The sequence below is a fragment of the Halichoeres trimaculatus genome, unplaced genomic scaffold, assembly GCF_033239565.1.
Source record: "Halichoeres trimaculatus isolate MK-OKI-2021-1 unplaced genomic scaffold, fHalTri1.1 fHalTri1_scaffold_17, whole genome shotgun sequence".
Lineage (NCBI taxonomy): Eukaryota > Metazoa > Chordata > Actinopteri > Labriformes > Labridae > Halichoeres > Halichoeres trimaculatus.
Window position 1 is genome coordinate 20,473,116 of NW_027437195.1, and position 288,358 is coordinate 20,761,473.

General features: G+C 41.3%; 9 protein-coding genes and 1 long non-coding RNA gene across 17 annotated transcripts in view; 6 read left to right on the forward strand and 4 right to left on the reverse strand.

Annotated features, from left to right (window-relative positions):
- Nucleotides 1-2,920: 2,920 nt before the first annotated feature.
- Nucleotides 2,921-49,403, reverse strand: fermt2 (FERM domain containing kindlin 2). Of its 4 annotated transcripts, XM_074692570.1 has the most exons (17): nt 49,100-49,403; nt 47,386-47,543; nt 29,477-29,710; nt 22,320-22,448; nt 18,776-18,808; nt 16,570-16,795; nt 16,367-16,469; nt 15,719-15,826; nt 11,610-11,744; nt 11,240-11,289; nt 10,646-10,770; nt 10,417-10,523; nt 10,110-10,328; nt 7,086-7,106; nt 5,810-5,934; nt 5,541-5,682; nt 2,921-5,451 (listed from the first exon to the last, which is right to left on the reverse strand). In XM_074692570.1, the coding sequence occupies exons 2-17, from the start codon at nt 47,540-47,542 to the stop codon at nt 5,278-5,280; spliced, it is 2,088 nt and encodes a 695-aa protein (XP_074548671.1). In that variant the 5' UTR covers nt 47,543; nt 49,100-49,403; the 3' UTR covers nt 2,921-5,277. The 4 variants fall into 4 exon arrangements, with proteins under 4 accessions (XP_074548671.1, XP_074548672.1, XP_074548673.1 ...); XM_074692571.1 differs by lacking the exon at nt 7,086-7,106; XM_074692572.1 differs by lacking the exon at nt 18,776-18,808 and having other exon boundaries at nt 2,922-5,451; nt 49,100-49,399.
- A 3,425-nt stretch (nt 49,404-52,828) lies between these two features.
- On the reverse strand, nt 52,829-74,306 carry ddhd1a (DDHD domain containing 1a). Its single transcript, XM_074692568.1, has 13 exons — nt 73,012-74,306; nt 71,950-72,126; nt 63,565-63,693; nt 61,945-62,092; nt 59,813-59,922; nt 58,922-59,028; nt 58,571-58,833; nt 57,444-57,519; nt 57,210-57,359; nt 56,902-56,966; nt 56,644-56,816; nt 56,029-56,226; nt 52,829-55,936 (listed from the first exon to the last, which is right to left on the reverse strand). The coding sequence occupies exons 1-13, from the start codon at nt 73,805-73,807 to the stop codon at nt 55,749-55,751; spliced, it is 2,580 nt and encodes an 859-aa protein (XP_074548669.1). The 5' UTR covers nt 73,808-74,306; the 3' UTR covers nt 52,829-55,748.
- Nucleotides 74,307-76,052: 1,746 nt separating this feature from the next.
- LOC141806927 (uncharacterized) lies at nt 76,053-202,264 on the reverse strand. 2 transcript variants are annotated; one of them, XR_012599799.1, is made up of 4 exons: nt 202,060-202,264; nt 157,682-157,778; nt 125,075-125,307; nt 76,053-76,421 (listed from the first exon to the last, which is right to left on the reverse strand). It is a non-coding gene; the product is annotated as an uncharacterized LOC141806927 (long non-coding RNA). The 2 variants fall into 2 exon arrangements; XR_012599800.1 differs by lacking the exons at nt 76,053-76,421; nt 125,075-125,307 and adding an exon at nt 131,054-131,256.
- bmp4 (bone morphogenetic protein 4) lies at nt 135,317-143,742 on the forward strand. 2 transcript variants are annotated; one of them, XM_074692813.1, is made up of 4 exons: nt 135,317-135,444; nt 139,044-139,166; nt 139,742-140,106; nt 142,768-143,742. In XM_074692813.1, the coding sequence occupies exons 1-4, from the start codon at nt 135,317-135,319 to the stop codon at nt 143,619-143,621; spliced, it is 1,470 nt and encodes a 489-aa protein (XP_074548914.1). In that variant the 3' UTR covers nt 143,622-143,742. The 2 variants fall into 2 exon arrangements, with proteins under 2 accessions (XP_074548914.1, XP_074548912.1); XM_074692811.1 differs by lacking the exon at nt 135,317-135,444 and adding an exon at nt 135,466-135,604.
- A 6,716-nt stretch (nt 202,265-208,980) lies between the features above and the next one.
- Nucleotides 208,981-219,853, forward strand: lbh (LBH regulator of WNT signaling pathway). The gene is made up of 3 exons (XM_074692842.1): nt 208,981-209,295; nt 214,734-214,836; nt 218,536-219,853. Exons 1-3 carry the CDS (start codon nt 209,267-209,269, stop codon nt 218,761-218,763), a joined length of 360 nt encoding a protein of 119 aa, XP_074548943.1. The 5' UTR covers nt 208,981-209,266; the 3' UTR covers nt 218,764-219,853.
- Nucleotides 219,854-229,357: 9,504 nt separating this feature from the next.
- On the forward strand, nt 229,358-244,010 carry lclat1 (lysocardiolipin acyltransferase 1). Its single transcript, XM_074691241.1, has 6 exons — nt 229,358-229,702; nt 235,263-235,430; nt 235,835-236,033; nt 238,197-238,343; nt 239,964-240,080; nt 241,660-244,010. The coding sequence occupies exons 2-6, from the start codon at nt 235,263-235,265 to the stop codon at nt 242,184-242,186; spliced, it is 1,158 nt and encodes a 385-aa protein (XP_074547342.1). The 5' UTR covers nt 229,358-229,702; the 3' UTR covers nt 242,187-244,010.
- A 3,398-nt stretch (nt 244,011-247,408) lies between these two features.
- LOC141806015 (protein yippee-like 5) lies at nt 247,409-249,927 on the reverse strand. Of its 2 annotated transcripts, none has more exons than XM_074691236.1 (3): nt 249,739-249,927; nt 248,972-249,137; nt 247,409-248,873 (listed from the first exon to the last, which is right to left on the reverse strand). In XM_074691236.1, exons 2-3 carry the CDS (start codon nt 249,110-249,112, stop codon nt 248,649-248,651), a joined length of 366 nt encoding a protein of 121 aa, XP_074547337.1. In that variant the 5' UTR covers nt 249,113-249,137; nt 249,739-249,927; the 3' UTR covers nt 247,409-248,648. The 2 variants fall into 2 exon arrangements, with proteins under 2 accessions (XP_074547337.1, XP_074547336.1); XM_074691235.1 differs by having other exon boundaries at nt 248,972-249,140; nt 249,739-249,924.
- Nucleotides 249,928-252,276: 2,349 nt separating this feature from the next.
- Nucleotides 252,277-267,579, forward strand: plb1 (phospholipase B1). The gene is made up of 43 exons (XM_074692164.1): nt 252,277-252,352; nt 252,736-252,785; nt 252,881-252,944; nt 253,120-253,183; nt 253,307-253,338; nt 253,910-253,970; nt 254,055-254,103; nt 255,125-255,190; nt 255,279-255,344; nt 255,430-255,485; nt 255,919-255,991; nt 256,077-256,205; nt 256,288-256,326; nt 256,699-256,767; nt 256,898-256,972; nt 257,062-257,122; nt 257,223-257,281; nt 257,393-257,466; nt 257,574-257,617; nt 258,920-259,028; nt 259,135-259,186; nt 259,293-259,373; nt 259,580-259,645; nt 259,736-259,836; nt 259,929-260,010; nt 260,980-261,084; nt 261,183-261,278; nt 261,387-261,458; nt 261,541-261,618; nt 261,856-261,916; nt 261,998-262,056; nt 262,199-262,266; nt 262,725-262,768; nt 262,883-262,982; nt 263,059-263,110; nt 263,217-263,297; nt 264,092-264,157; nt 264,471-264,565; nt 264,761-264,842; nt 266,321-266,425; nt 266,514-266,609; nt 266,726-266,800; nt 266,893-267,579. The coding sequence occupies exons 1-43, from the start codon at nt 252,292-252,294 to the stop codon at nt 267,166-267,168; spliced, it is 3,294 nt and encodes a 1,097-aa protein (XP_074548265.1). The 5' UTR covers nt 252,277-252,291; the 3' UTR covers nt 267,169-267,579.
- Nucleotides 267,580-268,527: 948 nt separating this feature from the next.
- LOC141806428 (serine/threonine-protein phosphatase PP1-beta catalytic subunit) lies at nt 268,528-286,781 on the forward strand. The gene is made up of 8 exons (XM_074691957.1): nt 268,528-268,634; nt 275,231-275,362; nt 281,706-281,936; nt 282,066-282,170; nt 282,284-282,355; nt 284,384-284,535; nt 284,761-284,895; nt 284,984-286,781. Exons 1-8 carry the CDS (start codon nt 268,583-268,585, stop codon nt 285,086-285,088), a joined length of 984 nt encoding a protein of 327 aa, XP_074548058.1. The 5' UTR covers nt 268,528-268,582; the 3' UTR covers nt 285,089-286,781.
- Nucleotides 286,782-288,259: 1,478 nt separating this feature from the next.
- manea (mannosidase, endo-alpha) overlaps nt 288,260-288,358 on the forward strand; it is a 6,219-nt gene continuing 6,120 nt past the window's right edge. For both annotated transcript variants that reach the window (XM_074692821.1, XM_074692822.1), the window contains exon 1: nt 288,260-288,358. This exon is cut by the window's right edge and continues 121 nt beyond it. The gene's annotated coding sequence lies outside the window, so the exon portion shown is untranslated.

Sequence of the window (288,358 nt, forward strand, 5' to 3'; positions counted from 1 at the left end):
CAGGGACTATTTTTATCCCCACCCACAAAAGATTCTTCCTCTTTACAGTCTATGACAGGCTTGAGAATAAGAGAATATAAGAATCATCTGTTCCAGACAAGGTCAGGACACTGCTCATGAAGAAAAGAGAGCGTTTGTTCAGGGACATTTCTGAAACCATCTAATCAGCCCGTGTGCTGTCCCAGCTGACATTATCTACAGCTCTCTATTCAGTCCAGGCAAGAGGACTGAGGGAGGTCAGATACACTTTCCTAGATAGAGAGTGATCCCCATGACATGACATTAACAATGACTCTGTAAGAATGTGAACTTCAGGTATGAGGAAAATAGAGCAGTTGTTCCTCCAGAAGCTGAACCATGTTTCAACCAGGAAGTTACTGTGTTGAATGACAACAGGTGTAACTTTGCTCCTTGTATTGTCACAATTATTCAACACTTTTACATCCTGCAATGCAATTGTTTCTGATGAATTTCATCCATGAGTAGTATATACATATTTTTTTTGTGTGTCATCAAGGCTTGTCCTCTCAAGGGTTCTGAGGAATTCCATGTCTGTAGGTGGAGTCATGATTGAGACCTCTATACTCTCCTCATAGCTATCAGTATTAGCCAGATGTCATACAGGAGCTGTGAGGAGTTTGAAAGTGATCTTGAAAAAGTCACCCTTGATCGTAAACCACACTTTAAAAAAACAATATCAGCGCCAATATTTTTTTTTTTTGAAATACTACTTCATAGCTTCTTCGTAGCCTCCTGGGCCCAACAACGATGGATTGGTTCATGTCTCTATGACAACACCACGGCAGCTGACAAAGTTTTGGTGGTGGACACTGGGGCCTAACTGTCAGACAGAAAGAGGACAGAAGAGCAGAGGAAAGAAATGGGAAAGTGATACAGCTCAAGCTAGGGGCTAACACAGGGGCTAAACGGCGAGGGACACACTGTAGCACCAGGCTGCAGTTGGCTACTGACATACAGTACAATCTCACAACGTTGGCTTGTTGCCATGTTTTAAACAACAGCGCTTCATAACTGTACTGATAAATACCTTACCCCACCTGGTAAAAAGTTGTCTTGAACAAAGAAAATTAGGTCCAAAACAAGCACCTGCCTGGCTAAAAGTCACACCTTTATGACAGTGTGCATGAGACTCCAGGCCAGAAGGTGGCGAGACGGTCCATTTAAAACAGATCCTCCTCATAGCATCTTTAAGTAATGGGTTCAAAGTGGTCACCAGAATCCACAGACAATTGTCCTGAATAGGTCCACTTCCACCTCTTAAATCACCGTCGACAGACAGCCTTTGATTTTCCTGTGCTTCAGAAGCCCTTTTTTGGAAATGACTGCTTTTTAAACTGCCAATGTAAGTGTTGGACTGAGACCCGGCTTCCACAAGAACAGGATGTTCTTACAGAGTTCACTTCATTGTTTCCACTGCTAAGCTGGACACCTAGTCTGATCTCACAATTGACTGGAGGGTGGGTTCAATCTCACAGGCTGTTAAAATGTAGTATCAGCTATCAATGAAACAGCTCTTTGGGGATGATGCAAGACTCTAAAGCTGGATTTGTAGACGTCGTATACACAAAACCACAGGATATTTATTTGGAATTATAAAGGTATCTTCAGAGTTAATGATTCCACTGAGTTTTAAACCCTACCTCACAGGTAGGAAAGATTCATTCATTTACCTTCATTTAGGTTTTTACTTCAATGAATTGATTCATGTTTGAAACTCAGAATCAGTTGTTAAAGCACTGCTACTTAAGAAAACAATCAACTTGGCTCTTGGTTTTCAAACTGGAAGCCAGATTAAGGTATCAGATGTTTAGAAAAGACTGTGGAATGCAGGCAGTGCTGCACCACCCTCTTGTGGAGAAACCTTATCAGTGCATCAGCAGTACTTATGAAGAAAATGTGGAAATGAATAAGAACTGATGAACATGAGTTAAAAAAATTTTATGCTTTATATTTTGCTATCATTATAGGTACGTTTCTTTTAAACAGAAGTGTATTACATTCACATGAGATAAAAATAAATCTCGTCTGTTTTTCTGTTGTTATTTTTTTTATTTTTATTTTTTTCAAATAACCAAGATTATAATGAAATATAAAAAATAATTGCGAGAACAATGAGAAATGATTTTCTGGGTTAAGGAAGAAAATGAAGCTTTGGTTTGGGAATTAACAATACAATTATATTGGAGTTAAATTATGTTATTTTATTTTTCTATGTGTTTTTCTGAATTAATAAAAAAAAATCTCAGAATTTGTTTTTTTTTTATTTAATAAAATTAAAATAAATTAGAAAAAAAATCTCAAGTAACGAAACTCGAGTTAATTATCTCAGAATTAAATAAAATAATTTTTTTTTTTTTTTTTATAAAACTTCTTTTTGTTTTGTTTTTATGGTAAGTCTATGATCATTATGCCATCCCTCAAAGATCAGAACAAGCATTATGTCTTACAAGCTACTGAGTCCTAAGGTCCAAAAGTTAAAGAACTAACAATTACATCTGGAGTATGTTCACAACTACAGAATTGTCTCATCATGTCTTAAACCAAAGCTAAACAACACTGGATTCAACTGAACAAGCAGTGCATGATTACTTCATTGTGTAGTTTAGAGTTTCTGTTGGAATTATACAGCAGCAGTGTGATGTAAATTTAGAAAAACATTGTTCAAAAGAAATGAATCGGGGTATGCATCTTTAGATAATCTATTTGGTTGAGTTGAATCTCCCTTTAAAGGAGGTTAGCGTCTGTGTTTTATTGGGTTTGTTGATGAGTAACCTTTAAAAAGATTATTTGTCACAGGCATTGTGAGTTTGAGAAAATAGAAAAACAGAAATACTTTTCTTTTAAATAAAAATTTCTTTATTTTTAAAATAAATGCATTTTTTACAGTCAGAAAACAGAGCAGCAGGACATGCACTGCTGCTCCTGACACTGAAGGCAAACGAAAACATCAGAGAAAATAAAACACAGACTAGGCTTGTTTTTCTTCTCTCAGTTCACTTCTGTGGTTCGTCTCAAACTCCAGGGTCTATAAATTGCCCCCCCCCCTTTCCAAGACAATATCAAATGGCACAATCTAGTTGTGATAAAACCAGTCAAATAAGTGAAGTGTTTCTGCCAGGCAAGGAGCAAATCAAATTTGCTCTTGAGTAGCCCGCTGCTGTCAGTCTAATGATTGAATTAAAAGCACAAAGCAGTGGCACAAATGGACAATTGTAATGTTTAAGCAGTACAGAAAGAAGAAAATCAATAAAATGAAGTAGAAACACCAGAAAGACAAGCACATTGAAAAAAAAAAAACATGTCTGTACTTAAAAAAAAATAGATGTTCTCCACAAATATCTTAATCTATATCAAACCTGGAGTTTGAGACTAGTGTTATCTTCATATATATTCATATATATCTTCATCTGAAAACTCAGTAAGACCACAACATAAGCAAGCACAACTTTGAATACTACACATGTTGACAGATGGCTTCCCCCCTTTTAATCTGAAAGGAACAACTTCCAACCCACCACGTAAAGCAGAGACAAAAACTGTACAATTCTATAAAACGTTTGTGTTTTTACATTAGTTACAAAAAATAATACTTCATTTACTGATCCTTCATACTGAGGACAGGAAAAAACAAAACATTGCATATTCATTCTTCAAACTTGGTGACCTTTTTTGCTGGTGTGTAATGATAAAAGTGATAATAATTATAATACTATATGGTGTGAGAGACAGAGTGGGGAACATGGGTAAAAAAGGGAGTAACAGTCCCTCCTGTAGTTTTGGTGAACATGCAATGAGATGTCAGGGGGGTTTAAATCTGTGGATGGAGTTTCACACATGCGGTTCACATTAGCAGCTGTTAACAGACACTCTAGCAATTCTGAATGCCTACTTCCAATTACCTTCACTGCAAAAACGGAAATCCAACCAAGTGTTAAAATCTCTTTTTTTAACTAGAAGTGTTTTATTAGATGTAATATGAGCTAAATTCATCCTAAAAATCCAGAAAACATCTTATTTCAAGACATTCAAGATAAAAATGGAGCATGAATTGCTTGTTAAGAATTAAAAATGTACTTGATTAGTTTCTTGTGTTAAGACATTAAACTTGATTTCAAAAAACTTAACTCTTTGCAATACCTTTGGGTGTCATTTTATATCTTCAACTTTTTTTGTGACTCATTTAGGGTTTGTTGAGACATTTTTTTGCAAAAAATATAACATATACACTTGCTTGGATTTCCATTTTTGTAATGTCTTCTTCGGTTTTAAGAAGGAAAAATATATGTTTGTTCCACACATCAGCTGATTTTTAAACCCCTAATAAAGATCTTTAAAAATATTTTGTTTTTCCAGATAAGCATTTTTGCTGTGAGGACATTAACAGCCGGATACGCTTTTCAAACCCACGGGACTGTCACCCAGTGTGCTGAACTATAGTGTGTTTCATGAAGTGTTAACTACTAGCAGTCTGTTAAAAAGAAAACAAAACTCAGGCTCTCGTGTCCCACCTGTTAGCTAATACATTTAAATACAGAGAGCTCCGAAACAAAGACATCGGAGGCTGAAGAAAAAGAAACAAAACATCAGCTTATTCAAGGAGAGGACTATATAGTGAAGAAGTGCTTACATGTGACTTCAAAGAGATTTAACCCTTCATGGAGCGGATAGAATGGACACGTAGAGCTGTAATCACCAATGTTTACAAACAGCCTTTTAATTAAACTCTTTGATGAAACGTTCAAGGATAAATAATAAGATAAAAGTCAGTTTGATGTCAGCTCCTTTAGTGAAGTTCAAGAAGAAACAAAAAAAGGATGAAGATAGTAAAAAAAAAAACAATCTTTGGGATTAAACGAGGCATGATTGGTTTTTAAAGGTTGTTACATTGATGGCTGTCAGTCCACGATGAGGGAGGCACGTGGGAAAACAGAACCCCCCCTCCCCATGTTCAGGCTTTTTGTAACACTTCTGTTCAACCACAGGAGTTAAGTTCCAAACTTCACCTGGACTGCTGTTGCCTCAATTTTAGTGTTGTAACAAATGATTTGTCAGCATCAATGAAAAAAGAGAAACACTATGATAATTAAAACTGTGTCAGCCATGGCAATAGTAGTGCTGTTCTGGGCTCACAGCTCCAAACAATAAAAACACTGAGATAGAAGAATAACATAAACCCCATAAACCCCGCCCACCCAGCCGCTCTAACCGGGCCTTGACTGATCAGCGTTAAAACCCCGTTTGTTGCTTTAGAGCAGCTCAGACCCAGCCGCTAGTCAGCTTATAGAACATCTCCTCATCTAGAGATTCGTTCTGGTCCTTGGCGCGTGTGGACAGGAAGATGTAACCTCCGATGAACTCGTGAACCACCTTACAGTCCACCTCGGCACAGACGAAAGACAGACTGGGCTCGTCTGCAAATTCCACCGTCACCTGAGGACACAGAGCAAAGTACAACAGGCAGTTAAAAAACAAAACAAAATAAAATTTTCAAAAATTTGCGTGTTCAGAGCGCCCCTCACCATCTTAATCTCCCAGTTGACATTCCACTGTTTCATGTTGCTGAAGCGCCAGGTCTTGATGGCGTCTCCAGTGCCAGCGTCCATCCGGATCAAACGGTTGTAAGTGATGCCAATCAGCTCTTCCCGCTTAACACCCTGAAACCTGCACAGGAAGCAATGCATCCACCATGATGTGAGAAATTCATCACTGCCAGCAAAGAAAACTGGAGCAAAATTTAGCACAACAAAGCATTTTTTAAGTGTTTGGTGATAACAGAGTTTGAACCTACTTAGCGAGGAAATGAGTGATCCCAAACTCTGGCAGGGACTGCCATGCCTGGATGAAACGCATCTTTGCTTCGATGAGACTCATCTGGGCCACGTTCTGGTGGGCTTCAAGGATTCGGGCTGAAATCTGACATATAAACAATCACACATTGAACACGTGACTAATTTTGGTATGTCTCCACTAACTCAGTCGCAACAAACACAAAAATAATACATCCCATGACCGCACTAAAAGCATGGTTTACCTTCTTGTTTCTGTCGGTTTATTATGTCTATATTTTGTTGTTCTGCCCTTAAACAGAATTAAAACTCATTCTTCACAAACATCTCTTGGGTATGAAACCCTGTTGTTCTTGTTTGACAGTGGTTAACACTTTTTTTTTTCAATAAGTTAATTACCCTACTGTTAAATACTTGATTCTGATTGGTTAAAACTCAATAACAAATGCTAGTTTCTGATAGCATACTTAATCTGCAAAACTGTGGCAAATATTTATATCTCTTGCTAGTCTTAAGAGTTAGGATGTAATGAGAGTTGACAGATAAGATGGCAGCATGAGGAGCAACTGGGCCTAACCACCTCTGATGGATACAAGTGGAGCAAGATCCTGTCCTGCAATCCAGGCATCAGCTGGTGAGTCTGCATAATAACCGGCTCATTATACGGTAAACCTTACACATAGAATTTGTGTTCGACGTGCAAAAAAACATCTGCATGGTCCCTTACAGCAGTGGTTTGATTGGGTTTCAACGTAGAACCATGCAAACAATAGCATCAGTGGCAGCAGGTCAATTTAGGAAAAAAACACAATAATATGTGGACAGAGGTAGACTCATTTACGACCCATCAGCTAAATCAAGTATCAGATTTTTCTTTGGTTGTTTTTGTCTGTTTTTGGATTGGCCCATTAGCTATTTTGGGAGTTGCAGCCTTAAAACCTTTCTGCACTACAGCACATCTCAATGACTGACTTTCTTTAACAATAATGTTAGGAATAAAACCCAGACATACATTTTCTTTAATGTTCTATCACATAACCATGTGTTTGCAGGTCTTAAGAACATTTAGATCAGTCACATGAAAAAAAAAAAAAACTACCAAGAGGGATTCTTTCTATTCTACTGCACTATTTACAGCTATGACACATTTACTGTTGCACTACTTATGGTTAGAAGAGGCAACCCTTTACATAAAAAAATGTATTTAGAGTTAAGACAGCCATGCACATACAAGAATCTAAGGTTTAAAAGGCACCCAGTGATCAGAGCTGGACTTACCAAGTCCCTGATATAGCCTGGCTGAAGGTGGGAGGAGGGAGTGGGAGAAGGACACAGAGGAGTGAAGGTGGTGCATTCAAGAAGAGAGAACAGAAAAAAAGATTGGACAAAGAGAAAAAGCAGGTGAGACTGATGTTGAGGGAGGAAAGATTCAAAACAACAGAAGCAGGATTTTAAGAGGGGTCATGCAGATTTTCAGCCACAAGAGAAAGACAGAGGTCAGGAGCACTCAGATACCATTTCACTGAAAAGAAAGGAGAAAACTTGTGTGTTTGAGCTGGATAATCTGGGTTCTTAAAGGGCTTTCACAAAAAAGTATTAAAGTCTTACATCATTTCTGTTATGCTGCTTTCATCCACAAGAGGGCAGAATGTACCAAGAAAAAACACTAACAGCACCAACTCAAAGCGCCCTGTCAACCAACCTCCAGAGGGTTATTTCTATGCCTTTTAATGGTTGTCTGGAATGTTCATGTATAGATATGCTCCCAGTTATCTGGGAATTCTAACGAATGTGTGTTTGTGTGTGTGTATTTTTATGTGTTTGTGTGTCTGCTGCGGGGAAGTCTCTTCGGACCAGTTTGCAACAGGAAGTCCAGTTTAAGGGAGATGGGGAGGGGTCGCAGCTGGGCTTTTCCCAGACAGTTTTTCCCGCGAAGCATTTCTAGGCATGGCTCATTTCCTCACGCCCCACGCCCACTCTGTGAGTACTCATGTGTAAATGCACGCGCGCGCACACACACACACACACACACACACACACACACACACACACACACACACACACACACACACACACACACACACACACACACACACACACACACACTGTACATAGGCTGCTACTCTTTCATGTTGCGCCTGGGGACGACCTCTATGGGACTGGAGCCAGGCCAAAAACCATGGTCCTGATAGGGGTACATTAAACTTTAACTGCTCCAGGCTTATTTTTCTCTCAGACATGATTCTAGAGTTTTCCATCTGCATTTTAAAGAAAATCTGTCTATACATTTAGCATTTGACTACCTGACAACTTCTGCAGCTTCTGAGAGGTTCTGATCAAGGATGCCCTGCCCTGATACTGGTTTAGGTTATCGGTTAGATCAGGTATCCGTGACAAAATCTATAAGACAGATCTTTTCAACTCAGCTCTATGCTCTTCTGTGTTCATCAACACAAGTAGGTTGGTGCATTTTTGCTCAGCAGAGCTAAAATTGAAAAAGTACGATCACTTTAGCGATTCAGCTGATTGGTCGGTTATTTGGAGATCTGTCCCCGGATTACTCAATCGAAAGTAGAGATAGACCGATGTGGATTTTTTGGGGGCCTGATACCGATACTGATTATTGGTGGGCAAGGAGGCCGATAACCGATATTTGAAGCTGATATTCATTTGCAGTCAAAGTGAAAATATTGGCGTAAAATTTTGAACAATACAAACTCCAACACTGAACTGCATTCAAATGCCTTCAAGCATATGTTTATTAAACAGCTCCCAGGCCCAGCAGCATGTTTTATAAAGTTAAATGAAAACTTAGAAAAATAAATTGCTAAAGTTTTCTACATTAAATAAAGTTTTCCAAAATTTCAATGTAGCTGCAATAAAACTGGACAGAATTGAGTTTGTGCTGCCTCTTGCAGGCATGTAATGCAGTTGAATTAATTTTCTGTTTGGTTTTACATGACTGATTTTAAATCACCATGTAGGGCTTCCATAGTGTAGACAGGGAGAAATTCTGTGCAGAGAAGCATCGGAGTCATAACAACACAGTTTTGAATGGGTTTCATATCGGCCAACAGATTAAAAAAAAAGGTTGATGCCAATGTGCCCCAAAATGCCATATATCGGCCCCGATAATCGGTCTATCCCTAATCAAAAGGCCATGAAATGAGCGCTGTACAGAGACAAACCTGTCTGAACTACTTCGTGGAAATTGGGCTTTTGGTTGTGAGTATGAGTTTTCTTGAGAAGTATATATTCTGGAAACCTTCAAACTCTGTTTTAGCTTCCAAGATAAAAAGCATTTTTATGGCAAAGTACAGTCAGAGAAATCCTCACAATAATGGAACGACACACGTGTGGAATAAGACTTCCCAAATTTATCACTCAGGGATTTCCTGAGTATTTTTACTGGTAGAATCTGTGACATCAATGGAAATGTGAACTGAAACTAAAAGTCCAATTTGAGATGTGCTATTTGTAGAAGAGTGACATCAAAAGATAATCAACACACTTATGGGCCAAGTATGAGGTTGATTAGCAGGAACTGGCTACCTCTTTTTCTCTGTATATTTCAGGCCTAAGCTCGGATCATCACTGAGTCATCACTTACTGTACGATACCAACACCCTCCTCACATCCTGTCCACCCCTGAGCACTGAGCAGCATTTCATTTTCCTTACAACTTAAACAAAAACAGATTGAGTGAGTAAGCGATAGAGGGGCAGCCCACCACCAAATCACCCATCCCCAACTAACACAGACATGGCAGCCGTGTACTCAGCTGTTCCACTACACACACACAAACACACACGCTCCTGTTGCTTATTCGCAAATCTGCTGAGTACACAGTTTGCCAACACTTGTGAGAAAGTAATTTCATTTAAACTGTTTAAAGCTTGCACTGTAATCCTCCAGAATGTAGGATTTTACAGATTTTTCTTCCCACAACTGGAGCACTTAAAATTCCACAGGGTGAGATCTCTCCCTCTTTTGTCTGCGAGCACAAAAGCTGAGGGTATCCGTTACAGTATGTCATGAGTGACTCTACTGTACACATGTGGAGGGGTTTGGAGTCTGCTGTCCTGGTTTTCCCCCGGACACAGAGAGGGGGTGGGGAGAAGGAACATAGGGAAGAGGAGGGGAGAGAAGGAAGAAGGGGGAGTAGAAGGAGGCAACATTCCAGTGAAAGAGAAGCTCGATGCCAGGAGGCGCCCATCTGGGGAGCATCAAACGCTGGTCCATCTGAGTCCACATCAGACTCATCAAACCAGTAAACAGCCAGAGAGCGTCTCTTAGACCAACCTGTTTGTTCTTGTACTTCTTCAGATAGCGCGGGGACACCAGGCACTCCGGGTTGATATCAGTTGTGATTGGCTCGATTATCTGAGGGTCAGGGTTCATGTGTTGCATCTTGAGGAAGGACAAGATGTTCTGGACCTCCAGGTTGTAAGAGCTGTCGGCCATCGTCTTCCCTTTGGAGGCCAAGCGACAAGCGGCCATCCAGTGGGCGTACTGTTTCTCCTGGAGGGACAAGTCGAAAACCGAAAGTCAAAACACCCACTCAAAGAAACAAAGACATCCTAAAGGTTATTTTTTAAAATCTGTTTACCGTGTCACACCGAAGCCAGATCTCATTCATGCCGTCAGCCACAGGGATTAGCAGCTTGATGTTGAATTTCTGACCCGAGATGTTCACATCTGGAGTTACCTCACAACCTACACACAGAAGAGGCCAAAGGTCACACCCGTTCTTTGACACAACACCTCCTTTGCAGTCAGAATATGAAACACAGCATCATTGTTTGTGCATGAAATGACATCTTTTCATGTGTTGGCACCTCTAAGATTCATTTGGTGAGCTGGCGTCCCGTGGGATTCCTCTTTACTCTTGTAACAGGAAATTGTGATATCCTTGAACGTGCACCAGTACTGCTTATAGCCCTTCAGTGTCAGCTTCTTAGGTCTGGAAAACAAATAAGAGAGAAGGAAAAGGAGAAGGAGATGTCAGACTCTGATGGAAAAAACAAAACCTTTTTCTTTATTAGTGGTCAAAAGGGAGAGTGGGGGAGGAAGAGCACAGAAGAGCTTCTTCGGTGCTAAGTCAGCAAGGTGAAGAGGAAAGTGGCCCGCACTGGAGGTGGACATTAATGGAAAATCATTAAAGTAAAAGGCCTCTTTATACCTCTCTATGTCTGTTTTTTACACACTTTATGAGAAAACCACACGAGGGGGCCACCTGCTTGTCAGCGAAGGCAGAAAGCCAAAAGTGAAAAAAAAATTCAAAATGAGCTTCATCCAACTGTAATCACCAAAAAATCCCACTGAGTAGTTAGACGACAGATGTTCTGAGACAAATTATACCAAGCCTCTTTTACTGATGCACAAAAGTTAACCCCTAATTCTCTAATGGGCTTAAAACCTTGTGTCCTTACTTGAAGACTTTGACGTAGTCTGCTAACTCTGGAATTGATGTGATGTCACCCTGAGAGAGAAAGAGAAAAAAACTCATTGTTAGTTCAAACCTGGAAGATTTGAATAGAAAATCCAAACAGGGCAATGACCTCGGTCTCAACTTTGTACATTGTGTCAGTATCATTGCTCAGCAGAGTGTGCTAAAAGCAACACTTCTTATGTAAGCCAATCTCCTCTGATAAGCTGTATAAACTTAACGAGTTCAAGAGGTGGGGATGCTGTGCTGGAAACATGGACAACACAGCCGTTTAATATAAAGATGGATATGTCTAATACCGTTTCTGTAAAAAGAAAACCTCATATATGTAAAGTGTTGTTTTTTCCTCATACCAGTGTGTTGGACGTCTTCCCTCCCTCCAAAGTGATCTCTAGGTCCGACAGGGCCGCATCTACCTCATCCACCTCCTTCTCGCTGTTATTCATGTGGTTGTCAGATGACATGATTGACAGCTTGTTGATGTGATACTGAGGAAAGAAAAGATGGTCCCAGTCAGTCCATTATTTTTAAGGTATCATAAATTCAATCAGTATTGAGTTAGATCAGCTTTCATCAGATATGAACATCTCTTTTTTTCTCTTAAAGAAAGAATTTGAAGCTCATGGTCAGTTTGGGCCTTTAAAGGGGTAAAACTTTTAAGTTTGATAACTAACAAAGATATGATAAATATAGATAATTCAAAACTGTTTTTGAAGCGAGATGTGCACATGTTCATTTTTGCTTCAAATTCTGTGTTTTGGCTTTGTGTATACAGGATTTCTGGTGCTTCTGCAAACACCCTATTGTAGATTCTTAAAAAACTTCAGTTTTTAGCACTTCAGCATAAACTTCATGCAATTGGTCCAGAGGTCAATTTTTTTTAATAATAAAATGTAAATTCTTTTTAATTTAACATGTTAATTCTTCAATATATAACCTTGTAATGCTGTGTTCATATCCAGCATGAAAAATCTCCAACTCTTCCACTCCCTCACAGTCACAAGGATGCCTCAAAGGTACCCAAACATGGTACCTTTTGATTTTACGTGAATCAGTACCCGGTACTTTTGACAGAATTTGGTCAATACCTATAAAAGTACATCATGTGATGCCCATCCCTAAACACAAGACCTACAAACATCAAAGTAAGGTCAGACACACAAATCCACATTTTATGAAATATGGGCAGTGAGAGTTCTGTTGTGTTGTGTTTCACATAATCTAAACACAGTTTAAATGCAGCATATTTAATGTTATATTTCTGGGCTTTTTATGGCTTTATCAAAAGAAGACAGGATAGTGGATTGAACAGGGAGTTATAGTTCAATAGTTGATTGTTTCAGGAATAGACACACATGGCCTTACTGCAAAGTTAGTGCCTCAAATGCACAAGATTTTAAGTGTCACCTCAAGTTTACAGTTTAAACCTGAGAATTATCACTTTTAGGTTGTTTCCTATGCAACAGATTTGTTGATGCAGACTGTCTTATAGCACAAAAAGGAGGAGTATATGTGTTGTAATGGTTTTATCAACAGTCTCTCTGTTTTCTTGCTGTTTGCTACCTCTACATCAACGCTCCATCTTTGCCCCATAAAGGTAAATTTGTCTGTGATAATTGGCACATGATTATTTGAAAGATGTGTAAGTTTTTATATGAGCAGGTGCAGCCAGAGTGCACCAAGACATTTATCTTCGCAGGAGACAGAGATAAAGAAACGACTTCCAGGAAAAGAAAAGGACGACGCAGTTGGTGATGATGATGATTCACTGAGAATAATAAGCGGTGCGGTTTGAACAGCGTGTTCCTGGTACACTTTGAACTGTAAACGGCAGTGAAAATATGTTTTACTAGGAACATATGTGAGACAGAGCCAATGAGAGAGCATGTGGAAACAACGATTAACCAGGATGGAGCTATTACTGAAAACCCTGCTGTGTTTCCCTTAGAGTGTGAGGCACAGGCACTAAATACAACTTGTTGACAAATGGTATTTATAATGTCAACCAATCACCAACCCCCCACCAATATATGAATGAACAGCTGTCGAGAGAGTGGGAAATACAGAGGCAAAGGCAGAGGGAGAGATATGCCAGGCTTTAGCCAGCTAAGGTTACAGAATGTGGGACAAAGGGCTCGCAATGACACTCCACTCCTCCTCTTCTTCAACTCTGTCAGTCTGTTTTAAAAACTGCAACAACTGAGCCAGGGAGGGGTTGTTTCCTGTTTGTGTGTAGCATAGCAGAGAGCGTTGTGTGTTTATCTGCTGAGGTACAATGTACAGCCTGTGTTCTATGTTAAATACTTTAAATGGGTCACTGCTTATCGCTCCTCCTTATCAGATTTCTGTGCATCCAGGTGTTATCATGCTAAAACCATCCTCTGACATTCTGGATGTGTACAATCATTGCTCTCTATTTAGATTAGTGCATCCACTCTCCCTAGTAAAACCCTGAGCTCATACTACCCGTCTGAAACGTAGTAGTAGCTTCCAAAGTGCTAACAGACAGGTAGTGACAGTGAAGCCGCCAGTCTAAACACCCAGCTCAGATTAGCATCTCTGTCGGGAGGAGTAACAAGAAACCAGTTAAGTGTAATCACAACCGGTCTGATGAAACAGACCTCACACCTCAGGGTGTAAGAGAGCTTCAGGGGAATGCGAGCAGGTCTAAGAGGATGATGATGACAGTGTCTTTTTGGGGTGGGTGGTCCGAGAAGAGGTACTGGGCCCTATGGCCCAAGACGCACTATAATTACCCCTGGGGTGAGGACAGGGTGGCGTCCACAGGTCTTGGCACCCACAGTTTATGAGGGTCAGAAATAGAAGGGGCACCACCCCCAGACTACAGGGGGCGACCTGAGGGGACTAAAGGGGTTTACATCTGTACATCACCTCCACAACTCCACGTTTCACATCCTCATGGTCTGCTATTAAACTTGTATTTATCTTTTCATAAAAATTACTGCTTCAATGAAAGCACTTTATTGGTGTTGATGGCTGTGGCCTGGCTTGGTAGTGTTCTTTTCCAGAATGAAGACTCCATTTCCCATGAGCACTATCACCCACTGTCATAAAGACCTGACTCTTGTTAAGGTATGCATTTCTATTTTTTGGCATTGGCAGAGAAGATTTGACCTTTTTTTTCACAAAGAGGAACAATCTATTTGTTTGTAGTTATGTAGCACTATTGTTTGAACATGACAAACAAACTTTGTAAACTCAATTCATGCCGTAGTTTAATGACTATATTTAATGCTACTCACAGCCTGGTGCTGTAAGACGCATCAGTAATTAGTAAAGTTAAAGAATCTTGGTTATGTCCTACCAGTGCTCATCTACCAACTCCAACCTCACCAAGCAGAGCTAACGTAACTTCACGCTTCATTTTATTGATAGACTCTCAAGTTGGAACAGACCACTGCAGAATAACTGCTGACTGTGGGTTGGAATGAACATTAGCACAAACAGCATAACCCGTGTTTTAGCCTTGAGCCCATTCTCTATCACTCTTCTGTTTAGCTTTCTTCTGCTTTCTTTTTTCCAGACCAGCTCCAGTGTTGGCTATAAAACATATCTAGATATTTTCTTTTACCTAGGGAAAAAGGACAAAACTCTCCTCTAACTGCTAAACTTTGCTGGCTGCCAAGCAGTCAAAGGGACTTTCAGTCTTTGTGCCAAATGGATACTAAAGTATCGCATTCTGAAGTGAAGACTTTTGGCGCTAATATATTTTTTTTTAATTGCTGATCATGAACTGGCAATTTCAACATCACTTATAAAGTCTTTTCACGCTGTTGATGATTTAGGTCCAAGGAATACAATCATGAGAACTGTGTTTAAAGGTTTTTTTTTTCATATAAACCAGTATTCCTACATAATCCATGTCAACAAGATAAGATAAACGTCAGAGGACAGTCATGAATCCTTTTCTTCTTGTGACTTATTTTCACTATTTCCAAGCAACCAAAGTGCATTTCAATCAATACTTTCAATTTGGGTGTAATTAATATTCATAAAAGGCTTTTAGTTCAAAAATCTGAGGAATCCCTTTTATCAATGATGAGTCATCAATAAAGAGAACCTATGAGTACTGAAGCATATTAAGAAGCCCAGGGGGAATATAAGTGATAATGCCCCCATTAACTTATGCTGCATCAGAGTACATCAGCCAGGTTTTAGTATGCACGCTGCTGCAGGACCGGAGGCCATATGGCTGAGCTCTGGGCTGAGAGCCAATCCAATTCATTAGCCTGTGGTCGAAAAGGCAACGTGCCCAACGTCCAATGAAAAGGAGACTACAGGTCTCCCAACTGTAACCCGGTAAAGCAATGCTGAAGCAGGGAAATTGAGAGCACACACACACACACACACACACACACACACACACACACACACACACACACACACACACACACACACACACACACACACACACACACACACTCACACTCACACTCTTTACCTGCAGGGCAGCAAACATCATCATTTCCTCTTCTGTGCACTCAATTTCCTCCAGCAGGATGGCCCACTTGGACTGTTCATAGAGCTGGTTCACGCGGATCGCATCATACTGTGGAGAGGATTGTCACAGAGGTTAACATGCAGACAGACTCTCACGCTTTGGCACTACAAAAGACACACTAAGATATGGATCAAACTCTAGATGTATTTTATCAATAACATGTCATGACTGTAGAATACTGACTTCAAAATACATTTCTTAGAGGATTACTGCACAATTGAAAACACAGATACACAAACAATCACCAGAACTAGGGCTGCCACTTTTTTTTATACATGCATCACTTTGTCTGACAAAATCTGACACCAGTAGTCTGAGAGTACTGACAGTTAGATAAGAGTTTTGGGTGTGTTAAGATGTAGCGAGTGTTATTGTTGGACTTTGATCTCTTGAGATGCTGTTAAAAGCTGAAAGTAAATAAAACCAAACCGACCAAAATCCTGCTAACTCATCAGTCTGTTGATTTAGGACTCTTGGTAAGGATCACTACTATGCAACACTGAGGCTGACTGAATTAGCAGTTGCTTTCTGTAAATGAATGTTTCTGGGTTTTTCTAAGTTAAGATTAAAGTGTACTGCAGGATGTACCTTAGGGTTGAGGTCAAAGAAACTGTGGTACTTAAACCTCAGCAGCAGAACCTCATTCTCCTTCACATCCTGCTCCATCAGAGACCTGGAGGAGTCCAACCACCTTCAGATGGAGAAAATAGTATTAAATTAAACAATCTAGACATTAACTAAACTAGGAATTTCTGCCCTCCAGTTTTTACTTTAAGCAAAGCTCCTCTCACCCCTGGTTGATTTTGGCTTTGTCCAGTAGAGACTGCGGCTTGTAGAGTTTGACCAGGATGTCAGGTGAGGAGATTGGCTGACTGACAGCGAGGATGCTGGGATTTCCCTCAGAGAGGGGGCTGTCTCCGAACCAGGCAGAGGTGGGCGAGAGCGGGCTGCCGTCTCTGGAGTCATAGGTTGGGGTCATGGTTTTGCTGTAGAGGCCTGGGCTGGAGTAGATGCTCCCTGGAAACACATCAACACCAGTCAGTGAAACGTCACAGAGATTTTAAAAACTGCCACGGTTTAAGTGCACATTTACAAACACTCCACGTCAACCAAACAGCACCAGAACACTTTTTAAAAGCACACACACACACACACTTGCAGCCGAGCCGGGCCAGCTAGTGGTCAACAATGTTAAACCATGTGACTACCAGCCCACGCTTTGCAGATGAGTGACTTCCACTTTGGTCTCCTGATCTTGGTGGGGTTGATGTGGATCAGCATGCAGATGTTTCAGAACATGATCAAGGAGTCACCCGTTCACTCACGGTCAAAGAAACTGGAGGAATGCACTACACACAGCAAACTACTGCACAAGTCGTCACACGGAGGAGAGAGGGAGGGCCATGATAACAGGGGATGATGTTTAGAGAAAAAGGAAAAATGTGAGGTTTGAAAATGAAAACAAAACTTTTTTTTTAATAAAAGTGTCCAAATATTTTGATTAAAAACATGTCAGAGTATTTTTCTTTGCTTTTTTTAATTAGACTAAATTTCAGCTACAAAAATAAACAGGGAACAAACTGAATCTACTTGACTTCCTGTTGGCAGGCCGTGTGGGAGTATCTTCGGCCCCTCACCCCCACCCCGTTCCCCCTCTCCCTCTGCAGGACGCAGGTCAAGAAGCAACACTAGCTGAACTGCTAAATCCCTTCTGAAACCAGGAAGTAGGCTTGGTTTGTGTTTGCGAGTGTGCACGTGTGTGTTTGTGTTTGCAAGCTGAGGTCATGAGAACAGGGTGCAGGCAGTGGCCATCCATCCCTTCTTGTGGGGGAGGGAGCTTGTTGGTGGTTCTTTCAAGGTTTTTCCCCAAATGCGGGAGTTCAGCGGGTCAGGGAGAGTACTCCCGTCTCCCATAGGGTCTCCTGAGGAATCCCAAATATCCAGAGAGACCGTGTAGAAGGTGGAAGTTGTCAGCCCATAAAAAACACAGTTAGGCCTCCTCCATCCTGTTTACTGACTCTCAAATCGAGGCAAAAGGCTCAAGAATGTTAGCATGACTTGACTCCCTAACGCTCCCACATACTGGAGCTGGACCACCGTGGGCTGTTCACACTTGGAAGGCTTTTCACTAAATCCCAGCGACACTAGAGGGGCTGATCTTTGTTGGTCTGTATGTTTAATATGGAGGAAACCATAGACTGTAAAAAAAATGGACATCATCTTGCTCGGCTTGAAGTGAGGTCGCCACAGAAAGTGCTTCCCCTGGTGGCTGGCTGCAGTATAGGTCAAAAAATCCAGCTCTCCAGTCATTCCAGATGGGCTGTGGTCAAACTTTTAGAAATTAATACACCTCGTAGAAATGTCTCTCACGTCTAATTGTTGTGGTGATCTAAAGATTCTATTTGGCTGCCTTGTATCCAAGTCCTCTTTTTTCTGAAAAGTTTTGTTGTGTATTTTTTTCGGGGATGTAAAATATGTCGGAAGGTAGAGACAAGAAGTGATTAGACTCGCGAAAGATTAAAAAATATACATATTTTTGTCACCTGGCTCCACTCAGATTCTCCCAGAATCCCTCACAGTCTCTACTGCGCAGACTCTAGCTGCACAACTGCTACCAATGGCTGCGCCTGTGACGGGGGTATCTGGGCTTCAAAACCGTACAATGATAAATGGCGGAGCCACGCCGTCAACTCTATATACAGTCTATGGAGCAAACGCATATTACACATCTGATTCCTCAACTTCAGCACAGTGAGTGAGCTTGGTGTAGCTGTAAGAAAATGTAAGCTCATTTGTAATGAGAGGCAAGGCTTTCATCATATGACCCCCAGACTTCCTCTTGAGGAGCAGTCAGGTGACCCGCCTGCTTGTCCCAAGGTTACAAATGTCATGTGACCTCGACACTCCAGCTGTGGTTGGAGTAGGAAGGAAGGGGGGGAAGCAAGGGTGAGGAAGCAGTGCTGAAAGGTACAGGACAGAGGAAGAAGGAAAGCTTACCTTTGACAGGTCCGATGTATATTATCTCAGAGGCTAGGATGAAAAGAGAATGAGTGAGAAAGACAGGAAAGACAGGAAAAAGATGGAGGGAAGAAATAAAATGAGGACAAACAAAGTCAAGTGGACAGGTTTAAGGTACTGAAAAACTGCAAAGACAGGAGGAAACAAAGAGGAAGAAAAGTCAAGAAACACAAGAATTGGTATTTTGGTGGCATTTCCAACGGCACTGCCAACATCTAGCCTCAGTTTGAATGACTCAGTTTTCCCTCTTCTAAGAGGGGGATCACCCAGAGTGACTCGATGGCTTCAACCGTTTCCATCCACCCTTTTATTGCAATACAACACGGCAGGACTGATTAAAAACGCAGACAAGGCGTTGGTCAACGTGACCCAGCCCTGCATGTAGACACTAGAGCACAAATAGAAAGTAGCGGCTGCCTGAGGGATGTCATTCTCCACACTGACCGGATGGATAATTAGACACAGGGACCAACAAGATGGTTGGTATAGACCAGGATCAAGGCCGAGATCGTGGCTCTTAGTCTGAGTCATGAAAGCAGATGAGGGTTAGTAACATGGTTTTTTAAAAGAAAAATGACCCATCAGGTTGGGTGCTTGACATGAGTGTGCAGACAGACGTGGTACACAGAGTTTCCTAAGTGGTGCATTTAAAGGGAGAGGTTGAGGTTTTGGACGGACTCATCGTCTGTAAAGAGGGAGTATTATGCTTTTCCAAATTTAAACATGGGCATGCAAAGTGATAATGCAAGATGTTCAAACTAAAAAAGCCTGAAAAACAGCACAATACCCTCTCTTTAAGTTGACACAATTTGTCATGTAATACCTTCAGCCTTAGTGTTCACTGCTTGTCGTTTCCTTCTGAGGTCAGTCTGAACTGAAGGGAGAACTACACGTTTTCTGTGCTGAACGGTTTTTAATGTCCAAGTGTTTCATTCACAAAAACACAATAAATATTCTGAGACAAGGCAAAAAAACACTATGATGATTACTTCAGATCTATCAAGAAAATGTATTGACAATCAGATTTGAGAAGTTGAAGTCTGGGGATTTCTTGCTTTGGGAACAACTCAATACTCAACGATGAACAAATCTGGAGATCAGCGGTTACCTGTTACTCAGACTGCCTTAGCCCCTATTACTCAGAATCTTTAAATATGTTTGGGCTTTTATGGGGGGAAAATTTGTGTTGCCTGTCTCTTGGTCATTGGTTGAAAGAATTAACAAGGAGTCTGACTCTTGAATAACTCAGAATCAGAATATGAAATACTTTGTTAATCCCCGAGGTGGCGCGCATGTGTGTGTGTACTGTAATGAGCCAAAGAAGGCGCTGAGTCTGAGGTTGTGTGTGTGCTGTATGTCTTCATGTGTGTGTGTGTGTGTGAGTAAATCCGTAGACTCCATCTCTAAGAACTGTTGCGAGTTTGTTAGAAACCTGAAAGATTTTTTTTAATTTTGTAAACTGATGCATCATAGGCAATGGCAGGAAAGAACACTGAAAATCATTTCATTATCTGCAGAATACAATCTTTGTTTTCTCAGGACAATGAGATAAATAATGCTGGTATCTTGAGAAAACAAGATGACTAGAAAAATAAATTGAGATCTTCAGGAAAACTTAAATCAACTTATAATCTTAAGTTAAATCAGAAAGTGAAATGTATTACATCACGAGCTCTAAGGGCTTTATTTATTTTGAGAGAAATAGGTAACAAACCAAAAATTGTGCCAGTTAATTTTTTTATTTTTGCTTTATTTTACTGTATTCAATATGTACATGTATGTATTTTGTCTGAAATTATGTGAATACCTGTCGATTTATAGATTACTTTAATCTATTTTTAATTTATTTTAAGTGTATCACACACACACTCACATACTGTTAAGTGTCAAATTTAATAAACCCACGTGGACCAAAAAAGGAAACATGAACAACCAGGAAAGCACTCAGAGACCGCAGACCTTCACCATGCATATCGTGATTGTCACCAACACTTTAGTCCGACTTTAATGTTATACTCCCTTTCAGCAGACTGTCTGCTACAATTTGGTGTTAGTTGCAGGCTTGTAGAGTGTTGAAAATAATGATGACCCAGTACATATTTCATATTCTGGGTCTTAGTATCCAGAATATTGGCAGGGTCTGGATCGTACTTTTACATCTGTCAGAAATTAAGGTGACCTTGTCTTGTAATGTTTGGTAAAGCAATCCAACCATTTATCGTGGAGTTATATACACATATGGTGAAAACGGCCCTATCTCACAATGATAAAGAATTCTGGATCCAGACGGTGATCCAGATCACCTCTGAAATGTTTTAACTTCTTCCTTATATCATTTTGAACATTACCTGAAAATTTCATTAAGCTCTGTTTGTTATTTGTTGAGTTATATTGCTCACAGACAAACTCTCCCAAAAAATAACCTCCTTGGATGAGGTAATAATTTTCTGATAGTCTGTTGATGTAAACGCTGCAGGTCTAAATGTGTCACTCAACTTCCTTCAATGGGTGAAGTCAGAATTGTGAGCCGCCCTTCTAAGAACGACAGGCAACGCTTTACAACTTGGCCATGAAATACACTCTGACTGTAGCATGTGATCTAATAGGGAGGACACAGGAAGTAAGAGTGTGTGTGTGTGTGTGTGTGTGTGTGGGTGTGTGTTTGCACTCCGGCACAGAGAGAGAGTGGTGACAGTAAACAGATTCTGCACATTCCTATTTAAACTCTGTCTCTACACCACCTCACAGGGCGGCTGAGCCGAACACACCCTTCAGATGAAATGATGCAATTTGGGTGTGATCGTATGATATGTACAACATAAATATGTGTATGATGTAGCACAAATAGATGCAGGATCTGCTTCTAGTTTTACACAGGGGGCTGAGGAGCTAGAGGACAGAGCAGAGGCAGGAGCAGGAGCAGGAGCGACTCCACGCATACAAAGAGCCGTATTCACCCTGTCTCTCTCTGTTAGCACTCTTACTCCATGCTAACTCTTGTGACAGCACCGCAGCCTGTTGTGTTCTGCTCCTCCCTGCTCACATGGCTGTAACTCTCCCATCACTGACAGCAGGAGGGTGGTGCAGGAGGAGGGTCCGTATAACTGCAGTTGTGTAGCCTGGTTTGGGTTTAAAATGGCAGCATGACCAACTATGTGAGGAATCTCAACCATTCTTCGCCCTCTCCCTGCCAAGGAATTGGGAGCCGAGGCTGTAGATCTAATGTGAGCTTCAGATCCACATTCATATTTGGTCACTCGAGCCAGGGTGCAGAAACCTGGACTTTTTGGAGTAGTTTTGAGCAGAATGGGAGATGTGAAACCTGTTATTCAACCTGGTGTTTAAGAGACACCAGATGTTTACGGTTCACAATGAGGAACAAAAATAGAGCCAAGACCTCCAGAATTACTGCAGAGACTCTAGACTCTGATGCAATCTAAGTCTCTTTAAACTTAGTTAAACATTTGCAGAACGGTATTTCTCTCCTCTCTGCTTAGAGCCACACTTCTCTCAGTCAGCTCACCTGATCCAGGGGTTAACAGGGGACCCTCCAGCTCCAAGTCGTCCTCCTCCGCCTCCTCCAACTTTTTCTTTTTCTTCTTAGGATCGCGGGGCTTGCGCAGTAGAGACAGTTCCTCTGGGTGGCGGATATCTGAAAAAAGAGAAAGAAAGAAAGTCCATTTGTTGCCATAGACACACAACTTTGCTTCACAGAAAGTAGTTTGTGTTGTTTCAACCACAAGCCTCAAATAAAATGATGGCAGAATAAGCTGTTTGGCATTGGCAGAGAAGGTTTGGCAAAATTTTCATAGACACAGCCTACTACTCTACTCTTTACTCACACAGGCTCTTTAGCACATCCCAAAAATGCTTGTTCCTTGAAAATGTGGCATCATTAAAAAAGGAAATGAACTTTCTTTCTAATAGTATGATGTTTATTGCCAAGAGGTATTGTTGCAACAAAGAAATAACTCATTAAACAGAAATCTCCTTATCTTTTGTGCTAAGTTGAAGACAAAAAGATGCTGAGGACAAAAAAGGAAAGAAAGGGCCCAGGGGATGGGTAAGAATTGTAGACAGCTGTGTGCACAAGGGGTGGAAAATTGCAAATCCCTTTTCCCAGGGCCCCGACAAATCTTGCTTTAACTGTAATCCCTGACTGAGACAGGGCAGACACAACCTCCGTCTCCCTTTTACTCACCTCTCTCTGACATTTTCAAACATAAAAAAAGAGAAAAAACAGTCCAAACAAAATGCTTGACCCCTTTAAGACAGATAAGACACCATACTGAGCATAATGTCTAAAGCAGATCAACCTCCCCCCTTTTTTTTCCTCCCTCCTTCTTCCCACAGGCTTTGGAGGCCATGATCCATCACTCATCAGCAGCAGCAGCAAAGATTTTTCAGGATGAGCTCAGGATAGCTCTGATGTCGCAGCGAGAAGACCAGAGTGTGCATGAGTGTTTGTAATCTGAGTCTTTTGTCGCATGTCTCCTTTTAAAAAATTCACAATAAATCAGAAATGAGATGTTAGTTTTCTCACAACCGCTGATTTCAATCTGTCTTCATGTAAAGATGAAAGATTTGGAAGGTGTTGCAGACTGATTGAAGAGGTTCCTGAGGGTGCTGAGGAGAGCCCGAGCAGAACGGGGGAGAGAGAAAGAGAGGACGTCTTGGCCTGGTGAGAAAGCTTGTTTGGTTTGTGTAACTAAAGCAAAAGCATTCCAGGAGTTTTAAGAACTACCAGATGGGAGCTCACCCTCCTCCTCCTCCTCCTCCTTCTTCGTTCTTGCTCCGCTGCAAGCGATGGAGCACAATCCCTGTGCCCTTATACAGCCATGTGAGTTGCCGGCGTGCTGCCGAGCTTTCGCCCCACTGAGCTGTGTGAGGAGGCCAACACATACACCGTTACGTGTGCTGAGCTGTGCGTACGTGGATGGGTCTGTGTGTACTGGTGAGGCACTGCAGAGGCATGTGCTTCACTGTGGGGTCATTTGTGGTGTTTATTCTCATATTCTTATGATCTCATTGCCACCAACACCTAGAAACCACAAAACTGGCCACCTCATACATGTCCAAAAATTAGCTTTAACTAACAGTCTACTTTCCCATAACCATTAGCTTGCTGCTTAGTTCTTTACCCCCCACGTCACCCCCCATCCTCCCTACCTATGAGTCCTCTCTCATGAAATGTGAAGTAAGTGAACCAAATCTTTGGTTTGTAATCCACCTATGTCTTATAATACTCCGTGTAATGGTCCGTTTGGAATCAGCTCAACTTGTGATGTCACAAATTGAGTCAGTATAACAATACCCTCCCCATCACTTTCCAAGATACACCCTTTTAAAAAGCCATTTTGTTACCTGCCATAGTCTGCATGCAACACCCGCCCCTAAAGTATAACTTTTAAAGTAGTTAAATACATGATATCACATGTTTACATATTTTTTAACCTGTATGCAGACGATCTCGAACTGTACCACCATGATAAGCTGATGTATGAAGCCAGTGATGAAATGACATAAAAATAATAACTAATCATTCAGTTACATCTAGTTGCATTCTCAGTTGATGAACTTCGTTCACAGTATCCTCTGTATCTACGTCAGACTCCAGTCCAAACGTGAAAAGCTGAACTGAGTCGTCTGCTGCAGGAGCTCATTTGAATTCAAAGAGAAAATGGACTGACTGGACAGAAACATAGTAAGGATGTCTTATTTAGACAGGGGGGTTCCCAAGTTTTTTTAGCTCTCGACCCCCAAAATAGGTGTGTGTGACTCCTGCTGTGTGAGAACAGGAATAAGCCAAACCAGAAACCAACAAAAAGGAACAACAAAAGCAGCCAAAGATGCTTAATTTAGCCGATCTGCGCAAAATTAGAAGACTTTTGTGCACCTATTGCTTTGCTTCCTAAATTAATCGCCATGGAAACTGTTATCCTGACGAAGTCACCTCAGGGGCCTTGTGGCAATGGAGAGATGTTGGAAATAGAACAAACATTTTCTGTTTGAATGTTCTTATAAAAATTCAACTCTTTTTTTGTTGACATTTTTACAATACATTTTTACAATGAGCAACTGTCTTTAAGATTTTGAAAGCCATCTTGCAACGCCTTCACAGTGTTTCAACAGGGTCCCAACCCCAACTCTGTGATCCACCAAGGGACTGTTAAATGGCTGATAAAGGGGTATTTTAAACTAACTAGTGTCAAATTGGTGTTCTGTCAGCTGGTATAAAAGTTTCAGAATGAAAAGCTGAAACTAGTATTGACATGTCACAATATGTAACTCAATCAGGTAAAAGACTTTTGGGACTGGTTTAGGAATCATGACTGGAAGACAGAAAAAGATCATTTAGAAGCTTTTGCAGGAGTACAGTTTCTCACTTTTTCCCTTAAAAACCACAGCGGTGGACACTGACAGGGAGGGGCAAATACTGACAGACCTGTATATTTCTACACTATCATGAAGGGTGTGGAAGTGTGGCGGATTTGATGGAGATCCAATGTCTGCTGAACTATAAATACAAAGATAAAAACATCCAAATCCGGTTGAAGGAAAAAAATGAAGCTAGCTGTACAGTCGATTTCTGCTGACATAGTCATTTGAGTGTTGAACTGTATGTTTATAGTGAGAATTCAGGGATCCTGATCTGGTGGGAAAGCCTACGCTTACTACATACTTGTGGCTGCTGTCAGGAGAAAGAAGAGAAGGAGGAAGAGGAGGAGGAGGAAGAAGCATGAGTGATGGTTCGACTTGCTAACAAAAGCTTGGTTGACTTCCATTAGCAGAAATGACACCTTAGACAATACAACTCCAATCTTCCGTCCTGCAGACTTGTGGCAGTAGCTGGGCCTGGAGCCAGATGGACAGAGAAGGGGTTGACTGAGAGCCAGCCGGGCCCGCAAGATCGACTCTTGGAAGACATGATTCACTGCAGTGAGTAAGGCCAGCCACAGAAGAATCACAAACACCGTCAGAGTCTAATTTTACAGCGCTAAAGTTTACCGTTCAGACAGTTTAGGACCCTAAATGGAGAAAAAAATTGAGGACGAGTGATTTCACATTCTCTTTTTCCTCACATACTTCTCGGTATTGGGCTGCTTGACTGGGTGATCAATACTCAGAAGCAATAAATCAAGGTTTTCTTCCAGGAAAGACTCAATAAAAGCAGTGGGAAAATATCACTCACGTGTGGTCTAACTCGTATTGGAAACTCTGAATAAGAACATATAATGTGAGGCTGTTAGTCATCAGGATGGTTATTATAAAAGGTGTTAAAGGCAAATCAAAGGGATGATATTGTACTTGACTGTAAGTCTCCAAGGTTAGGCCACACTGCACTCCACTTGTGCTATGACAACAGGACCAGCACACTCAGGACAGTTGAGAAGACTGAGCGGATTGGTGGGTGGTAAATCTGCTGGACCAAAACGATGAAGCAACAGTCCCACACGACTCTAAAAAGGTTTTAAGGACAATGCACTTGAGCTAACAAACAGTGATACCGACAAGCATCCGTTTCTCTACTCCTTGATCTGACTCATTCCAAACAATCAAAACAGTGCTGACAAACGCAACAAGTTACTCCAAATGTTGCTGCCTCTTGTGTTTTCCAGAGTTTGTTTTCTGTGTGTCAGCTTCCAAACTGACAAACCCCGCAGCGCTTAAGTGGAGCAGCCTGACTCTTGTTACTGTGAAGCGGAGCTCTGCTGAGAGAAGCAGTCTCATTTTTGTACCACCTCAGGCTTCCAGGTCCACAGTCATGTGTTAGTCAGTTGTGAGGAGTACATTTTGTGCGTTGGCTCACAGTGAAACGGGCTCCTGTCAGAGGGAGGAGGAGGTGTGTGTGTGGGTGTGTGTGTGTGTTTAATGTGTTGGAAGTAAACCCAGATTGTCTAGACAGGACAAACTCGTGTTTGACTGTGACTCTTGACTGAGCAAATTAACCTTTAAAGAAGCAAAGGAAGCCAGTTGAATTTAAGAGATGGTGTCACTGGCGTATTTTTTGGTTGCTAGTTCAAGTGATTTTGCCTCAAATGGTTTTGATCATCTCTGTCATCTGTCTAGAAACAGCTGGATGCATTATGTTTACAATTTCATGAGAATAAAAACTTTTTTTGTCTGTTCAAGATTCTGTTTTCTAGGGTTTTTAAACTTTTAATCAGACTTCATCTCGATTCTGTAGTCCTGTTAAAAAAAAAAACATGATGAAGACCTTTTACATCATTGTAACGATGATTGACAGCTGCCATTCTTGCGTAGTACTTTCCGGAATAGTATGATACAACAGGAAGGAGAGCCAGGAAGAGATTAGGCTTTCAAAAGAAAGAATTAAGACTTTTTTTTTCTTACCTGGCTTCACACAGATTCTCTACGGCACAAACTTTGGCCATACAGTGGTAAAAGGCGAAGTTATGCTATTGATTCTTTCTATGGTCTTTCCTTATGTGTCCTAGCCAATAAAAGCTAACATCCAAAAATAACTTTTCGCTTGTCTTACAAATCTGTATTATGATGTGATTTCTGCAAACTTAAAACTAGCTTTGCAAGTAAACCACAAGAAAACAGCTCAGACGAATCCGTGTGTTGACTGCTGAACCGAGACCTATTGGTACGAGAAATAGAAGAACAGGGGCTACTCCAGGGTCTGTAAGATATTACATCGTTTACATTGTGGATGTTTAGCAAAGAAAATGAAATCTTGGCTGGAATTTGTTTTCATATCCTTTCCCAGAGGTGCTTCTCGTTACAAGACCCTAATACACAGTTATTACCAATGGGATCCAAGAGTGGATCAGAAAAATCAACAGTTTAAAATGCTCCACAAGTAACAGAACAGTGAATGTGTTCTTAAGACCTCACAAATCCTCAAACTTCAGTTCAGAGTATTCTCAAAATTGTTGACCGGGTTCAGAAATGTTATCAGCGACTAAATATGGAAAATCCCTTTGGTTTACTATAAAGCACGCAGCATAGTACAGGAAGCAAGAGCTGCCAAATGGAAACAGAGGTCAAAACAGGAGGAATGTCCATGTATTACAGTACATCGACTCCCATTAACAGCAGATGGACTGCGTCTCTGTAGGGACACAGCTGTCATGAACATGGGAGAAATACGGCATTGATAATTCATTTTATACTTTTAACTATGAGTGATCTTCTACGCTTTTGTGTAGTACGAGAGAGTTTTAAATTGTGCTATAGATCCTGGAAAGCAGCTTGAAAGAAGGGAGGAGACAGGAAGTTACTGTAAGTTTATATTAGAAATAAACACTGATCAAGGCTTAGTATCCATTTAAACATAGTGATAAGTGAGGGGAGTAGGGTTAAAAACAGCTGGATAATTCACTGGAGGACTGTTTTTGGGAACTTGTTTGGAACAGGAAATAGCTTCTGTGAAACCGATTGACCGGAGGCCCCAGAGCAAAAATACTCCCAAATTAGTAAGTGAGAGAAAAAAAAAGAACTGGAGCCAGAACTGAGTTGCTTCTTGCAGGAAACAAAAATCTTCACTGGCTTCCACCATCAATCTTCAAGTATCTCTGTCCCTCCCTTCCTTATTTCAAGAGCTGAGGACAGCTGAACGGCTACTTGTCTGTGCTTGGCCAGGCTACAAAATTGTTTCAAATCAAACCGTCTGTAAGTCAGATAAGTCACAAATTAAACTTGAACTTTTTGACTCTCTTTTGGTACAGTTTCTTTTTGTAGCATCTAGTAGCAATGACAGTAGAGCAGGTCCCACTGAGGGGCCTGTTAGAGCTGCTGTGCTACATCTCACCACATCCTTGCAAAGGCAATGTCAGCCAAAAGCAATTTGTCCTGAATTTGTGCGAAGAGAAAACAGATTTATTACCGAGGCAGTGGACACATTCCTAACAAGGCTGAGAAAGAGACAAGCTACTCCTTGTGTCCTACGCTAGCCTTTGACAACAGCATCATGAAACATTTCATTTTCTAAAAAAGCTCTGTTAAGTGTTTCCTTCTGAAGCTTATCTCAAAAAAAGGACGTCTGCTACCCAGGATCCTGCATCCCTACCACAGCTAATTGAAAAAAGCACAACAGGTGTGCTGAGACTGTCTGACTTATATTTGTCAAGGCTGCAGCAAAAACTGCTGGAGACAGTGAGTAAGAGGCAGGGGGCAAAGGTTAAGGTCTGAGGCGAGGAAAAGTGGGCGTTAGCAGGTCAGGGATCACAGGGGTCTGGTCTGTGACCTCTGTGAGAGGACAGGGTGGTGCCAGTGATGGAAGATATTGATAGAGTGTCTACGTCGCACCATGGGGGACTGCTGCATTTGGGTTATTGGACAAGATCTGAGTGGATTAAGCAAGCAAAGTATTTTACAGGCCTCAGTGTGTGCTTGTGCAATAAACCAGATTGGTAATCTCTGTTTACTAAACATTCCTGTGAGACTGTTGGAGCCCAGGTTTTAAGGGTACAGCTCCTAACGGTGGCCGACCAGTCTGGAGACGTAACATCAGACGACAGAGCTCAGAGTGTGTTTATTAAACACACCAAACTACCAGGAATCAAAACAAAGCGTGAGGAAGGACGCGATTAACTTAGTCTGATTCATCACAGTGAAATTTTTCTAACCTAATTGTGAGTTTTCTTAGTGACTTTTTCCCACATTCAGAGATGACAGTCATGAAAACACTTTTAAAACAAATTCACTTACTGAAAGTTTTGCAGATGTCGGACACGGCCTTGAAGACACGATCCGAAAAGTTGACTTTGACCTTCATGTGCTTCATGTTGGGCAGCTGGAGGCGCAGGAGCTTGTGCTGCGGCGTGAAAAGCAGCCGGGCGTCTGCCTGGATGCCGTACTTGTCCAATGTCCAGTGGGTTTTCAGCAGCCATGTCTTCTTCTTTTCCCACCACAAAGCGTGGTCTGACCAGTCCTTCTTTACATCTACAAACAGGGGAAAAGAGAGGAGCAGATGAGTCTTAGGTACAATGCAAGCAGTGTTCATTTGGTTCATGAAAATTATGTTGTTAAATGTTAATCACTTTTTTTGCGTGATGGAGATAGGATGACAAGCTGCAATAATTCACTGATTATGATCTGAGGAAGCTTTGTTTTGAGATATAAAATGTTCCCTGGTGGGCCACGTGACATTAGATATCTACAATATTTTTCTGTTAAAATAACTTTAACACAAAAAGATTTGTTTTTGAAATATGAAGAAATCTGTTTTTTTTTTGTTTTTTTTTCTTTTGTTGTAACAATGAAACTAAATCTTATACTGTTTGAAAGTCTGTTAACTTCCCTTTCAACACATTTGTGGGATTAGCAGAAGAGCTGAGTATGGGTGTTGTGCTCATGAACAATTTGCCAGATCTTCTCTGCCAATGCCCCACAGCTTAATCTGTGAATGACTCTTGTTTTCAGTTGTTTGGAGAACTGGATGATTGAAGTCTGAAAAAAAAGACAAATGCACCTGGAGGTACTAGAAGCTCAAAACAAAAGTCACCAACAACAGTAGAATAGATTGTTTTGGCACTGGTATAGAAGATCTGGCAAATTTTTTGATGGGTTCAACCCAGTTCCTTGGGTCATTTTCAGATTTTTTTTGTCTAAAGACTAAAACTAAGTCTAAGTCTAAAGCAGTAACATGTACACATTGTTCAATATGTGTCAGTCACACAGTACTGACCTGAACCTGTCAAACATCCCCCCAGGGCAAAGGGTCACATTTGGGGTGAGAGTGGGGCAAAGAAAAGGTTTGCACAGGGGCGGTACAGTCAAAGTGAGAGGGAGGAGACAGCTGAGTGTGTGAAAGACGTGACTGTTTGTGTGACACTCCAAGGATATCAGGTTCATATCTCCCTCTTTGTTCACCAGTCACACTGTGATCCCTTTAAAGCGCACACAAGCCACCCAAAACCCCACCTGGCTCCCAGGCTTTTGCTCTGCAGGGACTGAGCACAATGGGGACAAACCTGAGGTCTCATGGTTGTTTGTGCCCGACTTCAAGGGGAAGGTGAAAACCGCGGGGATTTCAGGGAACTCAAAGCAGCTGTTTGTGGATCAACTTGATCTGGTTTCTAGAGTAGTAACACGAGGATAGTGCTGAAGCTGCTAATCACCACAAAGTGTAATGCAAACAATACAGAGGCAGCACACTGCATGCACAGAGAGTGGTGTCTTATCAGTTTACCACCTTTACAAGACACATTCATAAGATTTTCAAGTGTTTCTGGCAGGTCAACAAGGTAAAAATATCTTTTACTTCATGTTCAAGCGATCATGGGTAATGGTCATCCCAAACTTTGCTGATGGAGTTCACAGTGTTTAGTCTATTGTACTTTCAGATGTCCCCCATAAGTAGTGATGTCATTACTCCGGCATTAGTCCAGGAAGGCACTTCCCAATGTGGTGTCTCATTTCCTCCACCCACACACCCCATCATTGCTTCTCCAGCCTATCCTCTGTCTCACTGCGGGTCTCTCTCCCCCGTCTCTCCTCTCATAGTCAGAGTCCAGACACAGCAGAAAGTCTGCTAAGTCATCCTGGAGTCCAAAGCAAATCAATATGAGCTGGTTCATCGAAAGACTGAAGAGTCAGCTTGATTGAGAGGACAGGACTGATCAATATTATACTGGATATGAATTTACGCTTTTGATGCAATAGAAGAAAAGTTACAACAGTAAAGGTGTTGTGCTTCAGCGACTTGTAACTCAAAATAATCTTTTCTGTAATATCAGCCATCATTCAGGTTTAAGACAAACTGCAACTCATGCTTTGGCATATCTATAATATTGTTAAGTTGGGAGAGCACCATGTCACATGTTTTTCTTGCCGTTGCTAGGCACCACCCTGCTGGTTGTGGCTGCCTGTTGCAGCAACTCTCTTTTCTTTGTCGTAACTTTTTTGTCTTTTTTTCGTCATCTTTGTATTTGGAGTAGATTATCACTCTGTATGGCTCATTTGTTGGTCATGGACACCCAACTGGTTTTGTCTTCAGTGATATTTTTACTATTTTTGCACCTGTGTTTGTCTGGAGATCCTTCATGTAACCATGGCTGCATTGTTTACATTTGAACTCAGCTGTTAGCAGTCTGCAGCATGTCAATGCTAACTGGTGCAAGGCCTGATGTCTTCCCACAAGGTGAGGAGAATGAGGTGAGGATGACGTGCTGGTTCTCAGGTAGAAGCTAAGAAGTGACGACATGGACCTGTCCTTTCATCCATCGTTATTGGGAACATAAGATCTATCTCCAATAAGATGGACGAGCTAGCTGTGCTAACCCAGCAACAGAGGGAATACCAGAGGGCAGAGTAGCATCATGCCATTCACAGACATGGCTAACAGAGCTAACACCAAACACCAACGTCACATTGGAAGAGCTTCACCTGCTGTGAGCAGACAGGATCCAGGAGACAGAGACTGAACAGACTGCTGAAGAAGCTCAGTCCTGGACCCTGTGGAGGTGGAGGCTGGCTGAACTGGAGGATGATGGACAAGCTGTCAGCATCTATTTTCTTATGGACCTTTTTGCACTTTCTATATATTTTCTTACTTTTGTTTTCTTGATTGCTGCTGTGACTCCTGAATTTCCCCTCGGGGATAAATAAAGTATTTTCTATTCTATTCTATTTGACAAGAGATCTGGGATGAAATGGGAGAAAAATGAGTGGCAAAGATAAACACAATTCAAGTCTGGTCAAAAAAAAAGACTTTAAGTAGCTAATTTCTATTGACACAGGAGCTCGGTTGAGTTTTGCGTTTCAAAAATGGCACCCGACAAAGATAGCCCATAATAATAACATACGACAATCACCAGAACTACAGAGTCCATTTTGCTAAATGTTGCTTATAACACTGCCATTGAGAAATGCAGATACTTTGTTTTACAATCCTGGAACAAATCATGCAAATGTAAATTCAGATAAACATATTACATCAGGGAGGCCAAAGCTACTAATGGAAAAACTGGCACCATAATGAAATTACTCTCCTTCGTGGCAGCTGAACAGCAGTTGGAGTGTGCATAACTTCACTTTACTGTGTTTTGATATTTTTAATGAAAGATACACACAGACACTGTGCACACACTGCTCACTGTGATTATGGCATCACTGATCTTGATGGTTTTCCTGCATGGACCTCATCCATCCGTCAAGCAGCTTGGTGCCATGGTAACTGAAACCTTAAGTGGCCTTCTGCTTCCATGTGCTGCTATTGTTTCACCTGACCTTAACTTTACACAGGGGCACCAACGTGCATTGTTGACCCTCTCCTGCTGATCTCAATCTGAGAGCTGAATGAATGGGATTAGCGGGTGAGTGGGTGAAACAACAGGTCGAGGCTGCTCAGAAGAAGCAGGAAACAAGAGTGCTGTGATGTGAGTAGAGGAAACTGGAATGAGGAAGAGATTTACTGGAAGAGTTTAGAAGAGAAGGCCACCAGCATCTCAATGTGAAGGCCCGGGACTGTGTGAATCAATTTGGGGGAGGTGGGGGTTGTTTGTCAAGCTGTTGGGTTTTATACTGTTTACTCCAGGGGAAACACTTAGTGCTGGAGTGAAAACATTCCAGGCTTTCTTTCTGAGACCCTCTGAGAGTTTCTCAAGCAGCATGGGGTCTGCCTGTCAACGCTCCACTCTGATGCCTCAGCTGTGCCCATCACAACTTCATTGCTACTTTCAGAGAAACTGCTCCCTGAAGAGTATGGCTGCTATTAACGGCAGAAATAATGAGAGGGATCAAACTGAAAAATAAACTTTTGTGAATTTTCTTAGCTCTGCACACAGTTTTTCCCTCTTAAGACCTTGTCATTTCATGTGCCTGGGAGAAATTAAGAGAAGCTAGCATTAAGGTTTGGCACTCAGGTTTTCACCTCAGACCACAATCTGAAGAAACGTCCTCGTACTCAGCATGCATGACCACCGTGCAGTCTGAGTGGTTGCTCAACATGCTACAACCTCCACCATTTTTTCATGTAGACCTTAATGGACCGAGGTTTTCCTTATGCTTGCTTTTGTTGTTACGCAGTGGTTCGATGTGTTGTGATTGGACGAGGGCAGCTCGGGTAGGCGTCCATTGGATTCTTTTAGCAACAGGGTGGTAACTCAATCCACGAAGAGGGAGGGAGAGAGGGCCAATGGCATCTCCAAGCTAAAAATACAGCCTGCCAAACCTGACGTAATGCAGCAGCCAGAGAAGCGAGGGCCTAAGTAATTGGGTGCATTAAATGTGGACCCACAACCCTGCAGTAGAGTGATATGTGTGGGGGTGTGTGTGCAGACAAAGAGGGCTTGAAAGACAAGGGGAGGGGAAGCAGAATGGGAAAACCATGTTTTATGACCTCTGCAGGACGTGAAAGATGATACAGAGATGGGGTGTGTGTTTGTGTGTGTGTGCTAGTTTGTGGATTTGCAGAAGGCTGGGTGTTCTTATCTATCCATTACCTACATTAGCTTGGTGTGTTGTTTGTGTGTGCGCTTTAACAAGCCCAATCAATCCATAAATTCTGTCAAACCAAATTATTTTCATTCACCACCATTTCTATGAGAGCTCTCCACAAAGACCACTTCCCCCGCTCCGTGCACCAGATCAGAATTAAGAAAAATACTGCTTTTATGGATTCATTCAAAATTAATATTGTGCTTCAAATGCTGCACCAGAGGCACACGAGTAACCAATTTTCAGAGCTTTCACTGGGATAATAAGGGAAACTGATGTGCCACTCCTTCTCTTTCCTCCCATCACTCTTTGCTCCATCCCTCCCCGCCTAGTCAGAGTGTCTTTGGTGTTTACATTAGGAGGCAGCTATGTTTATGGAGGCCTGTCTGTGAAGGGGGGAAGGGACAGGACGAGAGGAGAGGATGAGGAAGGAGTGAAGGAGAGATGAGCAGAGGACAAGGGAGGCAATGAGAGCAGGAGTGAGGACTACTACTTGTTGCTAACACACACATGCAACTTGCAAGTAACTCTTACACTTAACTGTTAGAACAAATATTTACCATTTGATTTGTTTGCATCTTTACTTTGGCAGTTTAGTGGAGGACACTTCAAATGCAACATGGAAACTGTGTTGTGGAATTCAGTAAAATTCTGCTTTACATTAGTAATAGACTTTCTGATTACTGTATTATCTGGACTATAAGTCAAAACGTGTATAATAAAGAGGAAAGATACAGAAGTCGCACTGGACTATAAGTCACATTTAGAATGATCAGGTATATTTATAGTATTTGTAGAGAGAACTACTTATATAAAACTTTGATAAGTAAGTATTTGTGATATTAGGAGGTTTAAATGTTTTTCCTACAACACCTCCTATCTGTGACTATACTTAAGTTTCAGTTTCTCCTCTCTATGTGCAGTCCTCTCACTCATTTCGTTCACTTTAAACAAAGTTACAGCAGTTTTGACACTAGTTTGTGAATAAAATCCTGAAAAGGTGTCTACAACTGAGAGTGAAGATGCAAGATTTTTATTTCTCCAAAACATTTTGTCAGGTCGAACACAGCTGTCAGGCTGTCCAAGCCGGGGAAGACTGAGCTGCAGAGCCTCCATCAGCAGGCAGTGCTTACGAGACCAATGAGATATTTCCTCATCAATATTTCCCCTCTATGACTTCAGTGATCTTTTTCCATAAAAGTATCCCAATAACAGAGCACCTCACCTATTTGATATATAAGATGCACCTGACAATAAGTCACAAGATCAGCCAGACTAGGAATAACTGTGTAACTAATAGTGCGGAAAATACGGTAATTGAAATTTTTGAATAAATACTTAATGAGTAGTAAAGGCTTTGCATTACAGAATAAATGTGTAAGGCTGTAACTTTCTCTTGTTTTTCGTTGGTAGTTCCCTGTTGATCCTTTTCTGATCTAACTGGTTTATGACTTGGCTTGTAGCATCTTGCAGATGTGGGAAAATGTGCTTTACTGTCCTAAAATACATATAAATTCCAAGAACAGAAGATATTTAAGAATTGCCGAAATAAATACCTTTGTTTTGGTATCAGCTGAGACATATACAGACATAGATACTAATACCTTCCTATTGATATTCACCAATAACAATACTGATAATGACACTGGTGCCTTGCAATTGATATGTGCCAATACCAGTACAGACACAGATGAGGATACTGACAATGATACCTTGGTTTTAGTATCAGCTAATACAGACACCAAAACATGGTATTGATATTGGTCAATACATAGACAGATACCTTGGTATTGGTAAAGGCCAATCCTGATACAGACACAGATACCTTGGTTTTGGTATTGGCAAATGCAGACACAAATAATGATGCGGATAAGTCCAATGGATCAATCCTTTGCCCCCAATATCAGATCTGTCTTAGACCAACGTCCAGTAACTGGATCTGATCTGATCAGTGCATCCCTATTATTTTCATTATACAACAGCTTCAGCAGCAGCAAACCCCCATGCAGTAAAATGGTTTTAACATTCAAGCCCTAAAAATGATCGCAAAAAAATCCATCTTGAGCTCAGGATGTCACATCAAGCTTTTAGGCTTGAAGAAAGAAGGTCTTGCTGTTCGATGTGCACACTGTGTCTCATTTGATTTACCAAGCGAAGCAACAGTCAGCTGATGCTTGAAGCAGAAACCTTGGCTCATCTGTAGCCTCATTGATGGAGGTGATTTTAAAGTTGATGCATTCACAAGTCAAGGCTTTGTTGCTGTATTTGTAGAGATAGATCTCTGGTAAATGTGTGTCATGAGCTCTCAGGGCCAGGATGTTTGCTGTTAGCCAAGGCCACGCAGGGCTTTGTCATTTTGAGGCATCAGCTGATAAAAACATTACAGCTGGGTGAGGCTGGTCATGCCGTTTCCTTGGTGACTCGTGACAGACGCCGCAGGGGCAGCGGTGCGAGGCGGCAACTTGTTTTCATTCACAACAAAGAAAGCTGCAGGTCTGTTAGTAGTATGCTCTGACACACACATATTGCTTTCCCCTTTTACTACAAGAGCACCAATGTCTTTCTCAATACACCCTCGTCTATAGCAGGCTGAAGGTCGATAATGACAAGCAAAGATACAGGAAACAACTGTCGTGTGCTGTCCTTAAATTAGATCAACTGTAAATGGCCTTTGGGCACTCCCTTGCGTGTGTAGTCAGGCTCGATGGCATTAAAATCAGATACCTAACGTGTACAACAAGTCTGATAGACAGGTGATGACAGTATCTGCATGGTAGACATGAGATAGGGCGTCAGAAAGGATAACAGTGGGAGATTGATGTGATACAGAAAATGCAACACAACATGAGGCTGACTCTGAAAACAATGTACGCAGCAGTGAGGAGCCGTCAAAGCGACAGAGGAGGCAGCAAGACGGCAGATAAACTTGTTTCTAGACTTCTGGAACATGATAAACAGATTATCCTCAGTGAAGAAGCCATGCTAGCAATGCATCTGGTCCACAATTGAGGATGTGCAATACCAGAAAGACGTCACTGTGCTCTATCCTGCAACCTGTAAAGATCCGATAGTTGATGTTTGATCAATTTCAGTGGTGCCCCTAAAATATGTGTGTCAGTTGATATATGTATAAATATTTCATCATATTTACATCAGTCTATTGAAACAGTGATTGAAAACACAATCAGTAGTGAATACATTGATAAATAAATTATCCAACTTTAAAGAAGGGGTATTCATCCCTGTTGTACTATCAGTAGCTTTGTATGATTTACAGATCAAAAAAGTTTCATTTTAGGTACTGTCTCTTTAAGGCTCCCTTGCTCTAAGAATTCTCTTCTCTCTGATTGGCCAACTTCCTGGAGGCCTGCCAAGAGGTAGACCTCTGTGTTTGAGGCCCTTTTACCGTGTAGATCACATGTAGATCTCCTAAAACAGTTAGGAGATCTAGATGTGATGACCTCATCCTTACAGCAAGTCTGGTAAAGATCTCGTTGAGATCTTGCACTAATTTCAGAATGAACCGTTTTGAGCAGTTTACATAAATACATCTAGCATTGTTACTCAATAGCTATGTTCATAATCTGGGAAGGCTTTATAACCCCTCTTTAAGGCAAAAAACATTCTGATTGCTCGAAATCTGACTTAAGCAACCAAATCTATGCTAACATAATGGTTTCCTTTCAAACTAAACCATGTAACTCAAATAAATGGTGTTTTACCTGTGGTATGCTAATGGTAGCTTTTCACTTAAGTATCTACTTGGTTAATAGATATGTTGTTGTGACTTGAAAAAATGCTGGATGTCCTTTCAGATTTTTACCATTTCCTTTTGGTTGCTGGTAAAACGTGAAGCACAAATATTTCCCAGGTTACAATCACCAAACCTGGAGCAGGGCAGTACAACATCATGACAGCATTTCAGCTGCCAATCACTAAAGGAACTCAGCTGCCACATGAGTATGGGGAATTTATGAGATCTCAAGAGTTTTCCATTAACAACCTTGGTGGAGTGGGATGAGCTGAGCTTATTTTGGTCAGTTATTATCGTCCTCCTGTCGGTAATCAATTGCACAGGTTGTTCATCACTGGCATTAAATATGCAGTACACCTCTTTCGTCTGGACACTCAAGCAGTCGAAGCAACCAGACCAATCATTTAGACAAAGGGGCTTCGAGTGTTGCCTTTCAGGCTTTTAAAGTCTCAGGAATACGAAACAAAGGTTCATCAAGGTTGTGACCTGTGTCAGTGATACACAGCTCACTTAAAAGGGAGATCCATTAAGGTCATGACTGGCCTGAAAGGAGTCAGGGGACTCAGGCGGATATCGATCTGGAACTGCTTGAGTACAAGTTCCAGACTAAGATGCTGTTTGCTCATCTATATATGGCCTTTCAGATCAAACAGTTTCAAAGCTTAGCTAGATGTTTTACCAAAATGTAAGTCCGCAGTGGTGTGTAAAAGGGAAAAGCCAGGCTTAGTAAAAGACAAAAGGAACATTACGTCACCCTGGAGTGAGTTTGAAATCTTAACAGGAAATAAAGGAGCATCCTGGCAGCCTGTTGCAGCGAGGAGATAGAGCAACAGCACTGGCTTGGATGCATTAGGAGAGGCCAGGAGGACTTTTAGAGGAAACCTCCTTAGAGACGGATAGTTTGTATTCATTTATGTCATTTTCAAAACAAAGCAAAACATCGGGGGTACTCCCGCTCCTCCCTGACACAGCTTGATACGATTAAGTGCTCAGGACTCGGAGGAATAATGACATTACAAAAGAGACTCCAGGACTAAGATCAATGGTGCAGATAGACTATATTCATTTGTGACTCTATCCATGCATGCTTCCTGCAAGATCTGGATCCGTGCTTCCTAAACTTTGTTTTTCAAAGAAACCCTGAAGAGAATTTAACTAATTGGATACAAGTGTAACCATTAAATTAGTTAGCATGTTAATCATCTAAAAACTTCACAGATTCCTGAGCTGATTAAAACTATTTTCTTGGTTAAAACTACCTTCCTAAAGCTTCTTCCCTGGCCTGTGGAACCCAACACCTCTCCTTCCTCTGTGCTCTCTGAAAGGGAGAGTCCAGACACAGACTGAGAGGCGTGGACAACTTTAAATGAATGAAATGTGGGCTGGGAACCTTAATGAAAAAACCTCCATATCAGCTTTCTCCATTGACCTACAGGTGTGTGGAGTTACAACAACAGAGTGCTGCTCTAACATTTCCTGCCACTGGATCCGCTGCGTTGCCTGCAACTACAGGAAGGCCAGAGGGACAAAAAGCAACAAGCTTCAAATTCCCAGAGGAGACATTTAAGTCTGTGTCGCTGCATTTTTAAGATGCCAAACAAGGGTAATTAAATCATCCTTAATAAGCACAGCAGCTCTCCCGTGGTAATAGGGAGGAAGGCTTTTAAATTATGGCAACTTGATTATGTTGTGCTTGGATTCTTATATCAAGACAACATCAGACATCTGACATTTGGGGTATTGAGAAGCCTAACTTCTCTGTCATGAACTTAAAAAGTTGGTCACTTTGTTCTTGGTCAGTTTTATTTTTCAATCCTAACAAAATAATTTTCTGATTCACTCAGCTGTTTTTCTTTTCTTGACAGCGTCTCGTCAGCATACTGTATCATGGTATTACAGCATTTGTCAAGGACTGATCACAAAGGGAAGATTTGTCCTACTTATGCGTTAGCACATGTGACACTTTGACAAATTTGTTATTTAAACCATCATCCAAACAGAAGGGAAGAAGAAAGACACTGAATGTGCTACCAAAATTAACTGCTACCGCTACAAACGTACATATGCAAGCCTACAGGTGCATCTCAATGAATTTGAATAATGTTGAAAAGTGAACTAATTGCAGTAGTTAAATTTAAAAAGAGAAACTCGAACTATATAGGTGTCATAAAAGCTTAAAGGATATGCAGATTTCATTTTCAAGCAGGACTTGGTGCCTGCCGACACTGCCAAAATGACGAAAAGTTGGTTCAATCACTGTGACATTACAGCAAACTCACCAGAACATAGAGAATCTATGGAGTATTATTGCACTGGGCCTGAGAAGAGTGTTTCAGTTTTTGCTGACAATTGGGCAGTTCCTGTGTTTCTAATTTGTAAACTGCGAGCAATATTCTGCTCTTCATCTTTAAATCAACTTGCATATTGTAAACTATTTTTCTCTATTAACTTACTGTTTGTATGCTGTCTCTTTATCATGTATACCTTTTTGTGACGTGTACTGCTGCCCTCTTGGCCAGGTCACTCTTGTAAAAGAGATCATTGATCTTAATGGATTATTTAGTTTGGTAAATAAAGGTTAAATGAAATAAAACTGCAAGTAATAAAGACGAGCTGAAGGCTGATATCAAAGCAAAGTGGGCTTACATTAGGGGTGGGTGAAAAAAAATCAAAAACAGATCAATCAGGATTTGTTTTTTTTTTTCAAGAGAGGGTGAAATGTTTCTCTTTGACTCATGTGATGTGCATTTTATGGGAAAATATGGCTCCTAATTTAGTCTGTAGATATTATCATCGTCATTTAACTTTTTCTCATGGTCTGGTGTTGAAAAAGCAAACTAAAACTCGCAAAAATTGTATTTATCAAAGAACTGCAATTTAAATTTAATTGGCAACCCAAAAATCATAACAGAATCGAATCGCGAGAACAGCATTGATTCCCTCAAACTCACAGTGCATTGATTCAGTAAGTCATGCAAAAGGAGCTCCGACCAAATATTGAATGCATTAAAAAGTTTTTTTTTTTTTTTTGAAAGCCTCAAATCCTTTTTAATTATTCCTATGAAATATTCTAATTTTATGAGTTACTGAAATTAAATTTCTCTTAACTGTTATCCAAAATCAACACAACTAAAAGAAGGAAACTCAAGTTCGCATGTGATCTGGACATGTCTGTTTCACTTTTCGAATTGAACTAATGAAATAAATAAACTTCTCCACCACATTCTGATTTATTGAGATGTGCCTGTATATGAGCACAGAACAACACAATCACTGCAGCATCTTGCAAGTCAAACAGGAAAGCTCTGGCCTGGGCAGGACCGCTACTTAGACTAACTACTTCCTGTCAGAGAGATTAGCGAGCAGGACGATCACAGAGGCTGCCAGGCTATTTCTCACTTTGTAATGCCAGACATTCAGGAGGGCTCCTCAGCCCCGATCAATGAGACTCATTACACTTGGTGGTAGATGTAAGTGGTGTGTCACGGAAGCATGATGTAAGAAGGGTAAGAGTGCACCACCAACGTCCAATGAATCCTCCACAGTCCTTGTGTGTGATATTGAGTGTTAAGATATGAGCGTTCCCAGCTCTCATCAACGTCATCAGCACAGATATGACTGCATAATCTCTGCCCTTCATCTCCCTTCTATCTGCAAGGACTTGAGAGCCATTCTCTTCCTCACTGAAGGGACTCTGAGAGGGCAGGAAGGCGGGAACACAAGGGAGGCACGAGGGAGAGGGTGCACAAAAAGAGCCTGGAGGAAGTTCAGCATCCTGTGTTAAATCACGTCTGTTTCCTAATGCAACCTGCTCACTATTGTCAAAGCTGAAGCCATCTGCTTTTGGGTCAGCAGACACTGCACTTGGCACTGCAAGAAGTACCCAAAACTGGAGTATTACATCAAAACACAGAAGGAATCCTCAAAAAAGGAGGATGAGGAATGCTGTAGTTAATCCCAAACCATTTCCTACATTCTCTGCAAATCTGAAATCAATGTGAGATGATGACATCCGTCTAAAAGCTTGAATAGCTTGAGTATGTAGGTCATCACAAATACAAAACACATTTTCTCTGACTTGCAGGGAAACTTCTCTGCGGCTCGCTGGAGGAACAGCAGCCAAAAACTGCGGCCCCCTCATTGGAAACCACCACACGGACAATCAGAGTCACACAAGGCCAATTAGTTAGCTTGTGTTCTATTTATGGAACATTTCAGAGTACATGATCCTGGGTCTGAAACCTGGAGAAAGTGTACAACGTGTACTTTTATGTCCTTCTACTGATTGGCAACCCTCACTGTGTGTCTGGAGGAGTGGATGGTGTCAATACAGAGGATAAGCTGCCCCTGAAACTTAAAATAGAGACACAATGATACAAAAATTACCACAAATTCTATTTAAAGGGAGTACGGAAAAAAAAGAGGAGGGTTGCTAAAGAGAGACAGAAAGGGGGAGAGGGGTTGATGAAGCAGGCAGCAGAGAATCCAGCAATGACGGCAGCGACCAGAGAACAACATGCCAAACCCTAGAAGTCATTTCCTGCTCCGTGGAAGACTTTTATGGAATTCTAGCAGCGTGGCTAACGTCACAACAAGAAGAGAGACAGTCACCCCACACATCTCACTCCCTGCACTTTCTATGGCTGCTGCTGCTTTTCTTCACTCCACTCCTTCTTCGATACCACCAGAATACCTCCAGTCCTCTAACAAACTCCTCAACAGCTAATGTGACTTACTCCAAAGCTTGCCTTTTAGAAGTTGGCATGATATATGCTAGTCTGTCTTTGTTGTGGCCATGATTCTATTATCATTAAAAGATTAACTTTTCACCTTTACATGGGAATTATTTTGATACAGTAAAAGCAATGTCAGCATCTCTTTTTCATCATCTCTGCATTTAGAGTGGATCATTTCTTTGAATGATTCATTTGTGGGTCATGGACCCCAAACTGGTTTTGTCTACATTGATATTTTTTACTATTTTTTCTCCTGTGTTTGTCTAGAGATCCTACATGTAACCATGGCTGCATTGTTTGCGTGTGAAATTAGCTGTTAGCAGCCTTTAGAATGTGAATGCTAACTGGTGCAAGGCCAGATGTTTCCCCACAAGGTGAGGAGAAGGAGGTGAGGATGATGTGCTGGTTCTCAAGTCTGAGTGAAGAATTGATGACATCGACCTGTCCTTCCAGCTGGTGAAAAACAACAGAGGCTTTCTGAGAGCTGTCCCTACAATGTAAGATTTCTCGTACATACGAAAGATGAGCTTACAGGACCAGCCAGGAGGTAGCCTGAGTTTTAGGAACGCTTGCATCAGGTATTCCTGGCCATACCATCACCATCAACTGCTTCCTGACTGTTTGGATTAACCTGGATTGCACCAAGATCAACTGTGCTAGCTAATTTCATATTTATTCCTTATTTTAGAAGTACTTTTTATCACCACTTTATTACTCTTCATTTATTGTGTAGATATGTAACTGGAATCATCAAATTTATCCACAGGAAAAATCATCAGAATCATAGAACTTATGTGAAGTGTGCAAAGTGTGCAATGTAAGTGTCAAAAATTTACATTTCTTGAAAGGAAAAAGACAAAAACTATGACAATGATTAAATTTTGAATAACTGTTCAGCCCTGAGCCCTTTTCAGTGTACAGCATAAACAAAAAAAAACAAAAAAAACATTGATGGCTTTATGGCTTACTGTAACACACTATTTATCAGACCTAAAAGGTTCATAACTTTGGTTCAATCTTTTTAAATCCATTTACTCCAGACAACTAATGTTGTTTGTGTAATATCTGTGTTCTTTTCTGAATGAGCTTTTAGAGAAGAGAGCTGCTCTCTTTGGAAAACATCAACAAAGTCAGAGAAAGCTACAAAGATGGTTAGCATTAGCAAGATGAAAGGATTACAGGAGCCAGCGACCAGAGGGTGGTCAATCAGCTGGCTTTAAATACCGCTCTCCTGGAAGGTTGAAGAGGAAATGGAAGCAGAGTTTGCCGCTGTGATCAATAGCTGAGTGCCTTCCTGGCATTTGTCTATTTAATCCATTATCGAAGGCCGCCTGAGCCGGCAAACATGGAAGAGAGCTGCAGGCTCATAAGGAGAGTTTTGAAGGATGGATGAGGATGAGGCACACCCACTGACACTACTGCACTACCCGGGCTCACGTGTGGGAACACATGCAGAAATACTACTAATGAAGTCTAGCCATTGAAAAGCCGACCTTTGCAGGTTTTTTACAATAAGAAAACGGCTCCTGACAGCTACTGTAATGAATATTTGAGGTAATTTGTAGCAAAAATGCGACATGTGGAGCACAGTCAGCCTTAGTGAAAGCACTTACCTAATCGAAAAAGGTCATAAGTTACAGCACAAGAGATGTCCTTCCAATGTGAGGCCAAAGCACTGTCTGCCAAAACTCTGTGGTATCTCTGTGTCACTCCTCACAGCACCATGTGTATACGTATGTACTTTTACACATGTACGGTATCTAAGTATAACCAAGACATCCAAGCTATCAGCACATCCAGCTGAGGATATGTGACAGCACATTAGAGGTGTTGGTGAGAAGGTTCAGGAGTGGACACACTGAAGAAACACAGGTTGGTGGAAAAAAAAACAGGCCAAAGATTTTTCCCACAGTTTGCCTACATGTTGCTTTGATCTGATACTGTAACTGCTTTGTTGTTTTTTCTTTTAGTACACAAAGTCCAATCTGGCCTTTCTCAAATTAGTCTATAGTCTCCTGCAACGTGCGGCCATGTGGAAAACTCATGTTGTGTACAGGTTAATGATTACAACCTAAAGCAACCTGGTGACTCAGGGTTGGAGGGTGATGGCACTCAAATGAAAAGTCCCTTCACTCACTTTGTGAAACCAGTTCGTACAAAACAAACATTTCTATTACCTTTATTACCTTTTAGCATGCTTTAGTGAGCCAATTCAGCTGCGCTAATGGCCCAAGACACAAAATCATCTTTGCAACTAAAGATTCACACGGTCTGCCCTCTTTGGGGTTTTTTTGGTGGGTAAAAGCAACAACCAAAAGCAAACGTCAATCAACAAATCCAAAACTACAGCGAAGTGCAGGTGTTGAGGCCTCAAGCCAGCAGAATCCTGGGCAGATAAAGAAGGAGGAAGCTAAACAGCTTCATCCACCAGAAGAAGGAAAAGAGAGCTCAGGATCTTAAACTATGAAATCATTCCCTAATACTCATGATTGTACATTCTGCGTGAGCTTAGATAAAAATGATATGAAGGAACGGAAATTGAAAACACATTTGTTTAAAAATCATAATTTGATGAACAATGATAACACTGTCAAACTTCATTTATCCAACTTCTGTCCTCCATATACTGAAGTTTTGTTTACTAGTTATCTGATCAAATATTTGATGATGTTTGAATGTACATGTTTGGGTAGGAACCAAGTGTTAGTGAGTGCAAGGTTTAAAAAGGAGACACTGGCTGTTTTCCAAACTGCCTACTGCCTGTGAATGTGGAATGTAGTACATACTGCATACTGCCTTCTGCTTTTGAATGTAGTATGCAGTGTGACTGTTCTGTTAGGTCTGTTTTATAGTATACTTCACTTGCTCTCAGTTTCAGGAAGCAGAAATACAGGTGGTGGAAAAAGTACCTCCGTAAAGTCCATATATGGTTTTAAACAAGTTCAAAAGTGGCTTATATGGACCGTGATTAATTTTTCAGAAGTGAACAGTTACCTGTGAGATAGGTACCACCTCTTCAGTGAAGCGACAAGATTTACCAGTTTCTTTCGATCAAAGCGTCTAACATTAGTGTTGTTGTAATGCTAACTCAGTCCAGTGGGTGGCAGTAATACGCCTAAAATTAAGTGCAAAGTAAAAAACAGAAAAAGAAGAAAAACACTGACAATATTGTGCATGGTGAGAAACATTATGTGAGGTAGCCTGAACCTCATTTTTTTCTGAATGAGTAGGACATCTGGGTGTTTTTGGCATGCTGCAGTCTCTACTCCTTTTCGCATATTACATTCTAACTTTTCAGCAAATCAGTAGGCACTGCTAGTGCAGTAGGCGGTTTGGAAAATAGCCAGAGAAGTTAAGGGTAAGTAGTGTTTGTTTGAAAGGGAAGAAGAAAAGACGATTGTTTTGTTATGAACAATTTTGGTTAAGTTTTGTTTTGGTTTTCAACATTTTTGTTCCCCTGTGGTTTATGCCACTTGTAAGACATTCTTGTAACATATTGTAGCTTATGCAAAATTGCATCATTCATTAATGTGCTTTCACATCGTCAATAGGTTTGACCTTGTGTTTGGGGGGGTTGGGTGTTATAAACAGCAATAAAGACATCAGTAGCTACATCAGATCCCTGGAGGGAGTGATATAAACTCTAAGATCCACACTGCTAACACAAAACAGAAGAAAAGTCATACCCCCAATCAGATCAGCACAAAAAGCGCAAACACAGCTCAGACAATCAGGTCTTGAGAGGACTCTGAGGTGGGAGTACCAATGAATTCATGTCGTCAAACACGCGGCAGCAGCCCTGCACTCCTTAAGCATGGATGCTGCACAGCAGCACCGACCTCAACCACAAAGAACAAAGACCTCAATTATGTGCAGCTCTAACAGGAGAGCTAAAAACAGGACCATGGGTAGGGAATAAAACCTTGGAGCGCTGCAGGAATGCTGAGCATTCAAGCACCATCCACACACAACACACTGTCACTCCCAAATCGCAGTGCCACGAACACTCAACTTTCTCCAGCAGCCTCCATGAAGCAGGGCAGTGTTCGAGTGTCGGAACAGAGGACTCTTATTCTTACTCACACCCAAACTTGACAAGTGCGTAACTGCAGGATCAGAACAGTGGATAATACAGAGGGGGAGGGAAGCTGTGTATGGTTTCTTTATACCTTGGGTTACTGACCCATATGGACTGCAGGGTGACAAAGAAGGATATTAACCCCTGCATGTCCACAAAACTGAAAGAGGACTGAGCATGTTTCATGCAACTCAGGTCAAAGAGGGACTCATTTCCCGAAGCATTTCAGAGCCATGTTTTGAATAGAAACCATACTTTTTGGTTACCAGGCTTGAGAAACATGTGCCTTTAACTTTTGCAAGTTTTCAGAAACTTTTTGTTGGAATTTCACAGCTCAGTGCAGCAACAACCCCCATAAAAATTGCCCAACTCATAAAGGCAGATACTGTAAGTCAGCCAAGCTCAGCTTCAGCAGGATAGTTCAGGACTCTGACGCTACAACTGCAAACCATACCCTCACTATCACTGCTGGAATGTATGAGAAATCTGTGGAAACGCAAAAGGCTCCTTTTATGTTTATCATGTGTCAAATGATCAATCAGGACACTTTTCCTGCCTGTTTATTGCTCTTCAGATAAGCTGCGGCTCTTACAGAGCTCGGCATACATACCTAGTTTCTCCACCAGCTTCAGCATGACTCCTCCAATGTGGATTTCTCCTGTGACCCTAAGCGACACATCCCTGTGGAGGTCAGTGACATGCATCTTCAGTTCCCATGTCCCATCAGCGTAACAGCCATCGGGCATCCGGATCCCATCCAGCGCCATCCTGCCAAAGACAGAGAACACATCAGGAGGCCAGAAAGGCTAAAGATTTAAAGATCTGTCAAATTGGAGGGAAACAGAAACTTTCTGATCCTCTGAAGGGAGAGAAATATGGAGCAGAGATCATGCATGCAGACTCTTGAGAAAGAACTGTACAGTGTTACACATTCCTCTCTGGATTCACTTGATTACTGTTATTTAGCAAAGTTCATTCAGACAGTATGGACTTAGTGCATTCTCAGGATGTGACACCTACAGATGCGGGAAAAACAGCTCCAATCAAAATCATGCTGGTTGTTAAAACCCAATAAATCCATCAAAAAAGTCAAACACAGTGATGTTAAAAGAGTTTGCCAAACATACGCGTTAAACTATCGATTAGAGATGCACCTATCAAACTTTAAGTTTGGATCCCCATATCAGCTGATATCCAGTCTGATACCAGCATTAAATTAACAATCACAGTTCCTCCATAAGAGGATGAGACTGAGAGTTATATTTTGGTAACTTCATGGATCTGCCCAATGAATTTGTCCTTTTCTGCCATATCTGATCTAGCTATTTGAGTCTGTGTTGGACTGCCAACCAAACCCAGGATTGGATCAGTGCATCCCTGGAAGAAACCCTTTTAGAAACAAAAAAAAAAAATCAGCTGATTTAAATGGCTGCAACACCTCAAACCCTCAACAGATGCACAATCTCCTCTGTTGCTCTGGAAGACCCAACTAATGATTTTCCGAACAATTTGTCCATTTTTTTCTGCTTTTATCCTTCATTCTGAAAACTTGCATATTTATTTACCTTCAATTATATTAGATTTTTTTTTAAATTAAGTCTAAAAATGCGTTTTCCTGTTCTGTAACAGCTGTTTTTTCATGATCAAAGTGTAGAGTCAGAGGTAGTTCTTTCAGCATGAGCTCACTGTTATGGAGACAGCAGTAGTCTCTCCAATGATGTGATTCAGCTATAAAATGGACATTTGATGCTCAAATTAAAAATATATATCCATCTATTGATTTTCTATCTCTGTAAGTCTCCTCTTGCTCCAGTCGCGCCCAGTTGTGTGAACTCGCTGCCAAAAAGTTGCATTGCAGTCAATCTGTCAATTCCTTGATGTGAGGCTGTCCTGGGGTACAGAGTGGCCTGGCGATCAAAACAGCCGTCTGATCAATAAACACGACAGAACAAAGGCTACAGGCCCGCGGGTACAAGTTCAACAAAGCGCTTTGCGGGCTTTTATCTCCCTAAAAGAGCCGCTTCACCTGTTAAAAATAACGGTAAAGGCTCTCTTACAAATAGGCAGAGGGCTTCATTATGTAAGCAGGGTCTGTTCAACAGCTTCCCGGCTGCCTTCAAACTCGTCTAGTCGACCGTTAAAGGAGTTAGTCTAGTGAAAAGTGCAACCAAAGAGGAAAAAGGAAGTTTAAATGAGCAAAATGACTGTTTTAAAAAGCTTAGGTGGTAGTTTAAGAAGAGGCACCGCCAGAGAAAGCGTTTTCATATTTCATAGCAGCGAACGAGCCAAGCTTTGAGGACGAACATTAAAATGTGAGTACTCACCTTCACAAAGACGAAAAACACTAAACCAGTTGACTACACGGTACAGAACAAGTCCTCCCTTTTTAAATCATGTATGAAGAGTTTCTGGAGCGATAAAAACAGAAAGAAACCCCCGAAGAACTCGCTCAAGTAGTGAAGTATCCCAAACAGTTTTCCTGCAGGCTTCGGCTTAATGGAGTCCAGCCGTCCCTCTTCCTCCCTCCCTCTTTCCAGCGGATCACGTCACTGCTCCAATCCCACTTTTCCTTTCATACTGGGAGCTCTGCTGGTCGCCCACTGGTCCCAGTGTCACCCCACACATTTACACACACTTTAAACTTTCATGTGTCTTCAAAATATCACTTTTAACCCCTTTTGTGCTTATAGAGCCAGAATGCTTACGTGTAACACTTAGCTGCAATTTAACAAGTGGTCTTAACGTCTGATTATGGAAGCCCCAGAGGGTCGTTTTTAAAATACGTTTTATTTTTAAAATTTTCTTGAGATGGCGAATTAATTTCAGCTCAATTTATCTCCCACAAACAAGATAAATTTTCTGTCGCTTTAAAAAAACAAACCAGTTGATTGATCGTCATCATTAGCATGAAGATGGCTTGCAAAGCTGCCTTTGTGCTTTAAACCACAACAGAAAACAGAAATATAGGGATGCCTTTAATAGTTATTATTAAATATATTTTATTTACTCCGTTTTCTCAAGATGATTTAGCTGTTTTCTAAGGATCTCAACACATTTTTCTTGGAAAACAAATCTGCCACAGTGCATGTTTTAGGTAAGAGAAGCCTATTTAAGTGTCCCTATTTTCTGTCTTCTGGCCCTTAAAAGTGATCAATCTGCAGATTATTATTATTTCATTTACATCACTAGAAAATTAGTTCCTTATATCTTAAAGAAAGAACAGGCTTTGTTTTCTCAATACAAAAATTAAGTCTAGATCTCAAGAAAACAGAAAACAAAATGTAATCAGCCATGACCTTTGAGGGCTTCAGTTGGGCAGTGGCAGGATAGCAGCTTAGCATGCCACCTTCAGGCTAATGATCATGATGATAATGAACCAACTGATTTGATTGTTAGACCTCCAAAAAATTCTCTCCTTGTTAAGATCTCGAAAAAACAACTTTAACTAACCCATTATTCCAAGAATACATAGACCTGAAATGTATTAAATTATGTTCTTTTAGGGCTTCCTTATAAGATAGTTAGCCAAATCATTTCTTTTAACTGGCAAAACTGTGAGACAGATTTTACCACCTTTAACATCAAGAAGAAGAAAAACTACCAGGAAATAAAGTGAATTTGATTTGTTGCATTACTCTAAAGAAAGAATAAAACAAATGTGTCTGTAGACTGTAGAGAGTTTGAATACAGAAAAGTAACACAAAGTAAAATTTAAACCCATTGGCATAAGAGTCTAAATATAAAAGACAAACAATCAAAGTCTCCCAAAAAAACATAAAGCAGTTCAAGTGGATTTCAGGGTTATTTTTAGCTCTCACTAATAAGAAATTAAGGAAATAAAACATTATATTTCTTTCAGAAAACTTGACAGAATAAAATTGAGCTGTTTCTGTTTTTTAATTTGTTTTTACAGATACGGTCAACCCTCTATGGTTAAAAAAAAAAAAAAAAATCAACAGTTTGTGTCAGGAGTAATGGACTAGCAGTTGAGATCTCAGGCTGCCTTTTATGGCAATAGTACTGCTGAGCCTTAAAGCAGCATCCAGGGACCTGTGGGCCTGTAGCTCCAGGAGTATGAGCACAAAATAACAAAACTTTTTTGGTCACTTTTGCAATTTCAGAATCTCCCTTTCAACACTAAAAGCCCCACTGGAAGAAAATGAAATGTAGAAAATAGCCAAAGCATACAGATATCTACTTTTACTTCTGACACATTACATAAATTTAAAGGATAATTTTATTATTACTTTGTGTTTGGGACATTTGGAGGGATGTCAAATGACTTGACGTACTCCTTAAATGTTTGAAGTAATAAAATGTGTTATAATTCATGAGTTTATCGAAGATGTGATCTTATTTTGGAGAATGGAAAGTATGCACAGCTGCACACAAGTTATGAAAAAACTTGGTTTTACCTCTCAGATATTTTATGATGGAATTAAAAATATGACTGTCATACTTTGAGAGAGGATTGAGAGGAAGAATGTCGACTTAATTTACCTGACGTTTTGAAAGAAACATACATTTACTTTTTCCCTTGGATACAATCTTAAGTTCTAACATTCCTCATTATTCTATATCAGAAACTCAGTAACTTACTCTTGCACAAAGCATCTTAAAATGTCAAACTAAAACTACCAGAGACTAGATTTGACTCTGTGCGCTGCAGGACCGAGAGATACCGAAGATCGTTCCTCCCTGCAGCCATCAGAGTGTACAATTCTTTGCTTGGAAGAGAGCCCAAACAACATGAATTTCCCTTCGGGGATCAATATAGTATATCTTATCTTATCTTATCTTGTGCTAGTTTTGTCTCAATGGACCAAAGTTAAAATTGTCATAATGCATTTCTTTCAGTGTCTCTTGGGTTTAATGTCAGAAAATAGCTTTCTGCAGACCCAGGATGCAATAAAATGCTGATGATGGAACAGTTTGCAGGTTGCTGTTAATGTAGTAAAGTTTTATCTGTGTATTCAATCAAACTTTAACACAAATGACAAGTGTTAAGAAAGTCTGCATTCTCTTTTCTTTCCAGTTCAGCTCCACAACACACACTCTCCACCGAAGTGCCATGAATCATCAGTTTTTCTGGCTCTCTCAGCTCTGGAATCTGGGCCCTCAGACTCTCCAGTCTGCATCAAAGCGATATATAAACTCTCCCTGCAGCTCCGACCCCCCCACCTCCACCTCCACCCCTCGTCAGCGTGTCTGGCATTCAAACCTGTTGCCTTTTATAGGCTGTGTTTTAATTGTGGAGTAAACACTGGAGTCAGTCAGATGTAGAGCAGGAGAGGCAGATAGGGAGCTGGCCAGCTTCTGATGATGTGGATGCAGAAAGGGAGGAGTGGGGTGCATTTGTAGAGCAGGGTTTTCAAGGGTTAACGTTAAAGGCATGGTTTAGTGTGAAAAATAATCTACTTTTTCAGTGTTTGAACTGTGTTATGTTGCATCTGCAGCCAAAAATGTCAATTTACAGCATCATAAAATCATTACGGGTCACACATTAAGAGTATTAACACATGTCACAAAAGCTCAATTAGTTCAGGGCAATAAATGGAAGCAGGAGAAGAGAAAGGGCACAGACAACAGATGGTCAATGAAGGTCTTTGTTCCAGCATTACCTATAGATGACTGACCTCTCCTGGTGGAACACAGAACAGCAGGCCCGCATGCATTATTTATGAGCTACCTCTCCTCTAAGCGCTCCCATCTGTGAGCCTTTGCCTTTGCAGATGTTGCTTAACAACATTAAAGCCCTATAACTCATGTGGAGGCCATGCCTGCCTGCAGATTACAATGCGGCCTATTCAAGATCTATAAGTCAGTTTTGTTATTCACATCGGGGGGGCTGCTGCCGTGGAAAGAATCTCTGAGTTTCAGATGAACAAACAGCTCCATTGTCCAACAAAATCAGTATGGGATTGAGCGATGAGACTGGAAATATCAACCTCCTTCTTCTCCTACGCAGTAGCACAAATAGAGTCCAAGTTCAATATTTTCCCCTCTGCTAGTGTCTGTGGGATGTGACAGATGAGACAGTAGTCCAAAAAAAGAAATTGCTTTAATAAAAGGAAATAAATACAGTGCTTTGGATGGCAGTTAGAATCCATTACAGGCATGGGTTATTGCACAGATCTAAGGACAGACATAACACTTTTTTTCAGACATCCATTCAAAGTTAGAGTAACAGAGGTATCTAACACAAATGTTACAAATTAGTTTCATGTTTCTCTTCCTCACCCGGAGACTGACAACGTGGCTGCAGGATTTTCCTTTTATTGACCAAAAGTACATTTTTAAGTCAACAATGGCTTCAAACAATGGTGTTCATCTACAAAACATGTAACAGACGTTTCCCTGATGCTTGTGATGCCTTTGTCCAGAAAAATATACCGTTGTCATTCAAAAATGCTGTGCATTAAATGCTCATAAGGTACAATGAGTCCTGTTCTGTAGCTTGTTTTTGTATCGTAACAGGTCTGGGGTGGATTCAGTTGAAAAATCTGTGCTTGGATCAAGAGTTGCTAGAATGGAAAATGTACATTTTGGAGACACGGTGCAGGAAACAGGTCTGTTTCACTTGGTATTTGCACTGTGCAACTCTAAAATGCCGAGGCAACCGCTGAACTTTTTGCATTACATGTCAAAGGTCTCCAAGGCAAATTTTGCATGCTTTCCACAGAAGTTTAAAATGTAACATGCTCAGCAAAATAAAACAAAAACGGGGTTTTAAAAAATTATTTCTGTGCAATTCAAAGCCGATAAATTCCCCAATAAAATTCCTCTTTCTTATTTGTCCCTGTTCCCATTTGAACCTCCACATGCTCACCTGAGAGGTGGTCAGGTTCCAGTCATTAAGTCTTTGCATAATTAACACAAACAGTAAATACCAATAATAGTTTCTTTTTGCAACAGCCCTCAACTGTGTGCGGCTGCTTGCGCCATCGCAATTAAATCAAGCTCTTTGATGAAATTGTTACGAGTAAAACACAAAGACTGGTGGACTCTGAATGTAATCAAGTCTGTCACATGTAACTAACCCCTTCAGCAATGATCTGAGGGTTACTCCATGACTTCATCCATCACATATGTCTTCTTAATGATTCCAATAGAAACTAATAAACAATCATGAGCGGTTTTCCACCCAGTAAAAAAAAAAAACAAAGCAGTTCCTCAGATGTTTGTTGGCACTCTGCAGTATCTTCTCTTTCTATTTACTGTTTTTAAAAATGACATCATGCAAGAGGAGGAAGTTTCATATCATCTGCATACTGGTTGCTGGGTGTGTCTTTGAACAGAACCACATCTAACAGGCGTGTGATTCATCGTTACTGAAGGAGTTTCCTCTTTTAGCTGCTGTGACAAACCTAAGGCAACAGTCATGATGAGCAGCGAAAGTCATGTTGCTGTTTTCAGTTGTTTGTGTTTCCAGATTACTTGCTAGGTATATTTTAGTGACTGGAAAATTCACAAGAGGAGTTAAAAAGAACGACATGCTAACATATCTATTCCTCCAAAGGGGGAGTATTCATCAGTTACAAAAAAAGGCAAACAAGATAAAGTTTGTTTTATCACAAAGACCTCCAAAAGAAACAAGCTACTTTTATCCAGTTAAGTTTAGTCTGAGTTAGCATTAGCAATGCTAAGGCTAAGCAGCTAACAAGCACAAGATGTACATAAATATAATTTGGCCGCAAGTTTGATTCCCCCTATTCCCTAAATATGAGATCCGGGTTTCTACTCACAAGAGCCTGAAAGTTTTCCCTAGGAAAAATATTTATTTATTTTTCTACAGTTTTTTAAGACAAAATACATCTTTTTGACTATTTTCTTCTGGATATGAAAATAAAGATATAGCACAGAAATAAAGTCTCTCTGTAACTCATCCCTAACAAAAGATCATGGCGAGAAGTTTAAATGACTGTTTAGAAATGACATCATCAAGGGATTTTAATTAAAATGCTAATTAAAGAATGTTAAGAAAAATAAATATACATGCGTGGTGTCTATTTGGTTGTATATGTGTAGTTAAACGCCTCACTAATGGTCCAGTGGAGTCAGCTTAACTGTTACTTTGAGTTTACTATCCAGGATATAAGAGTGCAGCTGTGTTCATGTTTTATTTGGTAAATATCTAGTTTAAGAGTTAAGTGAAGCTAAAAGTAATCAACACAAAATAAAAATGTTTTTTTTTTAAGTTCAAAAATTTCTTATTTTAAAGGGATAATGCCCTAAATTTGATTTAACAAAAACTAAAAGATTATGCAAGTTTGGCTGTTTTTCTGAAAGGCAATGCAGTTACTTGACAGCAAGTTTTTCACGTTTGTCATCACTGAATGTCTGAAGTAATGAAAAAACATTAAAGATTACTATAACTCTTTCTCCCTCATGTTGAAAAAGTAAAAACTTTAAAGTACAGACAGAACAGAGATCGAGGATCAGGCAAGTGTGTTTCGCCACATTCCAGACGGAGCAGGAAAGAGAGGCTGGATTTAAAATGATTATAACAGGAACTGCACAAACACTTTTATCAACAGGCTACAGCCGTTTCAAGTCAAAAACTTCAGGGTGAACTCACGTCCTCTCCATGCATCAGACTCATCAGTTTCATATTCCAGGTCCAAATGAGTCACACTGGCAAAGGTCGCACCTCCTTAGGGGTTCCTGGTCCAACACTGTCACCCTTGGGGTGCGCAATTGTGTCCTGACGACACACACACATACACACATCAAACAAACAAACAGAGAGAATAATGCTCATCTTGGAATGAAGTGTTAGAAATGATTCCCAAGTGATAAAGGAGCTGAATCACAGAGAGATTTAGGAAAAATAGAGATGACTAGTTACGTGAGCAGTTTGTGTGCAAATAAAAACAAAAGAGGTTTATTTTTGTGTCTTGCGAGTAGATGATCCCCAAACTTAGAGGTCATTAGACACCATTCAAGTGTTAGTGTTGCATGAAATGTGCAGCCTCAGTCTGGATCCAGAGCATCTTCTGCTGCCTCTGAGGGAGTTGATTTCTGCTTGTATATGAAGGTCAACAGGAAGAGTGCAATGTCATGTGAGGACCAGTAGCCTGTGTGTGATGTCACTGCCGACCAATAGCGACTCTCCACTAGACCTTCTCGAAGCTCGAAGTCGATACGCCGCTCCAGTTCCACTGCAAGACATGAAGAGTCATTTTAATATTTTTATAACAAACATCATAGCTTAGCTCTGATTCTTTAGATGCACGAAGTGAAGAGGACTAACGTGATGTGTCAGCTGTGGGTGAGGTAGGCCGAGTCAGAGTGGAGAGGCCATACGCCGACTGGCTTTCTGTCCGCTTCTGCTCCTCTTCCTCAGAGTTAGCGCTTCCTTCAAGGCCTAAAGACACAGAGGGCTGGCTGTTGGAGCGGGAGAAACGGGAGAAGAGGATGCCTCCGATGCCTTTCCCTATGCTCGCCGCCCCTGTGAAAGAAGGACAGAAAAGATGGATTAAGTCAGAGAGGAAACAAAAGAAACAGATGTAACACCATTTTTCTGATTTATTTTCCTCTGATTCAACTGGTTTCAAGGGAAAAGAGCAAAGTGTAAAGCCAGTTCCTCACATCTCCACACGATGGCACTGTTGATGCAGCTATTCAGTCAAAGAAAGCATCTCTTATTTCAAATACTGAAGCTCACAGGAGAGAAAAGATTTTACCTCTGGACCCTGAGCAATCTCAGGAGTGGATTTTAATTAGCTCAGCTCTTTCCTCGAGCTTCCCTGTGCTGTCTGTACTTATTTTAATTCCCCATGGAAGCTTTCAAGGGCTTGTTTTCTTCATCATGAAGTCTGCTGAAGAATGTAAAGAGATCTTTGAGCTGACTGGACCGGTGTCTTACCCAGTATGCTGGCCTTGCCCAGACTGGTGATGGACTCTCCATAGTGTCTGCGTGCGAGGACAGGAGACGTGCTGGGGCTGGGGATGCTCTCGGTGTCAGATGTTGGGTCTTTGACGGGATTCAGGAAGGTCGGCCGGATCTCATCATAGGGTGTTGGGTTAACGGCACTACACCTGAAGAAAACCCCCAGATATTAAAGCCTGATAAATACCATGTTCCACCAAAGGACAACCTCAAATGTCTGAATAAAGCTCTTACCAGTGTATTTGAATAGGTGCAATATTGCTGTAATGTTTGAGGATGAGGGGCTCCAGCCTGTAGGCCTAAACAGAGAAAGTCACTTTTGTTCAGTTTTATAACTGAAACATCTGGCAAAGCATGCAACAAAGATCTGTTTCTGATCTAATAGCAGAGCACAAGTCCAGTAAAAACAGCAGATTTCCTCTAATATCACACCCTCGATGTGTGTGGGCTCCTTCAAAAAGAGTGAAGAAAACAAGACAAAAAGTCTCAACATATTGTCATAACCCTGCGTGAAAGGCAGAGGGCAAGTAAGGTAGACTGACCACAGGGTCCGTGGGATGAAAGACGTTGAAGAGCCTGCCACAGATGGGGGTGGGCAGGATGTGGTCCTGGCAGCAGCTGGTACCAGGGCGGATTCCTCTCAAGGCCAGGAAAACAGCCAGAGGAGAACCCATGCAGAAGAAGTTTTCCACCTGAGAGGCGTAAAGTGGATGATAAAGTATTGGAAAAGGAGCCGTGGGTTTTTACGTAGCATCTGTTTCAGAGGAGGATCATACCTTAAATCTGAGGGCTGGTGGCGCAGAGGGTTTAGAGGCCTCGAGTGTCTGGAGCTGATTTTCCAGCTCCCGTAACCTGTTGAGAAAACAGTGTCAATAAAGCAGACAAAATAATAAAAAATCTCTTCCACGCTTTTTTATTTTGCCGTATTTCTTATCACTCAAACATCAAGCTGTAAAAGCTGAGGTCATCAAATCCAACCTGACACCTGGCTATGGTGTGTATGAGGAGTTGATTAGAGTACGCTTTAAATTATGTTTGCCAAAAAAAAATAATAATAATAATAATTTTGAAGAGTAGTTTGTCATGATTCTAAAATATCTGACCCCTTATTTAAAGGATAAATTCGGTTTATACAGTTTTTACGTTGTTTATAGAATGAAGTAGAACAAAATACCCACCCAGAAGGCTTTCCTGATCCAAGCAGTGCTTCGGGAGATATTTAGATCCAAAATCGTGCAGCGGACGTCCGTATAATGGGCTCCATCGGGGCATGGACAGCGCCACTCCTAAAACTGCATTAATAGTCCAAAAACTCGTGTTTTTCACCAATATTCCTTCATAGTCCGCTCCGGGTTAGATATCGATGACCTCTGTCTGGAGTGACACAGACTTCAGCAGATCGCTGAAGTCTGTGTCACTCCAGACAGCGCTGTGTGGCTGTACTGACCTCAGAACTGATGAAGACTTTGCGTTTACGTTTGTCCCTCAAAGAAAGTAGTCAGCTCTCCAGAAAGTACTGCGCATGCGCAGTCGGCTCTTTGAGGGACAAATGTAAACAAAGTCTTTGTCAGTTCAGAGGTCATTACAGCCACACAGCGCTGTCTGACTGCAGCAGATGACTAACCCGGAGCGGACCATGATGGAATATTGGTGAAAAACATGAGTTTTTGGACGATTAATGCCGTTTTAGGAGCGGCGCTGTCTATGCCCCGATGGATCCCATTATACGGACGTCTGCTGCACGATTTTGGATCTAAATATCTCCCGAAGCACTGCTTGGATCAGGAAAGCCTTCTGGGTGAGTATTTTGTTCTACTTCATTCTATAAACAATGTAAAAACGGTATAAACCGAACTTATCCTTTAACACCCAAAAAATGCAATTAATAAAAAATGACGATTACCTGTTTCTGGTGTGCCGCAGCTGATCCACAACGTGCCTCTCCTCATACGACATCCAGCGCAGGTCCAGCTGCTCCTCCACGGCATGATGCTCCTGTAGACAGAAGCGCACAGGATCCCATCCCGTCATGATGTCGTAGGTTATGACGCAGCCCAGGGAGTGGGACACGATGGACACTTTGCCTCCCTGCTTCTCAAACTCAGGGTTGCGTGAGCAGAAAAGTGAGTAGAGTCTGTTTAGCTCCAGTGTTAGGCCCTTAGTGATCTGAGGAAACAAAGAAGTTTAAGGGACGTTAAAACTTGTGCTATAAAGAAGTTAATTCTCTTGTTTTATAGAATGTAGTGACTCTGACCTCGTCCCGGTAAAGGGGGCTGTTGTAGTACATGATGTCCATGGCGCTGCTGTTGAGTAGATCTCTCAGTCCTCTTACTTTGTCGGGTGTTATTGAGTCCACCGTATCTTTAGAAACAGACATGACAGTGCCTTTATTTACACAGTTCCCCCTCAGACAGACAATAAAGGCCAAGACTTGGAATTCTAAAAAGCTCATATTTCAACTTGATTGGGACAACATAAGGGCCCATTTTGGGATTTGGTGAAACTAAGACATTCAAATAAAACTTTCAAGACCAACAAACAAAACTAATACTTTCTGTTTACAGGAGTCTGAAACCTCTCATCTCATCTTCTACTTAGTTTTATACAAAACTACTCATTTTGGGTTACATCTGTGAGATGACGTAGTGAGGAATTGATATAAGGTTACTTTAAGCTGCTCCGAACACACCTGCATGAATACTGAGTTTGTTGGTTAGGACTTCTGGGGCTGGGTGCACCAGCTGGGTGTAATCTTACGTCAGGTTTAGCCCTGAAAGTTACGACCCACCTAAAATTAAGCTCTGTGCACCAGTTAGACTTAAGCCCTCTTTGGGTTTCAAATGGGTTAACTTCAGCACCTAAAAAGGAGCAGGTCTAAGTTTGTCTGCACAAGGTACCATGAATGAAAAAAAAGAACTGAGGAGAAATGGTGATGGCACTACTTCTTGTTTAGAGGAGGGTCAATGAAAGTGAAGAAAAATAAATGAGAATAATCTGTGATTGTTTTTGTGCCAAATTTGGTACGACCTGTAGCACATTGAAGGCACGCATTTCGCGGTTAAAGTGGCATCACTAAGAAAGAATTTAAAGAGGGTTGACTCTGCAAGCCCTAACGGTCATAGGACAAAAACAAAAACACACTGACCTCCATCCAGTGAAAGTTTGGAGCGCCACTCGACGGGCAGGAACTCCACGTGCTCGTCGTTGTGCTCTGAAAAGTGCTTCTCCTCCATCTTCCTCACGCCTTCCCTTAGCCTGAACACACACATTAAAAAACAGGACGACAGAGTTATACAGAGACAACACTGCATGCTTTTTCACTTAGGAGGTTCATTGGATGCATGATGGCAGTAAACATGCTTTTATTAGAAAATAAGTCCTTATCAGTATTTTGTGGCAGGATAAAGGGTTCCTGTCATCCTTTGTGCACATCCAGCCTGAATGCAGTCTCTTCAAAGCCTCTGTTTGCTCCTGTTTTCTCACTGACTTTTATGACTGCCAGGAAGAAAATAATGACGTCTATTTTGCTGCTCACTGATGCAGCAGCTTCACTAATGCAGCACTCACGCACGTGATGGCTGCAAAGGTACTGCTCCAACATGAGGCAGCATTAGCTCCAAGGGTACATTAAATACACAAAGAGACAGAGGAAGGGCAAGGAGGGTGTTGATATGGGTTAATGGACGGCTGGGAGAGGCTTTTTTGGTGGCTGGTCTAACACTGGATGCAGGTTTTGACAAGAATATGTGCAGGTGAGTGTGTGCGTGAGGAGAGTTTAAGCACTTAGAAGGTGGTGGAAACTGTGTCAAAGTTTCTGGGCTGCATCTTAAAGGATTGCCACGATTGCCAGCTGGCTTTAAACAAACGGGGAGGTTTTGACATAAAAGTTAACGCCCAAAAGTCGATGTCTGTGTTTCAGCCAAGTCTAATGATACCCTCGCCTCCCACGTTCCCGTCTGCTGAAGATGGCATTTAAATCAAGCACAGAGCTAAATTACTCCATGTTCTGAAAAATTATGAAATAGGGAGCTGGCCAGACGACTGAGGTTGATCCTCTCCTCCTGGCTAAGAGAAGTATATACTGTATGCTGTAATTCATGAGGAGTGAAGCTTAAGGTGCTCAGCAGCTTGTCGCGGTCTACTTTACCTGCTTAGCTGTGCTAAGCTCCTGGCAGCAGACCTGATGATAACTTTGTGACACAGAGACACACATGGCTAGGGTCCAGTGCTACCAGTAATGTTCATTGTGGACGGCCAGTAAAGCGGTGTCATTTAGGGTCGGATAATGACTTACACGCTCCATTACACAGGCACAGAAATAGAAAGAACGAACATTGGTCACACTGCAAAAAAAAGAAATCTGTGGGAATGTTTATGGAGCAAGAACTGTTGTTAGACTTGATATGAGCCACCAGGAAAATGTTTAGTTTTAAGATACTCAAAAACAAAAATGGCGCCTGACAATTTTTTAATCAGTAAAAATGTACCTGTGTAGATTCTTGTATTAAGACACTGGGCCTTATTCGCAAATTTGTGCCTAAATCGTGCGTACTAATGTTTAAAGCACAAATGATTCACCAATATTTTCTTACAGAAATGTAAACTCATTCACTTTTAACTAAATATATGACATATTTAGACAACTTTCAGTAACTTTTATAAAATTGAAAAACAAAAACTGTAAATTGGATAAATGTATTAAATAACCATGAAATTGATGCATATTCAACCTCATTATACATATAACACTGAACCTGAGGGGGGCAGAAACAGGAGTGAAGTCCTTTGTTGCATTTTTTTACTGCACTGTTTCTGTATTTGCTCAGCCTCTGTAAAGACTCTCTTGTGCTTTCTCAAGTTTCGATGTTTCTTCTTTCTTAGACATAATACTGCAGGCAATTTGATAACACACAGAGTAAAGTAAAAGACCAGCAGGAAAAGACAAAGAGTGGGAAAAAATAGATAGGAGAGGAGAACAAAAAGGAAATGCAACTGTTGTAGTAATCTGTTATTTTGTTTGAAGGTTGTTCTTTAGGAATGTAGTTCTGCAAACCAAAAATACACTCAGCATTGATCATGAGTAGCAAAGCTATGAGGAATTAAAAGGACCTGCTGGACAGGTTTATATAAGCAACTCTATACAGGTAAAAAAAAAAAAAAAGCCACCATTGTCCTTTCACAACTTGCCTCTATCAGAATAAATGATTTCATTACAGCAGAGTGATCATCTTAACACTCTGAATTCAATCACAAAACATACAGAAACAAATGACTCACATTCCTGTGTTTTTGATAATGCGGCCTTGGTCCATTTTCTGACCAATCCCATGAACCACAAAGACGATGTGCGTAGTCTGAGGCGGCCTGTCCTCAGGAGAGGCCTCCTCAACGTAGCCCCTGTGGAGCCGCGTTCCACTGCTGGAAGCTGGAAGAGGGCAGAGGACAGGGCAGGGGGTTCATTAGCTAGCTGGTGAAAAGGGAACATTTCTGAGCAGATTTACACTATTTTCCTCTTCGTAATTACCCACAAGGCTGCTGGGTTCCCTAAAGAGCTAAAAATATCTAAACAATGGTATTTACAGTTACTACACACTGGTCTGAGCCAGAAGAGGTCAGTAGGCGAGACATTAAGTCCTTGACTAAGACTCACTGGCAGCTCATGCAAATGCCTGAAGGGTTAAACGCACCAGACTTTATGTAAGGACACGTGGTCATGAGCAGGGCTGCCAGGTGATAGGAGACAATGGGATTCGCTGTGTCTGGAATGCTGTTTGTTGAGGAAAACTGAGATAACCGATGTCAGCTCCTTCTCTCATAATCTTTGAGCAGGGGATGAAAACTTCCACCCAGATAAGAGCTTACTATTGAGGCCATGGACATTTATATCAATGTATATAGAAATGCTAAATTAAAAACAAATGGTCCTCTGTGGATACAGTTGTACACTAGATGTGTGTGGACATAGCAAATGTTAAAACTGAAAAAAAAAAATGCAAAAGTTTTGATGCTCACATCAGTTTTTAAAAGTTGGGACAGGGGCAGCAACACTGAAAAGTTGTGTTTTGTTAAGAAAATGTAGATTTATTTAGTCATGGGGGAATAAAATGATTAGATCTATAAAGGGCGTCCCAGAGAGGCTGAGTTTCCCTGACGTTAAGTGGTGAGCGGTTCATTGCCCTGTGAGAGACTGTGTGAGCAAGTAATTCCATTTCAGGATCATGCTCTGTGAGTTTGTCATGTGTTGATCCTTTTTGTTATTTGTATTCTTAATGTGTCTGTCCTGTGGATTTATCTGAAGTCTCTCTTTGTTATTTCGAAGTTCTTGCTCCTTATGTGTCTGGTATAGTCCTGTCTTGGGTTGGCCTTTTGTTGTGTGCACTGGTGATTCTGTTCTGTGGATTTATCTTGTGCTTATCTTGTGCAGTTACCCTCTGATTTGTTTCTTATTTTCTCCCATTCAAGCAAATGCTTTTGGATTTTGGATTTTGGTTGAACACATTTAAGTTTAATCTGGGTCCTTGCATACTGACAGAGATAGATCAGCTAAGAATTTGGAGATTTCATCATTGATCAAATATAATATTATTAAAAGATTTAGAGAAATTGGGAAAGTCTGCATAAAACTCAGCTTATACTCTCATACCAACGTTGTGTCTTAGTTGTGTAAAGTCAATGGCCTCATAGAGACTGGCAAAAAGCACACTACTGTCTCAACATAAAACAGTGTAACCTAGAAAAAATGTTTTTTTCCACTCTATGATCGACATATTGCAACAGTACCAACACTCATTTCATAATTCATTGTTTTGCAGAAAATAAAACTCAAAAGTAAAAACACATATGCATAGTTTACGTATTCTTTCACTGAAGGACAGTGACAGTGTGAACATAACAGACCTTTGGAGAAGCCCAGTTTCTGGGTGACCGTGCGTGCAATCTTGGATGTGGTGGCGTCACTGTAGAGGTAAACCTCATCAACGCTGTGCCAATCCACATGGGTCCGACTCAGCTTCAGGCTGTGAATGGCTGCAGGGGAGGGCAGTGAAAGAGGAGTGAGTGAGTGAATGAATGGACACAGGAACGAGAGGAAGGCATTGGCAGATGGTGTGGGAAATAGAGCAAAGAGAAGAGGGGGGAACAGTCCAGGGAGAGAGGAGAAGAAAAAGGTTCACTTATTTAAATTTCAGAGGACAGACAGGGAAACAGAGATTGAAAACACTGTCAAACATTTATACAGTTGTGATGATCTGAAAGGCAGCACATAAACACTCTGCAATCTACTCCAAAGCCCAATCAAACTCACTTTGGAGCATTGATCTGCAGTCGGAAAGAAAACATCACTCTACCACAACATGATGGCATATCTCAGCTCTTACTTGACCATCCTGCTTCTGTTTCATCAGTCTGAAGATATTTAATAATCTGAAAAACACATGCAGTTTAGTTTTCCTTATTGTGGTGCTTTGAGGTGAAATGCAGTGACCAGAGCAAGTAAGAGCAGAGGTATGGCTCGAGAGGCTGTTTGCTACAGAAGCTAGGAGCGATAAATGAAAGGGATTGGCTTGAGGGAGTTATTTATGTCTCTGCAGCATGTCCTTAAAAATGTCCTGTGCGGTCAAGTTCATGTTGATGAAACAGGCGGAAGACTTTGGCTCAGGTCCAGTGCACAGTCATGGCTCCTTGTATTGGTCTGAAACAATCTGGGGATTAAGCCTGAAGAACGTAAAGAACTTGGAAAAAAAGAAAATGTACTGTACGACCTTTTTGTAAATGGATCTGTGGTGATATAGTCAGTGGAAAACACAATGCTACGAGAAGTGTCAGATTTCTGTGTTACTCTGAGACTGAAACTTATTTTGAGTGACATTCAAACGCTGCAGTCAATGCGTTATTTTTTTAATCTTGTATTTTAATTCAACACAATGCATAGGCACCAGGTCTCATGAGTGTCACATGGTAGACTTAAGCTGGGCCTCCACTGCCTGGCAGGCTAATTTCTTCATCGGACCAGCATTAACAGTGGGTAATGTGAGGTCAAGCGGTGACTGCATCCTCCCTCAGACCTGTCCACTCCATAGGCAACCAGTGTGAAAAGAGAAGGCTGCCGCTCATTTGTTGAGGGTAGTGGCTAAATTTGGAATCCCAAAGTGAAGGACGTTGTGTTTCTCTTTTTTTGGTCGGATAACACAATAAAGCAAACGTCCTGTGGGGACACGTGGAGAATCACAGTTACTTCTGTCACACACTTCCACTTAACTCTGCAGATCTTTAAATGAACCCACTCCACAGCAAAGCAGTCACACACCTAACTAAATCAACACAGAATACTAAGAAACCCTCGTAGACAGCAGCAGCAAGGGGAAAACAACCAGCTGCCCCAAGAAGAGAAACTTTCACCATCTGTACTGGCTTCAACTCAAACAGTTTAAAGCGGCCTCATTTCCTCCTTTACCTCATGAACTTACTGGTGAGGACAAAGAAGGAAAAGAAAACAGCAGTAGGTGTCATAAGATTTTCACACGTCATCATAAGGAGGAGGGTGAAGCCGTTTCAGACTGTTGAGCGTTGACTGTAGCAAAGAATACTGTAAAACAGGAAGTGTTAGTCCAGCTGGAGTACACTGAACATTTGTAGTGAATTTGGGTTTCACGTATGAAGTGATTCTTAAAGACACTTCCTGTTTTACAATAAAAGGCAATGCATTGTGAAAGAAGAGGGAGTGAATGGGATCAAAGCGGACTGAGGGGTTGGCTCTCAACCAAGAACACTGAGGACTTCACTGAGGGGCTTCTTGAACACAGCTAAAGTGAAGGGCTGTGAGGTTTGAACATAAGGGATTGAGGAAAAATAACATGAAGGACTGAAGTGGTGAGAAACCAGTTCTTTTGATGCAGAGAGGGAACAAAGGGATTGTGTGCTGGAGAGTTTGGGATAAATGCAGGATGCCAGGCTAAAACTGCTAAGCCAACTCATTTCTTTGTTCGAGTTTGGGAAACAAAACTTATATTCAGTTCGTTATGGTGGAAATGATGGATCTTAAGCACCGTCGCAACTGATTTTTTTTACCCCGATAGCGCAAATTTGATGTACTGACTGTATCTATGGCCTAGCGATTAGGTCACTGTCCATGAGGTTAGCCCTGGAACAGTCCGTTTTGGTTTAAATCCAACATGTAGCGCCCTGTCACTCCCTACTTTCCCACCATTTTCTAGTGCAGCTACTGTCCTGTACCCATAAAATTCACTTTTCAAAAGTTTGCTGCAACATTTTCTTTCCAGATGAGAGTGACTCTTGTTTTATACATTTACTACAGTTTTCTGTAGCCAAATATTAAGATACCGCAGGCTACTGTTAGCTTTAGCTATGCGCTAATGTGGCCCAACAGAAAAACATGGGACCATTGCCAATTTTTGAGTTATCTATTTAATAGGGCTGGGACGAAGTACTATTCTTGCGGTTCGAGTCTATTACGATTTTTGGGTTGCCAATTGGATTTAGAGTGCGATTCTTCCATATTTACGATTTTTAGCTTGTTTTTTTAACATAAGACAGACCAAGTGAAAAAGTTAAATGATGATAAATTCTACAGACTATATCAGGAGCTATATTTCCCATAAAATGCACATCACGTGAAACAGAGAGAAACATTTCACCCTCTGCTGGAGAAAAGTGGTTACTTTTTTCCAATCCAGTTAATAAACAAAGACTGAAATGAAGAATTTGATTTTTTTTTAATCAATTTTTTGAGAAAGAATCCAGATTTTGATATTGTCAAACCAAAAATCCTGATGTATCGATTTTTTCTCCCACCCCTACTATTTAACAGATGACTTTTTTGTTACTTTAAGAGAGCTTTCTCATTGTAAGACTCTTATGAATGAGCAAAACTGAGGGCTCATTTTGAAATCCCTGCTGTGCTGTTGCTCCTTAGTAAATCAAAACAGAGTTAACACAAAAGGTTTCCCGCAAAAAAAACTTTAATTGGTGATTTGAATAATGGACTTGTAATAAATTGATGCAATATTTTAAAAGTTTTAAAACACATTATGAATATTTAAACTGTATATTGGGTAGGAAAATCTTAAGTATGTTTGGAGGTCATCCTCTGAACTGAACATCAGTGTGGGCTGAAGCAGAAAGGGTGCAGTAGAGCCTAAGACCTCTCTGTTGAGCATTTTCCATCGAGGGTCAATACACTGAGAACTAGGACAGTGATAGACTGCTTAACAAGTTAGAGAGCTATACTAAAGGGCCACAAAGGCTGCTCTGTTCTGCTCATCACTTGTGCCCAGCTCTCAACAGAGAGCTTTGTTCATTGCCCTCAGAGCGAGAGCTAGAGTTGGTGGTTCATTAATGATGGTCAAACTGCCAGGAGGGATGAGAGAGAAAGCAGTGAGAGAAAGTGGGAGACAGGGCTGGAGAGATTTAAAAAAAAGAGTCAAGGAAGAGAGGCTTTTTGAGGAGCAACTTCTTTATCCTCCGCTTTAAGGGGTCTTTACCAAGAAGTTTAGTTAACCATGTTGGCTCCGCAAGATAACAGATACAAATGTTTCCTCAAAAAGCAGCAACAGCACTACCAAACTCTGGGTCACAGCACAAAAGGGAAAGTTCTAGAAACTAGGCCCAGTTAAGGCTGCAATGGAGAACTGGGAGGGCAGCCTAAATCCATTTTAATACAACCGTGTCTAACTGAGCCTAGGTCTAGCTCTAAAGAGCAGATTGAACGGGTCTGCACCACAACAGAGGATGAGCTAGTCCCATAAGGACCTAGGATCTACGAGGAGAGAGGGTACAGGCTAGCAGATCTAATACAGCAGAAATGAAGATAAAAACGTGATATTTCACAGTACCTTGACAGCGTTTGCGCTTGTGACATGTAGTTTTAGCACTCGTCTGATATCCACTCCATTTGAACAGAAAAGGGAGGTAGAAAGGGGGCAGGCGGGAGAGAACTAACAACCAGAGAGAGTGAGTAATTGCCATTACCCTTTTGTCATTCACACAGGCTAGCTACCGCTGTCATCATTTCTGAGCAGGGCAATTCATCAAGAAGCGCCGCTATCAGGTCCAAGGCCCTGTGTGCAGAGCCTGTACTGATTTATAACAGAGCCTGTGCCTGACTGGTAGATATTATGAAAATAAAAAATCAAACAGTCGTAAAAAACAGAATAGGGTATGCAAAAGCATACAGCCGGTAACGCAGCGCTGCTTGAGATTTGCCCTATATGACTGAGGTAGGATCTGTTTTTTTTTTTCTTCACAAAGTTTAACACTTTTCCTTTGCACCTTTAAACTTGAAACCTCAATAAATGCCTGCAAATTTTCAAAAAGAGCTTTGAAATGTATTGTTATACCCTTGGACAACAGAAGAGTCTAGTGAAATCTTTCTGTAAAGAAAAGAATAGTCAGGCTGTAGCAATCTGAGAGGAAAACAAGCTTCTTAATTTCTTTACTTACTTCCTAAAGACACAGAATCTTCTAAAAGTGTAATGCTCCTGGTGTAAGAAAGTTTTTTCCAAGTCTAAATGACTTTATTCACTCTGGATTACTCATTTGGGATTTAAACAATATTTTCTTTTACTGATTTATCTCCTGTTTTTTCTTACTTTGATGTAATCCCTGATTAGGTTGTAAATTGATGTCTTGATCAGGCATTTAAAAAAACGCCTTTCCTTCCATTTGCTATTCAAATCAGCAAAAGTGCACAACGCTCCCCCCAGACTGAATCATTCGTTCTGTAAAAACACAGACATCAGACTTGCAAATGTCAGCAGTGTGTCCTTCAGCAGAGGTGAAAGGCTGCCGGGGAGGACAACACGGGAGGAGGCCTGCTGAGTGCACAGGAAGTTTGTTTGCTGTAGAAGCTATTAGTGAAGTCCATTTGGGCATTACGGGACTGATGGAGCCGTGCATAAATAGGTGCTCCCTAATGACTGGAATATCTACTCTGCACAGAACTCTTGGAGTCAGTGCACAAGTTTGAAATGAAGGATCATGATTGAGCTGGGGAGAGATATGCCTGGGTCAGATTATTGACCGGCAGCGCTTGTTGTGACTGATCACGAGTAAAAGACGGTTCCAACACGATGATCACAATTAAAGCAGTTATCCCTGGCACAGACCAGGAACAGATTTCACAGACATCTGATATGAAATAAACAGATCAACTGAAAAAAAACATCAGCCTGTCATTAGCTTTCTATTCCCACTCTTTAAAAGCTTTTATCTGTCAGTCATTAATTCTTCATACACAGTGTTCCCAGTCTCATCAGATGGTTAGATAAACAAGCAGCTGAATACACAGCGTATACAAAACAAACGCGTGGACCTTGCCTTAAAAATACCAAAAGCTGGCAGATGACTCTGTGCCCAGCCTGCTGGGTAGATTTTTCCCTGACGTCTGGGAAGCCACATAGTGTGGGACACACCCTGAAGTTTCAACCAGGAATACACTGCACTACACTTACGCATACACAAATCAGAGGAGTCTAAACTGAACAGATTCTCTTCAAATAAATGCTTCTCTTCTCGTTTTTTTTTTTACATTTTCCTGCACTAAATCAAAGAAATCAGCTCTGAATCCCTTTTTTAACCAGCATTCTTCCCTTTTTAATCTAAAGTTGTGAAAATCCTACTCTGAAAACAACCTCTGTTCATTTACTGCTTCAGCACTCAAACTGGTTAATATTGGTTATGGCATCTACTGTTTACCTACTTCCTCAAATTAAAATGTCTCGAAAGGCAAAAAAATAGTCATTTGGAGTATCTTTTTGAGAGTGTAAAACATTCAGTAAGTCCTTTGCTGTGAAAAATTATGTTATATAAAGGGATGGGCACCTTTCACATAAAAAATGATACTGTACCGATGCCCGGAACCTGGCAATCTGTACCGGTACTCAACGGTACCAATTTTCTATACTTTTTTGTGCTCATTTGGTAAAAAAATATAAATTTGTTAAATAGTATATTTTTTTTGTTTTTCAATTATATTCTTTGATATATAACCTTGTAATGCTGTGTTCATGCCCAGCATGGAAAATTGCCTACTCTTCCACTCCCTCATAGTCACAAAGATGCATGTAGGTACCTAAACATGGTACCTTTTGATTTTTCGTGAATCAGTTCCCGGTACTTTTGACAGATTGCGGTCGGTACCTATAAAAGTACCTAGTTCGGTACCCTTCTCTAGTCATATACTCCTTACAGTTTTTAAATTTGAAATTAAAATTCCTGAGCAACCCACCACTCTGACATATTATACTAATGAAGAAATCCCAATGGAGAAAAACGCTACATCCTTTAAATTTTGTTTGAAGAATAAAAATACCCAGACCTGTGCAACCCACCACTCTGAGCTTATTACTATTCATATTTCATTTTTTTATTTTGGTGCATAATAACTAATTAATAATCTAATTGCCTTACAAAGATCTGGCTCATAGGAAGGAACGTCTCTGTCTTTTTTTTCCACTTTATTTGTCCTTATTGACCCACTGAAGAGTGAGCAGAAAATCCCATTTGTATAATAAGAGAACAGAACATCCATGTACTTAATGTGCCCACAAGTAACAGTCCTTCCCACATGATGTCTCATGTTATGCCTGCATAGGATGCTGGTATGCCGAGCACATGACTCCAGCCTATCTAACCTTTAGTCGAGGCACAAGGAGAAAGAGCAGCGATAGCAGAATTGTATGAGCTGAAGTTATGTCAGAGCACGGCTCATTTGTCAAATGTAATGCAGCTCAAGGCTCCAGTATCTTCAGATTATTACTTATTAGACAAAATACTCTACTGTAAAGGCTTCCTGCATCTGGGAAATCTACAAACAATGTGATGCTTTTCACAGGATCTATCAGTGGCTTTGCTATATATAGGTATGGGAACAATCTGCCAACAAATAGCAGCAGGAGGGTTCCAAACACATGCTCCGTGTTTCACCTTCCATGCATTAAAGGAGATAATTAGAACATGTAAAGATGCAGCAACATTTGGTTGTCATAGCATTTACTGCTGCACTCTTCAGCCTTGCAGCAATTCAGCTCACTGACTGGACAAGCTAAGGTCATATGATGTGTGAGCTGTGTGGCGAGCAGGGCCTTAGAGCGTCACACCAACCCGTTTTTATGCCCTTGGCTTGTGCTGTATTTCACATATATGGCTTACATATAACCACGTCAGGGATCTGTTGTCCTCTGCGAATGTTTATGGCGCTGTTTGTAGCCACAGATTCTTCAGCGACTTGAGTGTGTAGATATAGATAAGAGTATTGACGGTTGTTTTTTTTGTCCTAAAACTTATCTGATTCGCACTATAGCAGTGCTGCTAGCTTAGAGAGCATGTTACAAAGACTAATGTGTTCACTTTGGTTTGGCCTGGTCATGTCTTTATTCACAGGATTTAATTCACGCTGGAGGGGGTACATGTCTGAACATGTCATGGACAGAGGCAGACATAAACAGGACTCAGGCTTTGCCTAATTAACAGCTATTGATTGGTGATTATTTCATCATTAAGCAGGTATTGGTTTGATGCAGTCTGTCTCTGTTTCTATAATACAAACTAAACATTTCTCACCCTCTTTAGCAGTCCCTGCCTCTTTCTCTCTCTCATGTTTTCTCTGTTTATCTGCCACATTCACACACCCACACATCCATCAGCAGTGAACGTCCCGTAGTTCTGCCTGCCTGTCTGCCTTCAGGACTCTGCTGAATCAAAGAAGCTCTTTCTTATTTGCCTGTCACAGCTTAGAGCCTGCTACGTTTGGCCCTAGCCAGCTCCGCCTTGGAGAGCGTTTGAGCCAGAATGTACGAGCTGCACCTGCTTTACATTGGGAGGATGACGTGGCAAAACCAACACGTGCATGAATGGAGGCACCTGCTCCAGTCATTTCTCTCCTCTGTGGATCGATACTGGAGGAGACAGGGCTGTCGAATCATCCTCACTTTCTCACAACATCTGTCTTCTGGCTTTGTGGTCACTTTATTTCTCATAAAACACAACACAGTATTTCATTTCCTCATGGTTCCAATGCAGAATTATGTTTCTTTCTAACAGATCTTACAGTTTGCCACTTACACACCATATTTACATGACAGCCTCCTGTCTGATGTCACACTCAAGCTGTGAAGCTAAGATGTTGCACGCAGCCTCGCAGCACAACAGTTGGCTCACCCAGCCTGACCATGACGTACGGGTTTGATTGCTGTCATGTGAATATGCTGAATTCCTACATCTTTTTCCATTGTCTTCCACTCCCCGCTCCCCTTCCCTTTCTCTCACCGTCTTTGCTATCAACAGTCTTCACCACCAAATCCGTCTCGAAGGTGTCCTGCATTTGTTGCCCGCGGAAATGGTTGAGGTGCTCCTGCTCGATGAGGTCACTTTCCTCCTCCTCTAGCGGGAGCCAGGTGCCGTCGATGAACCACTGGCCTCTCATAACTGGAATGTGGTCTTGTTCTGCAAGATGATAAAACAAACAGCAGCTTTATTGTACATTTTAAAACCACAGAAGTCCACTTGCAGTGATTTCACTACTTCAAAAAATTCCCCCGTGACACTGATTTTGAAGAACTCTGTACTTTTGCTTACACGTCACCTCATTTCCAGTCAGCTCAACAAGTCTGGGAAGTCCACAAGGGCCAGGTCTCAGTGGCTTATGGAGTGATTACAGTCTAGGCTGAACTTGTTAACAGAGTCCCTTGTTGGGAATAGGAGCGTACAGGTTGTTCTGTTTCTTTGAGAGCCTCTTTAGAAGACTTCTGTACTTAGAAAGACCGCACATCTGGCCTGATATGAAAGACACGAGTGGGCTTTTACTCACAGATGGAGGGACCCACCTTAAAGCTAGAGATGATAAAGACTTCCATGAGTTACACACTGATAGAGGGGCTCAGGGGTTACTTTTCACTTGTTTGTTTAGGTGGTTCACATCTGGTTAGAGAAGATAAGTGTGTGCTTCAAATAGCATGATGTTTCTGGTTACAGCAATGTTAAAAATCCCCACTCTCATGTTTTTTTATTTTTATGTTTCAGGGCCTAGATGACAGTTTACCAACAAAATATAACCACACGTATGTATGAACACACTTCAGTAATATGATGCATTAATGGAAAAAAAACGCTTTAATTTTGGTTATTTTAACTTACTTTACTTGACATAAAATGCACTTAATTTAAATACTGTGATTCATAAAACAATATGTCTTGAATAATAATATCAGATTATATCAAGTTTATTTCCAGTAATTAGTGTCTGGCTCAGAAACATGTTACACAGGGCTGTATATGTGCTTCATGTGATGAACTCCAAACTATTAATCAAATGATGTTCACAATACTCACGCTTCCAGTACACAGGATTGCACTCTTTGCCTTTAACGTCCACCTCATACAGCCCTCCCCGGACACAAACAGGCTCCACGTTGATCTCGACACTGTCAGGTTCCCTCTCCTCTGAGCACACAGTGGATGTGTCCATGGACCCCCGGCCTCCGTGCACACTGCTCGTCCTGGTCTCCACAGGCACAGCACCGTTCAGTCCCCTGCTCTCCACTCCATTGTTACTGCACTCTTCCTCCCCAACGCTGACCTGGGAGCCTGCTGCACCAGGGTTCAGCTCACAGTATTTCCGATATGCAAGTTCTACTTTCAGTGAATCATGCCCAACAAACGCTTTCCAAGTTTTCTTGTCCTCTTTGTAAAACCACCGGACCTCCTCTGGACCGAGCTCCGTCACCACCTCATTAAAGTGGTGTCTGGAGCTGTTGGACCTCGACCTCTTCCTCCTTTCGAACAACGGACCAGCGTTGTTCCCATCGCTATCACTGTACTCCAGTGAGCCGCTGTCGAGGTAGGCTGCCGGGGAGCTCAGGTCCAACAGCAGCCCATCCTGGGTGCTGTGGTGGACGGGGTGCAAGAGGGGCAGGTGTGCGTCCAGACCCGACTGCACTGAGGACATTCCTGCCTGCATCGTGTCGTCCATCGGACTCATCTCATAACAGCACGAAATAACATCCCCACTCGAAGCCCACTCCTTATTGTTGTTAGTGGTGTCGACACTGACCGGTAAACCTTTACAGTCGTTGCCCACAGATGAGCTAAATTTTGAGGTTTTAGCTGTGAAGCTGAAACTGCTCATAACTAAGAGAGCAACCCGACCTCCCTACCTCCCTGTCGGTTGCTCCCTCCTCAAAAACTCTCCAACAGTTTTAAAAAGATATTGTAGAACTCAGTGAGGGAATAAAAATACAATAATATATGAAAATTCCTGTAAAGCTCTCACTGTATTCCCTTGAATGAACCGCAGCTAGTTAGCCAGGAAGCTAGCTGAGCTAATGAAGCCGGTTGGAGAACTCCGACGCTAGCTGATTAGCAACACTGCAACGTTTCAACTGAAGAACCTGTTCTTCCTTTTTCCTCCTCCTCCTTTACCCAACAGAACCCCATTTTCAAACCAGTGTCTCGGCGCTGAGTCGCTTTAGTCCAGACTAACAGCAGTAATACTGCAGTCACCATACTTTTAGTGATTCAAGCGTTCTCCAAACAAATCTTCCATAGAGACAGCATCGTCGCGTGCCTGTTCGGCTTGACAGCTGACGCATAGATCATAGGATCTGCTCATGAGCGCGCACGTAGAAAATGCGCGAACATGACGACATGCTATTCGAGCTTCCTCTTTTCTCCTCCATTCAGGAGATGCATACCTCTGACCGTGCACTAGATGGAGACGTATATCCATTAATGTTGAACGGGCCGAATTCACTTCAGTATTCTCCGGAATGATGACAGAATAGGGTCCTCGCCCTATAGGTGGACTATAGTTTAGAACAGGGGTCTGCAACCTTTACTTTCCAAAGAGCCGTTTTGCCTCAGCTCACCCGGATGAAAGTCATTTGGGAGCCGCAAAATCTACTTTATCTTCAAATTTAGACAAAACAAAGTGAATAATCAGGTGAATAATTATCTAAACGAGAAGTTTTATTGTTTATAAATTTGTACATGTGATTAGTTTTTTATTTTTATTAATTTATTCATTAAATTAATTTAATTTATTTTTTTAATAAATTTTCAAATTTAAGGGGAAAAAATGAATTTGTAGTGTCATAGATTTTATAAATTTTTGCAAAATTTGGTAATTGAAAAAAATAATAAAAAAAATTGCAAAATAAGAAATGAATTTAAAAAATGTGCAAAATTTCAGAGAAATTGATGAAATGTCACAAATTTGCAAAAAAAAACTAAATAATGCAATTTCAAAACTTTGTAAAAACTTACTAAAATTGCAAAAAAGGGATTTATATAAAAAAATCAAAAATTTACAAAATCTTTAAACAATGTGGAATTCTTTTTCTTAATTTGCAAAAATTTCAAAAAATTGAAAAAAAACATTTTTTTAAAACTACAAATAAAATCATAAAAAATTAAAGCTTTGCTTCAAGAGGTGATGCATTTTTAGTTCAAATTTTATATTATGATTTTACTTAGTGCCTGTGTTTTTATTATTAAAATATTAAAAACCTTTTATTTTAATAATATTTTTAAAGCTATAAGGAGCCACTGCAAAGGAGTCAAAGAGTCGCATGAGGCTCCAGAGCCGCAGGTTGCAGACCCCTGGTTTAGAAGGTGCCCGGAGGGCGAGTGCACTGTTGTATTTTTATCCACTGTGTTTTACGTCGTATTTATGAATAAAATGTAATTAACCTCCAGTAGTGTTATTCACAATTCCTAATCATTCAACTATAAAGATTAGTTTTTGGATAATATTCACTTCACATTCACTTTCATAGAGACCCTTTGACAGAGCCCTTTTGAAAAACGGTGGCACAGAAGTGAAACCACCAACAGCATGACTGATTAAGAATAGGCAGTGAATACTCTTCCAGGCTCTGCTTTCATTCACAAAAAACCTACCTTAAGATGTGTAGTTTCAATTTGTCAAATTAATCATTTAGGTCAAAATGACTTGTCTTCATGTGTGTAACTTTCATTTATCGTTTAAATGTGGTGCTCTTCTGTGCAAATAATCTGTTCTAAATTCTTTCAAAAAATGTATGCTAGCCAATACTTTTAGCCATCTAACTTGCCACTAGAGGGAAGCAAAAACCAACTAATTTTGAAACAGGGGCTTCACATCCCAGCTGGCCTCCTACTTTTGCGAGAATTTAAATGAGAATTTAAACAAGTTGACCTCCTAAAAGCACTGTACAACCTTGATGGACAAAATAATAAGAACAGACCAACAGCATCTCTTATAACTGTAAAAGAGCAGGCCAAGCACCTGTATAAGACAGTATGGATACAAAGACTTTTTATTGACCATCTTTCAAAAGATTCCAGGTATATACTTATACCCTTTTGTGATGGAAATCTAAATTAAGCATGTGCCACCTAGTAAATGTCTCCCAGTTTAAGCTCAAAGGTCATCAGTGTCACAGGACTCTTCAAATCTATTTGTTATCCATCAATGTGTTTACAACTTTGTGTGTGAGTGCATGAGAGTGAGTTTCTGTTTGTATCATGGTGTTTATGCATGCATGTGCTGCTATGTTTGTTTATGCAAGTGCTTATGTTTGCGTAATGTGTGTTATGTGTAGCCCTTGGTTTTGTGTGTGTGTGTGTGAGTGTGTGTGTGTGTGTGTGTGTGTGTGTGTGTGTGTGTGTGTGTGTGTGTGTGTGTGTGTGTGTGTGTGTGTGTGTGTGTGTGTGCGCGCACACACTGCTGGTCCAGGTGATCCTGGGGTTCGTGGTGTGGTCTGTGGAGAGAGAAGGAGAGGGATAGCAGAGAGGCCCAGGCAGCTGTATTTGGGATAAACAGACATTACCCTGCTGTGTTCTAATTTACTGCAGAGTGGGAATTAAACTTTAAACTTGTCCCGCCCCTCTGCAGTCCAAAACTCCATGCTTCTGGCTATCAACAACCACTTGCACAATGTGCGTTATTTAAGTGTTACTCCACCCAAAATCAGTCTTGTTAAGTATTGAATTTGCACCCCCTGCAGGCTTGAAAAGTGGTTAAAAAAATTTAGTCTTTGCAAAGAAAACGGCCTCTGGAACAATGTGGGGTTTTGACAACAGTGCTGCAATGTGAAATCACTAAATGAAGCTTTATCTGTTTTTATATTAGCCTGGACAGCCAGTACTTGGACAATTCTGCACTGGTGAAATATGCTTCCATGTATGTTTTTATACAACATAAAAACGTGTCACCTTTGATGCATTCAAGCTCTGCTAAAGGGCTGTTCAGGGTTAACAACAAAATGTTTGACAGGCCTCTTTCTTCCCTTTAGAGTGTGTTTTTTGATACCCAATTTCAGATTGAAAGCAGTGCCTACAAACCTAAATCTGAATCTTGTTATTATAAAAGTAGAGCAGAACAGTCTGAGGCCACAACCTGGATAAACAAAACAGATAATTTATTTATTTTGCTACTTTGCTTGATTAGTTAGAAGTTACTTGAGGAGAATGTGACAGAATCCCTTCGACTCAACATGCATGTTGTAATATTTGTATTTGCCAGATGATAGTCGTTAAAAAATGTCCAAGACTAATACACATTGATGTAATATCTCATTTGTAAGAGCAGAACAATCACTGGGTTAAATAGTCAGTGGGATCTTGCCAAGAACTTTCTCTCAGTGCAGGTTTACACTTGAGGGTGACATGTGGCTTTCATATACGAATTAGTCAAATTCCTCTTTTCTGGCAGTCAAAGTCAAACAGGTTGCTCTCCTCTTCTCTCCTTCTCTCCCTCTGCTCTGATGTTTTGCAACCAGCAGGCCCACCACCTGGACGAGTGGACGACAAACAAACTGCAAATTTTCCTTCCAGTAACTGACCAAATAGATATATTTATAACCAGCTGGTCTCCCCCCCGAATCCCCCAAACCCACCAGGCCTCCCCCTCCCTCCCCTCTCTCCCCCTAGCCACGGCTGTGAGAGCTCCCTTTAAAGACCAGTTGTGTCACTTCTGGCTTTGTTCTTAAACAAAGAGAACTGCCCCTCATCTGCCCGTAATTGGGCCGACTCTTGGAATGCGCTTGATGTCTCCGCACCGGCCATTGCTGCTCCAACAGACAGCAGGCAAGGGCTGCTGGGACGTGGGAGATGAATGAGTGGAGGTCCATCCAAACTTCTTCTTTCTGGTTCTTTTATTTTACATGTTTTCATTTTCCTTCCCTAGCGTCTGTCGTTCCTTTTACCTGCATTTCACCTCATCCCAAACACCAATTTTCTCAGGATGTAGGATCCTGCCTCTGAAATAAAGAAACCCCGCTCTGTAAGTGAAACAAGCTGCTGATTGACTATAGCAGGTCTGTTTGGTTTCCCCAAGCCGCACCACCTCGCTAAGGTGGAGTAGCTGGATGCACTACAAGGCCAATCCGCGGCACATGTCATTAGCACTTATTGAGGTGATGTTGACCATGGGCAGATGCTTGAGAGGGGATTGGAGGGTGTTTACAGCATTGTTACCAAAGGGAAGCAATTTAGAGAGTTCAAATTCCACTTGCAAGGAAGGAAAAAATGTTGAAACAGTAGTTGGCAGGCAACCAAAAAGCCTGAGTCCCTAATTGTTTTCATTAATAGCAAATAATCTGAAAGTGCTTACTCTGTATTCTGGGAAACATTATGGGGTTATTTTCAAGACGTGTACATCTGGGAAACCTCCGAGGATTAGTTTAGAAATTTGTCTGCAGCAATCACATGAACTCCAGGTGAAAAGGTTTAGGACTTGTACGCTCTAACCACAGAGATGTTAGTGTTTTCATGAAGGTGGTGCGTTCCTTTTGGTGTTTAAGCAACCTTGTCCCCCAGAATCCGACCCTTTGGTTTTGGTCATGACTCATTTACTCCTGAATCCTTCACCTTTCACCCCAGGCTCTACTCTCCATGTCACTCACTAGCAACCCTGGATAAGTAAATACATGATGTAATGTGTGGTTTTCGCCTCCACCCCCACCAGCCTCCACTCACATCCAGGGGTGATTAAACTGGAGCACACCAGTTCTAGGTGGGGATAGACTGGGTGTGGTCGAAAGGGTCCCAAAAAGGAGAAGTTGGGGATTTAACAAAGCTGGTTTGGGGCAGATATATAATGGAAGGGGTGGCAAAAGCAGGTCACCAATAGGGTGGGACCTTAAGCAAAGCCGAATCACAGACATGGTGGATGCGTCTAGGCTGGGGGCTTGTCCGTCCCTGCAGCCCGTAGCCGAGGTCAAGCAAACGGCTCCACCTCCTCCCCCCAGCTGTCTGGGCTCCAGGTTCCAGGTGGGTGATTGGGGCTGTTGACTGTAGCACACGGCAGCCGTTTGCTGGTCCTGCTGCCCATAACGATCTCCTTCAGGGCTACCAGACCCATTGTCATTCAGACTCCCTGCTACGATTCACATGTCTGATATCCCTCCTCTCTGGAGCCTGGCCTGGGATGGGTTGCCTGTCTGCTGTCCCCGTGTTTGTTTGTGTGAGAGGATTTAAGCCTGTCGAGACTAATAAGCCTTTATATGTGGTAATAGTTTCATTACAGTATGCTCTTACAGGACGGACCTGTTATAAATGAGGAATATTGTTTAATTTGTGTATGTGTTGCTGTCCTTTTGCTGAATATATGTTTGTTTTTAGTTTCGAATCAGCTCGCACAAGATGTATACGAGCTGATGTAAGAGTAGATGAAATTCTCTGCAAGTTTTCAACTAGAATATCAACAAACAGGACTTTTTGTTTAAAGCTAGCACAATAAAAATGCTAAGCAAAGCTTAGCTGAAAGGTTAAAAAGTCCACCTACTTACATCTGTCAAGCTCAATTATCCTTTTTTCAGCTAAGATGACAAGTTTTAGCACTACTTTTGTTTTTCTACTGGTTACACAAATTCTTCATAATAACCTTAAAAAAAAGGTCAGTAAGAAGTGAGCATATGTCCAAAAAAGTCTGTAAATACCTTGTTTGAAAAACTTGCAGACATTTGTTTTATTTAAAAAAGAAAATGAGATGACAGACAATTTTTCATTAGTTTTAAAAGAACGTACAAGCAAGGTATATAAATTTGCAACATATTTTTGTAGTGCTTAGTTTGGGCTTTTGGTAGAGAATAGACAGGAAGATCAATCAGCTTTCATTCAGGAAACGGATAATCTAACAAAATCCTGAAAATCAGACCATGAAAAACCAGATCAGACATAGAAACAACATATGACCCACTGTACTTTGTTTTCAAGGTTAAAGAGGGGGTATTTCCCATACTTTAAGAATGGATGTTCATGCTAAATGTGTACATACGAAAGGATCACCTAATTGGTTGAAGTCCAACTGGAGGGGCAGGCCTCAGACACTGAGGTCTTTCCATAGCTTTGCCAGAAACAGGCCTCTGGAGGGCTGACCAATCAGAGAGAAGGGGGTTTATAGCGCGGGAGTCTTAAAGATGCAGTAGCTGAAACTAAGTGTTAAGAGTTTCTAAAAGTATTACGCTGTGTATTATGTTAAGTTACTACAGGGGCACCGGAGGGATGTTATAAAGCCTAAAAACAGTATAACACACCTTCTTAAAATGTTGGACTACTTTGCATGTGCTTATTTTAGCACAAGGCTAAAAAAACCAGCAGCAAAAAAGGTGGATTCTCTCTGCCAATGATGATAAATTCTGCCTGTCTGCACCTTTGACAGGCTGATTGATTAATGATTGACATGTTATGTCTTGTTTAATCTTCTGTAAAATGATTAAATGAAATGTGGTATTTTCTTTGCTAGATATATACTTTATGGAGTTACTGCTTCTCCAGGTGTTACTGCTTTTTACCTGGGAACACAGTATTCATCTGAAATATTAAAGGAACTCAGTAAAATGTTCTCATATTCAGATAAATGTCAGGAAAGAGCTTTTTTAATCAGAGTCAGGCTTTCTTGAAATATTCAGACATGCTGGGCTTTATATAAGGTGGACAGGTGCCACCATGCCCGCCTGGATTGTGTCTGCAGACAGCTTGAGTTAAAGAAAGTGAGTGAGTCAGAGCACTTCACTTAGGCCATTTTTAGACAATGAAACTAATCTTGTGCACTTTGGAACTGTACATGTAAGTTTTGATGTGCTCTCTTCAGCATGTCATAATAGAGCAGACCCACTCCCTAACTTGACAGCCAGGAGGAGAAAGTGTTGGTCCAAACCATAGACAGTCTATTATCCAAATATATTAAGACTTACATTTTAAGGGACAAACTGCAGAGTTCAGAAAACATGACCGGGATGTAAATTACAAACTGTGTAAATTATAACTTGTGGGTGACATTGAACACTTTTCGTTTCAAGTTTGTCGTTTGGGTATCAGTCACTTTCACCTCCATGTAAAAGTAAACTTGCCGGTAAAACAGACAGCTGCTAAGCGGAAAGTGCCAGGAAGATTAATGAGGTGTGTCTTTCCTCTCTTTCACGCCAACCCTCTCTTCATCCCTCTGTTTGTCTGTGCAGGCTGTGGGGCGATGTGTGTGGGGATCCATGTGAGGTGGTAAACACGTAGAGGAGACAGCAGGGTGATGTTCCTCACACTCAGTCTTATACAAATCAAGCAGGGAGCTAGTGTTGCCTTGTTTGGACAAACACTTTCTTCAGCTCATTTTCTCCCAATGCTAGTCTCGTCAATCTACACACCTAGCTATCATACTTTTCTAACAGCTGAACTCTCACAAAAAGATGATCACAGTTGGACTTTTTGGGGAAACACATTTAATCTATTTCCTCTAAGGAATTAATGGAGAAGAGCAGTACAACTTTTACAGTATGTTCGTTGATTAAGCGGCTAAAGCCAGCTACTATTTAGCATCGCATAAAGATTGGATACACAGGGATGTGGCTCCTTCCTGGATTTATTATGTCATAAAATGTAATAAAATCACATTCTGTGAGTACCACAATCTCTCACAAATACACAAACTGGTGTCTTACCAATTTGGTGTTGGCAGGTGTGTAAGAGAAAAGGAAAAAACAGTGAAATGCATTCATGTCAATTTCTAGGAAAAATCCCTCTGTGGCTATTCGGCTTAGCTATTAGCTTTGTACTATTAGCTAACACTTTCCAAGTGTTAGCCTTGCTATTAGTCCATTTATTTTCTACGTTACCTCATCTATGTTAGCTTGTTAGCTCATTAATGTGAGCTCTTTAGCCTGGTCCATTTGTTTGTCAAGCTTTGAGAGTAGGCTGTGGTTGTCTTCTTTGAGTTTGGAGATGTTGCCTTTGGTAGTTGATCATTTAATTTACCTGTAATTCTAAACATCAGTGGAAGGTATTCAGCTATATCAAAACATAGCACAAGCTCATACGTGCTAATTCAATGTGCACTTTTAAGCCATTTCCACCAAGCAGACCGGTTTTGTGGCGTTTCCACTGACTTATCCTGGGACAGACCCCCAAATAACCGAGATGAGTTGTCCCACTTTTTGGCACCCTTTCGTATGGGTGCCAGACGGAGCTGATCTGCTCTCAAAAGGTGGAGCTACAACACCGCAGACCGTTGATTGGTCAAAAGAATCGTCACTTACCCTGACAGCGGCGGCATTTCTTCTGGCGGCACGCAGTCCTCTCTGAAACAAAGCTTGATTGCACTCGGTATCATGTCAATTACAGAGGACAAAATGCTGCATGTCTTCCATTGAAACTCTTTGTTTACTGTGTTGCGTTTTTCTTCTTCATTGGATTTATTAGCGGGGTAAACTGTGTCCCACTGCTACGGCGTCAGTCTATTGTTTAAGAGCTGCGGCTTTCGACATGCGGCTGACACGCCCCCTACCACGAGAGGGCACAGTTGTGCTGTGGAAACGCAAACCCGATCAGGCTTAACTGTACCAAACCGTGCCAAACCGTACTGAACCAACCTGGACTGCTTGGTGGAAATGCGGCTTTAGTCAACTAAACAATCAAACATTGTCAACCTTGCTAATCAGGACCAGAGTTACTAGTTGTTTGTGTTTTATCAACAGAAAAAAATGCCAATCATACATCCAGTCTCTTGACTGATGTTGAATGGAATCTGTCAGCATTGGTATTACACACACTTTAAGAACTAAACAGTTCAGTCTGTCAATATTTTGTCCCTAACATTTGCAACTTAGAGTGAGTGGGCTAGTTTTTTAAGGTATCTTAATTGATATTCTACTGTATTAAAACGTATCCAGACACTTTTGATGAGTAACGGTGGTTAACAGGTGAATATGGTCACTGTTAAAGATCCAGGCCTGAAGTTTCATTGTTATAGATTTAATGGACCTCTGCAGGTTTGGTACTTGTTTACCTTTTAAACTCACTTCCAGTAAGGAAATACAATCCTATAGAAGCACAAAGGTGATGTCTAACACACTGTCCAAGAGTAAATTTACTCTTTATGATCTCCTTGTCATTTACAAGGTGAGCGCTCTGCCCTTAGGACCTCTGTGGCCCCATATGGAGACCTACATGTGTTGGGCTGGTCCACTGTGTTTTCAAGATGATGTTTCACACTGTCAGGGTTGACTTATTGGAGTGGGAAAAAGCTCCCAGGGAATAGACATGTCCCGCAGACAGCTCTGGAATGTTTTTACAGAATGGTCCAGGGATCCTCAAAGACGAGCTTGCTCCATATTCTGTGAAAACTACTGGTAACAAGGGCAAGGTGTATGTGTGCTACTCTGTTGCCCACTTAGGTTCTGGCACAAGGATTCCCATTCTGATATCATCATGTAGAAAGATCATGAGATGTTTAGTAACATGAAACTGTGGTTTGTAAAGTAAATTAACATGTTTTTTTTTCTTTTTAAAAAATTTTTAAAGTTCCATTTTCCAGTTTTCCCAGTGTTAATTCCATTTGTTTAAATAACAACACTAAATGTTTATCAGTTATCTTTTTCTTACTGTGATGAAGACAAGATGATGATGAGCTGAAATTACATCACTGATGATAAAAGCTGACAAACTTGTGATTAGTGCTGGACTGCTGGACATAAAAAAAAAAAAAACTTACCAAACTAGTTGAGGGGTGCAGCTATAATTTTGTCACTAATCTACAAAAAGTGTCTCATAGAAACAAATTCTCATACTTTCCATGCATCTGTCTCATTTTATTGATGTTTTTTTTTAATTTATGTAAGAGACAAAGCCAATCCAGTGATATCATTTTAAAATCTTACATCTGTCATTTTTTCGTTGCTGTAAACTTTAAACCTCTGTGTCAAAAATTCACTTATTCCTTAAGTTTTGGGGGTTTATTCTAGCATATAAAGTGAGTAATTGAAAAGCTTTGATCAAGTCCACTTCATTTGAGATAACTCCAGAATTAACCCTTCTCTCCTCTACCCTCTTCATCTATGCTTTTTTTGAAAATTCATATGAATTGTTTTGATTCTAGCTAGTAAGGACTTGAGTCCATGAACCATATTTTTTCAATGGGAAGTTACGCCAGAATTGTAAATGTCTTGTCAGATCATAGTAATGCTTGATGTTTGGTGCCCTTTTGGAGGAAAAAAAAACTACAGCGTGGACCAAATTAGAAACAATTTCTAGCTGTCAAGAATATCCCCTTTTCAGTCGCTTTTGCCTCCCCCTTTCCTTTCGTTCTTTTCTAAGAAAGGAGCTGAGAGATGGGACCGCAAGTCCCCTCAGAGGCTTGGTCCTCCATCAGTGTCCTTAATGGATGTCAGATGTGTGTGAGAGGAGGTCTTAGCGTGAGTGTGTTTCATGTTAGTTCTCAGCGTGATGAGCAGGGAAGCAGCTGGAGATGAACAGAAACCGCCCGGGCCTCCCTTACAATACCTCCATTTTTTATTCTCTCCTTCTCAGTAATGCTCTCCTGCTTTTCCCCAGCGTAATATATTGGTATTAATAAAGGCAAACAAAGGCAAACATTCTGTAATGGGAGAGGAGAGGAAGATGTTTTGGTTTCCTGGAGAACCAGACTGCAGCCCCTTCACTTCTTCTCACTATAAATCTCATGGCAGCTTGAATGGCTGGATGGCCGTGCCTTGTGTTAACGTTTCCCTGAGTTGATTACAAAGGAGTTCAAGGCGAGCTGCTCTGTTATTGCTTACAGCCATGGTACCTAATAGCATGCTACAGCGCTGTCATACAATATCAATTTGGACCTCTAAAGGAATTTGTTATTCATCAAAGCATCTGCTGCATGGAGATGGTTCTTTACTGTAAGTGGCAGCTGAGTGAAGGCCGTCCCCTTCTGGCAACGCAGCTCACATCCCAGTTGCTTAATAGGAATTCAAGTTTCCCACAAACGTCTTTGTTGGAACGGCATCCTTTCACCACAAGCATTAAACGCTGCTACTCACATTTCTTTCTCCTTCTCAGGAACATTTTATTTGCATTACTCGAAGGTTGTTTTTTTAAATAGCTCCTCGGGGAGAGCTTGATATGAGGACAGCACTGGGTCACTAATCTCAGTGAGTGAATAATACAGCATGATGGTGCACAGAATGATGTTGATTGCTTTTTATAAGGTGAAAATAAACAACTCCAGGTGTTTTGTGAAGGAGATTTAGGCTGATGCATGAGTCACGATGAGTGTTTCCCCCTCATCGACAAACAGAAGTGCTCACAGTCAGTGAGTTAAGGCTGATGTGTGGGCCAGGCCACTAAGTGGAGCGAAGGGATTTGGAAAGTGTTTGTATCTGAGGCTATCATCCAAAAGCAGCATTTATATGTCAAAACAATGTGCATCCAGACTATAATCTTAGGTTTTTAAGAATAAAACTATCTGCACAATGACAAAACAGGAAAAATAGATTGAAAATGACATTTTCTTATCCTCATGCCTCTGGATAACTAAGTGACCTTGAAAGGGTCATTAGACAACAACTAAGCAGTAACTGCTGGTAATGATAAAGGACTCCAATGCACAAGTGGAAAAAGCTGCAGTTCTTGGAGTGTCCTCTTGGAGCTGGCTGCAAAGGCCAAAGAATCCCCATCAGAGCCCATGTTAAAATTCCTATTTCAATGGCCGACGTGTTCTTGTTTATAGCCTGATATAAAAAACAGATTTGGTCTCTGTTCCTCATATCTTCATTTCTGAATCAATATTTTTATAATCCATCTGTTTTGATCATTTCAAGCTATGAGCACAGCTTATCGGATTGACAGATGAGTACATTGCAGCTGTTTATCAAGCAATGATAAAAGTCATATGGTCCTGAGTCTAGGTCAGTGGTGAAGTGATGAAGTCAGTATTTCCAAAATGGTGACGATCGTCTTTGGACTTTTTTAGTAGCTAATAGGCTACATCATTAGCTCTGTGTTAAGTTTGGGACACACACACTAAAGTATTCATCTGTTTATCTATTTTGCCATCCATCCATCCATCTTTGCATTTTTCATCAATCCATCAATCCACCCTTCCATCAATTTTCCATCCATCTGATCATTTTGGTATTTATTCCTTCAGTCATCCATCAATCCATCCATCCTGAAGTCTATCCATCCATCCATCCTTTCATTCTTTACTTTTGTTAAATTATCCACCCTTACATTAATCTATCCTTCCTTCAATCCATCCATTCATTCATCTATCCATGGGATAGGACCTTCAGACCTATGTGTTATTAAATGAACAGGAATTTATTCAGCAAATAAAGCACTAAACTTTGTTTTCCACATCAAACAACCTTTCTTTCTACCTTAATTTGAGGCACAACACTAACCAGTTATTTTCTATGGTGCTTAACCTCAACCCAATCCTATCTCTGCAATGCCTAACCAAAACCTTACCAGAGGCCTAACCCGAACCAGGGAGAGGCTGATTTTCAAAACAATTGATGAGAACTTTAGTGCTCACAGAGGACTTTAATGTACACCACACTTTAAATTCCATTTAGACAGTCAGGTAGAGTATTTTCACGAGACCTGAGGGTAACTTGGGTTGTAGCAGGTTGGTTGATCATTTAAGATTTTGAACGGTTCTGAAGGGTTTGTATGCTTCTCTGCTTTTCAGGATGCCAGCGGAGGCCCTCATTATATCTCTCTCCAGCCTGGCCCTCACGTCCGTCTCCTCAACGCCCGCTCTGTTTGTTTAGAGAGCGGCAGCCTTTTTGAGCTACGTCTGGCCTAATGAGCCCATTATCTGTCAATGATCCACAAAGAGGCCCTCCTCTGTCCTGCACCCGCTCCCTCCACCTCCCTGTGTAGTGGCTTCCCCCTTGCCTCTCTCGCTCTTCTCTTTCGCTCTCTCATCCCACTTTGAACTCACGGTACACACTGTCCTTTTCTGACCACCTTGTTTACCTGTTTCTTCTCCCCCACTAAACCTGTCTCACTCTGCTCCCCTCTAACAATCCTCCCATTTAAAAAAAACACCTGCACACACCACCTTTGACGCTATGTTTTATGTCCTCTTTGGAACCTACTTTGGTCTGGTTTTAACTGCCTCACACCTGCAGAAAATGTTACCTCTCTTCATCACAGCTGAGGTTATGAGTCAACAGCAGCAACAGAGTGTAGTCATCTTCAGGGGGTGCTGAGAAAGATTTGCGAGAACCCTGTTAGGCGCATGATACCTACAGGATACTCACCCTCACACTGGGATAACAACTATGTGTCTGGATGCATTTTTATGCCGGCTCATATATCCATGAGTCTTTTTGCAGGTGTTGCAGGTGTGCATTTGGGGATAAATGTATGTGGGAACCCCCCTCCTTGGGTGCAGATCAGCTCCCTGTTCTGAGTTAACACTGAGCACATAATTACGGTGATCTGGTAGTAGCAGAGAAAATGGAAGGAATGCTATCCTCATGGCCGTACTCACAGCAGGATCATCTGCACGAGCTGCACTCTCCAACCTCTCCCCTCTCACAGCTGCCCTCCAAAGACGGAGGGTGTGAGGAGGGGGAGAGAGGAGAGGGAAAAAGACAAAGAAAATTAATCTGCTGGGTGCAGGATCTTAATTCGATTTAATGAAGGGAGCTTTAAGTCTGAGAGGCTTTGCGCTCACACACCTCTGCTGGCACGTACACATGCACACACACTCAGCTCTCACTCATGTAGGTCCTATTGATCTGTTGGAACAAACCCTATTAAGGGCAATTATGTTTTTGCCAGCCATGCTAAATCCTTTTTTCCCTCTTGTCTTTGCTGCCAGCGAATGCAAGGAAAAGGAAATCTTGAACGTGATGCTTCCTGTTCAAGTGTGAGATCGGAAATCTTTGTTTCCGTCTCACCATAATGCTTTTGTCCCACATTGCTTTGAAGCTGAAGAAAGACTTCAGAAGAGAAAATTTGTCATTTTTTCTTTTGTTTCTCTCACCTTTTATTGACCCAGAAAGGATTACGCTTTAAATATGACTTCTTACACTTCAGCAGCCAAAGTGTGGTTTATTTTCCTGACAGTTTTTGTGGTATTGGATGAAGAGCTGGGAATCACACAGTACACCAGACCGATCCATGGAGCAAAAACAATCAGATAAGAAGGGCTCTCTTTGCACCCCTTATTGCCCCTTTCCCCTCCCATAAAAAAAGAACAAGCAAAAGCAGTCTCTCCATCTCTCCACCAGTGCAGGAGAAGCCCATTACTATGTTCATCCTCTCAACGTTTGACAGGTGGAAGTAGAACTTTGGGGTTTATGTTTTAATTATAAAGAATTCCAGATGTGGAGGAGGGCTCATAAATTAGAAGCAGAGCTACTCAAATGTCTTTTTTCAAAGGGACCAAGCGGGTCAGCATCTGCTTCTCATTGTAGCCAATGTTATTAAGGGCCCTGACTACAGAAAGGCCCGAGTCCCCTGTCTGGCCCCACAATAATTGACACTATTAAATGTGCCTAAACAGATTTAGAGCGTCCAGAAAAGTTACATTTGTCTTGCAGAATGACTCTAATCATCTATTTTAGATTGAAGGGACCTAAAGAGGAGGAACCAACCACCTAATCTGCGCTGTGATGGACAAGGAGCAAGGAAAGACAGCAGGCAAAGTGGGGAAAGCTGGAAAAAATGCACAAACACAAACAAATTAGGCCAGAATGGTTCAGTGTAGGAATGTCAGGGAGGGCGGGAGAGAAGGACAGAGAGGAGGAGAAAGGTCTGAACTGTATTACCACACCACGAACCATGCTGCTCAGGCTGGAGAGGGTTGAGCTGAATGCACATGGATGGCTGTACAAAAGCACCAGTCATGAAGAACCATCTGCTCTACTCCCCAAGTGATCCTTTAAACCCATATTAAAACCTTTTTTCTCCTCTTTGGATAATAAGATACAGTGAATGGTTTTTTATTTCCCTTTAGGCATGTTTGATTATGTTAAGAGTTTATGCTCGCATCAATTTTTCAAGGCCAGGTTTTGTCTTGTGTTACACTACTGTCAGGACAAGGATGTTAATGCCCCAGATCAGGGATACAAGAGGCTGGTCCTGCAAGCTGATTGGCTGAGAGTAGCTGTTGTAGTTTTTGTTGTTGTTGTGATTTTTTTTTTTCTTTTTCCTTTAGCTCTTTATGGGGGAAGGGGATAAGTTGGAGTCTGTGTATTTACCTGGTGGCCATTCTTTCTTGACATATTGGTGAGATGAGGAAGTTTCGAACAGAAAATCACTAACCAGCCCTTGGTTGGTAACAATTTGGAAGGATATTGGATTCTGAAGATATGGAAGGTCACCAGGCCAAGTTTCCAACCAACACAAAAAGGGGAATAAAATATTTATTTATCTATCTATCTATCTATCTATCTATCTATCTATCTATCTATCTATCTATCTATCTATCTATCTATCTATCTATTATTATTATTATTATTATTATTATTATGATGTACCGATTTGCTATATTCAGAAAACTGCTAAGCAACATAAGGTGCTGTCCAATGGGAGCATACCCGCTACTGATTATGACAGGAGCTAATGTTAGCTACACAATGTTTTATTTATTTATTCATTATTATAATTATTATTAATTTTATTTATTTATTTTAAATTTGTGTATTTATATATTTTTTTGTTTTCAAAAGAACTCATTTTGTACAATCATTTTTAAGGTAATTTTAGCATTCAGTTGCTCACTTAAAATTCAGCTACAGTTTCAAACTTTGCCTTTCCAATGTGTTGACCAGTACAAAACAAAATAACAGAAGTAGCTTAAGTTACTAGCTAGGTAGTGTTAAATGCTAAAATAAGCCATGGTTTAATAGTAGCTAACAGATTATTCTGTGGGTTGATTTTTCATACTTTTGTTTGTGGAAATTTTAATAATTAAATCTACTAAAAAAGATGATATTAGTATTTGGCTTCTTCAGGTTGAGGTCAGTATGACCAAGGGAGTAACTGAATATTAACGTTCACTGTTATTGGTAATTAATTACCCAGCCACATAACTTTCTGGATTTTCACTATGCACTTTTCTTCAAATTGTTTTTAGAAGTGGTTTTTCGGATATCTATCATCACACAGCTGGCAGGGACGGTTAAAAGGTTGGCACTGGAGTGGTGCTAAGGTGAAATGTTTCTCTACAGTGCAGGGCGAAAGAAAATAGCCAAAGGATAAAAAAAGAAACACCCTCTTCATCCAAAAAGTGAGGCCCAAACGGCAGAAGTAAAGCGGGGCAGGAACTCTCAGGGGTGTGATTGAAAGGGTGAGAAGTTAATTTGGCAGCTTTTCCTCCGCGCTTTGCTAATGTTTCCTCTCAGGACTAAACACCCTCAGCACCCCCTCCGTCACCTCACCTCTCCAAACTCTCTAACCCCAAGACACCCCTCTTACCCCACCACACACTCATCCAACTTCCACTTCTCGACACACAAACACACACACACTCACACTTACCCCTGCCAACCTACCTATGCCAGCGTTTGCTTCTTCAATTATCCGCAAGCCTTCTTTCCATTTCCCACTCCCCCTCCTCTTCTTGGTTTTTACTCCATCACCTCACCATAAGCTGGCTGGCCCCCCCTCCTACACCCTCGTGAAACAGCACCCTCGATCACAGCGGTGCACGCTGACCCGAGACGAAACCTTTTCTCCCCAGGAAACATCCTGCTCTGAAACACTTTGGCTCAAGTGTGTTTTCTCCTGGGACGTGGAGTGGAGGGCAGGTGGGGGGGTTTCTGAGGTGACGGCGGTGCGGTACTTGAGCTAAATGGAGACCATGTTGGTGTATCTTCACGGCCTGTCAATCAGAAGCCCGCTGATGTGTAGGGGCGCTCTGCTACAGCTCAAGAGAGGATAAAGGGTCATGTGGGGCAGCTGCGGAGGTGGTGCTGCTGGGTAATGGGATCAGTGTGTACATGAATGTGTGTGTGTGCATGCGGTGTGTGTCAGGAGAGAACCACATGGTGTCCTTGCTCTGCTCACTCACCACATGCAGGATCACTCCCATCAACAGGAGTGTGTTGGAGGGGAGGGGGCTGTTTCTGGTTTCAGGGCGGCCAGAGAGGGGAGTGAAGGAGTATGGTCATGTTTGCTTTTAAAATGCATCTTTTAAACTTTGTTTGGGCTCCAAGAACTGTGTTTGGAGATCAGTCTAGGGTAGATTTATTAAAAAAATCTCTGATACCTGTCTTGAATCAGGAAAGTTATGAGCCCACATTCCCTCACCTACATATCTCTTTATAACAGTGCTCCAGGTTGGGCCTATACTATTGATACCCGAGCCACTGTGAGCGATGCTGGGATGTTTTCCAGGACTTTTTTCTTTTTTTACACTTTGCCAAAAACAATCAAAAAAATCCAGCAGTCAGAAATGACAGAAACTGGAAAATATGTAGCACAAGATACCAAAAATATAAAAAACTTGATATTGTTTCACTGGTTTTATGTTACATGCCTTATCTGCATCATTACTACATAGCCAGAAAGGAGAGTCGTTGCAGGTGCACTTCTATAAAAACCACTTGGCAAAGAAGAGCAGTTAGAAGCCTTATTCTGTTGAATTAAAAGACATAAGCAATATTTATTACCTACGCCGAGGAGGTTATGTTTTTGGGAGAGTTTGTCTGTTTGTTTGTTTGTTTGTGAACATAACTCAAAAAGTAAACAGATCTTGATGAAACTTTCAGGAAATGTTCAAAATGGGATAAGGAAGAAGTGATTACATTTTGGAGGTGATCCAGATCACTGTCTGGATCCAGGATTTTTATTAAGTAGTCTCTGTCATTGTGAGATAGGGCTGTTTTCACCATATGCTTATAACTCCACGAGAAATGGTCGGATTGCTTCGCAAAACAATAGAAGACAAGGTCACCATCATTTCTGACAGATGTAAAAGTATTATCCAGATCCTGGCAATATTCTGGATACTGAGATCCGGAATATGAAATATGTACTGGGTCATCATCATTTTCAACGCTGTCAGGTAACAAATTATCATACAAACCTGTAACTAACACCAAATTGTAGCAGACAGTCTGCTGAAAGTGGTAGAGTTGCTGAGTATAACATTAAAGTAGGACTAAAGTGTTGGTGACAATCACAATATACTTGGTGGAGGTCTGCGCTCTCTGACTGCTTTTATAGTAATAAGATGACTTAATGAACTTGTTAGAATTTGTTTAAATTGCATTGGATTGACAATACATAGAAATCGAGACTAAAATAAACAGTTACGCTGCAGGCGGTTGTGTCCCTCCCTTCAATGGCGATGTGTACCCTCAAAAGATGAAGACATGAAAAGAATCGTCAACTCTTCATGTTACTCTTACCACCACACTGTGCCATACATGTTCATATACTATCCAATTTTTGCTTCCACATTTTGCTGAGTACTCTTATCTCTATCTTTGTCTCCTTTTTCTTCCACTCCCACCATACTTTTTTCTCTTTTCTGCCCTTTAGGTTTAACCTGATTTTTGACGTGCTGCCACATAGCTTCTGTAATTAATATTGTAATCATATTTTTTTCTCAGTGATGTCATTGGTCACCAGCATGCAAGCACAGAAAAGAGGGTTTCACAAATGGGCCGGTTAGAAGTGCTCATTTGAGTAGATTAAAGCAGCTGTTCTTTTACATTTATTCCATTTACTGGAAACAAATAGCTGTTATTTTGAGTAATGGAACTTTTTTGGAGTTGTATGAAAGTAAGGAAAGCAAGGCAAAAAATCAGGGAATATTAATTTGTTAATCAGTTCAGCCTTTCTCCTCCACCTCTGTGGGCATCTTTAAGTCATCTGATCTCCAAGGTAAATGCTGAACACTATAGTACTATAGAACACTATAATGGCATTTCAATTCATTTCAATGGGTAAAATTGGTTTGACATATGGGACATATGGACTGCAAGCTGAATGGCTGCCATTTATGATCCAGCGATCAGGTGAACCAATGTAGAGGAGAAGAATATACTGTTAATGCGGAAATCAAAACAAATCCTTTCACAGGTTATTTCTTCCCAGCTCAGTACCTTGTCAGTGAACCATTGATTTTACAAAAAATGGCACCTCTTTCCAATTGTTGTCAGGTAAAACATGAGATATAACCTTTTTTTTCAGTATAAGCCATGCTAAAAACAAGTCACAATGAAGTCAATTTGATGTCGGGACCATCTACAAAGTGCAAAACAAAAACAAAGAGGAAACAAAAATATTCAGGAACATCAACATAAATATATGTCAAAAACTCTCTGCTGTCATGAAAGCTCTCTTGTTTGTTATGGCAGAGGTCATATCTTACTCACATCTTTTCAAACCCTCCCTCACTCCACATCTCCTGGTTTGAAATAATTAAATTATTTGCAAATGGAAGTGAGAATGTTACACACCACGCCTGAAATCCACCTGATGGTATCAATGTCAAGCCCTGAATGTATGTTACCCAATAAGAACATGGCGTCACAAAAGGGTCATGGGAGTTAAATACAGTCCAGTACAAACAGTTTCTATCCTCGGTTAACACCACACTGCTTAGAAAACAGAACAGATTAGCTCCAGTATGAATGAAACATCTGTCAAGGCTATTTAGAGAGAAGATTTACAACAATATACAAAAGTTCTATATGTTCAAAATAATGAGCGTGGCCTTCATGAGCCAGTTGAAATATAACTTCACACTTCTCTTAAGTTTGAAAAATATTTCTCTAACAACTTGAGGGATATGTGAGGCAAAATTAAAATCAGTGGTTTGTATATTATAGCTGAGCCTTAGTTGTCCTCTCTTTTAAAGGCCTACAGGCCTATAGCATGCAGGGTGGAGCTGTTCTGTAGGGATCCAATTGGACTGACATCACTTTGTAGCTGTAACTCATTTTGCTGCAGCGGACCCTGCTGCATGTAGTGCAACACTAATCAAACATACTTGTCGGCTGAGGCTAGTCGCTCGCACATACGCCCATGATGTCAGACATGTACCTTTAGCCACACATGTGCACACTTCCACACGATGTCAAACAGCACAGAGCATGATCTCACACACACACAAACCCTCACATGCTCAAAGGCACCGTACCGTAAATTTCTAGACGCCTCCGTGCCCGTGAGTAGCGCAGAGGTCCCCATGGCGTGAGCAGTCCTTTTTAGCTGTATTATTTCTCGACATTCCCAGACAATGTCCACGGAGAGATCGCAGGAATCTCACCATGATGTAATCAGATGTGACACGCTAGCCGAGAGTGCGCAAGGTGTTGTTATCATTGTGTGTTACCAAAACTAATATCAAAGATAAAGTGAGGACATGTGTTTTGTAATGATTGATCATTTAAGCTTTTTATTGTGTCATGCATGAATAATATTCCCAGCAGTGAAACAGACCCACTTTAATCAAATAAGAGACAGAAATAAACCATCTGTCAGTTCTTTTAAGTTGCAGGAAAAAGGTCTACTTGTTAACATTAAAAAATATTTATTCTGTATATGTCAGTGCACCAAAACTGCTGAGGTTTGTAAAAATTCACACATAGACGTGGTTTTACTTTGATGACAACTTTGCTGTCACAAGTGTGAGCTTGATTAAAAATGATCTTCTCTAATTTTCTTTTTTACAATTATTCTGTCAGTTATGCAGAGGATTCATTTTTAGATTCATTTAAGTATTCAGTATAAGAGAGCCTACATCTGTAGTAATCTGAGATTTGTTCGATTAACTCAAAAGAAATGAATTCTTATTGACTGAATTCTATAACACAAGCCTCTTTCACACACGTGCAGCATTCTAAAAATGTTTGGATGTCAAGGTCTTTGCACACCAATGGCTACGCAAATAAACGGCACGAAATTGCGAAAAACTCTGGAGGTGCTATATTCCAACTCGGCAACTATTCTCCTCTGAACGATGTCTTTGAAATCGTTATCTTTGTAGTTTTTATGTCATGCTGGGACACGAACACAATCAATGATGAATGTGGAGGTATGTGACTTGTCAACAACAAGTGTTTTAATTGGTTGGATGTGTACTCATCACAAGCAAGACATTGAAAAAATCAAACTTCAAGCAATTTTGCTCATTAAAAGAATGTTGCTGGTGTAAAAGCTTGCATTGAAAAACAGTAGGTTTGAAAAAATGTAATGACGTGCGAAATATCTGCGCAAAAAATGCACGTCTGGTGTGCAAAGGGCTTCAGGTGAGAAGAGTGCAACCAAGTAGTAACCTCCTGTCTAAAAATACAACACTTATGCAGAAGTGGTGAAAACTGCAGTTCATCGAACGTCCACTTGAGGTTGACTGTGGAAACCATATGCTGTATGATGTTAAGGTAGTTTCTGTGACATCACCCATCTGTCTCTGATCAAAGTAATGAAGTCAGTCTGCTGTGGGGGGCCATATTAGAATTGCTAGCTCAAGAGGCAGGTTCTGTGCCTGCTTACTAACAGCTATACAGCGCCAGACCTGTCAGTCAGGTGAGCTGTACCTCTGATTGGGCAAACTCATGATCTTTATATCTTGTAAATTGCTGACTTAAAAAATAATCCCCTAGTACAGTATGTGTGGATCAAGAAAATTGTGATTTAGACCCAAGCCATTTTTTGAACCAGGCTGTAAATAAAAATGTAATAAATTGTTGCTCTATCCAGTGTCCTCTCCTCTCAGATTGAAGGCATAAAAGCCCCAAAACAACTTAAAAAACAGTAGTGGTCTGAATACCTCATTTCCCTACCAGCAAACACCATACATGGGATGAACTAGTTAGTCTTTAAGTTAAACTTGCAATCCATTTAAGGGTTAGGCTGACTTGACTGACAGGTGGGAACCCTGTGGCTGTCTGCAAAGGTCTGCTAAAGGTCTGCCTCTTTACCTCATGTAAACTAAAACAAAGCGAGGTTGAGTCAAGCATGATGGGCTTCCAAACTCTGTATTGAAAACAAATGGATGATGTCACTGAGACTATTTCCATGTAACAGCTGAATCTGTTCACCCTACTTTGGCCTGACTTGCAGCAAGCAAAAGTCTAGAAAATTCACTACAAATGTATGGGAGAGGTGATGCTGTTGCTCATGTTAAAAGGAGTTTCGTTACGTTTCAGGTTCAATTTCAATACTGTGATTCACACATTGAGTGCTTTGTGTTTTTAATGTACACCTGACTGTGACTAACTTCTGCACTGGGGTGAGTATGACAGAGAAGTTCGGTAATATATCAGGGCCTCAAGATCCTGAAACTTATGTTTGTGTGTTTAAGTTGCCTAACAAGCAACAGAGACTAGTTTTATCATTTTTTTATTTCATCTTTAGACAGGTCAAAATTGTTACCGACAGCTTAAAATATACAGGCTACCCACTTCCTCTCTGTGCCAACACGCTAAAAGCCATAGTTCCAAGCTAACAGGAGAATATTAATATGAGATTATATACAAGGCTGTGATTGTCTTCAGCTTTGTGCATGTGTCTGCCCTGTGTGTGTTTACATGTATGTGCACATACGTTCTGTCTGCCTGAGGCCAGCTGTGGGTGCCGGATAGCAGCACACGCGGCTAACACACCGCAGGTTGGCGTGTGAGACAGGCCAGGTTGGCTGGTGACAGTGTGCAGCCCCTCTCCTGCCTCATTTATCTGCTATGGCAGCGGACAGAATGCAATTTCCTGCGAGGGGGAGGCCGAGGGGGGATGGAGTGGTGGGATGCAAAGAACATCAAAGGGCCCCTGAAAGCTATCAGGAACTTGAGTACTGCCAGCACTGCGTGCCAACTCGCCAGCCCCTCACTCACCCTGCAGTGCACCCGGACGTCAGCTACCACTACACGCCATTCCCGTAGTTCGCTAATATGTGAGTGTGTGTGTGAGGATAAAAATACCCCTCCATTTAGAGGCTCAGACACCTTGAGCTGGAGCACTCAGAGCGGCCATTAGGCATGTTGCAGTATGAGGAGAAGGTCACAGTTTATCACCCCTGCCACCCTACCTCTCCAACACAAACACCCGGGTGCCGTCCCTCCATCCTGCGCCTCCTTCTCCTGCTATCAGGGAGGGAAGTTCGATTAGGACCATTTGGTGGTGTGCATGCTCTGCAGTGGAACTTCTAAATGAGAAGCAGCTTGGCTCAGTGTGCTGTGGTTGTGTGTGTTTAGCATACATGTGTTTAGCTTCTGTGCTCATGCTGCCTCTCATCTCTCTGTGCTTTTGGTCTTTATCCTCTTAAAAACGCTCAGTGCTGACAAGGCAGTTCAATAAGTTCTCCTACTCAGCCCTAATAGTTTTATTTTGGGTGTAGGATAAACAACATGTAATTTGTATTTAAAATGTTTGCAGTTACTTCTTAAAAAGAGTAAAGCTTACTTCGTGCACACACACACAGACATAAAAAGTGCACACATTTAGGGCCTTGAATGGACTTTCACAGGCCATGACAAACACACCTGTATTTTTTAAACTGGATATTTAAAGCTTAAATGTGTGCCTTTCCCTAAAAAGTCTGTCTAATCTTGTCCTGTACATTCATAAGAAGTAAAACAAACATATGTTTTTCTATTTGCAGTGTAAGAAAAGATACATAAATCTCTGCTGAGGAAAAAACAAAACAAATCTGTTACTAGATTCAACAGTAAAAGCAGGAGTATGGTGCTTGATTTTTAGACTTTTTTTTTTATCCCCCCCCCCCCCGTGACTCCCCAGTAGTTTTACATGATTTATAGCTCAAAGATTCTGTTTATTTTCCTCTGGCTAATGCCTTTGAAACTCTCATTGTAGCATTTTGGCTTCATTCGAGCTGCCGTCTCTTAAGGCCCCTCCCCAAACACTTTGAAAGCTTATTATTTTGGAATCCACCATTACTGATGCCATACAACGAAGTCATGTTTCTCTTTTTGAAAATTAGCCAGATTTGCTCATTTCAGGTGACTGACCCACTTATGTCACAAGTTGAGAAAATCTCATGCTGCTCTTGTTGAATTATCTCTTGACTTTTGAACAAGCTGCTCAGAGCACCTGCAGTTTCATCTAGGAATGACTCCAACTAATGTTTCCTTCACAATTTGCCTACTTTAAATACTGGCGATCAAAATTTAATCAAAATATTTATCTTAAAAACTAGAAAGGCATGCTACCAACTCTTAAATTACTCCACTCATTACCCAATACCAGCAGCAGCTTAGACTAAATTTAAAACAAAGTAAGAATCCATCTGTCAGTGTCTTCCATGAATCGTAGGTTATGAAAAAACCATCAGTGTCAGTTCTAATCTGTTTTATAACCATGAAAAAAATCAAAGGAGCTTTAAGATTCAACAGTGTTAGGGCCTTAGCTTTATGCTAACGCTTGTGCCAACATAACTCTATGCTAACAACTGACAGTAGCATTAGTTTTCAGGGGTCGTTGACACATCTACAGTTTTAGGGTGAAATGCAAACCTTTTGTTCCGTTTCTGCCTTCATTTAAACAGAAATGGTGTTATAGCCGGCCTAAAATGCAAACTTTTCAAAACCGCCTCCAGAGTGGAATGTTGGCAGCAATTTTTCCAAAATGTTGCCAACACTGTTGCCATGTAACCAGTAAGCTGGAGGTTTTCAGTGGAAACGCTGATGTCATGCTTCACTCAAGCGCATACAACAGTTCATCAGTACCGTTGTTACAATCATCACGAACTACATTGTTGTGCTGCTCAATCTGCTGAATCTGTGTCTTGCACTTAGTATTTGCCAAAACACCAACTCTACTTTGGTGGAGATCTCCCAAAAGAGGCTTCTGGACAAGACGGTTATAGCGCAGACTACAGGCCTGGCATGCTTACTACAGCGTTTTCAGTCCCTCTGCGTTTCCGTGTAAACGCAGATTTTTCTTTCATTGCGTTTTTGAATAAAACGTTGTGCAAACAGGGGCCTAAGTGTAGATTGTCCCTTCACAGAGAAAAAAGACATCAACACAAATAAAAAATGCCTCTTACATTCCTGTCCCTGTTGTATGTTTACATGGTACAGTATGTTAGCAGCTGGCAGCTGGTTAAACAGTGAGCAGTGCTGACCTCTGTGCATCCCACTGTTTGCATCCATAAGACCACGGCTGGACCTCAGACAAACACAACAATCCCTAAATCCAGCAGGCAGCTGTGTGCAGCAGAGTCCAGTGCAGACCCTATCTAGAGCCTATCACTAACAGGATGGCTGGCATTGCACAGGAATGCTTTTTTCCTGTGCATTACTGTGTGTGGGAGGTCATTTAAGTGACCTCCACTCGTTTCCTTTCCGCTTTCACTCAGTCTGCTACATTTGAGCATTTCAGCAAGAGACCACCTTACTCCATCTTTCAGTACCAGCTCTTGGAGGACGGTTAACCTGGTTACTTGAAAAGGCCGGGGGTGGAGGTCTGGTCGGGTGCTTGAAGGGCTGGACACCGGGGGTGGGATATCTTATCACAGCCATCAGAAATGCCTTGTCGGCAGCCATTCATTGGGCTTGGGGAAAACAAACCAAACTGCCCCCCCTCAAATGACTGAGTTAGACAGATAACAGCAGACCAAGGGGGTCCCCTCTCTCCTTTCCCCACCCGTCTATCACTCCAGCTCCCCCGTCTCTCCTTCTCTCTTGCTGTCTGCCTGGTTTTATTGGTGAGGAAACAGAAAACAGAAAGCCTCAGTGTGGGAAGCCACTTGTTATCTGAGAGTCTTGGGAATCGAGGCCTCAGCAGAGCCTTCACTCAGCACGCTAATGAAAGCAGGACGATTTGGCCGCTTTCGTTCCCAACGTAGTTAGAGCCCCATCCCCGTTTCAGCACAGGTACTTCTACCTTTGTACGCCTCCAATTTCCAGCTTCCTTGTCCATCTTCCACTGATGTACAAGTATTTGCAGACCACCTGCTGCTGGACCAGCTAGACTTCCACTGTCACGACTATTATCAGTGGTAGTTTGTTATCTTTCTGTCTTGGTGTTGTTTAAGATCCCTTGTGAGAATGGCAGGTTTACCTTGATACTGTTTTTAAAATCTCTTCATCCAGGGGTATCTAAAGGAATACAATTTGATTGCTTGCTGGACTGACCTATTCCACACCTTGACCATAAGGCACTCATGGCCATCCTGTTAGCACGTGAGATGAGCAGGTTCTCCCTTGAAATAAGCGAGACACTCATAGTGCAGCTGTTTAACATCTAATCTGTTTTAAAACAGATCCAAGGATTTTTCTGAGCACATGTAAGGCCTGCACCTATAGAAAGCATGATGGACAGGTTTTTAAAAGTCACACATGGCCCCTTGAACCAAAGAAAATCCTCTCTATTCAACAGTTCATTAAGGCAAGAAGATTTAAGTTTCCCTGACTAAACAATGCCGCAGAAATCCACTAAGTTCACCTTTGTCCAGCACATAGCTGAGGTTTACCATCCCCAGGTGAGCGGCTGAGAGCTCCTCTCTGTTCTGACTCCCTCCGTGCTTCCCCAGTGCTCCCAGTGGAGCCCGAGCAGGGAGGCAGCAGGGCCATGTGAATGCTGTATAGTAAGGTAAAACTTGGCTGCCGGGCATCCGGAGAGAGGGCTCAGCTCCCTTTTGTGGTGGCTCCCTGACAGGTTAGGGCGAAGCACAGACCTGCCCCTCCCATCCACTTTCACCTGTGATATTGTCCCAGTTGGAGGGGGTGGAGGGGGTGGAGGGGTTGCAGAGGAGGCGCTGTGATGTCCCCATAGGGCATGGCTTCTGTGTGCACAATATCCCAGTGGGCTTTGCCTGCCTCCAGAGAGAGGTTAAATGAAGCCAGGGCTGTCTGATGGACAAAGGCCGCAGGTCAGCACCCGGCCCTTTGATCCAGTCCTGCCCTCCTCAGACCACAGAGCCAGACCTTTTTGTTTCACCTTGCTTTTCTATCCCCAAGGCTAGCTCCCTTTTTTCCTCTCAATCTGCCCCTGACAATGGAGTCACTTACAAAGCTCTGAGCGCTGTATGGTCTGCCAGTCACCAGAGGGGAGAGATTTCAAAGGGAAGCTAGTGGGGCTCAGTGTCTCCCAGGTCCCCGGTGAGGGGAAAGATACTGGCTCTTTCAGTACCCAGAGCTGGGCCACAACCCCACAGCTGCACCCGTCGCTTTAGAGGCCAACAAAGACACAGAGAGGGACGATCATTTATGGGGGTAAACAGTGGAAAAGGGAGCAGGGACATTCATTAATATGCTTGACTCTACCTCTGCACCTTCCTGTGAGAGGATCTGTAACTTTCGACTTTTTTAAAACTTGAGCGTAGAGTAATGACAAGCAGACCCAGCTCAAGTATTGAGAAGGTTTTTGTGCCAAAAACTGGAGTCTGAGTTTTCATGTCTCTCCAATGGTCAAAAAAAGAGGAGAGGTGAGGATTTATCTTGGAGCAGCACATTTTCTTTGCAGATGTAGATGTTCTTCTGCAGCCAAAACACTGAGAGACTCAGTTGTACGAAAGTCAAGAAGTACCTGACTCCTACTCCATCTACCTAAGCTGTGTTCACACATGCTCAAAACTCCTGTGAACTAGAAATGTGATGGTGCACTGATTGTGTGGACTTGAACCGAAACACACACTCAGACACACACATATGGTTTTCTTTTAGTCAGAACTTTTCTCATCAAAGTGAAATTACTGTTCTGGGAGCTCTATGCACTTCCATGTGCCTATGTGGAGGGGCAGAATTTCTGAATTCAAAAGCCTGAGGTTGGAAGAGCACATCCACTTTCTCTCTTATCTGCATCCGTACCGTTCCTGTGCTTAAAGTTCAGTTTGTTTGGCCAATGTGAGAGGGGCATAGATCCCATCTTGAACTAGCAACATGGGAGAGCCTACTGTGGCTTCTGCAGTGGGTTTTTAATATCATGTCCTGCCTCCCGAGACTCACTCTGTCCTCTGCCCACCATCCCTCCATCCAAATATGCAACGCAAATAAGAGGTTTTTTATATGAAACTTTTATGATAATAACAATATCAGGTAAATTAAGTTCTTAACAGTCTATTTAAACTTTAAAGCTTTGATAAATAACTTTGCACTGATCATTTATACGGTTGGGATTCCTTCTTCATCATGTCTAGAAAATACAAACCCAAACTTTTATACATTCTCTGCAGGGCTGTTTCTAGCTTTGTGGGGGCCCTATGCAAGATGTTGTTTTGGGGCCTATAGTTTGTCGAAATACAATGGGGTGATTTCTAAGCCTTTAGATGATTCATGAAGATGTCACAATCTATCAAAGTTCATGAGCAAAACAGGCTACAGTCGTGCTAACCTCTCATATTAAAATTAAACATTCAGTAGGGTCACTTAGACAACTGAAACTAATAAAAACACAATGATAGGGTAAATGAGAAATACTAATCATCTATACGTCAATAATTAAAGCAGTGTGAGTGTTTTTGAAGATATTTACTTTTAATTAAAGCCTGATTAAAAAAAAGAATGAATAAAAACAACAAAGCAGAATCTCTTTTAATTTCAACAAGAACACAAACCAACACTAAAAAATAATAATTATACAAATTTATCATAACAGCCTCTCACACTTGTACATTTAAGATCAAAGTCACAGTATTACTGAACTCAATGTCCTGCATAGGTTGACACACTGGTTGGGCCCAAAAATAGGTAGCTGACCTTGTAAGTCTGTGGATGAAGATGGCCCTACTACTTCCTGGTCAGGGGGGGTGGGGTGATGCTGAAGAATATGAAGTTCCTGGGGCTTCCTGATCAGGACGTTCTTAATCCTCAGTAATTATAAAACTATGATTTGGTGGCAAATATCTGAGAGACAACTGTCACCGGAAAATGACACGGCAAGCATCTGCATAACAACAACACACCCTGTTTCCTGCTGTTAGCTGACTAAATGGGCCTGGTGTCACTCACTGTACTCAGTCAGTCAGTCAGTCAGTCAGGACAGCACAGTCCAGTTTTCATGAAACAAACACTACAACTTCATGAGCATACAAATCCTAGCCAGTTAACTTTTTGAGGTTAGCTAAGCTAGCTATCAGGACAAATAGTAAAAAACTTGCTAAAAGCACAGTGCTAAACCTCCCCCATTCAACACACACCACAAACAAATGGCTTACCTTGATCCTTAGACCATTTTTCTTCCTCTGTTTTCTTTTTCTTCAGTTTTCTGCCTGCTAGGATAATTTTGTTGTGACGTCATGCAGCTGTTTGTTATTGATATCCACACTGATGACAATGATGAGCAGTTATCAATCGTTCCCATCGTACAGTGGCCCACACATCACTCAACGAGCGACAGTGCAGTCCAACAACTCTGACTTCATGCCATGAAAACACTAAGCACAGATTATCAGTGCAGCTTATTTTACTTTTTAGGCATATAAGGGAAAGGAAGATGGCTGCAAATAAATGATAGATTTTGATTTGTGGCTCCTCAGATGAGGCTGAACATGCAGCTTTGGGTCCTGTGGAAATAGCAAGAAACGGCTCTGATTCTCTTTGAAAGTCTAAAAACAAAAAAAATAAATAAAAAAGAATGTCTTCGGATATGATTTTTGGGAAACAAGCCTGAGAGCTTTAGCAGAAAGTTTATCGAGACTTTGATCATTTACAGTAGTTTACCGTCAGGCACACTGATGACCAGTACGTTATTTACCAGGCCTGCATCGTATTTGTGCCTGTGTTATTGTAAGGCATTAGCGTTATTTTGGTGTCTCCCATCAATAGGTGTGTGTGACAGGGTTTGTGTGTGGCAGGGGGCCCTGACTGAGGGCCACAGGGGCAGGAATGTAAAGGCTGCCCTGGGGGGCCTCTGTGGTGCTAATGGATTAACAGGCCAGCTTGGCATGCTAATGGAGATTGTCTGTGATGTAATGAGCTTCTAATTAGGTCACCTCTGAGCTTGACCCTCTTGTAATGAGGAGGGCAGAAGGGAGAGGTGGGGGGCGAGGGGAGAGGAGGAGGAGGAGGAGGGGGGCTGGTGATAGCACCCTGACCTGCAGGTGTGAACCGGCCCGGGCTGTAAACAGGGCTGGACATTCCTGGCATTCTCAGCTCAGCATCCCCTCCCGAAAACTCCCCTCCTCCTGCCTGCCAATAACCCTGCTGTAGCGCTCTGGGTGGATACACACACAGAGAAACAATTGGAGCCACATTTCATGCTCCAAGGTGCTTCCCGGTTCGGCTGAAAGAAAAAAAAAAGTTCCCTTGAGTCCGGCTATTCTTTGATTGTCTGACACTGTTTTCTCTTTATGATATCCTTTCACAGGGGTGCCACAGGATTATGGTGTGACCTAAATTCAAATGCTAAAGAGAGCCACAAGTGGGGAACTATCTAATTAAATGTTTTAGATTCTGATCATTCTCTTTTCTATTACAGCGTCTTACCCCTCTGCGGACTGTCATAAAGTACAGACTCTTCAAAACCCCACCGTTGTTTCACCATCTTTTTCTCCGCCTTGGCACAAAGTGGCGCACTGATACCACCCCAAAGCCCACTCTCTGACAGAACAAAATGCCTCTTTATTTCAGAGGGGGTGAATAACACCCAGTGTGACACTGAGGAGTGAGGAGCAAGAGAGACAGATCCATGTGCAGTTATTAGAAATGCCCTGTGAAAGGATTCCAGGACATATGCCAGCACTTTTATTGGACTATTTATGGGCATTGTACGATTATATGCTGCATTATAAGTCTTACAGGGAGTTTATTATTTCTCTCTTGGGGATAGTCTGGGAAAGAGTGAGAACGAGGACAGTTTTCTTCTTTTTTCTCTTACTTATTGAATGAATTGAAAAATCTAACATATCTCAAGAAGCATTGTTGAAATTCTAGCAGCATACAGTATCTGAATGTGTGTTGAACACAGTGTGGTGAGCATGCACTTGCACATGAATGTGTGTGTTTGGGGTGACTTGAAGTGTCAAGATGCAGCGTTTTTGTTGCTCCCACGGGGACAGATAGCATCAGTGTGGTTTATCAGTCATGGAGGGTGGTGACCAGGATGCACAGAGCTGGAGGGGGGGAGTGGCATGACGAATGGCCTTTAGGAGGCCATCGCTCTGTTTGCACTGCAGGACTTATCAGATGCTAACGGCTTGTGCAGACAATTGGTTGGAGTTGTGTTTCGGCCTCAGAGGAGTTTTTGTGCTAGCTCTTTGGAGAATGATTAGCCGGGAATGAAAGTGTTGCGTTAGATGTACGTTGGTTATAAGAGGCCGGTGTTAACATAAGCGGAACATTTATCCGTCCTCTTAATCGTATAACAGGTCAGGAGGAGGTCTGAGTGCATTCCAGCACACTTTCAGGCAAAACGGAAGCACAGCAGACAGATTTCCACACTAGAACACTTATGACATGAATCCTCACGACCTTTGCTCCTTCAAAATAAGAGACTATAATTGAGTGCACACTCATAATAGAAGGCATCCCTTTGAAAAATGTAACCTTCTTGATCAAGTGAGAGTGGTAAGATTTTTGTGAATGTGACCTCTTACTTATTAATTTCTTTGAACTCACCTTTGAATGGGTCCGACAAAGTTGGTAGGTTCATTAAATAAAGAAGCTCTGTCAATAATGCCGCAATATTTTGATTATAAGACTAAAGCTGACAGAAACTATAGAAGTAAATCAGGAAATTATCAACTAGAAAAGCACTCAGAGAGCGCAGACCTCCACCAAGCACATTGTGATTGTCACCAACACTTTAGTCCTACTCTAATGTTATACTACCTTTCAACAGACTGTCTGCTGCAATTTGGTGTTAGCTGCATGTTTGTACAATAATTTGTTTGATGACATTGTTAAAAATTATGATGGCCCAGTACAAATTTGATATTCCAGATCTTAGCATCCAGAATATTGCCAGGAAGTCACCAGAAGTTATGGCGACCTTGTCTTGTATTGTTTTGCAAAGCACTCCAACCATTTATGGTGGAGTTATATACACATATGGTGAAAACAGCCCTGTCTCACAATGATAAAGAATCCTCTAGAAAAGTCCTGGATCCAGACGGTGATCCAGATCACCTTCAAATCTTTGTTTAAAGGTGGCTGGCAAATATGATTTGAAATTCTGGAGAGGACTTGATCTTCAACCCAAGTTCATCAGAAATGAGTTTCGTGACCTGACTCTACCCCGCCTAGATGACCCCCTTGGTTGTTTTTCGCACCAGACCTCTGAGGGCAGGGAGGTGCACAGACAGGAACCCCAAAGTAGTAAGTGGACACTCTCTTTATCAGACCCTCGTTCCCTCTCTTCTTTTAGTGGCCTAGACTCATTAAGCCGTCTATAAATGGTCCGCTCTTAATGAGGAGGCTTTTATTGGGCTCTCCCTGGGCCTCAGGGGGATAATCAGACTCCAGTAGGAAGTCGTCTGTCTTGATAGCCTGCCCCCTTTCTCAGCGGTGGTCCAGCCAAGTTCGAGCCCCCAACACTGCAAAGAGTCGCACCATCCAACTGACCTGCACTTCGAGTTGTTCCTTCTTTCCTTCCTTCCTTCGGTCACCTGCTCTGTCTTCATCGTAGCTCCGTACCAGTTCCACAACGCGATAAAAGTCAGCTGGTTCCCAGAAATCAACCCACTTGCGGGTCTTTTAATTGCCTCCTTCCTCCACCCTTGGACTAGCCGGCTGCGGCTCTTTTATGAGGCCCAGGCCCCGGACCCACCGACTGCTGCTCACCCCTTCAAGGATCTTCCTTTGCTGCTAAGAGATGTCCTTCTTTCTTCTAGAGCGTGAGTCTCCAGTTGTCTGTGTTGTCTAATGAATGGCATCAAAAGTAAACAAACAGAGCGCTAATTTCTGATATGGTTGGAAGTGATTCAGTGGGGTTAGTCCTGAATAAACAAGTTCAAAACCCGTCACCCAAAACTGATTTGATATTTAAGACTCTGAGCTTAAAAACTTTGTGTAAACCCAAACGGATTAAAGACTTAATCATAAGCTTAAAATGTCTGTTTTGTTTGTGTCAATAAAGCTTGCTTGTACAGCTTTATTTGTGACTCTGCGTCTCACAAGGCAGCAGTGTTTACTTATCGCTTAAGTAGATAATGAAGATTCATTTAATGTGTTGCTTTTGGTGATTAAAAGCGTATTCATCAATGCCATTTCAGGCGGTGCTCCAGCGCGGGTGAAAGCCTATCCTTGTGCAGATGTTTACCACAAAGGTCAGAGAGCATGCTGTGTTTACATCAGTGGGTTTAGGATGGACATGTTTGGAATTGGAAATGCTGCTGTAGGCTACGACTTTAATCAAATTACCTTTTTTTTCCCCTGTCCCCTTCACTCTTAACGTTCTTTTTGTCCTCGAAGATTCAAAACAACTGCTGCCGAGCGCCACAGAGCGTATGTCACTTCCTGCCTCAGGGTGAACATGGCCTCTCCACTTCCTCTCTTATTCATTCCAGAGGAGAGCTCCCAAACACTGCTCCATCCGAGCGAGCAGAGGGCCATGTCTCAGCCTGGAGGCTCTCTACAAGGCATGCATTTTGCGATTTTGGAATAAGATATGCAAATGTGGAAAGGCCTGTAGTGTGTTTTTGAAGAGGAAAGTTACTCAGCAGCTGCTTTTTGTAACTGTGTCTAAAGTCATTCCTTTTAATTCTTGGCAGGAGATACAAAGCGGGACTGAGAGGAGAGAAAGGGAGAGGCATGGCTTATGGGAAATGGAATGATAGCTCAGACCAAAACAAATTGTTTCTGGTTTCACTTGGGCCCGACCCTATTATCAGGCTGAGTGTCAGATCAGACAACTGCTGGAGCGGAGACAGTCCAGATGGGAGCAAAGAGAGAGAAAAAACTGACCTCTTGGAAGCAGTTTGCACTTGTATGAGAAGAAACGCAGTCTAAGATTTAAAATTTAAAGATGTAGTCTGTGTGTGTTTGTTTACGATAGAGGGCCAGAAGGTTGAAGGTCAGGTCTAAGGCCAAAGTCCAAACTGTGGGGGAAGGCTGAGTTTACCTCTGAGCTGCGGACATGAGGGAAAAGTGAAATCCACTCACAGATCCTAATGATGTTTTCTTTTGGGGTGAAAAATCTAAACATGTCCATCGCTCAGTAACGTGACCCCGTGTGGGGTCGCAGTCTGGTCACTGCAGGAAAGGCTTGTGTTTCAACCACTGACGCTTGAAACAACACACATGCAGGCCTAAACTACAAAAGAGTGTACATGCATATGAGCGAGGGAAAAAACAGCATAACTGAAGAATAAAGCTAACCTAAAGCTCAGAGAATATATGAGATGGTTTAACAACAAGACTGAGGAATACTGAAGTGCGAACAAGCAAGCTAACGTTAGCTTAGCATGGGGGCTCTTCTTGTTTCCATATCCTTCAAAATGCCAGTCATGCTGAAATAGCCTAAGTACATCTGGGTGTTAAGCCTAATCCTTTTTCCTACACCTAGATACCTGAATGTCCTTATTAAGAAAAAGCTAACATTTGCAAAAATGTAAATTAGCAGCAGTGTAACAAACATTTTTTGTCAGTTTATTCCAGTCTTTCAATTAATCTTGTGACAAAAACACTGTTTTTTGGTAAGGAGGCTTCCGTGTTTCAACCGGCTCAAGTAGACAAGCTAGGCTAATTGCTGTTTGCTAAAGTGTCAGAGAGGAATGACTCAGCAATTTTCATATCACTGTACTTCTGGACTGGCTTTCTGTGTGAACTCTGCTAGCATTGAAAACTCCTGGGTACAAATAAAAGTAGGGGAATGTTACCTTGGCAAACATGCTAGGGTAATGTTAGCCACATCTAGACTTAAGCTAGCTGCTGATTTCATCGAAGCGCAAGAAACTGGATTTTTAGAACAACTGTTCTTTTTTTAAGTATTTTTGTCACTGGGTGAGTTCATTTTTGATAGGGCGATGAGTCTGATGAAATATTTTTCTTTGCTTAAACCCCAGGGATGACTAGCAATACTTAGCTACAAGCTAAGATAAGCTAATGCAAACACCTGAACACAGAATATCTCAGGACCAGCTGTGTCTATCAAAGACTCTGAGATTCACATTTTAGTTCTTAGATTAGGTCAAGGTTTTTATGACTTCTGTTATATTTCCTGTAAACAATGGTGTTTGCAAAAAAAATAAACTCTGTTGTTTCAGGATTTTTAATGAACATATTCATCATGAATAGTTATCAATTCTTGAACTAGTAAGACTAAGTTCAGTAGTGTAAATTCAGTAAAAAGGCTGGTTGAGTCTTTATGACAAGTAGTAGAGCATTAAGCCTCATCAGACAGCAGCTAATAATGATCATTTATTTAATTTCATCAAATGAGTGTGGGGGATCCCTCTGAAGAACCTCCATAATGTATGAAAGTGATACTTAAACTAGAAAAAAACAAACCACTCATAGTTTTCTTTCAGTCTTTATCACTCTCTGTTCCTCCCCTCACTTGTTTGAACTCCTCTAATTGCATGATCTCACCATGTCTCCACTTCCTTCTTTTTACCCCTCTGGTGACACCTCCTCCTGACTCATGGTGATACCTAGGTGGTGTTAGTGCTGCTACCGAGCAGAGCATTTTGGGTGAGGCCTGCTCTTTGTTGTTGACAGGATAGCAGTGATTAACGTGCCTTCTCCTGACCCCAGTTGTAGCCTGCTCCCTGGGCCCTCCCTCCACGGTCCCTGCTGCTCCTGATGCCTGAACCTGCAGCCCTGGAGACAACCTCCCTCCATGAGTGTGTGTTTGTGTGCACATGTGCACTTCTTTGTATGTTTGTGAGGCGGTAATGATGTGTAAGAACGGTTGGGAGGGGATTGTTTAGGTTGCTGAATTATCAGCTAATCGCTTCCTATAACTTTATAGTGTTTCCACTGTTTTATGAAGAACAGCTTCAGCCAATCCTTTTTTTCTTTCATATGGAATTTGCCTAAATGGTGTGATGTCACCCTGCCCCACCCCCATCCACCCGACCCACCTCAGGGCACCATAGACAAGGAAAATTAGAGGGAAACTTTCACATAAAAGGCTAAGACTTGGCTGCTTTCAAACTGAGTCAGGTGATGTGAAGGAAAACAGGTATCCACCAGCCGGGTTCATTTTCTGCTGCGCAAAAGAGACAAATTCATTTTTAATTACAGTAAAAAATATCCTGGAAGTTATTTTCCAGACAGGCGCTGTAATCAATTCCTCTTTAGCGCAGCTCGCTGGAATGGAAGTTGACCACAAAGCCTGCAAGTTAGCAAACCGCATTAAAGTGGCTCTGTTGAAGGGATGTTGGATTAAAGAACAGGCCTTTAGGGAGCCCTGAAACCACCCACCATTTCTTGTGTGGTTCAACCGTTTGTGGGTGGAGATGTGCATGAAAGGTGTGTGGACGCAGAAGTGTCTTAGCATTAAGAGTTTAAGTCTGCGTGCACACGCTTTAACAATGCTTGAAACCTACTGAAAATCCTGCGAGCCTGCTTGCTTTTCCCTCAACTCCCCCAACCCAACCTGAGCTTCATTTCACAACAGAAAACAGAAATTAAGAGCGCAGCTTTCTGCTTTTACCTTCGCTACTGAGTATCTGTCTCCCTCTTGCTCCTTCTGTTCCTTCACGTCCCAGATATAATTATAGCTGTCCAAGGGATGATTATATGTTTACTCTGGAAGCTGGCCGACTGCCTGTCCCCAGTCCCCAAGGAGCTGCCTCTCAAAGGGGTTCCTCTTGAAAAGCACCACAAAAAAGTGGCGAACGCGTACAGGAGCACATATAAAGAGTCGTGACAAATAAGGGAGAGTAAGTGGGTGTGTTTTTTGCGTTATAATATCACTTTTGACTGCTTTATCCTACCCACTTTGGCGCTTCGTTTTTTCCTCAAACAGGGCTGGTAAGCAGAATCTGGCACAGGAGCAGGAAGCTTGGTGAAAGCTGGAATGGAGGTTTTGGGAGTTGAAAATGAATGCCTTCAAGAGAAGACAATACATTTGAATTCGCAGACAACAATCAGGCTAACATGTTTCAAAGATATCTGATATTTTTGGAGGACAATGAAGGAAGCACAAATAGCCTCTGTTATCTGCTCTGTTAAGCTTGTAGCAGTTTTTAAGACTGCAAATTGGTCAACTGTGAAGTAGCTGCATGACTTATTTTTAGCAGCCTATCATTAGCAGAATTAATTTTGATAAGTGCACGGGTTATATCATAGCCATAAAGTCCACACCTTAATGCAGCGCAGCCAAATGAAGTGTTTTTAATGACTGCAGGCAGAATTTGCAGACCACTTGTTCATGTTGCCTAGCAATACCTATTAATCTCTCCAAGGCCGCTATGCATAAAGGTCCCTTTAGGCCTGGCAAAGGTCATCATTCCACACCTAATTAACACTTCACACACTCATAACCAAACGCATTTTCCAAGCACAAAGTCATCCAGCAGCATGTCTGAGGGTACAGTAGAATGCAAAGCTGGACCAAAACATGTGCTTATGTCATGCTTTGACTTGTTTACAGTTTAGGTATTTCTGCAGGCAGGCGGACCTGACCTGTAACTGTTAGTTGACTAGTAATCCTCAGGAGTTTGCAACAGCTAATCACCTCATAACATGCTCAGAGCCGTGGGCCAGTTTGACAGGAATGAGAGCAAAAGAGCACAAAGAAGCAAAAGCAGGAAACTCAGACGCTGCTATCGTATCTTTTTTCCAACATTGTATAAACTAATTGAATAGTTTGTTGCAGAACGCAGGGAGGGCGGAAGGACAAGCCAATAGCTGAGTTTGCAACATTATTTTTGTTGAACTGTGATCATGAACATGATGTTTGCCCGAGGGGTCCACAGAGTACATGTTGGCCCCAGAAAGGTTAAAAAGTTGGATGCACACAGCTTGTATATTTGTGGATGTTTGGTTGTAAACTGCTCTTGGTTTCTAGTTACCTAATTTCCTGAATGAGAACGAATAAATAAATACACGCTCACATAAAGAGACTGTAGACACACTATGGTTTTATGGCCATAATTCTATCTCGCCACATTTTTTCTACGATACATCAGTTCTCAGAAAAGCTCACACACACACACACCCACACGCACGCACGCGCACACACAGCTACTTTTAGCTGCAGACATACTGAAGCCCACGCATCCAGGCTCGCCTCTCTGCTGTCCTTGTAATGGGTGGTATCAGTGCTCCCTGAGCCCAGGAAGGACGATAAAAGCCAGGATAGGGCGCTTTTATCTGCTCTGCTGAAAGTCAGCCATTGACACCATGCACTTTAGAGGAAGTATCACTCAGTAGGAGGACCCTTCTGTCCTCTCGTCTCCACAGTGACAGTTGGGTTTCTTTCTAGAGCAAGATCAAAAACAGAGACGCATGGACAGAGTCGTATTGACAGTGACAGCCATTAAATCTTTTACTCGCTACAAGAGTCTGTGTTCTGTGTCAGATTTGATTACTGGTTCTTAGAGTTGATCAGGAACTCTACTTCTCTGTTTCTGTTTCACAAATACTTGACAGAAATACTGGTGTCCTTAAACAAAGCCAACTTTTTTATTTACTTTCATCACTTTTCTTTTCCTCACTTTACACTTATTAAGTTAAAATATAAAACGTAATTCACAATTCACATCACTGAAAAGAGGTTTGAGGTTTAATCTACAAAATCAAACTGATCAATAATATTTACTAAAAACAGCCTTTACAATTTATGCAATGAGTGTTACACAGGACCTGTAAGATAATGCAGGAATTTACAGGGTAATGATGTGTACAACGTTGACCCACAGGATAAAATGCAAAGCATAATGTGAGTAAATGACAGTCTTGTGTGTAACTGTAACCCACAAATTCTTGTTCTAAACATCCATAAATCAGCCTTCTTTAATAATTCTTCCAACTTTTCTGGGACCAAATATGGGACAAAATATCTTGTTTGGACCTCAGCGCCATGGTACAAACTGAGCAAGAATTGTGGACTTTACCCGTATTTTAAAGAGAGGTATCCGGCTTTCCCGTGTTTTAATCATGGATGTATTAATGGTGGATGTCTGTAGTAAACATGTGTAAATTCTAAAGCTGCTTCATATTCATATGCTGAAGAAATCCCTGAATCCCACTGTAAACTGCTCAAAAGGTCAATTTCGAGATTAGCATGAGATCTTTATGAGGTTTGTGAAACAATGTCATGATAAGGTCACTGCATGAGGGTCTTCTAACTGGTTCATGATACATTGGAGAGGTGGGCCTCAAACACCAAGGTGAAGCCCTGACAGGCCTCCAGAAGGAGACAGTAGCTTAGAGGAAGTGTTTTGGACAGAAGCTGAAATAAAGGTTTTCTCAGCAGTCAGTACATTTACATGCAGTTTAAGTAGTCGGACTACGAGCTTAGTCAGCACGAGATGAGACCATCAACATAAGTGTAAACAGCTTAGTTAGACTAAGAACAGACTGAGCGTAGATCGATAGGCACACTTAAGTTGCTATCCAATTCATATGGACTTGGCAGGTTTTGATATGCCTTAGCATTTTGCGCTAGAAAATTTCACATAAAGCAGAAAGTAGACAACCTTTATAAATATGTCAGCTGCGCTCCAAACATCATGGCAAAGGAGAGCAACAAGTCTGGTATTGGAGCAAGGAGGAAATAACCTTTCTTTTGATCAGCACGCAGCTTCACTTTGCAAAAAAAAGGCACAGCGCCGCCAATTGAAACAGAGTGAGATGTTTTTTGTCCAGAAGTCGAGATTCTTCTTTCTGCATGTGGACGCAGACAAGACTAGATCCCTAACTGTGACTTTACAGTCAAACCTCAGTCTGACTGCTGCATGCATGTAAACATACTGAGTGTGAGAATTTCTTTTTGAGCTGTAAATCATGTGCAGCTAATAATAGGCTTTAAGAGAGGACAGTACAAAGCCTTAAAAAAGCCCCATACCCCTTCTCTAACATAACTTCAACAGCATCCATTTGTCATTTTTTACAAGAAACATTACCCTTATTTTTATTTTCAAAAATGTCCTCTAACCTGGACTATGTCTTGTCTCATGGTCACCTCTGTGGTCCATTCAAAATTCATGATGGTTCAAAGGCCAGACATTTTTTGTAGAGATGCTACAGCCTCCTTTGCTTCCAGTTGCTCAATGGAGCTGTAGTCTTGTACTTAGTTTACACTTGGTGTCAAAAACTCTAGACTCAGTTTTAAACTTTCTATCTGCTCACAGTTTCCTTCAAATTTTAACAATACACACCATCTTTTGGTGGAAGAGTAAATTGTATGTTGTTTTTTTCTTCTGTTGTAAGATCAAGGGTAAATGCACAACATTCATTAGGGATGTAACGATTCATTACAAGGCAGTTAAAAATGAAATGTGCATACATACAATACAAATGTGTGACGATTTAAATAGGCTGGGATAAAAAAAAGAATCGCGATGCCTCATTTAAACAGAAGGGGGCTGTTTTTCCTGTAAAAAACATGTAAATCATAAACTAGGAACACATGCAAACCTGAGACTGTTTATTTGAAGGAGTTTGTTTATTTGCATTTTTTAAATTCTGTTTTTTAAATGTGTTTTTTGTTATTTAGGATAAAAAATAATTTTACTTGGACTTTTAAGAAAACGTCCTGTGTTTTGCACAATTTACCCTACCTCAGAGAATTTAAAAAAGGGAATTCTCTTTAATTTGTTAAAAGGATCTTTTTCAGTTATATTTTGTCTGCAAGCTTAATCAGTTAAAAACATCATGGGAAAACCTCATCGTTAACCGAATATCAGATATTGTATCGAATGGTAAGTAGAGTGTATCATCACATCCTTAACATATTTTATGCCACCCCTGCATGAGTTCATGGCCCCCCCAGTAAGAAAAGTCTCTGCTCACACAGTGATGTGTTAGATTATTACTGCGGCTATCTGACAGATAAAATAAAAAAGACCAGAGATGAGGTGAATATAAATTCCTTGTTGTAAAGAAGAGTGTGCGATATGAGAGGTTTACGTACAGTACGGTTTCCACACAGGCTCACTCCTTGCTCACAATGACTCAGTGTCTCCCTCTCAGCCTCTTTATCCATCCTAACTGGTTGTTTTCTGTCAGCATTGTAGTGAATTTAATTCTTTCGCAATCACCCACTTCACCAACGGCAACCCCAACAAAACAGTCAATCACAGGCAGTGCCGACTTTTTACCAGCAGACAAAAGGAACAAAACCAGAGTCGGTGGGTCCGTCCGCCATAATTTGATTGCTGACAAGTGAGGGGAAAAAGGTCTGTCAGCTTAGAGACGATACCCAACAAAGGGCAAGCTCATTGTAAACGTTGTAGCACTCAATTGCTGGATGATGGGGTGCTGGACAATGGGACAGCAGGTGGCGCTGGGCACGGTGAGGAGCCTCCCTGTGGTTCTCCACCAGAGTAATGACAGCCTAAGTGCCAACAGCAGGTGTCTCCCATTCAACTCAGGGCAGGTTAATAAAGTTTCTCCCTGAAAGTCAATAAACAAGAGCTTGTTCACACACTGGCTAATTGTACGCTCTCTTTCTCCCTCTTAGTCTCGATCTCTATCAGTCTCTCAGCCTCTCACGTATCACGTCTGAAGTTTGGGTGGAGAGGGCAGAAATGATAGAAAATAACAGAGAACTGCTCACTTCAAAAGTTTCAAACAGAAGTGGAAAAATCCAGGTTAACAAGAGCTCTTACAACATAATCTTGCTTAAATGTATGATATGTGCGTTAATCCAGATGCCCCGTTTGTCTAGACAGGGATGGTACTTACAAAAAAAAAAATAGAGACATAATATTATCGTTATGTAATTTTTCTGTTTTGGCAACCTTTACCAAACACAAGATTGTTGCAGGTTTGACTTCAGAAGCAGAGGAAGAAAAGCGGTTGTTAAGAGAAAGAATATGTATCACAGATAAAGATGATGAAAATCAGAAGGCAAGGCTACATTCCCAGTTTTACTCTACATTAGTGCTAAAGTTAGTGTTATAATGTGTTTCTATCTTTATAATTTAAGCAGGTTAACATGGTACCACTCTCATCAAAAGAATAAGTTATTCGCATGCAATACATTATGGGGCTGTTTACACAACAACTGTTTTAGGGTGAAAAGCAAAAGTTTTGTTGCATTTCTGCCTCACGTTTTCATGGAAACAGCGTTTTAGCCAACCTAAAATGCAAACTTTTGGAAACGACCTCAAAAGTGGAAACAGTAAGCCTGCATTTCCAGTGGAAATCCTGGCGCCACACTCCGCTTTGTGCGAGCGCATACAACAGGAAGACAGTACCATTGTAGGATCGTCGTGGACCAAGTGTGTTGTGCTTGTGCTGCTCAATCTGCTGTATCTATTGACTGTCTTTCAACAAAATGCAAATCTGTTGCTCCACTTCTGACATACTTACTACAGCATCTTTAGTGCCTCAGTGTTTCCATGTAAATGCAGATTTATTTATTTATTTTTTTACTGCATTTTAGCGTTTTTTCGGGTGAAATGTTGTTGTGTAAATGGGGCCTATACATAGTGATCTGGCTCTGTCGTTTGAGATCCCTGCCCCTCAATGTGCTCGTGTGGAATGCCAAAGCCTAAAGCCTGGTTCTTCTCAAGCAGAAAATTGCCACACCACCACATTACAAAATTTCTAACTGTCGGACAGAGAGGGGCAACCAAAGAGGAGCTTCTAGTGTTTGGGGTACAAAAATACTGCAGTTTATATGATTCATCACACAGAGATCATCAATACGTTTAATCCATGTTGATAACAAGAAAAAAATAAAGGAAGAGAAACGTTTCCAAAATTTCAGAGAAAAATATTCTCAGGAATTTTTGGAAAAATTCATTTTAAATTGGCGGCAACAAAACCCTGAAAATTTTCAATATTTCTGAGCTGATATTGGGAGTTTTCAGGAAACTTTTCTGAAATTTACCAGAAACTTTTCACCACCTTGCAACCTTACCCAACAAAGAAATCTTCCCACTGTGAGGGACATGTGTGACTTAGCAATTTTTTAACATTTTCTTGAAAATTACAGGAGGGCATGTGTGAAAGAGGCTTTGAATTTAACCAAAAAGTGTCCTTGTTGTTGGCTTAAACTTTTAACTTTGTAGGACTGCCAAATTTTTCTCATTTTGTTTAAGTATCATCATCTCTAATAACACTGCCAACCACAGCCAGGTGAGGAACAGCTTGTGATAGTCCTAAGGGTCTGAACTGAAAGCTTGTAAAACCAAAGAATACTGCAAAATGCAAGAGAAGACCAATGGCTCAGTCAACTTTTGCAGCAAAGGACAGAGATGAGGGTGCAGATACAGATTTTGCTGCATGGCATAAAGGTCAAATGTGCGACATTTTCATTTAACAGCTCACACACTTTACTTCCTTTAGTTGCACCGCATGCCGAGGAAATATCTGCATCTCTCAGTGCCATGTGTTCTATCTCCAACAAGAGCCGGGTAAACATCTCCTTACGTCAAAGAAGAAAAAGGGAACACAGCAGCCAGGAAAGTTGATGGAAAAGCTTTCACAGAAAAAAGAAAGAGAAAAAGCGAGGAGGGATGGAAGAAGGGGGAAAAAACCTCCTTCACCACAAACATGCAGCAAATGAGTTCAGCGCAGTGAACCTGTGCTCCGTGTTCAGTGTTTGGGCAGGCAGTGAGCTAAACAGGGGGAACATGAAATGATATCTCAGCACATTTATCTTGATAAGGGCAGAGGATGTTGAGGCGTAATAGGAACAACATGGCTGGTAATGAGAGGAACACGGCATGATGGAGGAGTTGACATGGATTACCAGCATTCCTCTTGATGGGGTTTTATGGAGGGGGGAAAAAAGAATAGAGCTCCCTGGTTTATTTGATTTGAGAGGTTGTGGTTGTGGAGGAAAAAAAAAATAAAGCTCGATAAATGCATGTTTCATCAGGGCTAAATATTTCCACCCCGTGAAAAAATGCCGGAAAGCAAACACAAGCCAGATTGTGGACTAGTGGTAGGACGATTGTGGGTATTTGTTTACATGTTGCTCCGTGTGTGTGTGCATGTGTTCGTGTGTGTGTGTGCCCTAGCAAATAAATACCCTGGCTAACCGCTCTCCATGGCATAGCAGGTGCTTTCAAAACAATGCTCGCTCAAAGTGACTGTTTACCTAAGCTGCTCCCTGGGCTTTTATTTTGAAGAGCTTCACAAATAACAGAGCTGCAGAAGATTGATGGGAATGGATGGATCAGATTCATCACTGATACGTGCCCTGTGTCATGACTTCAAAACCAAAAACTAACTTCTTACTTCTTCAAACCTCAACATTTCCTATTACTTTAGCATCAGGTGTGTGTGTGAGGTCAAACACACAAAGATACAGCTCAGCAGTGTGTTCACACTTCCTGGTGTCAAGGTTTCGTCAGTCTCTTGTTGCAACTTCACAGCCAACAGCTCCCTTGCATTTCTGGAATGACTCACATTTCTTCTTCTCCTCTTTTTTAATTATTGCACACCTCCTTTTTCTGCTCCAAACTCCAGATTTCACCCCCTCCTCCCAACCTCCCCACTCATCCTCTCTGCTGTGTCACTGTCGGAAACTGAAGTGAGATCAAGAGAAAGCGCGGCAATGGAAGATTCTCCTGTTTCACCCATCTGGACTCCATTTTGTTTCCTTTAGATGTTATCTTCTTTGTCACAGCGCTTCAAAATGAAACCGTCAAGATGAAGAAGAGAAAGCTTGTTATGTGAGTGGATTAAAGTGTTTAAAATAAACAGGATTTGTAACGTGAGAGCGATTAATTTTCTCAACGCTACATCACCAGTGCCTGGTCTTTATTTCATAAACAGGATTAGATAGCACTCAATGTCATCACTGATACATGTTTTTCCCATGCTCCCTGACAGCAGCACTGGTTTACAAAAACAGATTCATGTCCAGAAAAAGGAGGGATGAGATTTTATCCCACTGCCTGTCTGAGAACAGAAGCTGTCAGTGGAGTTAGATGAGTGGCCTCAGGAAAAAAGGAACAAGTGCAGAATTTTTTTCATTTTTTAATTTAATTTTTGAGTCTTTCATGCATGAGATACAACTTGCAGATACTTACACAGCTCACACATGTAGCTTTTCAACTTATTTGTCCTCTATTCTTTTAGAGTCTAAAGTTGAATTAATACAGCATGTGAGAACATCAGTCCCTTGATGGGCACTGGCCCTCAATGGGCCATTTTGACTTTAGTTTGATTATCCAGCCTTGTAGATTCTGTGGGGTGTTTCAAATCTCAATACTAAATTGTGGTGATGCTGGGGGATTGGACCGCCAACCCCACATGGCCCAGTTGTTGGAAAAACACATTAGAGTGCCCTCTTGGGAGCCAAAATGCAATGAACCACCCTTTGGCTGTTTAAGGGGCCGTTTACACGACAACAGTTTTAAGGCCTTTGCACACCAATGGCGACGCATATAATAAATTTGAAGCCATCATATTCAATCGCCACAGCCATTCTCCTCCAAACGACGTCTTTGTAATCATTATCTTTGCAATTTTAATGTCTTTTGTTGTAAAGAACCTGGTGCTGTAACATGAACACAATCAATGTTGAATGTTTTGGTATGTGACTTGTCAACAACAAGCGTTTTGATTGGTCAGATGTGTACTCGTCGTGAGCAAAACATTGGAAATCGACCCTAGTCCAAAAAATAAAAAACTGCAATTTCGCTCAGGAAAAGAGCGATGCTGGTGTGGAAGCTTGTATTGAAAAACACTAGGTTAAAAAAATAGTAACGAGCAAAATATTTGCAGAAAAACACGAGTCTGGTGTGCAATGGGGCTTAAGGGTGAGACGCAAAAGTATTGTTCTGTTTCGACCTCATGTTGACACAGAAATGTCACGGAAAACAGCCAGTGTTGGATTGTTTACACTGTTGCCATGTAAACAGAAAGCCAGTGTTTTCGGTGGAAACGCTGATGTCACGCCCCACTTTGCGCAAGCGTATTCAACAGTACAACAGCACCATTGTTACAACCATTCACCGAGTTGTGCTTGTGCTGCTCAATCTGCTAAATCTGCTGACTTTCTTTCAACAAAATGTGCATTTGTTTTACCTCTGTTCTTAGAATTTGCCAATACACCACATGATCAGCTTGTCTCTTCTTGAGCGGGGATCTACCACAAGCAGCTTTTGGACAAGACAGTTATAGCGCCATCTACAGGCCTGACATGCTTACTACAGCGTTTTCAGTCCCTCTATGTTTCCGTGTAAATGTAGATTTCTTCACTGCTTTTTAGCGTTTTTAGATGAAACGTTGTGTAAACATCATAAAAAACTGCCCTAATGCAAAAAAAGTGCTCTAGCGTGATCCCTGAGTGGCACAAACTTGTACTTCACTGCCCTACTAGATGCCAAAACATGGGCTAAAGTGCCCTTTTGGAATCCAAAATGCACTCTCCTTTGAGTGGCAAAAACAGATGATAAAGCTCCCCTCTGGTCGACAAAATATAACTGCTTTCTTGTGTGGCAAAAATGGCAAAAAAAAATGCTCTTGAAAACACAGAAAGAAAGGCCCTCTTAAGTGACAGTTTTTTCTGTAATTGTAGTCCTTTTGATTGACACCTCATTTGACCAACTGGGTCAGTTTATGGTCTCCTTCTAGAGCCAATAATACCCCCAAGCATGACACTGCTACTCTTAAGCATCACCCGTACTCTTATATGAGTTTCACTTTCACACTATCATTCCTCTATGTTCCAAAAAGGGGAAGAGCACCTTTAAGTTTCTAAAAGTTTTCAGGAGAACATGTGTGGAAGAGGCTAAAGTGAATCCAAGGAGTCTGATTGAACCCAGCAAAAGCACTGACCTCTTTCAAATCATATTTCTATCTTGGCTTCAAATTATTTCAACAATTAACTTAATCTGAGGTAAGATATACTTTCCTCTAACTGGTGATGATTTCTGAGAGTGAGATAAAAGAAGGTAATTTAACACTTTCACACATTATCCTTATCACTTCAAATTTAAGCACAAACGTAGTGGCTGCCATGTTTTCCAAACCAGCATCGGTCTTCCTATTTCTCTATTTCTTCCCTTTCTATCCTTCCTTCCTTCCCATGTCTCTCCCATTTTATCCTTCTATTTTTTCCCACTGATTTTCTCCAATCTGCCCCACAAAGACTGAGCCAGAGCACCTGCAAGCTCTCACTTTGAAAGATGTTGCAGGCCCCAAGAATGCTCGCAGTAAACACACGAGCGCTGTATTTATAATAAATCAGCTTTATGGCTCTCTGATGGAGGTGATATCAGGGAAATTTATGCTGAGAGACCTCGCCGTGCTTAGCAAAACAGCTGCGTGATAGCACTATGGTCCCCCTCCTCTCCCCAAAACCTCCAACACCACCACCACAAACTTAACCCCACCTCCTCGCCAACACCGCCCCACTCCGCCCTGCCCCACCCCAACGAACAGCCTGGTCTGACTGGGGTTAGAGAGCACAGCACAGTCTTCCTCTCTATGTGGCGTGGCCTGCGGTCCCTGGAACAGTAAAGTCCAGACTGAAATAGAGTGTGGGCAGGGTGGCGGTAGTGGGTAACTGTGTGTGTGTGTGTGTGTGTGTGTGTGTGTGTGTGTGTGTGTGTGTGTGTGTGTGTGTGTGTGTTTGTGTGTGTGTGTGTGTGTGTGTGTGTCTGTGGTTGTGTGTAGTGTATGAGCAGTCATACGTGTATTTTGTGTAGGCTGGGTTGCACAAATAGCAGAAGCTTGGTGGAAGGAGAATGAATGAGAGTTGGAGAGTTTTGAGGCAAAGTCTTAGGATCATAGTTATCTCTGATTTTCTGTTGTGAAGTTGTGAAGTTGACATTTTCTCAAAAAAAAAATCTATATTCTATGATGTCATGATCTATATTTCTTGTATCTAACACAAATATCATAAAACTTGACTATTTGGTGGAAACAACACTTTCACAGTCCTGAAACTGGAACTCCAGGGCCCATATGCACGGCAAGTCATTAGCAGGGAAAGACCTCGCCATTACAGGCGCTAACGGAAGGATCACTGTGCCTGTTTGATGAAATGTGCAAAGACAGTGGACAGTCCTTACAGTCCTTTTATGTGCATTTATTAAAAGCCACGGCAGGGTGAGCAGCAGTAGAAACCTCCAGGGGTACAGAACAGAGCGGACATCGGCGACAAAACATATGACACTGATTAAATCAGACACAGAGAGAATAAGGTGCTGGAGCTTAATGTATGTGTTATGTTATGGTGAGTTCCAAAGCCACAACTCTAAAAGTCATAAAACAAAAAACTAGATTTTGATGAAAAATTTAAGTTTTATCTTGAAATGAATAGTTCAAAGATAAGACTCAGAGAACAGCCCGAACTGAGCTCAATTTCTATCCAGCAGCTAACAAAAACTCACCAAGAAAACAGGTAAACATGTCTAATTGGTTTGCTAAGTATGGCCTGTTAGAGCCCAATATGTAACAACAACCTGAAATGTAATAACTGACTCAAAATGAAACAAGATTTTACAGGCAGTTATTATATGTCAGGTTTTGTTACATTTTTGTAATTATGTCTCAGGTTGTTGTTATGAATTGGGCTCTAACCAAGCGGCAACCTCCGGTCTAAGAATATGAGACAATGCGGAAGTGCTAAAATTTGCTGTTTCTCAAGTGTCCACTTGAGGCTGGCTCCAGAAGTACTGGAAAACACATACACACCAAGCCAAAAAAAAGCTGTTTTCAAAGCAGAAATTAACTTATTTACAGCCTGGTTCAAGAAAACGTCTCCTGTCCTGACCGACAGGCACCCTATAGCTGTAAGCATGCCCTTGCCCCTACCAATGTTGCCACGATAGCCGATGTGCTTCATTTTCCATTTCACCAACAGACGGGTGACATCAGGGAGACTAAGTCCAATGTTTTATACAGTCTATGGTTTAACAAAGCTAATGTTAGCAGATCTGGCACCACCTGCTTTCAGTACTCCTTACTGTCCACACACCTGGAGCTGCAAAATACTGCAAAAATCTGACATGTCACGAAATGCTTTTTATCAACTGTGCCTGTTTAGATATGGGTAATAGAGCATTGTAGTACATCACAGCATCAGTCATACATCAACGATACAGACCCTATAAACACACATTCAGTAAAAGTGATCTTAGGAAATGTAATGTTAGCACAAACCAACTACACACACACACACACACACACACACACACACACACACACACACACACACACACACACGCACGCACGCACACACACACACACACACACACACAGCAACTCCCTTGATCAACCAGCCTCCTTCAAGCAGCCCAGATGGTTCTCCTCTGTGTTCTTGTGAACGAACAGACACCAGCCTAAAAGCAATGATGTCACGGGCGTTTTTGCATTGTAGGGTTTCACCTTACAGCACCCATTCCCGTCATTCCTCCTTAAATGGTGACCACCCGCCACTATTTGGTTTTCAGCAGATGCAGGTAATAATAACAGGGGCCGCGGCCTCGATGGTTTGAAGTGTTCTTACAGCCTCTGAAACGCTGTGGATTTACACATAATCAGGCCTCGAAATAAACGGCGTAAACAGTGAATTACTGTGTTTTCCTCTGATGTCATCTCCTGCCCGTTTGGCCAAGATGGGTGCAACAGCTTCTGTAAATGTTTGTTGTCCTTTTGTCAACAACCCAATGTGGGGAGGCCTCATCCAGAATGCTGCCTATTTGGTATCAGGATGAAATGACACACAGGTGGATGAGCAGAAAACCAGTGAGTCCTACTGGCTAATGCAATGCTGCAGAGAAGCATAAGATAAGGGTACATCTTCTTCCAATCTTCTACCAAAGTGCTTTTGAGCAAGATACATATCAATTATACTGCACGGTGGTTGGCAGAGAACGGACATAAAACCTCTAGGCGTGAAAGCCTCCAGATGACTGAGTGGATGTAGGAAATTACAGGAAAAGGTCACATATTTAAGGTTCCTCACAGCCGTGTTTAGACAGAAAGCTTAAAATAAAACACATGGATGTTTGTGAGTGGTTAAATGTACCAGTGAGAGAACTGAATGTGATCCAGGAAGTCTGGTCAGATTACTACATAAAATCTGAGGCTTATTTGATGCAAATGGTGTTTTTTGTCCCCCCCATATTCACAGGCGTTAAATACTTGATTCTGATTGGTCAAAGTCCTTCACTAATGCTGATTAACTTGCCATAGTAAAAATGAAGATAAGGACAACTTGATCACTCAAGTGATATAAACAGGTTGCAGAAAGGAGTTTGGCTCATTTTACCTGGGCCTGTTGACACTGTGGCAAAAACATCTGTTTCTGTTAGAATTCCAAAGTGCTGCAAGGGGGAACTATTTCATTAATAGTAGATGAGAATAAGCTAGAGGGATAGGATGTGAGTAAGGGTTGTGCTTCGTATTGTGCCGCTCTTAAATAGACAAATGAGATCTGGATGAGATCTTACCAAGATCTTGATAAGTTGTGAGGTAGTAGCATAAGTATCTCCAAACTGGCTCATGACATGACAGAGGGGCAGACCTCAAACACTAAGGTCTGCCCTATAGCTCTGCACCTAACAGGCTTCCAGAAAGCTGGCCAATCAGAGAAAAGGGGGGTTGTTTGGCAGGGAGCCTTAAAGAAACAGCAGCTAAAACGAAATGTTTCACACAGAAGCTGAAATTAGTGTTTTATAAAACAGCAGTGTGAAAAAAAAATAGGGATAAGTTTGAGCTGTAAATAATTTGTAACTTTTCTGGGGGTACCAGAGGGTGAGTATGAAAAAAGTGCAATATTTCAAAAAGTGTGGCCTTCATTGGTTATTCTCTTTTCTTTCTTACTTTTTCCATTGAATATTTCCCATTCCTATTTTCATCCTTAGAAGTGTGACGGCCACTGCAGACAACAGTCCTGATAAAAACTGAACATTTTTAAATGTTAGGCAAAGGCGTTGTAATTCTTCATGGATCCCACAGTATGCCTTTGGTTATTTTTGTGCTCCGCCAGATTGAAAAGCTAAACTGCACCTGGATTTGACTTAGCAACCATTCGCATCACTGCCAAACTATGACCTCATGCCACTGTGCCCATCAAAGTGACCTGTTTTGTATCATCCTGTATGTGATGCATAAACAACAGCTAGATAAAAGTTTGGTGGTAGCAGGAGAAACTTTGCTGTGGTTTTGCACAAAGCAACATGAGGAGGGATGGCAATGTCTGAAAAGTCATGGCTGCCCTCTGTCTTTCTTTCTTCCCTCTGTGTTCTCACCTCCTCTCCCCCGCTGTGGCCCCAGCTCCCTGGGCGTGGTTCAGTAGAGAACTGGAAGGGGACACCGGCAGGGGATAACACAACAGATTTGGCAGCCAACCCAATCCCAACCACTGGGGTGTTTGAGCGGTTGCCATCGTGACCAGCAAGCTCCCGCAGCAGGGACCGGGCTTCCCGTTTTTCACACCTACGACTCCTGAAGAGGCAGAGCAGCTCGAGATGGAAGGTGTTACCTACAGAGACAAAAACGACAGAGAGAGCAGAGGGCGGTTTACTCACACGGACTGTTTTCTTTCTGTATTTTTAGTCGTGTTCTGGTTAAGATCAAACTCAGGATAATATGTTTATACGTATCTTTTTTAGATCCTGCTCCCGGATATTCCCGCACATATAAACAAACAGAATCCTTCAAATGAGCTCTCAGATGCTGTTCAACGTAAGCCAAACCACTAAAGACAACAATAACTGGAATAACACAGACACATGCATCATTATGCTGGCTAATATCACTAAAACTGTGGTGTCCTTATTCAACTTTTTTCCACCAAGAAGCTTTTATCCCATGACTTGGATATGAGATTATTTAGGTTTAGGTTTTTAGTGAAAAGGATCTGATGTTTATGTGCGTCAACACAGAAATGGCATATTTGGGTTTTCTGCATGATAAAGGGATACTGATGTGCGTTCAAGTACACAGTCATAATAAATGAGATTTTCTCGTGTGGTAAAAGGGCTTTGAATGCATCATTTTTTACTTTGAGAGACTGGAAAAGTGGGCACAGAAAGGAAAATCTGCACAAATTCACCCCGTTCCTGAACCAAGCGGACCCCTTGATCGAGTTTTCACCAAAGTGCGCGTGTGTGTCTTGCATTAAAATAACCATAAAAAAGCACAACCACTCTTCATGCTTTTAACTTATAGTGGAATAACCAACCTTTTGTTTGTCTGTTTATTTGTTTCTTTAGTTATTTTATTGGCAGTGGAAAGTTTGTGTCATGTCAACGGGCCCTGAGGACCAACAATGAAGCTGAACAGGGGGGAGTAAAATGTGGCTTCAGTTAGCTGCATCCATTACAGTGTTTGTAAAACGAAATCTGAGAGATCGGGCTGTCTTCCCTCTGCACTTCAGTCTTATTTTTGTTTGTCTGTTTGTGTATTGAGGCTGCAGCATCTTCGGCAACTTTCATATTCTCTCGCGCCCAAGAGTATATTCTCTTCCGCCGGCTTTCAACGAGCGTCTTGGATTGACGTGGAATTACAGGTAACATGACTAAGCATGCTTTTAAGAGCTTCCCAGCAGTCAACAACTCCAGTTACATCTGGCCTCGTAACTATCTGATTTAGGATCTGCTCTTGCCCGCCAGGTGCAGACCATTACGTGAACTGGAGAGAATTAAAATAAGCCTGCAGATGAGTTCGCAGATTAGATTTAGTTTAGCACTGATACGAAATTCTGGTTCAACTTTACATATGTTTGGCAACCAACCTCAGTACTGGAACTAAACAACAGTTAGACCAGTTCTCATTCGCTAATCTTTAATAAAAAAGACATCCTAAAAAGTGAGTCACACTGTCGTCACAGGTGATGCGTTACTTTAGTATGACTATGCGCTTTGCAGTTTATGGTTGGTAGACCCTCACACACACTTCCGCTGCTGTGAAAAATCTGTCTACAGCCACTCTCAGGCTGGAAATAGTCCCCAAAAGGTGCAGTATTCACCCTTGTTTGAGTCATGTTTGCTGAAATCTACAAAGCTGGAAAATATGGGGCCTGTTTTGAAAAATGAAAGTTCCTGGGTGACCTGTGTTGAAATATAAGTAGGAGTTGGACTAAAAAAAGAAAATAAGACAAATAAAGAAATGCCACAGCCTTACCATTTAACAGGATGACCTCCCGTCACATGTGCATGTCCGTGCGTGCACACACTCTACAGTGTGTTATGTTAGCATGCCTGCGTGAGTGTATGTGGGGTAAACTGTATCCCACCCCTGAGCTCCAGCTCTCAAATCAAGGCCCTGAAAGTAAACAGTGCACTGCCAGAGGACCTTGTTTATCAAATCTGCAATTGCACTCATAGAGCGAAATGACCTACAATTACAAGCCCAGCTAGAAATTAAGTTTTCAGTCAGCCATCCAGAAAAAGATCATAGGAAATCCTGCAAAAGGGAATTCTTCAGTAGTGCCCTCTTTTTTCCTAAAACGCTACGCCATCACGTCAAATATGTTCCATAAGATTTTGTCAGAGAGTTTATATAGCTCCCATGCACACTAACACATGGTGGTTGAGTGTGTATATGTCATATCATGGTCATGTTTCTAGAATTTCCTCACAAAACAACCACAACAGGCTCAAACATCCAAGCATGAGTGCTTTGTTGCTACCGGCTTAGCCAACTTATTCCGACCACTCCTAGAACGTCAGCCGTTCCAGCAAAAGCAATTACATGCCCCTGCCCTGAAAGAGAAGTGGAGAGGTCCTCTCTTTAAAGTGTGTAAAATTCCCTCCTAGTTTAATTATGTGGTGCTGGGTGGAACCTGGAGGCTGTTCTCTGCTCACTCTGCTTCAGCATTAGAGCCGTTTTCCATGGCAGGAGCATGCAACATGTCGGTTCCCACAGAGGGATCGGAAGCACGGCAGATCCCAAAGAAACCTGGGTTACAGCATTCCTGGATCTGTGAGCAAGTGCGGTGACCTAATCGCCTGACCACCTACCACTCCGTGCCAAATCCCGAGCAGCAGGCCAGACACCCCTGAGAGTAACATCCGACTGCACCATGAAATATTACGTCAGGAGTGAGTCACTGGACACTGAGCCTGGGTTAGAGCAGCTTTACGTGCTCACAAGCACAGGAGCTCTGACCAGACTGGATTTAGCCTGTGAATAAACCGTATCACTGAAGGGGAGTTTGTCACTCCTGGCAGCCATACTTCTAAGTGTTGTAATGTTGTAGTAGGTTGTATCCAAACTTTGAGGAACAGGAAACTGGATTTTTTTTCCCCTGACTTATAAATAAGTCTTGTAAACATCAGTTTAATGCGTAATTTTACAGTTACGTAAAATTAATGAGCCATGTAACAGGAATAACATTTGCCATTATAAATAATACCTGTAATCCAACTTTCTGTCAAGCATTTCAAACTGATGCATTTGCCGCACTCAGAGAGAAACATGTACTCTGAAACCCTCAAGCCTATCACAAGAAGCCTGAAATTTCTTCAACTAATGTCTCCCCTCATTCTGTATCCAGATGTAGTTCAGTGGGGATTTGACAAGCAAAACCCCCTCAGACAAATAACAGTTTGATAAACAAATGTTTCCCTCCCAGTAAATCAGACAGTCTTGGTATTATTGTTGTTTTGACAAATCAGACAGGCACATAATCAGTCAGAATGTGGAGATAACCCACAGAGCCAGCAAGAAAGAATTTACTGACCAATCATCTTTATACTGCCATGTGTTTAAAGTACATAGTTTTGCTCTGCTGGTGGTATAACACCATTATGTAACTGAAGCTAATAGTGTCAACAGCCATTCACGGTTATTTACATATTATAAACTGTGATATCATTCAAGTTCAATACAATATGGTGCGATACTATATGACATGACCAATGATCAGATCAGTTCCATGTGATACAAATACTGATATGAATCAATAAAATACACTATGATAAGTTCCTATGATACAGAACACTACAATAGGGTGCGAAATGATATCACCCGGAACAATATAAAACAATACGATACAAAACAAAAAAAGCATAATGATATGGTAAGAAACAACACTATTTGAAACAATATGAAAATAATAAGATATGAAATGGTATGGTACAATACAATATGATACCATGCAAAACAGCAAGATACAGTAAAATACCATACGGTATTATAAGATATAATAAAGAATATAATAAGAAACAATATTTTATGATACTTTTATGATACTGCATACAGGACTTAATACGTTTAACAGCTGTTCCATGTTTGGATACGAACTGAATAGGCTGATTATATCATTGTCTACATGTGATCAACCACAGCCAAAACCAAGCTCTGCACAGCAATATTAGATTATTGCTATTTTTGTAGTCCTCTGTTTTGCCCCTTATCAGCTGGGAACATCAAAAAGTGAGACAGAATATGATTTTTAATCCAAAATAAGGACCTAGTATTTCCTGGATAATTTCATCGCTAGCTACAGCCCCAAAAAACTGCCAGTAGAACTGGTTTGACATCAAGTTAGAAGCCTGCTTTTCTCTGTCTTTGGGTAAGACTCAAGACCTGTTGCGTCACGTTACCAAGGATTTCTTCTGAAACGTCTAATCCAGTATTTGAAACAGAAAAGTCTACAGTCTGCTTCCATAGACGGAAATAGCCCTGCAGAACCCAGGTTCAGATTAATCAAGCTGAAATCTTCATTTTATTGCCAAAAAGATCCTAATAGGTCAAGTATTTGTTTCTTTCCTCTGTTTCTGCGCCGTCGTCGCCTCTCCTGTTGCCCATGGTTCGCCCACACAAGGGATGTTAGCATATTCTGACTGCTTGGAATTCCTTCCTGCCGTCTTGGGAGCACACACTGCATTTTAAAACTTGTTGGGCCCTTTCAAGTTTTATTTGAAAGTATGTTATTACATTCTTGCAGGAATAAAGGCCCTCTGGAGTGATTTACATGCTGTATTAAATGTCACAGTTTTTAAAAGATGAGCTGTTGACACACAGCTTATTGATAGACTGTAATGACAAGCCAGCTTTGGGCAATAAATAGAGATGTAGTGAAATAATACGGAGGGGTGGTAGAAATGAGGGCAGACTGCATCTCTGTGAAGTCTCGCTGATGTCTCACTTCATGGTGGTTTGTTGAGATGTTTTAGGCTGGCTTTGCTCCATTTAGGTTATATGGGGTTAAACAAGTTGTGTGCAATAAAATCAAAAACATAAAGGATGCAGTTTGATAGGTATCAATATTTTTTTGGCATTTAATTTTTCAACCTACAAGTAAAGTTAGAGAAATTGGTGCATGACTTGACATCAAATTAGGAACAATTGCACTCCCACATTGCCTTTTATTGAATTTTGTTCTAATCTGGTCAACTTGCATCCAGTCAAGTCCAATCTATTTTCCTCTCAAGCACCACTACATAACACTTGTGTGGTTCTCTATCACAGCACCACTGCAGGAGAATTTATTTAGCCGCCTATTAGCTGGGCCTCTTGGGAACTGCGGCGTGGACAAAGTCAACTCCCCTCTCAGATTAAAGGAGTGTCTTCAAGTGCCAATCCAAATGGTGATAAAAAAGCTTTTTAATCCATCGAGAAACCTTTCTGGTGTAACCTCCCCAGAGTCCCAGCATCAGGCGTTGCCCCACTCAGCCTACGTCTGGACAGTGTTGAAGGCAGAGAGAACGGCCTAAAAAAAGGACCTCCTCCTCCTCCGCCACTCACTTGACCGGCTCTTTTTGATAGCATCTGGCAGGGGCAGGTTTGCAGCAGCGACAGCCGGAGATGGAGGGGCATTAAAGCTCTGTTACTCACGAAGGGATGACGGAACTTCAGTCACTTACGCTTGAAGGTCAGAGATGATCTCTCAACGATATTCCCCTCTGTATGTCTGCTTTTTAACACAACTCTAAAACAACTCCAACCACTGCTACCTGATTAGCTTTCCAGGCCAGGGATTTCTGTGTTTCTTCTGTTAGAATAAATATCTATGACTTTGAATCTTTACATCTTATAGAAGTAAGATGGTGACTTGGACCTATATTTGTTTGAGTAAAGAGGGTTACCAACAGTTTAGATAAGGCCTAAAGTGAGTTTCGACACAGCTCCCCCAAAAAAGCTCAGACCTTGTCAACATCCATTCTTCTCCATTTTCTCTCTGTTTACTTCTCAGTTCATGAGTTTACATGCCAATTCCATTACAGGGATTAAAATAGTTTGTCCAATCCATCCTCAAATTCTGCTCCTCTTGTCCTTCTCCCTCCTTTAACCCCTCAAACCACCTACTTTCAGGCTTTTAGCTCCCAGTGCCGTGTTAGGGGAGGATTACAGGACAACCAGAGGAACACAAGGCAGCCGAGCTGAAGAATGTTCCAACGAGATGTCCGAGCATTAGCGAGAGCTAAGGTTTGATCAATGGCTGCGGCGCGTGTCTGCACTAGCGAAACACTTCACGGAGCGTCTGAAAGAGAAGAAAGGGAAAATGAAGGTGTGTTTTGACATCAGGCTTAGGGTCACCTTTGAGCCGCTGTTGCTGATTAAGGGCTGGTGTTCACAGGTGAGCGGCTCCGAGCAGGATTTAGTGACACAAAGGCACAGAGGTGAAATCACCCGACTCTCCCGGCCAAAGCAGCAAACGCACCGCTGACCCCGCTCCCTCAAAAATGGCCAAAGGCAAATGTCAGGAGATAAGTGAGCGCTGTGACCGTACTCTGCTCGCTCAAAGAAAAGTAATGGCAGGTGAACTTTCAGGTTTTTAAAGTCACTTTTTAACCCTGTACACAAAAATGGGGAAAATAGGCCATTTCATGCTGAAATGCTGTATTTGCATCTCTGGGAACAGGTCAGTCTTTTCTCAGACTGTGATCAGAGGTTCATATCATAAGCAGTGAAATAAGTCAGTCACCCGCTGCCTGTGGGTTTTAAGCCACCCGCAGTTGGTAATCCCCTTCGGAACTGGAGGGGCTCAAAGGGGCTAAGCCTGGTCAGCACCTCGGAGAGGACATCCACAGCATATCTTCAAGTGCTCCCAGCAGCCGCTCTGGTAAAACAAAGCCGAAGCACTCCTGTGTGGAGTGAGTTCAGGCCAATAGAGGCTGCCACGCTGGATATATGACTGTATTCCAGACGGAAGTTGCCGCTGATCCCTCAAAACACGTACAATGAAATAATTGTTTTCTTGAATGAGTGGTTAATGTATACAAAGACCCATAGATCAAACCTTCCACATCTCCGTTGAAAAACTTCTGTTATGGTACTGAGCCCCTCACACCCAAAACACATGAACTGTTGCCTCTGAAAAAATAAATGGTAATTCCACTCAGATATCCAAAAGTGGCAACTGGTGTGTGCCGAATCTATTTTTGACCAAGTGCCCTAATATAAAGAATAAAGGAAAAAGAAGGGAAGAAGAAAGCAACCAACAGAGGTCATGTAGAAGCTGGATGATGCAAGTTTGTGAAGAGTTGCTGTAACTGATTCATTACATACAGAATAACACTGGGTGGGTATTTGATCAAGACATCTCTAGTTTAAAAAAAAAAGTAAAGGGACACAAATTTGATCATCATTTATAGAAAGGAACTTTTCAATTCAAACCAAATCGATTTTTGCCTACTGTAACCTTAAAGCTCCTGAGAGGAACTTTAGTTTGTGTGGATTTTAGACAATGTAATATTTTCTTTACCATGTCCTCTACATGTTTACTTTGTGTTTCTAGACAAAATTATATAAATCTGCTTCTTTTCACAGTCAATATATCACTCATTAAGAGCCATGTGAAAAAGCAGTATCATCAGCAAAGAGTTAATCCCTCAGCCGAACGCTAACTCCTGCATTAAAAAATACTCCATAAAAATGGTCACTCTTCCCATTTATGGTTAGCTTTGTCATACCATTAAAAAAATTGATGTTTATTTCCAGATGTTTCATAACTAGCGAAAAAACTCATCACAGGAGCTTTAAGTTGAACCCAACAATGGGCAGTGACATTACGTGGCTACAGCTCTGTGTAACTTGAAATTCAAAAACTGGTAGTATTATCTTTTTTGTGTTTGGATTGATAGAAGTAGGGAAAAACCACTAGGAGGAAAAAACTTGGAAAATATTGATAAAGGAGAAAATACTCACTTTTAAATCTGAAAACCCCTGCACAATGACATTTATTCAGAGCAAGTTCATTTCCATACAAAACAAATGCCCCCAAACCTCTGCTCTTGTTGTTTTTTTCTGTTTCCTTTTTTTTACGTGAAGCTTATTGAAGCTTATCTGCAGTTTGCATCTCGTGGTCCAAGGAAATGCCAGTGTGGGCTTGCGTGGTTGTCTTACACTGACGTAACACAGCAGTATCTCTTACATCTCTAAACATCCTGTGGTAAAATATGTTTCAATTTGGTCATTGTACGTGTGCCCAGGCTTGATATTATAAATCCTTTTTGACACAACAGCAGAAAAGCAGGGTACATGACGTTGGTTAAAAAAGTGGAATCAAACTTACATTACATCAGCTATATTTCTGAATACTTAAATATTTTATATATTGGAAAAAAAACACATATAAACTTTCTTTAATCTGTTTTCATTAAAGCTACTGTAAGGGACTCAAAGTTTGTGTCAATTTTGGCGCCCCCTGTGGACAGCTGTGATTGCAGATAGTGACTTCTGATAAAATAAATCTAATTCTACTGACTTTTGATGGAATTAAATGAATACATCATTTTCTGGGAATAATTCATGGGAAGACCTTTAGGCAATAAAAATGACAACATAGAAAATACTTTCATGTATAATAAAGTGGCATAAATATTAATTTCAGGCTGTTTTATAGGAAGCTAAAAATGCCTCAGAGGAGCTTTAAGAATATGTCTAACAACCTTAGGACACTGACTTGGCTAAAACAGCAGATCCATTTGACTAATACAATATCAGCAGTGCAGCTTTTTGAACTTGAAAGTTTACTAATAAAATATGGATTGCTTGAGATAGTCTGCAACTAAAACAGCTGGTGCATGGCAGCGGTCACCATCAAAGAGAGGAGACACAAATGGTTTTAGTAATAGTGTTGAGATGAGACAATCACAGCTTGAGATCCAGAAACCAGAGTCATGCAGGAGGTATGCAGCAGAAGCTGAGGAATATTAAGTGACCTGAGTCACAGAGAAAAGCTCAAATGCCACACACAGATAAGCTCACGCACACACACGTCACTAAATGACAACTTTTTCATTTGTTAAAAGAAACAAAACACTTGACTTAACCAGTGAAATCAATACTCTGCAACGCTAGCTTTCTGATTGTGAGAGTTCTTAATATCTTACATGAGTAGTAACATAAATGATAAGGCTACACTAGAAATGCTAACACCGCAGTGGGGCATATACAGCAGAAAACGTTTTTGAACAATTTCCAGTCATTAAGGAAAGTACTTTATAATACTGAAGATATGCAGCTTATCAGAGAGGTGTCAAACAGAATCTTGCAGGAAGCTTGTCACATTCTGCAAGCTGCTACTCACGATACATTAACAGCACTGCTTACATATGATGTAAACAATAATGGGGTTTCAATGAAAAATTTAACTTTGAAATTCAAAAGTAGAGACATTAAATAATGACAATTTAGATTTTCGGTCATTACAGAAAAAATTGTAATGAGAAGCAAAGTTTGTGGAAGCATGTGGCAGAAAGACCTGTTATTAAAAGGGAGACCATCCAACATACTATCATTTATGACAATTAACCATATTATCTTGATACAGAGAGAAGCTGTTAAGCTGTAACTGATGACTTTGTTCTCTCCCATCATTAACAACTATAACGGGCCTCATTAACACACATGATTGCTTCTGTAGATACTTGAATGAATAATCTGATGCCCTCACATTAGCTTAGAAAGAAAAAAAATATATAAATTTGTAATAATAATTAAAAAATATTAATAACAACAATAATTTCAAAAACTGCATATTTCAACTGAAGACTTTTAAGTTTGAAGTTTAAGTTGTAAAAAAAAAAAGCACCAAATATTTTGGGCAGAATTCTTTTGAAAAGACTTAAAAATGTAATTTTTGTCTTTTTTTAAGTCTTAAAGTGCTGTTTTGGCTCCAAAAACTGAAAATTCAGATTATTTTAATTAACTGATAGTGTCACTCGAGCTCCCTTCAGACTGACTGTCTACATCTGTAGCTACATGGGTCTTTTTCTTTAGTGTACCACGACGTTACATTGTAAAGACTAGTTTACAGTCTGGACCCCTGCATTTACATGCAGATCAAACCATTTAGCATCTGGGACCCCCCTCGGCTGTTATTCAAAGTCAAATTACAAAGTTCACCTCATGAGAAAGAAAACAGTGCGCGCGATGAGCTCGCTTTATTTAAAGTGGGGGGGTGGAGGGAAGGGGGGGTTATCCAAGGTGTTTGAGACGGATGAGGGAGGTGGAGGGAGGAGAGGAGGGAGAGAGGGGGGAGGAGGAGGCAGGGACGGTAAATTGGGCGGACACATAAAAACTGCAAGGGGCCATAGATGCTGGATCATTTGGAAAGTCTGTTCACCCTGTGTGCTAGTCGTCCTCACGAGCTGAACCAGAGACGGATTGGAAACCACGCAGGAGAGCGCGAGCGCCGGCCTTCTCCCCGACCCCGTCTCGTCTGGTCCGTTCAGAGGTGTCGCTTAAAGGATTAATGAGCCAGAAAGGCACCCAGCTTCTCCTCTGAGGCTCATTTCGGCGTTTTTCGGCTTCACGCCTGGACTGCCTTACACCTTCTCCTTTCTTATTCACTTCCCTTGAGGATACCTGTACCTCTACTGATGGTAAGCGCTCATCTGCTCACACATTCACACTAAAAAGACAGAGGGAGACGGTGGGGCTGCTCTGGGAAGCTGAACCTGTTGGGTCAGACAAGAGGAATCACAGTGACAGTTTGAGACTGCGTGCGTTCTTTGGTGTTTTTGCGCAAGCTCCAGTAAAAAAGTTTGGGTTGCATCCAAGGCAGACAAGCGCAAAAGTACGCGTTTAAAACTGAAACATCCTAACTGTTGACGGAGAAGCGCGGATAAAGAGGAAAAGGAGCATTTGGGGACGAATGAAAGCGAACCGATCCAGTTGGAGCTCGTAACAGCCTTTGTGCCGGAGAGCTCTGACAAACCTACAATGTGAGGTCATTCACAAACGGAGTGTCCAATTTCTCCACGATTCCGTTTCCTTAACAGAGTTTAATCATTTCACGTGTCGATCCGTTAACTTCTGGTGTAGTTTGGCACAGATTTCGAGCCATGAAACACCTGTGGCTATGTACTTCGTGTCATCCTGCTGTGCGTAATTTGGAGACGGCTCAGAATTTATGTGGGATTTTCTCCCCCTTTTTCTTTATCATCTAAGAATGCATTTAAAATATAATCATTTCATAATTTATTGATAATTCAGACTACTTGTGAAAAGTGTGTCAGTAAGTTGGTTGCAGATAAAGGAGAAGGTTTTGTAATTGTAGAGCGAGATCGTAACATGAGGGATCCACCTGATTTTTCACAGCACCTGTTCTAGTAACGAAGGTTCCGGGTGAAATTGTGTCATGTAACTCGGTAACAGAAACGCAGCAACAGAGAAAACATTTTGCGGCCTGCAGGCGCATGGCGTCTTTGGCACACTCCTTGTTTCGCTTCCATCATTTGAAGGAAACTCTCCAAACTTTGTGCATTTCGCATTTAATTCCATCATTTCCCTGTTTTTTTTTTTTTTGTTTTGTTTTTTTTTGTACTTCATTTAACCACGTGCGTTTTGCAAATCGAGTTTAAATCACTTAGGAAAATATTTGCAAAGGAGTGTTTTGTTGATGCTACTGAACAGCCATATCTCTGATTTCCAGCATTTATAAAACCAGCTGGGATAAATCCACCGGGAAGGGAAAAGGAAAAAAAAGGCTAAACATGAAAAATCTCAGATGAGTTTCCAGCTAACTCATCTCCTTGTCTTTGAGAATCTAAAACAGCTAACAAAAGCATTAATGATCTCACTGACTGTGAATGTTCTCACTGTTAAACTGCTCACTGGGAGCAAATAAAACTCCAAAAAACCTGCACTGCTCCACAACAACACACTTTTACAAGTCCCTGTTTTATTTCTGTCAACACAAATGAGGATATTGCATGTTATTGGGAACACATGGGAAAGTGAAGCTAGAGTGTGATTCAACATCCTTTCAGCTTTTTTAGAAAGACATTTGTTATCAGGAAGTAAACAGGCCTTTTTTTTTTTCATTTTGGTTTGCCTAAATAATGAATACAGTCTCACCAGGAACCTAAGGGGAGCACATAACACTGCATTCCCCCTGACGATTACAGGCTTGTTAAAGTGATAACTTTGGTCCACGATGATAAAACCAGGCCAGAGGTTTGGCTGTTCTCTTAGTAACCTGTTGCCCTCCTTCCACCCTCCCTCCCTCTTTCTCTTTCCAATTTTCCCTCCCACCATCACTGTCAAATTCCTCAGGAAACACATCTGAAGAGCCATGTGCATAGACTGATCACATTATCTCTGGTCAGAGAGGGAGAGGCCAAGGGGGATTGAGCAGAGCCAAGGGCAGTTGACTGCTCCGGCCTAATTGCAGCCTGGTCTGCGTTTGTTGTTCCAAAAGACTGCTGGTCAGTTCACATGTCTGTGGAGGGAGATCCTTTATTTAAACTTTTAACAAGCTTAAGGCTCTAAACAGTAATTATAATTTTAAAGTGGTGTGAAAATCCTCTTTTTTTTAAAACCAAGTTGGTGAAAACAGGCCCTGAAAAAAAAGAAAGAAAAACGAAGGCAACGACTTTTCCCAGCGCTGAAAGTTCCTCCCCGTCTGCCTTACATCTTCTTTCATCATCATCGCACCACTTTGAGTGTCTGTCTGTGTTTTAGCCCGCAGCTTTGTCAGTGGCTGGTTACAGTTACAAGATGTTCTGTATGGTCAGTGTTTTTGAGTGCTATGAATCCCTGTAATCATGGGAGAGGCCCTTGCTGTACAATGAACGTTTGTTGCGAGAGACGTGCACTCACACACACACACACAAAAACACACACACACACACACACACACACACACAAAAACACACGTTATCCCCCCGCCACCCCACCCCCACCCCATGGGTAATAGAGCTGATCATGTTCTGAACCCTCCTCTCTCCCGCTGTCTTTCTCTCGCTGCCACTTTTCTCACGCACACTTATGCAAACATGTCCGTGCATGCACATTACATATCACACTTTATGAATACAGTGTCATGACCGAGAGAAAGGGGTCAGTTATAGGTCAAAGAAAAGATCCTCGATTGCATGTGCAGCGAGCTGTGCCGGGGCCGTACACACGTATAGGAAAATGTTCAGCTAACGTGCATCCTCGCTGTGGAGCAATGTTTGGGTGTTCTCCAGTGGAACCGGCTCCAACTATGACCAAAGACTCATTTGTCTCAGGAGCGAAGTGGACAAATACCTGCCCTGTGGTGCTGCGGTTTCAAAAAATTTGTAACTTTATTAGTGTGATTCAACAACATTAGCGCTCTGCAATGACGTGTTACAGAAGTGCTGTGTGCTGCAGCTGAGAGAAAATCTAGGAATTTTGTTGAAGATGCTCAATAAAATTTAATCAAATCATTCTCTTGGAGCATATTGTCCAAAATTCGATTACGTCCTCACCAGCGGCGGATGATCCCCTCTCCTACTGGTGACAGTGATGTCAAAGAGCAGGAGGCTTGTCATCAGCGTCCCAACAACCTGTGTGATCCCTCAAGTGCGGGAGTGTTACCAAGACATGAGGCCCTTTTTGAGTTGGATGTCTTGGCTCCTTGTGTGAGGAGGGATGAGGGTGACTGAGTTCACATTGGAGACAGATCCTCTAAGCAAACAGCCCTCTTGTTTTGGATATGGATTTCACCAGTTTCCTGATCAAAGAGGCGTTATCAGCGCTTTGGTCTGGACATGAGAGGGAAGTTTTATTTTGTCGGTGGATTTATCTCTTGGAAACCGTTTGAAAGTAGCTGCTTTTTCGAGCATGTTTCTCAAAGGTGTTGTACATGTGGTGTGTTTTCTGTCGTCCGTGTTGTGGCACATACCTCCTTACATTCCAGTTACAGTAAATAGCTAGCTTAGCCTAAATGATAAGCCTCAAAAGAGACACCAGGTCTCTCTTTTACCCCCACATGCTTTACCACTCTTTAGGCTAATAACATGTAACAGTCTCAGTTTCTAATTCCTCTTTGTTTGTATCTGTTTCTTTCAGGAACAGGGTCACTCCAACGTTCTCCTGCAGCCGCCCAACACCACCTAACATTTCCTGGAAGAACGTGTCCATCACCCGCTCTCAACAAACATGGACTGTTTTCCCATGCTTTATTTTCTGTCGGTAAGTAAGTGGACCGTGTCGATTTAATTTGTAGTGTCTCCCTCTTTCCCTCTGCCCATTGAGTCACTGATTTATGTGGCATCCACCAGACTTGAACTAAAAGTCCCCACAGGGTGTTGGGCAAGGCGCTTCTTGTGTGACGAGAAGACTGTGGCTCCTTATCGAGGGAAGAATTTGCTCTGACCCCGGAGCCGCCTCTTTTATTTGTCTAATCATAGCGGTGGTGGAGGGAGGAGATGAGGGGCACAGGAGTAGTGAGGAGGAATGGCTCTCAGATTCCATTCAAGAAAGTTTGGTTTTTGGAGCAGATGTTTACACTTGGAGGATGTCGCCAAAGATAAACTCAAAGTGGTCTATCTGATGGAGGACTGCTTCACTGTAAACAAGGCGGTCTAAGTCTTCAGTTAGTGGGAACAGTTAGAAAAAAGGATGTAAACATTTAAAGACATGTAGAAGTCAACGAGTCTTTGGTTTGTTCATAAAAAGTGCATTCCTTTCTGTTCCTTTTCTTGTTGAGCTTTTCTCAGTCCACTCATCATCATTTCTCTCCATGTGCCATCTGCTGCTCTCCTCAGAGACATCATGATTCCTGGTAATCGAATGCTGATGGTCATTTTAATATGCCAAGTCCTGCTGGGAGAGAGCAACCATGCTAGTCTGATACCTGAAGAAGGGAAAAAGAAAGTACCGGGCCTGCAGGGTCGTTCGGCCGCTCAGAGCCATGAACTGCTGCGGGACTTCGAGGCCACGCTGCTGCACATGTTCGGCCTCAAGAGGCGGCCGCGGCCCAGCCGCTCGGCCACCGTGCCACGCTACCTGCTGGACCTCTACCGGCTACAGTCGGGAGAGGCTGAAGGCGTCGGAGTGCACGACATCGCTTTCGAGTACCCTGAGAGGTCAGCCAGCCGGGCCAACACTGTGAGGGGCTTCCACCATGAAGGTAAGAGGAAAAGAGGGCAGAGGCGCTGAATGTAAGAGGGTGAAACTAGAAACAAACAAAGAAGAAGGAAAGTTTTCCCATGAGCAGGAGGAGGGGACTGAAACATTATACTGAACTCATAAGTCACAGCAGTCGAGCATGCCAACTATTTTGGTAGTAATATATTTCATTAGCATGGGCGAGGACTGCTGAGTATTCAGGGTGTAAAAACATTTCCTACAACCCTTGAAACATGATTGTAAGGCAGCTCCACCCATCTCACCATAACCAAGGAATCTGAGGATGTGGTCACCAAACTCTGTCTGCAGAGGGGCTTAAAAATTTCTGCTAGACAAGCTCTCAAGAGCCTCATTTGACAGAACTCTGCATGTTTGGTTAGCAGCTGAAGGAAAAGCATACCTCCATATTACTGACTTCAACTTCTCACCCCACCCAGCAGAGCATGACTCCAAGAAGCCAGGCCAGAGTGCTCCTCTGTCTTTCTCTTTCTCAAGCTCTATCTCTCTCTTGTCTCCAGTTTATGTGGAGGGCTCTCCGAGAAGGACCTTCCTCAACATACAATTATCTTTAATGCTACTCTTGCAGGCTTCTAAATAAAGCCCCTACTGCCAACAATGTGGGTGCTGAGAGCAGACGCTGCAGCTCTCTGAAGACATGGAAAAACAGTCTCAGAAAGCTTGAGCGATAGAAGGATCGGAATGCCAGAGGGTTTTCCATTCATTGTAACACAAGGCTGTTATGTTTTAGCTGTAAATTCTACTTCTAGGGTGAACAATCTGTTGAATGAAAATAGAAAGCTACACTGAAACCTGTTGGTTAAAGCGTGAAAACAATCTCTGGCAGAGAGACAGAGGTGATGCACCGGATTTAGCAAGGAAAGGAGCAATCTTGCCAGAAAAGTGGGGAGCTTTAAGGCTAAAGAACATGTCCAGCCTTAGGGGGAGGAGTGAGGAAGGAGGGATGAGTCAGCCTTAATGTCAAAAACTCTGCAAGAAGAAGCAGAAGCACACGGACATGTGCATTTAAGAGCGAAGAAATGAGTGGAGTGAGGCAGCAAAGCACTGCATGTGAAGCGAAGAGTGTGTGTGCACAAATGTGTGTTTGTGCTGCTCTCTGCAGGCATTTAGCCTCCATCTTTGCTGAACTATGTTAATAATACGTTCTGAGGACTTTTGAGTGGGAGTGCTTTGCTTTCATGGAAGCACCATTGTGCAATAGTATGATTCAGCTGTCTGAATGGCTTCAGCACAGTGAGGTGTTGCACTCTCTAGGAGATGGTTATCCAGGTGAAAAGACACATTTACCCCATGGTCATTCACTCTGCAGTCAGCAGGAATGATTGTTTACTTACTGCCAGCTCAAGACAGAGGATGTCTTTATGTTTTTCATAAAATCTCAACCAAATCGTGAATTAAACTACAAATTTGACACCATGTGTGCGTGCAAATTTAAGTTTTGTCCAAGCTTTGTCAAAGGATTGAACTCATTTCATCCCCCTTCTTTCCCATGAGCTTCGAACAAATGTGATCCTACTGAAATCGTCTCCCTCTGTAATGATTATTCATGATGAAAATGATAAACGTCTTAAGTGAACAAACTGCAGAGCCAATCAAAAACACAGCAGGTTTTAATAATGAGAACCACCTGGGTAAGATTAGGGCCTGGGTGTGAAATAACAGGGGTGGATTGAGCAGGAAAATAGTAGACACAACATTCCTTTCCCCAACAATGGTGATCTTGCCAGAAATCTGCAGACTGAGCGTGGAACAGAGAGCCTCCACTGTGTTTATACTGTACCTGTGGTACGTTAATCACCACCCTCCTTGTAATGCGTGTTTCAGCAAAGTGCTCAGGGAAAGGCATTGAGAGAAGAGCTGGATAATCCTTAAAAAGAGATAAGGAAGCATGGGCAACGTTTATTTATCTAACCTGAATGCTTAAGGAGACTTTAAACTGTGCGTTTAAGTAATTTTGTTTCAATTAGATGGTGTGAGGTTACCTAAAGAACACAGTGACCAAGAATTTTCTAATAAGAAACTTAAATAACTCATCCATTTGTTTACATACACAGTAAAGTAGAGCTACACACTCTCCTTATCCAAGCACCAGGCGAGAATTAATGTGTTGGCTAAAGTATGCCTTCCTCTGCTACAGTAGGTAGCGCTATAGCTCCTTTAGTTTATTCCGATTGGGCTGTTTTTCCATGTGACCTACTAACTCACATAACAAACGACAAAAAAGTGGGCGAGAAGAAAACTAGTTGTACATCAAACGGTGATGAATGGATCACTTAACACCTACACCTTTCCTATGACCTATGAAAAACTATACTGCCTCCTGTACTACTTCCTGAGGTTAGGTTTACGGGGCTTCTGTCTACGTATTTATGATGTTTGGTTTCCGTGTCAAAATGTTAAGAATGCATTGGGGTAGAATATTCAATCAATCCCCAACCACGTTATCCTGGTTCGATCGTCTAACTTTAAGAGATGGGTCCTAGTTTGATCTTAGACTGACTAAGATGTTAAGATGTATTTTCAAAGTCAAGTTGAAATCCGACTCAACTTATCAATTTTTAACATCATGCAAATGCGCAAAATGTTTTTGTAAATTTTGTAACTGATTACATATCTGACACGTCTCTGTTTCCTTTATTTCCAGAGCACATGGAGATGGTGCATGACCAGGACGATGGAATAGCTGCGCCACTTCGCTTCTTGTTCAACCTCACCAGCATTCCAGAGGATGAGCTGCTGTCGTCAGCCGAGCTGAGGCTTTACCGTCATCAGATCGACGAGGCCATCGCCGACACCCTCACAGATGACCAGAGGCTTCACAGGATAAATGTGTATGAGGTGCTGAAGCCCCCACGGCCCGGGCAGCTAATCACCCAGCTGTTAGACACCCGGCTGGTGCGACACAATACATCCCGCTGGGAGAGCTTTGACGTAAGCCCTGCTGTGTTGCGCTGGACTCGTGAGCGCCTTCCAAATTACGGACTGGCAGTCGAGGTCCTGCACCTCAACAAGACTTCACCGCACCAGGGTCGACATGTCCGCATCAGCCGCTCGCTCCACCAGGAGCCTGGCGAGGACTGGGAGCAGCTGCGCCCTCTCCTGGTTACCTTTGGCCATGACGGTAAGGGTCACCCGCTGACCCGCCGGACCAAGCGTAGCCCCAAACAAAGGGGTCGCAAGCGCAACCGCAGCTGCCGACGCCACGCACTGTATGTAGACTTCAGCGATGTAGGCTGGAATGACTGGATAGTGGCGCCCCCTGGCTACCAAGCCTATTACTGCCACGGAGAATGTCCCTTTCCTCTGGCAGATCATCTGAACTCAACCAACCACGCCATTGTTCAGACTTTGGTGAACTCTGTGAACAACAACATTCCTAAGGCCTGCTGCGTGCCGACAGAGCTCAGCGCCATCTCCATGCTCTACCTGGACGAACACGACAAGGTGGTCCTAAAAAACTACCAGGAAATGGTGGTGGAGGGCTGCGGCTGCCGCTAACACAGAGACTGAAAGGATCTCGGACTGGCGACTTGAAAAAAGCTACATAGACACTAAAACAAACCAGAAGGTCTTTACTCCCAAAAATGTTCACTTGGACCCTTATTTATAACTTTTATGTTGAGGTGTATGTTTGTCTCACTTTTTTTGTTCCTTTGACAATATGATCATATATTTTGACAAAATATATATATTTATATCTACATATTAAAAATAAATTGAGTTCTTATTTTAAACATAAAGAGCTGTACAACTTTTCATAATGTACATTAGATTGTATAAGGTTTTTTATTGAGGAAAATAGTAAAAACAATCTAAAAAGTAAAGTTTATTTACTGGTAATATTTATTCCTTCATTTCATTCCTTCATCTGGTTTACCTTTAAGGGGGGCAAAAAACATAGAACTATGACTCCAGAACACAAATACATGAGAGCAGATCCCAAGATGTTTGATAGAAATTATAGAAAATAAGAGCACTGCGAGGATAAACTGCGTCATTTATCCTGTTAAAGAACTGGTTAAAACGACCAAAAGTGTAAACTATTTTCATCAACCATTTTCTTTTAAGTAAAGCTGATAATTTAAATGAAGCCTCTAAACATAATCCATTTAACCACTGTGTAACAACATTGTATTTAAATTTTTCCACCAGGAGGTTAAAAGTAAAGTTTTTGTTTCAAATTCAAAGTTGGTTTTTCATCTAGGTTGCTTTTTAATTAAGATGTTTGCTTTTCCTCTTATGTGGTTAAAGGTGGATAAAAGCGAAAAATCTCTCTGATTTTACAAAACATGTTTTAGAACTGACGCACTTTTAGTGATTTAGATCAAAGAAAGACCAAAAAAAGTAAATCCCTGATGTACTCCTGCTCTGCATTTTCTTCATCTTCATTTTATTTCCAAAGCTGTTAGAAGAAATGTAATGCCTTTGAAAGCGACCGGGCCTTTAGCTTAGAGCCTTATTGTTCTCAAATTTCACTTTTATGTCAATTAGGCTAACGTGGTGGTTGGACACTCACTAATCCAATTGCAGCCGGGGCGGCTTGTTGAGCCTGACTGTGGGAGAGTGATTCTATTGTTCCTGACGTCCCCACATTGGGGGCATGATTGTGGTCGATGCGTCCTGCCCTGCTACGAGGCGGCTGAGTCCTCAGAAGAATCAAAGGTTAGACGCTCTGTCTCCTGCCTTTGTCTTCGGCTGCTCATGCCGGCAGAGCAAAGACGCCTGTCTCCAACCTGTGCCCCATCACACAATGGGCTTCTACATCACTTATTTACAAGCTGACGGCTGTCCTAAATTATATGATAATGTTTGGAGAGAGGAACCCCTTTGAACTGCTGGGGGGATGGCAGCTGTGCATTGTCGCACAGATACACAGGGACAGGCCTTTCCATCAACAGGTACATATATATATCATAAAAATATAAAACTGAGGGTACAAGCTGTGAGTTCTTCTCAAAACACTTAATTTTCAAATTCATAAAAAATAAAAACTAAACTTCTTAAAATCGTTTACACTGCAAAGATTTACAAAACCATGTTCCTAAATTTGCTCCTAAACTGTGCTCCACTACTTTAAGTGTTTGATTGCTGGTTAGTTGTGTCATATGATAGTTACAGATGAGAGTGATTTCTCTCAGTGATAACCAGCTTTCTAACTGGAGCATGAGCAGGCCCTCAGGGCTCGTAAAGGCTGCTCGGCTTCTCTTTGATTTCTGCATATCAGCGTCAAAAGGAGGGAGAAGATGAAGAAGAATTTCATTTTGAAGTGGCTGAGGGCAGACGAGAAGGGGCTGAGAGTGGGAGGTACGTATAGGTGTGTGTTCAGAGGAGGAGGAGGAGGAGGAGGAGGAGGGGTATTTTAGCAGAGCAGCCACAACATATCAACAGATATTCCATCTCTAAGGGGGAGGATAACACTAGCCATGAATGGTAAATGTCTTGCCCATGCGGATGCAAGTCTGTTAAATAGTCCAAAAAGAGATGTTTACACAGCCACCCTTTCACTTCACCGGCCTGCAAGCCTCGACTCAGTGTGTGTGAGTGTGTGTGTGTGTAAGTGTTGTGGAGGCGGAGGAGCTCAATCCTTCAGCAGCATCACACCTCCAGTCCTGAACAATTCACTACATGTCCTCCGCCACACGATTGTGAAGAGCTCCAGGAAACAGATAAATGTGTGAGTAAGTGTGTGTGAAGGGAGTTAAAGACGCAGCAGAGGGTGGAGGGGGTGGAGGGGCTCGGGGTCAATTACAGAATGAGTCCTCAAAAAACAGATCGAGGGCTTTGTCATGCCTATGTGACGTGCCACTCAGTCTCCTGTAAGTGCTCTTTCTCACGCAATTACAGGTGAGTCATTATGCAGCGGGTCTATTGACACTGAAGGACTAATTGACCGGGTGAAGTCTTCAAAAAGCTTTTTATTTGGACATTCCTCCTTAAAAGCCGAGTGTTTATAGACAGCGAACCTCCCTACAGGAACAAAGGAAGATGATCCTCACTTTGCGTCGCCCTCTTTGAGTGGGTGCACTCCATACCTCTACTTAAAACCTTTCCTTTTCTTTAGAGTTCACAGATGTTTGGGATCTGCATGTGTTACAGTGTCCATGAATGGGTGCATAAGTCATGTGACACAAACACACTTTGAAGATAAACTCACGAGGAGTTGATCGTTGGGTGTTAGTTATGTCCATTATTAATACGTTTATTAGAGTATCATTGGTTTAAATTGTATTATTTGTAGAATTAAAGAGACAACACTGCTATTTAGCCCTTTAGTACGGCAAATTTTCAGCTTTTTAATAATCTTTTGGCCAACACAGACAGATTTGTGGTATTTTTATTTGATTTTTTCATTTTATTTTTTGGAGTCCATGAAAGCCATCTATTTATTCATACTCGTGTATTCCCAGGCCAAGAACTTGCTGGTCTCTGGCACCACTATTTCGGGGAGTGAAGGGCTGGAAGGATTTTTTGTTCCACTTACATGAAACTTCAGAAAGCATTTTATTTGCACATAGTCTTGTGTCAGATCTGATCTCTTTTATCAGGCACAGGTCTTCCACATTTATCCAGAGATCTAGTTTTCTTCTGCCGTCAAAAGGTGTGGAGTGTGAACGTGTGGAAGAAGGTGAACCACCCACAATTTTTAAGATGTTCTGAGGAGATATCGGAGCATACAGGTTTCAAAAAGTATTGTTGCGTTTCGGCCTCACGTTTACACGAAAAAAGCAATCAGCCGACCTAAAATGCAAACTTTTGAAAACAGCCTCCAGAGTGAATTTTTTCTGAAATGCTGCCAACACAATTGCTGTGTAGACAGTTAGCCATCGTTTTCAGCGGAAACACTGACATCACGCTCCGCTTTGCACTAGCGCATACACTAGGACAACAGTACCGTTGTTACGATCGGCGCGGACTACCATGTTGTGTTTATGCTACTGAATCTGCTGCCTGTCTTTCAAAAAAATGTGCATCTGTTGTACCACTTCTGCTCTTGGCATTCACCAATACACCAAATGATCTGCCCATCTCTACTTCAGTGGAGATTCCAAGATTTTCGGGACAAGACAGTTACAGTGCCACCTACAGGCCTGGTATGCTTACCACAGCGTTTTCAGTCCCTCAGCGTTTCTGTGTAAACTCAGATTTTTTCTGTATAAACTCAGATTTTTTCTGTGCATTTTAGCATTTTTGGATGAAACTTGTGTAAACGGGGCCTAAATCTCAGCTGTTTCCAAATGACCAAGATGTGATGAGCTTAAGCTAATGTTTTATTGTTGCTAAACACATATTCAAGTATGATCATCTTGGCCACCAGTGTGACCTAACAGTTAGGTCAGTCACATGGACTGTGAAAAACATCATCTCGCTCAGCTCGACGTGAGGTTGCCACAAAAACTGCTCCCCCTGGTGACTGGCTGCTGTATTGGTCAAAAACTCTGTCTCCCTAGTCATTTTAATGGGGCTGTGTCAAACCTTAAAAGATAAGCACACCTCATAGTAATGTTTCTCACATTTGTATGGTTATATGAATATATTATTGGGCTGCAACGTGTTCAAGTCCTCTTTTTCTGAAAAGCGTCCTTTTTCATTACAGCTCTGTTACGTGAAATGATGATTGATTCGATCCTACAAGAATAGCAAGATACATCAGAAAGGAGAGCCAAGAGGAGATTAGACTTTCAAAAGAAAGAAAATTCACTTTTTTTTGTTTACGAGGCTCCACACAGATTCTGTCCTGCACAGAGTCTGGTTGCAAATTTACAAGATGGCAGAGCTTCAGACGGGGAGATTTTGGCATCAAAGCTGTACAATGGTAAAAAGCGGAGCTAGGCCATTCTATATGCAGTCTATGGTCACACGCCCAATGAGGTAAGCCCTTGAGAGGGGGCCTGGGAGGAAACCAACCTGAGGCCTCTTCTACATCTTACTCCCAACTCTAACTCTGTTTCCTGTGCTATCCTTTGTCTTGTCCACTCTGAATTAAGGCATAAAAGGCCAGAATTAACACATTTTATTTATAATCATCTCTAATTCTGGAGAAAGAGGGCTGTTTCAGTATGACCCAGTTTAGACCAGTGCCTTGTTTCCATGCATCTTCATACAAAGATTTAACCAGCTTTAGGTCAATGAGGGGCAAAATTTAGTCGTTCATTTCACTGTAAAATATCTCTCTCTCCCTTTCCTGACCCCATGTGGACCAGAATCTGTCAAATCAACCAAAGATCATTTCCTCATTGCATGCTCAGCGCTGTTTTATGGTTTGTGTAAAGAAACAGGAGATATTTACCCCGCTTTTATTCCAATGCCAATCACTAACTAGTGTTATTTACAATGTTTGTTCTGTCGGACTTAATGAGCCTGAAACGGTGATTTCATTCAGTGTGGTTGTTCCTTACCATCACAGCCAAACCAATTAACATGTAGCACTTACATCCAGCCTTTAATCAGCATTTAACCCTACACAGATGTCTCACAGCAAATAAGATGACCTAACACCTGTTGTTTTTCAGCTAAATTGGATCAAAAAGTGCAGGTTTTATCTGCACAGATCACACAGAGTATGAGGAATTTCTTAATATTATTAGATTACTTCACTGCCAAGCTTTGTTGGCGATGCACAATGTTTGTGGTTGCCAAAGTTCTGAGATACCACAGAAGAAGAAAAAGAAAACAGATGGGAACATAGTCCTACAAACACATGCTGCTCCTGAATCCTCCCAGTCAACTTGTCTTTGTTGCTGTTTCAGCGGCCGCCAACTAAAAATAACAGTTTAATATGACACTAATAAATCAACCAAACAGCTTTGATACTCTGCTGTAGAGAAACAAGTGTTCATGGACCATAATGCATCACTCTGGAAAGAGTGAGCCTCTGCTCCGTTGTTCTGCTCTCTCTGTCCGTTAGAGAATCAGGAGGGGCTGCGGTGATGAAAGCTCATGTCAGTGCTGCTCGAGGTCACGGCCTCTTGTTTCACTCTCCCACTCATACTTCCACACAAACACACACACACACACATTCCACTTATACTCATTTTCAGGGTATATCATTTTTACACAAAGACACAAACACACACACACACACAGAGGTCTGAAACCTTAGACCCTTCCCGCTGTCCATCTGTAGGGGTTATCTGTGTGACACCTCCTCTCACCCCTGTCTGTGACTCATCTCCTCTCATCACGCACACCTTGCTGCTGGCACATGGCAGCCGGGACACTGCACGCTGCATTTAAGGGGGATAAGGCTGTCATCGATGGAATACTTTGACCCCGGGGTCACAGGCATGAAGAGCAGACACACAGTCAGTACAGTGCTGGCAATGATGGGAAGTGTAGGACCCACATTCAGGGTTCGGACACGGGTGAATTCAAAATGCTGGAACAATATTTCATCAAGGTTTTTAATTGATTTCAACCACTTTACTGTCACTACAAGATGTGCTCGTCTTACTTTAAAGGTTGCTGAAGGTGACTGCATTTCAAACATAGTGAAAGGTACATGATAAAGTCAATTAAATGACACTAGGATCCAAGCTGGTTTGTAATTTTGAAGGAAGGACAACCAGAGAGCCATCATTTACTTATGAAGCAGGTGCAGACTATGCATGTTTTAATACTAATTACATATTTGCAGTATTCATTTAATATTAATATGTTGTAGTCCCAGTCACTACACTTCAACATACACCTCCAACAAGTCTGAGCTGAGTCTCAAGTCCAAGTTCCCAAAACCTGAACTGAGTTGAGTCATTTTGAGTAAAACTATTCTTTTATTCTTATTACCTCCGCCAAGAGGGTTTTTTTTTTTGCAAGTTTGTCTGTTTGTTTATCTGTGAACAACATAGCTCAAAAAGTAACAAAAGGATCTTGATCCAATTTTCAGGAAATGTTCAGAATGGGGTAAGGAAGAACTGATCAAATTTTGGAGGTGATCTGGATCACCTTCTGGATCTAGGATTTTTTTAAAGGATTCTTTATCATAGTGAGATAGGGCTGTTTTCACCATATGTGTATATAACTCCACAATCAATGGTTGGATTGCTTTGCAAAACAATACAAGACAAGGTCACCATAATTTCTGACAGATGTTGAAGTATGATCCAGATCCTGGAAATATTCTGGATACTGAGATCCAGAATATGAAATATGTACTGGGTCATCATAATTTTCAACACTGTCAGGTAACAAATTATCGCACAAACTTGCAACTAACACCAAATTGTAGCAGACAGTCTGCTGAAAGGGAGTATAACATTAAAGTAAAGTAAAAGCGTAAAAAAAAGCAACCTTTGACACCACACTGTTATCTGTAAGACCCTCAGGTGGCAGTGTAGGAACTTGTGTAGAAAACACATTTTATTTAACATCAAATAGTTCAGGGTTCAAAAAAGGTTACAGCGCTGTGTGTCGCTAGCAAATGCGCGCCTCACTCTTAATGAGGGAGATTCTTTTATGTAGGTGTGTAACAAACTCATAACCCCACCTTTGATCCATGAAAAGTTAACAAACCAAACATCTTTGGATTAATGATTGAGTAAATCTAGCTGCTATAGCCATCAGCTTGCTAATAGTATTGTACTCGACAGTCCAAGTAGGCTAACTTTAGCATCTCACTTGCAGGTGTCTGTTAAAGTTCAAACTCTTCTTTTTCCAGTTTTGGTTCTTTTACATGTTGAAGATATTGCTCTGCTCTGCCTTTACTTGCTTTTGCTCTCCGACTCAACTGACCCGGCTGATTTTCATTATTCTCATCACTTGTTCCACAAGTTTCAAGTAAAGCAAGCTACTTGTTGCTATCCAAAAGGAGTAAACTACAAACACTGATAGTGATTGACGGTTGTTAGGGATTTTGGTCATTCTTACCTCCTTTAAGCTTCCTCTAACTAACAGTGTGTGTAGGGGTGCGTTTGTACGTGCCTGCCATTACATGCACACTTAAGTACATGTGCGCAGTTACAGCCCTGTGTTTGCCCTGTGTGTTGGGCTGTTAGCTCTGCTGGTGTCTGTCAGGGGTGTTAAAAGAAAAACAATGACGGCCTCTCAAAGAAACCTTAATAACAGTAATTGGTGCCTGAGTGATTAGAAAGAGTATCAGATATTTCCATCTTGACAACTGTTCCCAAACAAAGAGTGCAGGAGCAGAGGGTCGGGGGCATGGAGTGTGTGACTGTGTGATTAAACCCCCTTGTTTCTCCCACCAAACCTCTCCAACTGGGAAGGGACCACAGTGGAAATTTCCACTTGTCAAAGGAACAACCTGCGGGTTTAAAATTTGGTGTCAAGTGCCGGTGTCGCTGTGTGGACGGAATGCTTCTTTTGTGGGCGAGTCTCTGGTGTAATTTCGGGCAGGGCAGGGTGTCCCTGCAGTAGGCCTTTCTTCCTCGAGCCCTGAGCAGTTTCATTAGATACGGCTAATGAAAAGATGGCTGCTGGACAGCCCGGCCCCCCGACGCTCCTCTGGCCTGTATTTAGAGCCTCCGCCTCGCTTCTCCAACCGAACAGGTGTGCTGGCCAGCCCTCCAGCACTACAAGGCACTGAAAACACTTTTCATCCATGTCTTTGCTGTAACAGATGGCAAAGCTTTTTTCTTTTTAAACTTATTCCACAACACTAGTTGCACTTCCCTTCTTTCAAAGTTTTTTTTGCCTAATTTACTTTTTACTGTCTTGACAAATAAGCTAGTTTACTGTCAGCATTATTTCTTTGCCCTTCAGTAAAATGCAGTTATTCCTCTGCTTATGAAAAAACAATACAGGCAAATGCAAAAAGAGTCTTATTGTAACTTTATGTCTTCAATAGCTTTTAAAACCTAAAATTTTCAGGTCAAATCTTAAAAAGCTTATATGTCTCCATACATTTCAAATTTTTTGTAAAGGTCTGTGTCCATCAGCAGCATTTTTTGGAGCTGGTAGCACCATGGCTTCACTGTCAAAACAGTTATTACTGATGCTAACTGCTACAAGCTTACAAAAGTTGTCCTGAAGCCCTTCAACTTTTTTAAGTGTGTTATAAAATGCTCTACAAACATTTGCTTTAAAATCGCAGGTTCATTTCTCCTTCCCACAGGCCTCTGCCACTGTGGCTGATGAAGTTGATTTCAGACGCCCCACTACTTTCTTGATTTTGATTGGTTGATGAATAAGAGATGAAATTGATAATCCTAGTGTGATCTAAAGGGTGCGCTAGCTTCAAGTGGGAGTGCTGTGAATTCAGCTACAAAATATCCTGAAAAATGCCAAAAATCATTGGTTTTGTTAATAAAATAGGTGCTTCTAGCGCATGATAATTCTTGAAAAAGTAAACACTGGCTCTAATTCTCAAGAAATTACTTCTGATTTTTTGTTTTCTACTTGTCAATTATTTTGAGCAGTCCAACACTCAGTTAAATGGTAAGTCTTACCAACTTGTAGGCAATAACTATAAACCTGTTGAAAATCCATAATGGGATAGAAACAGTTGCTGTATTTGTTTTGGCTTTTTTTGGTCCAGGATCATGTGACGTACCTCATAAGGGGATAAAAACTTGAACATGTGGCAGAGGCAGAAACACCGTCAAGTCATATGCACAAGTTTGGATAAAGATATAAATACATAAATGTCGTCATTTAAAAATTTCTCAGTCCAGTGAATATTGAAAGCTCCTCAGACCTTTTTGGTTTGTTTTTTATGCCTGCAGTAAAAAACAAGTGGCGACATGAAAAGTCACATATTCTTCTCACATCCTTGTCTTTATTTACACATATGGCAGGAAATTAAAGGCAGTGGGAAAAGCATGTATCCCTTATTTAACAATCTCCAGCCCTCTGAAGCCTCTGGCTAAGTGAGACGTTGTAAAAAATAGCCTCCTGTAATTAGACAAAGCTGTTTATGCACAACTGCTACATCTCATTCCCTCATTGGCCTCTCTATGAAGCACTAATTTGTCTTTCAGCATGATAATAGTTGATATACAGTATGGTGTCATCTGGTGACAGCTCATTGTTTTGCTTTGGTTACTTACAGAAGCTGCTGTCGGCTACTGGCGGCTTCTCGCTTTTCATGAGCATAAATATCTGAGAAGAGGACTGTTGTTTGGCTGGGAGTTAGATCTCAGTGTTTATTTGCTAACAGACTCCCTCTGTGTTCATACGCTGACCCTTTGTGTGGCTCTCTGAGAGGCAGGTGGATTGTGCCCCTGGCTTGCGAGCTACAGTTTGAAAGCAACAACGTGAAACCGGAGCCGTAACATGACCCTGAGGCAATTAGGCCCACAATGAGGACGTTTTTTTGGCATTCACTCCCTTTGTGCTCCCGAATACTATTTAAGGGCAAATGAAATGAGGAGCTTCAGGTGCTTTGGCAGAATGGCTGAGGAAAATTTACAACCAGGTTGCAAATGACCAGCAGTTAATGTTTTTGTGCTGTAATGATGGCTGTCTGTTGAGTTTAAGTTGATGTAGCTGCCTTAATATTTTTTCTTTCCTCTGAAGTTTCTCCCAACTTTTTCCTGTGTTTTTTAAAGCACAGGTATAAGCAGGGAAAATTTGGGTGAGGTGGTCAGAACTCAAGGAACAAGACCGTCAGAGTCCGTTTTGTAGGATATCCAGCCTGACAACTCATTGCCATGTTTACTGATGATTTGAGAAAGCGGGAAAAGGTACAAGGAAGACTGGAAAAGAGAGAGACCGTGTACCTCCTTCCCTCCTTCTCTCCCTCCTCCTCTCTTTCCCTGAATGGAGTGTGTCTACCGGATCTGGCCAGGATGAAATGTCATATCTTAGACTGATCCTTATCTCTTAATCGCTTCCTTTGTCTCCCATGATTCCCCAGACCCTCCCTGACTTCCCTCCTCGGACACAGCCCTTTGATGTGTCAGCCATGGTTAGGGACGCTGGGGGTGGGATATTTGTGGTGTGTGCATGCATATGTGTGTTTTAAAGCGGCAGTCTGTTTCTGCTCTGAGCTAACGAGAGCCAGAGGTTATCAGAGTTTGATGGAAAGAGCTGTTGCTTTGCATGTCTTCTGGCCTTGCAGAGTTAGCTCGTATGTTGTTCCATGCGTTTCTGTGTATCTAAGAATGTCCTTATGTGCTGGAGGGCAGGAGTAATGTATAACATGGACAGTAAAGCAGGCCTGTGTGTCTGTGTTTGATGTATTCATATGACTCTGTCCTGATGACACATCAGCCTCACAAACTTTATCCAGGGTTACAAGCAGATGTTTGCACAGTTTGCACAGACTGTTCACAGAATGTGAAACTAATTTTAAAAATACAAAAAACATGGATTATGAAATATGAAAACATCAAAGGGAACATAACCAATGAAACAGAATCTTAGTACACTCGACTTTTATATGAATTCGAGTTTCTTACAGAAAGCACAGTTCAAATATTTCATTTTATGCTCTTTCTCACATACACTTCATAAACTTTCTACTGTTTCTCTGTTTCACCTCTGGATTGCTGGGTCCTGTTGTAGGTTTATCATCTTGATGCGGAGTAAAACTGAATGTATTTCGCTTCATCTTTGTTCACACAAATGGTTACAAGAAGCTGAATCCTTCCAAGTATGGCTTTCTGTTCCATTTTGTAGAATAATTATTGCAGGGGTTTCCTAATTGCTCGTGTGAGTTTTTTATTATCTTTTCATGATGTGACCTCCATTTTTACATGGACAATCAAGATCACGTCAAGATTTCTATTTGTCTAATTAGAATTGGGCGATGATAAATGGCCAAACAAGCCAATTTTAGCCTTACTTTGTGCTTAAAACCGACCCGCAAGTATGCTAACATGCTAAACCAAAACTGTTTTAATTGGAAATATTATGCCCACTGAACATCATCATGTTTGAATTTGTAGTTTAGTAGCATTTCAGAAAGACAATGTTTAACACTTAATTCGCAAGAGTTGTCTAAAACACAAACTCAAACTCAAGCATGAACTCAAGCAAATTATTTGTGCCACATTAGCTTTTTAGCATGGATATCTTCCTGTGACATAGGAATGAACAGATCACCAGAGGTCAAGTCATCTGGGAAATATGAGAGACTAACTGTTTTTTGTGTCGATTACCTGCTATAACATTAACTTGTTTTTTTTTTTGGATAAAAAAAATGAAAGCGCTTTCTTGAATGGAAGTAAGGGAGAAGGGTATTACAGCCCTATTATGAAGGTCACCATATTTGAAATGCTGACTCAACCCTATGCTGGTTGACTCGGCAAAAAGCAAAGAGATGGAGTATATGGGTCTTCAGCATCTTGGCTTCAAGCTGTAATTTGCCCCGCTGTTAATCAAGTCACCCATTCCTCTTATGGAAAACTTAAATGAGCGGTAATGGGGTCTTCTAGGGTTCAAGAACCAGCCACAAGTGGTCACTCAAGGAACTGCAGCTCTCAGCACATCTTCATTAGCATCATTTCTCTTTTTAACATTGGAGGTCACCACTTAGGCCCCACTTACACGACAAAATTTCATCCAAAAATGCTAAAACACAATGAAAAAGTCTGCGTTTACACGGAAACGCGGAGGGACAGAAAATGCTGTAGTAAGCATGCCAGGCCTGTAGGTGGCGCAATAACTGTCTTGTCCAGAAGCCACTTTAGGTAGGTCTCCAATGAAGTAGAGTTGAGTATTGGTGAATACTAGTTACATAGACTGGAATCAAGGAGTACAAGTATCTGCCATTACATCACAGTTTAGTTGATGAACCAAAGTCATCAAACTGTGAAGCTGGCAGCTAACTTGTTTTTTTTTTTGGTGTCCATTAGAACCATAATACAAATGGAGGAATACAACAAACTTTATACTGGTTACAAGATTACTTGAAGCTAAGGACTGAAGGCAAAAACTCATTAGGGAAATGTTTTCTGAGGTGCTACATAAAGCCAATAGCACACAACCGTAGTTCCTAAAGGCAGCTGGACAAACGTCTACAGATAAGCTAATTTCAACAATGTGAGCCCCTTGAAAACACTTCCAGACATACCATTGCTATCTCTCTGACATTGTTAGCATTAGCCCTGAGCTAATGCTACTGCTGTTTTTGCTGTAATGTAAAACATACTAGCTAATCTCATTAACTTCCAAACAGTTCCTCAGTGTGTATTTGTTTTCAATGGGTAAGCAGAAACTTTGGACAAAAGATAAAAAAGCACAAAATATTGTTCAGTTCCGCAAAGTGAAACCTGCTGCTGATCCAGCAGATACAGTAGGTTTGATGTTTTTAGCCTCTCTCCCTCCAGCTGGCTCTGGACATTCAGTATCCACTGCACTGATGAAGTTTCCATATTTACATGCAGGTTTGAATAATTCAACAAAGGAAAAGTGAGAGTGGCCCATGGTCTGATATGACCAACAGTGGATTTAATATTTTTGACCTCCTGACCTCAAGTCCACCCAGTATCTGGTGGTGTACAGCACTAATTAATTTTCATTATCAGCTGGTCACTTACAGAAAATGTCACTGGTTGTTGCTGTGTGTTTTGATTCACTGCAAGTGACGGAGCATAAATCAACGAAGATGAAATGATTATCTCTTTTTCATGGTTTTAAGCACTGTTTCCCACACATTGTTTTTAATCTTGGATTTTAAATTTTGGGTGTGTTTTAAAGAAAAAACTATCACTGATATATATTATTTTGTAAATAGCAAGGTGGTGAGTTGTTATTGGTGATAGTGTTGTGGTTGTGTTTGACCAATGTTGTGTTTGTTAATTTTTTGGGATCCCAAAACTGCATCCTTCTCAAGGAAACGCTTTTAAAATTAAATTAATTAATTTTTGGTGGTTGCTTTAAAGGATTTGTAGCTCAAATAAAATCCTATGCCTGTGAATGGCCCTTGGTGTTTGAGGCCCACACCTCCAGCTTGTCATGAAGCAGTTAGGAGATTATTATGTGTTATATTTCAAGGCAAGTCCCTCTTAGATCTCACCTAGATCTCATGGTACCAGAGATTTCTGCAACATATGAATTGTAGCACTTTGAAAATTAACACTTAAAAAGTACGGACACCCAGTGTTGTTACTTTATATCCATGTCTAAAAGATGGGAAAAAAATAATACCCTCCTCTTTAAGTTGATAGTGTTTTGCATCAGGTTGGTGTAACTATAGACATGAATCCAAAAAAGAGAAAAGAAATGGAAAAACCAGGAGGGGTGTGTGTGTGTTTGTGCGAGCATGTGCCACTTGTGTGTAAATATGTGTGAGAGAGCCAGTGCATGAAGGGGCAGACTGTGAGAGAAAGAAGAAGACACACAGAGACAGTGAGAGCTTGTTTAAGAACGATTACATCTTATGACACATCTTTGAGCAGATGTACGTGGTTGTATCTTAAAACACGTTTGTGTGTGCATGAAAAATGTCTGAATGTGTCTTATCACAGGTCATTGTGTAGTTGGTTTTATAGCAGCTCCGACATCCGGAGACTCATTCTTTGGTGCCTACAGGAATTTCTGGCTGTAGCCAGGGGTGATGGGGGCACATTGTCTGCACCCTCTGGTGGCAGGATGCAACAGCACAAGCTGCCCTTTTGTGTGTGCATCTGTGTGTTCATGAAGTGTATTTGTGCACCCACCTGTTGTTCTGGAGTCAGTGAAAGATTATGCTTCCTCAGGTGACAGTACAATACTGTATGCCTGTGCGGGGAGGCCACCCAGCATCAGCTGCGTATCCTGACAAAGATAGGAGGCTCACAATTAGAGGTTTTTGCTTCGGCCAAAAGCAACATTGTTCATTTCAGTGAAAGAGTGGGGCCCTCACTGGGTCCTTAGCCACCTGGAGATGAAGGAGGGCGGAGGCGAGTGGAAAGTAGAGGGAAGAATAACAGCATTAGTGTCAGAGAGAAAATGTCACCATAAGAACAGATTCATCATGTAATGCTCGGGCTGTTATTATCATGTCTCATGGAGCTGTGCGTTGTGAAACCCTGTGTGGATTTTCAAATTGTCAGCCACTGTTGTATGGTCTGTTTTACACATCCAAGCTTGAGTAGTGCAAAAACAAGCGAGAACTTCCCCCAGATTTAGGTTAAAGCTCAAACAAGCTCTGACACTCCCTCCTTTGCAAGTGACTTTCAAGAGGCTGTTTGTTTTTCTTGGCATGAACATACACAACTGTATACACTTAGCTGTGGACTTTGGGGCATTCAAGAGTGAGATCATTCACATATGGGCCGAGCAGTTGAAGCCTGCAGACATGGGCCTGGAGGGACAGCCTGGTTGTGTGGGTAAATACTTAACAACTTAAGAGATTATTGCCTCTCCCTGTGTGAAAAGACATGCATCAAAAGAGAGATGCAGTTCTATTCGAGGAAAATTTGCTGCTGCAGATTTAAGATTTCATCTCAGGGGCCCAAACTCCTGGATGCTGACTCAGCTGAGCTGTGTCTTTATCTTAGCCGATACTATTGCTAATTAATAGTCAAAAGTTACTCATTTTTAGTTGGAATTAATGGACCAATATTCAGTGAAAAGTCTGCTTTTAGTTGTCAAATATCTTTTATTTTAGTAATATACCGACATTTATAAAGTAGTCTGCTCAGACGTAACTTCCAAACACTTCTGCTGCATGTCTGCACTGCAAAAACTGAAATTTAAGAAAGTGTTTTTGTCATGGGGTTATTATTACTGTTTAATCATACATTCAAAAAGGACTTAATCACATTTTATTTGAGCCACATTCAAGACATAAGAATATTGTCTTAATACAAATAACTTATTTAGTAAATTGACAGATTTTTTTTAAAATGTTACAAGCAATTTAAACATTTTAACCTCCGCCAAGGAGGTTATGTTTTTTGGGAGTTTGTTTATCTGTGAACAACAAAGCTCAAAAAGTAACCAAAGGATCTTGATCAAATCTTCAGGAAATGTTCAAAAAGGGATAAGGAAGAACTGATCAAATTTTGGAGGTGATCTGGATCACCTTCTGGATCCAGGATTCTTTTAAAGGATTCTTTATCATTGTGAGATAGGGCTGTTTTTCCACCATATGTGTATATAACTCCACTATAAATGGTCGGATTGCTTTGCACAACAATACAAGGCAAGGTCACCATAATTTATGACAGATGTTAAAGTACGATCCAGATCCTGGCAATATTCTGGATACTAAAATCTGGAATATGAAATATGTACTGGGTCATCACCATTTTCAACACTGTCAGGTAACAAATTATTATACAAACCTGCAACTAACACCAAATTGTAGCAGACAGTCTGCTGAAATGGAGCACAACATTAAAGTAGGACTAAAGAGTTGCGTGACAATCACAATATGCTTGGTGGAGGTCTGCGCTCTCTGAGTCCTTTTCTTGTTATATCTTAAAATAAGACATTTTTTCTTGACTTGTCAGGTGAAATTGAGTCCTAAAATAAGTTTTTACTAGAAATAGGATTAACACGAGTAGATTTCTGTTTTTGCAGAGATCTATTTTAGGGAATAAGACGTCATAGTTTGCCATCCAATTAACATCTCAAAAGGCGACTGTGTCTCCCGCCAAAATAAAAGCTGTTATTTGTTGATTTATCACATCCTGCTTAAAGGATTTTCATCAGTAAGTTCTGGTGAGTCTCGGTTTCACTGTAAATAATAGGTTATGCAAGAAGTGCCTTGACTTTTCAGCCTTTGTGGCCCAAAATAACAGTACAAGTACAAATCTTATTTTAAAAAAAGTCTTTATATTGTATAGTATCTGAAAACATGCTGGTATCATTTTACAGCTGTGAAACTCTACTTGCTGAAATATTCTGGCTCTTTTTCAATTCCTGTTTTTCTTTTTCCCATCTGCCTCTCCCAAACATAAAATTATACATCCAAAACCATGAAACTTTCAAAGTTGGTGAATAGAAATGTTTTGAAATGGCTCAGAGTGTTTTTAGCATCACATTTCAACAACTTACACCACAGACTAAGGAAAGAGGAAAAATGTGAAAACGTTCAATTAACCATCTCGGTCAGTAATAAAAAAGCAGAGGAAGTCTTGCACCAAACAAACACACTTGTTGCTTTGGTAACGGACAACCCCCTGCTGAGGTGGCGCACATGGGCCCTCCAGACTTATGGAAAGAGGTATCAGAATGAGCACTATCGAGAAATGAGGACCACCAGAGGGGTGAGTTGGAAGAGTTTGAAAGATTTTGTTTTGGTTGATTCGTCCTGAATCAATTTGAGAAAACGGTGAAAAAGAGGCCAGAGGGTGATGGGGTTTAAACAAGCTCCTGACATGTTTGCTACCTTTGTGCTTTTTGCTAAGTACCTGCACTTCAGCATCTTTAAAATATCTTAGGATGTACAAGAAAAAGTGGAGCACAGTTTAAGAATGTAGCCGAGATACAATGAGTTTACCTTAACAGGGAGATAAAAAAAAAAAATAACATGGCGACAGTCTTGGTACAGATTGGGACAGACACATGACTGAGGCACACAGTTGGACTGGTCAACACGTGGTGCGTGTGTGTGTTGGTGTGTGTGTGTGTGTGTGTGTGTGTGTGTGTGTGTGTGTGTGTGTGTGTGTGTGTGTGTGTGTGTAAGGCTCGCAGCCACAGCCATGCCCGGAAAGGCTTAGAGCACAACCAGTCATTAGGAAGTCAGGCCGTCTGGAGCGCATTATGGGCTGGGTACAGTAACCCTTACAAGCACAGGACGCTATCAAATCCGGGATGAAGGAAACAACGAGAGAATGAGGGACAAATAGCTTTAGTGGCTTCTTTAGCTCACTTGTTTGTCCTGAGAAACAACTTTCTGTGGGTTCACTGGAGAGGATTGTTTAAGTTGTCCTGCTACAGGTGCTGAAAGCAGGTTAAACACACATTAGTTAAATCATTGGTAGTCTGCTTGTGTAAAGAGGCAGCGGGAAAATCAAGAGAAGGTTTGCCTTCAGACATCAACAATTTGGCAGATTTAAGTGCTTCATGAAGTGCTTACATTGGCTGGCTCAAATTGGTATGATTCACCTCAGACTATACAAAGAAAGTCAAACAGAAAGCAAAAGTAAGGCTGCAACATTCAGTGAGATGACACCTGGACAAAGACATGGAGAAGTTTTAAGAGTATACACAGGGCAGACTTGTCTTAAGGTGCACTTTGAGCCTGACGGCTGGGATTTTTTTCTGTCAGCCCCTGGTGTAACTGTTTAAAGAGTGACCCCGGAAAAGGGATGAGGAACAAATTAGGTACTTTTATAGGTACCGACCAAATTCTGTCAAAGTACAGAGTACTGTTTCACATAAAACCAAAAGGTACCATGTTTAGGTACCTAGATGCATCGTTATAACTGTAAGGTTATATACTGAAGAATAAATATGTGAAATTGAAAAGAATTTACATTTTATTATTAACCAAATTGATATTTTGTACCATATAAACTCACAAAAGTACAAAAAATTGGTACTGCTGAGTACCGATACTGATTGCCAGGTACCGGAAATCAGTACCAAATCATTTCAATTGTGAATGGTACCCATCCCTACCCTGAAAAATGGTGACTTTTAGTCGACATGTCAAGGGGCATCAGGTTAAACACGGAAGTGCATCCAGGAAGGCACCCTGCACTTTTTTAGTTTTTTCATATGAAGACATTTATTCTATTTCAGGTAACACAAGCACGTTTTCTTACGCCATTGGGAAGAGCATAATTTTTGTCTTTTAATACCTTGAAACAAGACATTTTTCTGGATTCATCAGGTAAATGTGGCTCCAAAAAGACAATTTTTACTCAAAAAAAACAACAAAATAAGACAAAACAAAAAAAGACATGAAAAAACTTTCTTGGATTTCCTTTTTTTTGCATTGTGAAAGTTTTCAATTTACAGGAAGACCCTTTCCAACTAAAACACCAATTTTTTATCCTATTTTTTAAATCTATTGTCTTAATTTACAAAAAGTTCTTAAGACATTTCAATTTCACTCAGTTTCTATTAATTGCCTTTTTCCAAGTGAAGATTAAATGAATCAATTTATAATGCAACAAAATGAGCCACAGGAACCATTTAGCTCCTTTAAAATAAGTTCCTGGATCCTAAAGTTCCTGGTGCCTTTAGTGAGACAGATCAGCCAATATAAACAAGGATAAATATTGTCAGCTTTGTTCAATGGCGCCTGGTGTCTTGCCCATTGTCTGAGTTATTAAAAAAAAACACTGCCCTGTGAAGTCCATCAATAAAGATTTACCCAGGACTGGTCTGCAATATTATTACATCGTGTAGACTGTGCATTTTTTTCCTCCTCCAGAGCTGTGGGTAGACACTTTGTAATGCATGCACGCCTGAGTAAGTGTGCACAGTGCACCACACAGCTGTTTGTTAACACTTTGTAAATCATAGCTTGTCATGTCTTCATACAGCAAAGCATTACACCGAAAACAGGCAGTGGAGAGGAATCATTTAGTGAATTTATGGTAAGACTTCAAACACAGAGTTGAACAGTGGGTGATGGAAAATAGTAGAGTGCAGATGTTCATCTAGGAAAAACTTCATCTCGCTTGGAAACACCTTCACTAGCTCAGTAAACTACGTTGTATCAGAGAGATATAGAAATGTGTTGGGTAAAGACTCTGGAGTTTTGGGGTAGTAATGGAAGTAAGTGGTGTGATTTGTTCAATATGTGTGTCTTGTATCTATTCCTCTTTATCCTCTGTAAAAAATAATAACTTTCCTTGGGACACAAAATTTTATGTGAGTCATCCCCAATGGTAACTCAACCACAGAAATTTGTGAGATTTTGTTTCTCTAGAAGTCTGTTAATGAGACTGCCAGCATTTTTTCAGAAAGTGGAGCCTTTGCAGACGGGCGGCAAACTGTCACATTTAGTTGCAGCTACCCAGTTCAAAGAGACGTCTGTTGATTCGTCAGTGGGATTCATCTCTGTAGTTAAAACTTATGAGACAGCCGGAGCTGGAGGCTGCCATTTGAGGCCTCTCATTTGACATCTTGACTTCATCCTGCTCTTCTGTTTTTTGATTGAGGTGCAGAGGAGGAAAGGAATTGCCTGGCAAGCGTCTGGCCTCCATGTTACAGCATTGGACATATTGAAACACCTGTTTTGATTTATTGTGTTTGGGTAGTTGGCAGTGGATTGATTCCAGCACCCAGCTTCTCACACATGTCCTGCCAGGAGACACACATGTCCAAGACTCCATCTACAGCACTCAGGGATATGCACTCACTCTCACAGGCCCATTACATCGCAAAAGTACATACTTGTACAGCCCTGCGCTAACACACTCCTACGTTGTTCTCGTTCAAGTTAATAAATGACTCAGTAGAAAGATCAATCATGAGAGCAGAGTATCTGGAATTCTGCGGTGTGCTGTTTTTGAGACGCAAAGGTGCACAAGCACTTGAAAGAAGAGCGTGAGCCCAGAGGGAGAGAACAATCGTCCAAGGGAATAGTTAAAAAGAGACGACCATACGTCAGTCTGCCCCAAGCTCACCTTTGACAGGGTCCCACATGTCTGCATGGACCTGATTCAAGATCCCTTTTCTCTGAAACCAGGTGCATTAAACAAAGACAGCAAATTCCCTGCGCAGCCACTTCTGGTGCTGAGCCAGTTCCTCTTCTTGCTGGGCCTGCATCTATCTATCTGCTGCATAGACCAGAGCTAAAGAGGAGCAAATAGATACTCCATCTGGCAGTTGTCTGGCCTTAGCTGTCTGTGGGACATATGATGGATTCTTGCAGGACAAGATGCCAAAACACAAAATAGCTGAGGTCAGGAAGTTTAGGAAATCCCAAAAGTGGGAGAGGGCTGCAGATCTTTGTTGTTTTGAGCATTTGAGAGTGTTTTTGTAACGGGGATTTGAAGGTTTAACAGGTAAATGTATTGAGTCTGGGTTTAAATCACAAAAAGTGTCACCTTTTTGTGATTTATGCATCAGTGAGAACACAAAAGAACCAAGTGGAATGAGCTCCGCCCAATCTGGCGGTGGATGGTTGTCGTCACGTTGACGCAAGTGTATGCAGCTCTAATTACATGGTTCGGGGACCTAGACAAGTGTTTGCCAAGGCCAGACGGGGTTCTTCCCTAGTGTGTCACAGAATGACATCACAGTCTGGGTGCAAAGACACCCTATCATTGGTATGAACGGGCTGTGTTTGAGGAGTGACTGAGCCGACCTCAGAGTCCTGTCACAGTCCCAGTCCACCAAGCGCACCACGGTTAGGAGGAAGTCGACCATGTGCCAAGGAGTGTGGGCTCCTTCACTAACGTCCAGGAATTCTTATCATGTTGACGTTTCAAAAGGGATGCACCACACTGCGGTGGAGTCTGCAGCTGGGACAACAAAGTGATGAATGTAGCGGCTAGCGAGGAAGGGATATGCCCACACACTCACCTCCTCCCTGAACGCCCTCAATCAATTCACACACACTAAAACAAACACACACACACCAGTTTCTAAACCCTGTGTTGTAGCCATCCGGGTGGAGAAATCTGTGAGCTGTAGGGCCTTGCAGAGCCACTCTCCAGGGCCGTGGTCATAAAACAAAAGCACTTGTAACATGAAAGAATTCCTGCAATTTACAAGAGGAAGTGGAACATCTGAGAGACGATGTTTGAATTCTCAGTGTGCTCTTCTGGGCGAAGTGTCAAAGCAGGGGTGGCTGATGCTGGCTTATGTTTCCCCTCTTCCCCCAACCAACGCCTCACGAGTCAAACCAACCTCCATCCCAGCACACATATGCCCTGTTTAATGCTAAATGTACTCCCTGTTCCCCATTACGTGCCTTGTCTCAGTGACCAGAGACCTGGGTAAAACATGTCCACCCTGAGCGTAGACATCCACCACAAACTTTGCTTTGAACCCTGCTGCACCGGGGAATGATCCTGCCTGTGAAGGTTTATTTGGTTATCTCTGCAAATGTCCCGAGGTAAAACGCAGTGTTAAGTAAACTTAGCTGACACAAAACAGTCGTAGGCGTGCAATAGTAAACAGATTGTGCGCTTGTGAAATGGTTGCTGCATGTTAGCGATGTGTCGTCTACCTCCTACCAAGGTTTTCGCATAACATGCTCAAACTTTAAACAATCTTTGAGTGAAAGTTTTCTATCTGTTTGGATTTTTATCATAAGACTTAATATTTTGCATGATTCCGGCATCTAATTGAAATTAGGGCTTTTATAAGACGGGAAATACGCAACCATTCATTGCAAATCAGAGCTCAGTGAGAGTGTAACCTGCATGCATTTGTGTGTGTGTGTGTGTGTATGTTTGTGTGTAGTTTTCCAGAATTTGGTCTGCATTCATGTGGATAATTATAACTTTATGGAGATTTTTTCCCTCCCTTCCTTACGACCACATCTGCAGCAGAGGCACATAGTAGAGGAAGGGTGGAGGCCAAACTTTCTTTCTCCTCTCTCTGTTTCTTTCCCTTTCTCTCTGTTGCTGCTGCCTCCTCTCCTTTTTTTTTCTTTTTTTTCACTCTCTCTTCCCTGTGTCGCTCATCTTCCTGCTTGGTCTGGACCACCTACGTTTGGAGCCTTGGGTGGACCCAGAACCATTGCTATCAGCGCAAGTGTACTCAAACGTCCCATAATGACTTCCACTTAGAGCCAGTCCATAAACACTCTCAGATGCAGAAACACACTTTCAGGGCTCGGGTGCATGCTTTTCTCGTCCGCAGTGGCTGTATTCACTTAGCTAGTTTCCTCAATTCCTTTCTTAATCGGGAATGCGTTTGTTTGTTTGTGCGTTGGTTTGGTGTTGTTTATTTGGCTGCTTTTCTTATGACATAAAGCAAAGTTTAAGCTGTGCAAACCTCGTGTGTGTGGCAGCTTTCACATATTAAACTTGAAGCTCTTTACAGTAACTCGTTGAGTTTTCCGGCAGTGGCTGGACCTGCGGTGTGCCTACCTCCATGAAGACCTGCCAGAGCCGCTCCATGATTTTGTCCGATCCCCAAAGCTACAGGTCCCACGCCTGCGGACGTTGATGTAATGCCACGTTATGTAATTACGTTTCGTGTTAAATACCATAAAACTCATATACACTGCACTGCCAGGGTGGAGCTGACATATTCCTTTAACTCACTGAATGACCTCAAGCTCATTTAACTCAAGTACGACTCTCTGATTGGTTTGGGACACATCTGAGGAGGATTTTGGATTAAAAGTGTCAGTTCTGAGTTATTTGTTTGCTTTCTCACAGATGTCACTTTTAATTCAAGCGAGCATTAAAGTGAGGAATTAATCGAAAGGCACTGAGTAAAGTCTGACAGTCGTGCTATTATGTGATCAGCTCTTAAAGGATAATTCACTATTGGATCCTGCTTTTATAGTTTGGGCAGCGGTTCCTGTTGGATATAATACGACTTTAATTTACGTTAATTGCTGCAATCTGGGATCAACACAGTGACATCGTAGAAAATGAGCCAGATGTGAAGAAAAAAACAACAGTCAAAGGGTTTTAAGGTTTTCAATAAAAGCCTCAGCTTAGCTTAATTTGTTTACAGGAGGGAAAGAGTCAAACTAGTGAGAGTAATGAAAGCTAACGCATGGCAACATGTTGACCACTTCCTTTCTCTGTTACTCATCTTCTGACACAGTTACAATAAGGGTACAACCTTTACTACATGTGAGCTTCTGAACAAGCCATATTGCTCTATAGCAGTATTATTTTGCATTGAAAGCACAACCACATCCTTTTATGTTTGTAATATTACATCATTTTTCCAAAAGGGGTGTGTGCGTGTCTAACACTGTTGAGTAATTTAAAAGGAGGCCTGTGATACTTAGTTGCAAGTTTCATGATTTCAACGACCGTAACAGTACGAGTCTTAAAAAGTGGGTGTTACGCTTTCCCATATTTTTAACATGGATATCAGGTGACAATGCTGACTGTTCATACTAAACAAGCAGAATTTAAATCTTTACACATTCATTTGTGGAATAAATCCTTGAATCTGTTAACTGCTAAAATAGTCTGTTCTAAAGAAACAAAAAAGAACAGCATTTTAGATCTTGACAGGATCTTCACAAAATGTTCACCTTTGAGACTTGCTTAAATGATGACGTGACTGTACCAGGATCTTTTAACCCTTTAACACCTGAGCCTCAAAAAGCCTCCCTGAATCTTAATTTTCTTATTTTGACTATAAAATAGTAGAAAACGAAAAATCTTTATTGCAACGTTTCAGTCACAGACCTTTATCAAGCAAAAACTTTGGCAAAAAAAAAAAAATTCACTCTGGAGGTTGGCTAGTGAATGGAATTTTGCTTTTTTCTCTGATCAATTTGGACTTTTTTGTCTTCATCCAACACACTTGCCCGAGGAGTAGATGTGCAAAGATCCGTGTCTTTTTCTGATTACATAACACTCAAAAAATGTCCTGTGAGTATATGCTTTGGCCCATTTTCCCAGAGAACTTTGAACTTCTAATATCTGGAGTAATTTCCATTTTACTGCATTTTATATCAGAGCAAATGAGTTTTAAATGAAGAAAAACACAAAAACAGAACTGAATTTTAGAGGTTTAGTGAAGGAAAAAACACTGCATCAGTAACAAACAACAGGAAGCCATTTTTCACGGTGAACTTGGAGTTAGAACATTAAAAAAAATGAGTGTGCATTCACACTTATGAGCATTGTCTCTTATTATGTAAATAAAAAAGGTCACTGACAGCATCCCCAGAATCTCCACCATCCACACAGCTCTCTTTCTCCTCACACTCACACACATATCGCCTGAGGATCGCTGCTCCTTGTCGCAAGACAAAATGAAGGTGAAACTAGGGGAGAAAGAGATTCAGCTGGTTATGCACTGTACAGTACAAAGAAGTTCTGGTGTTTTACAAAGGACGTCACATGGTCTCAAACCATGCTAACACAGTAAACAGACAGCTCGGTACACTGTTCTAACACTGCACAATAAATACATGAGCTATTTTATACACTGCACGTCACAGTAAACAGTACAAACGCAGCATGGTACTCAGTTCTAAAAAATTATTACACAAAATCAACTTTGAATTTACTGTTCAACTAAAGCCCCTACAAAATACAAGTATCAATCTGCACATGATTACACATATTAAGCAAAAACTAGACAGAGCTTCATTCATCCCGAAATTCATCCCATCTAACATTACCTTTTTTTTCCACATGAAGTTGCTTCTTCAGATGCTCCTTCAGTCTCAGAGTCATGCAGAAACCTAAGAGGTTTTATAACCAGGGAGATCTTCTTCTTGGCTTTTTAGAACTCAGCTCCGTTTCCTCTGTGCACTTCTATCATCCATCTGTCCTGCTCTCTTGTGTGTTTCCGTGGGTGTCCTTAAATGCCTGATTGAAATTACCATTGCAACCACATTTTGGCTGAAAATGCACAGTCTCAGCTTTCACAAACTGCTGAAATTTTTCTCTTTGTGAAAACTGTTCAGGAATAACGGTCAGTCAAAGTGCGATGGGTCTGTGCTGACACATCCACTGTGTCAAGACGTGGGCCTCAAACAACAAGGTCTGCTCATAGATCTACCCCTGACAGGCCTCCTGAGGCTGGCCAATTAGAGGAACAGAGGTTTTTGGAGCAAGAAGCCTTTTTTTTTTTTTTTAAAGAAAATAAAATGAAAAGAAAATGACAGCCAACAGAGATGCCAACAGTGCAGTGTCTGAAACTATTTTACATAAGGTCAGAGGTAAATATAAAGTTAAGACTCAAAATCAGTCACTTAACCCACCCTTTTGGACTTTTGTTCTGGTGTAGCTCACATATGGATAAAGGACTACCAGCCAAGGCATAAGTTCAATACTTTTAACTGTCTCTTCTGAGAGACAAATTACTTTGTGTTCAGCTAAATCTGTAATATGTTATGCAGTTTCTGTATTTTTTTTTCCCCTCGTCACTTTTTTCCATGAGGAGGTTACAATTCTGCAAGCTACCTGTGCATAAATTAGCTCAGCCTTTGGTTTTGCTAACAGTTTTGAGACTCATACCCAGAGCCTGAAGGCTGTAAGGGCAGTCATGACATTTCTCCATCCCAACACCTGCAGACACGCCCTTGAATTTGATCGTGACAGAAGAATGTCAGAAAGTCCCGTGACACCATCTGTATCAAAACACCTGGAGTTTATCTGACAGCGAGATAAACCCAAATATTCACACATCTTTCTGCCCAAAACTCCTAAACACATAACACACTCCCTGTTATCAGAGATGGAGAAGCCTATCTCCTGCCTGCTCAGACTGGATAAGGGAGATAGGCTTTTTGGAAATGACATTTTTGCCAGCAGACTGTAAAGACTCTTACGTGACCACAGAGCATCTCCTGAAGGTCGGGAAAAGAGCAGAGCGGAGAGAGGAGCAGATTGAGATCAGACTCCTGTCAATGTTGACATTTCAGAGTGTTTTAAATCATGTCAGAATGTGGTTTTGTAAATGTGCTGCTGATATTGTGTATCTGAGGCTGAGAGATGAGGAAAAAAATGTGTTTTGTATTCTCTTGGCTGTTTAGGGTTTCCAAACTAAACATGAATAGACCCTGATATGCGACATAAATGACGAACATGTCGCATAAATTCAGAAAAAAAGCAAAGACAGTCTGATAAAGACATCCAACAGCCTCTTTCATCTGGTTTGTTTGGGATTTTTCTATCTCGTGTTTATCCCTTGAGTAGAACTATGCATCTTTCTTTGCAATCAGCTCGCCTTTAATCTGTTTGGGACATTGTCTCGTCCTCCATCAGTACACAGGTAAGTTATCTCTGCAGCTCTGCATCCTGTCAAGCGTGGGGTTTCACAGCTCAGGGGCCACTATCTGGACTGGCTCTGAGCAGTTATCTTCACATGAGGGCCAGAGGGGCGAAACATGTCCCAAATCAGACACAGCACTGAGCCCTGCTATGATAGGCCTGCTTCAAGGTGATGTTGCAAACCTCAGGAGATTACAGATGAGCAGATTTAAGATATCACACATGCCATGCAGCAGGTGGGGGTTATTTTTTTTTACCTAAGTATTTACCTGAGGCTGTTTAGAACTACCTGTACAGACATCTTAGAGACCAAAATGTTCAGTTTCAGTCCATCAGGGTGCTTTGTCGCACATAATCCTGAAATTTCTCTCTACCCATGATCTCTATTTCCCTATACAGATATTTAAAACATGAATAAATTGGGGAGAGAGAACTGTTGGAGGGTTCATTCTCCACATTAAATGTAGTGTTTATGTTTTTTTATTTCACACACTTATTTTTTTTTTTATCAACAATGCCGGATACGCTTTACTCGTTTTTTAGCCTGTACCCAGAGACCAATTTAAACACTCAACTGTCACTCGATGCACATGACTGCATTATCCGTGTACACCTACCAGACTGTGACAGACCAGGACGTAAACGTGTGACAATAAATCAGAAACCCTCCCAAACCAAAAAAAGCACACAGACTGCTGAGTGTGAGACCAGTTCATAATAAAAGAACCAGAAACTACATCCAGAGTTAATTATTCACCTGCAGTCGTCACTGCTGTTTCAGTGTAAAGTGTGACCCCGTTAACTGGTGACTCTTGGCCGTTAATCACAGATACTGTCGACTGAGTCACCAGTTAGCATGGTCCCTATTAACTCCAAAACACTGATTGCTCTGTGACGGTCAAAACTTGATAGACATTGCCTCTGTTGTATAGTACTGTTTCTAAAAACTGACCACAGAACAACCGTACATTTTGATGCTGATAACAGGTTGAATTCAGTGCTTATAAAACACTAACTCATCTGAATGATTGGAGTTAAACGCTGCTTCTATGGTCAAGATGAGTGTGCATCTTTATTATGATGTAGACTGATAATCCTTCTATATGGAATAGATGGTGTACTGTGGAGAGTCTTCTGTGATAACAAAACCCAACAAAGACTCTGATGGACGATAAAGATATATATAAAATTGAACTGAATGATAATCTGAAATGTAATGATAATCCCAAGCCTGTTTCATACTGCAACTTAAAAGCGCAATATGTATGCCCCTGTAATGTATGACCCGAAAAACAAGAGTAACTTAGATGTGATGGTAGGGCCCAAGTTGCCCAAAAGCAAAGTAGGATCATGGTTTTAAAAAAGTCCTCACAAGATCTTGCCAGGATCTTGACATGACTTGCTGAAATGATGCTCTCATCACATAGGGATCTCCTAACTGCTCCTTGTCACATTGAATAAGTGGGCCCCAAACACCAAGGTCTGCCCCCAAGCAGGCCTCCAGGCTGGCCAATCAGAGAGGGGATTTGTGGAGCAGAAGTCTTTAGGAGACATCAGCAAAAATGAAACATTTCAGACAAATATGAAATAATGTTTTTCTATATCACCTGTGTGTTTTTTCAAGCTGTAAATCACTTAAAGCTTCAACAGGTGTACCAGACAAAAAAAGAAAAAAAAATTACAGGTATAAAGCTATTAAAAACAAATAGAGAAAGAAATAAAAAACGAGCAATGCCCCTTTTTCAACCTTTTATGACCTGCTATACCAAATCTGCCAGAGCATATGCATATCAGTTTTAAATGCTATGGAGCACTTTTTCAATTAACTATTGATGTACATCAAAGGTACCCTTAAAACCCAAACTTAAATAAAATGTAAAAGCTTATGTCCTGACTAAACTAATAAATTGCTAAAAAAAAAAAAAAAAAAAAAAAAAAAAGGACAATAAACCATAAAAAAGTGAAAATTTGACCAATATTTTTTTCTAAATACAGAAATGTTATGGCTGCATGTCTTAAAAATGTAAATGTTAAAATATGATGATGTTTATTCAAAGTAGGAAGCAATGTGAACAACCACAGTCTGGGTTGTTATGTTTTGTTGTTATTGTTGTTTACACTTCATAATACCTGATTTCTCCTAACACATTAGTGGACAGCCCTCTTGGACATCTTAAAAACGCAATATGAAAGAGGAACTCCACAGATTTTATATGCATAAACAATGATGACTCTTTCTTACCTGGTTTCAAATAGACCAGCAGTTGAAACTCAAATGGGATAACCAGCGCTCCTGCCAGCTCTGAAGGGTTAAGGATGAAACAAGGAAGAACTCAGATTGTTGTATTCACAAAAAACTAGTGTGTCCTTTGTCCTTTCAATTTAACATGTTTATTATTCAGTGTAACCTTGCAATTCTGTGTTCATGTCCAGTATGGAAAATCGCCGGCTCTTCCACACGGTACTTTTTGATTTTAAGTGATTCTATGTAAATTGGTACCACTTTATTTATTTTTTATTGCAGCCTTTAAAATTGGAAAATTGTGCTCTAAAATATTTGCGATGTCGGTTTCAATTTGATTAATTGTTCAGCCCTACTTGCTACACAAGGACAAGGTACTACAGCAGCATGAGGCAGCGGCTTCCCTCGCAAGGTCATGCGGAGTTCCTGGGCTGGTGATTCAGTTACACTTGTGAGTGAGTCAATTAGTTTTTGTGACTCACTTTGTGGGGCCATTTTCCTCATGAGTCACCTAGGCCAGCCGATGAGTTTCCCGCAACACACAGAGACTTTTTTAAGGTCCCTTCTGTTTGGACAGAATAGCCCCCTTAATTGACCTCACTTTGATGTTTCCAGTTTAAAGTCTTGCTGGGTTGTGTCACTCAGCAGGCAACACGACCAATGACAATGTAGCTGTCAGTCTCCTGAATGGTTTAGTGGTTGTGGGGTAAAAGGTTGTATGGTTTCAGATGGAGTGTTTCCCCCAATACAAATGCTTTATAGCTTTAAAAAAAAAATCTCTCTAGCTCCTTAACCACAGCCACAAAAGAAAACAACATTAATGGGATGACTGGAGGGGCTGTTAGTGAGTAAGTAAACAGTCACCAAGGCCACATCCACTCCAAGGTGGATAAATCTGGGAACCACGTTTACAGAGAAACACGACTACCAACTATTTCTAGGTATTGGAATAAAACTCCTTTGTTCCAAATAAGATGAGGTCAAATGGCCACATATCTTATTTTTCCTCCCTTCAGTGAAAAATAAATAACTGTGATGACTCCCAAGAGTAACATGTGAACAGCTTCACCATGGGACCAGCCCACGTAGTCAAGATCCCAATCAGTGCATGAAGCAGCGTGAAAATCAACAAAGACAAACATCAGATTCACGTCAGTTTCTGGTTCTCGGGTATGAGTGTGTTGTTATTCCACCTGTACACTCACTCACTAGCAAAGCATGTAGCAGGAGAAGTCACTGATACAGGGAATGAGAAAGAGATATAGAGAGAAGACGTGAGTGTAGCACAGACAAGCCATGTTAAAAACTTCACTAAATTTTCTGTTAAGGGATAATGTTTTGTTCACAGGTAGTTAGGCGAATCCCATTGAAGCGAGTAAGACCTCTCACCTTCACAACAAGCTTTTGTCCCACATATTCTACTCTTAGAATCTGATGACATTAGTTGGATTCTACCACCAGTTTGATTTGATATAACATGAGAACAGGCTGCCTTCAAGGGGCAAGATTTGTTTAGAAAAAATTAAGCCTATGCAGAAGTGCTTAAAGAAGCTTTTCGTTGAGAATCTGCTTGAGGCTGGCGGCAGAAAGACCGGAAGTCACGTACACATCCAGCCATAAAAACAGACTTTTATGGCACGCCAGACGGACAGTTTCATATATCCGCCACGGAATTATTTCACAAGTCCATCTGGGTAGCAACTCTTCCGATTTGTTTTCAGAGGCGGGACTTAAAAAAAATCCGCAGCTGGTGATTGGATGACCGCTCTGATTAACACACTCACCATGGACCAATCCACATCAAGCCACGGTATGACGTAGATTATGTGAGTTGATGCATCTAAGAAACAATAGATGAGCAACTACTGAATCACGAGAAACAGCTGTGAAAATGCGTTAGACGACAACTTCCATTTTTATAAATTTAACTTAAGAATCAAAGGAACGCTGACAAGTACGAAAGTCTGCTGACGTCACGTCTGCTCCCACAGCTCCCGCCTCTCTTCCCTGATTGGGCTGGTTAGAATTTAGTCGAGTGAAATCGTTGGTCATTGGAGCCTTTCAAGATGGACCTGCAGGAGTTCAGAAACTGAATCAGGCAGGTCCGTCTGCTCTGCAAGGTTAGCATATTTACAGCCTGGTTCGAAAAACGGCTTGAGTCTAAAATGCTGATTCACTATCGGCAAACTGTACAGTGAGTGAATTTTTTTCTAACTCAGCAGTTTAGAAGTTATTGGGATTGTTTGATCATCCAATCAGAGTAACAGCTCAGGTCACATGATCGCTAGGCACCCTGTAGCTGCTCGAAGAAAAGCCTTTTATACAGTCTATGAGAAAAACTCACAGCCGGTGTCACAGCAAAAGTGTCCGCAGATTGGCTTCATTTCACGGTTTTCAGGAACAGACGGTTGACGTCGTGGATGCTTCGTCCATGATTTATACAGTCTATGATTGCCTCAAGAAATGCTTCTGTGTAAAATTTTACACATTATTGACCAATCAGACTCAAGAATTTAACACAACTTGGTCACTGAAGCTTTATGCCCATCCAGGTGTTGTTTCCAGACACTTACTCCTTTCTTGCTTCTTTAGTTGCTACATATATGCTTTGACAGTATGACAGCATCGCAAAACTGAAGCAAAAATATTTGGGGCTCCCCCTACTGGCTAGCTGCACTATTGGTCCTGAAGCCCAGTTTTTGTCATCTCTAAATCAGGTTATTTTCAAAGTATGTGTATTTGTTAATTTTGTTTTTCAAATTGGATATTTTATGCTGTACAAAGTGGTGTGATCCCATGACTGACAGAACAAGAATTTGTGACACTTTGGACTGTGTTGACTTCAGGAACCTTTTTGTTAGTAGGATTAAATGTGTTATGGTAGATGGGAGTGGAGGGATGGCAATACAACAGCTCCACCTGTCAGACTACAGCTACAAATACAGCCAAGAGTGGTACTTTGGCTTCACTGTTGTACAACAGAGGGTGGTGAAGATGCGTCATCCAACGATATAGAAAGAGAATTCTCACTGCTTGCAACAGTCAGTCATGGCAGTGTCTTAGTATGATTTTTTTTTTAATGCAATCACTGTAGTCTGGTTAAGAAGTGTTGTGATGGGGTTGCAGTGGCTACATGGCTCATAGGAAAGAAGATCAATACTCATTAGCTCAGGCTGCCACTGGCTGTAATGTTTACCTTCTGTCAGCAGCCACTCTCCTTCTGAAGGCACATTATTCTGGACAAGACAGGAGTCAGATGACACAGCACAGTTATTCTGCGTGGTGTCTGCAGATTGGAAATCCCTCAATAATTCCTTTTGTGTGTGTGTGTGTGTGTGTGTGTGTGTGTGTGTGTGTGTGTGTGTGTGTGTGTGTGTGTGTGTGTGTGTGTGTTTGTGTGTGTGTGTGTGTTTGTGTGTGTGTTTGTGTGTGTGTGTGTGTGTGTTCCTGCTGCCACATTTTTTATTTGACCATGAGTGCAAAATACTTCCTAAACTGTGTATCGTGTTTTCAAATAACTCATTTATTGGGTGTGAAATAGTGTGTGCTTGTGTTTTAGAAGGAGAGGCAGTTGAGGAAAACCAGGGTTTATAAATTCATCCTCCACGTTGTCCCCTCACACTTTTAACTCTCCCCCTGTATGCACCTCTATCTCTGGGGTGCTGATAGCACAGAATTCAGTTCCATCATCACAGGCTGAGTGGCTGCAGACAGGAAGAACCGGCCCATCTGCTGAAGTAGTTTCGCTGCCGACTATGGACTGCTTAAGTGTTCTGGAGCGCGGTGTTTGCCATCTAACATTAATAACAGCCTTCTTTTTTCAGTTTTGTTCAATTCAGTTCAGTGTGTGCTTTATCGACATGACACACACACACACACACAGGGGGTGGACACAAAATCATGACCACCTGTGCAATCTAATCCAATACACTACAATACCCCCCTTTGTGAGGGATATGATGTTGATGCTCGGTTGCCATGGCAGCTTTTGGGCCAAAGATTGCTTTGTATATAACTGAATTATACATATGAGGTTTCCACTGCATTTAAAAAGTGAAGTAATTCAAGTAAACAAAATGTGTCCTTCCGAATGCACCAACTCCAAAGAAAAGAATCTATGCTACACAACACACACAAAGAGACAAAACACACACATACATAGACTTCAAAGGGGGAAGAAATTATAGCCTGCATACTAACTGGGGCCTGGCACACTCTCCTCAGCTCTCTCCTTGGCTCTCCTTCATCTGGAATAAATACATTCGCAAATACAAAACAGGCAAATACAAAACCAGTGAAACATGTTTTTACTATTGATCCAAAACTATTTTTTCTTTCACTTTAGAGTGTCGTATTTTTAACATTCAAGGTGTGTAATTGCAGCACACATAAGCTGGTCTGGTAAATCCTCACAAAAAGGAATATCAAAAAATCAAACACATATTTTAAACACATATACCGACCTTAAAGATGTTCCTTTTAATTAATCCTGACACCCCGTGATTCTCCCTAATCTTTGCGATCTATGGTTAACGACAGGCCATGCAGATAGCAGCTGATGAGGGTTCAAAATGTTAACAACTTCACTCTCAGCGTCTGTATTCCCATCACTCTCCTGCTCGCTGTTCCTATCTCGTTTCGGTTCTTAAAATTTGATGGAGTGTTGATTTCACTCTGGATCTCTTCAGATACGAGGTAAATGTGGGCATTGTCTTACAAGCACCATCAAAATATATTTTCCCCCAGAGACATAGAAGAATAAAACCATTCCAGGGATTCCTGTGCTCTGAGTATTATCTGCTGTTTGGACCACCGTCCACGAGAGCAAAAAAAAAAAAGAGCAGGCAACCTGCAAACTTTTAAAGACAGGGTTAGGACATCTGAGCATTTTAAGCTGCACAAAATGTTTCTTACATGATGTGAAGCAAAAAAGGAGCCTGTAACAGCCGTTAGGACGGCATGTTTTTTTAGTGCCATGGGTTTATAAAGTACATCTGCTTTCTTTGTTTAGAGCAAAATGTTCTCTCTCATCTTTTTCTTCCGCTATAAATCAGAGACCACAATGGCACAGTGAATAAAAGTCAGGGACAGCTAAGCTCTGGTGTACATCTCACCAGCGACAGTGGAGTCTGAGTTTATACTTTTGTACATTTGTTTGTGCTGACCTCTTGTCTGCCTGTCTGTCTGTCTGTCAGCCTAAGTTATGCATCATTTGAAATGTCTTCATTTCAAAACTCTGGCAAACATGTTTCAGGAAATACAAACTAAGGAGCGATGAAGGAGAATTGCATGTCCTTGTTAGTATAAATGATTAAATTCATCCTCCTTGTTAACTAAATGTTTGAGGGAAATTGTGGTTGATATCATCACTTTGCCCTTCGTCATTCCTCCCGCTAACTTTGAACACGGTGCCCAAAGCTTGATGGATATTAAAACTGTGGAAAGATTGGGCAAGCTATTATTTTGGTAGTTTCAGTCTCCTCTATTCTTTCTCACACACGATGCTGGTTTTAGTAAAGTTCCTCTTACAACTATTTTCAATAACCATATGGGCTCCAAACACACACACACACACACACACACACACACACACACACACACACACACACACACACACACACACACACACACACAGAGCCAGCTGGATGAGGCCCACCCTGCATCCTGATCTTGTTAGTGGTGTGGTGGGGAGCAAAGCCACACCTCGAATAAACGAATAAAAGGGATGGGACAGAAAGAGAGCATTGCTCTCGGTTCGACCCCTCATCCCTGTCACGATATTCCAAGGCATGGACCACAGCTCTGCGGTTGTTTGGCCGGCCCTGATGCCTGACCACAGTGCTCTGAGGATCCGTGTCCCGTCAGGCTCACAACACTCATTTGTCCTGCCACATGTGTGGGCACGAGCAGATGAATGCTCGGATGCTGTCTGATTCAGTGATGTCTCAATCAGTCAACAACAACAAACATCTTGTGAGACAGCGACAAATGTGTAAACATCTCCACTGAAACTCAGTCCATTCACAAGGAATCACGAAACAAGTCCTCATACCAACGTGACTAAATGCCTTTTTTATTGCTTTCCAAAACAACTCATGAGTGTTTTCCTTGTTGGCTGACAAGGACAAACACAGTACAACAGCAACTGGGATCCCTTTTCAAACTGCTTTCCAGGAGAAGCAGGGTGCTATTTCAGAAACAGCGTTGCTGGATTGCCTGCAGCTAAAAGAAAACAAGAGGAAAAACTGCTCCTTTTAGCAATGAACAGCAGAAAAGTAACTTATTTTCAAAAAGTATCAAACTTTTCTGCTTCATGTGCAGCTACTGTTGGCTTGTAAGCTGAGTAAGCTGGAGCATCACTTTTTGGGAGCGGTCATGTCATCAAGATTTTTAAAGCAAACTCAATGGAAACTTGTCATGTTTCCGTCCCTCTTCACGTAGCCTCCTCTGCAATGTATCTTGGGATTCCAAGTGGGGCAGGCAGATGTGGTGGCACCATTTGTTAATAACTTTCCCCCCTCATCAGGTAAAATCAATCAAAGAAAATGGGGCTATACTGTTTAGCAAATAAACCTTATAGGCAGTTTGTCCCATTGCAAAGGCACTCAATTCAAGACTACATATGAAGCAGCAGAGGAAGGCAGTATGACTCTGAGTGAATTAGTTGTTTGTCAGTGGAAGGCACCTTGGGCACCTTGAGATGACAGGGAATGGCATTAACATTACAAAACTGAGGATGCAGAAACTCCTACCTGCATCAACATGGGTTTGAAAAGGTTCTTTGAGATATGCACTCCTAAAACTTGCTGGAAATTTGGGTATGGTGTTTCCAAAGGTACTTGTACACACATTCTTTACAGCGATCCTTACAAGTCCCCCTTCAAGCATGCTGCAAAAGGAACAGTGTAAATGTTAGCAATCTGGTTGGTGATCAGGCAACACTATGATGGCAGTAACTGTATTAGGAAGGAATTCTATACATAAGGGATACGAGATGTCTGTCTGTGAATAACATAACTCAAAAAGTAACAAACAGATCTTGATGAAATTTTCAGGAAATGTTCAAAATGGGATAAGGAAGGAGTGGTTAAATTTTGAAGGTGACCCAGATCACCGGCTGGATCCAGGACTTTTTTAAAGGACTCTTTATCATTGTGAGATAGGACCACTTTCACCATATGCTACTTCCCGATAAATGGTCAGATTGCTTTGCAAAACAATACAAGACAAGGTCACCACAATTTCTGACAGATGTAAAAGTACAATACAAATCCTGGTAATATTCTGGATACTAAGATCTGTAATATGAAATATGTACTGGGTCATCATAATTTTCAACACTGTCAGGTAACAAATTATCGTATAAACCTTCAACTAACCTCAAAGTGTAGCAGACAGTCTGCTGAAAGGGAGTATAACATTAAAGTAAGACAAAAGTGTTGGTGACGATTACAATATGCTTGGAGGAGGTCTGCGCTCCCTGAGTGCTTTTCTAGTTACATTTGGGAAGAGGTGCACACCAAGTTACGTTCGTAGGCATCTGCATTGGAAAAGGGCTACAGCATTGATTTGACGCAGAAGTACAAACCAGACTCACAGTTGGGGGGAAACAAACAGATGTTGGCATTCACACATGCAGTTCACCCTGAAAATTTAGGAATTTGGTGGGTTCAGTTATACCTGCAAAATTCAGCTGACTGTTTAAGGTTGGTTTGTCCTCTCTCGGTGAGTTAAACTAACGGCAAAGGCACCTGTGTGTGTTTTGGGTTTTTTTCATTTTGTTTCGTTGGAAACATACTTCGAAAATGTAATAACCACAACAAGGACAACATGTTGGAGGGTGGTTGCTGAAGCTAATGAAATACAGCCCAGGTGCCAGCAACAATTTGCTTCAAGAGGTTTCCCAGAGCTTGATCAACTTTGTTCCTTCCCGAACTAACCTCAGTGAGACAACACTCAGTGTGTGTGAACAAAACAAGTGAGGCAGTGTGTTATTTTTCTTTTCCTGTTGCAAAGACAGTCTCAAGGCACATGTGTAACTACAATTTACAGAAATCTGATTTAGATTAGGCTGCACTAATGCATGCAGGTTACAGTGGAACGAAGCAGAGCAACATATTGCCTGAGAGGGGGGTGGAGAGTGATGGAGGGTGTGTGTGTGTGTGTGTGTGTGTGTGTGTGTGTGTGTGTAGGGGGGTGGGTTGGGGCTGAGCTCACAGCTGGGAGAATGGTGTGCTAACCCTGCCAAAGCCTCAGCACATGACTCCCACCACTTGTCAAAATCACCATGTGTGCAATAATGTGATTACAGTCTGGTTACTATTATGATTTAAAACAACAGCTTGTGCAGAGGGGAAGAAACGCACTGTCCCACAATGTGTGTGTTTGTGTGTTGGAGGGTAAAGAAAGAGGCTGGAATATGGGTAACAGAAGTAGAGGAGGGGTGAGTTGGATGCTTGCCCCAGCACCCTGACTTCTTTCTCCCATCCATGCCCTGCAGGGGGACTCTGGGTGGGGGTTTCTGGGTGACTGTCTGGGTCTTGTCATGGATTTACAAGTCAGGGGGAACGCTTTATGTCATTAGCTCCCCCTCTGTAGCCCCTTACACCATCCACAGCCTCCCCCTCCTCCTCTCATTCCAGGTTACACAATCACTGCACTGCACACAAGGGGTTGTCATCACAGGTGCAGCCGAGATTGGCCAGGATAAAGGAATGCTTCCAGCTCAAGATGTTTTTCCCCTCTCTTTTCTTTTTTCCTACACCAGCTCCTTGCCTCTCCTTTCTTGTTTTCCCCTTTTCTTCTTTTGTCGTGTAATTCCTTTTTCCCATGTTTGTTGCTCACTTTTTACTCGTGTTTCCTCCATACTGGTCCAACTCCTCCTTTACGTATCTTGTTCTTGGTCCAAGGAGGTTAAATGAAAAACAAAACAAGTCACTATGACCACCACACAGGGTTTGTCTTTGGCTATGATTGAAGCAGAATTCTGGCCGCGCCAAGCCAGGATCCCTGCCCAGACTCCCTCGCATACGCCTCTTGATGGTGCCTGTCCCCTGGCTCACTCCTGAGGAGCAGTCGGGCAGCCAGCAGCGCAAAGGTGTGAGATCACCAATTTGCCAAAACCGTGAATATGTGTCTGTTTGTAATTACGCAGAAAGGTCTTCCAGCATCTCAGCCACAGTGAATGGAGAACCTCCTTTTTGGTGGTACAGCCTTGGCCGCAGGGCCAGATGGAAAAGGGAGAGGGAGGAAGGGAGGGAGCAAGGGAGGAATGTAAACTGTAACCAGGCAGCCCAGCATGTTAAAAGCTGGACTCGATCCACACGATGCCAGCCGGGCATGAAGGCAGCTCTAACCATTCCCTCCTGGGCATCTGGAAGTAGGAGAGACAGAATAAGAGAGGCCCGGGCCCGCAATGCCACCCATCTCGGAGCTCAGCTAAGTAAAACAAACGCCAGCGGTCACAGAGAGGGGATTTCCGGTTAGAGTCACCTAATACCTCCCTGGAATCTCAGAGGTTTGGAATCCAGACTTTTGGATGAGCCCAGGCTGCACAAAGCCACACAGCAGCGATGTAACTCCACTTTTAAGTTTCACCTCATTGTATTAAACTCTGTCGGCTTAGCATCAGGCTCTCTCTGGAAGCTTAGCTCAGATGAAGGAAATAACAGTGGATTTCACAAGAATAGAAAGATCAAGTGAGTTATCCGGTTTTACAAGTCACCAAAATCCCTGAGCATATGACTCCCCCATTTCTCGTTTTGATTCAAACTCCCCTCATGAGTGGTCCTCATTTGTAACAAGTTCGGGTACACTTCCTGTGAAATCCAAGCCAAATGAAGGAAACTAGAGCAAGCACTTGGCACAGATTCTCTTTCTGAGTGTGGGAAGTGTTGAGGAAGTTGTCAGGAGCAGGATCTCTGACATCAACCCTGTGAACAGCATGTGCTTGATACCTGAGGTGAGCAGGTGGCGCAGAATCACTCAGTAGCGAGGTTCATGATATGGGACCTTGCCTTAATTCTTTCACCAACTCCTTTCTTACAACAGATGTTAGAGAGACAAAGCCCAGACTCCTAATAGAAATAGTTTCAAAAAGTCCCTGTTGGCTTTTTAGGGAGAGATCCGATTGTGAGGCATGTGTAAGGTCGTGTGTGCTTTGGGTTTTGGTCCAATTGGTTTCACGGCCTCTATTGTGTCTTGTGATAAAACATCTGTGCACATTTGTGGAGCGACTACAGTAAGACATGTCTCATGTGTATTAGGCGTGGCCCGAGCTGTTTACATCTTGGGCTGAGTCTGTGCTGTGTTTTCACCGTAGTGGTACATGTCCTCTGAGCACTCCCACCTCTCAGGTTTCTCCAGGCACTTGAGCCAGGGTTTTTTGCTCAAAGGACTCCGTGATGAGACAGCTGTGCAAGAGTGTGTGTGTAAGCATTACAAAAGCGTACACGCCTTGGTTCTGCTCGTAGCCAATGTGACATTTTGCCCTGACGTTGCAGGACGGTGTGAATGAGCGAGGTCACCATGCGCTGGGAGTTAAGGCATCTGTCTAGGCTGTGATGAATAGCAAGCACCTGCAGTACTCACGGAAAGCAGCGAGATTGAGAGATGGAGAGGAGGGGAGGAAAAAGAGTAAGTGTCTACCTCTTCAAATTGGCAACGAGAGACCTCACCTGCAACAAGGCATGAAGTAATAAAAATCTGCCTCCCTCCTGCCTGCCGCAACGATCACACCACCACCAAAACACAGACACGTATGAAACCTTCACACTTACACACACGCAAGCTCAAGCCGCTTCATTTGAGATGTTTGTCTTGCTAATGTGCAGTACCTCAGGGAAAATCAGGCTTAATACAAGGAGACTGCAAACTCTTTGCTCTCTGGTCTTAATAAGGACTAACCACTTGCTGATCTTGGCCAGAGCTGGACAGGCAGTCTGAGGGGAGAAAACCAGTGGTAGAGAGAGTGAGGATGAGTGATGATGAAGAGAGAAAGAGCGTGCAGGATGGAGGAAGACAGAGTGTGCGATGGCAAGAGAGGGAACAAGGTCGGGGATTGTTTTACAAACAGAATTCCTTTAATTAATCACCCTGTTTGAACAGCTGGCCTTCTCAAGACAGGTCGTAATGGGACCCCGACATGGAAGTGCGGATTACAGACGTAGATTCGGCAGAAAAATATTAGCTGTCAAATGTTGCAGCCGAGAGGTGCAGGAGAAGGCCCCCGTTTCCTGGTGGTGAGAGAGCTGTGGACTTGCTTAACATGGCTCCCCAAGGACTGAGGCAGCACAAGACAACACAGGGGGCTGCTAGAGGGGGGTGGACCTCAGCCCAGGGGGCAGCCCCAGAGGCCAGATTCGTCCCACAGGACTGAACCCAGTGCTGCGGTCCAAGAACAGGGTTCAGATTTGGGGGTCAAGCTGTGATATGGGACTGGAAAGTCTGGGACCCCCATGTCAGCATTTATGTACAGGCTGCACATAAACTAGCAGGAGCAGCTGTCAGGGGAGTAGGCAGTGTCTTAGTGGTACATGTTTATTATCGATGTCCCTGCAGACGGATTGACATCATGTTTAAGGATGTGGCTGTGAAATAGTTGGCTACCTTCTTCTTGTAAATAAATACATCCTGTATGTAGGTCAGTTTGTAGACAGGTCATTGGCTTCTTGAAGGAACGCTGGGAATTACATTTATTCACAAAAATCCATCTCTGAACTCTTACATCATATCAGTCTTGTTTTGGGCAGTGCTCAGTTACAACAAAAAAAATGTTTGCAACAGTCATCCAATAAAAAATTCCCAATCAGTTGATCATATCATTGAAATAATGTAGTCATATGCTGCCTTTTTTAGAGTTAAACTTTGGAAACCTTAGCAGTCCTAACCTTTTGACGGGTGGAGAGACTCGTCATGTGTGGTCATGTGTGTATACTGTGTGTAGTAAAATCAGACAGGAGACATTTTTTCCAACCAGGCTGTAAATAGTTCTATTTCTGATTTGTAAACAGCTTTTTTTGGCTGGGTGTGTATGTGACTTTCAGTACTGGAGCCAGCCTCAAGCGGACAGTCAAGAAACAGCAGATTTTAGCATGTCCGCGTTGTCTCACGTTCTCAGTCCGGAGGTTGCCATTTCAGAACAATTCACTTCTCTGCTTTGGCACATTTCGGAGAGGTGGGCTTTGGCACAAGTTCTTGCACAAGCACAAGTACGTGGACAGGGCGTGTGATCCATGACATATGACGCTGAGAGCACACCTCTCAACAATCATTTTAAACAAAGTGGGGGTGTTAGACAGGCCAAAATGTCTCTAGAGTTGTAGCAGTGCTCTCTGTGTCTCATTGTGCTGACTCTGATGAGATTGCACTTCATGTAAACAGACGCTTCATGATGACGTAGGCGGGCCAAGAGCGTGTGATACCCGCTAAAATATGGCTGTACTCTCCAGTGGAGAGCGTGCAGCCCTGAGTCAATTGCAACAGCACAATAAACTGTTTGGCATTGGCAGAGAAGATTTGGCAAATTTTTCATGGGTGTAACCTTCATACTACAGGCTTTCCAACAGTATAAGATTTGTCAAGAAGCATTGTTACAACAAAGAAATAATCCACAAAACAAAAACTTCTAACTTCATTAAAACATTAAATACTGATATAAGACAGAAAAACGCAAAGGCAAAATGAAAGAAGTGTGTCAGCAATAAGCTGTTCATACTATAAGGGCATTATTCTGCCATGACGGCCTGTTTAGTCTAAAGGTCTGCACCCAACCAACACAAGAAATGAAAAGACAAGAAGAAGGCAACTCTTTGTGCTAAGGTCTGTTTAAAATAAGGAACGTGGACCTGGTCTTCATGAAAGAATTATATTTGTTCTTCTGCCAGTTCTTCTGCCACCAAGGACAACCTAAAAAAGGTCTTCTTTATTTGAAGATTTCATTTCCTTATAGGGTTTCCACATGGAAATTCAAAACTGAGGTTCGTTGGTATCAACTTCTGTCCCCCAGTTTCTGTTTCCACTTCTATCCTTTTCTGTTCCTCTCTCTTTCTTCCCTTTGTCTCTGCCTCAATGTCTCATTCTGTCCATTCAGTGCCGAAGGAGGAGAGGGAGTAATGTTGGCACAGGTGCTCGATTGTCAGAACACTCACTTACAGTGTATTTACATGTAGAGTAGGGAGGAAACAAATGTCCTCAGACCACACACACCACACAGTATACACACATGACCAAGATGCATCACTCTAATTGTGTAAACAGCAATATTACTCTCAGACCTTCCACTCCACCTCCTCTCTGCTTTCTCTCATGGAGATGATGTAATTACCAAGACATTTAATTAGTCATTTAGGGACTTGGAATGGACACGGGAACAAAGTGTGACCTACCACTTAAGTCGGATAAACCAGATTTTAACTGCTTTTATTGAAGAAGTGCCAACAGCACCAAAATACTCAAGGAAAGCAAAAACTGAGGTTCTTTTAGTAATTCAATATTTGACAGGAGAGACCTGAGAGACCTGCCTGTAAAATGTTGTAAAAACTTTTTTAACATCTGTTGGCCTTTCCTTTGAGGGCCCCATAAAGTTTCAGCGCAGAGTTTTGTGGCCATTTTCTGGGTCTCTCTATATATCCCAATAGGGAGGCAGCAGCTTGTTCAGTGAACCGTGCTCAGTTCAAAGCACAGAGAGGAGTTTGAGGAGTGTTCGTGAAAATGATGTATAGCAGACTGGACCACCGGGGTCATGGTTTTAGTGTACCCTATCTCCCACATTGTGTGTGTGTGTGTGTGTGTGTGTGTGTGTGTGTGTGTGTGTGTGTGTGATAGAAAAGGAGCATCTGTGTGAAAGGACTTCTACTAGATCACTCACACACACGCAAAACAATAATTAATAGGATTGTATAGTGAGTGAAATACTTTAGAGAGCAACCTAGTTATTACTTTAATACTCTCATTATTCTTTAATGTTCGTAGCTAAGACTAATAATAAACTGTATTATTGTTACAACAAGCAGGGATTAGATTGAACTCCATTTTTATCATGTGCAAATTGACATCAGATTACCTTAAGCAAACTCAGAACAACTACAGGAAGCTTTCCCACAGCAGGATAATACAGCCAATAAAGCACTGGAATAGCATCAACAAAAGCTTACTATATTTTCAGTCATGGTAACAGAACTAAGGGAAAAAATTCTTCTTATGCATTTTAAAAATTGCAAAAAACCACGCACATCACTCAGATAAATGTTTAACACCACAATCATCAGACCATACACAACAGACCACAGGTTCCATGGAGGGTTTTAGGGCATATTCAGACCTGGACTGTTGGGTACACTTTAAACGGACCAGGGTTCGTTTCCCACGCTGGTGCTGACTATTCATGCAGGTGTGAATAGACACAAACAAATCCTGGTGCGGACCAATCAACCGGACCGAGACCCACTTTTTGAGGTGGTCTAGGTCCACTTCAAAATGAACTCTGGTGCAGTTTGTGGTTCTCCGGTGCAGGTCTGAATACAAACCAAGGTCCATCCAAACTAACTACAGGATACATGCGCCTTTTGGGCCTATAAAGCCACCGCAACCTAACCGCCTTTGGTTCATACCTGATCCTCTGTCTTCTGTTTAGCCACGCTGTTGCTAGCACGTTGTGGGTCAGGACACGCGGAGCATAGCGTCTCCTTGCTGCGCACATTCGTCTTTGCTGTTTCAAAATTTTAAACGGTGTTGTTAAACCTTCTTTGAAGGAGCTGCTCTTGAAACTGAAAATGATTTTGCAGCTCTAATAAGAGCACAAACACACGTTTACCTCCATTTCCGGGTCTGTATTCTGTGTGCCGCCTTTGTCAGTGCTGTCCAATGAGAGCACCGATCATCACACACGTGGATGTGTTTACAGAATGTAGTCCACTTGCAAAAAGTACAATCTAATTACGAACCGCACCAAACAAAAAAAATAAAGTCCGCTTTTGGTCAGGACCAAACAAGTGGACCAAAGGACTTTTCTGGTCTGAATACAGCCTTAAATACTTCATTTGGCTGATCCACAGAAAATTAGACTACCTATGCGCACAGATTGCTGTGTTTCCTGAACATCTAACATCGCTGAAACCGTCCTTATCCCGGCTAAGTCACACCAGAGGGTTTTATGGCAACAAAGAAATGTGGACAACTGATCAAATATTTCTGTTTGCATGGTTTTGTATAAGAATTTAACCCCAATTTTTGCTTATGTTTTTAAAATAATGGATGAAAAATGCAACTCTAAATCTTTCTTAATTTTGGAAGGCTTTCCAAGACCCCCTCATTGACCACAAAATGAACCACTGCATTATATGGTGTCATTAGAGCACAAGACCGCACACTTAACATGCGAGGCAACAACTTCATCGAGATGAGATTGCACAAAATCAGAAGTGACTTCAGAAGAAAAACTCTCACATCATCAACATATGTTCTGTCAATAAAAAATGGAAGTCTAGGTAAATAATGCCAAAAACTTGTCTTTTTTTATTTTCTCCTTGGCTCCGGGTTTACTTTTGTTTGTCCTCAAATCACCACAACAATCGAACTTGAGAAATTTTTTTTACGAAGTGTATTAATTTTTCAAAGTTTGACCACAGCCAATCTGGAATGACGGAAGAGTCAGATTTTCTTGACCTACACTGCAGCCAGTCACCAGGAGGAGCAGTTTTTGTGGCGACCTCACTTCAAGCTAAGTCGAAACGTGAAGTGAACAGATGTTTGTGGATCGAATTAATTCCTTGGAAAAGTGTGCCAACACAAATTGAGATTTTAGAAAAACAACATTTTTCATTTTTGTTGTTCATGCAGAGTACACATGCAATTCAAATTTGTGGAATTTTGGTTTTCCAGGAAGTCCCCCGACAATAAGATGTTCTGCACCTGCTTTGCATTCATGTTGCAATTAGTTAATTGGTCAGATTTTGGCAGTAGTGCATGCAGCTAATGCTCCAGCCAAACAGGCTGCTCCATAACAGCAGGTTATGACTAATGGTCCTGTTAGTGACCAGACCTGCATGCAGGCCCAGGTCTCCAGTTTACAGTAAAAAAATACAACTGAGCTGTTCTCATTTTACTGTGTTATCAAATGTGATTTTTCATTTGATTTACTGAGCAAAGACTCAAGAATGTGAAAAAATTATTGGAAAATTTGTATACATCATCTATCAGGAGCAGGTTATAATCAGTTATCGGTATTGGTTCAAAAATCCACAACAAACATCTCTCCTTTGTTTGGAGATTTGACACATCGTGCCCCCTCCCATACTACAGACCAAACGCTGTACAAGTCTGACCTCTTTTAAACGCCTTCTACCCACATCCCACCCCCTGATGACATCATCTGGGACATTTTTCAAACTTTGGAAAGCCCCATCTATGAAAACACAAGATATCACACACTTGTTTTCACTGTGACAAGTAAATGTTTGGAGTCTCTTTCAAGAAGCTGCACTTTAACTAGACCAAAACAGAAACTTGGTGTCATGTGAAACTTTGTATACACTCATTGTGGCTTCATTTTTTCATTTATTTACACTTTCCAGCGACAGGGCTACATAAAGATTAAAGCGTTTATGGTAATGATTTGGAAAAAAGCAGCGATCAAATCTCATTGTGGAACAAAAACACAGAATGAGAAATGATCAGATTCCGGATGCGAGTCTGTGTGCTGAAATCAAACCAGGATATAAGGCAAGAATACATCACAAGATGTCTGTAAAGACGTTGGAAATGAACCACAAAAGAAAACAGACGCTTTTTTCTGTAGTGCGTCATATTTCTATCGAACGGGCCTGTTTCTCTCTGAAGCTTTGCCAAGATTTGTTTTTCAGAAACAGATTTTTGGAGAACTTTGGGAGTAGCATTCACTGCAACATCACACTCAATTCCCAGGATGCTACGCTGCGTTGTCCCCACAGTCTCGTGTCGACATGTGCTCATGTTTTCTGACCACGCATGTTGTTGACTTGTATGCAAACTGTTGCAGCAGGACCTACTTTCCCACAAGAACAGGGGGGAGGTCGTGTCTCCACATCTGTGACCGTCCTGCGTTCGCTCGTGTTGGAGGCACTTGGATGTTGCTGTATGTTTTTGTGGTTATGTTTGTACTGCGTTAGCTGGATTATTGCAGCTCTGTGGGCGTGTTTGCATCCATCGCTGTGAGAATATGTGTGTGCGTTGGTTTGCGTCTGCGTGTCCTGTGAATTCCCCACCCTTCTTCTTTCTGCTCTCCCTCTAAGCGGTTGTTTGTGTGTCTGCTCTTAATGAATACAGCAACGGGATAAACAGCCGCATGATAAAACAATTAGGCACATATGGGAAGCATGGAAACAGAGAGAGGCCGAGCGGATTACAAGAAGACAAAACAAGAGAGGAGAGCGGAGAGCCCAACAGCTCGAGGAAGAGGTGTGAGAAAAGGACGCGAGAGTGGGGAGGATGCATATCACTTCAGAGGCTTGTCTGAGAGATGCAAAGCGCTCCCACGTTCCTCTCCTTCCCTCTCCCTTGGTGGACCCTGCTCCCCTCCGTCTGTATTGGGAGAAAGGAAATGGACGAAGGATTTACTGTTGGGTCCTGACTTGTACACATTCCTGGTGTTGTTTTTCTCCCCTCGGCCCCCTCGGCCATACCAAAGGCCTCTAAAACAACAGGCTGTCAGGTTGTGACAGCTGGCTTCAAACAGCTCCTACAGCAGCCCTGCACCCAGGTTCCCAGCCTCAGCATGGAGTCAGTGTGTGTGTGTGTGTGTGTGTGTGTGTGTGTGTGTGTGTGTGTGTGTGTGTGTGTGTGTATTTGAAAACGTGTGCACAAGGCTTGCTAGGTGTTTGTTTGGTCTGTACATGCAGATGTATGGCTGCTTGTGTGGGTATCTGTGTGTATCTATCACTTTGAGATAAGAGGAACTTCAGTCACTGAGACTTAACATTTGAACCCCTTTGGTGTGTGTCCACAAACACACACATACATGCACACACCCCTCCTTCTCCCAAGTGATGAGCCCAGGTGGCAGTGTGGCTTTGAAGCCTCCTTATGACTCCCCTGGCCATCCAGGTGTGTGTGGGCTGTACCGTCTGTCTGAGGCTGAGAAGGCCCTTTTTGTCTGAGCTTTGTCAACCAGGAGAACGCCATTGATCCCCATGACCCCCCTCCCCAACACACACACTCATACACACATCTCCCCTCCTAGAGTGCAAACACACCTCCAAGTTTCTCCCCTTCTTTCAGATGTGGGAGCAGGGAGAAACCAGAGCTGTCAGGAGGTGTGGGTGGGGACGAGGGTTCCTCTAGGTGAGCAGGAGCAGCCCCTCTTAGCACTAATGGGATAATTGTTTGCGCTCCACAGGTGCTCAGTGTCCAAATGAGGTCACAGCTCAAGTACGGCTCTTCAGGAGTCGAAGGAGGTTGGATCTTTTCTTTTTTTTTCAGCTAAGTGACAGCAGATCTCACACTGACAGACAGATCGTAATGAGCACACTTGAGTTTGATTTGGGAAAGAAAGATAAACATGCCATATAAGACAGGCAACACACACCATATAGTTTGCTTGCTTATGTGTTTGATTTGTGATTTGCTGATCAACGCGGCCTTGGTGTGCTGCAGTAATTCAATGGCCAGCCTCTAGAAGATGAAGATGAAGAAAATTAAAAGAATGCATTAAAAAGTAGAACTATTGTTTCTTGTGACTGTAAAACCTGGTTTATTTCTCTGCATGGAACAGAGAGCACGCCCTACGTCCTTGTTCATGGCAGAAACATAAAGCCCCGTTTCTACCAAGCAGTTCACCAGTATGGGTCGTCTTGGCATGGTACGCATTTTACGGCGTTTCCACTGACTAATCCCAGAACAGACACCCAAATAACCGAGACAAGCTGACCCACTTTTTGGCACCCTTCCACTGGGGTGCCAAACTAAACTGACCCGATCTCCGAAGGTGGAGCTACAACACTGCAGACCGTTGATTGGTCGAAAGAATCATCACTTACTATGTGACAGTGGCGGCATTTCTCCTGGCGGCACGCAGCCTCCTCTGAAATAAAGCTTGATGCATCAAAGAGCCACATGGCAATCCCAAAGAAGACAAAATGCTGGACGTCTTCTATCGTTGCTCTTTGTTTACTGTACCGCGTTTTATTTTCTATGTTGCATTTATTAGCGGTAGGCCTGTCACGATAACAAATTTTGCAAGACGATAGTTTTCCAAAATATTATTGCCGATAAACGATATTATTGTCAATATTATTTTGATTTTTTTTCCATTTTTTCATTGATGTAATTATGATAAATGGGATAATAAAGTGAGCACACCATATCAAAAGCAAGAAACTTTAATTTCTTAAGAGTATTTAACTGTAATTAAAAGGTCAGGATCTTTTAAATAAAATAAATTAAACAAATAAATATACCATTAAACAAAAAAGAAGGAGAAAAAAATACAATGAAAATGAAATGGACCTATTGGAGGGCTGCATTTCTTTGGCAATGTAGCTGTCTTTGAGCGCCCACCATTTGGCGCTTTTATTTCTATTTACTTTGCAGACCAAAAAGCCTCAGTAAGAGCCGATTGTCAAAGAACAAGGCTCCGCTGCACCTCCCCTTCTTCTTCTTTGTTGTCACTATTTTCAAGCAAATGTGACATATCAGCTTGTTGGTGTTCGTGAGCTCACACTTTGTTCATTCTGATAATAAACAAAATATTCACACACTGGGACTGTGGCAGGCAGCTTAAGAACCGTATCTTTCGTGCCATCACTCATATTAGCGTGTGTTTCCTCCTTACCCCTCAGGACGCTCGCTTCAGCTCTCTCCGCGTGTACGCGCCAGCAGCCCCGTCTTCACCCCAAAGATCGCATTTTTGACAGATGCTCACTCCACTATAAATCTGCTAAATCCGCTATAGAACCTATGCACCCCGATTTTAGGAAAGAAAGACGTAGTGAGTCATCTTCTCATTCAGCCTCTTTGGTCGAAAGAGAGGGGGAAAACAAACATGCATGCACGTGTCAGTTTATCGAGGCTGGCAAACTTACAGAGGACGTTTTTATTTATCCTTCGGTTAATTGATTTATTGATTATTGTGACAGGCCTAATTAGCGGGGTACACTGTGTCACGCTGCTATTGCGTCACACTATTATGTTACTGATGCGGCTGTCGCTGTCCAGTTTACGTGCCCCCTACCACGAGGGGCACAGTTGGCTGTGGAAATGCTAACAGGGCCAATGTTAACCTTAACTTCCCAGGTGTAGCAACTTTTCAGAGCCCTCTAACAACTCTATTGCGACAATCATGGTGCGGTGGAAACAGCCATTTTTAAAGCTTTCCCAGCAGCATATTATAGGGTACATTTGCCAGAACAGGTGACTTCTGTGTCCAACACAACAGTATTCCTCTCTCCTACAGTGTCCACAACAATTACTTGCAAATGGTCAATCATGTAAATTAGGCAACTACGTTGTTGAGCAACTTCTAGGACAGCCAATGGCTACTAACCTAACTGAAGCGTTGGCAACACGGATCTCCTCCAAAGTCTTCTCTCTATCCTTCCATGTGACAACTCAAACCAGAAATATCAGGCTGCAAAGTCAGACTACACATGCACTTCTGAAGGTAAGTGCACAGTGCAGGTAGCAGCTCTTTTACAGTAAACGCAAGAGATTAAGTGTCATTAGAAACATTTAAAGCTTTAAAGAGAGTTTCAAAACTCTGGAATAAAAAGGGGGAAATCAGTGCTAAAGAGATTTTTGAAGTCTTAACTTTGACTTGTGTGGGTATTTAAGGATTAAGTTAAACTTTGGCTTAGTTCAGGAATTAACAAGAGATGTCAGGTGATAACACGCAGAGAAGGAGACACAACTTGTTCCTTCCAAACATGTGGACACATGCACCATGTGAATATATACTGACAGATGTGCATGTGGATAGATAACCGTGTATTGACTGTGGTTAAGCATATGACACACACACCTTTCCACATCACAGTCACACAAATGCACGTGACACATTCACTGACTGAAAGATAAACTCCCTCCACTAGTGTCATTGTTCTGTGTCTTTGATATCTTCATGCAGGTATTTTCGTTGTAATATTTCCTGTATGTTTGAATCCCTCATTGTATTCATCCTCATCTTAGTCTTTGACATCTCTGCTTTTTTTTGTTTCTGTAGATATTTGCTGTCATATCTTGTCATCTTATCTGAACAAGATCCAGAGATAGAAAGATGAAGACAAAACTACGACCATCAGTAAATCCCTGGAAAAAGTATCAAACACTGCTTTCTCGAATAGTTTCTGATCCAAAATAACACAGAGAAAAAGTAGGATAAAAGGTAACGCAGCATAAAACTAAATAAGACATGCAAAATGGTTTTTTTTATTTCAATTTTCAAATCTGAAAACGTTATAACGAAATAGTCATTGTTGGAAGGATGTATGTCGTGTGATTTCCTGAGAGATCTAGGAGTCAGGTATCCTAGATCCAGAATAAACAAACTTAGAACATCAGATGCTGAAAGAACGTGATAGACTTTAGTATTTGATGACTTGGGAATGATGGTGCTGTGGCTGTGACAGAGGGAGGAGCAGGAAGACACACAAAGCAGACAGGATGAAGTGGATTACTCTCTTCTAAGTAATCCGGGACTCAGGTATCCCAGATCCAGAAAAGTAATAAAAGCTAAAACACAACCCTGAATAAAGAACAATATGAGATAACACAAAAAAAGTATAAGTTGTTGTAAAATTATTTGATAAATCATAAAACACAGTTGTAAATTTCCCCATTGGGAGTCAAATAAACTATCATCTTGACTTACAATATGAAACAATCTGGTACAACGCGATATGATTAGGGAGGCATGATATATCAGTATCAATATCAGTATCAATAGCGGTATCAGCCAATGTTGGTCATTATTTCTTACCATATCGGTATCGGGCGATGGGTAAAGGTGGGACGATATTTACTCTAAGCTGCGGGCCATTTTCAGAGCATCTTAAATGATCTTTCAAGACACAAAAATATTGTTTTCTATGACTATGTTAACACCAAAACTACTTAAAAATAGTGGACTCTCTTCTTTTATGTCTCTTTTCCTGTTTTTGATAAAAAAAAAAAAACAGACAAAACATACTTTTTTGATCCTGATCATCTCGGCGCTCAATCCTTTGATCCTCTCCACGGTCATCTTTTCTCACGATCGCGCCACTCTTTCTGTCTAAACTACCACGACACATTATCTGTGTTGAGGTTGTTTGTTTTTTTTGTTTTTTTTTATCAATACTGATAAAAGTAAATATCTGTTATAGGCCATAACAGCAATATTAATATCCAATATCGGCCAAAAATTTTCATATCATCCCTAGATATGTTACGATACGATGCCGTGCCAGGCGTTTTTGATATGGTACAATATGATACGATGTGATTAGATGCAGTACGATGCAATGCAAAAAGATAAAACACCACATGATGAACTTTCCTTCCAAATTAGTCTTGGTCTTAAGATCTGTAAACATTCTGATTAAGTAGTTGAAATCTGCTTTCCTTTAATAAGCAAGCTGTGACTTTAATTAGAGCCCGACCGATATGGGATTTTTGGGGCCGATGCCGATACCGATACTCAGGGCAAGAAGAAGTTGATATCCGATATATCGGGCGATATCCAACTTATCGACAGATATATAATAAATTCATTAATATACACAGGATATATACTGTATATGAACACAAATTATTACTAGCTATTGAAATGTTCCATCTTCCATTTAATGCAGGGGACTAAACTAGATTTTAAGTAATAATGTAGCTGCTTTCAAAACATGCAATAAATACAATTACAACAAAATACATTGAAACATTTTCAAAAATTATTTCAATGAAGACAATAACTTGTGAATTTATAAGCCCAGGTTAATCATGCATGGCATTATGAAGTGAGAGGCTGTGTAGTAGCCTTATATTAATTAACAAACAGGAGCAGGAGCAACAGAATCTCCGTGGAGCAAAAATTTGTATAATCGTCCACATTTTGGCCGATGTTGATTAATCAGTGACAGGCTATAATCGGTCTGATTAATCGGTAGGGCTCTAACTTTAATCTGTTTGGACAACTTCTGTTTAAAAAAAAAAGTAAGAAGCGATTCAAAGCATAAAAAGAAGAGTTTTACTTTTTCCTCACTTAAATTTTACTTTTTCAATTTTATTTTAACCAAGTTTTAGCTTCAAACTTTCCTTTCCACGGTCTTATCTTTAAGTACCCCTCCCGTGGTGGACACAGTGTATATGTGCACCTTCTTGAGCCTCAGGTTTGTCTCTCACTGGCCATTAAGTTGTGAGTGATTTTACGGCTGTTTTGCAGTGCTCTGTTTTCACAAAGGAGAATCATATATTAACTGGCTCCCCTGCTCTATAGGGAGCTCAAAGTCCCAGGTCAGCTACAATCCTCTCCTTCTGCTTGCTCATGGACCCTCCAGCAGGGCATTTAAAGTTCACACAGGAAAAAAAAGAGTCCTCTTAAGTGTTTTCTACAGTGATTGTACATTAAATGTGTTTAGATCAGTGGAGTGCACTTTGGAAACTATAATGTGGAATTTAAAAACAATCCTCTCGTCTGAGCGCTGCTTTAGGCTCAATGCCACAGTGCAGATTGAAGTCACAATGGAAGACATCACAGAGTCACGGTCTGTAAATGTTAGCTTTAGTTTCTTTTACATCAACAGTTTACCCATCTCTAATTGGAACATGCCCCCCCTCCCTCCTCTTACTATCTAAACACATAGAAACAACGTGCACACACACTTTGAGATATGCACGCGGGACGGTGTGCGTATACACATCTCGGGAAATTATGGGAACATCTGGAGGAGCTCATCCAATGCACAGACAAATGTTTCCTGGAGAGCACCAAAAGAACCATCAGAGAGGCTTCAAAGAGAACGCCACTGCTAACACAAACACACACACGCACATACAAGCACACACCTCCTGGCTGAGGAGGTAAAGGCCAGATCAGATGAGCGGGGGCAACAAAGAGCGTCTCTTTGCACTCAGAGGTACTGCAGCATTTAAGGTTAACTCTGCAAGCACAAGGCCCAGCTTTGTTCCCCACCAGTGTCTCATCTGCAGGTCATCATATATCATATGACATGACACTCCGACAGGGTCTCCTGCCCACTAGAACATGGAGAGTGCAGAGATGCTGAGAGAGCTTCTCATGAGTCAGTTTATAACAAAGAGCAACATCGGGTTAAGAAAAATGAAGCCTATGCAGAAGTGTGAAAAAGTTGCTGTTCATCGAGAATCAATCTGCATGAGGCTGGCTGCAGAAAGACAGGAAACTACATACACACCAAGCCAAAAAAAACAGACATCAAAAAGCCTATTTACAGCCTGGTTCCAAAAACAGGTTGGGTCTAAAAAGCTCATTTCACTATCAGCACACTGTACAGGGTTACATTTTTTTCTAACTCTGCGGTTTAGAAATATTAGGTTGGTCTGATTGGCTAATCAGAGACAAAGTTCAGCCCACGTGACTGACAGGAGTCCCAAACATACCGGGAGTGGCTAATCGGGAGGACCGGGACAATTCCCCTTGGGCTGGCCTGAAGTTTAGGCCGCGAGGGCCGGTGGTAATATACATTTTTTAACATTATTATAATTTTTTGGTTTGGTGTTCATTCATAACCCTCAATGAGTATAACTACATGCTATTACCGCTGTCCCTGTGGGCCGTCTCCATCGGCAGCTCTTTTTTTTTTTTTTCTCAGATTCATCCTGACATAACAGCACGTCCATGCAGGCTAAAAACAATTAGCTCTGCCAGTCGGAGTCTGTGCAACGAGCCAGCTCGTAGCTACTGCTGGCCAGATGGATCAAAAGAGCAAGGATGGCGCGGAGAAGCTTAGAAATAAAAAAAGGAAAGCGCTGGAAAATGACACCAAAATGCGCAAAAATAGCATCTTTTTTTAATAAAACGTCAACAAGCTTGTGGTTTAAAACAGCAGAGGATGCCGATGAAACTGGTAAGGCAAGATGTTGAATAAAATGCAGCTTGCACCATGTGATGAGACGGCACCACATAACTGGGGAAACTTTGTCTTGAGATAGATGAAGATTTGTCTGTTAATAGTTTTGACTACTTTGCTCACCCTCAGTCACAGGATATACATATATTTTTGTCTTATCAGCACTCTTAACATGTAAAGTTATAATTACATTATTTTAATACAAAAGATCATGATATAAAGTGAGCCGGTCTGAGGTATAAAATTCCAGGGCTGAAAATGAGTCCCACTCCGCCCCTGGTCCCAAAGCTGTTAGTAAGGAAACTCAAAGCCTGTATCATTTCCAGTATCGCTGCGTCTGCAGATCTGTTTCATTTCACTGTATCAGGAGCAGAAAAGTAATGTTGCAGAGACTGTCTTATACAGTCTATGGTTTACAAGCACGCAGCAATCCATGACTAAGATTATAGCTCGATCATTAAGTCACAGAGGGGGCTCTAGTCTTCATTGCGTATGCAAGCAGGAAAGAGAATCCCACTTCTGGCCAAGAACATCTCACCCCGTTTCGATAGGCAGCACTGTGTCCTTTTTTCCTAAGCAGAGCTGCTTGCGTCTCAAAAGAGACACAAGAAGTAATATTCTAACAACGTTTCGTGTTTTTCTCTCATCCATGAATTTAGGAATGTTGAGTTCCTTGAGTTGCATCAATAGAAAGCTGTTTCCTCAAGTAAGACTTGCTGCTCTCTGTTGCCATGCTGTTTGTTTGTTGTGCTGGAGCACAGCAACCCTATTTACCATGGTCATCTACTTCCTCTTCCAGGTGAATTTTGCTCTCACTGAACACCGAGGCGTACTGAGTCCTGCTGCAGTTCGATGGAGAGTATAAATGCACTATTAGATCGGACAGCAATCACAATATCTTTGTGTGTCGGTCGAGATATGCTCAGTCCAATGTCTTTAGCTGCATGTCAGGGTCAGAATGTCGGGTTTTGGACATGTCCAGACATCATCCTCTAGAGTGAAGAGGAGCGTGTGTGTGTGTGTGTGTGTGTGTGTGTGTGTGTGTGTGTGTGTGTGTGTGTGTGTGTGTGTGTGTGTGTGTGTGTGTGTGTGTGTGTGTTTGGAGCCCATATGGTTATTGAAAATAGTTGTAAGAGGAACTTTACTAAAACCAGCATCGTGTGTGAGAAAGAATAGAGGAGACTGAAACTACCAAAATAATAGCTTGCCCAATCTTTCCACAGTTTTAATATCCATCAAGCTTTGGGCACCGTGTTCAAAGTTAGCGGGAGGAATGACGAAGGGCAAAGTGATGATATCAACCACAATTTCCCTCAAACATTTAGTTAACAAGGAGACGGAATTCGGTCCGTACCTATAAAAGTACCTAATTCGGTACCCATCCCTAGTCCACAGGGTCCGCAAAGGCTTCATGCGGACAAATGACGTCATTTTCGCACCCACGCCTCCTCAGACGGTCCCTTTCAAACAGAAATTTCCACACCAGGCACACTAGAAAATTTCTAACCTGCCACACAAAGATCACCATGCCAACTGGTTGGTAAATATAATGATAAATTCCATGATGTGAAATTGCGACCACTCTTGGCAGAGAAGAGGAATCGGTCAGAAGAACCTTGAAAAATTTCCAGGACAGATCTGTTGTGTTGTAAACAAAGCCAAACTTCTTTGACTTTTATTTAGTTCTCTGGTAGAGGTATGTTTGTGATACACTGCCCCCTGCAGTTCGGGAATGGACACCAACGGTCACCACATGGGATGTTAAAAAGCATAAAAGCCTCATGCATTCTGTTGCGTGGATCTTGTGCGTCTGATCAGAAACCATAAAACACAGCCTTCAGACCTACATCCATTTATGACAAATACATACTTATAAAAGCCTAAAGAAGACATGTTCACGCAGTTCAAACTGTGAACTTTGATTTCCATCTTGCATGTTATGACAGTGCAGAAATAGAGACTAAAGACAGGCCAATAACAAGCACCCATCTCTCGCTCCTGCCCTTCTCTTCATCTCTCTTTCTCTCCCCTCTGTCAGACACAAGAGAAAAACACAGTTTATCATTATCACCCCCTCTCACCTGAGACCTCACCTCTTGCCTCCCCTCTCGCTCCACTTCCTGACACCCCCTCCCCCTGGCCCACTCGGCCCTTTCACCCTTCCTCTCCCCTGCCACTACCCATCCCTTCACACGTCCTCTCCTCCCTTCTCTCCCCTCCTCACCTCTCTACCACCTAGTGAGCACATTTCCTTACTCCCTCCTTGCCAACAAAGGGGAAAAAAAAGCTTTTACTCATTAGCGGATGACCCTTGCCCCCGGGCCACATTTTAAGAGGCTCTACTTGACTCCTGACATGGCCGTCAGTAATCAAAACATCGGCGTTCAGTGCATATATGCCGGGAAAACGGGGGGGGAGGCCAGTGTGTATTGATGCTTGGCCCAATGTGTGTGTGACAGCAGTCTGACAGGAGACAGACAGGTTCACTAACTTCTGAGCAGCCTCTGCGGTGGTTCCTCTGTCCCCGGGCCGGACACACCGACGGCTGGTTAGCCATGATGGAGATGGATCACTCCATCTTACTCTGCATGAGGCCTGTTTGGCCTGAGCCACGTTTGCTTTATCACCGATGTGTGTGTTTACTCACTGGCAGAGCTGAGGGGTTCGGGCATAGCGTGTCAGAGTCGCTGCGTAATGGTGTTGATGCTTTTCTAATTGCTCGCAGGAGTTGGATGTGGTGAGCTTGTTTAAGATCTGATGTGTTTGTGTTTCTAATTGGGCAAACAGGATGCGAACACACACACTCGCATGCTGTTTATCTCACTCTTGGTCTCCCTCCTTTCCCCACATACACATCTGATCCTCTACTATTAAAATCAGCTCTACAGCAACGCTTTTAGCGCACTAGACTTTTCGCAACACAGCCTCAAAATGTGAGCATCCCTGAGGCACTCTCCTGCCCAGGTCAGTGTTTTAATGAGGAAGCTGACAGCTTATTCCCTGCGGCAGGGTGCTGCTACTGTAGTAATAGCCCTTCATCGCTGACAGATTCATGCACTCTCCTCGTTTGATGTGGCTCTCTCCTTCTGCTCCAACCACGGCTCGTCTGCTTCAGGAACGTTTTCTTCTAAGGAAAACAGAGCTTTTCAAAGGACAGCAAGCAAGCAATTAAGGTCCTCTTTAACCTGTTTTACTGTGTGGTAATGTGACATAGCTCTGGGTGTCTCTGACACTAATACGTCTGCTCCCAGTACGGCAACACAGGGCTGGTCAAGTTGAGCAAACAACAAACTAATCCAGCTTGTTTTAGCAATTATTAAAGAAAAGAAAAAATAAAATGCAACATTATGAGCTATTAAAACAAAGACCATCAGCATCAAGACTGATCAGATCTGCACAGTTAAAGTCAGAAACCACTGCTGCAGGGCAGGTGTCAGATAAAATGATCAACAGCCTTCTTCTGCAGAAAAGACTCTTGATGAATGATGTGTCTGACAGTTAAAAGAAAGCACGATGATTTTTTTCTGAAGGAAAATAAAAACACTCCTACAGAATCTGAGTTACTGCTTTGCCCATAGAGGGCGCCAAAAACAAGCTTGCAACATTTAAAGCCAGCCAAAACTAGGAATGCAGTATGGGCTTTGGATATTGACCCATACCAATCCTAATCCGATACCAGTGTTAAAAAATAACCTGCATGCTCTACTGTGGGATAAGACTGGTAATGTTTTGAGTAAAAGACAAAAATGAGCGCATATGGAATTACTGAAGTTGATAAACTATAAATGTTTAAATGTTTAATTGCAGTTTGGTTTAAAAAAAAGCTTCAGAATTTATAGAAATGACTATTCAATTGTAATTTTTTATACCTTGTGGACTAAATCATAGTTAAGACTTAGTGTCAAGTTTGGACCGAAACTTTCCCACCGATACCCGATCCAGCTTTAAAGGGCTGGATCAGTGCCGATACCTGATACCAGATACCAGGATCGGATCAGTGCAAACCTAGTGAAAACCAAGCATCAACTTCCAGATGTGATAAATTAATTTTTAAAAGTTGCAGTTCCTCAAGTGGCCACTTGAGGCTGCTTCCAGAAGCCACAAAAACCACCTCCAAGTTCATTCAACCATGTCAACTGTTACAGCCAAAACAACATGTTCGCAGCCAGCTACAAAAACAGTTTGGATCTACAACTCATTATTGTTGAAATAATGAATTTAGGAGTTTTACCTTTTTGAGGGCATGGCTGACTTGACTGACTGGGCACACAGTGGATGTATGGAACCTCTTATACAACTTTTACAACAAGAAAGTGACAAGACTTTTCATCTTATCTTTCGCATCACTTCACTTGTCTCACAGAATGTCAAGCATTAATGTTGTGGTATTGTTGTTGTAATGCCAACTCATGCCCGTAGGTGTTGGTAATGCACCTAAAACCTAAAATTACTCACAATAACTGGAAAAAGAAGACAAACATCTGCACCATACACCGTGTGATACAGTTTGCCAGGTAATAGACTGGCCCCCTGCATACTGAGATTTTTTCCTAAACTGGTAGGACAACAGAATGTTTGGCATACAGCAGATTTTGCTCTTTTTCGCATCCTAAAAACTGAAATTTTTGTCAAACCAGTAGGCACTGCTAGGACACTAAGTGGTTTGGAAAACAGCCTATGTTGTGTTCAACGTTTTCAAAATGGCGTCTGCAATGATGAACATCAAAAGTCCATATCAGAATGACGATGGTGACACACGGACACAACGTTCAAATATGATCCAGTCTATGGTCGACACGTCATTTCAAAATTCAAGTCACTGGTTCTTATATGTTATCAAAATATTAGTTGTCTGACAAAGCTTTTGAAGAAAATCGAAAGTCAAGCAACAGGTAAAAAGCTACATGATGAAGAATTTGGTAACCAGCACTGAGAGGATGGCTAAATGTGCGGTAAGAGGTAAAGTTTAATTGTTTCACTACCTGGCTGTCGTGGGTCGAAAAAAACTCCGTGAATTTTGGCTTCGGCCGCGGAATAGTCCTCTTCTTTCTCCTCCGTTAAAAGTAGTCCTCACAAACTTGTTGCAACCAACATGAAGCAAAAATAGTAATCCGACAACCGTGTGAACTAGCTCAGCAAACGAAGCAGGCAAACGGCTACACTGTGATGAGTTCAATGACGGGCCGGTAAAATGACCGTTAGACGAAGGTAAGTAAAACGTCATCGAGATGTATTCAAATGTTACTCGGGTAAAATAAAATTAAGGTTTCTTTGATTCTTTTTTTTATTATTGGAAGGAAAAAATATTCCAAGCATTTTTAAAATAAGATACGGGTGTAATCTTTCTAGCTTAAACCCCTGTTAGCTTTTAATTCATAATTAAAATGACTGATGAAAAAACAATCATATTACAGTACAGCAGTTTATTCTCAAAACAACAGCAGCCAACTCTAGTATAGAGAAAGACTTTATCTCTGTGCAGGGTCGATGATGTGTAGGACTCATCTTTCTCCCTTATCCAGATCATTTGTGTACAGTCCCTTCACTGGTTGCAGTTGGAAGCTGCAATCAGAACTGGAGGTCAGGGCCACATGTTGACCCTAGAGAGACAAATCTGTACGGGTAAATTTTGAAGAGGAGGAGACTGTTGGTGAAGGTTTTGCCAGAGTACTTGTCCTCACCAGTCCACCACCCAACCTCTGTATTTGGACGTTTATTTTCAGCCTCTGCATCGATGTTTAGCACGAAAGCCTGTGAAACCAAAGCACAAAGCAGCAACGGCGACATGTGGCCACCAGACTCCTCCAGAGCTCTTTCCCCCTCCTCCTTCTTCTTCTTCCTTCTACTCCCCTCACCCTCCACCCTCCAACCCTTGCTCCTGCTGTTCCTCAGAAAACATTGTGTCCCATGGCATGAGCAAACATGCTCGGCCATCTTTCTCTGTGAACCTGTAGAAAGGCAGGACCCCCCTCTTTGCTAAGGCCCATAAGGCATCCTGACCGCCTCTTGGAGTAACTCAGAACTAGTGAGACAACAAACCTTGAAGTTGGCTTTCTGTGACCTTTAGGAGGTATTTTAATGGCCCTATCTCCCCTCCATTCAAACGTTTTTGGTGAGGCAGGGTAATTGTATCTCTGTGGGTTGGAAAACAGCTAATTCTGCTTGAATAGGCTACCCTCTAGTGTTTGAAGATATTATGGCTCACAAAGAATACAATAATCATACTTCTATTAGTGCCATGTTTTAAAACTAATCTCAAGTAAATCCTTATAAAATAATTAGTTTTGCAATATTAGCATGAGTTTAAACAGCATTTATAGTATTTAAATGTTTGCACTTAAAATTAGTTTATTGACCAGTCAAAAGGACACTTTACACTGAACCTTGCATCACTTTCTTTCTCAAACTTGGAGTGGGAGCTATAATTGCTTTCTAAACATGGCTATTTACTCATATCCAAAATAAACTCTGAGGAGCCTTGTTATCCTCAAGCCCACCATCTCCACTGAGTGAGTTATGTCATGTACAATATTTTGCTGGAGTAAAGGTCAGACAGAGTGCTAACATCTAATACATATATCACATTTGTGTTTGGCTGCAATAAGTTTTGCTCCTTCTCTTTGTCTCAGCTGCTAAAATAAGGACACAGAAGGCTGTGCAACAAAAAATCCCTGAGAGAGAATAAAGAAAATTGTGGCGCATAAACAAAAAAATTGAAATTAAATAAAATAGCAGGCCTGGGAAGTTAGCAACTAGCATGTAAACAAGCATAATAATGTATTTTTTATGGTTTGAGTGTTAGACTTGTATTTGTGATGAAATGGGCCTTAAAATTAGCAATGTGCATGTTTAATCAACTTAACTATTAAACAATATATTTTTGAACATTTTGTTGATATTTTCATTATTGAACGCCTCAAATGACTATCAGATTTTGCCCCCATCAAAGCCTGCTGACATGATGTAATAATGCTCTTCCTCAAAATGTAAACAAGAACAGACAATGGCTGACATCTCAGAACGGATTGTGAGCATTTGAAAACAGAAACCTTGGAGATGGAGTTGTTTGAAGGCTGCGTTTGCTTGTAACTGTTTGGAAAACATTGTCAGCAGCAATGCTAACTGTGGATGCTAAAACTACAAGGAGGAGAAAAGGCTGATGGTGCTAGCTCTGCTTGTGGTAGCCAAACTTCAAGATCAGCTTTCGCACACAGCCGTACTGAGAGGATCTCTCTTTTTGTTTTTGTTTTGTACTGTTTTCAAAGTGTTTCTTGTTTTTTGACCGGCCTGTCTTTCAGAATCTAAATTTGTTTTTAAGCGTAAGTAAATTATTCATCAAAACATCCCTGTTTTAAATGCTCCAGAGTGCTTGTTGCAGCTCTCTTAGCGCCTTGATATTAATAAATTTCAGTTATCACAAGAGTCAAGACAGCTTAGAGTGTGATATCTTGGTGCTGCAAGAATCTTAAAAAAAATAGATTGGTAAGGCATGGGGTGCAGCTGTGATGCAATTTTTGTTTGTAAGCCCGTCCCTCTTTGTTCTGCCAGGTATTGTCAAACTAGTAACTGGGGTGATGATGGGTGTGTTTACTAATTATATAGGCCCTGAAGATCCAAGAAGTTTGTCTCAACTTTCCTCACCTGCTCTGAATCCAGAAGACTCTCACAGTTGTGTGAGGTTCGTGTCGAGCTTTGCGCTTGTCTCGTTTGTCCATCAATAGTGAAAAACAGTAAATATTTGAGGGAGTTATTGCTGGGATCGGATTAATTACACGCAGTCTTGAGTTTCTGCTATGCATCTTTCGTTGCTGGAGAAGTCACACAACATTAACAAGCTGTCAAGCTGTGAACCGACATGGTTTGTCTCAGGGACTAATTGTTGGTTTGCTTTACATGCGCTGTGTTTGTAATGTGTGTGTTGCTTTTTTGCACTTTGGTTGTGAGATTTAAAACTACTATGCTTATAATTTGCATTTTATTTCATGTTCATGCATCCAGGCTGTTTGACGGCAGTGACAGTGAACACTGTAGGAGTATGTAAAAAAAGGGGGGGGGGGTGCAGTTTACTAAACCAAGTTCTCGTACATAAATTGACATGTGCAATTAGGGAGATGTACACAGTCCCCCAGGTCTGTTTAAGATCTGGAATACTTTCCTAACAGCTTCAAGATGCCCTGTTTTGGCTTTGGTTTGCAAATCTTAATGGATTTGACCTTGTTGAAAAATGGTTCTGGTGAAGTTTTCTATGTTCACTTTGGCCAAAGTCCAACTGCACCAAACATACATGACAATGAACAGAACCATGGAAGTTTGGTGGATAAATTTTGACTTAGACTTAAATTTTATCAACTTAAACATTTGACTTTGCAAAGGCGGTCATAAACACTTTTTGGTTTCCTGTTTATATGGTGTATAAAGATTGGGGAGGCATTAAAAGTGGAGGAGCTAGAGTACTTGGCCTGGAACCTTTCTAAATAAACTGCCACAGTTAGCTCTTGTGCCGTTCTTTCCGCCATTGTTTGGTTTGCCTTGATGCTTTTTTTAACATGACCTCTTCTTTAGTTGGGCAAATAAAAGCCCCGATTTAGAGATGAAGCAACTCTCAGCAAGTTTCTTCGCAATGGGACCGCAAAGTGGCATCTCAAGGGTTAAAGACAGCTGCCAACATCTGTAGCTGTGGTTAGCTTTTTAATTGTGAGGCCCAGCAAGTGAGCAAGCAGCATGGAGGAGAGGGGGCTGGCAGGCCGCATATTTCAGCCGAGTGTTCACAGAGCAGCTTTCCGGCCAGCCATGTGGACTCAATGATGGCGTCCAGGGGTGTACTGTGCTCCTATGAAATATTAAATCTGCTCAGCCCCCAAGTGTGGACAGACCACCTGCAAGCGAGCAAGCGTGGCGTGCGGCGAGCCCGGAGATCAGATGTCCCTCAGCTACACACATGCACAAAAACACACATGTATGCATAAGTAAAAGAAGTACACACTAATGTCCCCACACAGGATAAACCTGTGGGTCTGCACATGCTTACACTAATAGACATAAACACATGCGAGAAAAAAACAGTGAGAACATGGAAACACTCCAGATCTCTGTGAAAACATACTTCCTGTATATAATGCTGTGTGCTTCTACAGAGCACAAAGTGAATTATTTTCTGTTAGATTTTTTTGTGCGTGATACTTTTATGATTTCTGTTAAACCAGGATAATACCAGGATAATAAATTCACCAATGTAGCTTAGGGGAACAGTGCATACTTCTTGTCTGTCCTTTAAAACATCAGCAAAAGCAGAGAACAACAATGAAAAAAGAACAAGAAAAAAACAGCCTTGATGAAAAACGCCTGACATTTTCAGACAAAAAGAAAAAACTTCAGACTGTTTCGAAATGTGGCCAAAAGTGCAACGGGTGCTTGCCGACTGCCGTCCCCTTCAGGGCCTCGTTCATTTGCACGTTGTGCAGTCGGTCTTCAGCCTCCCCTCTGCTCCCCTGAGGCGTCTCTGCCTGCCCAGATGTGCAGCTGTTTATGCGTAGCAGTGGCTAAAGCAGATGGCCTGCCCTTCACAGTCCTCAGAATGAACAGAGGGGGGCGCTGTTTTCCAGACAAAATGACTTAGCCTACATGAAGAAACTGACCACTGACCAGTTGTTTCTTACTCCATGTGGCAAATTGTAGTAATATACTTACCAAATAAAAAAACATGTATAGGGAACTAAACAAGTAAGAATACAAGAAGGAAAGTTTTTAACAATGATTTATAGATGTATTTGTAAATATTACAGATGTATTTTTAAAACATATTTCAATCACAGAATTTGGTCACAGTTTGGTTTTACATGAATTGTGTAAAAAAAAAAAAAAAGTATTTGAATTAGTTCACGCTGTGTACTCCAATGTTGAACTAGTTTATTTTTGTCTAAACTTTTAAATTACAGCTTACACAAAATCCATATACTGTATACACCAGTGACACCTTGTGGTCATCAGGACATGGGAGCATTCGGTAATAGTGGTTCTTTTATTTGCTTTTCCACACTATGCTGTTGCAGAAGTTCATTCTGATTGGCCAAGTGTCCCTAAATATTCTGCAGCTCTATACATGACTTTATTTAAACAACAATACAAAAGTGTTAGTGTGATGGTTACCAACGCCAACCCACAGAGAGCCAGTCATATGTTTGAAAACACCTGAGAGCCTTTCTGCGTTACTGGAAGATTTGGGCTTTCTTATACCAGCCTATGAACCGTGTTTCTGAATTGCCTCAGATAATTTTGCAGGAAATAAATAAAGTCATCTTTCTTTTCCAGTTCTGAGAACATGTCACTTTTGACTTCTCTATTAATGTAGAATAATTCAAGATGTTTGGCCAGTTAAAATTCTGAATTATGTATATTTCTAAGTCTGAGTCTATTTCAGTGTCTGAACAACATTTAAGCTATTCATTTGTGAATGCTGGTCCATTTAAAACACCTGTTCATTCTTTTTAAAGAGGGGTTGTGCTTTTCAAGGCTTTATATTGTCCCCAAGGTACACCAAAGAAGTTTTGCATGCTTTACAGCCCACCAAGCCCTACCTTGGTGTTTAAAGGTCAGCCCCTCCAGTTGTCTTCCACAAGTTTCAAGATCCTTGTGTGATGAACTCATCAATTTAGGAAGTCTCATGAAGATCCCAAAGATATTTCATGCTATTTTTTGAGCATTGTTACTTTTTTTATCAGTGTTAAAAATGCGGGAAAGCATAAGATTCCCTCGTTAAGTCCCATGACGTCACTTGTTTCCCTAACAAACTGTGACTTATAATGTTAAACCTTTATCAAAAACTTCAAACCCAAGACTCTTTGCTATAAATTACTTTATCATTCCAGAAAATCAGTACCTCTGAGAGAATGGTAAACATTCAGTAAGATATTTGGACAAGTAATTTGGCTGTTCCTTCTTCCATACTTAAAAGGTTTGAGTATTTTGTAAAATGACTTGCAGCTGGTGTTGCAAGGTTGAAAAAGTCTTTGCTTGCATCTGAAAATTCAAATTCATATCACTGTTTATTTCTGCGGGGCATGTAGGCCATCTGCAGTCAAGGGATTTCAATAAAGGTCATTCACAAACTGCCAAATTTGCTGAAGCTGTGTACTGCATTAGAATGATTAAGTCACCAAACAAACAAATTAACACGTTTTTTTTTTTTTAAAAATCATTTTTACTTATATTAGACCACTACCAAGTTATTATATTAAATGAAAGAGTTCAGGTCTTATCCTATGTTGGTCACAAGGTGGCAGAAGAGGTTTACTGGCATGTTACCATATTCGCCCTTAAAACTTGCAGCGTCCTTTGCACCTGTTTTAACTGAGTCAAACATACAGTTCATGGCATGAATGGAAAAGGATAACCAAGCTTTTCACAAGTATGTTCTGAATTCAACCCATATTTTATGAGTATCAGATTCAGGGAGTAGGCAACATTGTTTTAATTTCTGTCAACAATCTGCTACTGATACATGTGTATGCATATCTGCATGTTTTTCAACCATGTGTAATAAAAGGAAAACTACTGCTGGTCAAGAAAGCATCACCACTGAATTCTGCAGACATTGACTTGCCCTTGAATATATTTGTGAATGAATCCGGTCAAAGGAGCTCTGTCCCTCCTCCCCTCTGCTCATTTGGATAAATGTCACGGATTACCTAACGGGCGAATCAGTGAGCTTTTTTGTCATTCAAGAGGAGGTAAGATTGTAATTTTGTTGCCTTGGAGACTACAAATCAGCGGCATCATGCAGTATCTTCTCCTCCATTCCCAATGAGCGGGCTTGGTCGCTGCTGTCGTCATCAGGGATGAGGGCGGAGCCACTGGAGCCACTTGCACGCTGATTGGCTCCCTCTGGTTAATGAGCTGCCATTGAGGATTTTGGGCTCGTGCGGGGAGGGAGGTGTGTCTGGGGCTGAGCAGAGCACACGCCTCTTACATAAAAACTCAACACAACTGTGGTGTTGAGCAGACGCACCAAATTTTAAAACCTGTGTTTTACATCCTCGAGAGGTCTTCGGAGAGTTTTTATCGCACACTTTCGGTTTGCGCGAGCGAGTTGTTGCTGTCTCCGCGTGGAAACAAAGAAGAGCCAAAGTAGAGAGACGCGCGTGGCTGTAATTACCTTCTCTAATCAGCTAATCTACCAGCAGGTGTGAATTCATGTCTGTATTCTCCCCGCAGATCTACTGGTGAGTACTCGCATCTTTTTTTAAATGTATTAATTTATTATTTTGTACTTTTACCTGCCCCTTTTGTCTTTAGCTCCCTTCCTCGACAGAAAAGAAAATTTATCGCACACTTATTTCTTAACTTTGCACCTGACATGTTAGAACAATGTAGCATGTATAGTTGTGGTGTGTTTTGCTTGGTGATATTCCCTTTGTTGCTACACCCACTCTTTTTCCTTTGAGGGTTTTCTTCTGTGGGGTGTTGCCCCTTAAACTGGAAATGTCATATCACACCATGACTGAAAAAAGGCAATGCAAGACTTCTCATATTTATATATATAAAACAAATTTTTGAGGCAAATAGCTGTCAGCCTCAAGCTGTCTGGATGTACCAATTCAGAAAGGTCATTGTGGTTGAATTGTGTTTCCTTTTTCTATTCAGGGAGGAAATGTACTAAAAGGTCCATTTAAGAAAAAAAAAATCAGAGGGCACCAAAGCTGACTTTTCTGTGTCCTCAGGTGTTAGCTGGAATACGACACTGCTTCCATCCTTTTGTACTGCAGGTGCAGTGCAACTGGAGGAGAGATGCACTCTGCTCATATCTATTACTAATATCTAATATCAGGGTGACTTTTTCCACCAGTCATCATCAGAACTCCTTAGTATGTGTGTTTGTTTTATTTGAAGTGTGTTTGTGCTCTTGTGTTTTCCTGTCTGCAGCTCTGGCACATACTTCAGTGAGCTGTGTTTAAACCTCAGCAGGCTTCTGGCTGTCTCTACCAGGAAGTTCAGAGTCAACCTCTTTACTGTAACCACACGCTGCTTTCTTTCTCCATGTGTGCTTACTTACACTCAGACCTTTACGTATCTTAAACGGGCCTTTTTATTACTTTTAAATAACTTTTATTCGCAATTAAAGACTGGAAAAGTTCAAACATCCTGTAATTTGGCATTGTGTGCTTTTAGATGTCTACATGATGGCTGTGTATCCTTGTGAACAGGAAGAATAGCTTAAGATGATAGCAAAACAGCACTTGTGGAAAACTTTAAAGTGGAATAGACTTGTGAGGTTGATGTGTTTTTACTCTAGGACACCTTTCAGAGTGTCACTCTAAACCCACCACAAACCTGCAAGCTGTGTGGAAATCTTCGCCCCCCTGTTCCCGCACACACTAAGATTTATGATGGTGGTAGTAAGAAGTGTGAGGTGGCACCAGAGGGGGAACAATGTTGACAATGCAACATGAAAATACCCCTCTTGTGTAATAAGATTGTTGCAGAGGCCACTTGGGGGGGGCCCCCGCTTACAGCACAGCACAGACACGCGAGGCACTAGCATGATCGTGGCGTTTTTTACAGTCTGGAGACAGGTGGATGACAACCTGGTGCTTGGCAAATCTTCAGGAAGTAAAGTCGCAGTATAATGATGTTAGGTTAGACGTTTTACATGGCCAAGCTAAACACAACACATCCAGGGTTAGAAATCTAACATTGTGTTTATTCTCTTGTACCGGGGTGGGGGGATTCCAAATGTGCACTGGAAAGGGTTTAAGTGATTAACTCTTGGTCATGTCTTATGCAATTTTAGCTTTTAAAAATATTGCATAAGCTTACTCCAGTCAGACTGCAACAAGACCGATTGTTTGGTTTTTAATTTTTTTTTTGTCATGCATATCTGCACGAAATGATCTTTATCAGAGTGATGTTGTCTAAAATATTTTCATTCAAGAAGTTTGAGGAGGAAATGAAAGCTTGAGAATAACTCAAGTGGATCTGACAACAAATGGTGTTAGTCCAGTAATTTATCCGATGTGTGCTCTAGACGTGACCAGCTGGTCTTGTTCCTGTGCCGCTGACCTGGCTGCACATGGCATTAGGAAGCTGGCAGGACCAGGTGTGTATTATCTGGACTGGGTCAGGAGGTAAAGAGGTTAACAGCCATCTGTCACATGAGCCTCAAACATCAACCATTGATGGCCATTTGTCTTAAATCATGCGTCTGGATGTTGACATGAGGTATGGTCTTTGACATAGACTCCAGGTCCATGTTATGTAACACATGTCCAGGTGGGTTGCTTATAGAACACTTAACACCTCCTCTCTAATAAATGAGTTTTCCTTTTATGAGAGGGACACCGTGTCCTCCTCCCTGACACTTGAAGCAGTAATAGATGCGTCTGTGGTCTCTTTGTTTGTTTCCTCCCAGGTTGACTTCTTACTCTGCACCCCCACTTCCTCCTCATTGTGCCCCTTTATGTTTTATTAGGCCGATGTTCTGTTATTCTTAGCTGAGCAGGATGTTTATACGATCCCCGAACAGAAATATGACTGGCAAGGCCTGAGTGTTTATCTTTCTTTCCTCTCCCTCTCTCTTCCCCTCTCCTCCTCCTCCTCCTCCTCTGCTCAGGTCGTCACTGTCACCGTTCATCCCTCCTTCCCCGCCTCTGCTGCTTTTTTGCATGCCTGCCTCTCCCTTTCTGCTCACCCCCCTCAAATGAGTTCAGGAGCAGCCCCTGCTGACATTTTTTTTTTCCATGTTAAACCTTGTGTATCCTTCAAGGCCAGTCTTTATTTTTGGATATCCGGGTATTTTTTCAAGTGAGTACTCCATGCTGTCTGGATGATGCAGTGAAGGTCAGAGTGATTAAAGCAGGAGTCTTTCAATTTTCAGTTTGAGTGATGTGTAACACCCCGCTGTGATATAAGTAAGTGGTTTATTTAAATTCAGAAATGGAAAAAGTGATACATCCTAGAGCTGATAGAAAGTTGTTCTTCCTACAGGAGATGTCTGAAATTCAGCTCAGCTGCTTTGTTGAGAAACGGCCAAAGAACCAGAGAAACTTTACGAATAAAACAGTTTCCTTCAATGGTTACTCATTATTTGCACTGGAATCTTTAAACGTAAAGTCCCCCTGAGGACTTTCTGAATGATCTTGGAAAAAATCATCACAAGTCTGATGCGTGTCCAAACCTGGCCCAGAATCAGAATCTAAACATTATTTGGAGTAAGAATGGAGCCGGCCAGGTTGCAATCTTGATTGAGTGCTGAGCAGTAATAGGCTGAGCAGCATTGTAGGATTTTGAGCGGGGAGTGACAGAAACGGACACCAATGGGATACTCTGCACCACGCTAGCCAAGGAAGTTTAGCAGAGAGGAGCAAGATCTGTCCTATTCTTGATGAAAACAATATCTCTTTTTTTGTGTAGTAGTAGTAATGTTGAACTCTGGAGCTGGACTAGCAAAAAGAAAAAAAAAAAACCTCAGAGCAGAAGAAAGCTAAACAGGACAGTGATGGAGCACTGGCTATAACATGGCCTAAACTGTTTGATAATGTTTATTTCAACCCACAGTCAGCAGTTATTCTGCAGTGGTCTGTTCAAACTTGAGAGTCTATCAATAAAATGAAGAGTGAGGTCACGTTAGCTCTGCTTGGTGAGGTTGAAGTCGCTAGAAGATTTAACAAGATGATTCACTATCGTTAAACATTTACAAAGTTTGCTTGTTGTAACAATTCAAACAGTACTTAACTACAAATAAAAAGACATAACTTTGTCGTATTGTGTCCAGTAAAAAGTTTACTTTAACAAAGAAACGAGTTAAAAATAATTTCCAGTCACCTTTCATTCGCTTCAAAACGAACGCACACCTTCACAGGAGTCACATCCTCAAGACAGTTGGTCCAAGTGCTCATGGGAAACCAAGTCTTAATCCTGGAACACTTGCTTTTCCAGATTGTCCTCACAGAGCCTTTAAGCTAGTTTGTTAATGTAACACTTGTTGTTGTCTGCGTGAAACCCGCAGTTTGTCGACATGAATGATAGTGCTTCAGGAAGCCGAGTATCAACACGGAAAGCTTGAAAAGACTGAAGGCGATGTCAGAAATAGTCTGAGCTCTTTCTTTTACAGACCAGAGCAAACTGATCATGTTAAATGAAGAATAGCCTGAAGTTAGCCAGTTGCATAACTTTAAGGCCGCCATCATTAACCCCATGAGCCACTGTTCATACAGGGACAAGACAGGCTGTTTTAGCTACTAAGATAGAAGATGAGTGGGTTTGTCTTCTCTGAATCAGCCACGATTTACCTGAGATATAAATGAAATCCCTGTTTTGTTTTGTTGTATTCCTTAAAGGTAGAAACATGGATGTGCGGTGAGACTTAAATGTATCATGATTTGTCTCAGTTTGTAGTTCTGGTGTCGGTAAACCTGGAGCTGCAGCGAGCGCTTCATGCAGAGTATTTTCAGCATGATGAGTTTTGAATGAGTCATAAAGTGAGACGAGAATATTCAGCTGTGCTTTACTTAGAGATTCCACAGCGGGTGTCGTGTTGTAATAGCAGATGAAGTATTGTAGGTTTTGACACGGTTTATTTTTTGAAGGGGCTTCTGTTTGTGAAGCGTATCAAACACAGAAATGATTCACTTTCCAGTTTGTTATCTAACAGACTTTGAAGCCCTGTTTTTGCTTGATGAATAAGACTGTGGTGAATGGGTGAATTAATTCTTTCTTTTGGAGAACATTTACATAAGCACTTTTTTATTTTAAGACCATATTCCAATCGCCACCACCGTATAATTTTCCATCATTCTGCTGTATCCAAAAATAAACACTTCTTTAAGATTCAAAGTGGGTCAAGTGAGGGAGGCCCCCGCATCTCGTCCCGAAAAGCAAAAAGACAAACACTGACTGGGATAATGTGAGGATGTGAGTGAGTGTGTGTTCTGTTTTCTTTGTTCTGTATAGCAATGACCACACAGACCACAAGCCTGTGGCTGCTGACCACAAGGCAGCAGGCTTTAAATAGAGAGCGTGAGAAGGCTGCTCTGCATCTCATCTCAGGACTGCATCTATGTCAGGCCCGGGACCTGCTTCAAGTCATCTCTTTCTCTCTTTTTTTTAATCTTTACTTCACCAATTCTGAAATATTCTGGACAGTTAACGCACAGAGCATGGATAAACAACCTCTTGTTACTTTTATCTAAAGTGGAAAGTTTGGCCGAGCTTTGAAACCGAGAGCATCAAGTTCCACCAGAGTCAAATACCACAGCACGCCCCCACTCCACTCTCACAATGACTGTGCTCTCCGATCTCTGCTGCAAGAGCACATCACCCTGCATTTAGGCACAGCCACCTTATGCAAGCAGCAGCATGAGCCGTGCACTCTGCAGTGCATTAGCAGAGCAGAGCACAAGCTGGATTCTGGGTTGTGCTGTGGTCAAAAAGTGCTGAGCAGGTGAAACAGCCATCAGACTTTTACTGTGAGTTTATGAAAAATTTGACAGCTGCTGTTGGATTGACACTTCACGGTATTCCTGGACACTTAGTGAAATATTCCGACGCCAAATTAATATGATGACATTTCTAATATCTGCCTCTCAGGAGACAAGAGACACAAGGATTTCACTTTTGATGACACGTTATTCAATCACAAACATTTTGTCCTTCAACCCTGCAGCCCAGTGTTTGTGCCCGGCCGAGATATGACTGAGGTGATGATCAATAGCACCCCCATGGAGGACATGAGGCTGAGCCCCAGCAAGGACAGGCTCTCCTTCCAGGTGAGACATACACACACACACACACACACACACACACACACACACACACACACACACACACACACACACACACACACACACACACACACACACACACAGACACACACACATGCACTCATACTGTATATAAACTCAGCATAAAAAGCGAGACAATCTGTGTTTGGAAGATTATTTCTTTGTTGTAACAAAGCTTCTCGGCAACACATTTTATACTTATTGAAAGCTTATTTACAAGTTTTGTTGTTGTTGTTGTCCCCAGCACTTTCACTTTTGTTAGCATGGCCCTTCAATAGAAACAGTTTCACTATTATGACTCGGCTTGACGTCAGACTGGGAGGAAGCAGCAGATTTACGTTTGGTGATTTTGGGAAGAGCTTTTGGTTGTGGGTTGATGGTTAGTCTGAAGGGAAAAAAAGAATTAAGCTTAGTTTTCAGATTTACAGCTCTAAAGATGCTCATACTTAACCCAGGTACAACACTATTCCATCCTTTTTCTTTTACAGCCTCTTAAATAAAGTAAGGCAACATTTGAGGTTTCAGTTTCTGACTACATTTTATACACAAAGAAAAAGGATGTCTGGGATTGGGCGTAACTGGATCCAAAAATAAACTCTTGCACCTTCAGAAAGCCGAGAAAAGCAAGCATCAGGTGTTCTTGACGTGGGGCTGCTGGGAGCTTTGTTTCACTGTCAGCTGAATGGGACCATCTTGGACACACAACTACTTAAACACACATCTGCTGCTATTTTTAACATCACATAGGTTATTGAGGGTGAAAAATAACTGAAGGGGGGCTTTTAAAGGTTGTTTTTGATGAGAAATGTTTATGTAAAGCCAGGTCAGATGTTGACAGGAAGTGCTTATGGTCAGTGAAGCTGCTTCTCAACCAGTGGACAAAAGAAACAAGGTCATGGTTTCAAAATATTCTTGAGCTCCATCTGCTGAGGGTCTTGAATCTCAAAGGGGTCATTTTCTTTTAAAGATAAAGTTCTCACATAAAGTCCTTTGTTCATACTTTTTCATAAATGTAACACCAGTGTGCTATCGCCATTGTGCGTGTCACTGTGGTTTCTGAGGATGTAGACTGACCCAGAGGAAGAGGTGCCTTCCTCCCCTCACAGTTCACACCCCAGCTGTGAGTTTGTCTGAGAGGATGAGCGGAGCGGATGGAGAAGTGGGAAACTAGAGAAAAGGAGGGTGCTGCTTCTCCAGTTTCCATCCCGACTCTGTATTTCCTCATCCTCAAGGCCAGGCCACTCCTCAGAGGATGTTTCTGTGAAGCAGTGATGCTTCCACTCTCACTCTCTCCATTATGTATGCAGGGCTGTGACAGGTTGTGTAATCCGTGCGTTCCAGCTGTACCTATAAAAGGTGTTGGAATTGAATTTGACCGATGAGGAAAGATGATGAGCTAAGTCTTACTAACGTTCAGATTTATCATCCCCGTGTCATGATTCAGGCGTGTAGTATGCTCCCTCCACACCCTCAGAAGATCCTAAAATAGCCAGCATTGTGGCTGCCTGATGATGTGTTGTCGCTTCCTGCCACTGGAAGTGAAACAAGTTATGACATGTGTTAGCGAGGGGTCCAAAGGCAAGGTCATTCACTGCCTAACTCCACTCGGTGCTGACGCACAGCGAGGATTGGCGTTGCAGCCCGGAAATGCAGATACAGACGGGCTTTCGACACGTTCACAGTCGAGCTCACTCGCACACACTGCTACACGCGTCTAATCGGCCCTCTTGGCGTGGCTCTGTACGCAGCTGTTTTTCGGAGGATGTAACAGCCGCTGATAGAAGTATACATGCTTTCATAAGCTGACAGAGTCTCACATTCACAAGGCGTATTAATAGCGTTTTGTGTTTTTCCTCCCTCTCATCTGTCTCCTGTGGAATTCTCAGACACAGCTGGATCCCGTCTATCTCTTCCCGTCTTAGTCTCATCTAATTCTTTCTTTCCACTCGGCTCTTTGCCCAGACAGCGACATCGCCTCCCCTTTGCTCTCTCGTCCAGTGTCTTGGAGTGAAATATGCAGGTCTAAAAATATTCATCCACTTTATCCAAACAACAGCAAAAACTGCTGTTCTTGGACCAGCAGTGGCCAGCTTTTCTTCCCCCTGGGCCTTTTCTCCGGTTCCTGAGAACGGAGGGAGTCTGAGGTTGATTTCCAGCCCTGCCAGGATGGGGTATGCGTGTAATCTCTGCCGTCAGAGCGTCCCTCATGCCCATCACTGCAGATCTAGACGTGCGAGTGGTACGTTTTGTTTACAAGGCAACATATCAGGCTGGATTTGCAGATAGCTGCTGATTTTCATGATCTTTCATAAACCTTTCCCAATCTCTAGGGGAATCTAAAGTCTAAATGTGAACTTTTATAGTAAACCTTTCACCTTTTGTGTTCCCAGCTCACTGCTGCTTTGAAATGCTATGATTATGCTCTTGTATAATCTTCTGAGTAGTGGCTGATGCAGTACTGGATGAGTTGGTAAGCAGCTACTAGCTGCTTGGCATAGTGCCCTCTGAGCCATTTAGATTAAACATGATGCAGCATTTACCGTAAGTCTCACTGGACATGCTTCATTTACTCATACAGAGCCACTGATGTAACTCCTGCTTGTGCAATTGCTTTTTTTGGGCAAGCTCCTGGGTGGAAAGCTAGCGCTGCTGTTGGAAGAATGTGGGCTAGGCAAGAGCAGGTATGCCATCGGGTTTTTTTAGGGAAACATTTCCCGTCACTGATGTTCAGACTTTGCATCACTTCCTTCAGCAATTGGCCTTTTCATGGTGCCAGCAAGACTCGAGAGTAAGTGTGGTATCCAAGATCCAACCAAAGACTTACTGATCAACTCTGCCTGCTATACAGTTCAGGAAAAATGAAAAGTAGCATCTTATAAAGACAAGGTCCTATTACAAAAACTATCTCACAAAAGTGAAAGCTGCATTCTTGTTGATCAGATGCAATTCAAAGCTTGGATCACACAGGACTTAAAAAAATCTGAAAAGATTCTTAAAAAGAAGGTTGTATCGCTCACACAGAGGGAAAATCTTCACAGATTATCATCTTTCAAATCTTAAACACACACTACTAGATTTGAAAATATGACCAGAATGCATTACAGGATTTCATCAAGATTATCGCACCAGAGAGAGCGACACACCACGTGATCCTACGTCATGTCACAAGGAAGAAAATGCCAACAAAAGCACAAAAAAATAGAGCGTCTTCACTCCAGCGTTTGTCTTTGTCACTCCACTCCACACGCACTTATACACTCTGCTCTTTCTTGGTCGCCATTTTTGTTTCTGATAACTTGGGTTCATTTCTAGTCTCTTGTGGGTGGCTCTCTCTGATTGGCTGTTGTCATCCTCAGCTAAATGAGTGGTGTAATCATCCTGATAAATATCAAACACATCTGAAAATTATTGGGCTGGCTCTGATGAGTCTTTGAGCCGATCATGGGGCTGAAGATTGATCCATCACTCTGAGATAATCTAAGCCAAACATTGGGGCAGACCTTGGTGATCGTCCCTGATTGTCTTGAGGGCTGAATCCCGTAGAGTTAGCCAGGCTTAAGTCAAGTCAGCAACATTTAAGTGTCTCTACTGAACATGTTCTAGCCGCTAAAAGCCTGGGACCACTTTGACTAAATCATAATCAGGTTTAATAACCAGAGTTTTATCACTCTCCTCTCTCCTCAGATATTCCCTGACCCTTCAGACTTCGACCGCTGCTGTAAACTCAAAGACCGTCTCCCGTCCATCGTGGTGGAGCCCACAGAGGGAGAGGTTGAGAGCGGGGAGCTTCGCTGGCCTCCAGAGGAGTTTCTGGTGAGCGAAGAGGAGGAGGAAGAGGAGGAAGATGATGAAGATGAGCAGAATCACAGCAGCATCCCAAACGGACAGCCCTTGCAGAATTCGCAGCATTAGAAACCTGCATTGTAGCATCCGCGCTCTTTCGTCTCTTTCTGATAGACTCACTCTTTTTCTCCACACTGGTTCCACACTCCTCCAGCAGACTCAGACCATAGACACGCATTCAGTGTCTCGTGATACCATCTCATAACACCAAAGCATCACACCCCTCAAGAGAAGCAATACACACACACACACACATGAGAAACACACCCTCACATGATGAATTATCCTCCCGGTCTGCAAACACTCCAACAAGCAGACCTGAAAAGTAAGGACATGCACACTCATAACCTCCACTTTCTTCGTACCATGCCTGTCACCGCGTGTGTCTCGGCCCAGATGGGATGTCCTGTTGGAAAGGAGCAGCTCTGAGCTCCATGGACAGCTCTCACACTGCAGGGGGGCTGCAGCTGCTCCGCTTTTCACTCCAAAATGGCTGGCATCATGACCCCAGAGACTGGCATACAGAGCGATTGTGGTACCCGTGGGGATTATCGTCTTCAATACGCTGTCTGTACCTGTGCTCATTTTCTGGATTGATATGTTGATAATTGTGATTGCCACTGCTGTCCATAGATTTTGTCTGTTTCTGAGAAGTGAATGTTCTGTGATTCGAGAAGTGGGTGTTTGTGTATAAATGTTACCGGGATTTTTGGTTCCCCTCAACGAGATTAGTCCATAATACTTTCTGTGATCAAATGTCGGACAAGAAAACATCCTGGAATCACTGACGAGAGATGAGCAGAAAACAAACCAGCATGCCCTACTTTGCTAATGTGATCAAACTCATTGTGTAAACGCTTGTTATGCAGTCAGTGCTCTGTCAATGTTATGATCCTGCCATTGAAAAAAATTGACACCATGATGTAAAGAAAGAAGGTTATTTTTGAAAATGGTTGATAAAGTGATGTACAGACCCAATGAAGGATGTGTAAATACTTGTTCCAGAAGAGCCAAACCTGAGGCCTTGTATTGCGCTGATCTTGTTTGTACTCTGGGTTTGGTTTCCTGTTCAGACACAAAGACTGAGAATCGCTCTGAGCTGTACACACCTGAACTGAAAGTCAGCTGTCTTTTTTAGTCTTCCTGTTCTTTGTTTTTTTTTCTCAAACAGCCATACTTTTGACAGAGTGAAGTTCAGGTTGTACATGAATCGTGCTGTAGGACAGAGTTCACTCACACATAAGGCAATATCTCTCAAACACAACACAATTAGTCCTGTATTTGCCAAAAGTTGTTCTCGTGTTATCCTCTTTGCTCTCTAGTCGTATCGTCTGTGCTGCAGTCTCTACAGTTGGTGTTCCTTTGTTCGCTCTTAAATCACCACTTCCCGTTAATGGAAAAGTTCATGCAAGTCATTCGTGGAGAAAACAAGTTGACAAAGTGTTGTTCAAGCATGACTGAGACCTGTCTGTTTTTGTAATCTCTCATTTGAGTGGCATTAGGGCTCTGTACAGAACATCTCTCTTTCTTTCTTTCTCTTGTCTGTCACCTACAGGTCCCACATTGTTTTTGTAAAGCTCAGGGAGACAAGCCGCCATCTTTTTGTTTTGTTTTTTGTATTTAGACCACTTTTCTCTGTGACAACTACAGAGGCTGTAAATAAACATTTGAATTTGCTATCCAACTACTCGACTCTGTGAGAATAATTGACTTCAAAGAGTTCCAGCGATGTTTACGATACACGATGAAGTGCATGAGTCTTTTACAGGGGCGCTCCGAGTGTGTTACCTAGAGACTTAACTTCAGTGTTTACTTTCATTTTGCTTTATGTGAACCCCCCTCTTTCACCCACTTACCTCACCTGCAGTGGTTAGAGAGAGATAAAAAAAAAAACAGCAGCACTTCCTGCTCTGCATTTCGTATACAGAATCTCTCAACGAATACAGATGCTTGTATCAAAAACATGCAGAAGAGAAAGAAGCCACATGCTACATCCTGTCTTCAGTTTGCACACACTTACGCACACAAAATCTAACTCCTTTACATACAACAGATTTCAATTCCTGTTTACAATATTCATAATCCTCAATGGTGTTCCCTGACATTATGGGGAACATTTGAGGGACTTTTTTTTTGGTTTAGTAAAAGAAGAAGATAGTACAGGGTATAAAAGTTATAGAAGCAGCTCCTCACGCTCTCCCCATAAACACTCACCACAATGATACTAATAAAATGTGGTTGAGTGGAAAAGTTCTAATGGGGAACTTAGGGGATTTACAGGAATAAACAGAAAGCTTTGTGATCACTGTTACAATGGAAACTTCACAGGTAATTTGCTGCTTTTTCTGTATTTGTGACCCACTAGGTCAAGTTTGATTGCCCTGTACTGGGAATAGTCCATCAGGGTTACCGCTGTAGGGTCCTCAGGCTTGATGGATTTGCCAAGGTGGTACTCTGAAGGCCTTCCGGTCACTTCCTGGAAGGCGAACAATGAACTGACATTCTATCCTGCTTCCTTCTTCCTGGAAAAAATAGCGCAGAAAAAGTTATTAATACTCCCTCTTGCTGATGAAGGTGGTAAGCAGTAAAGTGTCTGGTGGCCACTTCTTAAAAAGCAGGAAAAATAATGTCCTTTAACCCCTTCTTTAATGCCTGCTTCTTGATCTAAGTGGAAAATGTCATGAGATCATGGAAAGAAGAAATCACAAGAAGCTAGAAAAGGGACGGACGCAGTTCCCCGGAGAGACTCGCTGAACTCGTACCCAGCCACGCAACCCTGTGACGTCAGCCGGGGACCCCTGAACTTTGTGTCGACTTTCAAATATGTCTGGAGAAAGTAATAGTGAGAAAGCAATACACTTCAGTTTTAATAAAGAAAGGTCCTGAGTTTCTGGGCTTTTAGAGATATGAAAGGAAGGCCCTGAAGCAATTCTTCATAGCATTTTGACATTTTCAGCAGCGCTTATCATCGGCTCTTCTTCTTCAGCTGCCAGTGACTCACAAATTTTTTTTTTTTAAATAAAACACATTCTTTTGATTCAGCCACAATTAAAATTTGAGCTGCCCTTTACGCCCAAGTATGATTGTTGCACTGCAGGAAGCTGCACTACACCTCACATAATAGCATGACCTCTGCAGGAGCTCCTTTAAAACCATGTCTATAAATGTTTCCACACTGATCACACTGATACAGTAATTACTGTGAATGTCACTACCATTTATAGGCTTTAAGAAGTTAATGTTGTGTTTTTTTCTGGTTTTTGTGTAAGATGTTTCCTTCTATTTATCCTCCATCCTCTCACATGGTTTGACTGAATGACTCTGGGATTTTACGTCAAACATTTGCACATAAAGAGCATCCAAGGATCATTTCAGAGAAGTAAACAGAAAGTGAATGAAAATAAAGCAGCGTGACGTGTTTTGTCTCTGTGATAAATTCATCAACTGAATGCTTGTGCTCCGGGGCACAGCCATGCTATGATCCTCTCATCTCGCTGACCCCTTGTAAGGCTTTTTACAGACATGCTTACAGGAAGCTGTAATTGGATGACAAAGCAGAATAGGACATCACAGAGAGCTGCATGTCAAAGAAGCAGGTTATTGTCGAAAGGGCAAACCTAAGTAGAGCCTGAATAAGATATGAAGCAAAGCTCTGACCCAATACAGGATGTGTAATTACTTGTTCCCAATGAGCCAAACCCAGCTGCATGAAGTGGCTTGTACTAGGATTGGTTCAAATTCTATTAGGACAAAGGCAGGGAATACATCTAAACTGAGCACACCTGAACCAACAATTGTCCATCTTTCCTGTTGTCCTCCCCCTCCTTTTTTAAATCAACCATACTTTGACAGGTATGCCTTTCCTCTTTCAAACCTGAATTGACTCATAAAAAACTGACACCGGCAGCTGAAAGAAATGTGAACAAGAGTTCATGAAAACAATTTTTCCGTAATCTGGACAGTTCAAAGTTTAACTGCAGGAATTTTCAGTTACATCACAGAGTAAGAGCTCCCTTAAAAGGTCTGGAAAACCTGACCATGATGGGGTTCAACATGAAGACACTTTAAGGTCTTCCTTACTCTTCTCTCACATATTTCTTTGTCTAATTCACTGGTTTGAGGTAAGTCAGACTAGCTTGAGAAAAAAAAAGCTATGTCTACAACTTCCCTAGATCAGAAAGCAGCATAAGAAAGGTACTGGACCACAAGCACACAACAGAAATACGATAAATGAGGTGTTTGTTGCATTAAAAATTAGATTTACAAGTTAGAAACTAATTCTACTCATACTCTCGACAAACATTGCATGAAAATATATGTGAATATCCAAACCTACATATCTTAGCTAAGCTTATCCCAGCAAAGCTCAGAACAAATACTCAAACTAAAACCAACTAGAATTTTCCTATCACAAGGTTGCAAAAATAAATAAATAAAAAAACTTGAACACATCCAAAGCTTATTTATGATTTTTATGATCTTATAATCATCACTTCATTTCTTATATGTTATATTTTGTTCGTTTGAAATAAAAACTCAAACTAAAAAACTCAAAGCAATGCTCTTTTAGCTTAGCTCAGAACAAAGACCAAACCAGCTAACCAGATGTAAGAGTAACTGGCTGGGACTTTGTGCAAGAGTGCTAGAAATACATCTAGTCTCCCTTTAAATGGCTTTTCAAGATGCTTATTTTCCTATTCCTTCATAAATCGCTTGAGCTAACTACTTAGCTCGTCTTAGCTTATCCCAGCACAGCTCAGAACAAACCAGCCAGCCTAATTCTGCCACAAGATAAAAAGAAAAAAAAAAAAAACAGAAAAAAAAAAACAGAAACAAATCTTGAATACTTGCCAAAGCTCATTAAACACACAAAAAAAACCACAATTACACAGCAAAACTATGCTACACTGAGCACAGAAGAATAGTGACACCGGTTAGCTAGCACTCTACAAGAAAGCTAATGAGCTCAATCAGTTGCCCTTTTAATTACTGGCTCGTCAAGAAGTTTTTTTCTTACCTTCAATACATTGTTGTGCTAACTGCCAGTTCGCTTATTTTAGCTTATCCCAGGATATCTTATAACACATACTAAACCAGCTTGCCTTATTCTATCACAAGATTAAAAGAAAATATGGATACTTACTATGCTCAAGTAGGCACTAATGAGATATTCAAGTAACTGGTTAGCATTCTGCTAGAGAGCCTCATTCTTATGCCTTTTTGAATAAATGACTCTTCAATATGTTTATTTTTCCTAACTGTAAACTTCAAAGTTTGTTTTTTGTGAAGATGTTTTTTTTCTGAAGCTTTAATGTTTATTTTACTAATGAATTTACTCTAATGTAAGGGTTAGCATCTCTGCACTTTTTAACCCTGGTGTCCCTTGAGTAAAAACATTTCTCTGCACAGTTAATCAGTTTCTGAACCATGCCACCGGAGGTCAGAGGTGATGGCATTCATTTTCCAGTCGGTGAGATGAGTACCAGTGACTCTCAGCGAGCGCATGCTGACAGATAGGGGAACGGAGTGTGTCTCACACACCATTGTTGGCGTGAGACTCTGTATCGCTAAATGCGAGTGAGAGCGTGTTTGCTGGGCTGTGTATTAAAACTGTTGTCAGAGCCTTCTGAGTGAAGTCACTGATAGCTCTTCTAACTCATTCTTGGAATTCTTTCCAGTGGAAACAATCCCATCGCTGATCCCAGTGTGTCAGCCGAGTCTGACCTGCCAACCCCTGAATTCTCCCCGACTCCCAACTATAGTCCACATTAACGCTGTTTCACTGTCACTCCTGTACACATAAACTCACACCAACCCTCCATGTACCCATAAACCCTCTCTCCTCAATAATCCTGTCAAGAGGAGAGAAATAATGCTCATATGATGAACTCTTTTTCCACTCCCTCTCTCATTTTACTGCTTTTATTTTCTTGTTCTTTCTATTTTTTGCCCTCCAAGACTTTTATCCAGTTCTGTTGTTTCAGCAAGTTTCCCATACTTACATGACAGAAGAACCGTACTCTGCATTCCCACAGTGCCGGTTATGTAATGTAAGTTAACATTTCATTATAAACACGGGCCCCTGTTCTTATAACCTTGCTATTTTAGTGCTGCAACCTGACTGTATAAGCCACCCAGGTTTATTCTGCGTGTGCATGCATAACTGTGTCTCTGTGTTTGTGCAAAGCTTGCAAACAGGCGCATGTGCTCCAAGGTTTTATGTATAACTGTCTTGTTATTGCAAGTGCCGTGTGCGTAAGGGAAAGATTCTTTTCCCATGGTTTCTCAAGTGTGAGAAGAAAGTAGAGCTCTCAGGACATGAAGCGAAAAAAACTTTTCTGGTTATTTATAACCTGTCTGGAGACAGCCCACCAAGCATAGACACATATCTGGCTCTGTCAACAAGAGAAGAGCTGGAGGAAGATACCCTGAGAGGCATACAACAAGGAGAGAGGATTGAGGTGAAGGGGTCAGGAAAGGAACAAAGGATGGATGTTCAAGAGGTGGAGCGTAAAAGAACACCTGAACTGTGGCACAGGTGAGACACAGGTTAGAGAGAGGTGAGCAGCTACGAGCCAATTTGACAAGGAGAGAGATCTGATAAAATGCCTTTGGTGTAAATCCCGTTCTACAAAAAGCATGTGGAAACATTTAAATGTCTTTTATTGACAATAAAATTTTTAAAAAAATGCTACTGTTAAAGCTCCTGTGAGGAATTTTCAGTATGTGCTAATTTTGGCGCCCCCTGTGGACAAAGTCACACAAGTCATGGTCATTTTGCCATGTACCAATTACCTTGTGTTTCTCAACAAAGTTTTTCAACCTGCTTTCATTTTCCGGAAAAATTGATCTCTCATTAAGAGTCTTTGATATGTGAAAATAATACATATAAATCATCGACAACCTAAACATTACAAATAACTGGATTAAAATAGTCACTCTTCTCATGTGTGGTATTGTTTGTATATTTAGGTCATAAAAGGGACATCAGCTTTAATTTCAGTCTGTTACATAACCAGCTAAAAATTCCACACAGGAGCTTTAAAGTAAAAATTCATGTACAGCCATATGCTACAACTGGATGCCAGCTGTGGCAGATGGCTGTACACGGTACCCAATAATAATAATAACAACAATAACAATAACAATAATAAACAGTAATTAAGCCATATTAGCAACAACATAGGTAACAATAAATATTTCAGACTGAAAGGAGAGATACCAACGATAGAAACACAACTTATGTTGGCAATGCTGATTGAAACTAGCAATCTACTGATGTGCCCTCCCTGAATATTTTCAACATCTGAACATTCCCACAGCACTCTGACATACACTAATCAGGACCACAAAGTAGTGATTACTATTCAAAACAATTCCTCTGATGCTTCAGCATTAATTAGAATCAAGCCTGCTCAATATTGCCAAACTCCTCTCTGTATGTGCATGTCAACTGTCTGCGCTTTAAAGACAAAATGCACCTGCTGAACTCACAACCACAGCTCATATTTGGACAGATGAGTCTAAGCACACTGGGACTTATTCCTTATTTAACACTGTGATGTAAGGGACATCTCCATCTCATCCCCAAGCTTTCAAAGCTTTGATCAATACAAGTCTGCTCCAGTAAATCTGCATTACACTGTGTTTTTGTGTGTTAATGTGTTAAGCCACAGACTATTGCTCTTCCAAAGGCTGTTGTTGATATAAATAGACTGCTTACAGCCCCGCCACCCTTAATCCTTATTGCCTAGAGACCAGGATGGAAAAAGAGAAGAAAGAGTCAAGAGGGACTGAATCAGGACGTAGAAGGACATAATAAGACAGAAATAAAGATGCAAAAGTGGAGTCCTGGAAATGTGCAAAGTGCTGTTACAGGTGCGAGGCTGTGACCTGGAGTCAATGTGAGGATGAGGAGAAAGAGGAGTCGAGTTAAATCACCTCTGGTATCCTCTCTTTGAACTTCTAAGAGAGCACAAGAGGTCTCTAAGAGACAAGAATGTTTTAAAAACAACAAACTGGAGTTCCTTTTTCAATAAAGCTTCATTAAAGTGCTATCAATAAACCCCATTGAAAATAAACCAAAACACAGTGTACAATGCCCAAAAAAAGTCACTATGTCTCTGCAGCATGATGTTACGTAAGTGGAAAGGCATGTCCACATGAGTTACAGTTGTTATTCTTTACGTTTATCTGATAATTTGATCCCCCCAAAAAGATGCATACCCTTTGGCTTACCTCCCATGTGGGTTAAACAAGAAAATATAAGTGGAGCGTGCATGTTTTATGTTTTTCACGGATTAAAATGTCTCTGGTTCTTACCAGAGGGTTCAGACGTTTGGAATTCTCAAAGGGAATATGATTAGGAGTACCTGATCAAATTGCTTTTGCTAAATTATCTCTGACAAGCGTCATTAATCATGTGGATGTGCTTCTTGTTTGAAGGTGAGCTGGCACAAAGCGAAAGACAAAAACAGAAAGAGAGCGGGCTTGTTTTTCCGTTCCTCCTCTGAAGTGATGCGTTGACCCTTGAGGAGTTTATACTGACAGAGCTATACAGTTCACTCAGACTCTCAGATAGAGTGCATGCCACAGGGAGCAGGTCATGGAAAAGTCCTGAGTTTGACTAAGTGCACTCTCTCTTTTCTGTCTGTCAGCCTGTCTCTACCCCAACAACACGTACACACACACACACACACACACACAGCTGTACGTGCACGTACACAGGAGAGAACATGTGTATGCTCCGATACACTCAGACACATTGACCAATCTTACACACATCACTGAAAGCTGAGGTAATTCTGTAACAGTAGAACAGCTCTATCTGAGGGTAAAACAAACAAATGACACATGCAGGGATTTACTTTAAAAGGCTATACTGGGGGGGATTGTCAGGAAGTATATTGTGAGACTAAACTTACAATTTAAATGAGTTTTGACTCATTCTAAACACTTCCAACTCCCAAATCACACAGGTCACAAAAACTGACACACTGATCCATAACGTTTTTCTGATCATGCTTAACATTACTTAAGGACATTCATGCCATTGTAAAGGTTAAACTTGCAGAAAGTAAGTAGGTTATTAGGTGGAGTCTGTTAAAACCACGGGGAGTCTGCCGGATATTTACTCTCCACACACATCAACTAAAGGTCATACATGATGAGCTCCTTCCTTGTGCTTTGCTGCAGAGTCCTGTTGTTATCTTTTAACCTGTATTAATAATTGAAAGAACATGTTGAAAAACATAATTGGATGGATGACTTTAAAAAGCTAAAGCAATACTTGATATATTGCTGTAATAAGTGCAACTTATCATTATTTAATGATGTTTTGGCCAAAATTGATGGCATTATCCTGGATTATAATCCAAACATGGTTCTATTTGCTTGGCTTTTATGTCTAGTGTATTTTTCTGACTTCGTGCCTCTGATTTTAAACATTGCATGTATGTTTTTGTGCCCATTTTTTCCTGAAATCCCTGCTTTTACGCACAGTAAAATAACATTGTAAGCAATAAAATTTTTACTGCTAATTAAGATATAAGACATGGAAACAGCAGGCACTGAAGGTAAATGTATGACAAATACAAAACTTGTTACTCTGATTTTTTACTTTCAGTACATTTTTTAAATTATAACTACAAAACATATGGTTCCTTTTTTTTTTTTTTTTTTACCATAATACCAACTTAGACATTTGGAGGTTTGCAGATCAAAGTAAATCTCCGTAACCATACGGTGGTGCACCTGTTAGCTTCACAGAGGCACAAAGGTTAGCAACATCTCGCCTCAGACCTTTTTGAGCTCATAACTCAAAAGCATAACAATTTGTTCACTGTGTAATAAAGTACAGAAAAACTTCTGTGTTTTGGGGTTTATAACTCAGAAAATAGTTTCAGGTCTTTCTGTAATCTGTTAAAAAATATTTAAGAGATGACAGGGACTTGTTGACATTCATGTTTTAAGTTATGTGTTCATGGATGAAACACCAAAAAAATGACTTCAACCCTTTGGAAACAATTAGGCCTTTTTTTACCTGCTGATTCAATTTATATCAAGAAAATTATGTAAAATAATAAATAAATAAATAAATAAATAAATAAATAAATATAACATTATATAGGCACAGAAACAGTTTCTGCCAACTCCAGCCTGTCCATCTGTGCTCCTTTGCACGTTTTTTTCTCCTTGCACATTTCCTTCATTGCACATAACAACATACTCTCTCATAATTATGGCAGTATCTCATTCTCATGACAGAGAACCTCATAACTAAAACTGAATCTCTTGTAACAATGGCCTAGCATCTCTTTATTATGACTTACATTTATAAATTGTTATTTTTTTACTGGTGTGGATGGGCTTCCACACTTTTAGTTTTGATATCTGTAAGTTGTTTGTACTTTGGGGCTCTAGCTCTGATTCTGATTCTCATTCTAAATAAGCATAAACATCAATCAAGGACACAATCAAGGTTGCTTATAATGTCATAATGATGAACACTTTTTACCATAGCATTCTTTTTACCTGCATGTTTAGCATGTTTAAAGACTTCTGCTCCACAATGCTGTCTGCTGTTTGAAGTCACTGCATCTACTCCATGAATGTAACTTCTCGTACAAACAGCGCCCCCGCTCGATGTGAGGGTGAATCGACAGGTGAGAGGTGACAAGTTGAGAGGTCGGGTTAGCCAAACGTTCAGGCGGTGGCTTCTACAGTGTTGCGCTGGAACATAAAAAAACAACGAAAGGAGATGATTATCTGTGACTGGTAGTTGGCTAGGCTTGCATCTCGTAAGATTTTTCGAGGAGTTCAACGGGCGTAAGTTTGAGGACTGGTGCCGCATTTCCTGATAAGCCCTGCTAGCCAGTTGGCTAACGTTAGCAAACTGCTAGCCGCCTTGCCAAGTTGCTATGACGCAACCAAGTGTTTCGACTCAGTGGAGCTAACACGGCTAGCTTGCACAAGACAAACTTAAATTCTGGACGAAAAATAACTCAAGGTGAGTATATTTCCAACTGTAAGTTCTTCGTTTCTGCACTTGAGTAGTTTTCTGTTGAAGGCAGACCTGTGAAGATTATGCTTAATCTGAAGGTGAGGCGTGCGGAGTTTACGTTAGCATGCACGTTGTTGATGTCAGTGATTGGCACGTTAGCCCTGACAGATCCTGGATTTACAACACATAATCTAACGTTTTAAATGCGGTTAGTGTGAAGACAGCGCGAACAAGGTTAGGACAACCTTACTGTCCTTTATTTCCATTATTTCGTTTGTTCAGTAGAAATGCAGCGTTGTGTTTTTGTTTGCATTTGATCTGCATCGTAAGACTGGCAAAGTGCAAATTCATAGTTACTATATTTTTACCTTACCGACTTTGAAATGACTGTAGTGGTCTGTTTGACTCAATGTTGTTTGGAAATACTATTGGGGTCGCAACTTACTTGTTTTAAAGGCTGATTAAAGACTTATAAAGCAATGCAATAGATCGTGATCCCTCACAGTCTCTATTAAAGGCCTGGCCTGGTCTCAGCTTGGCTTATAATTAAAAGTTGCCTAACCTTTTTTGTTTTCTTGTGGTTAAAGTTCCTGCTTTTCTTTACTCCACCTTGAGATGATGGAAAATAACAAAGATAAAGACTCATTTGACCTGGATTATATTGCATTAACAAGGTGTGGCACTGCTTGTTATATTAATAATTGATTTGGTCGACTGGAAAAGCTAATAAAGCAGTCACATCCATGCACTTTGCTGCAAACTTAATACCCAGTACTTAAGCCATTAAAACGGTCACAAGCAATTAAAAAACAAATATGGCCTTCTGATCAAACGCAAAGTCTGGATCACACTACAAGATTTGTTTTCCCACACATTTTTACCCCATTTTCACTCTACAAGGCTGCTAGTTTCAGCATATAAAGGATCAAATACATCTTTTCCTCCTAATAATATTGTTTTATTGCTAATAAAGTAAAGAATCAGGGTTTCAAATGGATAAGATATGGATAAAGGCTGGAGCTGCTTAAATTTATGTGTTTCAACAAAGAAAAACAATGAATTCAAACAATCCACATAAATAAAACATATGATGATAAATAAAGTTACAATACCATTACAATATAGCACAGCTCATACAGCCTCAGACTACAAATCAAGTGATGATGAGGTCATTAAAAGCATTTTGGTCTTGGGTATTGACCAGCCTGCCTAATCTGCATTTAAATAAGCCATGAATTTAGAACTTTATCTCTTATGTCTCCTTTACACGCACACATACATATGACTGAAGTAGTTGTTTAGCCCAGACATGCTTGACCTCTTAACTCTGCTTTGCCCTGCTGGGATGTCTGGCCGTGGCTTAAAGTAAGGAATGCAAAACGTCTGCCGGAGATTTCAGAAGAGGAGCAGGAGGCGTGTGCCCTGTTGCATATGTTGCATTATGTTTGGAGAAGAGTTCTCAGCTTTATCACAATAATGATTAAATAATTGAAATTATCCCAAATGGAAAAGACTGACACAAACTTGCAAAACAAGCAGTGCTCTTTTTGGCGTATGGAAACCAAAGTGTATCAGTGGAAGCCTTGTGTAAATAGTGTGATATCCCAGGTGTCCGTGCCAAGCAGAAGAAAAACATGTTTATTCAACACGTAAATATCCATTATTCCATTCACCTTGCACATCCCTGGCTCCAGATGTGTCATACTTCTTTCACTTCATGTGAGCAGACTCGTCTGATTGTTCCTGTGGCCACCCAAGGGTGTGTGTTTTGGGTTTGTGGGAACGCACCGTAATTGTGGCAATTGCGCTGAGCAAGACTGTTGTCTCACCTCTCTCGTGTCTCACATTTTCCGTCGTTAAAAACCAGTAACCCTTAAACCCTTATTGCCCGGATAATCGCGCACACCAAACATGTTTGCATCCTTTAAACGCACCTTCAGCCGCTTTGGTTGCTGCCGTGTGACTCACTGTGTCACAACGCCGCTGAGGGCATCAGCAAGGGAAAGATGATGGGAGTGCTGGTGGAAGGCGGTGTGAACTAGAAGCTTGTGCAATCATAACAGTAATTGAGGTGGAAAGGTGTGAGCGGCAGTTCAAATAAGAGGTAAAAACACCTGCTGGATGAGGTGGCTCCCTGTAGCATTAGCTCAGACTCCCTGCGTCAGCAAGACCAGGGCCTCATTAAATTAAGACTCCACTTTAACCTTTGTCTCATGAGACCTACTGGTAATTTACTTTCTCCAATGCTGCACCTAGGATGAGTCAACTTTCTGTCTGTGCAGGTTGTTTAAAGATATTCTGAACGAGCCTGGTTCAAGGTAAAACTTACATAACAAGACATTTTTAATGTTCTGCAGAGAGTCACAGCATGTTTATTTACACAGGACTTCATCACAAGTGCTTCAGCGTGTACATATGCACTATATCAAAATATTGACATTTTAGTGACTTGCTAAAGGGAACATTGACTTAGTTGCTCTGGGAGAGTTATAATCCAGTCCACACAAGCTTGTCTTCGGACTGCATGACAATAAAAATGGCGCCGTGCTGTGTCCTTTTTACCTGACACAACAGGCCACACAGCTTCTGGTACAGGCCCTTGTGATATCCCACATCAGCTAGTGCAACTCCCTCCTAGCAGGCCTCCCTGCATTTACATTTAAACCTCTGCAGATTACCCAGAATGCAGCAGCACGTCTGGTCTCTAACCAGCCCAAAACAGCACGTCACCCTGCTGTTAATCTCTCTGCACTGGCTTCCAGTAGCAGCTTGAATCAAATTCGAAGCTCTTCTTCTGGCTTACAAAACATTGACAAGAATGGCTCCTGCCTACCTGGGGTCCCTCATCCAGGTCTACACTCCTTCTGGCCCACTACGCTCTGTGTGTCAAAGACGCCTGGTGCTCCCAGCCCAGTGCGGCTCTAAATCTCTTGCCAGACTCTTCTGCTCTGTTATGCCCAAATGGTGGAATGAATTACCTAACGCTATACAATCCCCAGGGTCCCTTTCTGCTTTAAGAGATATCTGAAGACTCATCTGTTCAGGGAAACACTGAAGCACTTACTCTGACCCTTCTCCTCTTTGTCTCCAGGGGTAGAATGAGTCAGAAGGTCTCAGACTCAGCTCTTAGTGAATTTTCAGCTTCAATTACTGAATGTTGTTGAAGGTTGAAGTATGTTGTTGCAGTAATTAATTGGAGAACTAGAGCCTTATTTAGCGGTGTTATTGTGTGAAAGTAACACGCTGAAAATTCTCTGAATAAAGCGTGAATGCAGACCGATATCAGATTTTTTCACTGGGAGTCCATTTATTTGTGTTTTTGGTCAAGTAAAATATGGCCCCGTCTGAGTGCAGAGGAAACCGGCAGAGGAGCAGGGAGGGGGTGTTTGGTGCAAGCGCCCTGGGCTTCTGCTGCACAAAATCACTGCTGTAGGGGTAATTTCTGCCCTAAACCTTGTGATAGGACCCAACTTGTTCCATCCCGAAGTATCACTTTAAAGGAACGGCTAAATATCCATGCAGAGAGCGTCAAAAAGCTCTGAGAAAAGGTGGGACTCAGGTTTATGCCGTCACTATCCAAAGTATGTCCCGCTGGTCTGACACTTTGTTCTGTTAGTTTACTACAGTCCTGTGTTAATTTGAACTTGTTTGCTTTTTAAGAAGGGGAAAATCAAGACAGGCCTCAAGCCTTCTCTCAGCTTTGGCTGAGAATTTCCAGGAATCATGGGAGGTCACAATTTCTTAGAAGTGTATAAAAATAAAAAAAATTGCGTCCGGACAAGAAGATTCTTGCATTTCTTATCAGAGAAATCAAGTGAAACTAACTGAGTGGGTGCACCACGATGTGATATTCAAGTGGGACGTGTCTCATAAGTTTAACATTACCACTGGAAGCCAAAGTGGTCACCACTGATGTCATATAATGACAAGGGATCCCCTTTGGTATCTCCAGATGAGCCCCTTTAAACTGTCAGATGTGTCATTGACAATTGAAGGCCCCGCTGTTTGGTTTTGAGTTTCAGAAGGGTTACAGGCTCATTGAGCTTCCCGCATGGATCGAATGAACATGTGGCATTTCTGTAATGTCTCAGCTACTGTAACGAGCAATCCCATCAGTATCCTGTCTCCTTGATTGGTTTCCAATTATATTTGTCCAGAGTGCTGATGTCTGCCTGTGAAGCGACTCTTTTGGGAACAAGCTACCAGTTGTGAATCCAAGGCTGTCATCAAATTGAGATGGAGTTTGAAGAGGGAGTATTGTTGGTTCCCATGATTTAAACAATTCTGGATGCCCATGTTGCACCTGTTCAGATCTTCAAGCTGCTGCATATTTGGCTGTTGTTTAAATCCCCAAATCTATCCATTTTCAAAATTTCCCAAGATCTTTGTGATCTTTGTGTTCATTAGACTTGCTGAAATGATGAGGCCATTGTAAAAACTGCAAAAAATCTGAAATCACACCAAGTGTTTTTGTTGTATTTTTAGTAGAAAATGTCTTTTTAGACTTATTATGAGAAGTGTCTTATTTAAGTTATTTAAAGACAAAAATGAGGTCTGAATGTACTTGTATTAAGACATTATTCTAATCTTGACTAGCACATTTCTGTTAATCCATTGGCAGTTTTTTTTTACTTGTTACGAGCAATTTAGACCTCATTTTTGTCTTTAAATAACTTGAAAGAAGACACTTCTCTGGACTGGTCAAGTCAGTGTGACTCATCCTAATTCTAAAAAGACATTTTTCACTGAAATAAGACAAAAACACTAAGTAAGATTTCAGCTTTTTGCAGTGTACAAATCACTTCACTAGCTAATGACATGTTGGAGGTGTGGGCCTCAAACACCAAGGACAGTTCAGAGCGCCAGAAGGTTAGCCAATCAGATAGAGGGGGGTGTGTGGAGTAAGGAGTCTTCAAGTGTTTTAGACAGAGACTGAAATAAGACTTTTGTAAAACTCTGATGCGAAAAAAAGAAGGATATTTTGAGTATGAGTAAAAGCAGTATACCCAGCTTCAAACCCAGTTTTGAAGAAATATACATATTGAGAGGTCTTATCCCCAAAAGCTAAATTGTGATATAGCTAAACTCATTGGACTGGATTTGAAAGCTTCAGTGGCTACCGCTGTGATATTTTACCAGAGAGATATCTGAAATGTTTGTGCCAGTGCACAGACTGTGCAGTCAGTGAATACTTCTGAAGCCACAGCTACATTTGATTTAATGACCACACACCCACAATCTGTCACCCACAGTCAGAAAAGGTTCCCCTATTTACATTCCACTGGAGGAATGTCTGCCCTGGATTTTCCACTGTTTGTGGGAAAATATGTCAGAGGAACAAGAGAACAGCAGTGTTTGCTATTGATGGGACACTGGGTAATCCCGTTTGTTTCATATTACAGAGTTACCCCTCTTAAGCTCTTTTCCAAAGTGGAATTCCAGAACGGAAATAAATTCTCTTAACGTCATCATGTTTTATCCTCTTCCTTAATACTTCAGATCTTCCTTTCGACTGCTCAATCCCGTTTTGTTAATGTAGCTTTAATCCTGTCTCATCTCTCCACAGATGGCGGTGTCAGTGCGGGGCCTCTACTTTGTGGTGACCCTGTTTTTGGGCAGTTTCTTCGGGAGCGTTTTCATGCTGGGTCCGGTCCTGCCACTCATGCTGCTGTCGCCGGCTTGGTACCGCTGGATCACCGACCGCATCGTGGCTACCTGGCTCACCCTGCCTGTGGTGTGTAGATCAGCTTAGCCTACTTATGTGCTCGCCAGATGGTCTTTAGGTGCCTGTGTTTGACACAGTCACGACAACCTGCGTCATCACGGTCTTATTTATGCGCCCTTGATTAATAAGATTTGATTTCTGTATCATTTGATCACTCCGCCCTTGAGCGCAATTATGCAAATCTTGTTTACAGTGACCACATGGTTTATCAGCATTATTGATTTATTCCAGTCTTGCTCTTCTGCCTTTCTTACGTTTATTTACCACCTTTCCCCTTCCCAGCCCCTCCTTTCTCTCTCTACTATCTTTTCAAATGATCCCCCCTTTCTCCCCTCCATATCATCCACCTCTCCTCCTTTGTTTTCTTCCTCTCTCATTTCTCATCTTCACCCTGGCGTCTCTCACCTCTGCAGTCTTTGCTGGAGCTGGTGTTTGGGGTGAAGGTGGTTATAACAGGTGACGGCTTCATTCCCGGGGAGCGAAGTGTGATCATTATGAACCACCGCACGCGCCTAGACTGGATGTTCCTCTGGTGCTGCCTGCTCAGATACAGCTACCTTCGCCTGGAGAAGATCTGTCTCAAGGCTGCCCTGAAGGCTGTGCCCGGCTTTGGTGGGTATACAGTGGGTACTCAGCACTGACACACACTGACTCCTACAAACTGTTTAGTAATACCTGCTTTGCAAAACCTCTTTTTTTTCGGAAACATTAATATTTTATGACTAAGCAGTTCACATTATATTACAAATAAGAGGTAAGATAGGAATGCAGACAGCTAGATGAAAAAAGATCAGTTATTCCTCCCTGTATAAAAGTCGTTCTTAACTTAGCACAGAAATAAGGACATTTGTGTTGGTAGAATATTTCTTTGTTATAACAGTACCATTCAGAATTCTGTTTCCTTTTAAAAGTTGCCACATTTGTAAGGAAAAACTATTTGTTGGTTGAACAGCAGAGCTGAGTATGACGGTTGCACCAATGAAAATTTGCCAAATCTTATCTGCCAGTGCCAGACAGCCTGTTGTGACATGGTGGTGAAACATTCTTGTTTTGGACGCCAACGCCGCTGCCTGTCTCTGGCATCCCCTGTCCTTCACTCTGGAGATGGTACTAGGGCTCACTCAGAATCATTTTGCAACTTGGTTTGCCAAACACCATCTGGAAGTTGCACAGTTGCACATGTCCTATCTGGATCAGCCAAACTTAGCATGTCAATTCTTGAAACAGACACCTACTGAACACTGGAGCAGGGCTCATGCTCACAGGTGGCACCTGAGGGTAACCGACACCCGAAACAAGAGTAAGTAAGTAAAATTTATTTGTAGAGCGCTTTTCACAGATAAAAATCACAAAGTGCTGTACGTAGGTAGGTGCAATAAAACAAACTTAAAAGGGACTAAAAAATAAAATACCAAAACCAAAAGACAAACATCATAGAGTCATTAGCAACGGCAGAATGAGCTGTTTGGCATGAAAAGAAAAGATTTGGCAAATTTTTCATGGGCACAGCCCACATACTCTGCCCTTCACCTCATCCCACAAATGCATGTTCCTAACAAATGCTGCTCCATTTTAAAGGTAGACAAACAGGATTTCCAATGATATGAGATTTATTGCCAAGAAGCCTTGCATCAAAGAAATGTTGTATGGCCAAAGATTTTTTGTAATTATTCTAGAGGATACAGTCAGTTTTCCTTATAACTGGATTTGATAACATAAAATCTGTTTATTCCACCTACACTGATATCACTCATCAATAAAAATTTTCTCCACTTTTCACAATTTTGACTTTTTACCGTATATAGGGTGTCCACAGCCACCATCAGTGTTGGGGACCTAAATGACCAATAATTTTTCTGTGCTATTTATTCATAACACCTTCCTTGTCCTCCTGTCTTCCTCTAGCAGGAGGCAAAATTTTATGTCAGGTACACTCTGCACTATACCAGCACTGCATTGTTTCTTGCAACAGCAAGATCTGCATCTGCATCTGCATCTCGTAGTCTGTTATTGCAGAGACAAGCTGTGATGTTGTGTCAGGATCTGACTACTGGCCTTCAGATAATCATCATTTCTGGGTGAAATCCCAAGAAAAATCATTGATTAGTTTAATTTGTGAATTGTAGAACAATCTGCTATGGCAAAAACTGGCACTCCCATGCATTATTAAGAGATCTATGTCCATCACTGCATACAATTATACATCTGAAAGGCCGCCTGAAATATTAGGTTCATGGGTTACTCTGTAAATGTAATGGTTTCATTTTAGGTCTTTTGTGTCAAATCACAGTGTTTTGTGTTTATTTTGTCAGTTCATTAAAAAAAAAGATTTTTTTACGTACCTGAAAAAGGAATTTTGGAGATACCTGTTGAATTTCTTTCAGCAGTCAGCGACGACATCAGTGAGATGAATAAAGTTTAAGTGATGGTGTAAAATGTAACTAGAGCAAATATCACAGCTCTCCAGTCCCAGCTCTTCCAAAAGTCTCAACAAAAAACTAAAAAATGTCATCTTAGTGATGGTAAGATTATTCACAGGACTGTTGCGTAACAGTTTATTTCTCATAGGTAAGTGTTTTTAATAAACTGAGAACTGAATATGATTTACATCCCCCCCAAAAAAACGAAAAAGGTTTCCTCCAAGAACACTGGGGCAGTATGTTTCCAGAGCTTTGGTAAACACACAGCCCAATGTCAGATGCTCTTCCTGGAACAAAATCTGAGAGAATTGGTCAAAATAATCATTTTCATAAGGAAAACATTTCTACTTTCCAGGCTGGGCGATGCAGGTGGCCTGCTTCATCTTCATCCAGCGCCGTTGGGAGCAGGACAAGAAGCACATGGAGAACATGCTGGACTACTTCTGTGACATCAGAGAGCCCCTGCAGCTGCTCCTGTTCCCCGAGGGCACAGACCTCACAGGTGAGATGTGAATGGTGCAACACACACTCACACATATATCCACTCATTTTTCTTCGTCTTACAGTTTTGCTCTGACATCATTTTGCAAGCACAATTTCCAAGTGATTAGATGCAGCCTGATCCCCTGACACACACCTCTCACAGTTAATTCTGCAGGAATGCTCTGATCTGACTGTCAAAGCAGCGACTCAACTGACTAAGGGGCCGTTAACATGACAATGCTTTTAGGATGAAACGCAAAAGTGTAGCTTTTTGGCCTCTCATTTACACAGAAACAGTGTTTTGGCCGACCTAAAACGCAAACTTCTGAAAACGGAGTATCATTGAAACAGTAGTCACAGACTACCGTATTGTGCTTGTGCTGCCCAATCTGCTGAATCTGCTGACTGTCTTTCAACAAAATGAGCATGTGTTGCTCCGTTTCTTTACTTAGTATTCGCCAATACGCCAGATGATTGGCCCAACTCTACTTCAGTGGAAATCTAATAAAAACCACTTTGAGACAAGACAGTTATAGCGCTAGCTACAGGTCTTTTATTTTACTGCGTTTTAGCGTTCTCGGATGAAATTTTGTTGTGTAAACGAGGCCTAAAGCTGTTTTAGATCTTATTTCAGCCAATCAAAGTCCAGAGTATCTTTACAAGGGGAAGCCTTACTTCTGTTTACGTACCATGATGTCATGAAGGGGGTCCAGTAGAGTTACATCATAAGAGGCTTTCAGATTTAAACTTCTAACTTGGTTTCATTTTTGTCTTTGTGCATCTGAGTGTGCCTGCATTTAAGCCACTTAAGAAACCAGAGAAGTAAACAGTACGCTCTGTTTTTGAGGCCCCTAATAGTCAATGTAAGGACCTGCAAGCAAACCCCAATCTGCAGGATCAGGCCTTAGGTGCACTTAAGGCTCTTGGTGAGTTTGTGTAACTCTAACTGACATGTAGATGAGTGAATGAAACATTTTAGAAGTTGAACAAGTTACAGCTTTGTTGCTGTGTTGGAGCAGAGGGCTTCTCAGGGCTTCTCGTGTCCTTTTGTCCTAGCAGTGGGCTCGAAGGAGTCTCTGGTTATATAATTTGACTCATGAGTCATCATATAGTTTACATGTGCCGGCAACAAGTTCCTGAAGAAATGTTGGGTTAATAAACAATCAACTTTCCTGTGTTTATGTCCTCCTTTGGTTTTTATAAATGTGTACGCAGTTGTCACTGGTTGATACATGAATCTGGTCGAGTCCAGCAACAAACACTGATATTGATTTACCTCTGTTTCATACTTGATTGATTCTGTTTTCTTCTTTCCTCTCAGTCTGCGATCAAGCTTTTAACCTTTCTCATACAGAAACATTGTTTGCAGAGTGCAAAAAAGTGTGCTTTGGTACAAGCAGCCCTTAAAAAACAAGGTCAAAGGGGCCTTACATGACCTTGATGAATGACTCAAGATTGAAATAGAAGCTAATATAATAAGTTTACTGTCTAGATAAAAAGGTCAGTTCAAGTTTATTAGTTTTGGTTTATCCAGTGTTATGTAACTTGACTCTTAGGCAACACTGTTTTATTACAGTCACACATTTAAGAAATTTGCTTTAAAAATAAAACTGAGCTAAAAATGATTTTTTTCTTGCAGAAAATACCAGAACAAAGAGTGATGCCTTTGCAGTCCAGAACAGCCTGCCGAAATTCGAGTACGTGCTTCATCCTCGCACCACCGGATTCACCTTCATCGTGAACAGACTGCGAAAAGGTCAGCCGTGATCCACGTCAGCTGTTTTTGTAATCACGCCTACATTAAAACTTCACAACGATCACCTCACAGAGATAAATGTTGTAAGTTAGTTTCTGGTCAAACAGCTGACCGAGCTGTGGGATGGAAATATTTGATCAGCAAAACCAGAGGAAAAATAACACTCTGTCATGATGATTGTAGTTAATCCACTGACGCTGTTTGTGGAACACTGATCATACCTGTTATTCTCCTAAGTGTCAGCCCTTTGCCTCAACCCACCGCCAGCCATTACAACACCCCTGAGACGCTCATGTTTCCCTATGAGCTAATTCTGGCGGCCCTCCAGCGTTCTTAAATACCACCCCTGGCCCTGTTGTCTCATCCCCAACCCGCCCCTGGATGCTGAGCAAGGCACTAACTCTCCACGCAGGTGTTGTGAATCAGTGTGATGTCATCAGACCAGGCTAATTCTCCTCTCCCTCTCGCCGCACCGTGGACTGACATGCTGTGCATGTCGTTCTTTGTCCAAGTCCGCCGTGCCCCTCTGAGCTCTATTTTTACCGCAGTGGAGCTGAGCCGTCCAGAAGCAGGCACTGGCAGGTGTCGTCTCTTCCACTTGATATTTAATTCAGTGTCAGTTTTGTGGCGTAAGGCCACTGCAGATCTGTCATGATGGTATAGAGCTCATTGTGGTTTCAAGAGCGAAGAGAGGATGAAGTGCTGAGCTCTTGGATAATTAGTCATGTGTAATGGAACAAGAGCGGGGATTATAAACACAGTTCCAGTGACGCTTGGATGTGGAAACAGAATAGTATTAAGTTTCCTGTGAGTATCATATGACTGCTGGTTTCCAGTTACCAAAACAGTCGAGGTGTATATTTTCTGGCGGGTATAGATTTTTTAAAAAGAGAGCTTGATTTATAGAACAATTCCAAGTTTGTATAGTCTTTAAACTATCAGACTTTAGAAGAAAACATGGATATTATTATAGTTTGCAAAACAGGAAATTATAGATCTTTTATAACATACATCGTCATAAAGATACAAATGCATTTCTGCAACGCAAGCGACATTTTGAATTATTTATTCAGACAAGTTAATGGGCATTAAACACTGACTTCAAAGTGTTCGCAGCATCAAATTGTTTGGTTGTTGCAGTAAGAATCGATCAGTCAAAGTTCCACAGACTGGAAAAACGAAGTCTAAGCAAGTGCTTGTGTCTTATTTTCAGGAAAAACTGTCCAATTAGACTTCAAATGAACCAAATTCACCTGAAAAGTCCAGAAAAATGTCTTCTTTTAAAATATTAAGAGGCAAAGATGATGCCTGAATTGTTTAAAGAAATCTGCTAATGGGGTTTGAAAACTTCATGTGGAAAATTTCTGGTAATAAGAATGATATTTCAATGCATGAAACTAATCAAGTCGATTTTTCTTGTTTCACTGGCAGATTTTTACTCTTTACAAGCAATTCAGGCTTTTTGCTAACAGTCAAACTTAAAGAGATGACTGTGCCTTGTCCCTAACAAATAAAAGGATGTACATAGAGCCCTGCAAGTGTTGTTCCTAATGATTTAGAACTGTGTCTTTTTCACTAGGTGATAACCTGGATGCCGTCCATGACATCACAGTGGCGTACCCCAAGAACATCCCTCAAACAGAACGCCACCTCATCCTGGGGCTTTTCCCCCGTGAGATCCACTTCCACGTCCGCCGCTACCCCGTGACCTCACTGCCTGCCTCCAACACCGAGCTGGAGTCATGGTGTCGGGAGCGCTGGGCTGAGAAAGAGATTCGTCTGCGGGACTTCTACTCAGGCCAGCCCCGGGCCTTCGACAGGGAGGGCGTCGCTCGTGTGCCACCTTGTAAGACGGAGCTTCGAGTGGCTCTGATCAAAAGCGCCTCTCTGCTGTACTGGACCAGCTTCATCGCTTTCTGCTTCACCGGCCTGTGGCTGTGGGCTCCTTTCAGGTTCTACTTCCTGGTTATGGTTGGGGTGTACATGGCTCAGCAGAAGCTGATTGGAGGGCTGGAGCTGCTAGAGCTGGCGTGCCATCGATACTGGAACTCCACAGCTGCTGACGTAGATGAGAAGAGTAAGGTGCTAGATGGAAAGATGCAGTGACGATAGACTGCCTGGATGACACGTTCCCATCCACGTTCTGCCAAGCCACTGAGGACTCAGTCGTCTTGAGGGCTAGAAGTTCTCTCTGAGGAGCTGAGCGCTCCACGCCTTAGAAAGGGAGTCATGAGTTAAGCTTCCTGATGGTATGCATGGCTTCAGCTGAACTTACCTCTCAGTCAGAGGAGAAAGAAGAGGTATGCTGTGTACATTTAGCAGTGCTGGATTCAACCAAGTTACCCCTAAAGATGTGTCACTCTCCCCGTGAATGTCTCCCCTGTAAATTACTGTTATTTAGCCCACGGTTAGTGCATTTTTATATGTTAATGTTTTTGTTCACGTTGTGTCAGAAACCTCAGTGTCAACGTGCGTAATGAAATACTGCTGTTAGTATTTGTCATACAGTTGCTGTTTCTTAGAAACCTGCTCTGTTGTTTATGTTGCCCTTTGTTTTAAATTAGTGTCATATACTTTGGAGCAGAGCCATAGTTCAGAGCACATGTGCATATGATGACCACTCTACACAATGTTCAGATCAGCACTGTAGTTAGATTACAATGATGAGACAGTAAGTGTCTCTAGTCAAAGATCAGTAATTCCCAGAGAATTATACAGGAATATACAGGTATATACAGTATGTGTACCATTGTTTACCTTATGGGGTATATTTACCCTTTTATACATGTTGGGGAATGGATATTTCCCATATCTTCAGTGATGTATTGATGTTTATTACTATACAGGTCGTCAACACATGTTGTGTTTTTTTTTTTGCGTGTTTCTTTAAGTAGCTTTGCACATGAAAGCCAAAGTTGAAAAAAGTAAACGTTGATTTTCAAGAGCAACCAAACAGAATGTAGTCCATCTCATCAGGTGAGGGTAGCGTCGCCCTCCACCAGCAGAAAGAACGCCTGCAGCTACAGTGATGTAACACTCGACCAATCATCAAGATCAAAGATCTGACCGGGGTGTTACGTGTGGATAAGTGTGGAAGCAGATGAGCTTTGTGCCCTTTCAGGGAATGAAGGGATGCCTTGTACAGGCAGGATGTGGGTGGTGCTGGGGTGGAAGAATGTCCTGTTGGGACAACATTACCCCTTGATGTGCAGAGTGGCACAGAGGACCAGACTTGGAGTGGAAAACTGGCCCTGAACTCAACCTAATCCAAAAAAGCCCCGTAATGCCCACCTCTGCCCGTGTCCCTCTCTGGAGGACTGGCATTGATGCGCCTGCTAAACTCAATTAGCAAATGACAGCTGAGAAAGCTGCTCCAATTGTGCCAAAAAAGGACAGAAATTGAAACAAGATTGGAGCGGCTCTCCAGCCACACTTTTAGCCACTGACTCTCCTTCCATCCAATGATGTTAATTAAGGAAGTTATGAAACATTTGTCTGGGACAGTCTGTAGCAGTTTCTGTAACACTGTGCAAAATGTATTCAAGCTAACCACTTCAAACTGACTGAGACAAACGTCCTTCACGTTCAACCTCTTTTGTTCTGTTTACACAGATCCAAAGCTCCTGTAGTTTAACATGTAAAGGGTTCTTTCTATCCACTGTGACTTAGCTGTGCTAATATTTGATCATCAGCATGTTGTAGTCTACCAAACATGGTACTATACCCATCTCCTCAAGCCTGAACCAGCGGAAATATCCACATATGACTGTCCCACTTGTGCTGTTTTCTGTTGCTCATTATACAATCACTCTGATGCTGGACCTCAAAAGTTTCTGTCCTCAGGTATATGCAGCGGACACTGATAGGAGTCGGTCTCTTACAGGAGGGAAATATATATATATCTATATATGAATAAATATGCTACATCAAGTCAGCTGTTTCCAGTCTTTTATCTACCAAGCTTTTAACAAACACGATCTGTTGAGAAATGATGTAATTGTGTTTTGATCACACATTAAAAGTGACAGAATGGCTGCTTCCATAAGCGCCTACTTTACTAGCAGCACCTGCTCATTTTGCCTAAAGGTGGTATGTGAGGGGAAAAAGCTAAAAAATATTCAGTATGTCATAGCAAAATCTGCCATGTGCCTGAAATACCTGGATGTCTAATTCTGTAAAAAATTATATATATAATATAATAAATCACAAACTTTCAACTTGCACTTTGTATTTTGAGTACAAAAGTGCGATCACACTTTTTTTTGTTTGTTTATGGAAGAGGTCTCTCAGTTTTCAGATGTATTACCACCACAATGGCAACTTACTGGTACACCTTCAACAGTACAACGCTACAAAATTTACAGAGCAGTAATGCAATAGAAACACAGGTGAATTATGTTGCTTCTGGTCATTCCAGAGCTGGTAACTATCTCACAGGTAACCGTCTAAAAATAAAAGAATATTATTTATTATTATTATTAAGACCATTTAAACCACCATATTATATAAGTGGGTTTTCTATTGGCTTTTCTCCTACTCTCTGTAAATGAAAACCAAAGAAACATAGCCCAGAACTGTTCAAAACACAGTAAACAGATGACATGCTACAAGCTGGGTTAAATTCAGCATTAGGCTTCAAAACTACGTATTTTAAACAAAGCTGTGATGTCACAGACAGTACGTCAAGTCAATGTACAGTCTATGGTTTTGTCTTATTCGTTCATCCGGAAGGACACCTCCACTTTTCTTTTTTCACATACTTCACAGAAAACATCTCTGAGGTATTTCAGTCTTGAACTTATTAAAACATTCACCACACTGCAGTGAACGAGACGACAAGACCTTGGATGCTCACATTACACAACACCATGGCTAATGTTTTCTCTCTTTCTCACACACACACACACATACACAGACACACACGCCAGTCTACCATGCACAACCAAAAAGGTCAGAAGCTCTGAAGGTGAAGTGCAGTCTCCATAGTAACTAATGTTGACTCCTGTGTCTCCCAGCAACGGGATGTGGAGTGATGTCAATGGAAAGCATGCTATTTTCTCCTGCTGACAGAATGATGTCACTTCTTTGTGTGTGTGTGTGTGTGTGTGTGTGGAGGACAGATAAAAAGAGGAGTGTATTTCTATTTTCTATATCCCTGCTCTCCTGAGAGGTGGGCGTCATGTTGACATCTCTTGGGATCAAAAGGAAGAGGCTAAAATAAAAAGCCATACAGGGACAATGAATCACGGGCCAATTAGAGTTCATAATACTCCTGGTTCTTTTTAATGGCTCCTCCTCTCATCCTCTGATAATATCTCCAAATTTACTCTGATAGGTTTGATAGTGGGCATATGAAAGATGGATGATGCACCGTGACACAGGAGCATCACTTCAATCATGCTGCATAATTTCTGTGCAATGGCCTTGAATACTGTCCTGAATGTTCATTACCCGGCTGGAGTGTTCGAGAGGCTGTGGAAAAATATCTCCTGCTGTGAACACACACGTCAAGAGTGTGTCACATCTAGATTTGTGCCACCGTCTATTCAAGTTGCATGTGGACTAACAGGATCAAGACGCCATTGTAATTATCCCTATCTGGCCTATTGGCTTTTTCAATAAAGACGGCAGATAATCCCGAGGTTAAGCCGGGACAAAGTCAAAGAAAACAATGAATTACAAGGCAGCACAGTGAGCTCTCAGGAGACAAGCCTCTTTTTATCCTCCTTGAATGATGTCCTACAATTAACTGGCTCTTGATATGACCATAAAAACATCTCAATCTGATTATGTTCAAGAGCAAACAACCGCTGTTGATACAAAAATAGCTGTGTCCAGAACAGTGTGTGTTCAAGCACATAAATAATATTTGTGTGTGCTGGGTGCAGGGGTGTCTCCTGGAGTGACTGCAGAGAAGCAGACCTGTTGTTGATTCCAACACTGTGACACACTGACAAAGAAGCCTTCCAACAGGATCAGGGCTATAAATAACTTTACGGCAGCACTGCAATATTAGTGGGAGGATTAGGAAGGAGTCGTCACGGCCTATTTATGAACTCAATGCAGTCAAACTGCAGCGGGTACAGAGCAGTTGAGATTACATTCAGGGATTTTTTCATGAAGGTTTTTCTTACACGGTTTATGGTATCTGCGTTTCGTGTGTACCTTTATGACACACTATACAGCAGACTTCATGCTCCAGAGCGTAAAATCACTGACATGTATTTGCAGACTGCAGTGAAGCTCCACAGAGCCTGCCAGGCAGGCGAACGTCAGAGGCAGGCAAGGGACTCAGCATTGTGCATCCAAGGGGAAACATCCTCAGAGATCAGACTGGCTCTCAGTGTCCTGCTGCCACCTAGAGGTCTGAAGATTTTATTTCTCCCTTTTGAGACCTCACTTTTGGTACTTGGATGAATATAAAGCAATAGTTCTTAAAGTCAAAGGAAATTTCTGGTTGTATATTTACCATAAATTCAGTCTACAATTAAAAGAAAAGAAAAATATGAACCTAGGGACAGGAAACTATTTTAGCAGGTGATTAAGAATGAATATTGACATATACATGTACCTGATCATTTTCTTTTTTAAATATGTTTTTCTGGCTTTTCATGCCTTATCCAGATAAATAACAGGGCAGCAGCAAGCGTGTGACCGCTCAAGGGCTAGCCTGTTGAGGTGCGACCTAACCGCCACGCCATATCAGTGTCCAGATGGTTATCAAACGCATATAAATAAGAAACCATAAACCCAGCAAGACAAAATGTTTATTTAGAAATCACATCAAAGAAAATCTTGCTTTAACCATACAAGAAAAGTATTTTCAATCCAGAAAAAATACAACAATACAATAAAATTATCATCATCAAAAGAAAATCAAATAAAAACTATGGCATATCAATAAAATGTTAAAAGAAAACACAATTTCATTTTTCTGCCACTGATGCACTGCTGACTCGGGTATATGAATGGGTGGTCTGTTGCCATCAATACGTAATGAAGCAAGTTTTTTTTCATAGAAATGACATCTTGCATGACCTTGTAAAGGCGTGCAAAAAGCATGAAGTGTCAGCAGTGAAGACCGGACAGCACTGGGTACGCCTGCAGGCATGCACAATCTGAAATGGCACAATGTCTCACCAGGCCAGGATGCTACGACCCTCTCCAAAAATAACCTCAAATGTCACACAGATTGAGATTTTTTGTGGTACATCTTGACATTTTGATTTAAATCTGACCCAACACTGACTTTATAAAACAGAGATGCTGGCATCGTTAGAGGACAAAGACTCTATTAAAGCTTTTTTTGCTTTGTGTTGTGAAAAAAAAAAAAAAAAGAGTCATCTTGTGACCAAATGTGCCCAAAGCAAAGGATTACTAAAGATAAACTACTCTTCCAAAACTCTTTTTTTCTGTCAATCTAAAACTAGGTTTTAACATGTTTTGTGTGTTTTTACTACACAGTGACTTATCAAAGAGAAAGTAAAGTGTGAATATCAGCTGTCAGTGTTCATTTGTCTTCCAAACCCTTGACACGCCATCCTTTCATCATCCAGTTAGCACGCCAAAGAACATCTTTAGCACACTCCTTTTTCACACTGGAGACACATGGCTGGAAGGTAAATGCACCCCCCTCCATCGTAAGTTGCCATGGTGACTTGTTGATTTTTGCACAGCACACCAAACCAAACAGGCACAAAGAACCATGGTAACAGAAGGAGGGCGAAAAAACTGAATCAAAAGCTAAATTGTATGATTGTCTACTGTGCACATCACTTTCACACTAAACACTGCACTGGTGTGACAACTCAATCACTTTGTGTACACGTCAAGCAAGTCAATCAACATGAATGTGAGCTAGAGCTAAAGAGGAGTCCTCTTATCACCAAACACAACAATGAATACTTAAATATGACATCAATCTGTGCCTTCTTTATGGTATCTTTTGGATGGCAACAAAGATTTTAAATACTGTAACAATAATTCTACTACACTCTAATGACGAGAAACTGATATCGAAATAACTACAGTGGTCTTATTTGTATTTAGTGCTCACCAGTGACTTATACACTGACACAAAGTTGACAACACAGAATCTCAATTAAAGCAGTATACATCATGAAAGCACAATTTGAATGATGTGTAGGCTTGACTGGATGATACTCACTCCCAGCTGTGTCTGTGTCATTTCCGTGCACCTGTTTGATAATCGTTTGAGGAAAAAGTGTGGAGCATGCCTTGTGCAGAGAGCTGAAAGAATTCTGTGTAGCCGTGCACAAACAACTGAGGGTGCAACCTCCCCCAGTCTGTGCTCCCAGCTGGTTGAGGAGGGTGTCCTATGACGCATAAATCAGGAAGTGTTTTGAGGAGGCCTATTCAGCAAGAATGGTGCCAGCAAACCAATCTTTTAAATCAGCAGAGGTCAAGACCAGAGCCACGGGAGGGAGTGTGACAAGTGAAGCTAAAACTTCACCGAGCACTATATCTGCAGGTGGAGGTGTGCAGCGCAGAGGTAAAGGGATTAAAAGGAGAAGGAAAGGAGGAAGAAACAATCCAAATTCTGGGGGCTCATGAGTTGTCTGAGGGGACGTGCTCCTCGAAGCCTTCGCTCTCCCTCACCAGCGCCCTCTCCAGGATGACACGTCCTTCCTTGTAGCGTTGACTGTCCTCAGTAGCAAACTCATAGATCCAACCAAGCTTGCTGTTGCAGTTCTTGCAGCTGACATCCCTTACCATGTGTCTGCCAGTCAGCATCACTCTGTCCTGCACTTCGCTGTACTGCAGGTTCACCACCTGTAGGGTTAACACACAGGCATGCACATCTGTCTTACAGCAGGAAACTAGATACTCAGTAGCTGTGACTGGAAATGTCAAACACAAAGTTCCACTACCTTGTTGAAGAGGAATGCTCTGCCTGTGGCTCCTGTGAATCGTGTCGAGATAAGCTCCGACCTGTTGGTCAGGATGGTGTCACAGTTGGCACAGGAGAAGAGACGTGTTCCCCCAATGTGGTCCAAGAAGATGCGCCCCATTGTGAAATCTGTCGGTGTGAATAAGCTACTGCAAAAATATGAGCGAAAGAGGACAGGATTGTCTTAAATACATTTCCATTAAAAATTAAAGGTAAAGAAATCTGATATTCTTGGCAGTGAGATGCTGAGATAAACACTATTATTATTTTCGCAGCTGACTTCCTGTAAAGACGTGTCCGCATGACTCTATAAACACTACTTTATCCATGCTCAGCAGCAGTAAAACAAACATCATAGTCCCCAATAGGTATATATTTGCTTAAATTTGGATGTTTTTGGTGACTAGGTCATGCTAAAATAGCCCCCTCTGGAACAAGTACCCAATTTCAACAAGCACTTCTAGCTCCTGCCTTACTTGTCACGGAGACTGTTGACATTCGATGGCAGCTGAACTTTGAGTGGTACAGCAAAAAATCCGAATTATTCCGAACAAAGCGAACAGTTCTCGTTCTTTCAAAGAAAAACCTCTCCTTTGTTCTACTCCTGTGATCTGAACATTCACTTCTAGTAGTGAGCCGCTCGTTAATCAAGTCGAAAGACGCTAACGTTATGTTAGCTTCGAGCTAACAGATACAACGAACAACAAAACGCATATTTCTAACATGACACAAATGACGACGCCTTACCTTCTCAGATTTGTTCCAGGGGCAGAAACTGACTCAAGATAGGATAGTGTCAGCGATGTGTAAGGTGTGTTTTACACGAACATCTGTTGTTTATGCGGTCGTCGTCGTGGCTTTGTTGTTCTTTTTCAGCTGTTCCTGTTTGCGCTGCGCTCTAAACGGCTGAGAGCGAGTATCAACATCCGGTGATGACGTTGCGGCTCGCGCGCGCTGTAGCGGCTCGTGCACTGGAAACCGCAAATAAACGGTAATTCAATTTCTACCATTACCAATGACAAGACAACATGCCAAATTTTGGATATCTAAAATTGAATTTATAATTAGTCTTAATCGGGAAACAGATATCTGGAGTAGGAAAGAACAGAAACAGAAAGAATTCTGTTATGTCTTCTTCTAATTGTTTTTTGTTACCTTTTTTTTTTTTTTTTTTTTTTTTTACCCCATTTTAGACACTGTTGGTGAGTTTTTTATACCCTTGGAGCCATTATGCGTTGAAGACAGCAAATACATTTTAGTTTTCCGTTATTATAATGATGGTAACCATTTCTTACTAATTTGAGAAAAAGAGGTAATAAAAGATTTTGTTAGATGACTTTTTTATGTCAACGTGTTCTCTGTGTAAAGGTGATTGAACTAGTCAATAATTCGTCCGTCATGACTCAAGTTAACTAAACAGAAAATGAGCCGTCCGAAATTGTCTTCCATGTAAAATTAGGCTGTTCTGACACCTGTCAAATGGGCAGGTAGGGTATTTTGATGCACGGCTATCAAATGACTACAGACTGAAGTCATTCTGATAAAGCCTGCTTTATAGGTAGGGCATTCTGATGGGGTCAGATTTGCAGGTGGGCCATTCTGACATGTGAAATAGGCATATATCCCATTCATAAGGAGCTGGATTAACTGCTGGGTCATTCCAGTTGGGACAGATGTCATTTTTTACAGGGCCAGATTTACAGATAGGCTAGTTTGATCCATCAAGAGTTACAGGTATGCCATACATAAGAGACCAGATTTGCAGGCAGGCCATTCTGACACAAGTCAAATAGGCCGGGAACTCTGAGGAGACCAGATTCACAGGTTAGCCACTCTGACAGAGCCAAAAAGACAGTCAGGAAATTTTAATGTAGTTAGATTAACAGGTAGGACATTCTGCTCAGGACGGATTGGCAGGAAGAAAAAACTAAGAAAAGTAGATGTTACAATTCTAAATTTGTTGAAGAATATTGAAAAGAACTCAGTCCCAGATTTAGTAGAAACATTAGCAATTCATCCAAATGCTCTTTAAGTAACCACAAGCATACATAATATTATACAACAAAATTTGACATGACTATTGCTTCTTATTTCTTCACATTGATGGCTATCTGAAGAATATTTAACATCAAGATAACCTGCGGTGGACTCTGCTGAAGGGTCAGGCTATCTGCAGATCTGAGGACGGATTCATAAAAGATCTTATCAGATCTCATCACATCTCCCAAACAGAACCTGTCCTGTTAATGACTGCCAGTTGTTTGTATTGCTGGAATAGTTTTAAAGTATTATGTAAGAATTGTAAAAAATATACCAACACTGGGAAATGACTGACTGAGTCAAAAAGCAACAGCTGCGAAATAAAATCGCACACAAACAGTTTATCTAAACTATAAAGCATACAATACTTCATAGTTTGGATAAACTATTGGTGAATTAGTAATAGTAATTCTGTTTCCATTATTAATGATTTACTCATGCTGCACTGACAACATAAACCAAGACTCAAGATGTTGAGTAGGATGGAAACTTTATGGGTGTTTGTGCTTCTCCAGCCAAATGAGTTTTATTATGAAATTATCCTCTTACGATGAATATCTCTGTGGTTACTATCACTTTGTCCACAAACTGTTCTGATGCCTGAAACAATAGGCTAATAATAATCGACTGATTTTCTGCATCTCTGTGAAGACTTGGAGAACTATTACCCCTTTGGTATGTTTTAAAAACATTTTTTGCCAATGGGGTGTATTGTATAAGCTTTCTTTTTTGTCATGCTGTTTGATATATTTATTTGTAGAAATGAATGAAAAAATCAGTTGTATGGGAATATAGTGGAGTTCAAACAGGGCGATATTTGTGGTATTTTTTTATCCACTTGAAGAATGATATAATGTTTGAATGTTTAAAGGGCTATGGTGAGATACAGCTGATCTTTCACAATGTGAGAGATGAGTTTGTTGCAAAACATGTAAGAAGAACCACAGGTCAGATACACAGTGAGATAAGGCAGAGAAGGTGCGTCTGTAGCTTTGTTGATTGTTATCTAGATGAAGTGATGAGATCAAGATATGACAGAGTATAAAAGCATGTGAGTCACATAAATTGTCATTTTTCCTCTCAGACAATTCGTGCTTTTCCCTCTTTTCCTTCCCCTTTTAGAATCTTTGCCTTCTCACTTCCCCTCCCTCTTTGCAGGTACAGTGCACTTGTGCTCTCTTTCTCTCTCTGAAGAAGAAAAAAGAGGAGGGCAGAGCAGAAACCTCTCAGTGTGGAAGGCTTTCAGTACCTCATCACATCATGACCAGGTCTGCTCTCCTGTTTCTGGTGGCAATTTTTGGAGTTTGTACTCAGCTTACAGGTAACTCCCAGGACAATCAACATAAATTTTTGTTGTGTGTTATTTGTTACAGTTGCTGAAGCGGCAAGAGATGAATTGAATATGTTATCTGTGTGCTGTTTTGGAGTGTAGAGTGTTAGTGTTATTTCTTTTCTGGGTTGCATGATGTTGAAATAATGTTATTGCTTGTGCAGCAACTATGTATTTTGGATTGACTGAACGGCATAGACAGTTGTGTTCCAACAAAAGTAATTAAAATGCTTTGAAAAGACAAATTAAATGTGCTAAAATGGTCTTAGATGCCCTTTCTAATACTTGAGCATTATTTTATTGGCTGTTGTATTTATTGGGAAGAGAAAGAAAACACAGGATTGATAAAATTGTATTTGTTTCTTGTGTCACAGATGCCTTCAGTGTACCCAAAAATGAGCCATTTACAGAAGAATCAGAGGAGGTATTGTGAAAAAAAAAACTCAGTTAATTGAAAAAGTGTCTATATGAAAAATTAACTAATATGATATCCATGCATTCCTTTTTTCTGCGCTACAGTCAGGGAGTTACATGCCTGTCCTCTGCTCACCTCTACCTGCCCCTTCAGCACCATCCTCCTCAGGTGTTTAGCAGTCATTTATAAATCTCTTCGCCAGTTTCAGCGCTAATTTTGTTGAGCCTCCTAAATAGTTTACTATGCTATTTCTCACTTTAAAGGACATCAGAGCAAATTTTACGTCTGACATGTCCCCCATTAAACTTCTGCTTCTCACTTATTTCTGTGTTTTCTCCATCAGTTCACACTCTCACACCTGCAGATGTCTCAGCTCTTTATGTTCTGGGATTACCACAGTCGCACAGGTAGAAAGTCAAAAGTAAAATGATGTTTATATTATTCTGGAAGTGACCAAAGAAATGGGCAGCTAGATCTGCTAAAATTACATATTTGTTACTCATGGACACTGTGTCTGTCTCCATCTTCAGGGAAGCATCAAGAGTGGTCGTCAGAGTCGCTGGTGAGTCTCTAAGCTTTCACACACGCTGCTTGTAAAGTTGTCTGAATCACATGTTTTGTGTTGGTACCAGCACTTGCAGCACGCTGACTTTGTTGTGTCCTTACATAATCCTTTTCAGCTTTTACTTTGTTGATCATAAACTTACTGCATCACCAATTAACGCTGCCTGCAGTGGAATGTAAAAATACTTTTCTCTATACAGAGAGATCGTATAACCGTAAATGTCAAGCATTTACAATTTACAGACACTTAGTCCAAGGTCTTACTCCAGCCCGTGTCACCGTTAGTGTGATCACACTTTGAAGCAAAGCTCTTGGAACAATAATCCTTCAGTTCAGTTTATCTGTGAGGCATGAGACAGAAGGCCATAAAACACAGGTCACTGACCTTCATTCAACATGAAAGTTACGGAAACTGGTGACAGGAATGGAGGCTATCACCAGCTGCAGTTTCAAAATAACGACCCCATCGTGTGTGTGTGTGTGTGTGTGTGTGTGTGTGTGTGTGTGTGTGTGTGTGTGTGTGTGTGTGTGTGTGTGTGTGTGTGTGTGTGTGCGTGTGTGTTGAACAGAGCTGCTGTCCATGTTTAACCTGGAGGGGGTCACTCCACATGTGAACTCACAGCAACCCAGGTGAGACATGGATCTATGGTCACTAATTCATTTTCTATTACTTTATTACCGCAGGTGAGATAAAAGTGTGTCTGTGTTTTATAGAAGCTTGTTGGAGGACGCGGAGGCGCTGTCACTCTCCCTTTCTCATCAGGTACACGTTCACCCTCTCATAACACTGTTTTACGTTCAAAATGTTTATAAATACCCAGGCAGACAAATCAACTGAGCAAGTGACTGAAAATACAGATAAATAGATAGTTGCAGGAATTATTTGAAGCTCCTGTGAGGATTTTTAAATTTGTGTATTCAGGCGCCCCCTGTAGTTAAATTTGCACGTTTCATCTCTTTACTAATTTCTACCTATTTATGTGTAATGCCAAGGATAGACTTCATTTGTACCATTTCTTGAACACCACATGACTCAGGAAGTGACTGCAGCAAACCAAATCATTATCCCACATAACCTCATAAGGTCACTACTCTGCACTTTAAGGGGATTGTTATTCTTTCTCATATTCCAGACATGGATGTAACATGATGGTGCTGGATGTTCATACTAAACATGCTGATTTCAAAGAGCTACATGTTTACATTATGCAGAAATTCCTGAATCTAAAAAAAATGTAAAAGGTCTCCATGAAACTTGCTGAAATGATGAGAACATTGTCTAAGAATCTCCTTACTGGTTCATGATAGGTTGGAAAGGTGGGCCTAAAAAAACACAAAAGTATGCTCACAGTCTGCAACAGACCTTCAGAGAGCTGGCCAATCAGAGGGAAGGGGGTTTGTGGACCGGGGGCCTTAAAGAGACAGCTGTTGAATCAAATACTTTCAGAAAGAGGCTGGAACAAGGGTTTTCTAAAACACCAGTGTGTGGAAAATATGGATTTTTGGAGATGTGATTCATGTAAAGGCACTACAGGGGTACCAGAAGAACACTATAAAGCCTTAAAAAAATATAATACCCCCTCTTTAATTTTGGCTCAGACCAAACTGAGACAGACACTTAACAGTAAGTGAGTCTTGGAGGTTTCTGGTCTCCCTTAATTTTCTCCCTGTGTCTTTATGCAAAGAATCTTCTACATGATGTTGCAAAATTCTTTTAACCCAAACCCAGTGAGAAAATCACAACTTGTTTTGTAAAACATTTATTGGTTCTTTTATCTTTGCAGACGACAGAATGGAAGCTGGTGCTGCTTTTTGTCCCAGCAGACTCCATGTGTGCCTGTTCCCCACATGTAAGATCTGCATGTACCATAAAATCATGTTTCATTTAGTTTAATACTCGGTTCCGTAGGAGAAAAAACCTGTTGCTTTCTACATCAGGTGTCAGGGGATGTCACAGCTGCTGTGCAGGAGGTGAAAGCAGCTCTACGGATACTAAAGAACACGGTACTGGAGTTTTTCTTGAAAAAAGCTTTAAAAGAGAAATCAAAATGATTTTAAGTCTTTAATATGCTGGTTTGTATTTCTGCAGTTGCATCACACTTTGGTTCAAGTTGTGGTCTGGAGCACAAATCCTCAACAAGACAAGTGAGCTGCAAACATCTATTAACAGTATCTGCTTATCTAATTCATGCACTGTTAAATGCAACTTGTTTCAATGTAAGTATCGGAGTCAACTTCTTCAGGTAGTTGTTCAAAACAATAAATCTATTTTAAGTCAATTAAACTTTTCAGTTAGCCTTTATTTTCAGTTTACTTATATTTGTTTGTTACCTCAACTTCTACACTGTAAAAAATGTCACTACACTGTAAAAAAATGAAAAAAACAGCAGCAGCAGAGGCTTCCTGTTATTTTGTGTTCTTTTTGTTCTTATTTTGTGTTATCACAACAACTTCAGTAATCTTTTGTTATACTGACTTAAATTGATATGTTGAAACAAAAAAATATAAAAATCACATTTTACAGTGTGTAGATTATTTCTCAGGAAGAGCGATGACATGTTTTCTTTTATATTTGTTTCAGGTGTGAGTGTGTGACCAGCAACAGCATAAACCAGCGACTACAAATGGCTACTCTCTTAAAAACACTACAGGTAAAACAGACAGATTTTAATGTCACACATGTATGATTTTATGAATTCTTTCCTGACTTGCAAAATATTTGTTGTCTTGGTTTAGGACTCCCTGAGTGATGTCTTAGAAGATCCAACATGGCAGAGTGAAAACTCAGATTTTGCTGCTGTGCTGCAGTCTGAGCCAGCAATCCTTGATGACACCTCAGACTCGGTAAGAAAAGACAACATGCCAGTTATCATCAGTGATACGAGGTTCAAAGTCAAAGAGATTCCTGATGTGAATGAAACCATCATCCATCTGTGTGTCTTTGTAGGACCTTAATCGAGTTGCTGTTCAGCTATGGGGTAATATGGTAAGTCCTGTATGTTTACATCAGTCTGTCTGATGAAGCAGCACACTGAAAACCTTCCGCGCACATGTTGTACTGACACTTAAACTGACCCTGCATCGCAGTTGTAAAATAACCAACCGATAAGAGTCCACGTCACTCCTCAAAGCAAAAGTAAGATGGAGCTGTGTGATTACATTTTATGACTCTGACATGAAATTAGATAAGAGATGTAAAGATTAACTTGAGATGATAGCATAGGATGACTTTCTCTGGCTTTGTTCCTGCAAAATGTGCACAGATATAAGAATTGTGTAATCAGTGTGTGCTAATTGGCTGCACTGAATGACTCCACTTCAGCCTAAATTATTCAACCAATCGTGACTTTCCCTCCAGATTCAACCATCGATGGGTCAGGCAGAGGTCACGGGCAACAGCCTCATTAGTATTCCCTGCCCCACGCAGGTAAGGCATGCTGTGCCATCCCATAATAACATTAAGGAATAGAAAACTCATCTGTGAATGTTATGTAACAATGCTGCACAAAATTATACCTTTGACATGATATTCTGTTCACGCCTCAATGATTCAACAGGAGCGTCCTTTCCTGAGGACGCAGAGAAACTCCCCCACTGACAGAGCGCTGAATTCTTCCCCACTAGAAGAATCTGTACGTACTGAACTCTTACTCTCACCTGCAGCGATGAATCTCAGCAACCACAGCTGAGCACATCTGATAGTGTTGTTCTGTTTTTGTAGTTCATGGGCACAGAGCTAAATTGCACAGATCGCAGTCCATCCCCGACGACACCAACCTCAGGTGAGACCTTAAACTTCATTGTACTGTAGCTTATATTTCATGCCTGCTTAGGTATTTTGGGAAATGTAGTCCAACCTACCTTGATTTGATCTCTGTGTAGTTCATGAACTCAGACCTGGAGACATCAGAGTGGTGGCAGCATTGGGTGATTCACTGACAGTGAGTATTTATTCAGTGTTTTGGTCTAAATCCTGTAAAACAAAAAACAACAGGATTGCATTGCATTGTGAAGACATTTGGATCATATGTTTAATGTGATGCTTTCTGCAGGCAGCCAATGGTGTGGGTGCAAAGAACGACAACCTTCTTTTAGTGATTAATGAGTACAGAGGACTGTCATGGAGGTAAGGTCTGCAACAAATCCTGCATTTTAAAAAGTGTGGCAATGCTTGCATCAAATTTGATTCTTTTTGATAGTCACAGTTAAAACTTTCTTCTCCTTATTTTTCAGCATTGGTGGTGATGGAGACATTACAAATGTGACCACATTACCAAGTACGCTCATCTTTTCTTTAACCATTTGAATAAATGAAGACACATTGTTTGAAACTAAAACGCCTTAATAATAGTTACTGAAGTTTTATTTCACTAAATGCGAGAGGTCAAAAATAGACTCAGTGAAGCCTTATGTCTGATAACAAACTATAATGGTATACAAGTCACAGTCTGTACAACCCATTGTCCATGTGATCGAGCCAAGCATTTAAGGAAACCTAAAATTATCAAAAATGAAAAGTCGCATCTTTAAGATTTGCTTAAATCAGGGGTGCCCAAATTCTTTTCAGTGAAGGACCAACAACGAATTAGGGTGGAGGGCTGCATATCAAATACGCTTATAGCATAATAGTGCAAAATAAACACTCATACAAGTAATTTGGAAAATGAAAACACTTTTTTTTTACTTTATTTCACAGCATAAAGCTACTGAGCATCCATACGGCACAATTACTAGACCTATGTCTTCAAAGACATTTAGCGCAATATGACCTACACAACATGGGAAACAACATGCTCCTATGAAATAAAATTTTGTATCTTCCATCCTTTTAAAATAAGGAATAGTAACATAAGTGAACACCTGCTTTGGACTCTTTTTCCCTATAAATGACTTCTATATCTGCATTTATTTACATTAATTTAAAATATATATGTGCTAAATATTCAAACATGGGCAGCGGGCCAAAAAAAAAAAATTGCTTGCGGGCCAACTTTGGCCCACGGGCCATTAATTGGACAGCCCTGGCTAAGATTGACCTCAAAATTCAAACTTACCATACCTGACTCAAATAGCAGTAAATAAATGCTTTAAACTGGAACATTACATGGCATGTTGATGGTAAAAGCTAGCAAATAATAATACTGAAATCTAAGAGCTTTATTAATTTACCTGAGAGTGAATACCTTAGATTTCCCAGAAAAAAATCAAACTAGACCCAGCTTTTACCATGTTTGGGGTCAGGGTCCGCTGCTTTGGAGCTCTGCATATGAAGCCACCAAAGTGACATGGCATGTACTGTGACACAGTTTGCAAAAACAATCATTCTGCTGAAATGTAAAAATAAAACCCCTCAATTTTTAGCTTTAATAAATAGTGTAATGAAGCATTTGTAGTAAAACGAAAGAGTGGAAAGATTAGTATTTAACTTAATATGGCAGCCATTGACCATGACTACTACAATAAAAACAACCCCATGAAAACAATATGTTAAAATACTAAGTATTTGGCTTTAATACAAAATCATTAATTTTTCAAATGTTGAATCTATTTTTTCTCACCTGTCTTCCTGCTTCCTGCAGATATCCTGAAAGAATTCAGCTCCAACCTGACAGGCTTCTCTGAGGGAATAGGTAACCACAACACCCCTACAGCTTTCCTCAACCAGGCTGTGGCAGGAGCCAAAGCTGGGTCAGACATCATTCACTCACTTTCAATAAGACTTTTATCACGCATGCTGTAGAAGTCCAAATAACTTTCAGATTCCTTTTTCACCATGGGATGTTTGTGTTTTCAGTGACATGGTACGACAGGTGCAAGTCCTGGTGGACAAAATGAAAACTGACAAGGTGAGGCAGTGGTGAACTACAGATATTCAATGATGTAACTCTTGTTTGAATAGTTTTCTCAAGATTAGCAAATAAATTGAGCTGTTATCTCTTATCTCTTTTACAGCGCGTTGATTTCCACAATGACTGGAAAGTGATCACCATGTTTATAGGAGGCAATGACATTTGTGACTTCTGCACAGACAGCGTGAGCAACACTTTCTAAAACAGCCAGATTAAAAGTCAGAGTAAAACAAAAACCCAGACATCCAAATAAATAATAGCCTGTCTATCTGCAATGTTTTGAATATTGTCTGATTGAGTTTCACTTCACTGAACAATTCATCAGTATATGTCACATCTTTGTTTGATTCCCTCTGTTTCATGCTGTGGTCTTGTGTTTGTCTTCCTTAGATTTTCTTCTCCCCCAGAAATGTGATTGGTCGCATCCGTGAAGCTCTGGACATCCTCCACAGAGAGGTATGATTTCTTCTTATGCAGTTTACATTTCCCCTGGAAAAAATAAAACAATTCACAAGACATTTACAAACTTTTCTCTGTTCTATGTAGGTACCTCGCGCCATTGTAAATCTGGTGGAGCTCTTGGACATCGTTCCTTTACGTGAGCTGCACAATGATAAAACTCTGGGCTGCCCCACCTGGTTTGTGAGGTCAGTGACCTTAAATTGTGTAAAACCAAGCAAACCAAACAAACAAAAAAGAAAAAAACACATCATTTAACAGTTCAATGTTTGTGTTTCAGTTTAGTCTGTCCCTGCATACTGAAGCCTAAAGATGGATCCTCTGAACTGCACAAAGTCAGAGACTTCAATGCGGCCTATCAGGTAATTATTTATAAAAAAAAAATAGAATAGAATGAAAAACACTTTATTTATCCCTGAGGGGAAATTCAGGAGAAGTCACAGCAGCAGTCAAGAAAAAAAAATAAGAAAGTGTATAGAAAATGCAAAAAGGTCCATAAGAAAATAGATGATGTCAGCTTGTCCATCATTGTCCAGTTCAGCCAGCCTCCACCTCCACAGGGTCCAGGACTGAGCTTCAGGACAGGTCCATGTTGTCACTTCTTAGCTCACACCTGAGAACCAGCACGTCGTCCTCACCTCCTTCTCCTCACTCTGTGGGGAAACATCAGGCCTTGCACCAGTTAGCATTAACATGCTACAGGCTGCTAACAGTTGATTTCATATGTAAACAATGCAGCCATGGTTACATGTAGGATCTCCAGACAAACACAGGAGAAAAAATAATAAATTATCAATGAAGACAAAAAAACAGTTTGGTGTCCACGACCAGCAAATTAACTATACAAAGTAATGACCCACTCCAAAAGCAGCGATGATGAAAAAGAGATGAAAAGATCACAAGAAACGGACAAGGAAAAGAGAGCGGCTGTAGCCGCCTAGCAACTTAGCAATTTAGTTTTTTTTTTTTTATTTAGCTTACTGGTTCAGGTAAAGTAACATGAAATCTGACTTTTAAACTGAAAGCATTTGAATGCACTAAAGTTGCAAGGGCAGCTTTTATCTACCGTAAACTGGGACTATTCAGTGAGCTCATAATGAATCCAGCATTTGAGCTTGAAAGGCCTCCAATGTATGATATGTTACAGCACAAGACCACACCTCATCCCTCTCTTTTCATACTTGTAACTGACTTTTAGGCCAAACAATCAAGGAGAAGTTTGATGCAAAGGTTGAAAATGCAGCAGAATGTAGAAAAATCCAGGTCCAGATGCAGGGATCACATTTCAGTCGATGTGTGCTCTTCATCTTTTTTTCTATCCTTTCATCCAGCTTAGCATGAGAGAGCTCATCGACTCTGGGCGCTACGACACGCACGACAACTTCACAGTGGTGCTGCAGCCCTTCTTCAGGGAGGTTTTCCTTCCTTATCTAGAGGTAAGAGCTCACACTAATGAGACTAAGTTTTTTTTATTTGCCTGCATTGATGGTGGTGGTGTAAGAATAATGTCCTTCCTATGTTTTGCTCTTAAAAGGATGGACGACCTGATCGCTCTTACTTCTCACCTGACTGTTTCCACCTGAGTCAGAAAGCTCATACACTCATGGCTCGAGCTCTTTGGAACAACATGGTAGATTTCACTTCATGAGAACACATTTCTTTCGTTTATATTTTGCAGTTTGTGGTTCTTATTTCTTTTTTTACTGAGGAAAAAACAATGACTTTTAATTTCTCTTAGTTAGAACCGGTGGGCAACAAGACTTTTACACAAGACTTCACAGCAGGCATTGAGTTGAAGTGTCCCTCTGAGGTAACTTTACATTCAGCAACTTGATATTTTGTTTTTTATTAAAATATTAAGTCTGTTTTTGATGTGTTTTATTATCTATCAGAGCAGCCCATTTATCAGGACTGCCATCAACAGCAACTACTCCTTCCCGGGCCCTCCCCCAACTCCTGCTCCTGTAACAGTACGTCACAGTTTCTGCCCCTTATTAATGTCACTGCTTCACAAAAAAAATCTTCTCTGTCAATGCCAAACAGATCATTCTTCTGTTTCTATTGTCTCTTGTTTTAAACTTCTGGTGCTGCCAAGCAGGCACTATTTAGACAATGCAAGAAATTTTCTACCAAACACACTTTCCATCACTTTTTGAGCTAAATTTTAACATTTAAAAAACACCTGACATGTCTCTACAATTCCTCAGAACTGGGGGAGTGACCTTCGCTGTGCAAATACAGCTCCATCCAACTCTGTGCCCACATCAGGTAAGCTCCCACTGTGTTACTCTGGTGCAGTCTTTTGAGAAAGGTCAAATGAAAAACTTGCTAATATGGATGTTTTGCTAGCCCACAAGGTGCGACCAGCTGACCTCAAAGTGGTAGCTGCTCTGGGAGACTCCTTAACGGTAACACATGAATGTTTTAAAGAGAGTAACTCACACATTATTTATAGTTTTTGCCTTAAGACACGTATCAAATGGATGTAGAATAAGATAAACGGATGCAAAGAGGGTCTGAAAATAATAGCGAATGTTTCTCCGTACACAGGCTGGCTTTGGTGCGAAAGCAAAGAATCTGCTTCAACTTCGTACTGAGTACAGAGGAGTGGCGTGGAGGTGAGAGACCACGAACAAAATGAGCACAGCGCTAGTTCAGGCAGGCCACCATGTCAACATCTCAACATCAGCTCCTATCAGCTTACAGCTCAGCTACACATCCATTTGGCTCTTTAAACGCTGCGTCTGATTTTACTAGTGTTATACGTATTCATCACAGATACCCACTCAAAGTATTCGCTGCTGCTCTCCCTGCCTTGGCTTTGCATGCATGCATGGAATGAAAGAGAGAGGAGGTGTGCTCACCCTGCCACTTCAGCTGGCACTCCAAACCCTCGCCCTTCCACTTGGGCATGTGAAAGGGCAGGGAGTTCCCAGAACAGAGCCAAATATATAACTTATTGCATTAAAATGATGAATACCTTGATGAGAGTGGTCCTGACTGAACTGTGTGTCAAACAAAAAAAATATATTTATCGTTTTGTTTATTTGTTGATTATGTGCTTTCGATTGATCAGCATCGGAGGAGACAAAGAACTGGAGACTGTCACAACATTACCAAGTAAGTCACCATGCTGCCCTGTTATGCACATGAGCACCACTAGATGGCAGAGTTAGACTGTAACAGAGGCAGTAAATTGTCCACTCTGCTATAATCTGCTTTTCTGTGCATCAGATATTCTCAAGAAGTTCAATCCTGATATCAAAGGAATGTCAATGGGCCAGGGGAAGAGGCAGAGTGGCTTCAACGTGGCTGTATCTGGAGCCAAAGTAGCGTGAGTTCTTTTTCTGTTTCCAGGATTTGTTATGCACTTTAAAGGCTCATTTCAACACTTTTCTTACGCCATACAGAGGAATTCCAGGGCAGGTGCGGCGCCTAATCGACCTGATGAAAAATGACACTGTGAGTGTATTTTATTGAGTTAAAAAATGTATTAGAGAGTAATACTTAGAAAGCAAGAAAAACAATGTTGAGTTTTGGCTTCTTCCTTTGTGTTTGATGTAAATAGAAGGTGGATTTTGAGAACGACTGGAAGCTGGTGACCCTCTTCATTGGAGGCAATGACCTGTGTCAGTACTGCAATGACCGGGTGAGTTACTTTAAGAGGAGGAAACAGGGGATGATCCCTGGATGAGGAGTATCTTCAAACTGAAAATTGGCTTCCACTAAAGCTCACTGCTTAATTTCCTCTCGTAGTGTTTTGCTCAGAGCCGTCTCATGATATCACTCCCCAAACGGGACCACTCACTGGAGCAGAATAATCAAGCTTTGTGAGCGGCTCTCCTCTAATTGTTTTATTGTGTCAGAGTAGAAGGAGAGCAGACACGGTTTCTTTTCACTGAGCACATTCTGTCACTTCACCCCTCCAACGCTAAACAACCCCGCTCCCCGGCTCCCTCCCTCTCAACCACTGTCTGTATGAAACCATCACAGGGGGGCACAGTGACAGGCCTTGTTCTCTAAGAGGCATAAACAACACAGAGGTCAACCCAGACTCTTCATCCTCTCCTCCCTCCTTCTCTCCCTCTTATTTCCCTCTCTCCATTACGCTCCACTGACAGGGCAGTCTCTCTTTTAACGTTTGTGCTTTGAAGCAGAATATCAAAGCGCAGCATCAATTTAAGATGAGCGCAGAGTCTGTAGTGACAGCTTAGGGTTAGCTGTTGCTCCTGCGTTCGTGCATGTTGCATGGCATCAGCTCTTTTGGGGTAATAAGTCCGTTTTATCCTCAAACTCTGCCAGTTTCCTCTAAATGAGCTTGAATTATTTTGTGGTTTCTAACCACAACAGAGCAAATCTGTTGATTAAGAAGGAAATGAGTGTACAAATGTCTGCTATGAATAAATAAAAGCACTGATTTTGTATTTTGTTTCACATCTGCAGGCCACTCTGTCACCTCAGAACTACAGCAACCACATGATGACAAGCCTGGATATGCTCTATAAAGAGGTGACATGATGTTATCTGTGATTAAAACAGAGCTGACTATTATGTATCATATTATAGCATAAGTACGGGGGCCCTGAAGTGCAAATCACAACAGCAAATCAAAAACCAAAGAACAAACACCTACCTCTTCTAGTTCACTTGATTTTGTTGTCGTTCCTGTTTTTTAGTTGTGTTTTTGAATTTGCTGTTATGTTTTCTGATTTGTTGTTGTGATTTGCACTTCAGGGCCACCTCAGTAAAATGGAAAATTGTTTGGTTCAGTCACTTCTGAATTTTTGTCTCTGAATGTAGCCCTTATGATCTCTGGTCTCAGGTTCCTCGGGCGATTGTCAACGTTTTGAACATCCTTGAAATTGAAGGCCTTCGCAGGATCAAGAGGGATAGTCTCGGGTGCAATGTGTTACAACAGTACGCTCATCGATCCACTCCTGCCAAATCAATTCTTCATGAATCAGGACCAGTGTGTCTCGGGGAGACTGCTCATTCAAACCAAGAGCACTTCTTTACACACTGACATCTTTAACAAAGCTAAAGGTGGCGTTATGTATCATTAATGTAAGCATGACGTGTATTTTCTTTTTCCTTCTTTCCATCGATCCTCAGGTTTGTCTGCCCGTGCTTTTTATTACCAGGAGAGGATTCCCCTGAGCTGGCGGAAGTAAAACGGATCAATCGACAGCTACAGGTTAGCAGATAGGAGTGAGTCTCAAATGTGGGATAAAATCTTGTTTCAGTTTCCTCCTCTAAAAAAAGAAGCTTTGCTTTTATCTGTAGTCTCTCTGATTTTTGAGCTCCACTCCACTCTGCAGAGGGATGCATGCACAGAGTTTACCACTGTCCGGTTGTGTTGTTTAAGACATTTCTGTAATTTGAGCTGCAGCTTGTTTGCTGGATTCACTCACTGCCTGAAAAATAACCTGTGGCAAAAAAGCAAAATCAAAATGTCCAGGTGGTCAGAGTGAAGTCTGTGAATTCCTTTTTGTCTAGCACAGTGGTTCTCAAATGGGGTTACGTGAGGGCACTCGAGGGGGTATGCAAGATTCAAAAATGTATATTCAAAAAAAAAATCAACCAAGAAAAATCCCTTCAACACAATTTATTAAATCAATGTTTGAATCCAAATAAGTTTAAGTTCTTAAACTGAGTACTTAATCCAATAGACACTAACAGTACAGCGCTGTTTTCCTTTTTTTTTCCAACCAAAACTAATCTCCCCCTGTTAAGGGATACTTGGCAGAAAAAATACATGTCATAGGGGGGTACGTCACTGAAAAAAGTTTGAGAACCGCTGGTCTGGCAGACAGTCCAAAACCCAGATGCACTGTTCAAAAATTAGCAAGAAAATAGAAGATGTTTTCACTGAATTTCTGCTTGAAATAAAATAAATCACTTACTGAAAATGTGGAGTCAGCTAAAGCTTTACGGGCCAGAGCTGTATGCATGGAATTGGACATAACACAAAACTGTTTTGTTCGGGCTGACAGGAGTACATGCAAAAAATTGAAAATAAAATTAAAATAAATAATTGCACAATATTTGCATTTCCATAATTTTTAAGTTTTTCAACAGCTCCTCAATTTTTTTAATCGGGACGTTCAAATTTTGTTATACTATTTATTTACTTATTTTTCTTAAAAGGGGGGTTGGGGTTACATGGATACATTGTACATTTTTTGATATGATGATTTTATTGTCTTATTTTGACCCTGTAAAGCCCAGTGATCATTTTTATGACACATTTTTTGGATTATATTCGATAAATGGAGTGGTTTTGGAAACTTTTTTAGTAAAGTTTTTTGTAAATATGCATTCTTTTAATGCAGAAAATACTTTAAAAAAAGAATAACAATTTAGATGCTATTCTAACTGCTACTTCTTGAAACTTAGCAATATTTATCCTGAAAAAAGTGTGTGGATGATTTCATGAGGGCAGCCGTTTTGAGATGGGCCAAAATACGACCTAAGCTAGTGTTGTCATAACTCCTAAGGGGTAAATTTTTTTTTTTTTTTTTTTAATATTCTTAACAGGCTTTTAAGGAAACTATCTTATTTATCATGTTAATAATGATATGATAGAGGTCTTTGAAACTCATGAACCAAAAATAACACATTCTAACCTTGCACTATGCTAAACTGACCACAATCAATGTGTTATCATTTCAGGTTGAGACAGAAAAGTTAGTGTACGGAGGCCGCTATGATGGCAAAGAGGACTTTGCTGTGGTCATGCAGCCATATTTCGAGAACACTGTTGTTCCTTTAAATGCTGTAAGCTCCACAAAACCTCCACATATACAACTACAAACATTATCTGAAGTTACTGAAAAACCCAAATGTTCCAATGTATCGCCTCCAGGATGCCCGACCTGACGACACGTACTTCTCTGAGGACTGCTTTCACTTCAGTGAACGAGGTCATGCTGACATGGCGACCGCTCTGTGGAATAACATGGTGAGTTATTTTAAGGCCAACTGTGTTTGACAGGGGACAGAGCTTTGTTTAGTCCTCCACATCTCACTGTAATTTACTCATTTGCTGATCAAATAAGAACTCTGTTTTATTTCCAGCTGGAGCCAGTGGGTAAAAAACAGTCATATAACAACTTCAGAAACAGCAGGGACAGCCTCAAGTGTCCCACTGAGGTAAGAAACAACTACTTCAGTCCCCCACTCATTATTTCTCTGACTAAATGTAAAATATATATCATTGTAATTTGTGTTTTTTAATGTTTTAGGAGCATCCTTACATCTTCACAAGAGTAAACAGCTTTCCCATCACAACCACTACACCAGCACCTGAAACAGACAGCACATCTCCACCTACGCAGACCACAGCCCAGCCTCTCCTCCCTGACTGCACTGACTCTGTGCCTGGATGGGCTGCTGCTGTACTGGCTGTAACAGGGCTTCTGATTGGCTGGGGTGTCACCTGGCTCCTCCTCTCCTGCAGAGAAAAAAGGAGCAAGAGGAAGATGACAGGGGAAGTGGAGATAAAGAGCATTAAGTTTTAGAGGGCTGCTTACTGAGGCTTTGGACTGGAAAAATATAGAAAAAGAAACACAACATATTAAAGAATATTACGTTAATGAGTCTGTTTTTCATTCTGAGACATGATAAAACAGCCCTGGAATTACAGAAAGTTTACTCAATACAGAGGTGAAATAAGTCTTCTCTTGTTAACATGTTTAACTTTAAAGGCTATTACACTCAATTCAACCTGTGTTTACATGTTGTAGCTGGCCTTACAACGAGCTTCAATCACACTGAAAGTATCAAACACAGTTCAGACAGTGTACATTTAATCTGCTAATAAAAACATTAACTTATTACCATTGTTTTAAAGATTTGATTAAAGATCCTGTGGGGACTTTTCTACTTGTCATGAAGCAAACTTATATTAATTCTGATGTTCCTGAATAAAAACCTCACACTGAAAAACATTAAGATCTCAGTTTATGGGAAGTTTATGGGAATCTGTTCTTTTATTTATGCGTATCTGTTTGTAAAATCACTGAAAAACCTTTGATTGTAACAAAATATGGTTTTCTAATAAACAATTTAAATAATTCCAAAAAACTCAAATCTGCGATGATTGTTTAAAAGATTCAGACATCTAGACACCAGTTAATTTATGATGTTCTAGTCTTCCTTTCTAGAAAATCACAACAATTATGTGTACATGTGTTTGTCTAGGATGGGAAATACAAATATTCATGTCTAAAAAATCACAACAACCATTCATGTGCAAATGATACTGCTTGGAGAAAGCACCACTGCACCTAAAATTTCTTATATTAACCATTATTACCAGTGACAGTGCTGATAAGACACTAAAAGGGCAACTTTGTGACCTCCTTAATTGATGAAGCTAGTGACCGCCTCTGTTGAAAATGTTGCACACATGATGTGTGTTTCCTCCTTTAAAAAAGAGAAACTAACTAACTAACTGACAAAAAAAAAAAAAAGTTTTTCAAGTGTTTTAAATATGCTGCATGCATGCTGAGTAATGGACCTGTAGTAGGCCTACAGAACTATAACAGGGGTATGATATCTAGGGTCCTGACATTACACTTTAATTTTTTTTATATTTCTTTGTCATGAAAGTTCCAAATGTTTCTGCATTGATGAAAACGTTGAGGAAAATTGTTTTTTTGTCAAAGATAAAAATCATACTGAGACTGGCAAATGTGCAATTTTTGCAGTTGAAAGAAAGAAAGAAAGAAAGAGAGAAAGAAAGAAAGTTTCTTAGCTGAGAGTAAAACAAAACAACAACACCACTAAAGTTCCATTTCCTGGGGGTGATAATGTTCCCTCCTTTTTCTCCCTTTATTCAACATATACAGCGGCCGTGCTTTCGACAACAGTGCCCCCTGGTGTTTTTAAGAGGAGTTAGCCCGGCCAGCACTGTAACACAGCAGTTTGAAGATGGCGGAGGGTGAACTGAACGTGGACAGCCTCATCTCTCGGCTTCTGGAAGGTGAACAATTTCGAAAACGCTCTTCAGTGTTATAAATTGTTGTCTATTCGTGTTCGTTAATTTCTATCCGAGGTGAAGTATGTGGGTAGCGCGGCGTGGCTACAAAACGCAGCGGGAAATGTGTTAGCCTGTTGGGCTAATTGCAGCCAATAGTAACGGTGCATTCCCCCGGCTAGCTCTGGCTAACATTACTGTTAGCTGGCCGTGTTTATAAACAGTCAACGGTTAACGCCTACATTTGTCAGTTTTCTGCGGTGAGATGTTAGCTTCGTTGCGCATTTTTCTGGTGTCGTGGTCTTTGCTTGATGTTTGAATGAAACTTTCGGCCTGTGTGTTTTGTCGTAGTCTGGGTCATTTATTTTTTATATTATGTGTGGCGGGTACAGTGTGTAACGGGCAGGAGGGGTTGGGACGTTTGTCCTGTGCATTATATGGCATGGATTTAACACTTCATAGTGCAATAATGTTGAATAAAACACCAATTCTTATCGACTTCCCAATCTTTTAAGTATTCAGTTTTTATCTCTAAGTTATAATCATGATGATAACTACTAGGAGTGTGGAAAAGGTCCAAAACACGATGTATTTATGGACCACCCTTATCATCAGATATTAACCCTGTCATTTAGCAGATGTAGTAAGACTTTTAAGAATTTTTTAATTTAATTTATCTGTGCTTCAGTTTTATGTGTTTGCAGATGTGTGAAGGTGATTGATAGTGTTGCGTTTTGGTAGAAGAGAAGAAATGTAAACACAAAATAAAAGGGTTCATGTAGATGTTGCTGTACTGTCCACGACCACACTACTGCTAAAGAAACGTGTTGTGATGTGTGAGAAGCAGGCTATGACGAGACCAGATCTTTTTGTGTTGGCGATTCACCTGCTCAAGAGAAGCCAAGGACTTTTCTGCTCCCTTGTGAGATACCATTTGAGTCAGAGCAGACCACTAAAGGCAGAATCAGCTGTCCTTGGCACACTTTCCTCAAGTATCTGTGGAGGGATGACATACTATGCCAGCACTAATATATTCAGATTTTTCCTCCTTTGCTGCAAGTAAGCTGCAAAATCTGCCTCGCTTTAACTTCCAGGTGTTTCTTTTTGTGTGGTTTTCCTCTTGAGAGAGTGGAGCCACATTTCTCTCCTTTGAAAGTACACTTAACCTTCACGCATTGTGTTATGTTGTCCTGTTGATTGTGTTCTTCAGCAGGGTACAGGCTGGATTTCTCTCATAGGTGGTCAGTTTTTTTGGATCTGCAGGGAGCCAGATGGTCATTATGTTCTTGATTTTTCACAACACAAGTAACAAACACATGACTAATTGGTTTGGATGTTATTGCTCTGTCTTGGCTTTCACACGGAATTGTTCAGCACTGAAGTTGGTGGTGTGAACTTACTCAACAGTTGGAATAAAGCATGTGAAATAATTTAAGAGCATGACTCTTGAGGTTTCACTCGAGATTTCTTGTCTGCACAGAGTAACCATATCAACAGATTAAAAACTCTTTGCTGCTGATTTTCCAAACCAGTAAATTGGAAAGGCCTTAAGCCTTTATTGTGCATCCTTGCGACATATTAAAGCTGACTGTACATTTTTCTGAATGAGAAAATTGGGTCTTGAGGGAAATCCAAGAGTCACGGAGACTGCTTATTCATAGGAATTAAAACCTGACAGGACACTTTGCGACTTTCTCCACCCACATGTGCTGTTACTGACTCAAGCACACAAACAGCTGTATATGGACTCCAATTATTAGAAAATCCTCGTCAGAACTTCATTTTGGCCTTTGCCCTTCGATGGTCTTAAGAATATAATCTCTTGTGAAAAAGTGCAAGCCTATAGAAGTTTGAACAGTGAAAGGTTGAGAGCTAAGCATCCAGGCTTAACTCGCTCGGCTCTGATGAGGCCCAGAGTTTGAGTGACTCGCACTGCTTCTGCAATTTCATGCTCCACACTGTAAGTACGAAGCAATGCAGATACAGTAGATGGATGATAAAGAAAAGCCATGGGGTAAAGCAGAGCTTCATTATGGTTAAAGCAGCCTTAGAATAGTCCCTGCCCCTCTGATTCACCATCTGTGAGGATCCATATTCATCTGCTTCACTCTCTTCTGTCAGATTTGGTGGGATTACACGACTGATGAGACTGTGGCAGTGAGGGAGCTGAGCGCTGTGTGTGAACTGCATACACACTCTCACATATGCAGGCACTGGGAGTTTTTTCTCGCACCTTTTTTTTTTGATCAACATTGGACTGCACCCTGTTCAGCCATTCCCTAATTTTCCATCGACGCTAAAGCAAAACTTGCTCTCAGACCAGCATGCATGCGTTTCGCTCAGCTCAGCTGTTCTTTACTGAAATCTTATGTGGGCGTCTAGCTTACAGGCAATACCAAAATGGTTAGTTATTACATAATACCTCTGCCATGGCTGTGTTCATCTCTCTGTGCCAGCAGTGCTTCTTTTACACACAGGGCTTTGATTTAATGTGACGTCAAACTGAAACCTATAGGATGGATGTGTGTCCTTTAACTGAGCTCGAACCTTCAAAAATATGCAGAGTGAATCAAATATGCCAGCAATTAACAAAGTATGAAACTTCCCATAGGTTTTTTTTTGAGATATTAAACAAGAAACCTAAACACTAGCATTATTTTTCAGCAGCTTTATCCTCATAATCCTTCTTACATGTCTGGCTCTGTGTTTAGTCCTTTGTAAAACATGAACATATACAAACAGACTAAATGTGTTGCTTCAGCCTTAGCAGAATTGGGCGGTATCCAGATTTTGATATTGTTGAACCTCCCCCATATTTTCCTGAGGTATATTGTATTTCTGTGACTAATTAAATATCCCATTGTAGGACTTCAGAGGAGCTGCATAAATTATTTATTCCCGTTGTCTGCTTATTATCAACAGAAAACAATAAGAAGAAAATACAACTCAGATTATAAGCAGGAATGGGCACTTAGACAAAAATCACTATTCAACTGACACGGCTTATTATTCACCCAGTAGTTTCCCATCTCCCTGCAGACATAGGGAGAGAGATCCATTTAATGACTGCCTAAAGTTGTAGGTATGTGAGGTACGCCTGAAATACACCAGATATGTCTGCAGTGTGATGCCGTTGTGCTGCATCTTGGCTGTGTTTGTCAACTTACAGCGGCTGTGTGTTCAGTCCAACAAGCTGCATGACTGACAGACAGTCATAGACTGAGGAGTTCTCAATTTAAAAATCTCAGTGTCATGTTGAGCTGTAAAACCTTAAACCTGTCGACTCCTGGTCTGGCTCTGCTTATTATACCCATCAAGCTAAATACAAACCAATTTTTAACACGGTCTGTTTTATTCTGAAAGTCACTGGGTGTTTTCAGGTAGTTTCCAGTCACAACTTCCTGTCCCACTCTATCTTCCCTACGCTGAATTCATACGTCACAGCTCTGCGTCTGTCAAAAATAGGATGGCTGGGTATAAGGCTGCAGCTATCGAATATTTTAGTATTTGAGTATTCTACTGAAAATCCCATCAATTAATCGAGTAATTGGATAAAATACATTTTTGTTTAGTTAAAAAACATTTATTTTTCAAATGAAAATTTTTCTCTTTAAGAAATAGAATTTTCTGATACAGCATGTCAATAACAGCACTTGCTTTGGTAGCTCCAAAATTTGTAAACACACTTTGACACATTTTTTGTGCCTTGTACATCTCATGTTGCGCCCCAAATGGCACCTGTTTCATAGAATGACCCATTAGTCTCCAAACTCCAGAAAAGAAGCTAGATTAGTTGCTATTTTGTATAAAAGGTAGCTTGAGGGGTTTGAAAACGCTCTTAATATGGCCTCAGCTCTATTTGAAATGCCACTCTTTGATCTTTTTTAAAATTAAACGATTCCTTGAGGCGGAGAAAATTACTTGAGTAATTTTTGTAATCGAGTACCTCGAATCATTCGAGGAATCGTTCCAGCTTTAGCTGCGTATTACTGGAGACATGACGAAACAATAACACAGACAACAGAACGGATCCAGTTTAAGTTGACACATTGACTTGAATGGTAACCTTTTTGATCCGTTTGCCGTGATGGAAGAGACGCTTTGCGGATGCATCTGGTATATTTCAGCTGTTAGCTGTGATATACCTATACATACAGATGTGATGTAGATATTCTTGTTTTCCCTCTCAAAATTTGCACTAAACCTTTTTTTTGCCTCTTTTACTTACTTTTACTTTTGGAAGTTGTTTTTTTATTTATTTGATGACAAACAGCTTTCAGATGCCCAACAAAGGAGTGTGCTGTTACAATGGAAATGGGAGGGAACTCCCTGATAAAAGAGAGATGATGTCTCATTTTAAAAGCTCGAATGTTCACACAGTTCAAACAATGTGTGCTTATCCAGAGGTACAGATATATAATCCATTACGCACTAGGGATGAGTCAATTTGATTAATTGATCAAGAATGAAAAAAACTAAAAGTTCATATGACTGTTATCTCATCTTTAAAGCTTATCCTGTCACTGTTATTTTTCTAGCTCCTGGTTGTAATGTGATATAACATTCAGATGATGTTTGAAGGGCATCAAAGCTGTTTGCTTTTTGCCATTTAACAAAAAACTTCCATGATAACATTCCAAACAACACGAGAAAGCATAATTGCAGGAGCGATTCAGAACTGGAAAAAAAGTTCTGCAGCGCCCAAGAGTTCTAGGAGGACGTTCTCCAAAAAGTTAATTTATGTGCACACTGTGATTGTTAAAACTAGCATATAGACTTGGATCATATACATTGAGGGGGGACTCATATTTTTGCCTGAAATGCTTGTGCGCATAGATTTTCTCAAACCTCTGTTTTCTTTTAACCTGACACCCAGGGGTTTCCAGAGTATCCTCAGAGCGGTCAGTGGGTGATTAATCCCAAGATTGGCCCTGAAATTTCAACTCTTACTCTCAAATCTCTCACTGTCACCATTGTGACTTAACTCATGCTCACAGCCCTATCAAAATGTGCTCCTTATATTCTTAGTGACTGGTAGCTGTCATGTGACAAAGATGCATTCATAAAATTAGCCTACGGACATTATCCAAATCAACAGTTCAGAGAATTATTACACTATTAGAGAGACAAAAATGCAACCATACAGACAGTGGAGATTTTGACTATTCTATTGCATACACCCAGTTTAATATTTTTCTCCCAATAAAGAAAAAAGAATATAGTTCTTTTCACCTTCTAAAATCCCACAAGGCACTGTTTATGTCAAACTCTTAGGTATCCATATCGGAAAATCTTTGACGAAACCAGTCTTCAACCTGCCATTTATGAAGTTTGATTTCAGCCTGTGTCTCTAGCTCTGGTGGATTTTGTTGTAGTCTCTTGTTTTTCTCTTTTTAAAGAAAGAAACCGGGAAGTCCAGATCTTAAAGCGATATAAACTGCAGACTTTTAAAACTAGTTGGAAGTCCATCTTTCCAAGCTGCAGAGTACCAAAGCAATCAAGCTGTTTTTATGAATAATCTCTCTTTTCATACCTCTCACCCTCTCGTCTGCTGACCACAGCGACCCAATACAATTCTCCCTCCTGTTTTCACCATGTGTGAGGCCAAATCTGCACCCAGAGCTGTGGCAGAATGCCACAAAGTAGGCTTAAGCTAACAGTGCAGCTCCACAGCCAATAAGCCCACACCATTGCTGAAGATGCAAGCTGCGCTCATAGTCTGAGCAGTGGGCTTTCTTAAGTACGGCTGAGAGTAAGCAGCTATAAGCTGCAGAATCATTACACCCACACTTCATCAGATTTGATGATTTCTTTGTAAATCTGCTCTAAGTGTTTTCCCTCTCCCTGAGGTGAGAAGAGATTGTATCATGGCCTCGTTTGGATGAACTTGGTGTATTGAGGGCTGAGGTATAGAGCAGGGTGGGGGTGTTTGTGCTGATAGTAGGGATGGGTACCTTTCACATTTGAAACGATACCGTGCCGGTTTCTGGTTCCTGGCAATGGCTATCGGTACTCAATAGTACTTATTTTCAGAACTTTTTTGAGTTTATGTGGTAAAAATATTAATTTGTTTAATAACATTTTTTTTTCAATTTAACTTATTTATTTTTCAATATATATCCTTGTAATGCTGTGTTCATGTTCAGCATTGAAAATCACCTACTCTTCCACTCCCTCACAGTCACAAGGATGCGTTTAAGTACCTAAATATGGTACCTTTTGATTTTACGTGAATCGGTACCTGGTACTTTTGACAGAATTCTGTCGGTATCTATAAAGCTGCGTTTCCACCAAGCAGTCCGGGTCGGTTCAGTACTGTTTGGGACGGTTTGGGACAGTTCAGTCTGATCCCGTTTGCGGGCACACATACGAAAGGGTCCCAAAAAAGTGGGACGGCTTGTCTCGGTTTTTAGGGATCCGTCCCGGGATGAGTCAGTGGAAATGCCGCTAAAAGCGCACCGTACCAAGACGAACCGACCCGGACTGCTTGGTGGAAACGCGGCTTAAAAGTACCTCATTTGGTACCCGTTCCTAGAAGATAGTAATGGTAACGGCTGTCATGGTGGTAATGGTAACAACAGTGTACTTTCTCTCCTCTCCAGTGCGGGGATGTCGCCCGGGGAAGATTGTCCAGATGACAGAAGCTGAGGTGCGGGGCCTCTGTATCAAATCCAGGGAGATCTTCCTCAGTCAGCCCATCCTGCTGGAGCTGGAGGCGCCCCTGAAGATCTGTGGTCAGTGCGCATTCCTGCTTCCATTTTGGGTCATTATTTTCCTGCCATGTGGTATTTTTAATCTGGAATTTCCTCTAAAGCACATTTTGGTACTTCAATCATGTCACTCTTTCACCTATGTGTATGGTAAAGAAACATCTATCTGCATATGCAAATTCCTGCTCTGCATTTGAAATGCTAACCACTATCACCATCTCTGGCTGGGTGCTGCACATCTCCGCACACACTCCCGGGTGCTTTATCTCGTCCTTGCAGAGCAGCACTGAAACTGCAAACAACTCTGAGCTGTCTAATATATGTGCCAGTCCTTGGAAACACAGTAAACAGGCTCCCATATACGCTCAGGCCTACACACAGTTCATTTGTTGCTGTCCTCTCTCAACTTTCCTCCCACACATATTTACTTTGGGATAGTTGATCCAGGCTTTTAACTGTGCTAACATCAGACGGCAGCTTTTGTATATCCATTTGCATATTCATAAGAATGAGTAATACATGTGATTATGTGCAGCTTTTGATAAAAGTAAACTCTAATTATTTTTTAAGCGCTATAACTGACTTCACTGATCCTCATAACGGACGTTTGGAAGGCCTCGAATGCACTCAGCCTTATAGACTTTACCCCAGCACATGACCATAAAATATGCACGAGTCTGAGGCGGTGTTATGTGTCACCATGTACGCTTTCTTTGTCCCCTTTCTTTGTGTTGTTGCTGGACGTATAACCCCAGACTGATTACTTGCTTTTAACCTCACAGCTGTGACGTCAGCTTTCAGATCACCTGCACGGCCTCTAAAGACCAAACAGTGGACGCCTTTCATTATTTACAAAGGCCACATGGATCAGGTTCTCTTCTTACTCTCTTTCTCTCTCTCTCACACACACACACACACACACACACACACACACACACACACACACACACACACACACACACACACACACACACACACACACACACACACACACACACACACACACACGTTAACCCCAATAAATTGAGCAGCTCCGGCACAGTTTGGCTTTAACATTGACTCAAACAGGATACTTTTAAAATCGGATTTTGGAACATAGAGCTGTTTACAGCAATGGTAACCAAATCCTCATTCTGTAAATGTGTCACACAGTCATTCCATTTCTAAAATAACAGCACCCTGCAATCACAATCCTCAGCAAAAATTAGCAAGTGGCTGTGCTTCATCCAGTATGGGACCTCAGCAATTACGAGCACAGTGTGATTGATTTGTTAGCCAGAAGGATTAGCCGAAGAAAGGCCACAAACATGCATTCTTTGTTTACAGTTTTACGTCTGAGTCGAAATAGCACGCCTGTAATTACTTTCTGAGAGCAAGTGCTGACTGAAATAAACAGCGTGCAGACTGAAGAGGGTAAACAAACAAATGTTACTGCTTTGGCACTTTTGTAGCATAATATCTCTGACCTTAAGCAGAAGTTTACCCCCTTCAGTCAGTAGTTTAGTGCTTAGAAATGGTGATATTTAACGATATCTGGAGATCAGGCTCTGGATTGAAATGTACCCTTGCCCTTGCTTTGTACAAACTCTTTTGCCCACAAAGAACATGGCACAAAAGGACAGTTTCCTTGAAAGGGGGCCCAAAAAATAAGAGTGATTATCTATACTTGTGTAAATATGCAAACATCTACAGGAACATCTCAATAAATGAGGATAGTGTGAAAAAAAAGAACTTATTTCAGTTCCATTCAAAAAGTAGAACTCAGACATTAGCAGGAGTGAGTATCAATAACCGGTTCCTGTTAATAATCCTGTTACGCTAAAAGATTCCCTTCGATTCGTTATAGACATGCAAAGATCGATCGACTGGCAGATTGATCTGTGCCGATTTCCTTAATTTTGGAAGATTGGTGATCAGGTATCGGTAATCGGCCCATCCTTACACATGAAACTGATCTTATATAACTCCAGGAAGGTCTGAAAGCCAGCCATTGTAGCTTTTTGCTCTGAGACCTAAAACTTAGGACACTTTATTGGTTGTGTAAGTTAAAACATAAAGATTTTGTTGTTTCACAAGTATCGCGCAATGATTTTTGATAAAATAAGATAGGAACATTGAAGGTATATGCTGTCAGTTATAAAAATAAAATCGGTATCGGCCCAAATCGGTGTCAGCAGGTCAGGCTTTTTAAAGATCTGTGATCGGCCAGAAAATTGTGATCGTGCACCCCTAATTCTTTACATCATGCCAGAGCCGCTAGACTTTATGTCAACATCATGTGACCTGCCACATCCCAATCACACTCCTCAATCAGCAGAATTTCCAAGAAAATGACAGAAATGAGAGATAGATGCCATGGAAAACTTGGCTTTACTTTGTCGAAAAGGACGCTTACAACTCAAAGTGCAATTTGTGCAATGCTGTAACATCATGCAAGGGTAACAACACCACCAACATTTGTTAACACATGGCGTTAAACACCAAGAGTGTCAGGTCGTATTTATTTACTTATAAACTCAATAAAATGTTGACACAGAAAACCTGTCAAGCAGACTTTTTGTATACATAAAACTCACAGGAGTAACTAATAAAGAAATCTCAAGAATCAGATTGATAAGTGGAAAAGATAATGGCATTTGTATTGATCCTATCAATACCCATGCCTATACATTGTATAGATTCAGTACTCAAGTTATGTGAAGCATTTCACTACCAGTTTGCTTTGATGGCTGCCCTCAGCTCATCTGCTTTTCTAGATCTTGTGTCATTTTTTGTCCTTTTCTCAATACTCATAGATCCTCTATGGGGTTAAAGTAAGTGAGTATGCTGGCCAAATACAGTATTATCAGGGTCATTGAATCAGCTTTTGGTTCCTTTGGCAGTGTGGGCAGGAGCCAAGTCATGCCAGAAAGTGAGATCATCATCTCCATAATGCTCATTAGAGGAAGAAAGCATAAAGGAATCCTCGTTCCAAGACATTTTAACGTATTGAGAAGCACTTTAAAACACACTTAAGATATTATATTCAATTCCTACCAAGTCTGCTCTACTAAATGCTGCAAATAACTACACATCCAGTGAGTCGGTGTCATATGTGTCCTAGTGATAACATTCCCACTTTGCTGCTCATCATGTGGTTAGAAAACAGCCAATTAAAGGTTTGTTCTTAAGTACTGTGTAGGATACGTGTCGTCAGACCTGGCAACCCAACTTGGTAGCAACAGGCACAGGCAGATTTCATGTAGGTAAAAATGATGTTCGCAGGTACGTTAACTGTACAAAGCACAGACAAAATGTTGAGTGGGAGGTCTCCTGCTTTGTCAAAGTCTGACGTTATCAGATATGTGCATGTTAACATCTGTTATTTTTACGTGTCAATTTTGCTCAACGTTTGAGGCCCGTCTGCTTGCTGTAGTTATATGTGTAAAATGGGTTCTTTTGTTATTTTCAATGGCAGAATGTAGCAGACGATCGACCCTTGTACTTTTGTGTAGATCGGTATCTTCATGTTGAAATGTGCAGCATTATTCAATGGCTCCCACACTGCTGTTATGTTTTTATACGTGTACTCTGAACCAGCTGATTATCCAGTGATTTGATAATCACAAGGTCAGACATCACCCCAGATTTATTACTCTTTTTATGATGGAATAATTTTGTAATTACTTTATTGCACCAATCACTTTTTCTTTTGTTGTTTTATTTTCTTTAATGGCAGACTTTCTTTAGTAGTCTGTTCTTTAATGTATTCTTTTAGAGATCGATTTTCAGTCCTTTTATTTTAGTAATGTTGTGGTTTCTTTATATGTTGTTTGTCTGAGGTTATCTGACTTTATATCATGGCTCTCAGGTAAAGCACTCTTCTTTTCCCTTTTCTTTGCTTTTCTGATTTCTCTGCTTTTGAAACCCTAAAGCTTTTTTACTCTTATTGTCCGTTACTGGACTGTTATGGCATTGCAGAGGCAGCACTGAGTAAATAATTCACTGTCATCCTACAAGTCCTTGTGGTAGGGTAGGCGGGGTGGGGGTGGTGGGCTGCTCTGTAAAAAGCCAGCTCTGTTAAAGCTCACAAATGCAATCAGTCATGCAGCAACTCTTAGTGAGCAGCTAAGGGTAGTTGGAGTAAAACTAACCTGAGGTGACCTCTTTGAAGGCAGACGTTTGTTTACTAAACTCCAGTCATCATGCGAATACTTTTACAAATAAAGACAGAGGTGTGTATGTGTGTGTGATAAATACTATGCATAGCAGACAGACAACAGTGGAAAAAGCTGAGCAATGGTTTTGTGAAAGAGGATTATTTTATGGTTAAGTTTATCCTGGTTTTATTACAGGCACAAAGCTCAGTGCAGCTAGGCTTGTCCTTACGAGCTTCAGCCCTCTGACCGTCTCAGCACAGATTACAGTCCATGTTGCCACGTCTCTGTCTACACTTTAATCCAAATGTGGTTTAAATCTTGCGTTTCATTTTTTTCACCACACTGACACATAAATACACGAGGCTAATTGTTTATCGTCTCTTGTCCAGTTGTTTTTTGGTAACGGCACGAAAAAAAATAATTATTGTGTGTACACACCCTGTTGTGCAGTATGTGTTGGCTTCTGCCTCCCAAATTTAAAATAATCTTTGGCTCACCAAAAGAAGTAATTTGACGTTTTGTTGTATTCTGTTTAGCTTAAGGCGACTTTAGGGTTGTTTCTAGCTTAAGCAAGAGAAGTTTGGTGTGGTGATTAGACTCAGACTGATATGTTGATGTGATAATATTATGCCACAACAGGATTTAAAAAAATACATGAAGCTCAAAAAGTTTATAGAGGGGCTATTGTGACTGTTAGACAACTGGTATCCCAGCAGTAGCTTTTTATGATGTACAGCTCAAAGAAAATCCTCTTTTTCCTTACACTGGTATTTTTGAAAAGCATTATTTCAGCCTCTGACTGAGATTCTTTGTTTAGAGTGACATTTTTTCTAAGGCTCCCTAATCCGCAAACCCCCATCCCACTGATTGGTCAGCCCTTCATTAGAGACCTTGGTGTTTGAGGCCAACTCCTTGAGTGCGCTATGAGCCAGTCATCATCATATCTGCAAGTCTCAAGAAGATCTTGTGAAAATTTTGACAAGATCACCGGAAGATTTCCTGAAGATTTCGTCCTTTTTTTTTTTTTTTTTTAACTTTTTATCAATTTCAAAAAGATGGGAAAGCACAATACCCCCTCTTTAAACAACCATTAACTTCAGTCTGGCAAACTTGTTTTTTTGTCCAGGTTTTTGTGTTCGTAAACCAAAGATATGATTGAATTATTAAGGAAGAGGAAAGATTACTGGTGGAAATAAAAGTGAGTTGACGCCCGGATGACCTGGTTGGACCTCTACTTGACTCTAAGCTCAGATCAGGGCAACAAAAAAACTAAAGATTGATGTTGAAATGAAACCCAGCTGGCTCAGAACAACACCAGCACCATTTATAATCCAGACCTTCAGAGCTGTTCCTTAAGTCATTCATCAAGTATGAAAAAAATCTGCGTTCCTCTCTGCCATCCTGAGATCAGGCAAAAATACGACCAAGATAGGTTTGGTGCCTTTTGCGGTTTGGTTTTTTGGTGCCTCCACATACTGCCGGGCACCACGAAATGGAATAAATCATGCCCAACTCTCACGATACAGATTTCTCATTCGTCACGGTCATTTTAAAGTCAGGGCTGAACAGCTGCACAGCACTGCAAAGCCTGTTATTTCATTTTAATTCGTATTTGTTGCCACTTTGTAATGAAGCATCGCCTCGAAACGTCCAACTTTGCCTTCCGATCTGGTCACCAACAAGCTTGTCATTATTTCCCTGGCCCTCTCTGCCAAGGCTGTCTGCAGTCATGTGTGTCTGGAGGACTTCGCCCAAATTAGAGCAGCTCTTTAGGTTGGTGCAGAAGGATAAAAAAGGAAGCAGGTCTTGGCTAGGTGATGAAGTGAGGCTCCCCTGCTGAGATGCTGTGCTTTGGTAAGAGCAGCATCGACACATCGCTGCTTGAGCGGTGTCAAAGAGAGGGGAGGCTGACCCTGAATCCTGCGAGAGTCGTTCAGTTTTCAGTTCGTTTGTAGAGGTGTGGATGTGCCTCCGTTTATTTTTAGGATTAACCTGGATTGCCAGCATTCTCTCCCTCAGTAGCTCATGTCTCCGGGGCCATGGCATTGATCCGGAGGCAGTGGTAATGGCTCATTTTGTGTGTTGATTTCCTTGCAGCTCCATGAAAGAACAGTTGCAGTCATGTATCCCTCTAACGCTCTGCAAATCAGTTAACTTATGTGTGCTGAGACACTGTCAGTCACTGTGAAGTCAAACTTACAGTTTTCTGTCTCTCCTCCCTTGTTCAGGTGACATCCACGGGCAGTATACAGATCTCCTGAGGCTCTTTGAGTATGGTGGCTTCCCCCCAGAGGCCAACTACCTGTTCCTGGGCGACTATGTGGACAGGGGGAAACAGTCGCTGGAAACCATCTGCCTCCTCTTGGCCTATAAGATCAAATACCCAGAGAACTTTTTCCTGCTCAGGGGAAACCACGAGTGTGCTTCCATCAACCGCATCTACGGCTTCTACGATGAGTGTGAGTCCAAATAGACAGGCCTGTCAGAGCGATTTAGAATCCTGATTTGTCCCATAATACACTCAGAAACCGCCCATAAGGCACAGACATTGTTTGCTTTTAATAATGTGTATTCATGTTGTCATCCAGGTAAGCGCAGGTTCAACATAAAGTTGTGGAAGACCTTCACTGACTGCTTTAACTGCCTCCCCATCGCCGCCATCATCGATGAGAAGATCTTTTGCTGCCATGGAGGTAAGAGAAATGGGTCCTGAAATGTAAATTTTCACCATGTTGTAAACTTCAATTGTTTAGAAAGTATTTGTAGCAGCTCTAATCAGAAGAACTCTCTTGCATTTCCACCTTAGGGTTATCGCCTGATTTGCAGTCAATGGAGCAAATTCGCAGGATCATGAGGCCAACAGACGTGCCTGATACAGGTAGTGTGTGTGTGCATCTGCATAAACAGAGGAGAATGCTCATACTTGAAGGCGCTGTGAGGTTCACAAATTCGCAGTTTAGGATAAGGTAGTTAGATGGAAGATCTGTTCTTTTCTCCAAAGATAGAGATTTCTTGTGATTATTCTGTAGTTATGGTGGACACTGGAGCTGAATTGTTCATAAGAAAAAGGAAGAGCAGAGGTGAGCTCAGCAGAAGAGTGATGGAGCGCGGGCTAATACACGGGCTAAGCTGTTTGTGATAATGTTCATTCCAACCCACAGTCAGCAGTTATTCTGCAGTGGTCTGTTCAAACTTGAGAGTTTATCAATAAAATAAAGAGCCAGGCAACGTGATCTCTGCTTGGTGAGGTTGGAGTTGGTAGATGAACTCATAATCAGGACATAACCACGGTTCACTAACATTACACGTTACAGACGTCTGAAAATCACCAGGCTGAGTAAAGGCCATCGCGTATTAAGTCCGTTATTATCATGTGGTTTTTGGATCTGTAATCTGAAAAAAAAAAATCACACAGATAACCAATTTTTACTGATTTCAATATTGGTAAAAAAAAGAAAAAAAAAACAGTCTCCACAAAGAGGTTGTGTCGAGGTAGTTTAGAGAGAAAGAGCGGCGGGATCATGAGAAAAGACGACCATGAAGAGGATTAGGATGGAGCGTCGAGATGAATGCGATCAAAATAGTATGTTTTGTCTGTTTTGAGAGACATAAAAGAAGTGGGTCCACTGTTCTTAGGTAGTTATGGTGTTTACATGGTCATGGAACACAATATTATTTGGGTCTTGAAAGATTGTTCAGGACACGCTGAAAATGGCTAGCAGCCAATGAGTAAATATCAGCCCACTTTTACATATCTACCACTATCAATATGTTAAAAAAATGACCAACATTAGCCCATACCGTAATCGATACCGATATATCGTGCATCCCTACTGATGGGTTAAAATTCACGGCACAAGAAAAATGGATTCATCAAGCAGTAACAGTAATTTTGTGGTTCTTTCTCTACTTGAGAAAAGAAAAAGGCGACTTTCAGTCCATCACTCCTGAAAACAAGACAAGAGCAAGGAGTTTCACCTGCTGGTAAATGAGCCGCAGTATTTTCCCGATTGCTTCCAGGTGTGTTTCAGGATGTCAAGGGTCAGGTTTGAAACACTGCTAGCTTAACCAGAACTACACATTAAGAAGAAGAAGACCAATTTCTGCCAAGCATTTGATCCTGAGCAACACCTGGCAGTGTGTTTGAGGCAGGCTCACAACCACACATGATGATGATGTTGCAAGTATCCTGCAGCGTCTCTAAATAGTCAAACAACCCTCAAAACGACCTGGAAAGATGCGAAAAATCACAAAAAAATCAAACCTGTGCTGATAAAATAATGTTGGATGGAAGTTTTAGCATCTGTGCAAACATGATTAGCGTGATGTGGGATCAGATTTTTTTTTTAGTGTGCATCAATTTTAGACAAAAAAACGACTCAGTGTGCAAAGGCCTTTACAGTAAATAAGGCTGGATACTAAGTGAATGTACAAACTGAGTTCACAAAGTTTGCATGTTGTCACATTTCAAACAGAAGCGTGACTAACCTCATCCCTGTAAATCCTGCAAAAACGTTTTCTTAAACAAGAAGTAGTATTTCGAAAAAAGATCTGCTCTTTATTCGTTTCCAAAATAAGAGTCACATCCCTATGAAAGGGGGTGATGGTGCTCATGGGAAACAGAGTTTTCATCCATGAAAACACTACAGATCATTCTGTCCAAAGGTGTCGTTGCAACAACTCCAAAACTGATAGTCCTCACAGCGCCTTTGATATTGCACATGTTCACCTCCTCTGGATTTGAAGTGTGTCTGAAAATGACATCACCTCGGCCCCCTCTCACAGAGAGAATCACTCTTACATCAGTAAGTCTCTGGAGTTACATCAGCAAAGTCCGTTGGATCAAGAGCAAACTCCCTTTTTCCCCTCATTGCCTCTCCTTCTGATTTTTACTTCCGCCTCTCAGGCCTGCTGTGTGACCTCTTGTGGTCAGACCCAGATAAGGACGTGCAGGGCTGGGGTGAGAACGACCGTGGGGTCTCCTTCACCTTTGGGGCAGATGTGGTCAGCAAGTTCCTAAACCGCCACGACCTGGACCTCATCTGCAGAGCCCATCAGGTAAATCAGATTGCCAGAGACTGCTGATCAGATACTTTTGATTATTTCAACTGTGAATATAGGCCGCAACTATCCCAGCTCTGTTGGACATGCCCTGCTGATTCAGGCGTAGGCGGTTTTGTAGACTCGGCTGTGATAGCAAAGCTGGTCCCTTATACAAGCTGAGGGTGTTTCTTGGTATCGATCGTTGTGGGCGGAGGAATAATGTCATGTGTCTTCTCGCAGGTTGTGGAGGATGGATATGAGTTCTTTGCCAAACGCCAACTGGTCACACTTTTCTCTGCTCCAAACTACTGCGGGGAGTTCGATAACGCAGGCGGCATGATGAGTGTCGATGAATCCCTTATGTGCTCCTTCCAGGTAGTGTGAAAAACATTTGTTGAATTTAAATCTTCTGTCTTTTTGTTTTGTTAGGATCTGAATGCATGTTGTGTCTCACCATCTGCAGATCCTGAAGCCCTCAGAGAAGAAGGCGAAGTACCAGTACGGTGGTGTAAATTCTGGTCGGCCTGTCACCCCACCTCGCACCACCCAAGCCCCAAAGAAGAGGTGAACATACAGCCTCCCCTCTCCCCCTCCCCTCCTCCATTCCTGGTCTGCCATCCTGGCAACCCCTGTAACTCCCCTGTAAGGTGAAGATACAGGGCTTATCTAAATGCCCCCAATCTTTCTCCCCGACCTTCTCTCAGCCCTCCCCCAACTCCACTGACAGCTCTTTTCTTAATGTGTATGTGTGTACATAAATTTGCTGTGACCAATCTGTTTAATTTTTTTTGCCTGTTTGTTGGTATTTTTGATATTATTAACAGATGATTTGTGGTTTGACTTCCAACGCTGTTTGAGGTTTTTTTTTTTTTCTGAGTTTCTGTGTCGTGTAAGAGACGGCCTTCTCCGCATCGAGGGGCACAGTGACTGAGTTCAAAGAATTCTTTTCCAGTTGAACTAAATCACAGAAGAGATTGAACTTTTCTTTTGCCTTGACCTCTCAGAAAGTAGAGGGAAATCTTCCAATGTATTCCAATGAGACTGAGGTTTCCGTGCAGTGCTAAAACTGGAGACAGAAAAGCTTTTTTTGTATTCTGGTTTAACAGTTGAAACGTAACGCAGCATGTGTGGTGAACTTTTTGTTGTGGTGCACTTTTGGTATATCTGACCATTTAGGAAAGTGCATCTCCCCCATGAGGTGCAATGAATGTGAAGAGACCAGCGTGAATGACATAATAAAGAAGCTAAATGGGATGCTGCTTGCAGTAGACGCCCTTTTGCCCTTTGGGCTTTGATTCCCCCTTTTGTGCCTCCCTGTGCCTCGACTCCCAGCCCCATCAACACAACGCCTCTGATACAGTTGGTTGTGAGACTCTTCCCGGGTTGTTGTTATCTGATATCAACAATAAAAACTAATCTGTGATTTGTGATGGAAGATGCAGGTTTTTTCTTCCCACATTTTGCCCTTGGAAAGTGAAAATCACACATGTTCAACTAATAAGACCGTCAGTAATTTACCTGCAAACATACTGGATGCATGGTGTACTAAAATGCCAATACAGGATCATTTACTAATCTGTGAATGAGGCAAAAAAGCATCTTTTACCACTGGTTGCAGTTTTACTTGTGTAAACTTATCTAAACCAACACAGTGTAACAAGACCAATAATCTAAATGTACAAAACACAAGCTTCAAAATGCTCCACAGTATTCTAATATCTTAGTACTGTGTTTATAGAGTTTACAACAAACTAAACGTAAGAGAAGTGTGTTCAGTGTTTCAGTTAAACGCCAGCTATCCTACTTTTCCATCATCAACCAAACCTGTTCAGGTACAGAAAGAAGGCTGTAAGGTTTTGCTATGTGATAGTGATGCCACCTGGTGTATAAATACAGTAATGCAGCTTTCAAGCCAGAGAGCTCAAAATGAGCTCTTCACAACATTTAGAGTACAAAATGTTCTGTCATTTACCACTGAGAGAAACTTCTGTTAGACTGGTCGACAGTTAGCTTAAATAAGACGCAGTTGACCCGTTGTGGAAAACAGTTGCCTCTTTTTTTTTTCTGCTTTTTGTGGTATAATTTTTCAGTCGTATTTCTCTGTTCTCTATTCACATTGTTTACTTTTTATTCACTTAATTTATTTCCTATTAATAATAATATTAAGAAGAAAACAATGAGGTGTTACCAAAAGCTCTTTTGCAATTTGTACAAGTTTGTTGGAAAGTCTATGAATTCAATAAAATGGATGGAAACCAAAACTGTTGCAACCTGTTTTTTGTACTGTGTCTGTGTACTGTCCAACTGAAGTAAGCATTCTCTCTACATTTTCCAAACAGTAAAGTGTGTTACTCCTCTGTAAACCTGGATGGTAGGAATTCTGACAACACTGCATATAACCCACAGTCATGCTAAAATAAATATAGTTTTTATGGCTCATTTTTCCTCCTCTTTTAGCCAGCATGCCCATCTTTACAGTTCCATCCTGCTGATTCCTCTACAGCAGACCTATGTGCATCGGCTCTGGGTAAAGCTGATGCATCACAAGCAGGAGAAATCATGGAGGTGGAGGTGAGACAGAATTCAGAGCCGTCACTTTCAGGCTGAGGGGAGCAGAGGTCGCCTGTAGGTACAACCTGGGGAGGAAATTGCTTTTAAGAATTTAAAATTTTATAATCAATTATATTATAATCAATTGTTTGTGATGTCTAGTGAAAATTAGTTTGTCTTTCCAAACCTGCTGGTAAACATGCACAGAAGAGACAACGGGCTCCTGCCAGGAGACAGCCTTTTTTTCTGCACGCTGACGGTTTTGCTTCTTTTCTTTTTCCATCGTCTGTAGGGTTTACGCTCCCCCCATTCACTTTATATTTTGGCCTATAAAAGTGACATATTTCCTGCAAGTATTACTGTGTAGACGGTTTGCATGCTGCTCTGTGTCCTTTTGGTTGGAGTTTAATCAACAACATGAAATTTATTTTCATTTATTTATTTAAATAACCAGGATACCACAGAACATTATGATTGCAATGTAGTTTATTTTTTTAATTACAAATACGAAAATACAACAACCTTCGTTCTTGCTCGTTTTGTCGCTCGTGTAATTCATTTTGATAAACGTAAGGCGGCGATATATAAGTGTACAGCTGGAAAATCGTAGTGTCAACACTGATTCTTGAACCGTTAACTTTAGACCATTGTATTTAATCGGGTTTTGTATGATGCAGCGTTTTTGAATTCTAAACTTACGTGTTCTTTTATTTCAGTGTTTTACTGACTCATTTTTAACTCCTTTATATTTGTTAAGAATATCGTGTTTTTTCAATGATTTTATTTATCTGTAACTTTTACCATTGCCCTTTATTTATTAATCCAAATTCGTATTGCTACTTTAATACTTTTGCATTTTAAACGTTTTAACTGTTTTGATACATGTTTTGTGTGCACGAAAGACTTTATAGTTAAAAATTATACCTATTTCATCACTTTTGAACGGAGACGGGTCACAGCCATTGCTCATGCGCAGTGGGATTGTACACAGGTCTGATGTTTTGCGGACAGAGAGAAACGCTCACCCTACTCTACCTCTGATTGGGCCAGCTAGTTATATACACCCCAACCGTAACCAATCACAGTTCTTCTACCGAGCCCTACTACATACTTCAACCAATCAGAGATAGAGTAGGGCGGGTCCTGCCTTCCCCATTGGCTGGATCCACTTCCTGAATGAGACAGTGGACCTGGCTCCGTCCCGTCTCTTGTATCCCATACAGTATTAATTATAAATAAAGACTTTTACAAGATACTTGACTGCTTTTCCTCACACAATAAATTTAAA

What these genes read in the sequence shown, in the direction of transcription:
- fermt2 (XM_074692570.1), bottom strand. Translation starts at nt 47,542, where the DNA reads ATGGCGCTGGATGGGATCCGGATGCCCGATGGCTGTTACGCTGATGGG. An exon ending in TCTGGCTTCGGTGTGACACG is followed by an intron (nt 10,329 to 10,416) that starts GTAAACAGATTT and finishes TTGTCCCTCCAG; the next exon opens with GAGAAACAGTACGCCCACTG. An exon ending in AGAAGTACAAGAACAAACAG is followed by an intron (nt 7,107 to 10,109) that starts GTTGGTCTAAGA and finishes TCCCACCTTCAG; the next exon opens with CCAGGCTATATCAGGGACTT.
- ddhd1a (XM_074692568.1), bottom strand. Translation starts at nt 73,807, where the DNA reads ATGAGCAGTTTCAGCTTCACAGCTAAAACCTCAAAATTTAGCTCATCT. An exon ending in CAATCCTGTGTACTGGAAGC is followed by an intron (nt 72,127 to 73,011) that starts GTGAGTATTGTG and finishes ATCATCTTGCAG; the next exon opens with AACAAGACCACATTCCAGTT. An exon ending in ACCCACAGCTGACACATCAC is followed by an intron (nt 55,937 to 56,028) that starts GTTAGTCCTCTT and finishes CATGTCTTGCAG; the next exon opens with TGGAACTGGAGCGGCGTATC.
- bmp4 (XM_074692813.1), top strand. Translation starts at nt 135,317, where the DNA reads ATGCTGGATCATTTGGAAAGTCTGTTCACCCTGTGTGCTAGTCGTCCT. An exon ending in CCCCGACCCCGTCTCGTCTG is followed by an intron (nt 135,445 to 139,043) that starts GTCCGTTCAGAG and finishes TGTTTCTTTCAG; the next exon opens with GAACAGGGTCACTCCAACGT. An exon ending in GAGGGGCTTCCACCATGAAG is followed by an intron (nt 140,107 to 142,767) that starts GTAAGAGGAAAA and finishes CTTTATTTCCAG; the next exon opens with AGCACATGGAGATGGTGCAT.
- lbh (XM_074692842.1), top strand. Translation starts at nt 209,267, where the DNA reads ATGTCTGTATTCTCCCCGCAGATCTACTG. An exon ending in TTCTCCCCGCAGATCTACTG is followed by an intron (nt 209,296 to 214,733) that starts GTGAGTACTCGC and finishes TCAACCCTGCAG; the next exon opens with CCCAGTGTTTGTGCCCGGCC. An exon ending in AGGACAGGCTCTCCTTCCAG is followed by an intron (nt 214,837 to 218,535) that starts GTGAGACATACA and finishes CTCTCTCCTCAG; the next exon opens with ATATTCCCTGACCCTTCAGA.
- lclat1 (XM_074691241.1), top strand. Translation starts at nt 235,263, where the DNA reads ATGGCGGTGTCAGTGCGGGGCCTCTACTTTGTGGTGACCCTGTTTTTG. An exon ending in CCTGGCTCACCCTGCCTGTG is followed by an intron (nt 235,431 to 235,834) that starts GTGTGTAGATCA and finishes TCACCTCTGCAG; the next exon opens with TCTTTGCTGGAGCTGGTGTT. An exon ending in CGAGGGCACAGACCTCACAG is followed by an intron (nt 238,344 to 239,963) that starts GTGAGATGTGAA and finishes TTTTTCTTGCAG; the next exon opens with AAAATACCAGAACAAAGAGT.
- LOC141806015 (XM_074691236.1), bottom strand. Translation starts at nt 249,112, where the DNA reads ATGGGGCGCATCTTCTTGGACCACATTGGGGGAACACGTCTCTTCTCC. An exon ending in GAGCATTCCTCTTCAACAAG is followed by an intron (nt 248,874 to 248,971) that starts GTAGTGGAACTT and finishes TTAACCCTACAG; the next exon opens with GTGGTGAACCTGCAGTACAG.
- plb1 (XM_074692164.1), top strand. Translation starts at nt 252,292, where the DNA reads ATGACCAGGTCTGCTCTCCTGTTTCTGGTGGCAATTTTTGGAGTTTGT. An exon ending in GTGAACTCACAGCAACCCAG is followed by an intron (nt 253,971 to 254,054) that starts GTGAGACATGGA and finishes TGTGTTTTATAG; the next exon opens with AAGCTTGTTGGAGGACGCGG. An exon ending in CTCTCTTAAAAACACTACAG is followed by an intron (nt 255,992 to 256,076) that starts GTAAAACAGACA and finishes GTCTTGGTTTAG; the next exon opens with GACTCCCTGAGTGATGTCTT.
- LOC141806428 (XM_074691957.1), top strand. Translation starts at nt 268,583, where the DNA reads ATGGCGGAGGGTGAACTGAACGTGGACAGCCTCATCTCTCGGCTTCTG. An exon ending in CATCTCTCGGCTTCTGGAAG is followed by an intron (nt 268,635 to 275,230) that starts GTGAACAATTTC and finishes TCTCCTCTCCAG; the next exon opens with TGCGGGGATGTCGCCCGGGG. An exon ending in GATCTTTTGCTGCCATGGAG is followed by an intron (nt 282,171 to 282,283) that starts GTAAGAGAAATG and finishes TTTCCACCTTAG; the next exon opens with GGTTATCGCCTGATTTGCAG.